Source organism: Balearica regulorum, chromosome 4 (assembly GCF_011004875.1).
Source record: "Balearica regulorum gibbericeps isolate bBalReg1 chromosome 4, bBalReg1.pri, whole genome shotgun sequence".
NCBI lineage: Eukaryota > Metazoa > Chordata > Aves > Gruiformes > Gruidae > Balearica > Balearica regulorum.
This window is the reverse complement of record NC_046187.1, coordinates 23470076-23758433: the sequence shown is the minus strand read 5'-3', so window position 1 is coordinate 23758433 and position 288358 is coordinate 23470076. Positions and strand designations below refer to the sequence as shown.

The 288358-nt window shown below is 38.8% G+C and overlaps 2 long non-coding RNA genes across 2 annotated transcripts; one reads left to right on the top strand and one right to left on the bottom strand.

The window, feature by feature from the left end:
* The first annotated feature begins 101660 nt into the window (after positions 1–101660).
* Positions 101661–265509, top strand: LOC142601691 (uncharacterized). Its single transcript, XR_012835257.1, has 4 exons — positions 101661–101925; positions 102859–102940; positions 190852–190952; positions 265453–265509. It is a non-coding gene; the product is annotated as an uncharacterized LOC142601691 (long non-coding RNA).
* Positions 265510–278102: 12593 nt separating this feature from the next.
* LOC142601550 (uncharacterized) lies at positions 278103–282918 on the bottom strand. The gene is made up of 3 exons (XR_012835070.1): positions 282762–282918; positions 282324–282419; positions 278103–278218 (listed from the first exon to the last, which is right to left on the bottom strand). It is a non-coding gene; the product is annotated as an uncharacterized LOC142601550 (long non-coding RNA).
* Positions 282919–288358: the final 5440 nt, after the last annotated feature.

Here is a 288358-nt window from a genome sequence, read left to right as displayed (position 1 = left end):
AATCTATAAGACACATCTCTTCTTGTAGACCAGATTTAAGAAGAATTAAAACTGAAACCTTCATAATGACTCTTTAAGTCTCTGAGTATTTAAAAAAAAAAAAAAAAAAGCAGACAAGAAAAAAGAAAAAGAGAGTACAGGGAAGAATTTTGTTTTCAGGTGTCAGTATGAAAGCTAACATTTTTTGTATCACTGTGTGGAATACTGCAGTTATAAAAAAAAAAGAAAAATCAGGTAGTAGAGGACATTAAAACTACTAGAAAACCTTATGAGAACAAATGCACTATGCGTTTTGTAAAAGATGTATTAATCTCATCTCACAGGAGCTGTCACTGTTACAACTAACCCTGGAGCTGTAAAATGAGCTGTAAAACGGATTTGATTCCAGAATATTACAAGTTCTGTCATTATGGGTAAGATTAATGACATAGCTTGATGGAGGTCTACTGCTCTTAGTGATGCAAGGATGTCTAAGACAAGAAATGGCTTCATAATTATAGCTGTCTTAGTGGAAATAAAAGGGTAAAAGGGAGCACATTGAAATAATTATGGGTAATAGAAAAACGAATGCTCTGAGCAAGGTAGTAGCAAGATAATTTCCTGGGGACAGGTTATAGAAAAGGTTATGTCCCAAGTAAGTTAGAAGCTCTAATGCTGGAATAAAGTTATAATGTATTTCTGTATGGCTGAACGATAAGCTAGAGCATTGCATGATCTGTGAGAAGAGCTTTTAGCAGGATTATTGTACAGGCTCCCGTACACGTTCTGTTGTCATCCATGCCTTTGGGATGTAACCACCAAAGTACTCGTGTGTGAAGACAATGCAAAGTGCATCACATGCTGGGACTTTGGGACAAATGTTATTTTCTGCCCAGTTTCTTTGCAGGCTGAAGCCTAATTGTGTGTACATTGCATACATGACACTTCCTGACATTTGAATTGGTTTTACATACATCACATTCTTTGTTATTAGTTATCTATTTTTGTAGGTCTGCTATGGATAGCTTTCAACCAAGTGGCTGAGTACGTAGCTCTTCCTTCATTTACAGTGGTGTAAATTGGGAATGCAGGTCTGGAAAACCAGTTTAGGTGGTTGCAAATGGGTGTCTAATTAAGTAGACACTGGATTCCCCGCCTTGAACTGGCACCCCAAAAAGAGTGGTAATTTTGCCTTTGACTTCAGCAGCAGCAAGGACATCGCTGTACTGGTTCTTGGTGGGCATTGTGATGGATCGCAGGGACATCGGTTGGGGCACGGGAACTCCCACTATTAAACAGTAGCCTCTATAACATATGTTGTGTTCCCCAAACCTACAGTTCTGCTTCCAGTTACGCACCTGTGAGGCACATTGACTGCCACGGTTGTGTTCAGCACCATCATGAGAAAGTACTGTGCAACTGGGATGTAACATGTCGGGGTGTTATCAAGTGCCAGCCCATTCAGCCAGTCACGGGGAGGACCAGGACAGGGATGGAGGACCCCAGGGTGAAATGGGTTTGGGAGGAAAGAGGCAGCGAGAGGTTGGATTGGCCGTGCTGTGGAGGAAGCAGAGGGAACAGGAAGCGCACAACGTAATGGGATCAAGAACCAGAGGCAGAAGATTTCAGAACTGGGTTTGGTATGTGTTCGCACTAGGGAAAGAACAAAGCTGAAAACCAACAGAAAGTGTGGAAAATACTTCCCCCCCTCCCCCATCCTGACTGGTTTGAAAGTACAAGCCAAAATTCACAGTCTGAGTTGTCATTGCATTTCTTTCTTTCTTCAGCTGCTGTTAGGGAGACACATTACAAACCTCGTAGGAAGAGAGAGCAGAGAACAGTGCAACATAGAACTCTACTATTAATTAAACAGTGCTACAACTTAATGAAGCTTGTGGATGTTTTACCAAAGTTTCAATTTCTCATTTGCACTATACCAGAAAGACAGGGAGAAGAAGGATTAAATACAGAACACTATATTACCTCCGCTTAATCATACAAATGACATTCATATGTTAGGCCTTTTCCTCTAATTGCATTTTTGCTTATTCCTTCAGAAACAAGAATGTCTTGATAAAATGAAACTGATCCTTAAGAAACAGAGTTTTCCTAAGAAATATAGTGTTCTTTTCCTCTTGCTGGCTTTTTGCTCTTGCTAGCTTGTGTTAATCTGGGATTAGGTCAGTGTAGTTGGTGTGATAACATGGTTCATTTGTCAGTTGGTTTTGCTTTTGAAGATGAAGAGACAATAGTACATGTGAGAACATGGACACTTTCCTGCTCTAAGACGTCCAAATCATAAAGGGGAATCCTGGAGAGAGATTCCTCTAAGACACGTCCCCAGGTCACGGCTCTGTGAAACAGCAATTCTCATCTAAGCAGCTGGTATTGCCTCAAAACATAACGTTTCTTGAATGTAGGGCAGATCTAGGTCCCATTGGTTTCAGTGGCCTTTGTCCCTGGCTTCCATGAGTCTGGGTCAGCCTTTAAACAGCAAGTTCATTAATGCAGGAAGCCTGTGTTACTGTAAAATGACTCCTTAGGGGATCACATTTGGTTTTCAGTTTTCTTTAGACCAACCAACACTACAAATAGTTGGGGAAACACGGGAATGTCAGGAGTGAAACAGAGCAAGAAAAGACACTGGTCAACACAAAAATCTGGAGAGAAGGGATAGTTTTTCTCATGCATGCTGTTTTATCCCAAAGGACCAGAGAGAGAGAGAGAACATTGGGGTGAATCTGTATCTCAAAGCAATGACTACTGGGAACAGTTAATAACATTTTTGCTGTCACTTGTTTCTGCAGTCCATTCAGTTTGGTGTCTAGTAACAGGGCTATGATATCTAAGAGCTTGCAGTCATTACATCTGAGTTCAGCTTCCCAATCTGTATTGGTGTTAACAGGGATCACGCAGCTTAAGAGCTGAGGTAGCATTTTAGAAATGGAGTGTCGGATCACTGAGTGCATCACTTGCCAGTTCTCAACAGTAAGTTGTTATGTTTTTGTCAGCTGTGACACCACTGCTGCTGGACATTCATCATGGCAGTGGAATTAGGATGGACCACAAATTCGGTCATATTTGTTGATCTGCCAGACCCAAGAACAGAAACAAAATATAACATCTGAATACCAAGAAAACATGGGAATTAAGGAGAAACCTTGGAATTCTTCATGCATAGTATGTAATACAACGTAGGATTAATTTCTGTGTTAAAATAACTCCTCCTGTAATCTCAGGTTCATAATTCTTTATGTTAATGTAAAAAAATTTCATTAATAGATTGGGGGTTTGGTTGGTTGTTTGTGGGGAAGAATATTTCTTTTTGAGCACAAGAAATGCATAATGTGTCCTGATGTGAGACAGGAGAATAAAATTCAGTTAAATTCTAATACCATATGTGTTAGTCAGACTACTAACTACTGCCAGGTCCCTTCTTTGCATGAGAAGCTCCAACAAGTATTAGTATGCACCAAGGGTTTTTCAGATATAGTGAAAACACTGATGCTGCCCTGCTGTGGTAATTTACACACAGTATATGGTGTAATGGACTTTGATTATGTATACACCTAATTCCCTCCCTGTGATGGACCGTGATCTGATCTACATTCATAATCCTTCTGTAATGCAGTGTGTGGTTGCTGAAGGTTAATTGATAGCAATTGACTAATAAGGTATCTCGCTATTGGAAACAGGTGGCACTAATTTGGAACAAAGACGGTACAGAAGAATTTGGAAACAGCGAAGCAAATATATGGTTTATAATTGGAGATACATGATTTAAAGTGTATGCTCAGATGCAACTTGTTATCATAAGGAGGGACAGAACGTCTTCAGAAATCTAGATGGCTTTTTTTTTTTCTGCAGACCTTTACAAGGCACAGGTTGTGTAAAGGACAACATTATCTGAGAAAGAAATGCCACTAATGACCACAGAAATGCAAATTATAGTATTATCCATATGTCCGATGAACATGCTCAGTCTGACTCTTGGATTGCTGTAAACCAAGCTAGCGTTGACACTTAAAACAACCCTATCTAAACACATAATTGTATCTTATCACCCTCAGCATCAGTGTCTTAACCCTCTGCTTAATGTGAGATTTATTTTAGAATCAAGTGCACAATTAGTCTGAGTCTGTAATTATTGTAGCAAAGCAATTTGTGTGTGCTAGCCAAATTACTTTAAAAACCTTAGAAATGCTTTTATTCATTGGATTAATGTTTGGTGTTTAATAATTATACGGATATACTTCTCTTTTTTGCTAATGAGCCCTCAAACTCCTTAGATTTTTGGTTTTGTGATACTTTCTATCTTTGACTATACCTAATGTATACTAGTTAGATGACTTTAATTTAGTCAGTAATTCTTTAATTATTAGAAACATTGACACAAACTTCAGTATTATATATATGTTTATGAGTGATTAATTAATATTTTGTGACTATAAGCAACTTTTGATTTTTAAATAATAGCAATTTGAATAATTTAAAATCTTAATCCTAATTACTACAGAGTCAGGAGACACGTCACTATACAAGGCAAAAGATACAAATTAAAGAACGAAGACCAGTAAAATACTATTTTTACATTTCTGAGCTTTTTGTAACTCCTTCAGAGGACCTCACAGGTTTTCTTCTTGAAAATATTCTCTGTAAAACATTTTAAAGCTTCAGTATCAGTGCTTATAATTTTCCGTGTAACACACAAGGTCTAACTTGCATAGGAAAGTAATCAGCCACTCTTCAGCTGTGGTCCAAAGATGGACATTTGTGTGGGAAACAATTTTGGGTTTACCTGCTGGAAAAGAAGTAGCTAAAATCACTAGGGATTAGTATCTATGCCTAGGCATGCCACACAGACTGGCTGAGACTCTTAAGAGAGTGTTTTGGGGAGATGGTAGTTTAATGTGGAAGACTGTGGTACTGCTGCTTCTCATCTCACCCCATCGCTGGCAAAGGATCCCCAAAGGCTGCTGTGCCTTTGCTAGCACCACCATGGTCTTCCCCTGCCCGGAGCAGGGATACAGGAAACAATTCTTGAATTAAACCCCCAACACAAAAGCAATCACATCACAAATAGAGATCCCTCAAATATATTATGCATGGTCTAATTAAACTGTGACCTGGAATTAACATGCGGAGGACTGGAGTATATCATATGCTGTATACTATCCACGAGTGGTATACAAGGGCAAATATTACTAGAGTAGCACCATGTTAATCTTATTAATTCATACCTTGTTTAACTAAGGAAAGGGCCTCTGCTCCAGAAGTGGGTGCAGTTCCGTCAAAATGTGTATAACCTGTAAAGTATCGTATGGTCACTGGGATATTAAAACTTTGACAGTTTATATTTACATTTCTTTTAACATCATTGGCATTTAAGCAACTGATATTTAAGATTTTATTAATGGGACAATTAAAACACCCACTATCTTGGGGAAGCAGGTAGTATGCAAGATTTAGAATTCTCAACAGGAAAATGCGTAACCCTCTTGTACAACAGGCAACATTAATGAAACGCTGTTGCTGATGTGCCAAGGGGTTTTTGGCTAGGATCAGACCTAGAGCGGTGGCCAGGATCCGCTGCACTAGCACAGACCCCGTTGTACCCGTGCAGTCCCCGCAAGCACAGAACTTTGGTCTGTCTGCACAAACAAAGCCCCATCTGGAAAGGCATATGATTTTTGTCCCAACAGGTCAGGATGTCAGGATGGAGGGAGTCTGCACGTAGGAGAGGAGCGGTGACCTCTTGTTTGCATACCTGTCGCTGACCTGCTCTCTGCAGACGCCTCAGAAACACTTGGGGTGGAGCTGCGCCTGTGCTGCAGCTCTGGCTGAAACCGATTCCTCTCCGGTAAGTGGGTAGCAGTACTGACATTTGGATAATTTGGTTTTAGATAACTGAGTCTTATGTCGTTCATTCTAGGCTGCCTGACATTATTTTTTTATTGCAAGCATTGCTTCCATCATTTTTTTCTCTGGATTTTGGGTTGCAAGAAATATGTGTAATAGTCAAAGACTTTTCAAAGCAGAAATTTGCAAACAAACTCTGAATGGTTCCTAACACCATGGGCCTCTCTAAGTAACTGAACACCTAATCACTCCAGATAAAACTAATTGCTACTAAGCAATACTATACTGAAACATCACACTGTCATAAATTGATATGTAAACTTTGGTAGTGCCAACAACAGCTGCTTTATTAGAGTTATTGTGACCATCTATCAAGGCTCAATGTCTAAACCCTCTTCATGGATCACTTTTCCCTGGTCAATCCAGTCAAAAATCTCTGTCCTAGCATGCAGCAAGTGCTTTGTTTTTTAAAAAATGTAGGAGCATTTTAATTTATTTTCCACATTTCCAAATTTCTTTAGGAAAATGCTTTAAGGATAGACTTTTTCAAGAGCTCTCTGGCCTTCCTGGTTCATATGGGGTAGACAAAATAAGCGAACAGCATCTTATTAAATTATTGATTAGTTCTAACTCTAGAAAAAACAGACATGCTTCAGTGAAAACATAAACGTTTTTTGAAACATAGAAAAGTTGGAAGTTTTTGAGTGACAAGTCTGATATCTCAATTTGCAGCTGCTGCTTTTTCATTAAAGCCTGGCATCTGATAGGAAGACCTTACCCAGTGCCCTGAGATTGCGGTGTGGGTTCAGCCCCATTTTGTCTTCAATCTGCTTTGATCATGCCTGCCACTAGTGCTTTCATTGCTCAAATCCCTCTGTGTAAATTTTCAAGTTTCACATAGCCTTTCCTTTGCTTCTCAGGTCTCTAAGCAAACCTGGCCATTTGAGGTTTTTTATATTTCTAATCTTTTGTAGTGCAAAGACTGAAGATGATATCTTGTCCATTTTTTTGACTGTACTACACTTTTTTTTTTTTTTTTTGCTTGTAACAGAGCCATCATGAAAAAGAAAGTTCCCTGCTTCTGACATTGCTTAGAAAGTCAGAGGCATAGGTGACTCTATTTCAGGTTGATTTATTCAAATTCTCCATTAGGACTTCATTTTTAGAACATACCTCTGCAATTTCTGACTTGTAGGTGCAGTGGGGTCTGCTGCTGGTGAGCGCAATGCCAGGGAAGACTTTGGGCAAATTCATCAAGGAAATTAATTATGGACCTATCTAGGTTGAATTCTGTGACCTGGAAATGGCATCCATCCACACTTTATTAACAAACTCTGCACAAGCCCTAATTTGCTTTGCCTTCGTTCTCTGCTGTTCTGGTGTAAATTGAATAAATAAGCTTCGCATGGTGGGAGCTAATACTCCCAGGTCTCGACTAACTTGGCCACATAAAGTCAGATATGTGAGCTGTGAACCGGGACCACTGTGCCTACCGCGCCGGCTGTGTCATGATGCTGAATGAGGTCTTGCTGCCTTCATCTCCGGCTTCGGTTTGTTTGACAGCCTCAAGGACTGGTGGGTTTGTTTGTTTGTTTGTTTGTTTTTGATTTTTAGCACTGTGCTTCTTCTAGTGAGGTAAATAACAGGGAGGCCTACGATAAATTTCACACGTCTCCAGCGTGATTGCAGAGTCCTATGGTCAATTCTCTATCTTAAGGTGTTTATTGGCACTTATTCTTGGGTAAACCAGATTTCGTTCTTAAGTGTCATCATAACCTTTCCTTCAAAAACACAACCTCACTTTCCACCCATATTGTTTCTGGTCTATCAGAACATGCAGCTCCTTGGAGTTCGGTTTGAAAACTTGTGGTATTTTGGTGTATTTTTTAACCTATTTTGTGTTTAAAGTTGCTATGTGCCATACTACCACCCTGTTTCTGTCCTGGGAAGTTCAAGTCTGTTAGGAACTTTTGTAAAGAGATATTGTGGAGGAGGACATTGGTTTAGGCAATTAAAACTTGCAGTTTCTTAAGATCAGTGGATTCTGAGGTATCATTTTTCCAAGGTATTTTCAGGGGGCTTACAGGGTAACATTGAGATAATGATAGTGGAAATAATGTAGTTGTCAAGAGTTGTAGATATGCCTGACTCCTCTCATGTTATTAGGAGATTCTTTCTTTTTATCTCTTCTCTTTTTTTTTGCCCATCTTCCCCCTTCAAATATTCTTATCCAATGAATGCCCAAACATGTAATTTTAGATTGTGGGCTTTTGGTATGTGAGCATGCACTGGTGGTAGGGTTTCTGTATAATGACTTGATAAACCTGTCAGGATTTTACTAGCAATGCATAATAAATGTGGTTATTATAGAAGATATCCCTTTTCCAACAGTGGCTATTGGATCTTTAGCAGGTTAGGAATCTTAATTCTTCTGTAATTCTCTTTCTCTCTCTTCTCCTCACCTTTTCTCTTCCTCTTGATTGATTAAGGACTTCAGTAGATTGTAGTATCATATCTTTCAGCCTTTCGGTAGGAAAAAACACTGATGGCAGATGAGTATTTTCATGTAAATATTGATTTTATTTCTATTTTTGATTAAATTAAATTCTTTAAACTATGCATGTTGTGAGCTTCCTAGAATGCAGTTCATTAAGTTAAAATGCCTGTTCATTAATCCAGTTTGTTGTTATATTACCTCACCTACTCCAAAGCATCAGCCCAAGTCTACACCTTCCCCTTCAGCTGCTGTTTCCCTGAGGAAGCACCGTGTTGTAGAGGACTTTTGGAAGCTGCTTGTGCATTCTTCCAAACATCTCTAATGGTGTGGCCAGCGGGGGGGATCAGCTAGAAAGCCACAAGCCGTTTATGCCAAAGAACTTTGATAACACAAGAGCGCACATTTCCTGAAAGCCTCTGCTACAGTAATCTTCTAAAGAGGATTATGCATTTTAAACAGCCAATTAGGTGCGATTAGGAAGAAAACCTTGAAACATCCAGATGATGGGAGAGAAGGAATGCAGGCAAACTGACAGCTGTTCAATGGATGAATAAAGCACCATAAATGGTCAAGAAGTTACAAGCAACGGGGAAAGAACGGTTCCGTAAAGGGAAAGGAAGAAATGACTGGTTTAAGGTCACAGCTTCAAACTGGTGGCGCAAACTGGTGGACCCGCTAACCTGCATCCCAGACCAGAGCATTAAACTCTCCTGCGTTCTCTGAAATCGCAGAAAAAATGCCTGCTTTGCAGGGAGTTACTTACTTCTGAGAGCTATAGGAACACATAAGCGATCACAAAATTCATACTTTTAAAATATCCTTCTGCCTTTACAACTATGACTTTCGTACTGTTAAGTGTTTCCTTTATGCAGCTATATGAAAGTTGTGAAATACTATGCCAAGAGAGCAAAATTTTGCATCTCCCACTTTTTCCCTTTATCACTGTTCAGCAACCCACATACAAATGGAGATCCTTCCATGCCTTTTATAGCTATCACTTACCATTTGAACATTCAAGTGGGAACATCTAAGTCCATTTATCAAGTACTACTTGAAGTTTTCATGTTAAAAGGCAATATTTTCCATATTTTTCTAATTAATTTCTGGATAGAGAACACAGCTGAAATTATATCTATGCATAGCTTCAGATGCTCCTTTCAATAATTTAACTATCTAAAGAATGACACAATTTTTGCAATGAAATATTTGCAGTCTTTTCAATATTGTTTGAGAAGCAGCATGTGCTGTTTCTGTTTGATTTTGTTTAGTTCTTCCTTTTTTTTTAATGGAAGATAATTTGAGGTTGGGATAGAGACATAATTCTTCCTGTTGCTGTTTGTCTGCTCTGCAAGCAGTGGAGATGGTGTCTTTTGGTTTGTCACTCAGGCCTTGGCTGTTTCAGCCACATGCAATATGTCTGTCCTGAGGTATCGCAATTAACCTCTATCTTCTCTTTCCATTACAAACAAAACCCCCAAAACTTGATTTCAGGAACTTGCCCAGAAGTGCATGATCTGATCCTGATATGTAATCTCTTACAATCAGATTTCCGCTGGAAACTGAGGTCCAGATCTGCTGCTTTTGCAACTTGTTTTGGGTTTTATTTTATTTTTAGACAATGCCTGCATCCGTGATTTTTGGTGAATTCATGGCTCCTAATTATTACCTTGCTTTTGCTATTCCTTAAAGTAATGCATTTGAAAAATATGGTAACTGCAAACTAACAGACCAAGCAAAGCGAGCTATGCAAATGTGGTTTTTTCAGAAGCTTTTTCAGTGAGTTATACTGAAATGTACAAAGAAACAAAATTAGGCTTAGTAATTGCCCAGGAGCAAGCTCATGTGTAATAAATAATGTCTTTAATCATCAAAATTTAATTTCCAGAACATGCTGTACTGTTCACCTTTCCATTGAGAAAACTGTAAATTAAATCTGAGTCTCTGCTGAAGTCCTGGTTGACAGAGGTGATCCTCTGAAATCCATTCAAGGTACTTTTTCTTTTTCTGAGTGAATATAAGCTTGATTGCTAATGCAGACTTCAATGGCAAACATCTTTTTCTAAATAAATCCCACATTGGATTTCTGTACATCTCCTCTTTGGCTACATTTCAACTTCCACAATTTTATTACTGAAATGGCACAAGTATTGTAAACTGCTAGGATGAAAGTCTATTAGCTGATGTTCTTCAGTGCAGACACTTGCATCCCAGAGAGTGGGTTAACAATGATTGTAGTAAATACTCTGTATTGCTCGTCCATTTCTGAGTGTTCTTTTTATAGTGACAATGCAAATAGAATCATGGTTTTGCCTCCTTTGCCTTTTCCATAACCACAGGTCGCTTTTTGAGTTCAGAGGGGCTCTGGTTGGTCCACATCCATGCAAACTTCTCAGTGTTGGGTTAAAAGAGGGATGCAGTCACTTTCTGCATCCTCATCAATATTGTTTTGCCATTGTGCTGTAGATTTTCCAGAAAGAAATCTGCAGGGTTTTGTGCCAGCTTCTGATCTCTGTTAACCTGATGTAACTCAGGAGAAACTCCACTGAACTAAACACAGTCAGTCTGCTTTAGCTACCAAGTGGGATCCAAATCTCGCCCATTCTGCCACTATGGGTTGGCCAAGACCTAACAGCGTAAGCAAAAGACATGCAACTGAATAACCTTTGCAGGCTTGCGAAATAGTCATGAACTGATCATCATTTTAGTAGGAATCATTATATTATTTTTTAATCAATAAGATTAATTTGTTATTAATATGATTAAATCTTGCCAAGTGCGAAGAATGTTTCTGTTCTTCGTAAAACCAGGGTAGCAGACACTTGAATTTTGTCTTTTGTCATTGCTGCAATGGGTTTTCTTTTTTTCTGCTTAGAACAATAACAATACATATTGCACATTAACTTACAGCATTAGTTTTCCACAGCACAGCAAGGAAAGCATTTATGATCTCTTACCAAACAAATGTATGAGGAAAACGAGTTGAAAAGGTGCGTGCCAAAAAAATGTAAAATATAGTTGACAGGCTTATGCACTATGCTTCAGCTATTATTTGAGTTATACATAAATAACATTTTAATCTTGAATGAAACATAACTGACTTCTGTTTCATTCCTGGCCAATAGATGAGCTCAAGATGTACACAAGTGTGGTGAACCCAAGGGATTTACAGAGCATCATAAATGCATTTTATTGTGCGCTCCAATACTGTCATCCACAGCTAGCTAACAAATAAGATAGGTTTTTAATATAATCCACCATGTCCCTGCCAGTGCTCCTCGCCTGTTACGTCATCTTGCTTTGGGCCAAGCGTTTGTTTTCCCCAGATGGCCATCGCAAAGCTGCTGACAGCTCTCCTGACTGAGAAGCTGTAGCACAGCAATCTTCCAATTCATTTAGCACTACTGACAAAGGAAAAGCTGTTGATGTCTCCATGCAAAAGCACTCTATCAGGCATTACATAGTGTCTGTGTTCTCAGCATGTTTGGGGCATGATAAGTCATAGCACATGCTTTTTGACATCTTCCTGCTTTTCACTGCAGTGTAGGATTTCTTGGAGTTGGAATTCAGGTGGCAGAAAAGATGTAAAAAGCCAAGTGTGACATCATCAGCAACTGGTAGCAGTCGTGGATCATAAATAATATTTTGTAGACTTGGGTGAAAAATAAATCCTCTGAAAGATGTGCACCGCAGTTCCGCTTGCGTAAACTTTTGCCCTCTTGCGCAGCCTGAGTTGTGTGGACTTCTGAAACTGATATCTAGCAGACTTATTAACATCTAAGGAAGCCGTTCTTCTCTGAGTGCATAAAAAGGGCTTGCATTAGTTATTATTTTCCATCCTACCCTACTGTATTCATGGAGCATGGATGGATCAGGAAGCAGCTAAGTGCCCTTATTTCTGTCACAGCCTCACTCCCAAGCTAGTGGGACGGGAGGAGGAAAATGCCGATATACCGCTCCATGTGAGAGGGGCTTGGTAGGCTGCGGGACGCGGTGTGAGGTTGCTCTGTCTGGAGCATGGGATGGCTGGGGCGGCAGCAGTTGTGCCTGCTAGGATACACCCCGGGCCTCACCTTCCTGCTGGGGGCAGCTGAAGCAATCTGCTCCCTTTTACAAAAATTAGATGCAGCTGTTGGGCTCCTGGCAGCTTGTTAATGCAGGCTTTGCTTAGAGAGAGTCTGGATGCCTCCACTTCAGCATTTTGCTGCCAATATTTATTTTATAACATAATTGGTTTTTAAAAACAATATATAGGTTAAATAATTTTCTTTAGGGTACCACAATCAACTCTTTAAAAAGTTGAAATATGTGCAGGAAATTTTTTTCTCTAATTTGTTCATATACATGAATGTACTGATGGTGATTGTAATTAATTTAAAATTATTCTATTTGTCCTCTGTTACTAGTTGATTGAGCGGGAAATATGCAAGGCTGTTCAGGTGCTCCACAAAAGGTCAAAGAGTTCCTCTGGCACAAGCAGTGAGTGGTCCTCCCCCCGGTAATCTGCCCACCACAGTCATTAGGTAATTTAAATTGTGGCCATCAGCGCCAGTAGAGGCTCCAAGTAAGTGCAATTATTTCAACTGTGTTATTTCAAGTGGGATGAATCTCAGTGCCTGAGTTCAAACTGGGTTTAAAACATAAAACAAAAATGTAAAAATCAAATAACCTTCCACTTCCTGATTCTCCAGCTTCCAAAATACTCCCAGTTTCTCCAGCTCTCCAGCTAATGCTTCCATGGCTGAAACTGCAAGACCCTTGAAAATTACTTTATTTCACCCTAGAAACTGTTGTGGTGGAGCTGGCATACCTTCTAGTTGTCAGGTTAAAGGGCTGGTAAACACATAGTATAGGCAGCAGTCTCAGGTCTTCCTAATGCTGCTTTTTCCTCTGTTCTTCCAAGAGTAGGGTTTTGCATTACACTTCGTCCTTTTTTGAAGAGGATGGTTAGGATGATGGTGGGAAAAAATAAAATAAAGTGTGATGTAGTAAACAAGAGACACTGAATGCTTGGATAACTACAGTAAGACCATTACAGTAGGGTCTAAAAGAAGATTACCTAGCAAAAAATTCTGTGTCAGCAATGAAGCATGAAATGCAATCCTGCATATTTCACTCTAGGTCTGTCTGTATCTGCTAACTATCCCTTTTTTTCTTCTGTTTTGTTTTTCTTCTGTTTTGTTTTCCTTCTGTTCTGTTCTGTTCTTGTAATTTGAGTGTTGGAGCTGTCTTGTGTATTCATCACTCAAATTCACTGTAAAAGTCAGGGCAGGTCATTCTTAGAAGCATTTATTTGTCAACATATTCTTGCTTTTCTCTCCAACTGTCTCTTACAGGGCAGTCAACAGGAGAGCAGTGAGAGAGGTTCCCCATACTGATTGAATGAAATTTGCAGCTACAACATAGTCACCCAAAGAAAACCCACAGAATAGCTGTAGACAGGCAAATTGTTAAAAAAAAAAAAAAAAAAAAAAAAAGGATTAAAAGGATTAAGTTCTGAAATGAAGGAGTTCGGCTTGATTTATGGAAACGTATAAGCAAATCACTCGCACAACAGAACTGCTTCATGTTGTATACATTGTATTTTTAGACTACATTTCTAAAGAAATGTGTTTGTTCCTGAAATGCATAAGCCAGTCAGCAATAAGTACTCACAGCATTTACATTAAGCGATGGAGAGCTCTTTCTTCCAGTTGATGGGCTGCTGCAAAAGATCTCAGCAGAAGTTTTTCAGGAAACTAGGGGAAGACATATGCGTGGTTTTCCTTATTCTAATGAAGTTCCCGATTCAGAATAGCAACCCATACTTGGTTATTAATTCCTCTCATATGACAGACAATGCAATGTGGCATCTTGGCCAAAAAAGTATGGGCTTGCAAATTTCTCACTAATGTAAGATTGAAAATGTTTCTATTCATAGCACACCTTATTAAAAGTGGAATTGTTTTGGAAGTGTAACCCTCTGGGAGCTAAAGGTTAGATTGTTTGTAATGTAAACCCTTTTCTTTTACCTGGTGGCTTATATAAATGCATTGCAGGGAACAGCTGAAGTGATACACATAGCATTTGGTTTCCAAGATTGGCAGATATTACCTGAAATGCACGGTACGTGAACATCATCTTTTGCTCGTAAGTTTTGAATTTTGAAAAGTCTGTTGTTCCTGGGTGGTCACTGTGGAGATAGCTTCAAGCATACAAAATATAAAAAGTATGCATGAAATATGCCAGTATATTAAATTAACATCCTGCAAAAGCTCCCTTTTTAAAATCCAGATGCTTATATTGCTTTTGACAGACTCTAGGCGGTAAAGTTTTAACTTTAAAGAAGGGGCTTTCTGTTTCTGTTTTCAAGTTAAAAATAATGAAAGGAAAACACACTGAAATTCCCACATTATTAAATAAAACATTTAAGTGGCATGGGGCCAATCATTGTCACGCCATGAACAAATGCCTTACGGTAATATGTTCCATAACTGTTTGCTAAAAACTACCAATTTTAACACATTTGCACATGATTAGACACAATAAAAAGTTACTTATTGAAGCCAGTGCCACAGTAGTGTTACCCAGGCCTAGGGGAAGGCAAACCTGAAGGAGAGGGGTGGTGTGAAATGGGTTCCATGCTGTGAAAAAAGACCTTCAGGAGAATCCCCCAGTGACGGACTTGGCTCCCGTGGCCAAGAGTTCACGGGGCTGCGCCTGCGCCAGGGACCAGGGCTGGCTGGACGCGTAAAGGGGACGACTTGGCGATGCGACCGACGGGCTGGAGCAGCTGCTACCCAAGAACCACGGTTAAAATGTCATTTTGAAACACCCCCTCGTTACCCAGGGACTGGTCCACCAAAAGGGCACATTTCAAGATGGTTGGGCTGTAATGTTGTTCTTGAAAGATTTCTGGGTGTGTTCCTCTTTTTCTTAATAATCAAGGAAAGAGCTTCATAGGGCTGTGTTTCTAGCTTCTGACACATTAGCATGTCTTTATCTCACTGAACCTGGTCAACCAGAATGTGACCAACAAGAAATGGACCTGTTCATCCTAAAAGAAGTTCAGCTTTGCCACTTATGCTTTGCTGATGGAAGTAGTGAAATAGCATTTTCATTATTTCAGATTAGTTTATTCAAAGTGCAGTAGTGCATAAATATTCATTTAGATTTCAAATATTTTTGTTGAAGGAAAAAACAAAATTTAGACTAGGTGATTCCTTTGTATCAGCCTCACAGACCACTTCAATTTTGGTTTTATTTTTCTCTTTCAGGGCCTTTGGATGCTTCAGTTTTTTTCGGAAAGCATGGCACTTCATATCCTCCACATTCATGTGAGAAGAGTTATCAAAACTGGCCTGAATTAATTAAAAGTAGGTGTAATCTCCACAAACAAGTGGGAGTCAGTGAGAAAAAAAAGAACCACCACAGATAAATCTGCAGGGGAAAATTCTGAGTATAAGTTAACGGTAACAGTAGCAGAGATAATTTTTGCTTTGCAGCATCTGCACATTTGGATTCATGAGGGAGTTTCTGGCTACTTGGGATTTTACACGTCTATCAGCTACTGTAAATCTGAGAAGCTCATGGAAACATTATGTGACTCTGAGATGTACCCTTGAGGGTTTTGGACCCATAAAGTAATTTATGCATTGCAATCGGGAATAAACATTTGCTTTCAAAGGAGAACCCCCAGAATCTTCCCCTCCCATGATGACTGAACCAAATTCAAAAGATACTCAGGGTTTTGAAATATTTAATTTTGACCTTCTTACCTCCAGAAGGTGATGGAGCCCTCCAGCCCAGCTGCCTGTCCCTCCCACTGGCTGTAGTTTTCTCCATGTCCCTAGTGTCCGTGTTATTTAAAGTAATCAAAACACCATGCTGAACATGCTCCTGGGGAGCAGAGGTGGGCGCGATGCCTGCAGACTGTGGGAAGAACAAATGCAAAGTTAAGTTGTAGTGCCTGTTGCTTGTGCCACCCAGTGAAATGAGTCACCTGCACACGCTGTTTGCGTGCTCCCCTTCCTCACCGAACGTGCTGACAGGATTTGGGACTGGCAGTTTCTCCAGCGCTCCCGTGGTGTGTAGGATGAGGTGCCCCTGTTAACAAAATCCTCTCGCCAAGCCCCGGCGACTGATAGCAAGAGTGCTGCTGCTGATCTCTCTTACTGCGTAGCGGGAACTACGTGTTCAGCAATGATGCTCTTCTGGCCTGAGCACATACAACAAAAAAACCCACCACCAACAAAAAGTAAACAGAGCATTAAGACAAAGAAAGATTAAATAACACAGCCCTTCGCAGTGCTTCACAGTTTTCTGTGCTGTGAAAAATACTGCCAGTAAGGCAGGAGATGAGCTGGCAATCTATGCTCTGTCTCCTAAAAAATGTGGTAAGGGCAAGGCAGGTCTTTGGTCTTTACACGACTTTTTGCACCATCACTGGTTTATTTCCATGTAGGAAAAAGAGAGTTTTTTGGATTTATTTATTTCTGGGGTGGCAGAGGGACTGAGGAATCAAGGTTTGATGTCAGGCATATGAAGAGCTGGTGTTTTCTTTCATGTCACAGGAGCGAGCCTTCATGCAAAGCCCTTGACTCCTGGTGCCTCGTGCAGGGCGGCATCGTACCCCGCACCGGAACCGCACCAGAACCGCACCCTGGGTTTCCACTGGGCACCTTGTTTATACCTAGCTGGGAGGGTTTATCCAGGGGGCTTGACGCTGAAGAGGAAAGGAGTGGACGCTTTCCAAAACTGAGTAGGCGCACTTTTTCTCAGAATTAACCTTCCCCCTTCTCTTGCTTTTGTTTCGGTTGGCAGCAGTGAGGAGTGGAAGGAGGGATACCAAACCCGACTCCTTCCCCCTCTTGCTCCAGCACTGCACTTATTTTATAGCAGGTCACTTAAAATGAAAATCTACCTCCTCCCCCATTGCCCTCATGAATTTTTTCTCTCAAAAAGTCTCACAGAGCAAGATAGCAGCATGATTCTCATCTTACAGAACGGGAGTGAGAGGCAGAGGAAGGAAAACGGTTGCCCTAGAAGCCTAACAGCCTTTCTGTTATAAGGACCCTCTTTGGCTCCTTAGTCTGAGGGTGGCAATGTGTAGTAAGGCGTTAATTCAGTGCTGCGTTTTCTGAAAGCTGTACGAGACCCACACCTACCTTCTTTACAGTTATTTCCCAAAGGTATGTATGACACATTGAAAACTAGAAATCTCTCCCACCACAAAAGGTAGCTGCACATAATGCTAACAGCTGAGGGATGCTTTGAAGAAGTGAGTGTCACCAAAAGGAGTTAACCAACAAAAGCAATCCTGTGTCTTTTCTGGTGGTGCCAGAAAGTGGAGAGAACTGGGTGTACTTTATCCGCAGCCCCACTCATCACTTTGGACAAGTGACTGGACAACATATCGGAGGTGAATGATGACATCATTGGATTTGAGCTGCTTACAAGGAACTGCTGTGCTTGCGTGGAAGTGTCTTTCAGCTGTCTCTTCCTTGAGGTGAAAACCCATTCCTGCTGAGGGGACTCTTCCCCAGGCTCAGCAGATGGCAGTACTCTGGATCTCAAATGGGCCCTTCACAGGTCTTTGGGAAACACTTTCCAACGCTTGGACCCTCTAAAGCTGTCTTGCTGGAAAGGGCTGTCAGGAGTGTCTGTGCTCCTTCCCTGCAGTTCCTTGACTCCCCCAGAGGTACGGGGGCAACTCGGCTTCACAGTAAAAGAAAACAAAGGTTTTTATTCATTCAGACTAAAGGTCAGATTCAAAACAAAACTCCAGAAGCTAGAACAGATATGAGTTATAGGCTTGGTAGGCTTACTAAATAGATAACTGTCCTCATGCTTAAGCCTTTTTTTTTTCCCCCCCTTTTTTTTTTAGTTAACCATAGATAGGTGTTGGCTTTTGGAAATGGGATCCAGATCACACCATAATGCCCACTGGTGAATGCAGCTGCAGTCACGTATCCAAGGGATGGATGTACACGGGTCCCCTCCTGTTGCTGGCAGCTCTCTCAGAGCTCCCTCCCCATGTCCAGTGTCATGTCTCTGGTGTATCAGTGCTGGTTGCTAGTTATCTTTTAGTGTGCTACTGTTCCCACCTGTGAAAGCCAAGCGAAGAGATGCCACATGAGATGAGATGTTGAGATTATAGCATTAAGGTAATTTTGTGATAGGAATGCTAACAGCATTGAAATGCTTGGTATATTAAGAACAGAAAATAAGGAAAACGATCTAAGAGATAACTAGAGTGAGGCATGATCCACTCATACGAAGCACCATCACTCAGATTCCTAGTGACACTTTAGTGATGATTTTTTTCAAATTTGGAACTTGAAGCTGAGTTCCAACAGGACACAAGGTAAATGCAGTGTTGACAAGGAGCAGAAATAGAGATTATAGTGCTATTAATGGCATTCTGGTTAGAAAATTTGACATGGCCGTTGATTCAAGAACTTCCATTGCCAGTTTCACTCAATATGACCTTTTGGGTTAGCATCAAAACCATAGCAAAGACTTGCTTGTCAGAGGTGGCTCTTAGCTATTAATGTTATTCGTGAATATAAGAAGGAAAGGAACAAAGTACAAGATGGGGTTATGATGGAGTAACTTTATTGCAAGCTATGAGCTGCACTGCGCTTTAAACAAATGAAGGAAGACACAATAGATTTTAAGCCATTTTCTCACCTTGGCACTCTTGCCTCATTTTGGTGTTTATTAGCATAGGGGATAAGGAGTCCTCCCAGCACAAATCAGGAAGTTCATCTATGTTCATCATGACATCCGAGAACCAGGTTATTCTTAGTTTTCCATGGATTAAAAGAGGAGAAGCATCCTTTTCCTGTCATCCTTGGATCCTCTGCAAGGATTAGGTACTTTGAGCCAGCATGTGAGTCTTTACGGGAAGGATCCTGTCAAAATACTAGAGACTTATAAAAGATAAGAGGAAGAGAGGCTTTCCTTTTCTTTGCATGGGCTTGCAGGCTTTCTTTGTGCATAGTGGAAAGCTCTCATGGGGTAAGGTACCCCATTGTCCAGAGGTAACTTAACTTTTAATAGTGAATTGCAGCAGACCCAGCAGTAATTGCAACATCCGTTGTATTCTGACATTCCTATTTAGGCTACCCTCAAATCTTCAGGTACTCTTAAATGGTTGACATTTTATTTTACAGGTAGGATTTTCCCAGAAGTTTCATTTTTCCTTTTTTTTTTTTTTTCATTTTTAAGGAAAGCTTGAGTAGCTGCATATTTACCATTACTGAGTTTGAAGAAAGTCTGAACTATATAAGAAAGAGCGAGTGCCCGTCATTTTCTTGTGACCTTCTTCAAAAAACTCTACAGTCAAAAGAGCTGAAGACTAAAATTATTCATGTGGTCTAGAATGACTGGGTCAGTAGGACATCAGCTTGCCACTGAGAAGAGATGAATCATGAGCTAAGGAAAATCTCACAGCAGTGATTGTGAACTAGTAAGTGTGATGTGAAAGGCAGCTTTTATCCAGGATTTGCACGTGTGCCTATCATTTAGTTACTGCATGAAAAATAAAGAGAAACTGCAATCTCAAATTAGTAGGAACAGTTGGAGTCAGAGGAAGGTTTCTTTTTAAGTAGCAGTACATACTTTATATATATATTTATATATGTGATAGGTGGGCCTGGTGACAAGGTTGCGAGGCCTCGTCTGCTGCCTTGAATAATTTTCCCATCTTGGAAAGACCATTTGTGTTGTGGTGGAAGAGTGGCTGTCCTGAGACCTTCTGGCCTGCAACCCTGGGAAGCACAACTGCCTTTAAACACCCAGACTTGTGCCTTTGGCCTAGAAGTATCTCTGATTCAGTAGGCTTGGTGCCGCTCTCTGCATTTAAACTTTTCTGAGCTCAAATTGAAAAAGTCAATAGTATTTTGTAACGTCATTGTAGCTTTATTGAAGCCTCTGTTGTCTTCTGCTCTCTCCCTGCAAAAATTTCAAATGGTAAATTGCGCCTTTATAGACTATATATTAATCTCTGAGAGAATTACTATTTCTATAATATTCTACAATTATTACTCCTTAGTTAGTTTTCTTGATCTTAAGGTAGAGCTCAGTTGTCAATATAGCCAAATTTATTTGAAACACTTGAAGAAGTTCACCTTGATACTCTCCATCTTTCTGCGACAGCTCATTATAATGAGACCACGGATTACTATAGTTGTACTTGAAGCTTACATATTTCTTCTTCAGTTTTCCCCAAATGCTTGAAGAAACACCAGCTGGTATTAGGTAACTTAGCTTGATTCCCATTTTCTTATTCATGCTGAGGAGCAGCTTAATGTGGAAATAATTCCTGTTTTTATTAGGATTGTTTGTGAAGTTATAAATCTGCAAAGCAGCATGTGGTGGGAAACAAAACTGCACTTTGTCTGATCGATGTGCACTGACGTTTCCTCTTTGACACAGTCTGGCTGTACCCCGGGACCTCTGAGGGCCATCCCGTTCCAGATGTGCCCCCTGACCAGCCTCCATCTCCCTCTTTGGACAAGGCTCAGATGCCTTTCCCTCCCCTGTTTCCATTAGAACGAAACATGTGTGAAGAAGCTGAGAGGAAGAGGGCCATGTCATGCTCCAGCTGATCCCTTGGTCCAGGTAATTGGACCAACACCATCACGAGAGGGTTGTCTGCAGTCCAGAGACAGTCCAAGTGCTGAAGTGCCTCTTTACAGAAGTCTGTGGATATTTCCTAGACTATGCTGTGAGAACGGCTTATGTGTGAAAAAACATGTCAAAACCTGGTATTTGTCTTCGAAGGCCTCAGTTCCTGGTGGCCATCTCTCAGGTGTCAGCAGTACTGAGCTCTGAGAAGTCATTATGTGATGGGAGTGCTCAAAACTTGTGATCAAGTGATATTGAATACTCATAAGCAGAGGCATGTTAAACAGTGGTGGGTTTGGAAAGCTTGGCCCTGTTTCGGGCAGAACCGTCATGCTGTAACCAGACACTATCAATCATGCTCCACTTTTTGGAGGACACGTACCCTTAATCTTAGTGGTTGCTTCGAAGAAGTTTATTTAAGAAGGACCTTATTTTTCTCCTGTGTTTTCTGCAATAATATCTGCTTCCTCTCTGCTCTGTGTACACAAAGTCTGTGATTGCTTTGAGGGAGATTGTTGGAAGGAAGGGGAAGGAACTCAAGCAGGAAAATGCTTATGACAATGACATAGGAGTTTGATTTCCAAATGAATAGCAAAAAACACAAATCAGCTCTGAGGACAAGTCTACCACTGCCTTCAGCTTTCTCGCCTGTGAGAACTGCATCTCTTTCGTTCTCAGCTGACAGTGTCTGGTTCTTGATAGATCACAAGCCCAGCCCAAAAGCTCCTTTGCTGTGAAACTTGCCCACCTTCACATCTTGGTTTGTTTTCTTTAAAACAGGATGAAGTGGATAAAAGAAAAATGAAAAATGTATTCTCCCATCCAGTTTGTCTTAACAACCTGTTTTGAAATATCATTTATCTCCAGATGCTCTTGATGTAAACCAATTAGTGTGAATCTTTCTGAATTTATTTAATCTTGATTATCCATTTTTCAAATTATAGGAATGCTAAGACCACAACCATAGTCTTTTTGAGGGGGAAAAAAAAAAAAAAAGCTATAGGAAACTTCTTTTTTTCCTGCAGCTAGAACATTCAAATTTCTCAATCACCTGTTCTGATCTGATATTGATTTCCTTTAGTATTTCTTCTTCCTCCTTAGGGAAATAAATCTGTTTCTGGTATCTATCAGCCATTCTTCCCTTTGATAAAAAGAATTCATATAATTCTTAAGTAATGCTAAATCTTCTGTCAACAAATTAGTCTTGTCATCAGCCATAAGGGGCCTCATGATCTTCTTGGTGACCTCTTGCTTCTAAAATACTTGAGAAAAAATCCATGCACAATAACTCCTGGCTATTTGTGTAATGTTTGTACTTTTATTTACAACTTTTTATGGCATTGTGAAGCAAATTGGCTAGATTTTTTTTTCTCAGAACAAAACTGGACACTAAAAAAATATCCTGTTTGTGAGTATGATGGCAGGGTCTTAAGACAGAAAATGAATATATGTGTAAGGTTAATTCAATATGTGTAGGTTAATTCAATAAAATCAATAATTTAGTAGCTAGAGTGCTCATTGGAGATATATGGGTTGTACGGGATGTGGGATCAAGTTTCTGCCTTTGTCCTATTCCAGATAAGTGCCCAAATCACTAGATTATATGATAAGTCTACCTTTTTCTGGTCAAATTATTATTTAACTGAAGTTCATCTCCAGTAGAGAGAAATTGGGGTTAATAATTTCCCACAATTCATATGTATGCCCCAACTGTTGGGTTATTGGCTATTCTTTCTACATGCTTTGACCAAAAATTTAATCAAGAACTGTCTTTACATGATTAAAAAAGTTTTTGACACTTTCTAACACAAAATTGTTCAACTGAAAAATGCACTTTTTTCTCCAGTCTCCCTCCATCCGGTGACTATATCACTGGGTATTTTGCTGATTACATTTAGTAGGCTTGGCACTTCATTTCTATTGTTTAAGAGCTCTTTTGGCTGGAGACATAAGAATGAAGAACAGGCTCCATGGCTAGAGCCATAGTCCATCACAGTGCTATATTGTACTTAAAGGTTGTGTTCTCTTGTTAGCATTATTTGTGTTTTTTCTTTTTTTCCTCTGATTTCATATATACTGAACTGCTACTCCATATACCACTCAAACTCTATGTCACATAATCTTTTTTGCATACAGTATTTTCCTCTCTTTTTTTAATTATTTTTCAACATTATTTGACGTTTTTCACCAATGTATTTTGCATGAAAAAGTACTGTTTGCTCCTAGTTAACATTTAACTGGAGCTGTCATACCTAATGCTTTAGTAATCTGGATGCACTGTATTGGCCTGAAGCTGCTTAAACTCAGGCCTTATGCTGTTGTAAGAGTATTTCTGTCAGGCCTTCCAGATTTTCAGTGGTGTGGGCTCACAGATTTACCTCTTCATCTCCAATATGTGTCTAGCTGATTCTTAAAAAATCTGTCAAAAATTGCTATCGTTTCACAAATTATAAAGGAAAACACAGCTCTATACCATGTGCTCAAAGCTATTGCTTGATTTATTTCTTCCACTTAATATGCCCCAGATTATATCCAGTACCTGAATACTCCCATTTCTACTTAGTTTTTTGTCTCCTTTCAAAACCATATTAGTTTATTGTTGCCTCCTGCTCAGTTCCATCTACCATCTTACTTCCTTTAACTCAGGTTTTGAACCTTGGTAATTGTAACCAGCTGGTAATGTCTCCTGGGGTTCCCGCCTCAGTAAATTTTACTTCCATTTAGTACCTGGACATATTGTCTGCCTTGCCCACTCTCTGAAAAGCAGAGATTTGAAAGGGGCAGGATGGGAGAGTAACTACTGCACTTTGCTGTCTCTTGAACTAGAAGTTTTCATGATCAAAATTAAATGTAAAGCAATTGTATTGTGTGATCTGTATACAATATCAGACAGAGACTGGAATGAAATTTTCTTGTTAGGCATTTCCTCTTTTCTGAAGTCACTCTGTCAGCAGGTTCGGTTTTCCTGAGTTTTGCCCCAAACAAACAATCAGCTTCTGTTGGTGTTGGGTGAACAGGTTGTCTCTTTTATTGTGTGTTCTCTGATGGGATTTCCTCTGGTGAAAATCAAAAAGATGTCTGTGTGGTAGCACTTCTGAAAACAGACAACTTATCTTACTTTACAAATTTCTGCTGTTTCTGCATCTTTTGTTCACTTGAAAACCACTCTAGGGCACAGGAGTATTGTCCCTGTCATATTGACTATAATGAAACCATTATCTGCCTATCTGTATATTATACCTCTTGTGCTTTTTTTAGCTCTAACTACAAGCTTCAACCGTATTTTTTTTCTCCTATAAATAACCAAATGGCAAAAAGCAGGAGTTAAAGAGCTGTGAATATGATTTTTAATATTATCATCCATGTGCATTTAAAGCACATGTAATCATACATCCACCAAGTAACTGGCTTGTATGGGAGCTCAAAAAATGTCATTAAATAGTATTTCATAGGCTTGCTGCCTGAAAAAAACAAACGGCAAACATCATTCATTAAATCCAGAATCTGTGAATTTAAAATATAGTGTTTCAGATATGTTTGAAAGTGTACATTAGTTATAGGTAATAAATGTAAAACATGAATCCTGTCTAATTAACTTTGGCCATACAGGAAAACTTTCATATTAAAGACTTGTCTTTTCCCACTGTGATTCCTGGCTGTGATATCATAAGCATGAATTTTGACCTGGGCATGGCAGGGAATTTAGACCAGGAATTTAAATTACCTGAACAAAATTTTGTTTTATTTGTCTTTTTTTATTCCCCTAGTAGAATATACCCTGTGATCTCTGGCAACTCAGGCAGGAGTGGGAAGTGCAACCATGTACAGGAAATCTGCTGCAGACTGGTCCCTCCATAGCAGAAAAGACCAAAGATTAGTGCTTGCCAATGAATGAAGCATGCCGCCGACGCCTACAATGGGAGTGCAGCCTGGAGAGCCAGTGGTAACCAGGTAGGCTCTTGCGTTCCCCTTCTCTCCGAGGTTCCTGAGCACACGAGCAAATCAAAACCGACGGCAGGCGCAGTGTAGAGGAACATGTCTTCTCCGGTACTGACCACTCTGATGACGCCTGTCAGGATGAAAAACACTGAAGGGGAAGAGGGGAGAGGCTGGAAGCGCTCGATGTGAAAGAGCGTACTGCGGCAGAGCCTCTCTCTCCTGAGAGCGCTTTCCATCTGCCCTGTTCTCACCATGTAAAGGTACATGGGATATTGCCAGAGAGAAGCACGACACGACATGCAAGGAGGAGACTGGCACTCTTAGCACTGCGCAGAGACTCTGCTTGCAGAGGTGGTCTCGCAGGCGTGTCAGCAGAAGGAGAGGCATTTCCAGACTCGCAATGGGATTCAGATGGTGGAAGCTTTCCCCAGTGCAGTGGCTTTTACCAAGCAGCTCAAGATTGCTCACAGAGCAGTCGCGGTTACAGGCACAAGAGGGCTGTGGGCTTGTTTCTGAAGAACTTTGGCGGCCGGTACAGATAACGCAGCATCTGCTCGGGTGTAATTAATGTGGAGGCATGCTGGGACAGCACGCTCTGGAGGGTACGTATGATTCAGGTGATCCACCAGGAAGCTCGTGTAGGCATAGATATAGATGTAGTGAAATCTGAGCCAGCACAAGACAATTTGCCTAATAAAACCCTGTAGAAGAGGTGAGCTCTCACTCAACACAAAACAGTGATTGTATTTCGTTGTTCCAGTCTAGTCTAGAGGGTAATTACATTTTGTGGGGTTAACATGTATCAAGGATCTCACTGAAGGCCCAATAACAATGTTTATAGCTGTCAAGTATATTGACTGAAAACGGTGATTGCCATCTCCAACGCTACTGAGCCACTCGGGCTCTCCAGTCAAATCAGTACGGACAAGGAGCCCAATGATCACACGCGCTTGGCAGCTTCCCGTTGGAGAAGGGGCGTTTTTCCCTTCTTTTCAAGCTGATTAGCCTTAGACCTGTGGCTTGGGTATGGACCTGAGGTGCTCCTCCAGTTACCGGTTTCTGTCTCATCCACAACAGGCTTGAGCTCTATGAACATCCTTTCAGAGAAATAATATTTTGAAACCATATGAATGTTTACACAGAGCAAAAGGAAGGGGTGCAGACATTGTAAAGGGACTTTGTGACTCCCGTGCTGTTGCTTTTTGGAAAGCTGTGCTTGGATTTTGCAGTATTTGCCCTGCTCTGATTATGCTTTAATATTTCAGTGTGGGGAAAATAACTCTAATGTGGGAATGCAGCACTCGAGTGCTCTTTTCTTAACATACACACACACATATATCTATGTATACAATAAATGAAACCTTACTTTTTATTAAGGGAAAAGATATGCTTGGCAACTTAAATTGGGAAGTAACTGGGGGAAAATAGCTCTCTTTAAAAAAAGTAAGTAAAGTAGGTGCAGGCAGTGACTTTAAATTGGACATTAAACTAATCCAGGGCTATACTTTAATAAAGGCTAGTGCTGGGAATTCTTATGGATTTTCTAGCTCATTGCTGGGATGACAGAGAAATACAATAAATGTTCTATTACTTACACAAGCTGCTGGTTTTCAGAAAATTAGTCACCAGTGACCTTTTACCCTTTGTCTTGCTCTTTTTCTCAGTAAAAGTACCTGATCAGAATCAAATGCAGCCTTGCTGTATGATGGCATCCCTCCAGGCTGCTCAGCGCTACCCTCCATTGCTGTGAGTACGACTCAGTGTAGCATAAGACCGGCTTATTTTTCTCATTGTGTAACTGTAATATTGGGGGGGCCGGAGGGGAGAGGGAAGGGACAGAGGAAGAAAATAATTTTTTCATCGTTGGTTGTTATTTTTAACTGTAGAAGAAAACAAAGACACAATTCTACATTTCTTAGTAAAGAATGAAGCCCAAACCTTAAAACATAACCACTCAAACTGCCCAGAATTAAAATTTGAGAACCATGATATGGCTTGGTGATATCCCCAGCCTCACAAAGCATAAACCTTTGTGTTTGGTTGATATTTTTTTCTTTTCCCCGAGTATCAAAACGTGATGTTTATATTCTCTACAATGAGGCACAGATTTTTGCTGAGGGGGAGGGGACTATATTACTTGGTGTTTACCAGCCCTTTGGTAGAATTATATTGATTAGTTTTCCAGTTAGCAGTGAGACCTCCTTCTGACCCTATTTTCAGGGTCAGTAGATCATAATGCAGAAGCACTAAGAGACCAGCGTCCCTCCCCATATTGCTTTTTGAACAGCGTATGGACCAGAAAAATCATCATTTTATAGATATAAAAATATATATGTATAATGTGTGTGTATATATGTATAATCTATATATATACAAAAAGAGTGAGGCTAGACTATGCTCTGCAAATGCAGGTATAAGTCATATATATATTGTAATAACATTTTGCTGTGAAAAGGAAATACATTCAGCCTCTCCTATACAGCTTTAAAACAGAATTTTGTCCTAAGCTGTTGGTTTTTGAAATAGAAAAGAAATACCTCATGATCCAGCACAGTGAGGACAGGTGTGTCTTTGTGAAAGAGGAACGTGCATCTATATTTGAAATTGAACTATTTTTCTGAGATGTTTAGTCTGAGACCTATCAGACATGAACACGTAAAACAAAGAGCTACAAGCTTGGCCCCATTATAGGCACTCTGAGGATGTCCCATGAGCAATCTGTTGGCTTCCATCTTGATTGTATGTCAACCATACATACCTCTAACTAAAGAAGAAATCATTTGTCAAAACTTGCTACACTTTTCATATCCAACATTTTCCATGGCAGGTGTATAACAAAGAACAAGGACAACATGAAATACCTAAAGAATGCTTTTAGTTGCTATTTTTAATTGCTATTTGAAGCTTACACTTGAAATCCTTGGTCCTGTAAAAGGATAAGGACTGGAGTCAAGGACTCAAATATCTTCGCCCTAACACCAGGACCTTGCAGAATGCTTTTGAACTCTGGTGCTCCCCGAGTGTGCTGTAACTGTAGGAGACGTGCTACTGCCCCGGTAAGAGCCAGGCTGCTCTTTTCATATTAAGAAAAAGGAGCTTGACTTCTAGCAGCTGCTGCCCCTGGTTTTCTATATTTCCTTAATTGAACTACAGACTGCAAGAAGCTAATTAATATATTCCTTGTTAATCATGAAATCATCATCTGGGGAAATAATTGACTGGAAATGAACTCCAGGGGAAAAAAGTAAAGCAATGTGTTACAGACCACAGAGTTTCTTCTATACCCAGCTAGCCCTAGACTGCAGGGAGTACCTCAGCTTCTCAGGAGACATCAGATGAGCATCACTTTGCCTGCAGCTTTGTTGCTGAAATTTCCTTCCTAAGGTTATCAGTGCTCTGGTCATGAGGCATCTGATAAAATCAGCTTCCCAACTATTGGGCCTCACCTTTCCCCCAGCAAAGGCTCAGCAGGTCTTGCAAAGAGCATGCCAACATAGCAGCATACCTACTGCTTCTTTTCACAAGTCCGTACAGTAATATGTAGAAACCAATTAGTGAATAGCTGCTGCTCTTGCATTGGCTTTTTAGTTGTGTTCAGATTTTAGTGTGGTCCAACTGAGATGACAAAGGGAATATCCATGCACCATCTCTATGCTTCCTTATCTCATATTCTGACAGGTCTATGGTCTGGGCCTCGTATGTGATATGGAGCTCTTAGGTTTGAAATTGAGACATGATGCCATATTCATTTCTCATAGCAATATGGCACAGGATTTCAGCATCCTGGTTTATGAACATAAGATGTTCATAAATCCACCCTTAAGTGACAAAGATTATATTGTCCACTTGTTTCTCTGCTGAAACAAAGGCACTTTCTTCTTCTTACTGGTATCTTAACATACCTGGTTTCTTCTGGAAGGTTTTCTAGGATTCCTAAGTTTTCCTAGTAATGGCTAAACAATTCCTGTCATGACCTCCTTGCACCTGTGTGCTAATCAGATCAAATATCTTCCAAAGAGAGTCAGATTCATAACAGAAGTGAGCTGACTCCGAAGGACTTGGGTGCTGTAGCGAGCAGCTGGTCTTTCTCCAAATATTCTGGAGCACAGGTATCACCGAGCAGGCTGTCATTACATCCAGCACGTGCGCCCTCAGTGTTGAAAACAGGCAAACAGCTGCTAGGTGGATAAGAGTGACCATATTCCATGCACACATGCTGCTTCATTTCTTCACCAGCTGGTATTCGAGGGACCCTTCCCTCTCGTGATGGTCAATAGCCCCTAGTGTGTCACAGGGAGCATTTGTATGGCCATAGTCACTTGCCAAAACTATGCGATATTATGATGTATTCCTCTGCTGCATTTTTCTTTGCAAGGATCATGCAAATATTAATGAAAATATTAATTAAATTACCCTTTTTGCCTCTATGTCTATTAGCAGTAAGGAATTATTCTGACCCTGTTGACTGTATTCATTCAAAAAATTTCAGGTTAGCATCTCTATCACCAAGCATTTTTCTTTCTTGCTTTTTTTTTTTTCCTGTCAAGGGCTTGTGAACCATTTGACTAACTGGTTGCTTGATTGATATCAAGTAGTGACCACTCTGGAAAGTGAGTGGCCCTGGCACCCTGCACCTTGGGCAGGGTGACACGTTCTGTCCCAGAGCCGTGCCAGCTGAGCTCTCCCCACAGCTGGCACAGCTGGGTAGGTGCTTCTAGTTACTGCACCGGTGTGAAATCAGAAACTCAAGTGAAGTTCACCTAATAAAAAAGACAAGGCAGCCAATCAGCTTAATAGGCAGCTAAATAAGCAAAGTGAGTGGTGTTTCTTACCCTACTTCAGGTCAATCATCTCACTTGACTTCATCATTCTCTTGCTATGAGCCTTTCTGAAGCTTTGGTTAATTTTGCTAATAATTTGTCTTAAAACTTACCATTGCTTCATTTTTTCAGTGTCAGAAAAAACTGTTCTTCATTAAGGGCCATATGTATGCTAATAAAGCTGTAAAGAAGGAATGTTTCTAGCACACTGAATTACGAAAAGGGCAAAACATTCATTTTTCCTTTAAGGGAAAATGCATTTTGCTTTCTTTCGCCACTCATCACCCTGAAAAAAGTGACTGAGAGGGTGATGTCTAATCTCCCTTTCTTCCTTTGCCATACCTCTTTTCCCCGCTCCCGCAGGGCTCTTATGATAAATTTGAGAAATGGGAATAAGACTAGGAAGAACATGCCCATCAGTAACAGCAGGAAGGTGTAACCAACTTAGAGCAGCCACTCTAGCACTGACTATTTTTCAACTGCACATCGGCTGTATAATGCACTAGCCCACACCATCTCCTACCCACACAACTGCATATCAGGACCCTAACAGCATCCCATCACTGGTGTAAGACAAAAATTTAACCTTCCCGGTATATCTCTGCTGTTCACAGAGGATAATCCGGAGCAGAAGTCTAATACTGGATGTTCCTGTTTGGAGGGGTCCCTCCTGCTCCAGCATTTGTACCAGAAACCAGGCTCTTTGGGCAAAAATTGACCTTTTTGATGAATCTTTGTGATGTGGAAATTTAGTATGAAGAGTATTTGTTTCTACCCTACAACATTTTATTGCTTTAATTCAATTATTGGAATTTAATGATTGCTATCTGAAAGAGTGAGTACAGTTGCTCCTGTGTGAGGACAGGCTTTTTATCATAAATTCCCAGTAACAGCTTCTTTCTTCACCTTTCTCTGTTCTCTAACTCTGTAGATAATAGAGAGGCAATTATGGTTATTTAGGACCTAAGCCTGAAAACCCTTAATCATGTGGATATTCATTGCTCCCGCGGTCTACCTATTTCATTGATCGTGCTAGTTTATTTTTGGTAGGATCAAGTGAGCAATTATAAAACAAGTAAAAACCACAGAAAGGTGACAGAGTCAATTTAGAGTACAGAGAAGCACTTACATCCTGCGTCTCATGGCTCTTACCCCAAGTAAGAGATACTCAATCATAATCATTAGAAAGGGTCAGTCCTTCTGAGGGCCGAAATGAGGGGGTTTGACTTCAGAGGTATTTCCCGCCGTGCCTCACACTGACGTGTTTGCTGACTGTTTTGCTGGAGAGCGTTGGGGGGCTGGATCCTGCCGGCAGTAGCGCAGGTGGGGAGTGCTGCAGCTGCCCAGGTGATCTGTCAAATCAGCTGGGCTTATCAAGCACGGGGTCGGGCTCCTGCTGCTTCGAGACTTTTGTTTTCATTTTTTTATCTGGGAGTCGTCCTCTCTAGCCCAGGCACTTGCATGATCCTCCATATCAGCGCAGTGGCTTTTTCCACTTTTTGTTTTGGTTCCACTTGACCCTTTTGGAGAGGATGGAAAGCCCAGACCACTCTGTCAGATGGAGCCAGAAGAGGCTGGGGTGGGGGGGACCGACCTCCTGACAAATCCCGTCCGAGCCTGAGGCGGAGGGAGGGCTTTCTCCCCCATCAGAGCTGCTCCTGGCAGAGGGAGAGAGGGTACGGGGCACAAGACACACGAGGAGACCCCCTTAGCCATTCCCAGCACTACCCTGGGGGAGCAAAACCTTTTCAAAGGCCGGTGGGGAAGGCTGGGAGCTCCCCTGGCCACGCAGGCAGCTCCAGCTAGGGGTGCCATGGCTCCAGTCCCCGCTCCGCAGGGAGAAGGGGCCCAGCTGGTGGCCCCGAGGGGGACTTGCAGGGCTGCCAGCTCAACGTCCAGCTTTGTGCAAGATGGATTAAATGAGGCGGTGTGCGGGTGTGCAAACCAAGCAGAATTAGGAATGGGTCCCGGCCAGAAAAGTACGGATTTGAACCTAAATCACAATCCAAACTTTCCCAAAGGGAATGTTTAGATTCAGGGCCATCTCTTAAAATAAATAATGAGTAAATAAGGTCCCGTATAGATTTCTAACTATGTCACTTTATTAACACTATAGATTTTTCAAACACGGAGGGGCTGTAAGAATTACATATACATTTCATTAGTAGGGAATTTATGACTACAAGATTGCACTTAAGGTTTGTGCTAACGCTTTATGCACCCTTTTGACCCGTTCCCTTTACTATATTCTGCCCCAATATTATTTTTCATAAGTCAGGAAACGTTTTCCATATGTTTTGCAGCATTATCCAAAGGGAGTTTGCAGCTGTACTGTTCATACTTTATCATGTTCGTACTGACTGAAGTGCAGACCCCTCCTAGTGACAGTACCCATCTGAAAGATCATAACAACGCATTTTTGGCACATTATTGTTCTACTTTTGTGTCAAGCCTCCCCCACGGAACAAAATTGTTTCACAGTTTTTATTAAAATTTACTATAAATGAACAGCTGAAAAAATAAACAGAAAAGTCTGTGTGTATCTTATTTACTGTCATCACAAAAAGAATATCTGTGCTGGAACATTATAACATAACCTAACAGCCAAAACCAACTTACAGAAATAAGCAGAGACATTAGAAAGGTTGAAGGGCACAGGAGTTCATTATTTTCAGTAAGCTTAAAAGGCAACAAAGGAGGTGGGGGAGAAAGAAAAAAAAAAGGGCAGAAGGAAAGTTATGAAGGTACGTGGGAGCAGGGGAGCTGCAGGAGAGGAGAACTGAACCAGGAACCTATGTGGCACAAGGCAAATAAGGGGATGAATGCACCGATATCTTAGCTATCATGCCTTTCAGCAGCAAAGAAAAGTCTCTGTGGTTAGCTTTCCTTTGGAAAAATAAATATATTGACCTGAATAGCTCTAAATAAAAACCCGTCCGTGAGTTATTTCAGCTGATTGTGGCCCTCCGCTGCTCGATCGCAATTTCTGAGCTCTGATACCGCAAGTTATTCTGTAGGGGACATGAGTTTGCTCCTGCAGGATGACTTTCAGGAACAGTGTTTAGACTTAAAATGCAGTTATTTGGGGGAGATTTTTACTGACATGCCGTGGTCCAAGTCGAGATGTGGTTTCAGAAGCTGCACCTCACTGACAGCTTCTGTGCCTCACTGTGCTCGTGCGTGCTTTCATCAGATCTGAATTTGATCTCCTCGATGTGCTTCAGTGGAAAGAGGTTTCTAATCGTAACTGGAAGCAGATATAGCCAAGGAATCAGTTTTAGTAAATCCCACTGAACTCTGTCATGGCAGAGAGACAGTATAAATGCTCCCCATGAGTCTGCTAATGAAATGCCGGGCAAAGCCAAAAAGGGCAAAGAAAAAAATAGAAATCACAGCTGCAATATCAGCTTGAATAATAGAGCTAGGAACCAGAGAGTAATAAAAGATGAGCAAGAGGTCAGAAATAACACAATATGAAGGCAAAAGGAAGGAGAGGAATGCTTTCCAAAAAGTGAGGCAGAGGAGAAAAAAAAGTGCTCTGGGTCCCGTGAAATGCTGCCATGAAATGATTTAAAAGAAGAAAATGAAAAAATACTGTGACGGCAAAAATTTCTTAATTACATTAGTTTCATGAACTGTCATTTTTAACCCTTCTCAGCTTCATGCTGGGAATATTCCATGTAGAATCTGTTCTAGAGGTCAGATCCTCAATACCAAGTCCCTAAAAAGGGTCCAAAGAGACACTTAACTTATGTGTGATACCAAGTACTATTTTGAAGGCTCAACCACCTTTTTTCCTTTCTTTTTCTCCTGTTTGGGAATTTTGGCGCACAACTTCTAATTTACCCGTAATCTCTTTGCTGAGAAATAATTGGCTAAGTTCACTTTAGGGTCTTTATTCATCACTGAATGTAAAGGTGAAGGAGCAGGCACCCACTCCCAGTCCCAGGGTGATGAGGACGGGAAGGAGCCAAGGGGCGCCCCGCAGAGAGCCCATGGAAGTACAAGTGGTGGGAAAGGCACCGCGCTGGCTGGCACAGGCTGGGGGGTGGGGGTGGGTGTGTGTCCTCCATGAGCTCCATCTGCATAAAGGCTAATTAATCAGGCTTTCAGTCCATGCATATTTTTCTACATCTCAAAGGAGAAAACAAAGTATGTTCCTCCACAAGTCTTCCAGGGCATGGCTTGAGTGACCTAGATCTTGGTCCTTCCAGTCCTCTGAGCACTAAATCAGGCATCAGCTGCTGAGGTTTAGTATTTGCATAAAGACACGTAGTATATTCCTGTAAGTGCATATTCCAGACAAATTAAAATGAAAACACTTTTAGTTACCATTTTGCAGCTACTGTGGGAATTACTTACTCTGAAGACAGCGGGGTATATATTTTCTTCTTCAAAATAAACTTCAAAAATAAAAATAAGGTTCCTTGTGAAGTAAAGGGAATAAGCATTATGAAAAAGTTTTTCAAGTTAGCTAATGGATTTTGTTTTGTCTTCTGTGATCAGCTAAGCATTTCTTCATATTTAATCTGCAATTATAACTCAAGGTTTGGCATTTGGGAAGGACAAATGCATAGAACCTAAGGTTTCAAAGTATTAATTTAACCTTACAATCAGAAATTATAAGGAAGTTATTCCTGAAGCTTTCACTTTTTTTAATGGGAATACACTAATAAAGGCCATTACAGAGAAGAATGAGAGAAAGCACTTTTGTAGGTAGAAAGCTTCCAGACTTGAGGCTTAAAATGAAAAGCCATACAAATATTTTATAAATATGTATATTGAAATGTATGCCTTCTCATAGTATCTGAATGTGATTTGCTATTCAAACACATTGTTTTGGCATAGCAAAATTATCTATTTTAAACCAAATTTAAAACTCCACCCACAGATACCTCCTTCGTGGTGTAAGCAGGATGTATAGACATGGCTCTGCTGAACAATCCTCCACATGCTGCCAATCTTGAATTAAAATATCCGAAATTCAGCCAGGGTGCTATGTAAACATGTCAGTGCATTTACATACAAGCACAGTCACTAGCACATCTGCCTGCACAACCGGCCATGGCCCGGGATGAAGGGATTGTCCCCACACCTCTCCGCCTTGCGTACAGCCCGGGAGTCAGACTCGGCTCTGAGCTGCTCTGTGGGCCTTTGAAATTTTGGGTGTCCTCTGCCCATGCACTGGTTTGCATTTCCATGTTTAAATACGAATGGTTTCACACTTTCTCTTGCTACAGGATTGGATGTACAGCCCTACTGGCAGGCTGCCCGTTACCTGTTGCCTGTACCTCTGTGCAAATTAAAAACCAGTCACGACATATTGGCTGATGATATTATCTCCTCAGCCTTGGGAAAACAGCTGGAGAAAGAAAATGGGTTAAAACAGAAATGTGTTATTGAGATAGTTATTTCTGGAAACAGTGGGACAGGAGTGCTCCTGATGTAGGTATCATTCCAACAGAGATGAAGAAAAAACTGGTGAAGTGACTGGTTTTACACTGTACTACCCCATCCCTTCTCCACAGGGAACACACTGGGGTTTGCCCCTTGTTACCCATGTATTTTCTTTTAATCCTAGACAGCTACAAACGTACATTCAGTTGAAAGCCACAAATTATTCTGTGGAAGACAGAAAATTTGCCCTTTAGGTATTCTTGTGTACTCTTTGTTACCAGCCCTCTTTGCATTTAATTACTGCAAATTGCCGTGGTTTTGCACTGGTAGCTAAGGTAAATGTTTGACACATAAAGAGTATGAAGCTTTATTTTTCTTACCTAGCATGCTTTGCACCTGAGCATTTGTGCATTGGTCCTTTCTCTTTCATTTCTTTCTTTCTTTCTTCTTGTTTGTTTATTTATTTGTTTGGTTTTTTCTTCAATAGCAAGAACTGATCTAGAAAAGCTTGATTTTCTTGCAGGTGAATAAACCGCAAAACTCATAGGTTCAAAGCCAGGCTGCCACATGTGCTAGTGTCTGTTCTGTCTTGTGTTATTACACTTACCCTGTGCTTTTCTCTGTCTCTCAGTATAAACGTTTGCACATATAAAAACGTTAACATACCTATAAAATACTGATACGTATGCAGCTCTGAATGCTCTCAGAGTTTAAATCTCCATAAAGCGCTTTAAAATCAAATCATCATGCATTTCAAGAAGCTTTGCCAAACCAGGTCGCGGTATTTTTTGTTCCCCCTAATAATAACCACGTGGCTTTCGGGGGTCCTCCCTGCCTCCCAGGAGGCACCAGCAGGCACGGTCCCACTGTGACGCAGCAGTGAGATGCTTGAAGAACGTGACTTGCTGGTGAAACGTGTTTCTTTTACACCTGAAAAAGCCTTTTATTGGCAGAGAGCTTTGCTACTGTTAGAAAGCCTCCTCGGCTTTAAGTGGGGTGTAGGGAAGTAGGTACTCTTACATATTAATACAATATGTGAGTGACTGGGAGACAACAGCCACAGTTTCTGCTGCAGGCGTTGTGATAACCTGGAAGTAGGTTATCAGAGACCTGATGTGCCAGAGTAGGTGTCAGGTCCATACCCATTTTTAAAGAGCCTTTAAAAAAAGATTAGCTGCAGAAACCCTACCGTTGAATGTTAAGCATGCCATGGAAATCCAATCAAAATGGAAAGGTAAAATTGCCCAGAAAATCTTGAGCCAAAAAGAGAAGGGGGGAAAAAAAAAAAGTTTACTTAGTGGTTTGAGGCAATGCATGGTGTATGAACAAAAATGTAAGAGACCTTTATTAAATGAGAGAAATCTGACATGGTTTTGAGGCTTAGATTCAAAATAATAATCTGAAAGCAAATACATTATCTGATCCAAGAAAAGCATTTTTCATACTTTGAGGTGAATAATTTTAAAATTAAGGAATGAAAACCTATTCTGTTCTTAAATTGGATAAATAAATACCTGATCAATGCCAATTATTAGAAAATTATGTGAATATTTTATTGTACTCACATAACTAATGTGTGTTATGGAATGGCATGAAAATCATGACTTCTATTTTAGTAGCTGTGGACTGGTTTTAACAAGTGTTAAAGAGCAGTTTCTATTTAGTATAAACATACTTGAAAGCAATCAGAACAACAAGAAAAGGTATGATGAACAGAATACACCTATAAGTGAGTCACATCCGAAAACTTTAGACTGTGGCTTGAAAACTTACCTGAAGTCCCAGGCTGCATGTCCTGTATGTTTATGAAAGCAAGTACAGAGACAAAAAGGTATTTCTTGTATTCAATACAATTTCATGTATTTATTTTAAGAAGGGTAAAAGCTGGAATTATATATTTAATTTAAAAGCCTAATACCATAGACTTCATGGCCTCATTACACAGCCTGGAGGTCCATGACTGAGCGCCAGGACCAACACATAAAAATGACCATTTGATAGATGAGAGCCAGACTGAAGAAAAGAAGCTTTTTGTTTGTATGACAATGGGACAACCTTCTCTGATGCTGTCTTTCAGCTAACGGTGTATCTCTGCCAGTGAAGAGTGGAGCTAGTATGGGAAAGGGAGGAGAAGAGGATGATGGTAGCTGGAAATCAGCAACAGGTCTTTGCTTTTTCACTAGATGTGCAATATCAGCAATGGGATCGTCCAGGGTGCTGGTTTAACCAGACCTTGAAAACACCCTCTCTCTTCATCTGAATCACACACAGTGTAATTTATTAAGCTTTCAGGGACTTTCTTTCCTGCTACTGACAAAACAAAACAAAAAATCATCATTCTCATGGTTTTGTCCCCTATAGGACAAGACTTAGGGAGGATCAGGACAGTAGTAATTATTATCATTATGAGTGAAACAAACTCAGGATTCAATATTTATTATTTTTTCTCAGGTTTTCTTTCACAGGCAAGAGAGATGTCTGTTCTGCTCTGAAAAGGGTCCCTGCCATGATGCTGACAGTGTCCTGGACGCAGCACCATATCTGAAACCAAGCAGTGTGCAAACAGACTTACTTCGTTGTGTCAGTTAAGTCCTGAATCTCCATAGAGTTAGAAATTGTCTGCTTGGGTAAGTTCAGTATTTGACAATGATAAAATGGAAAGTGATCTTTAGCTCTTGGTACTGTTTAAAGGAATCTGCTTTGCTGTTTATTAGGTCCATAAAATGGAGTACGTGCATGTGGTTTTGGCTTCATGAAAGAGGGCATGTGCTGTTGTAAAAAATTATGCTGCTGGAGAGAACAGCAAATGCCTTATTTACTTTTTATCGCTGGAGGATGACTTGGGGAACTTAAGTGGTTTCTGGCCAGAGGTCAGGTTTCATGTACGTGGAGCTTTACAGTTTGCAGAAGCCTTCTGCTCAGCCAGCAGATGAATTATTCCCACCTTGAGATGGAATAAGCCAGCAATAAGCTACTACTGCCTTTGCCTTGGCTTTGCTTTCTCAGTCACTAAACAGGGCAATGAAAGACAAATGGCTTCCACTGGCTTGGGCTGGGATCAATAGTTGGGAGTAGGCAGCTCTGGCAAGGAAAATTTTCTCTGTTTTTAGTTCCTTTAGGCCAGAGATTGCGTCTCCCAGCACTGAGTAGATGGTCAATCATTGTTCTTTCCCCAATTTTAGTGATTGGATCCCATAGGATAAATCTGGATATATTATTATACCCACCCTTATTACAAAAGAAGGTTATCAGTATACATGCTAAGACAGTTAAGTGGAGAGAGCATAAACTATGATTTTTAAAGCTGCATATGCTTCTTCCAAGCCCACTGGAAAATGCTAATATTTTGCTTGAACTCTTCAACTGATTTTCATAGGTAGCCTAAGATCGTGAATGAAGCCAGGAATTAACTTACAACATAAGTCTGCAAGTTGTTAAACTAAAGCAGGAGAATGACGTTGTTATGTTATCTTTTTTGTCATGGGTGCAAACATACCTGTGTATAATCTGTTGGGTTTGCCCACAGTATAATATATTGCATAATTATTTGGATAATTCTTACTCTATAGGAGTAATTGTTTTCTATTTTTATAATTAAAAGATAAGCAAGTTTAGAAGTATCATGTGTATTTTCACATCATGCAAAAAAACATTCTACAAAAGAGACTGTAGCTCAGAGAATTTCCCCCTGGGTAATTCAATTCCTGTAGAAGAGATGATTATTTGTGATCTACCACAGTCATCCAGAAGAATGAAATGGTTTCCACACAGTGTTGTAGATTAAGATGGGTTTACGGGGTCTTATACATTATAAAATAGCTGGGCCTTTTAACAACCTGGTGATCCTTTAAGGATGTAAAACCCTATATCAAAATGCTAAAGCAAAATATACAACAGGAAGCCCGTTGATATTATCTTCTGAATGCTTAAAATTAATGACTGGGCTTACAAATTGTTTATGACTATAATGTCTGAAGCTCTGGTGAAAGGATTGGCTGCACTAATTGATTTTTTAAATACTATTATATTTTGCCACTGAGTGATCTTCATTTGTCATTGAAGGTGCAATTCTTTGGTATTTCCTCTGGAACTACTACTGTGTGTCTTTTATTACTCAAAGCTACAAAATTCCCTACCTTCTTGTAGGGAATTCTTATTTTTAACTACCATTACAGTTTTCTTTCAACTAAAGCATAATGCTATAGATACCTCTGACAGCAAGCAAAAAGAAAAAAGTGAAAACCACAGAAGCAAGCCCACAGCAGTTCTCAGAGAAAATGGTCTTCGTTTGCACACACCAGCCTGTGAATCCCTGTTTTTTTCAAGCATGTACTTTAAAAAATATGTCTATACTGAAAAAATACGTAGAAGAATTGCTAACTAGTTACAGGGTAGTGTATTGGCTTAATCCCAGGCTGTTTACACAATGACTGCATTGGGAGGTATCTTTGTATAAAATACATTAAATTAGGCCCAATGTCATCTTCAAGCTTTGACCCAAATCCACAGAAAGAATTACTAGTTTACAAAAATAAGTTTCTGTGCTAAAACGCTGACCTCATCTACCTTGCTGCTGTTATTGTGTCGGGGATTTTTTAGCATGAGAACACAGTACAGCAGTCTTAATTTCTAGCCTTAGATGTATAATTTTTATTAGAGATATATAAAGCAATTTTCTTCTTAACTAAACGTGGTTAAGAAGCTGAAGTGCCGTTCTTATTCCTTGCACTTCTCCTACCCTCTCCACTTCGCACATACAGCCAGCAATACTTAATGACTCATGAAATAAATAGCAATAAGAGTTTGACTTAGCCCACAAAATCAATGAAGTTTATTAAAGCCGAAAATTACAGACAGACACCTTGGCTTGTATTATGTTCCTTTGCTTAGTCAAAACAGCTTCTTAATGCAAAAATCACACTTTAAAAAAGATTATTACACAGCAGCATGAGCAGTTTGCCTATGTTTTGCAAGAGACTTCTGTGGTTTAACGACTTCAGTGCAAGATGAGTTTGGTGGCAAGGATTTCTGGTAGATTGGGTACAATTTCATCTCATCAAAAATATCAGAAGTTACATTAGATCTGAATTTTCAGGACAGTAATATGTTACTGTGTATTTCTGTAACACCCGTGAACCACACCTACAGCAACAGGACCAATCTTAGCAGCAAAAGGAATACTTTGCATCCCACCAAAATATTACAATAGCGGCAGCAGCAACAATGAAGACAAAACCCCAGCAAGCAAGTGCTGAACACAAACCTCGGGCAGCCTGGGAGACCCGTGCGGGCGTTTGCCCGGCGGGTCAGAGGCTGCAGCCAGGCTCCGAGACGTACCTCAAACTTCGGGAGCTTGACCAGAGCCAGCCTGAGCTTCCTACAGCAGTCATAGCCCCAGCTGGGGTTTCATAAGACAGGATTTGGGGGCAAACCGTGCTGGTTCACCGTTTGTCGGTTCTGCTTAAAGCAGGATGAGGTGATCCCTCCTCCTCCTCCTCCTCGACGATGCCTGTGCTATTGCCCTCTTCCCACCTCCCACCGGGGGAAAGACATTTCTGCTGTTTTCTGCTGATGCCAACAGACCCCTGTCGCTGACAGACAGAAGAACACTGTAGTCGTTTCTACGGCGCTCCCAGAAAGATCTAGAGGAACATGCAGGAAAAGTTCCCAGCAGTCGTGTCGAAGGAATCCTATTTCCACTCCGCAGCAGAGGTCGGGGGCCTTTATTCAAGCAGATAAAAGGTTCAAAATAATGATGTGAATTCGGGAGGAAAGCCAAGATGAGTATTAGGACAACAAAATACAGCTCTTTTTGCTTCTGCCAATGTCCTGTAATCAAGAATTTGGTCCTGAATTTACTTTCAAGGGGATTAGAGATCAAAAATACAGGTGACGGGCTGAGCAACTGTAAGTAAAAAGCGTGTCCAGCACAGACAGTCTATCAGTAGTAATCTGACGACTGACAGATGCGGGGAACCTCATCCAAAGGAGCAAGCACAACTGGCTGCAGCGCCTGCCAGCATCCAGATGCTCTCGTTGAGAAATATCTTTCAAAAGTTTGGCATCTCTGCTCTGGGGCAGTTCAGAGAGCAATGAGCTGTACTGGTGTCTAAGGACAAATCACTTCTTTTCACACATTTTAAAGTAATGTGTAATTGTCTTATTGTACTGTGGTTTTGTTATTGGTCATATCTGTCCATATCCCTCAGACTACTGAAAGACTCAGCACAATTACACACACAGCCAGATTATCAGAAGTACTGAGCAACTCCTATTGCTTTATTTATTTATGGGTGGATTTTCAAAATGTGTCATTACAGTAGGTGTTGATTTTTTGGAAACCTGTCTGTTCTACTCAGGTACCCAAATAAAACCTGAAAATCTGAACTCAGCTGTGATTATTGTGGCATCCTGAAAACTCTCGCCATATTGTGCAGCAGCCTCGCAACCCTGTTTGCACACACCTACTTTCCCTCCCAGTCCTTTATCAGTCTCAATAATGTGAAAATTAACATTTTATTTTCCTATCAGCTAAAATGGGTCTCTCGGGAGGGTAAAACAGGCCAGTTGAACATTGCAAGGCATATGTAGCGTCTTGGTCTTGTTTCTGATATTACTCTCTATGTCCTTGTTTTGCGTTTCCTAACTGTCTAGTGCAATAATAATACAACTCGATTAGCCTAGCAGCTGCACTTAGAAGGATGATGTCAAAAAAGACTCAAAAGCCTTCAAGATGACTAAAAACCAAAGAAAAAACAGAAGAATGCTGTTTGGGTTTTCCTCCATGAATGCACATAGAGAAGTTGCTGAAAAGCTTCATTGTATATATACTTGACATCTACTTTGTGCTTCCTGGAAGATACGGAGATAGAAAAATAGGCTCCTTTTGGATAATTTGTAAAGAATAATTTTAGAAATTTAGAACTTCAAAGTACAGCTATTCTTTTTTGTCCTTCCTCTCTCCTCCTCCTCCTCCTCCCACTTTCTTCCTCTTTGTCTCTTCCCCTCTCTGTTGCATCTGAGTGAATAAAAAAATCTTGCATAGCAAGCAACCTCGATAAGATTATTGTTTCTGCAATAAACTAGCAAGGTCCTAACCTTGCAGTCTTTATGGAAACAGAACTGCACTGAAGTGGTAAAGGAAAGGCTGAGCACTGGGCATGGATTAATGTGACAATGTTTGGCAGAAGTTCTACCCCGACTTAGGTGTATTACTGCACATAGACACTACTTGAATAATAAGAAATCCATAACCTCCATATGCAATACAGACAACAGCAATTTATATATATATATATATGAGCACATGGGCTAGCCAAGTGTTTGTTCTGTAAATGAGTACCAAACCTTCAAATGGCAGCTTAGTGTGATTTTAGACAAAACAAGCATGATGCATTAAGTGTTTAACTGTATTAAATGCCTTTTTTCCTGTTTACATAATGATATGCTGTGTTTATCTTACAAGCACTGTAAAAATATTAGTTAGCAGTCATAAATATAGTCCTGATAAAACGATACCACTTTCCAGAACTGCTAATCTGTGTTAATGCCGCTTCAGTACAGGTCCTGTAACAGCTGTTAGAATTTTGTCCCCTGTAGGTCAGAGAGAGAAGATGGGAAAATCCTTAATAAAATGTTGTTAGAAGCTACAGGTGGGAAATAAAGAAGCTCTTGTGACCTGTAATCTTATTCCCTCATAAAGTCATGGAGTGCACAGCAGCTTCTGTGGCTGAAATTAGACAACACGCTAGCAGCTTTTCAATCTCAACTTTTGCAGTTCAGTTATATCATTTTCGGTGAAGAACAAATGAAGGATACAGCAAGCACTGCCCCTGACCTTCCTTGCTGTTTTTAATAAGCACATTCAACAGCATGAGCTGCTCTGTCTTAAATGAATTACTATATATCCATGTATTGGAAAGAAAATACAGTAGTGTTTATCTTCTGTATACATTGTACTGTCAGATTTTAATTAACTCTCCGCCTCAGGTAAAGAAAATATGCTAATTTTAATAGTCTTATAATTACTGTGGGCCCGATTCCACCTTCCACATGCAGATGGGTACCCAGTCTTGCACAGAGCCTCACCAGCTTCAAAGGTGCTAACCAGAGAGGAAGGGGCTACCGCCGTCCCATTTTCCTTTCATAAGGAAGGATTGCAGGAAGCCAAAGATGGAAAGGTCCAATTGGTAGAAGTCAGGAACGAAGCAGTGAATGGGTCATCTATTGCCAAAACCAGATTATGTTATGGAACAAGTATATTTTTATGTTTCAGACACTTTACAATCAGCCTCCAATGGATTTCATTTTTCTCTTTAAAGGATGGGTATATTGCACGTGGTTTTATATAGAAAATATATATTTATTGGATATTATGACTCTTGCAGGCCTCACCTTTGCATCTTCTCATTCTTTCCTTTTGATGCCTCCATTGCCTTTCATCAGACTACAGTACTGTGGAGTAGGAAAATGAATATTTTTTTTCCATTGGCTTTATTAAATAAAAAAGAAAAAAACAGTGCAGGATAATATATAGGGTAATACACAGCTCTCTACACTTCTATAGTAAATCTGATTCATGCAGCTGAGAGAAAAGTATCTTCTAATTTAAACATTTAAGCTATTTGAATGAAATGGAGTCAAGGACACAGTGATGTTCCTTTTCATATTATTTTTATCAAAAGTACAAAACAACTTGTTTAAAAATATTCACTTAATACACTGTACAATATAATCAAATATTTGCAGCTTTAAAGTCACAATAATTTGTTTAAATATAATTATGTGTAATTACTTATTAGTAAAACAGTGGAGGATTGCTGAAATATGATATAAAATAGTATAATTAATTGGCTCCCGATGCAATGAGTTGTCATTTCTGAAAATTTAATGTCATCAAAGCTCTTTTTCCAATAGCACAAGGAGCACTATTGCTAATAGACTTCAGAGCTTGAAATAAATAAATCTTTGGAATCCTGTTGCATCTCTTGGGGTGTGACATTTGACAGTCTTTTATAGCGCAGAACGAAACAAGTTTGTGAGCTGGAATTCAATTGTGGTGTATTGATTCCTTGCATCAGTCATTATTCCCTGCTGATTGACAGCTGAAAATTGGTTACGTTAAGTATTTCATATGTTATATTGGCTGACATTTGCTTGCCTGCTCCTGTGTCAATATTGTTGTAAAGATCTCCAGCTCTATGAGATAGCAATATACACTGACTGTGGCTTTTGTGTGATGTTCCAGTGTTTTTCCTGACATAATTTAAGACATATTAAAAACCAGCAGCATCTTCCCTCTTGAGAAGCTTAATGCCAATATTATTGTCTTCCAAGGGAAGATCATGTATGCTCATAATCGGGTGCTAATTTCCACCCATACGCTCATGTTTAGGCATTAGGCACTATAACTGTAAAATTGAGCCTGCTTGATTGATTCATGTCAAGCCTCATCTCGGCTCCTGCAGTGGAAGTCATCCAGCTGACCCTTTTACACTAAAAGAAGAGATTTGTGTTCCTTTCTTTCACCTGGAACCATCAAATTGACTGAATAATCTGTAATACATTAGTGCTGACATTTGTTAGGCAAGAATTAAACAAGACACAGTAATCATTCCCCTGAATAAAAATTGTGTTTGATTTCCAGCAGAGTTCTATTAAAAGGACGGCGCAGCCCATCTCCTCCAAAGTGGGAAATGGTGAATATTTTCTATGTTAATGAATCGAATTAACACTTTAATGACAGATGGACGATCCCTAGCCACTCCTGACAATAGCTGCTGCAGAGTTTTGGAGGGGGATGCGGGTCCTGTGCTTGTCGTGAGGACTACAACAAGCTCCATGGAAATTCTTCATGCTGAGTGTTTAAGGGTGACCATGGAAAAGTTTGACCATTGACCTAAAAAGAGACAAAAGGGAGAATGATGGTTTTCCTACAGCTAGAGCTGGCTAGCCCCAGTTCCCGAAGTCAATAGGGCAGAATTCTCTATGTACTGTCAACCTTAATAAATATGACACTGTAAAAGGGTGGCATCAGTGGTGTTGATTCCCGTCTCCTCTGTGAGGAATACAATATAAAGGGTGGGGTAATTCCATCTGAAGTCAGTGTGGACGCATCAGCACATACCTGGTACGCCCAGGGTCTGATCTGATGCTTTGAGGTCCCAACGTTCCTACTGCTTTTGGCAACGTAAAACTCGGTAGCTGAAGTGATGCCCGCTGCTTGTCTAGCTGCACCGTGCTGCCAGTCAGGCTGCAGTGGTGTTACGGTTGTACCGCATGTCTATTCTTTTGGCAATAACCCTGAAGGTAAGATATGAAAAGTACCGTTTGGAGATGTACATATTGACTATGACCAGTTTGCACCTCAGAGGTTCATTCAGAAACACGCTTTTCCCTTGTTCTGGTGTTGAGGCTAGATTTTTTCCAGTTGTGTTCTTGTGGCAACCTGAGAGTGAAGATGGGCTACAGGGAAAACACACTCTGGAAATGGGCTCCTTCCCTCAATTAACCTGTGTGGGAGAGTATGGGAGCATCACCATTGTGCTGATGTGCCTCTGGACTGACCACATCAAGGACTCAAGAACAGCACTGGCTTGGTATAAAGGTGTATGAACTATATGAAAGCAGGGAAAAACCCTGCCAAAAAAAAAAAAAAGCTGGAGCGGCTTTCTCCTGCCCTAAGTAAAGGGAAATTTTTCCATCCAGTCAGGATCCTCCCAACTGCTGCTGCAGTTTTCCCTTTGCTTTGGGCCAAGTAGCACCAGCCTAACCCAAAATAGCAAAAGCAGGTAGGGACTGCAATTCATTAAAAGCCTAAGGCTTATTAGCACCTGAAGCCTTTTTAAGGAGCAGGTAAGTGGGGCTGGTTTGTGCAATCAGTCTCCCTGGTGGCACCTGCTGCTGCTGGTATTTAGGCAGCTGCCCTGGGGGGGGGAGAAGATGTGGTGGTGGATGGTTTTTGGAAGTGGTTTTTGCTGCCGTGGGGGTGGCTGGAGAAGGTGCTTCCCCTGCTAAATACCCCAGTGGGGGAATGTAAGACTTGAAGGTGCTCACAAGAAATCCTCTGCAAAGCAATGTAAAAGGGAATTAACCTAAACTCTGGGTAGATCCATCAGGCCTTGGATGGTGTGATGTCTCTGGAAATGTCCTGGACCTAGCCAGGAGGGCTGCTGGTGAGTAGCTTTGGGGTCCTGCTAGAGGGTGGTGAGGGCTGTGGTGAGAGCTTTATCCTGGTCTCCTTGTGCTTGGTCTGGGCTGTCCCTCAGGAGGGACAGTGGCTTCTGGCCCAGCAGCAGTGTTTCTGTTGGCTTTTGGTTTAGCACTTGCTACCCCTTCTAGTAGTGCTTCCCTTTAGGCTGCCCCAAATGCTGCCTCTGCTGTGCAGTGGGTTTCTTATGGCAAAGTGCTTGTACTTAGCTCTTCTTCTGGTTCTGCCCTGAGGGACCTGTGGGATTGGTGTCACCTCCTCCAGTGTGTGCTTCTTGCTACTGTAGGTCACCTCGGTGGCTTGTGCTGCTTCACTTGTAACTCTGCTTCTAGCTGTGTGTGGTAGTTCCTGTAGCAGCCCAAGTTGAATGCTCTCCTGAGTGCTTATAGTGCATGAGAACAATTTTTTAGAATTCTTATTAAATATCAGAAAATCTTGGAGGCATGTAGCACAATGAAGTGTTAGGAACATCTAAGAAAAATCCAGCTTCTCAATGCAGGCACTAGTTTCTGAGCATATGGTTTGTTTGAGGCTGTCTGGGATGCAAAAGTATCTGTCAAATGATTCCAAAACATAAAAATTTGAGTGTTGCTTGCTCTCAGACTTGTAATTTCCCCATTTAAATTTCAATTATGGAACAAACAATTGTACTTTTATTCCTTGTACCATACAACTCATTAAATGTTTTGAATATTTCATAGCACAAAACTGTTCATGTTAATCTGTGAATATATTGTTATAAATAACTAATAGGTGTATAATGAATCATGACAATGATTTCTGGAAGATTCATAGATAGGGAAAAGTATGTTGAAAAATACTTTACAAGGGAAAATACTGCAGCATTAGCTTTTTCATTCAAGGCAAACAAACACTGCTTGTGCTTTACACACCAGTCCTACTGGTTTTGCACTACATCCAGAACAGCAACTAAAGGTTTTGGGGGACTGTATTTTTAAAAAGCTTTGATACAAGTTAGCCTGTTTTATGTCAGCCCACGCACAAAATACTGTGATGTTCTATAATGTGGATGTTATACAAAATGGGTATCTGCAGGTTCTTAAGAGGCCAATTGCAAAAGGATGCGGAGGGAGGGAAAGAACTACAAAAATAGTGTGAGAAATCGACAGCTAAACACCTCCTCTGGACCCAAAACATCAGGTCTTCTGCTGGTGTCCCCACCATTCCTGAGTGTCCTCTGTCTGTGTTTGCATCTGGTAAGGGAGAGGGAGATAAAAGGCATTCAAAGTAGTACAAGTCCTTGTTATGAAGCACTTATCTATCTTCCTCTTCCACTTGACTATAAAATTGAAATGGTTAGAGAAAATGAGAAGAAATCTATCTGATATTAAAAAAAAAAAATCTAAACCAGTAACAGACATAGTATTTTGATTTCAGCTGGGATGAAAAAAATTTCATCCCCTAAGGTTTGTATCAAAAGTTTGATGTCCTAAGTGCCATACAATCCTAATCACTGCAGTAGTCTGTCTTCCTGTTGAAAGATCCAGGATTTATCTCCACCAAAAAATAGATTTTACCAGACTAGAGAGATCATATAATTACAGCTGAGTCATCAGGGAAATAATTGTTGCTGGGCATTGCAAGCCTGCTGCCAAACCCAAGCCATTGCAAAACTGGTAGGTCACCTTCAAATCAGGTGTGGAGCAGGCATAGCAGAGCAATGTGCGCAGCAAACTCAACAAGAACCCAGTCCTCAGGAAAGAAATGCACAAAAAGGAAAGGCAATACACAGCAGTGTATTCACAGCTCATTGGTGATAGGTATCCTCAGGTCGTGTTACAAAGGGTGAAGATAATACTGGTTGCTCAGACAATTCCTTTATAGGCATGTGTATGCTGGGTGGTGTAGCAATATGTAATTAAGGAAAGCTTTTAAAGGTTTTTATAGAGTAATCGTGCCCAACTACATCAAAGTCAGTGGAGCGCTAGAGCACTAGAAGAAAAATTGTTGGCAAAGAAATTCAAACTTGGGTTTTACAGCAGTGAGAATATTCTTCTGGGCTGACACCTATCCCTGGGTGGAGTAAAGGAACTTCTAATACTACTGACTAAGAGAACTGAAAAAATGTGCATGGACAGGCTTGAGTGGTGAAATTTTGAGAAATGCCAAGTGTATAATGGGAAGTGGGCCTTAGCTACGTAAAATGGTTCATGCCAAACAGAACTTTCTTCATAATTAAGTGTTAAACTCAAGTGTTTAAAAATATCCAATAGGTGTGTTACATCTATGTGGCTTCAAAATGAATGGCTTAATTTTTATTGTTTAAGGGATTTGACTGGTCATGGATTACCACAAGCTTTAGAGCTATGACTTTGCAAATGGGTGAAAGAAATTAGTTTCTTCTTGTGCTTAACAGTGTCTCTTAGTAAATAAAACACTGAGTGATCCAGAGCTCCTGCTGGGGATCTGGTTTTAAATAGTGGCCAGCTTCTGTCTTGGGATTTTGTTCACTGTTAGCAAAATGAGAAATTCTAAGGTGTTAAAAAATAACAAGAGGATAAATGTTGGTTAGAGTAGTATGGTAAATATTAAATAATGTCCATGGATGCAGCTAAGCTGCAGAAAGGACTTGGTCCTTGCAGTGGAGAAAGGTCTTTCTTTACCTGGAAGTCGTAGGGTTGTGTGATGTGCAAGTAACGGTAAACCAGAGGTGTGTGAAGTTCCTGAGATGAAACAAAACAAAATTTTCTTGATTCCATGAAAACAATAATTTTCATGAAGAAAAAGGATGCAGTCACGTACTGTAACTTTTTTTCCAAAGCCAAGAGAAGGAAAACAGACCCTACTAAAATAGCTTCCCAAGGAGGTAGCTGCCCTTACGGCATAGCTTCAAGAGAGCTGAACCTCAAAACACAGCACCAGGAGAGGATGAGGATATTTAGAACAGGGCGGTAATGCTGCCTCAGGTGGAAAGGCTTGATCATCCTCATTTTGCTTCTAGTGTGACTGCTAGGTAAACTAGATCAAGATCAGTAAAACCCCAGCTGCTTTGTGAAGGAGTTCACAGCTTGCACCTTGGAATGTGCCCAGGCTGAATTAACTGAACTGATCCCTGAGATCTGGGGGAAGCCATCAGTGAAACTTAGGAACTAATAGGGAGGGGGGAAAAAAGGTGGAGAACAGTAGGACTTGTAAACAACTTTTTCAGTTTGATCCCCTACTGTTGTATTTTATATATGATGAAAATATAGCTGCTTTCTTGATGTTATACAACAATGGTTTTAAAACAACAAGAAAAATCATGTGTTCTGATAGTCTCCTATTCTGATAATGTCTGCTGGGTGCCTGTCACATAACCATCACTGTGCATGTTGGCCTTGAAAAGCTTGCGGTGCCTCCCAGGTTTCTTGTGATAAATGGGAGTTGATACAAGAACAAGATAAATAGCGCAGAAAAATAGCAAGTGATGAACTCGCCTCAGTAACATTTTCTGTAAGCATTTATGTGAGTGTTTTTGTTTGCAAGAAAGTCCATGTGGAGTGGCATATCCCTGGATGTATGCAAGGGTTCATGCCATGAACCTTTGCAAGACAATCGCAAGTTCCCTACTCCTGTTTATAAAAGGTTCAGTCAATCGATCCGGGAACAAAAGCAATAGTGTGTGTCTTAGGTGAAGAGTTAGCTGCCAAATAGCACATAGCAAACAGGGCAGCAGGTCTGCCTCACAAGGCAACGTCAGTCTTTGGTTACATTGGGTTGGATTACCAGGGTATGGACTTGGGCAATGCAGAAGAGCAGATCAGAGGGCTGGGCAAGTGGAAGATTTCTGGCAGGCTTGGGCTAGTAATGTGCTAGTATGGAGAACTCCAGGTTATTTGCTTTGATTTTTTTTTTGTTCTGCTGAAGTGGTAAGGCTTCATTCTTTTGCAAAAGGTCTGTTTTCCACATTCTGATGAAATAATACTTTCTGATATAGTGCTCAGCTGCCTTGGAGAGATGTCCTGAGCCACGTAATCACCAAAGGGAGATACTTTGCTTGGTAACTAGTCACTTTCTTGACCCTTCTGAAGCCACTGACAAGACTTGCATGCTTCCATTTGGTGCACCATGAGTGGGTTTCTCTGACCCAAAGCAGTGCCACATCATGTTGCTTGGGGGAGGAAAAAGAGGAGAGTTAGAAGAAAGGTGAGAGGTAAGTGCTGCAAATGTGTTCTGCTGATCTAGTAGAACTAACTCTGTGCCCTTGATACAGAAATGTACTTAGGTCCCTGCAAGGAGCAGCCAGCACAGACCAATGCATACATTCTATGCCTAATGTAAAAACCAGTTCTTTAAAGAAGCAGTCCATGGCATAGGCTAGAGCTCAGGGGCTGCTTGGGCAGCCTGCAGCCTTGCCTCAGGTTATGGGTTCTACTTGAGGACTGAGAACCTGAGAGTTAACTAGTTAGTTACAGGACACACTTGATACCATGGTACTTTAATTTTTCAATGGAATTACCCCCAACCACACAAAACATGATATTCCAAACATTATTAATGACAAATTAATTTACATTTGTACTTACTCAAAAATAAACATTTCTCAACCCAAGACTGAGTGGTGCAATACTTTAGTGTGGATAGATGCAGTTCCTGGTGGCTAATAGGAGCATAATGTACTATAAACCTAATGCAATGGATCACAGCCAGCCAGAGAAGGATGCTGATAGCTATGAGTCCCACATTTAGATGTGTATCTTCATAGACAGGTAGATATTATGGCCATATTTATGCTCCTGAAGTCTTAGCATTCAAGCATAAAATCCCCTGCATGCAACGATACAAAACTGGCTCCTAGGAGACTTATCTTACAGCTGATGGAGAGGTCAGCTCTGGGTGCCTGTTTCATAGTACTCGCTAAGTAACATATTTGCCCAGTAAGGCTGCTGGCACAAATTTGATTAGATTAAAGCTCAAGGACTGCCATGGAACAAAGTCAGCTCTGTAACCACATTTGCACACATACCATTGCCTTGCTGTGTTCCCTCCACCAGCTGCAACTCGGGATGTGCCAAATACTTCAAGTGCAGGAGTCTGAGTATGGGCAGCGGCAGTGCGTTTGGGAGAGGCTGTAGTGTGAGGGTAGGGGCAGAGTGTGGGAATGGCAGTGGTGGGAGGCAGAGTAATAGATTTAACTGCGCTTTTACTGCCTATTGCTATAGGGCAAGGATGCTTTTACAAGCATCCATCCAGTAGCACGGGGCATTTTGGCATGCTAAATACTTGTGACTTATGTTCCAATTTGTTACCCTGGAAGATGTTTGCTCTATATGTGTGTGGTTGACAGACACAATACACTGTCCCTACAGTGCACAGAGATTTCTCTGGTATATGTTTAAATACAACTCTGAGCAATGTGTGAAATAATATACTTGGTGCAATCCAAGTTTGTTAGTTCTGTGGTTTTAGTGGCATTGTTAGTATCTATTAACTAAACAAAACTGAATTCTGATACTTGTTTTCTGGTAATACTAAAAGCTTTTAGTAACTTAGCTCACACTCTAGCCTTTGGAGATTACAGTATAGCATCACTTTTCTTCATGTTTTTGTCAAACAAGACAGAACCCATCCACCCCCAGTTAGAGCAAAATGATTTATTGTCATGGGCTACAAGTACTACTTGTGCTAAAGCTTTATCTTGTCGTCAGCCTGAAAGACTATTCCAATTAATGCCGTTTGCACTTGCCATGTAAGCTGCTGAGGGTGATGGGCCTCAATTTCCGTAGTTGCTATCTGATAGCCAGTGCCTGTCACTGAAAATTTAACAGGTCATTCAATGCTAGTCAACAAAAGACCCATGAAGCCTCATTTCACACCAATTATTATTTAGCATATGTACACAAATTGATTTTAAAAAATTCTGGGGGACTCCTCTAGGCTATAATCTGGCCGCATGTGTCCCTGCAGCCTGGAGGCTGGTCCAATAGCATCCCTCCGTAGCAAGTCCTGTCCATTGCAGAAACCAGTGCCCCTGCTTGCCATCACAGCTTGGCCATCAGACAAGGTCTGCCTGAGCACTATTTAAACTCCTGGTGTCCAAAGGAGCATTTTGGTTTTTCAGCTGGAAAACCTCAGGTTTGCAAAGTCTGTGGCGTTACAGGCTCCTGGCTGAGCTCCAGCCATGGGTGCTGCTGGGTGGCACGGCTGGGGGCTGCTCTGCTCCTCCTGCTGCAACCCCCAACACTTCAAAAGCTATACCTCACACACACCCCTTATTTTTCTGCTTGTTTTGGACACTGATGCTTTGTTAGATGTTGCAAATTTGTTTCTGTGACTGTACTGTTACAGATGTTTGCTTAGCACCTTGGGTATCTATCTTCTTTGCTGTAGGAGAACAGGGGTTTATTTTTTGCTGCTGATTTCAAATTTAACTACTTAACTGATAAATGCTAATCTTGAGGCCTTAAATTTGTCTAAATCGTTCTTTTATTCTCTACTTTGTACATATAATTTGTAGAGTGAGGTTTTTAAGAGGGAACTTTATCAGTTGAAACAAACAAAAAAAACCCAAACAAAAAACTCAGCACAAAATAGCATTGAAAAAGCATGGGTCTGGCCCAGTAGCACAACTTTTAAATAGATTTCTGGAAAATTGGGACAACTGCAGGGTGCAAACAATGCTTTGTTCTTACAAGGGGAGAAACTGTGCTTTTTTGGGTCTCTCTTTTTTTCCATTTCTAAATTGCCATGAGAGTAAAGTTGCCTGCAGCGACTGGTGGGCTAAGTATTCCCGTCCATCTCCTGAGTGTCACCTGCTAAGGTGAGGAGTCTGAAAAAGCCTGGACACATTATGTATGGGTGGCCTTTTGTTTATGACAGACAAAGGCAAAATCCTCTGGATTACTGGAAGATATCATATAACACACAAGATGGAGTTACTATTATTCTTTTCTAAGACATATTGTGTTTCCCTTGGGCAGAGAAAAGAAAGTGCAGCCAATCCTGGGAGGGTAGTTCCTATTAAAGATTTATGCAAGCCTGAATTATTTGGCTTTAAACTTTTTTCTCTTTTTAATAAGAGGGATGCTTTCTTTAGGCACAGCATACTGAAGGAGATGGTATCACTGGTAATCCTTGGCTTAGGCACAGAGCTCCTAAATGGTTTGAATTAGGTAGAAGATGAGACTTTGATTTATTTTTTTTCACCCCCTTTCTTTTTTGTTTCTGCATTTAAGGTTTCACTGCAAAATTTCCCACTGAAGTAGCAATTTGGTGGGGTTTTGCCCTCTGTAAAAGGTGTATTCATTCAGTGAAACAGCTTTGAAGCTGTTGAACTGTGTAAATGTTATATTAACATTTTCTTTTGCAATTATAGACATTTACTTGCTCTTGTTGAAATAGCTCTTTCAAGGGGAAGGGAAGAAAGCAGGAAGTGAAAGTACACAAAGAAATGAAAAAGTAGCTGTGTGCTTGATTTAATTTTTTAAATAAATCACTTCAACTTCTAATTTACACTTCTCTAAGATAGTGGTTAAGGATAGACAAACAAAGAATACTGGAAGAAATAATTTCATTTTGTTCCTTTGTTACAGTAGATCATTTAATTTTCACATGTTTGGTTTGCATATGGAGATTTGGCCAATGAGTCCTGCTCTTTGAATTTGTTAAGTGACACTGAAGAAAGCTCCAGGAGGCTCATGTCCATCAGCCTCCAATTCACAAATTACAAAATGGCAAGCAATTGCCTGATATAAAGATGACAAATAATGTGAATTAGCTATTAGTCCAGAGGGTTTCAAGCTCCTGTGGCTTGATGAAATTAGGTCTAGAGTGCTTAACTCAAAGTGGCAACTGATCCTTTAGAAAAAAGCCCTATATAATCCTATACAAATTATAATCTTTTTATGGGCTATTTAAAACATCAGTATACTTAATAGAAGATTTTTTTCTGTCATGTTCTGCCGGGTCATGTTATGATTTCTATGTAACGTAGTAATTTCTGTGGATAACTGCACAGAACTTGTATTAATCTATCCTCATTTACTCTCATAACACATGTATTTCATGTTTTCCATCCTGGTGGTATTTATTCTTTGAATATGCTTTACCATGTGACTGTTGTGTCTATAGCAGGATTCCTGATGGACAGTTAACTAATATTTCAGTGTCAACACAGTTTGTGTGATGTGGCTTCTTTTCTTCTAGTGGTGGCTATCTTTTCAACAGATTTTTCTCTTTGCTGCTGCCAAGCCAATGCCAGGAGCATATTTGTGTTGTTACTGTTGCTCAGCAACTGTGATCTCTTCACTAGGTCTGACAGTTGCTTTCTCTCCAGGAGAGCAGAGATGCAAGAAGGACAGATGCATTGATCCTCAACGCATTATCAGATCTTGTCACACACCCACTTTGAAAAGCTGATAGCATCTAATAATCTTACTCAAGGCTCATTTTACACATCGTTGAGCTTTTACAGTTAAACTTCGAAAAATGCATTGTCTTGTTCTGTCAAGGCAGGGAGGTCAATAATTAGTTTGCTATTCATCAAAAAAAATAAACTATATGCTTTTAAGGAGGCTTGGTCCCTATAGAAGGGTATTTTTGTCCCATTTAGAAGCTGCAGACACATTAATATCTGCATCAGTCCTCAGTGGTGATCTGCACTTTGATTCTATAGACCTTTGTGTGGCTCAGCTTCTGTTCAACAGTATAAGCCACAGTATCAATCAGTAAATGAGCAATATTGCTGTCTTTTAATCCAGGATAACTGGGAATTGTAATCACATTATCCTCATAAGAATCTACTACAGGTGAAAAGATACTCCTTAAACTGCAGAAAGGATGTCCAAAAGAGAAAAATACAGAGGAGCCTTAATTATATAAAATTAAAATGCTAGTTTGCAGGCAAATATGTCAAGATTACAAAACTTGCCATGTGACTGAATATTAGTAGTAAGTTACTCCAAACCCAGTGGTGCACAAACCTGCAGAGCAATCTGTAAGACTGATTAATAGCTGAAGAGTAAAAAGAGCATTTAAGACTAGAAAGGCCACAGTAAAGAAAGGCAAGTTGATGATCTGTCAGTGGATAGGACTTGCTTTGGAGATGCTTCATGACCCTCTGGCCTTGAGGCTTTCTGTCATGGGAAACATGCCAGAAGTACCACCTCAAACTGAAGTGCCAGCAAAAGGAATTTTAGACCAAATCTGTAAAATGGGTATTACAAATCACCAGGACCTGATGTTGCTTACCGGAATTTAAAGGGATTTGGCATAAACTCATTGAGCTGTGGCTATCAATGCTGGCCTCAAGAGCAGGGGAGAAGGTGATGAGTGCAGCCCAAGCCTTCAGGAAAGGGTTCAGGCACCACCTGGGAGGTGGCGTGTGTTTAAGTCTGACTTCATCAGTAAAAGAATTTGGTACACTTATTAAAAGGAAACTAGTGACCACCTTTGAACGTGATACCAAGATAGTCAGTATTGGTCCTTCAGAGGATGGAAACAATGAACTACTAATTCCCTAGAGATTTCTCGGAAACAGTCAGTGACAGTGGCTTCTACAGGTGTAACTGGCAGGTATATCTTCAGGCTGGAGATCACCCTCACACCTTCCCTCCAACACTTGTGTTTCATTTTACAGAAAGCAAAGACAAACACACAGGACTGTTGCCAAGGCAGGCATCAAACACCCTCTCCAAGTCCTTCTCAGAGCTGCTTTCAATCCATTCTCTGCCCAGCTGGTAGTTGTGCTTGGAATTGCCTGAACCCATGTGTAGGACCTTGCACTTGGCCCTGTTGAACTTCATGAGGTTTGCACGGGCCCACCTCCCAAGCCTGTCAAGGTCCCTCTGGATGGCATCCCTTCCCTCCAGCATGTTGACAAGACCACATGGGCTGGTGTTGTCAGCAAACTTGCTGAGAGTGCACTCAATCCCACTGTCTGTGTTGCTGACAAAGATGTGTAACAGCACTGCTCCCAACACTGATCACTGAGAAACACAACTCGTTGCTGATCTCCACTTGGACATTGAGCCATTGACCGCAACTCTTTGAGTGCGACCATCCAGCCAGTTCCTTATCCACTGAGTGGTCCATCCATCAAATCCATGTCTCTCCAATTTAGAGACAAGGATGTCATGTGGGCAGTATCAGATACTTTGTGCAAGTCCAGATAGATGACTCCCCTATTCACCAATGCTGTAACCCCATTGTAGAAGGCCACCAAATTTGTCAGGTGTGATTTGCCCTTAGTGAAGCCATGTTGGCTGTCACCAACGACCTCCTTATTTTCCATGTGCCCTAGCATAGTTTCCAGGAGGAGCATAGTTTCCTGCTCCGTGATTTTGCCAGGCACACAGGTGAAACTGACTGGCCTGTAATTCCCTGGGTCTTTCTTTTTTTCCTTTTTTAAAAATGGGGGTTACGTTTTCCCCTTTTCCAGTCAGTGGGAAACCTCATCAGACTGCCACGACTTCTCAAATATGATGGACAGTGGCTTAGCAACTTCATCTGCCAGTTCCCTCAAGCTCCATGGATGCATCTCATCAGGTCCAATGGACTTGTGCACTTTCAGGTTCCTTAGATGTCTTGAACTTGATCTCCTCCAGTGGGTGGTTCTTCATTCTCCCAGTCCCTGCCTTTGCCTTCTGTGACTTTGGCAGTGTGGCTAGAACACTTGCTGGTGAAGACTGAGGCAAAAAAGTCACTGAGTACCGTAGCCTTCTCCATATCCCGAGTAACCATGTCTCCTGTATTATTCCAGAGAGGGCCCACATTTTCCTTAGTCTTCCTTTGATTGCTTTCATACCTATAGAAGCTTTTCTTGTTGCCCTTGATGTCCCTGGCCAGATTTGATTCTATCAGGGCTTTAGCTTTCCTAACCTGATCCCTGGCTGCTCAGACAGTTTCTCTGTATTCCTCCCAGGCTATCTGCTCTTGCTTCCACCCTCTGTAGGCTTCCTTTTTGTGTTTGAGTTTGTCCAAGAGCTCCTTGTTCATCCATGGGGGCCTCCTGGTGTTTTTGCCTGACTCCCTCTTTGCTGAGATACATCGCTCCTGAGCCTGGATACTTGAATACCAACCAGCTTTCCTGGGTCCCTCTTGCCTCCAGGGCTTTGTCCCATGGCACTCTACCAAGCAGATCCCTGAAAAGGCCAAAGTGTGCTCTCCTGAAGCCCAGGGTGGTGAGCTTGTTGTGCACCCTCCTTGCTGCCTTAAGGATCTTGAACTCCACCATTTCATCATGGTCACTGCAGCCAAGGCTGCCCTTGAGCTTCACGTTCCCCACCAGCCTCTCCTTGTTGGTGAGAACAAGGTCCAACATGGCACCTGTTCTTGTTGGCTCCTCTCTCTTGGAGAAGGAAGTTATCATCAACACATTCCAGGAACCTCCTGGATTGCTTATGCCCTGCTGTGCTGTCCCTCCACAGATATCAGGGTGGCTGAAGTCCCCCATGAGGACCAGGGCTTATGAACGTGAGGCTGCTCCTATCTGTCTACAGAGGGCCTCATCTGCTTGGTCTTCCTGGTCGAGTGGCCTGTAGCAGACCCCTGCTATAATATCCCCTGTCCCTGCCCTCCCTTTAATCCTGACCCATCCCCAGGCAGATGTCCATGCACTCCAGCTGGTCATTGACATAAAGGGTGACACCCCTTCCTCATCTCCCCTGCCTGCTCTTCCTAAAGAGCCTGTATCCTTCCATCCCAACACTGCAGTCACAGGAGCCATCCCACCACATCTCTGATGCCATACAGTCACTGGAAGGAGCGGGGGGGGAACCCTACAACAAAACCAAAGAAACTTCAAAACACTAATGGAAGTTAAGTTGTCATGAGACCACTTTCAGGGGATGGGAAAGAGAGCAAATGAAGAATGAGACTAAGTTATGAAAGGTACAGAACAATCTCAAGCTTAGCTGATTTGCATTTTTCAATCTAAAAGATTCAAATTGGGAAAGATGTTCACAGAAGCCAGGACACCCATGGACTGTGGGTAAGACTGGATAAAGAGCAGTAGTATTCCTTCTACTGCATGAGCTAAGGTGTGCTACTTACAAAATCACTAAGCAGCAAGTCTAAAACAGCTACTGGGAGTGGGGTTTTTACCCATGGTAAATCATGGTTTATGATTAAATCATGAAACTCAGTGTTAGAGATGCATTGGGTGCTGAAGTTATGAAAATGTTCATACCTTGATTTTGACAGTCATAGAAAAAAGGTTAATCTAAGGGCTTTAAATGCAATGGGGTGACCACAGTCCTCTGGAAGTGAAGAGAGTGTGTAGTATTGTTCCACTCATGTCTGGGAACCGCAAGAGAGAAGAGTATCTTGGTGCAAGCCAAGTGTGTGCCAGGGCCATTGCAACAGAATGCCATCTCAGTTCAGTGTCTGGACGTGTTCCTGAGTGCCTTAATTTACATATATTTAGCTGGAGATGAGCTCTTGCAAAAAATCTGAAGCTCCATTTGTGAGGTGTTGGTCAATTACTGCAGGCACATAGGTTAATGTCATAGTTAACTCCAGGATAAGAAATAAAAAAACCCAAAGATATTTGACTGACAGTGAAACACAGAAGAGCATATGTTGTGGGACCTGGCTTTTAAATCAGACTTAAATTATCAATGCTATTTCATGGACCTCTGTCAATTTGAAACTGCAGTCACCAAGAGATGCTCTTTTCAAATGAGACTCCTGAAGTATTGTACAGCAGAGCTGGAGAAGCAGCAGCAGTCCTTTATAGTGTCTTGGTGTATGTGCGTGCACAGGAGCCAAATATGGTTTGTAACTCTAGAAAAACATTTTTCTAATATGAATAAAAGCCATATATATGTTATGAAACTCTTAACAGGAGTTATTTTTTCTTCAATATTCAAATTAAGGCCTTTTATTTAAAAGCCATGATTTCTCTGTGTGCTTTTCCTGGAGCAAAGATGATGATCTTGTATTCATTAAGAAAATTTGAATATGTTGAGTGTGTTTATTAGTTAAGTAATCAAAACCCATGCCCATTAGTTTCTGGTCATAATGCTGGCAAGCTGCCTAAAACATTGTTCTGGCACTTCTAGGGAGAAGTTTTCCCTATAGCTATTCCTATTTCCATCTGTGCATATTTCCAAAAATGTCATATCCGATGTTCTTCCACAAGTATTGTTCCAAAGTTGAACCCAGGACTCAAGTGCCTAGAACCAGCTGCTTGTTGGAGAATTAATAAAGTTTAGTTGTTTTCTTTAATTCAATATCTGTCATAAATAATGTATTAACATTTATTACTGGATGACATGCAGCTGCCTGGGTAGCAAAGCTACAACAGCATGTCTGTTTGAAGTGCAGTTCTCAAATGTGTTTAAAAACATATTTTACTCTTTTATTTTCGTATTTTACTCCCATGTTCATGTGTAATATCTACAAACAAATTGAAAGTAACTTGTATACTGGTCCCAGTTTCCATCTATGAAACCAAACTGCTAAGCCTCCTGGGCTTCATTTGTTGTTTTGGGGTTTCTTGAGTGTTTGTTGCCAGGAGGAAAAGGCAGCCCCTTCATAAGTACAAAGAAAGGATGGGCACTCAGCAAGAAGATGACACAGGTCAGTAAAACAAAGCAGGCTTCATCCATGGGTAGCCTGGCTCACCCTTTTCTATTGCTGTGAAGGCAAAGGGGAGGATTGGGAGTGGCACGGTTTGAGAGATGCTTTCAGGAATCTTCCTCTTTGAAAGTTCATGGAAGAAACTAGAATAAAGGATGAATTTCCCTGCCTGGGAAAGCAGGCTGCTTCTGGAGGCTGACTCCTGGCGCTCACCAAAGCTGAGAAGTTGGGTGGAGATGGACTTTAAAGGGAGGCCACGTGAAAGGCTGGCTCCTTAGAGCCAATTCACAATGGTTGAAACGTGCTTTCCCCAGTGCTCATCTGGGCTGACTCTGTAAATGTTTCAAATTAGCATGGAAGCTGACAGATGAGGAAACATCCCTTAGGTGTTGCACAAAATATATATAACATTACTCACTGCATTTGTGCCTAAATCTCTCTGAGTTCCAGGAGTTCAGATGACAGCCCTGAAAAGAAATAGCTGTTATCTGGAAGTGCTTGCCTTCTGCTATGTTGGGTTTTTATTACCCTTTAGGTTTTATTACTCAGCCAGTTTCATATCTGTTAGGTCAGTTTGTTAACTCATGCAGGAGCTTGCACTGGCCTGTGCTCAGTCTTTAACCCTGAATTTGCACAGCTGAGAGGGCAGTAGTGCCCTCTCCCCTCATGGATGTATCAGAGAGAGGGTTTTTTTTACCTCAATTTGGCCAACAGTGATGTTTCTGTTACGTGAGCTAGTTGGTGCCTTGCAGACTTGTAAAGCGATAAACACTTTTCCCATGTGAACATTGCTGTGGAAACTATTAGGTAAGAGGCCTTGCTTTGACATCAAGGACTTTGACTCAATCCCTCCCTTGAATCAGCTGTTCATTGCTCTGTAATGGCTTCGTGCGCAGCCAAAAGATTTAATAGTGCATGGAAACAGAATACTTTGAATACACACATTTATTTTAATATCGGTGATGTTTCTTATCAAACACTGGAAACGATGCAGGTTCCTATTTGGGGACTAATATGTGATTACTGCCAATATTCTGCTTCTTGAGGGGGCATATGTAGCTCAAGTCTTCTGCATAAATAAATATTTAGAAAAGGTAAATTAAAAGAGGTATTTCATAACAACAAAAAAAATTTATTATGCTGGCTTGCGTAGAATAAAACTTTCTTGTTGAGACATTTGAAAGGCTGTGCCTGTAATTGCTGCTGCCTGCCTTGCTCCACACAAGGAAGATTTTGTTTATTGCAGTTTAAGGAATGATAAAGTAGCCCGTGATTGAGCTCTGGTGTTTGTTTATCTGCATTATAATTTGAGGCATGATGTTGTTAGGCTTAAAGACTATGCTTAATCTATGTTTATTCTTCTTATGACTTGATGTATTACTCAATACCTCAGTGTATTATTAGCTGATGTTAATGGAGCTTTTTATTACTGCTTGAACTTTTTCATGTTTCAGGTGGTCTTCCTGTGTTTCAGACAGGGCTTGAACTGCACCACAGAAGCTGCTTTTAATTCATTCAAAGCATATGTCACTGTAGAAAACCTTATGTAGTATTACACAAAATATCTATTTAACTTGTTCCATAGAAATTATAGTTTGAGATAAATCTGTGAAAATCCCATGGCGTTTTTTTTGGTTGGTTGGTTTTTTTAAAGGTAGGACAGTACAAAGGAGGAGACAAAAATGAGTGAAAACATACTGAACAAAATTGGGTCACATTGCAGTAAGGTTCTCAAGACAGCATTTAAACTAGATCTTTGATACTCAAACATCCACCTAAAAGCAGAATATTAAGTGTGAAGAGGGGAAACAAGGAACAGCTACTGTGTGCGTACAATTTTTTATATCCTTCTATTCTTAACATTTAATAGGAAATAACACTGGACTGCTGAAGCGTTTGTGATCATTCATGTCACTGTGCAGAAGAATTTGTGAACTACAACGTTGACTTTAAGTTCCTATACACGTTTCTATCTCTAGCTATAGCTCCCAAACACCTTGCAAATCATGTGGAGGAGGATTCAATGTGTGTTATTTGTGTTTCATAATCATAGGTTTCCCTACTTCATTGCCATTCGCAATGATCTTTGATATTGTCATTTTTCTCCCCATTCTCTGATCCACGCTGTGGTATAATATTTTTGCATACAAATTGCTTTTGAGGAAACAAAAATCTTTAGCAGCCGAGCTGGCTTAATTGTTATGCATAATAGGGAAAAAGTTTCCCTAGCTGCTCAAACCACACACATAATGTTTTGGGTGGGGAGAGGGAGAGTAAAACTGCTGAAAACAAGGGGTTTGCTGTATGTTTTAAAAAAAAACCCTAGAAGTTAATAGTAATTTTTTTCACTAACCAGTATGGGTCATATCTCCTGGGCTAAAAACTACAGGAGCCAAGGTACCATTTCCTTCCTCCCCACTCGTGTGTATCCCCATGTGCCTCATCTTTGAAACCTGGGAAACCCTGGGGAGGGTCAGGTATACCCTCAGAGCAGCGAGGGGTTGTGCTTGTACTGCAAAGCTTTGTTATAGTGTCGGGCTCTGCCAATTCATTGAAGTTAAAGTCCTTTTTGTTGTAATGCAGGTGACAATATTGCCAGAATTGCCCATTGAACTAGCCAAAATCTGGAAAAAAAACTTAGTAAAAATAAATGTTATCAATAATCTTAACAAAAGGTGGGACTGTTCAGTAGCCCAAATAATGGCATAACTGCTATCTGCCAATCAGATACTTGTTTTCTTGGTATTGCTACACGAATTCTGCAGAGACGCCACTGTGCTTACAAACAGGATACCAAAGTTGTGCTGAGATAAACCAGGCTCCTGTTACAAAGGAACCATAAAGCAATAGGTGGATGTGTCCTTCGTAGTTCTTTCCTTTTAATAGCAGTGTTAACATTGCATGGTAATAAAAATCCCATCAACTTTTTAAAAAAGACATTTACCAATGAATCACAAACTTAAATTGTCAAGTAAAAATCTTGACAAAGCAAACCACAAGGAAGATTGGAATTTTCACTTCTGGGTCCTCAAAACTTTGGGATCGTGTAAATTAGTTGCAGATAATCAACATAGAGAGGCCTTAGACATCCATGGAGATGATGAAGGCACAAAATTCTTGTGTGAGTAAATGCAGATTGACCACCTGTGTGAATCTACACTCAAAATACAACTGAATTCTTGAAAAATTTATTGTTCTAAGTGTTAGTGTTAGCTAACTAGTGTTTTAGCAGATGTATATGATAAGAGCAAGCCATGCATAAACATGATATTTTCCCCAATCTTTGTGTGGTCATCTTAGGTTGGTTTTTGTCCTTTGGAGCAGTGGCTGTTTCTCCTTACACATAACTAGATCATAACAATTTAAACTTGTATTTACAATAACATCTCTTTGGTCATCCAACTTTCACACTTTCAATTGCTTATATGAGGTCATTGGCTTTGTGATTCCGTTTACTGCCAAACACATGATGATACCAGAAACTAATGAAGTCACTGAAATAAATTTTTAAGTGTGGATTTATGTTCCTAATGGTATTTGCACATTTATACAATACTATTGGCCCCATAGAATCATTTTAATTCAAAATTCCTGCCCATGCAAATATGCACGTCTCAGCTGGGTGCTTGTTGCAAGAAAGAAACATTTTGGAAATATTAACTAGAAATTCCAGTAAGAGAAAAAAAGCACACAGAAAATGTTGATATTTTCCTGCTATGTTACATGACTGAGATCTCTTGCTTGTGTATTTCTGTGATTCTGGTCTCGGAAAAGTGTCCTTTCCTGTTGAAATTCCAAGGAAAAACATGATCTGTTAACTTTTCATACACTCCTCAGCCTGATTTCAAAAGACCTCCTTGGCCTTCTCAGGTCAGAGTGTGTAGTCCAGAAAAGGTGCTCTTGGTAAACTTTGATGCAAAGTATGGATGCTTTATGCACTCATGACTGAGAAGTTTCTCCCTGAAATTAATCTTTGTAAATGGTAATTTTACCACTACCTACTGTCTTGCTTAATTTCAAATCTGTAGCAGGCTCGCTGACTTTCATGAAACACAAGTGACGCATTTGCAATGCTGAGACTGCTGCTGCGGTTTGGAGGAGACAACTGGCTGTGTGGTAAGGCAAGCAGCACGCCTGCTATGTTATCACCAGCCAAAAGTGTAGAGAGGGGGAAGGGATGTGTTGGAAAAATTACAGCTGAACTTAAGTAGGTGTCGGGAGGTTTTGTTTGGGCATATACCAAAGCCATTGATTATGAAGAGATTTACTGTTCAAGACTCTTTATTTACAATACAACTGAAGTCAACCATTGCAGTCCAAAAGCAAGGACTGTGATTTTTAGAGGTTTTTAATGGACTTCTGTGGAGTCACAAGCATAAACTTTGAAATAACATTGGATAAGAAAGGCAATATCCTTTCCTTTCCACATATTTGTTGTGTTGGATTCTGTTCTGTTACACAAGGTATAAATCTGGAGTTAGCTCCATGATGTTCAAAGCGTTGATCCCCCATATACACCAGAGTAACAGAGAGCAGAAATGGGGCTATAAAACTTATTAAACTCTTTAGAGGTTGAGTCCATCCTACCCACTGCCTTTTTTCAAAGTTATCTTATTATTGGCTAGTTTCAGCAGAGCCTCACATGTCATTTTCAGTGCAATCTTTGCTTATTTTTTCCCTTATAGTATATTTCCCCTTGTAGGCTGTACAAGTAGACTTTCCAGCACAACACCAGAAAGATGTGCCAAGTTCTTCAGACTGATGCTAGGGAGGACGATGATGTCACTCTGCACATGTGGCACTTCTCCTTCTGATCCTATCAAAATATGTAGGTTTATATCACTGATTCTTTCAGTTTGCACTGCTCGCTTTTTTGAGGGGAATAAGGTGGGAAGATAAATGTGGATTAAACAAGCAGGTAAAGGGGCTGATCCAAAATATTATCACTGGAAGGGAATGCGCTGATGAATTGCAAGCTGTGAGGAATAACAGACTTCAACAACATCTAACCTCACTAGGGAAGTGAGATCATGACAAAACAATCAAAAATGGAGTACTAAAGAAAAAAGTGAAATTATGCATGTGTATCCAGAGGTCTTTCAATAATCATGTAAGGTGCGAACTATATCTTGAGAGTCATGTTTCTATCAGTTGGGGCAAGGAAATTTCATAAGTTCACGTGTGGTTTTTTAAAGGAATTGAAATAGTATCAATAAAATTTCTTGACTAGGTATGCTGGCAAGAAAGCTCTTTTTTCATGTTTTAATGCATAAAATGTTAACAGTTAACAGGTTTTGGTAGACAGAACAGGCCTGCACCTTATCTCCCTGGCACGGTGGAATTGAGTGGAGCAGAAAGTCTGTAAAATACAAAGCAGCTTCTGCAGATGGCAGGTATGCATTGTGAAGGAACACTACCAGGTATAGCTGCTACTGCCTGAAATACTTCCAATATTTCTCAAGCAAAGCATTAGCGATTTGTGGCTTACTAGTAAGGCTTCCATGCCCAAGCTCTCTAGAAAAAGTGTCTGAGTTTATTTTTTACTGAGGTTTTTGCCATTATCTTATGTGCATTATTATGTAAATCCATGGGTGGAAAACATCCTTAACATCCATTTATGCTCAAACACATAGTTTTTCATCCAAGAACAGAAAACAACACTACTGAGGTAGCCCTTTCTGCTGATATTAGTATTTGAAAAAATTTCATTAAAATACAGTTCACAGATAATCTCAGTGTATGGTACAGGTAATAGCTAACTTTATTTCATTCCAGTTTAAAATTAGCAGCCAATGCTGAGCCAAACCCTGTAGATTGAGGCAGGTCTTAGCAGCAAATAGGAGTTGCTGATAGGAAGCCAGGTGTGTGTAGGTGCTCTTCCCACAACAACAGAGGAGTTGAAGTTACTGCTAAATAGTTGTCTGTAAGCCTGTTACTAATGATGGAAATATCTTACGTAAAGTGTTAGCTGTCTCTACAACTTACTGGTTAGGTATTGTGTTACACAGTAGAAAAATCTACTGAGTCTGTACTAAGTGGGAGCGACGAGTTACCATTCTTGAGCAAGACTGGGTTGTTCAGCTCTAACGTGTGTGTGTGTTGTTTTTTTTTTAAACAGTGTTCTCTTTTTAATGAATGGAAGAGTTTGATTTTTGGACTTTCTAAAAGACTAAGTTATGTGTCAGGACTTAGAGGAAGAAAGAAATATTGCCAAGGAGGCTGTAAAGGTCTAAAAAGCTGCACACAGAAAGAAGAAAGGACAATTAATTATTCTCCTTTGCAAATGAATGTGTGAGAAAAAAGGCAAGAGGTGAGAGCTTATATTAGATGAGAGAGTGTAGTATAAACCCATGGAAAAAACAAAATTTGACTATATATGAGTTTAGCCTTACTTCCTTAATCTTCCTCTTTAAATACTAGCTCTTTCTCTAATGTGTACCTCTAATAGTATTAGCTACCTTTTGTTAACTGGTTTCAGTATGTAAAAAGGAAAGGAATAAAAAAAAAACCCCACAATTTTCATCTTTTCAGTAAGTTATAGGTTCAGGAGGTTACTCAGGTCACTTTGCTAGTGATAATTATTTTTCACAGAGAAACTGTTAATCTCAGCCTGATGCAAGAAGTGGATAACTTAATCTATTCTAAAAAAATCACTTATTGCTGTAGGGTAACTCTGACAAGTGTGGTAGAGTTAGTGGCAAAACCCCTGGGCTTTCTTGTCAACAGCAAAATACCAGTTGCTTTCAGGGTGCCAGGCATCACAGGCTGAATATCAGCTAGGGAAATCTGAAGTAACCTTTCAACTCAAGAAGCATTTCTCTGTAGGGCAAGCCCAATGCATTCTGGAGCAGCAATTTGGGATAGCTTGCTCTGCTGCCACCTTTGTGGTCCATAAATGAAGACTTCATGCTGTTGATCTGGTTTCTTTCAAAAGAATTAAGCTCTTTTCTCCCCTCTGAGCACATGGCAAAGACAAGACATCAAACTACTAAAGTCAGAAAGCAGTTGGTGGAAGCGACAATGCTCAGTCATTCTGCATTCACTGTGGTTTTGATGACAGTCTGTGGACAAACGAAGAATTTGGTCAACGGGAATGCTGAAAGCTTTCTGTTGTGGTGTGCTGCTAATGGTCATCACAGCTATCATTTCATTGATGTGACAGAGTTTAAACGTTGGCTATTCAAAGCTGAAGTTAACGAACCACCCACTCTCCTGTGGTTACGCATGGCTAGTAGATATAGGATTCCTACACAACTTGAAGCTTCATAAGAGGCCTTTTTCCACTTAAGGAAACAAAAATAATTTGTTAAAAAAAAAAAAAAAACAACCCACCAACTTTAAGATATTTCCAAATAAAACCCCATAGCTCTTGTTAGCTTTTTAGTACCTGCTGAGAGGAGTCCTGGTACTCTAGTAAACAACAGAATATATGTTCTGGTACATATTAGGATTGAGTTATGTTCCAAAAACCAGGATGCCTTCACTTCAATCATCTAAGAAAGAAAAAAATTATTTTAGTTATACAAGCATGAATACACACACCCACCCCCCAAGGTCTGAGAATGAAATAATCCTGTTTGATCAATTACTTTTTTTGATCACAAATAGTTTTACACACTGGAATCAGAATAGCATCATAGAATAATTTAGACTGGAAAAAGACCTTTAAGATCATCAAGTCCAACAGTTAACCTAGTACTGCCAAGTCCACCACTAAACCATGTCCCTAAGCACCACATCTACATGGCTTTTAAATACCTCCAGGGATGGTGACTCAACTACTATAGAATTGCAGTATGCTGCTACAGACTTAACTAATGAATTAAAAGTTAAGTGTATTTAGTCTTATTTTTCCTTGATCTTCACCTCTGTAAACTGGTATTGAGTTACTGGGAGTTTGACTAAAAAGGACTAAGTTTAATAACAATAATGATAAAAAGTCCAACTGATCTGGGAAAACAAAGGAATGATTTCCCAAGGTAAGTAAATAAAATCTGTCTGAAAATAACCGATTGATAGAGGGGGAAGAAAGTGTTTAAATTTTTTGGAAAATCAAATCTAGGAAAGGGAGGGGGACTGTTTGTACTGAACAATGATAATAAATCAAGAAACAATTGGGCATAAGTTCAAAAGAAAAACAGAAAGATTTGCTGGTAAGCTCCAGCAGCTTAGCTCTGATAATGTGGACTGGCCATAAACTCAGTTTTAACACTCCAAGTCAGGCCTGCAGCTGCTTTGCATCATCTGAGTGCTGCAAACAGTTGCAGCAAGCCATACCAGTGAACCAGCCTCTTATGTGATTATTCAGATAACACCTTTTTCTCCACAGCATAAGGGCTGTCTTAGTACAGATGTGCAAGTGACAGCTTGAGACGCAAGCACAGTTGTCTCACCTTTTCATAAATTGTGCAAGTTTCTGCTTGCAAGAAAGAGCAGGGAGTGAGCGCCGCTGGGCACTCTGCTTTTGTCTGTCCTGCCTTGTCCTGCTGGGGAAGCTTGTTCTGTCTCAGTCTCACCCTCCTGTATAAAGACTGGCATGTAAACATGTGCCAAACCGTATGGGGTAGTTATGTCACAGGCAAATATCCAAGAAGGAACACAAGACGACCATCACACTACTTTCTTGTATAACTTGCAGAAGGCTAAGTTCGCGTTTTAGAGTCCTATGCACTAATAGAGTGTGCCCCGTTGCCAAGGCTTTCATTCTTTTTTTTTTGCTTTCTAAGACTTGTTCTCTTAGAGTGGCACTCACCTGTCCTGGCCAGTTCCCTCTGTTTCCACCCCACACACACACTTTTGCACTCACTGGCCCATTTTGACCCAAGCTGACATAGAGCTGAAAAATCTCAGATGATGCTTGCACAAGCTTTATGAATCTGTAAGGAACAATTAAGGGAATGAAATGCCAAATTAACATTATATTTCCACACCCCTCTTAAAAAGATGCAGTGGTAACTGCTTACCCCTTATAAGAGGTGGCTACTGTCTCATCGACGGACGGAGCTGGTTCAACATGTGTATTGCTTGCCCACTTGACAGCTATAGCTTTTGAAAAGGAAGAGGTGTTGGGGGACAAAGCTGAGTCTGGGGATCACTAAAGATGATGCAGAGCACAAATTTGTAGGAAACCAGGCTTTGTCAGCCCTGTATGTTAGGGAACAGTTGGTTTGATCTATACCTAAAATAGCCTACTCTTTTCCATACAGTATTTTAATCTAAGTTGACTTTCTTCAACTGATAAATAAGATTAACTGTAATGACTGCAAATATATGGATTTCATCCTTCCTGCTTCTTAGTTACTTCAGGTAACTATTTCTGCGGCTGCAGATTTTTAGGTTGTGTTGCTCATCGCCAAGCACAGAGAAGGTGGCTCAGCATTGCTGCGCGAAAAAGCAACAGCAGAGTTTCCTGAAAGCAATGGCGAGAACACAGCACCTTGCTTTTTGCAAAGGGCAAGATGGTGCTGACTTTACTTCGGTTTATTAGTGTGGTGCTTGACAAGTCACACTTAGAGCAGTATAGCTGTAAGCAATCTTGAGATTCACTGCTGCTCGTATGACAACGCTGCAGAGACTATCATTGCCGTGTGTGACTCGTGCAAAGCCACAGACAGAGGGGGTTTTGGTGTTAACGGTATATAGGATGCCGACCTGCATGCGTAATATCTTTTAGGAGAAAATATTCCTACCATCGCCTTTTAGTGAAACATCTATTACAATTTTTAAAATCAAATTACAGATTGTACATAAGCATTCTCATTACATATTTATCTTGTGAGATGCAATTTTATTCACTTAAAAACTTAGTCTTTCTAAACTCTTAAGTGTCCTTACATGTAGTATCTAATGTTAGCCTTACCATTTATTAAATAATATGGGCTTTTTCCCTTTTGCTTGTGCATGGATCAAGAGCATAGAAGGGATCCTGATCTTGGCAGTGGTACAAGCTGAACAGAGACTATGAAGCGGTTTGCTGTGGATACTTTTGAAATGGGAGGGTGTTTTCCCCTCACTAGTTTGTAGCTCACGTGTACCTGCACAGATGTTGCCGGTGGAGCGAGCCCCATGCTGTCCGACAAACACCCGGAGCAGCAGATCGTATGCCAGGGCAAAAGGGCGGGAGTGATTAAGACAATATGTGATTTAACTGTCCTCACCTGGTAATCGGTCTCTAGAGAAGGATACACAGTTTGTTTTACCCCGAAGTGGTGCTGAGCCTGTGTCAGGGAGCGGGGAGATGTTACTGGCACAGTGACAAGCCCCCGCGCCTCCTACGAACGCTGCGAAACCTGAACGCGCTCCGTGCTCTGCGTCTGCGGCTCTAACCTACTGCTGGACTTGGGTTGTCCAACCTGAGCTTTTAAAGCTGCTGGTAAACAAAATTGTAACAATTACGTGTGCAAACTAGTGGGCTAGGACTGTGAAGGAAAAGCCGTGGAAGCATGGAGGATCATTAATTTTTCCCATGGTGTTTGACTCAGCATGTGATCTTTTGGCCAGGAAAATACTTGAGGCAACACTTCTCCCAGAGACTGTCATAACCATGCTTTAGACACCAAGTCACAGATGTTTACTAAATCATCATCGCACACCCCGGTTTCGAAGAATTAGAGAGAGAGATGGGTTCAGCAAGACTCATTTCGTGAATGGCCCTTTCTGATAGCAGACACCCCATGTATAAATTCTCCCCATACATTTTCCTGCAGTTCAAATTACAGTGCTTGATTAATTGATTTGACTGAAGAGAATGCACCAAGTAAAGTTCAAATGGAAAGAGTAAGCAGCTGGACACACGTTCACTTTCTTTCACAGTCTTGTTAGTTAATTTTGGCTGATGATTTCATGCAAACTGTGGTATTAAAGTGTATTCACAGTGCTGTCTCACTGAATATAGATAATGTTCCCGAGCTGTTGGAAGTGTGAAATACATTTCGTGTAGGGCCAAATTCTCATCCTGTTGATATCTGTGGGAGAATTTCTGCGCTTTCAGAGGATCGGCATTTGGCCCTTGAAGTCCTCTTTGAAAGTTGTTGTTTGCTTTTTTTAATTTTCTACTAGAAATGGACATTCAGAAAATGTTCAATGCATTACAAATGTATTTTGTTGCATATATAAAACTCCTCTGAACAGAGTGATTTTAGCAAGCTTGTGGGATGAGTTTTCTAAATCATTCAGACACAATGCTTTAAAATTGTGGCCTATGCTCTTTAAAGGAAGTTGGTATCATTGAATTTCAAAGGAGTAGGAGATTTGTTGCCTTTTTGTACTGTAAGCAAACTTCCTTCTAGAAGCCCCAAACCTAAAGCCGGCAAAGCCTGTGATGTATCCTCGATAGCTCTTTGGTTTGAGTTTTTATTGTGTGCCATCAATAGGCAGAAACAGACTTTACTGAATTCAGAGTACTGACTAGCTCTGAGTCCTATAGTGGTATTTTATATCCCTTCACCCGGCAAAATTTTGCATTTGCTGCAACTCACTAGTAAATGCAAATAATCTTCTGCATCAGGAAAGATTTAGATATTTCTATAAATGAATTATTATTCTTTCCTAACATGTAAGAATAACACCTGTGTAATACCAGCGCATAGCCATGTTCCGGGGGCTAAGCTAACCACTGTCAGGAGGATGAAGCAAAAATTCCCCTTTCCTAAGGAAAAAGGTGGGGTTATGGAGTGTCCCTGTGAGGGCTGCCAGGGACACGCAGCCTGTCACGCTGCTGCTACTCTGCCTGCAGAGGCCGGGCAGGGATGCGTGGAAAACAGCTGGTCTCTTCCTCGGGTGCATTGCACAAAACCTCTGTGAAACAGTATCGGTATTAACTACTAATCTCAAGCAAGGTGACAAGGTCTGAGCAAAGAAGAGGTTTAAAAAACAAACAAAAAAAGCAGCAGAGGTAGGAAAAGCAGCTGTAGGTCCTCTAATCGTGCTCCAAAACTGTCAGCCTGCCATTCAGCTGTATGAAATGCATTTTCACTCCAGTCTTGCCAAGTTCTCCTTCACTGTCAGAGACTGTATTCCTTCCTGGGCACGGCTTGTGGGAAGATGAAGGACGCTTTTTTGCTCTTAGCGCAGAGCACAAGTTAAGGTTCACCTTCAGAAATAAAATGTGAAAGAGGTTTAGTAGACCACACGTGCTCTAAATTAATGGCTAAGTTAGTCGGAGTTTACCTTGGTGAAATTTTAGCAAATAACGTATCACGTGCCCTTCAGTGTCTCTCTCCAGCTCGGTCTTTGAAAATGCAAATGCAACTTGGTTTTGTAGATCAGTAAAACAGTTAATAAAAATGATTTGTGTTTTTAAACAAGTAGTACAATATACTGCGTAACACTCCCTGTGTTAGGGAATTGTGCTGCAATGCACAGCTGATGTGATAGCTGCTTGGAAGGGGTCTTCCTGAAGATGCTTCTCGCTCTTTACTACGTCTCCATGTTTTGCAACAGGAATGGTGAATAGGGATGGGAAGGTTTAGACTTCTCTTTAACATACCTTCTTTGGTTGCAAAGGAGAAAAATCTTCAGCTTCTCAAAGGGTAAAAATTTAATAAAAACTTGTCAATGTGAATTTTGGATGCATGGAAAATAGCTGATGAAAAAGCCTACCTTCTGCACTGTCATCACCGTCACTGCCTGTGAATTGTGCTGTGGATTTCAATCAACCCATCTCTGGGTATTAGAGCCCTACAGTTATACAGAGTAGGTACAGGGTGTGTTGGGTTTGCATGGCAAGGTGGGGGGGGGGGGGGCGGGCTACAGGGGTGGCTTCTGTGAGAAGCTGCTAGAAGCTTCCCCTGTGTCTGATAGAGCCAATGCCAGCCGGCTCCAAGATAGACCCACCACTGGCCAAGGCCAAGCCAATCAGCGCCTCTGTGATAACATATTTAAGAAGGAGAAAAACAGTTAGAGAAAGAGAGCTTTTGCAGCCGGAGAGAGGAGTGAGAAGATGTAAGAAACTCTGCAAGGTCAGTGCAGAAGGAGGGGGAGGAGGTGCTCCAGGCACCAGAGCAGAGATCCCCCTGCAGCCCGTGGTGAAGACCATGGTGAAGCAGGCTGTCCCTCTGCAGCCCATGGAGGAAGGCTGAGGGGGTGTGGAGATTCCACCTGCAGCCCATGGAGGACCCCACACCGGAGCAGGTGGAGGCACCTGAAGGAGGCTGTGGCCTGTGGGAAGCCCATGCTGGAGCAAGCTCCTGGCAGGACCTGTGGATCCGTGGAGAGAGGAGCCTACACCAGAGCAGGTTTGCTGGCAGGACTTGTGACCCCGTGGGGGACCCACGCTGGAGCAGTTTGCTCCTGAAGGTCTGCACCCCATGGGAGAGACCCACGCCGGAGCAGTTTGTGAAGGACTGTAGCCCATGGGAGAGACTCATGTTGGAGCAGTTCGTGAAGGACTGTCTCCCGTGAGAGGGACCCTACGCTGGAGCAGGGGAACGATGAGAGGAGTCCTCCCCCTGAGCATGAAGAAGCAGCAGAAACACCATGTGATCAACTGACCGTAACCCCCATTCCCCGTCCCCCTGTGCCGCTGAGGGGGGCGGAGGTTGAAGCCGGGAGTGAAGTTGAGCCCGGAAAGATGGGAGGGGTGGGGGGAGGTGTTTTTAAGAGTTGGTTTTATTTCTCATTCCTCTGCTCTGTTTTGCTTAGTAATAAATAAGATGAATTCCCTCTCTAAGTTCGGTCTGTTTTGCTCATGATGATAATTAGAGAATGATCTCTCCCTGTCCTTATCTCGACCCATAAGCTTTTCATTGCACTTTTTCTCCCCTGTCTAGAGAAGGAGGGGAGTGATAGAGCAGCTCTGGTGGGCACCTGGCCCCCAGCCAGGGTCAACCCACCACACAGGGATGTCACATTTCATGGTACTACTGCACCTTTCCTATAGGGTTGGGTGTCTCCAGAAGGTAGTTCATAGCAGCCCTTGGCTGAACCTGGTCCAGTCCTCAATAGGAAAGTGTAATACGTTAAGATAAAGAAATTAGGAGTTTGTATCTGATGCAGTGTGTTACATTAGATTTCATTCCTAAAGTAGGTTTCAAAAATCATTGAGTACTTTAAAACACCTGAGCAGTTTCAGTGGAGCTGAGAAGCATGTGCTGGGTGTAGATGGTGGGTCAACTCTTCCTCCCACGGACCGCAACAGCTGTGGGAGGACTGGCAGCAACAAAAAAGGTGTTGTCAACCTGGACAGATTGATACAAGGGATTTGACCTCTTTAAGTGCTAGAAAAGGGAAACCAAAACTCAAACATAGTATGCTTGTTAGTCTTTGTGTCAGATCAAATAATATGCGTCTCTATAGATCGAAGTATATTAATGGATTTGTGTGGTTAAAAAGAAGAAAAAAAAATTTAAAGAAAGATGACTAAAATATGTATGTGTAGCTTGACAGTATATTTTCTTTTAGGAAAATCTGGAATGAAAGCAACATTTATGCACACTAAGCAGATGTTTATGATTAGTTCTTAGTTAACATCACCCAGCTGGCCATGGATGGCTTTATGGAGGGGAGAACATTTGAGAATGTCACATGTTTATATAAATCAAGAACATGGCAGTCATGATACGGGGGGGAAAAGTGCTACATTTCCCATTTTAGGTAACTCTCTCAAATCACATCACTGACCCATGAAGTAGATTGTTGTCACCAACACAGCATTTCCAGTTTCCTGTAACGATGTGATGTGTATCTCTATACATTAAAGTTCATTCTAAGGATTAGATATAGATATGTAGTATATGCATCTGTATAAACATCTTTTGTCAAATTTGAGGAAATCAATAGGTAATAAAATATTAGAGGTGTTCTTCTAATTGTATTTGATAAACTAGTTTATTAGTTTAGAACATTAGAACATAATTAATTATAAATATACTTGCTTGATAATGCATAATTTTGATAATATTTCTTTTGATATTTTTGTTATGCGTCAGGAGATGGACTATGACATTTTAGAAATGTGAAGTGTTCATCAGGACCGTAAACTGTTTTCCTGTTTACAGAAAACATGTCTTTACAGGAAGATTATCTGCTGATTGCATGGGTAACAATCTCATGTGGGGATGTGAATAATAGTATGCACGATATATGTGCCTTATCCCCAGTCATAAAGTTGTTATGAAGTAGGACATATTTGCAAAAATACATAGAAGTGGTTAGCTCCTAGTTAATTAAATATTATAAAGTCAAAACTGATCCTGCTGGGTGAGAAGAATGAATGAATCTGTCACTTGTTTTGTCAAGTTTTATTTTGTTCAAAAGTTTTGTAAATTTTCATTCTATATTAAGCATATAAATGTTTCTGATGCTAATTCCAACTTGGGGGGAAAAAAGTCGCTTGATTTAACTCAATGAATGTTTGTCAGGCTTTTTTGTGTAGATTTCATCCTGTGCTTGGCCCCTCTGTTTGCAGATGAGTCCTTGACTCAGTTTCCATATCTATTTAACAAGAATAATGATGCTTCATTTGAAAGCATTATAACTATTGCAAATGTGTGATACGTTGTTCATTTGAGATATACAGGGAAAGGGGAGAAGGGTGTGTAACTGAAAAGTTTTCTTCCACAACTCTTCGTTTCTCAGTTTCTTTGGAGAAAATCTGGAGGAGAGCACTCATCCACAAATCTAATCAAGGCTACTTAACTTACTCCATGAGCAGCCATGGCTGTAGTATTTGAAATTTGTTCTTTTCTGAGGTGTCTTATTAGTATGTTTGAATGAAACATGTTTTGAAAATATTCAAAGCGGTTGTTATGGGAGTCTAATTTCAATAAAGAGCTTGGAACACTTTCTTTTTAGAATTAAACTGTAAAAGAATCAAAGAAAAACAGGAGAGGACAGTGTTTTCCTTTATTAAGAGATGGACTTTTTTTTGGTATCTGTTTTCCATTCCCTGAACTTCACAACCACTCAGTCGCTTCACTGTGTCTTGTTTTACAAGCTTGGATGCAGAACTGGAGCATTCTGGCAAAATGAACCCAATGAGCGGCCGCAGAGTTTCCCAGAGCCCTCAGTTGGCATTGTTGCTGCGAGCGCAGGCGTACGTGTGAGTGGGGCTGCAGGGAGCTGCTCGGGCAACCCCACGGGTGGGCAGAGGAGCAGCTTTGCAGGGGCCTGGAGTTCAGCCCCAGCTGCACTGCGCCCAACGCCGGTAAATCTGATAAAGCTCCTCCTGCCGAATTGTTCCTTGGTGCAACGTGTTATTTCCTTTCCCCACGCGTTTGTCGGGAAGGTGCTTCCTGCTCAAAGATGTTTCACAGCAAGGGGTGACATTTGAGTTTGACACAAGCACAGGCTTCCTTTGCTCGTACATGAAAAGGACGTGTTGCTCTTCCCCTTCCGAAGGCGTGATGTGTCTAAGCCCGCAAATGGGATGGTTCTGAGTGGTTGAGCATGCAGCTAGCACAGTGAGCAACAGCTCTATGCCTACATGTGCTGCCACTGATATGGGAAAAAAACTGAGTGTTTCTTCCTTGTTTTTAACACTTCTCAATCTATTTGAAGTGTTTTGATTAGCTTGTAATCCAGTAACATCCTCAAGTAATATCTTCAATATAAACGTGCATTCCATTAAGGTGCTCAAATGATGGGCTCACCTGAACGTTACCCAGGGCCGTCTGGCTGCAGAGCTGCCCAGCGCGCGAGCGATGCAGCTCTTCTATATGGATGCTATTGGGACTTGGGAAGCAGAGTTGAGACCCACTGAGTGCAACCAGCAAAGGCCTTGTTTTGCTTTTAGCTACTCAACTGTTATTTAGTGTGAAACAAAAGCTGCTTGAAGCATTAACCTACTTTGAAGGAATAATGCTATGACATAAAGTTTTTACAGGGAAAGGTTCGGGTATGGTGCCATTACTCTATTTTCCAGTTGAAATAAAGTTAAACACAAGTACTATTGTGTAAAAATAAGACCTTTTTGTCTGGCTTCACATCAAGGAGATCTATTTAATTCGATATTTAAGTTTGCATGATTTTACATGATTTTTTTATTTCATACTTGGTAGATAATATGGCTGTATGTCTGATAACTTTCAGAAAACAGGTTTTAACTGTTATGTGGCTCTAAAGGCATGTAAATGATGCAAACAAAACCTCAGAATTGGAGCTGTACACATTTCCATAATGTGGAGTGAGTTAAAATTAATACATAGCATATACATGCATTTTGTGCTGCATGGAAAGACTGTTTAAAATTGTGTTGTTATTATACAATCTAGCACAAGTTAACTCGTTCTTCTGGCCAGCTTAAGTTGCGCTCATTAAGCGAATATTAATTTCCAGAATGATGGGTTTTCTTTTCTGGTCTGATTCTGTTATCATGTCTTATGTGGAAGAATATCCATCTTCTTGCACCTACATGTGCAGACATGAGTGCAACTCTGAAGGACGAGGATGTTCCCTAAGCAATTATTACAATTGGAGCATAAATGAATGATTCCAGAAAGGAGCCAATGCTTCCTTCTATAGCGCAAGTGGTGTATCTAAATGATATCACTAAACCTGGTTACAGAAGAATGCAATTCATTCTCTGGTCTGCAGAAATATCTAAGTGACAGACATGCTGTTATATCTGAACTTAGCAAAAAACTGTTAGCATACAATACTTGCCAAACTGTTTGGTTTTGTCTACTTAAACAAAACCACAGTAAATTAAAGCAGCTATTTCAATACGTGAGAATTTTGGTAAGCACGTAGTTGTAGGACTGAGGAATTAATGAAATACAGTAAATTGATTGGAAAAAATAAAAAAACCTACAATGGTTTCTGTAGTCTTTCAAAGAAAGGGAATATGCATACAACCCGCCACCACCATCATTGTTTGTTTGAACAAGTGATCAACAAACCAATGCAAGTACAAAATTTAAGGCCGAGAACTCGCAATAAGACCTCCTTAAGTGCTGAACCTTTTCTCGCAGCTGCAAAAGGTATGGCACCAGAATCCAAAATCCATGCCTATTGTTGGAGTCAACCTTGCCCCCTTGTTTCCTGACTTTAGTGTGATAGTTCCCAACAAGATGGGGCAAAATTTTGTGAAGATATTTCCATTGAAGGGGAGTATCTGTAGAATATCAGAGATCTGAGGAGATGTCTCAATTCCTGCCAGGAATTTTGGGCTCCATAGTCTTCCAGCTTGCTTTGCTATTAGTCTGTAATATAATTTCTTTCCACATTTGTAAGACCTCTTCTCATTGATGTTAAGATTTATACAGACTCTTCTGTCATAAAAAAGAATTACTAAGATATTTTGTGAGTCTTACCCACCTTCATATAGCCAAATACTAGTCAACAGTCTGAGCAACAAATCACTGTTAAATTTTTAGCCCATTATGTTCAGCCAGTCAGTTATTATTCAGCGTGCAGAAAACAGGGTCTGGATCATTTTGAAAAAAAAAAGGTAGGGGCAGTTAAACTGAGAAATGTCAATGATTCTTGATTAGTGCACAAACAAATTTTCCCTTTGTACAGATGTACTTGCTTTGACACCACCAACCTCAATTAATATTAGGACACTGAAAAGAATAAGTCCACATAGCAAAATGTTTTTAAATTCTTTTTTAAAAATATGTAGCTGAAAATGGCGAATTATTTCTCTAAAGTTCAAAAGTTCATGCATTTTAAATTTAGTTGGCTAATTTTGTATATAAAATAAAAAAGGACAGAATGACCTTTTTGACTGACAGGTATAAAGGTCATCATGTTCAGCCTGATTTCTGCCAGCTGTTACTGTGATTTGGGGTTTTTTCTGCTTAGTCAAAGAGCTTCATGTCCTCCCTCTGTTGAAATGTAGAAGAGTTTTGGCTATTGACTTAAATGGCAGCAGGACCAGACCCTTCATTATTGATGCTTTCTTCAGGCATTCAGAAAGAAAAATGTTTGAAGTCTTCAGATTCTGTTAGAGATACAACCTTTTGGAAAAGTTTGTCTCTATCGTAAATATTAATCACAGTGCAGTGGTTGGTCTATAATGTTCAACAGATGGGATTTAAATGGCTGAAAGGAGCCTGCTGTTATCAGTTCTGAACAACTAATTGCTGTCTGCATTAGAGCATTTACTTTGGTTTATGGTAATTAGGTTTTAACACTCTGGCATCAGAGGTCCTGTGGTGCATTTCCATGCAGTAGATGATCTTTGCCATTGCCATGTGCGGGGAGCTCAGCCCTGGCTGCTGTCAGCACATCAGTGCCTGTGTGTTGGGGGTCCCTGCAATGGGGACCGTCTTTCTTCCCCTGCCTCTGCACACCGCCTTCCTGCAGGAACCTCGAGTGTTACTAGTGACTTGGTGAAGGGTCCTCACAAAGGGCGCTCTGCCATGCGGTCTTGGAAACCCCTCGTGCTCTGTGGTGGGAAGTGCTGGGGGAAGATGAGTTCAGTAAATTGTAGAAACCTTGGGGAAACTTGATTCTCCATTTGGGGTTAAGCCTGTTCCCTCTGCTGTAATCCAGCCAGGAGCTGAGGCAACTTCCGTCAAGGGCACAGCCTTCTGCCAGCAGCACTTGCTAGACCAGTTAAAATTTTATTCCACTGTGTTAAAAGGAGCATATGATGACACAGTTCAGAGTACAGGATATCATGTGGACATAAACTTGATTTTTACAGAGAGTTTCCATGCTGCTTCTCTGCATTTTTTTATCTCTATAATATATCAAGATAGGAATGAATAATTTAGCTTGAAGCCCAGACCTTACCCCCTTGTGCTGGTTTCAGCAGATGTAGAAACTACATCCTTTCCAATGTAGTGTGAAACTCCTGAAAACCTGTTAGATTATAGAAATAATTCTATATAAGGTCAGTAAACTTGCTGTGTAAGTTCAGTGTCCCAGCATGGTTTAACTGCTAGTCCAGTATGATCAGCAATGTCTCCATTTCCATCCCAGGCCAGCAGTTCTCCTCTCTTTGACTGAGTCAAAGCTGTCAAAAAAAGACTGGAAAATTCAGGAGTTTTCTTCAAAATAATGAGCACGCTGGTAATCAGTCTGTGAAGGCTTTTTCTTGACTTGAAATGTTAAAGTATGAATTCACATTGCCTTTGCTAAATACTTAATTTCTTTTCACTTCCTTTAGGGGTGTGTGCATGTGTGTGCTGCATATCAGCAGGCAGCTTTAGCTAAAGTGGGTAAGAGAACCTAATGCCAACAGTTTTAAGAAGTGATTCATCAGCTGAACAGGGAGATTTTCAAGCAACAGCGTTCTTTCAACATCATCTCTCCAGATCCAAGAAACTGTAGTTCCTCCTACTGATTCCTGTGTTTGTAGTGAGGATGAACCATCACCCAGACTATTTGAGTATAAAGTATACAGGAGTATAATACTAACACTACTTTCATCTTAGACATGCTATATGAATAAAAATGGTTTAGATGCCCAAAATGAAGTTAGGTAAACATATCATGCTGATTTCATGAACCATTTGATAGGTATCTTACACTTCATGTCATTTGGTGAGTTATTTTCAGAATGCCTAACATACTAGCTGTAGTGTCAACAGATATGGCAATGGACATGCAAAATTCAACAAGAAATAGGAATTGTTAATGTAATTCAACGGCATATAGCAAGGGCATTGAATATAAATAAAGAGAAATCAGTTTACTAACATGCTACATCTTTTTTTTTTATGTAAGCCAGGTTATACCTCTGGGACTCAAAGTCTGCAAACCATCTGTGCAGCTTCTCTTGTGTAGAGTTTAAGTACTTGGTTACACAAAAACCTCTGTGGGTTCTTCCCCCCCCCCAAAAAAATATACTAATGTCCCATGACATATTTAGATAATTGATGTCACTTGCATCAGGGTGTGAAGCACTTTCCCAAGGAAAGCGGTGAAAGCTTCAGATTTTGAGTCATTTAAATCTGAGTAGAGGGAGAGTTCAGTCAAAAAACCCAAACTTACACAGTTAAGTTCATCAGTTTTGCCTAGCATCCTTCTTCTGCTGGTAGGTCCTGTGATTCTGCTGCAATGAATTATGCTGCCCACAAAATTAATATAAGAAATTGTATAACTCTCAAAATGGACAGGCACAGCCTCCTTGGCTGGAGTACACATATGAGGTTGCAAAATTTTAATGTTCCTCTCAAACAGACATTCCTTGGGATAAAAAAAGCTCCACTGAGTTCCTGGGTATACCACTTTATTTAAAGCAGGAATAATAGTGTCCTGATTAATTTTAAAGTGAGAAACAGGTCTGTGCAGCTTCAGAAACTGTATCTGGGGTAATTAATAATGACTGTTAAGCAGCTCCCTTTGTGTGTTACAACTGATGTACTTGACTGTAGATGCCATCACTGCCCTTGTACAGCTGATGCCAGCGCTTCTGTACCTGGTATGCATTTCATTGCTACCCAAACCTCCTGGTCCTCTGTTTCATCCCTGAAATCCAACATATGCTAAAACTTAATTCCCATCAGGGCTTACTCTATGACAGAATATAGCATGGCTAAAATAAATCACTGAACCATGAACTGAGTCCTAGCCTTGTAGGAATGGAAACTTTTTTTGCCCCTTTCAAAGGGAAGATGGAGTACTAAATACATGTTTCTTGTAGGTTTATCTTACATATGTGATAGCTGCATTTATGGATAAAAGAAAAACCTAAAGAAACTTCTATAGCAGGAGTAGTTCACATCACTTCAGAAGTACTAACAATTGACCCAAGTTGTTCAGTTTTGTACTCCTTAATTGTACAAATCCTGCAGTGTAACACGAGAAGGTTGCATTTGTGAGAGAACAAGAACTTCACAGATCAATGGGGTTTGTAGATTATTTTTTTCCCCCCCTTGGAACCAGAAGTATGAATATAGCTCCGGATGGGGTTTTAAGTCACATTTTTTCATTCATATGAAAGTAAGGAACTGCTGATGAACTGGGTGCTCATTACCCTCATTGACGCTTGGCAAAAAGGTTGCAGGAAGGATGACTCATGTCTAGTATGCATCGAACAGTCTTCATCAAAGCCTTTGGCATATTGATGGTTAGAGAACATACACTAACAGAATCCTTTGCAATGAAGAAAATGCCCCAGTGATATATGTCAGTTTGCTGTCAGCTTAAAATGCCAGAAATTTAACACTGTGAGTGTGGGAAAGCAAGCAATTTTCAATAATAGTTATTGTTCAAATAACCACTGTTCAAAGCAGCATTCTGCAAAACACTTTGGAAAACAGATTTATATTTCTGTTTAAGTATGAATAAACATACAGATATATTTTTTAACCTTATATTTGTAATAATTCCTTTAGACTTTAAAATTCCCAGAGAAACATCCCAAATCTAGATAAGTTTTCTTCCAAAATTTTACAGAGAACGGAGGGATCACTTCACACCATGTTGGACTTAACCTTATCCATGTACAAGGAAGAAATACGTTGTCTGGGTCAATGAATATCTGCAGTGTCAGGAAAGGTATTGGAGAGATTATTTTCTCCTGAAAGTGATGTCCTGAGCTTCATGTTTCCTAGAGTACATTTTCTTGAAATAGGTCCATCTCAGAAATTGGTATGGAAATCATACGGAGTGGTCACAGAGGGAAAGTACATTGTTATTGATGCAGGTTCTCAGTCTTGGACAGATTGGTGTCATGATTTACTTTTAAATGCAAAAGATCTTGAGTGTCTTTCTTCTAATGTTTTCTGGAGATTATTTCAAGCTTTAGATGTGTAACACATTATTTTCTAAGCTAAATGTATGGCAGTTTCAAATTCTGCTATTCATGTTCAATTTGTTTTAAAGTTCTTGATCAAATACCTGAAAGATAATGATAGTATGGAATATGTTTCTTTGCTCTCTGTAATGAAAATTATTTTCTAATTCAGGTAGTCATATTTACATGTGGGTGTGGCACAAAGGATATTGCATATGTGTATGGGATGGTGTCTGTGCAAAGGCAGGATGATAAAGCCTGAAAATATTAGTAAGAGACAAGCATGAGGCTTCTCAAAGCAGTTTTGCAGTACGTCAGGTCACAATGGCAAGCCCTCTCTGCTATTCCAGCTCTTGGGAAGATGCTCCTGTGCCAAATCACTGTGGTGTCACAGACCCTTTGGTAATGCAGTGCAAAGTGGGTGGATGCACACTGGAGATGTAACTGGTGCTGCAGAATTATTTTACTCATGACTGGAGCAGTGCTCGAACCCTCATCTGCTGACATCAGTGAGACTTTGCTGTGGACTTCAACAGAACCAGGGTTTCACCTCAGGTCTCCAGATGTGAAAGGTTAATGCATTAACCCACTGCAGCATTTAGCTCCCCAGGCTTGATACCTATTTAAATATACTTTAGTGCAAGTCTGTAAATATGACATTCAGAGGTGGTTCCCGAGAGAACTGGGTACATCAGAAATGGTGCTAGTGTGAATAATGCATATCACATGGATTTGTGAGACTGTCAAAAGGAAGATATGACTTTACCCAGAGCTTGTGTTTGAGGCAGTATTCTAGGAACTGTAAGTTTACAGAGCCTTTAAGAATTTCTATATGCATAAACACATTTGTACGATGGTGATACCTGGAGTTCCCAGTAGATTGCCTGGGCCCTGTTGTGCCAGGCACTATACAAATACAGAGAGTCTTTCTCCACAGACTTAGAATGTAGGCACATGAGATGTATAAAGTGTTGGATAATGAAGTGTTGTCATTCTTATTCTACAAATTGGGAACCAGGCCATAGACAGGTTAAGTGATTTGCCTAAGAGCACATAGGATGTCTGTGGTAGAGGAATCATTTGAATCCAGATTATCCACTTCCTCAATCCAATTACTTAATGAAATAAGTGCTTAATAAAGCACAATCAAAGCTATCCTTACTTAAAACCCTATACTGACACCAGAAGGAAAAATAAACCTGACAGTTCTTACAATAGCATTGTGATTATCCCTTGAAAGCAACATATCTGCAACTTGAAGTGATGCACTTGCTCTTATGCCTGCTTTTGTAACTTTAGTTTCTGCCAGGAAAAGAAAAAAAAAAAGAAAAAAAAAAAAAAAAAGTGGTGTTCTTTCCATGAAGCTGAATGGAAGTTATAATACTATTTCATTGGGTAGTTATCCCACAAATGCCGATGTTTTATAGGACACACAGGACTATGCTAATGCAGCAGGAAAAGCATAGAATTTTGTATGCATTTAAGTGATGCGTATCTAAACCAGCTAAGATGAGGCTTCAGCTTGGACTGACCCATTCTGAGTGAACTACTTTCACTAGGGTGGGTGTGTGTTTTGCGTGGTAGACTGCACCTTCTTTGCACATCATCATCCCAGGTCTGTCTCTGTGGCCAAGAAGCCACCAAATGTCGCCCTTTTGCAGAGCTTGGGGAGCTGCAGCACTTCAGGGCTGGAACTTTTCTTTTTAAGATTGTTAAATCCTGGGATCTACTTTGTAATCTCTCCAGGGTTCTGTTGCTTCCCTAGTTTCCCAGGTGCAGGAAAAAAGAAGAAATTATTAACTCTTCCACTGCCTTCTGTCAGTGTAAATTGTGGAAACAGGTGCATGTCTACTTTTACTCAACTTGCATAGCTACCATCAAGGTGAAAAAATACTTTCCTATGAAATGTTTTATACATTAGTGTTTCAATAATATCAAAGGGGTTTTAAAAGGTTTTTGTAGCCAAGAGAATGTGGATTTATTTTTTAGATTATTGACTTTGCTTATTTAAAACTTTTTCTTTCCTCAAATAATTTCAGTTCCAACTTCTCTTCTGTCTTTTTTTCCTGTGAAAAAGACCATACAAAGGAAAAATTTGAAAAACTTTTAAAAACAGGAAAAAGTTGACTGTAAAATCTTGCAAAGCACCAGGGCTGTCTTTAAAGTCTGAAACTACTTTTTTTCCATGTTTCATTAAACTCTCTGGATCTCAGGTTGATAAGTCTCTGCAACAGAAGCCATTGACAATTGTTCGGCTTTGTAGCTAGAAGAATAACTAAATAAAATCAGTGAGAGCTGAGAGGTTGAATGCATTGTGTTAGCTCTAACATCACAAAATTCAGAACAGCTAACAAAACCAAGTTTAGAAGATGGTCCAGTATTGCAAACTTTTGCCTTTGACTTTAACCTCACTCTAGCAAAACTAATGACTTATGACTAAGCAGAGAAAGCTGCAGACTAATGGAAAGCCTGAAAAAGACAATTCGCATTTCATCAATAGTAGACCACCACCTAAAAGAGGGCTTTAAAGACACCAAAAATTCAGAATAGACACTCTAAAGTGTTTTAAGAAAATCAAAAGCTAGGAATATAAGATACTGCATCTTTCCTAAACTGCTAGAGCGGCTGAAAATCTGTTATTTTAAATATCTTCAATGCAGCTGTTTGTGTGATGCTAATATTTATGGAAGCACTTTGGTTGTCAAGTGACTATAAAGCTGACTGTTTTATTAATTGCAGTAATATGAAATGAAGTTTACATTCATGTTTTCAGAATTCTAGGGTCACAAGTGTGAAAACCTCCCCCCATGAAATGATGATGTTCAATTCGCATACCAAAAGATCACTTTAATAGTTGCCTGTGAAAGTGTCTCGCACATCCATCCAGCTTCCAACTTTCAGCTGCCACTTTCTTTGTTCACTAGACAAAGATAAAAAAAGGCACAGACATATATCAGGTGCAGTCCTGGCCTGAAAAATCAAGTCACTCTGCAAATTATGTTCTCTTGCTCCAGAAACCTGATTGCTGCGTAGACAGCTATACCTGACTTCTGTGAGAAAATCAATTCTTACTACCCTTTAATCCCGCTCACCCTGCAAAGCCAAGGCAGTGATTTGAAAGGGAGTTCAGACTTTCTGTATCATCTGTGCAACAGTTTATTCATTTCCATCTGTCCATGCCAGCCATGGGTGGCAATCACATTATAAAGGGGTTAACTATGGCCTTGTTCAGCCTTTGAAATACCAACTAGTAGTAGCAGTAAAAAGGAAGGGCAAGCATTCAGGCAAATCTGCAGAGCTGACAGGGAAAAGGATGTTTTCTACGGGGTAGGCAAGCATATAAAACTGGAAATGAACAAACAGTGCACTGGGATCTTGCAATACCATTTTTAGAGAGGTGTGAGCAGGGCTCTGCTTTATGTGAATTGCTCAAGTTTAGAGAGGCAACGTCTGGTAGCCCAATCTCCAGACATCCACCACAGTAACTTTCAGGTTATCTTCCCTGAATCGTACTTCTGTACTGGAAGGGGAAAATGGATCTTTAGAGGGTGTTGTGACTTGGTTCTCATGGTAAGGACTATGCAAATTCCTAAATGTCTTACCAAAGACTTTTGGCTGCAGCTTCCTTCCAAATCCAAGAAAGAAATTGCAGTTATTTGTTTCTCTTGCTTTAAGCTGAAGATATGAATTATGCTTAAAGGAGATCCTCGTGAGTGTGTTTAAGTGAAAATGTGTGTTAGTGAATTTGGATAGGAATTTGAACTGTTTTGAGGAACTTGCCCAAATGCTTTGCAAAATCCAGGTATACAATTCAGACTGAAACCTCTTTCTCAGAAACGGTGAATCACACCTCTGAAAACTTGACACTAGGCCAAAGTAGATGGAAGCTTTTTAGCTAGCTTACAGTTGCATAATGCGTAATAGTCTTTTGACTTACTGTCCTGGAACTTGTAACCATGAGTCTTGTTTTAGTGCAGAGTTGATATTTGATGATTAGTAAATCCAGGAGATATCAACACAGTTTGAAAATGAAGTTCACAGTGCATTTACTGCTTGACTGCCAAAAAAAGTTCAAATGCATGGTTCTCTTCTCTCAGATGAAAAGAAAATGGCTAGGGTTACTGGCTAGCTCTGTGCAGCACATGCAGTACTGTAGTTTTACTGTGTGATAATCATTGCTTCAGAGCCTGTTTTCAATTACCAGCAAGTCCCAAGTCTGCTGCTGACTGTGTCCCAGACATATAGTGTGTAGCGTGAATCGGAGCATTACTTAATACAGAATGGAAGCTAAACCAAGCTCTCTGCAAAGACAGATAATTTCCCAAAGACTATTAGACTTCTAACCTGTGAGAAAACTCTCTTATTCTAAAAAAATTAAGTGTTGAGATTGCTGCCAACTTGAAGTCATTAGGCTTTGTTTTATTAATTCGGCCTATGTGATGCCGATCTCTATCATTTGTTTTTCTTAATTTATGTGCATTAAAGCATTGCCCAGAGGCTTGAGACACTAGTGAGTAGTTTCAGGACAGAACATCAATGCCTACCAGTGAATGAAACACTTAACAGGAGCAAGAGTTCATTCCTTGCCTTAAATGGGCAACTGAAGTCTTCAAAGGGTATGTCTATGGAAGCCAATCTCCAAACAGTATAAATGAAAGAGGAGCTGGCTATGGAGAAAGGAAGTTAATAATGACTGTGAGGAGTAAGCACCAGAGAAGTGGCTGGGAAAGAGGTTAAAAAATGTAGGGGGAAGTGATTTAGTGATTAACAGCAGAGGCGTATACGTATTTATTTTTTTCCTAAATAAATGACGTGCAGGTTGGGGGTCTGAGATACAATTCAGTTATAATGGCTTCACATGTTCTAACACACCAACTACGTTACTCTACTGCGGAAAACTCTCCATCCAGTTGCTCTAACCCTGCTATGACTGCAAGATCACATGAATTACTAAAAGCTAAACCACATTATCTTGCAGTTGAGGTTGACAAAGAGGTTACACATGACTTGTTACTACAGGTCAGATGCTGTTAGCTGTTCCATCACTGTAACTTAGACAGCCAAGCCCTAGGGGACGAATAGAGACAGAACTCATTGGGATGGATGAGAAAAACTATTCAGGGAATGAAGACTAGTTTTGCACATTGTCCTCTTCCTACATATCTAATGCTGCTGTCAGTTCTGATATTACAAACTCTATTACAAATCTGAACCCCTCCTAGCTAACAGATCTTATTCTGTGCTGTATTACAAGTGCTTTCTGTTCACGCAACCTCGGTGTTTCTACTTTGCATTAGTTCTTCCTCTGTAAGAACTGTTTGGGGCTGGGGTGGAGGGGGGCATTCTGGCCTGGACCATTTCATTCATCATGCCAGCATGTATGGTGGCAATGACCAACCAGTATATCTAACAACGATATGGCTGGTATTGCTAACCTAAGTATTTCTACCTTCTCTTCTGGATAACTTTGGATTTAAGGAGTGCTTAAGCTTTGACAAATTTTGGCAACAGCTATAAATTGACTTCATTTAATACCCACTATTTCCCTAAGGCATTTACTTTCAAAGGCTCTTAGGCTCCTTTCTGTACTTTTGGTAGATTTCCAGGTTTTATGTCCTTGCAATAAAATGGAAATAACATAGTTGAGTCTATATAAACAGCCATATAATAATAATAATATATCAACGGAAACTTTGCTAGGAGAGGACCCTGTAAAATGTAGTTGTAACAGCACTCTCAGGCAGAATGTACCAGACAGAACAAACAAGTAGAGCGAGACCAAGTGTATTTTTCATTTCAGATGTGAACGTTGGCCACTGGACCCAGTCTACCTGTACACGGACCAACTGAAGCAGCTGAAAAATTATATACACACAGCCCACATACTAATCTAAAATCTGATGTGTAGTGTACTGCATAGCATCCCAAAGTAGGTTAGAGAGAATACACATTGATTTATATGGCACGGGGGATAAGGGGATGCAATACCAATAAAATATTTAATGTTTCCAGGAAAAATCCAAGGCTGGCTGTGGCAGGTAGTAAGTTGATTACTAGGCATCACAGTACTGGCAGATGGCAATCCAAATCTCTTTGAGCCAGCAGGTTTGCCTTTATAATTGCCAAGGAGAGTACAGGTAAAACAAAAGAAGATTCAGTACTCTCCCTTTTTGAGGATTAGAGTTCGTTATTTCTGAATTAATAGGGTATTAGACAAGTATGAACACACTATAATTGATTCAGATATTTGCAATTGACTCTTTGTTAGGAATTTCTAAAACAAAAGTATATCCATAAAATTACTTTTAGGAAACATTGGTATTGTTTAACTATAAATAAAATGCATCAGCTTTTCTTTAACTCACGTGTGAGAAAAAGCAACTACTAGCAGACATTTTTCTCGCATCTGAAAAAAAATCCGACAGATGGTTTCCATTTACAAAAGAAAAGTGGTGACCAAAAATCTGTTTGCTTAAAAGCAAAATTAATATAGCCAACTTAATCTATATCTATGTATAGTTAATACCAGTGAGAATTCTTCAGCCTTGGAATAATAAAATGTTTTTATAAACATGGAGTAAATGACCTGACTAAATAGATATCTTTTTCTTCCAGGCTAAACCAGAATTTATAATCACTGTAAGACTTATGAACTGAAAAAGATGACTGTTTCTATGCAGCAGTTTATATTTACTTTGTTTAAATAGATGAATCATTGCCACTGAAGTTTAGGGCAAAAACTCTTGTACGTATGCAGGAGTTTACTTTCAAATGGTATCTTCCTCTCTCACACAACTCCTTGTCCTAACTCCACTTGCTGTTACTATTTCCACCAAAAGTAAACTTCAGTAGTTCCTGTGTAAGTTCCTTTGAAGAAACAGTAGCAACTGTCCAGTATTTTCCGGGGCCGCAGTCAGTTTCAAAGTACTTTCCATTTAAACTGAAAGGGAATTGTTTTTCTTGGAGTACTTTTGGGATAATTACTGTGCTGGCAAAATTACAGCAAAAAATATCTTTGAAGGGCTTTTCTTGCCGCCAGTGTGATACAGTCCTGGCAGTGGTGGTGGTAGGGAATCCTTGGTTTCTTAACATTTCCTCTCGAAGAAGCAGACTTGAGCTGAGGATGCATTTGCAAAACAGGTCTGCAATGGGGTGATTCACATTGTCCTGGCACTGCAGGACATGTACTCCCTTGTCCTGCTGTCTTTGCTAGGATGCATGTGTATGTTTGGGGGGAAAAGATGATATGCTGCTCCCAGTCCTAGCACCTGTCCCAGCATTGGTGTGAAATGAGCCTGAGAAGGTTATGGGACTTGGGAGCAGCAGATGCATTTCAGGCTCAGGAAGGCTGTCAGGATGAAGACCTAGCCTTTTAACTCTGGAGAAGGACAGCAAAGCACATTACTTCCAAGCCAAACCAATTCAGTCCTTGTGTATCAGCCTGCTTTGTGGCAGTGGGAAGATTAAAAATGAGGAGATGATCAGGGGCACATTCAGAATTGGTTACTTTCAAATAAGAAATGCGGATGGAAGTGAAGGACTTGAAACATTCTGCCTCATCTACAAACACTGAGACTACAGCTGTCTGGGAAGGAGGATTTGGAAAAAAGAAAAAAAAACCAGGAATCCCTTTCTCCTTGGTTTGTATCAGTTCAAATTTTAAGGCTGTTCTTGGGGACTGAAGTTATAAATGCACACTTAATTGTGGTATTTGGCTTCCTGGAAAGGTAAATCTGGCTCTGTTTATAAGATATATTTTTTCCAAATCTAGAAGCGATAAAAGCTTTAAGTTTAAATCTTGCAGTAGGGCACGCTTCTCACCTGATTGGCAAAATGTTCAACTCCAAATGTAAAGAAAGAGCAGAGGTTGTTACTTTCATGACAGGGCAATTCTTCAATTCATAACCTATGCCCTGTGTTTCCAGCCACCCCACGCCTTGCACTTCTGTGATAATGCCAGGAAGAAAAGGAAACTTTCTCTTGGATGGTTTTTGTTAATGTGTTAGCTAGGAAGAGGTTTCCAACTGTATTTTCATTTTTCTCCCGTATATGATTTCTTGTGTCAAATTAGGGAAAATCGTGGTCTTAATCTCTGACTTTCCCCTGTACTTTCTTGGGGAAAAGGCAACTGGCACGGCATTTTTGGTCCTTCCCTGAAGTACTAAGTAACTGGGATACTACAGTAAGCCATCTGAAGTATGACTTCTGCCTAAGCCTTCAGGCTAAAAGTGGTTTGGCCAAGAGTTGGATTCTTATCCAATCTGAATATCCCTATTTTTGGAAGTTCATGTTTGAGGTTCACCTATAGCCAAAATTAAGGATAGCCTACCCTGCTCTCTCCCCCCTGGAAACCCTTGTTGCAATTGACCTTGAGTGTCTTGGCTATGCTAAATATGCAGCATATCAGTTACTCCTTCATTGTGGAAGGACAAAACAAAAATTAAATTTGAATATATTCCTACAAATACATCGTCATGCTGATTTTCTATCAAGGTCAAAAGCCAACTGATTTCATCATTTCCAGATGCAGTGAATTGAGGACTGTTACATCAATATTTATGTAAGCAGAGCCTACAGACTTTGATTGTCAATTACTTTTTAATAGCCAGATTCTGAGATCACATTTAAAAGGAAAATCTGAAGAAAAAAATATTCAGTGGCTATTTGCACGCTTTTGGTCCTTTAAGTGGCAAGCCAAGAAACACAAATAAAACAGGTGCCCTTCTCATTCACCAGCCCATAAGTGTTCATATTTTGATCCCATTTCTCTTGGAACTTGAAGTCAGGGATGTTTCTGTGGTTGCATTTTTGGCTTTTCCTTTTCTGTTACATTCATTCTTCATATGACTGAGCATCTTGTTTTTTGGTTGGTTTTAGTTTGGGGCATGGTTGGTTTGGGTTTTGTGGTTTTTTGGTAGAATTCGCTAAAACTGCAAGGGTCTTGTTCATACAAACACATGTATTATTCAAGCAACATCTGAAAAATGCTATTATTTTCATGAGTGTGGAATGTGGATATGACCAAATATGGTTTGTAGTTTATTTAATCACACTTCCTTTAAGTAGAAGTGAGTATCTCTTGGTTATCCAGAGAATGTATAATTCCAGTAGGAATTGGATAAAAAGAGGCACTGAAGTTCAAGACAGGCATATTTGATAAACAGAAAAGGGACCGCACCCCTTTCTTTTCTTTCTCCACAAACAGAAGAGCATGAACTGAAAAACTAGACTGGAAATAAACTGCACATAAGCAAATAACAAGACTTAAAAATTAATATACTGAGCAACTGAAATAAGATCTACTAGGTTTGTTCTACTCTTGCTTTAGCCTATACTAGATGCTTTGGAAGACAGTGAAAGTTCAAGTAATGCATCTCCAATTCAGTAAACATGTTATATATTGAGGGGGAGCTCTACTGTTTCAAGCAATCCCGGAAAGCAGTTGTGCGTCATGTTAAACCAATGTATGTAAACTAATTCAGTCCTGAGAACGTTTATATTCTTTCACATGATGTGAGTCAGGGATAATTGTACTGAAATAATCTTGTGCTGATACAATTTCAATCAAGGTGGCGTTGAGAATAATTAAATCCAGGATGAAAAAGCTGTTGGAACATTTAATAGAAAACGTGACTGATACTACTCCCACCCTGTCAGTGTCTGGGAATAAGGCCTTATAGTAGCCCTTGTAACAGCTTAGGTTTTCTTCAGAATTGCCTTACATGGTATCCAAAGATTTTGCCTTTGTTTCAGATCCACCTCTGATTTAAGCACATGAACGAATGATGGCTGCACCAGTGAGATGCACAGAATCCACAAGATGAAGGAGAATGCTCCTGTAGGCCTCAGAGAGCATAATACCTTCTGCCCAGTGTCAGGAACTGCAGTCATGTGCAATATTTAGCAATAATATGTTGACGATAGTAAACTGGCTTCTTTAAATCATTAAAAATGCATTTGACTTATAAGCTACATCTTGGGTAAACTCTCTTGGATCTTTAAAACCAATTTTTTCTTACTGAACATGACTAACGTCACATGTTAGCTCCACTGCCAGCTGAAGACTCATTGGGAGTGGATTGTCTCTTCTTCGTTAAAAATTTCTTGTGTGAAAGCTTCTTGTCTATAAATCATACTCTTACAACGTTTAATTTTTTTATAAAAAAAAACTGGGGCAAGGGCTAGGTCATCTCTATTTTTGGTTAAGAATTTATCAGTCTTTAGATGCTATCTAAGTGATACTGGTGTAGTCTAGTCTGTTCTGGTGTTGTTGGCACATGTTATATGATGTTGAAAAATTGGAGAGGGTAAAAAGGACGCAAAAATGAATTAAGGACAAAGGGAGAAAATGTGCTGCAGTGAGGGAATTATGGAGCTCTAGTTCACTGAAAGGAACACAGATGTAATTGAATTACATTTAAATGTCTTTATGGGGAGGAGAGGGCTGGATAGGAAAGGGCTTTTCAATCTAGTAGAGAAGCATGACAAGAAACAATGTCCTTCTAGTTAAAAATGAACTACAAAGGTTTGAGTGAAGATAAGCAACTGGGGGGGGGAGAACCTCAGCAGCATCAAAGGAGTCGATTCTCCACCTTTTACTTTCTTCATATTTAAGATGAAATAAATTTCTAAAACAAATCCTGTACTCGAACATGAACTTTTGGACTGAATGTAGGCACACTTAAGTATTTACAAGAAAGTGTAAAAGACTGGTGTTTCCTAGATCATTAATGTTTTGTTCTTTTGTGTTTGGTTTTGTTGTTTTGGTTTTTTTTATTCATGAAATAAAGCTAAGAACCATGGGATGCCTTATCTGCATAATGTGTTTCAAGGCACATTAATAGACCTTATCGATATCTTTTGTGAGAGTGGGGGATTTGAACCATCTCACGATAATCTTGAGTAATTTTAGAGGTTCTCCAAACTGCTTAAGTAATCCGCCTTGTCCCTCTATGTTGGTTACAGGTCCTATTTTTAGAGTTTGGATACAACAGCCACTAGCTTTTTCTGTCCCGTATTTCTTGCAGAAAGAGATGCTTGAGTGATAAAAAATAAACCTCAGCCTGTTGTTTCCCCTTTCACCCAAATCTTAAAAGAAATTAATTTGATTTTGTCCTGAACTTTGCCTAAAAATTGCCTAGTCGCTAGCACCTTTCTTCCAGACTGCGCAAAAGGCCAGTGTAGACTAGGTGCACAGCTGGCCTGAACTGGTATTGAAATCCAGCCTTTTGGCTGTCTCATGGCAAACTCCTTTCCTCCTTGGAGCTGTTTTTCTTACCATTCACCGATTTCAGCACGGTGTATCACCAGAAAAATCTGAGTGCATCTGTGCTTTTTTTGCAATGCCTTTCCTAGAGAGAGGGCCCAGAAAAGCACAGTGGCTCATGTGAATGAGAGTTGTAATATGCCCTGTCCTCACAGTATACAAACCAGTATATTGGCACCAGAATTATATTATGACTGTGATAGTACTGAACCATTTGTTATAAAAGGAGCGTTGGACTTGAGTCTGTCATGCAGAGGAGAGTTGTCATGGGCTGGTATGTGTTTGTCTCTTCTTTGTAATCAGTGCTCCCCCTTTGACAAGAAAAATTTCTCTGGTAGACTTGTTTTGTAGTCGAAGCTCCCGTGCAATGCGATGCTGGGAGAAATAACCTGGCTTGTTTTATTCACAAGATCAGATATAGCACTACTTCCTGCCTTTGTGGGGTTTATAGTTTATTCAATAGGACTGATAACACAAGAGAGTAACTGCAGGATGGGCTTTGGGGTCTAACAGGGAGTTCTTGCTCTCATTTTTTTCTCTCCTTTTTCCCCAGCTGTTTGAGACCTGCTACCACAGTACAATCCTCACTTTCAACAAAATGACCAATGTGAACACACCCCTTTTAATTTGTTCTGGCATTTTGCTGGGGTAGAGGATGGGGCAGAGGTACTGTGTCTTGCCTCCTTCACTAGAGCAAATGGCCAAGCAGAGCTGGATAGCCCACCAAGACCGACCGGGCAGGATTTAGATAGGGAAATGGGAGGTTAGTGACTGAGGAAGAGGCATAGCAGGGAAAGGCTGGGCTGCACCAGGCTATACATGTAGTGCAGAACTGGTAATAGTATTTATGTCTAATAATGATGTTCTTTTGGCTTGTGTATGGTTAGAAGATCAGTAAAACAGTATCTGTTTGTCAATATCAGACAAAAAAACCCACCCCAAACCAGCCATCAAACAGAGACTCAGCAGAGAGCCTCTTCTAAATAAGGACCTGCTTCCAGCTATCCGCTCCTGCTAAAACTGGCTACAGAATTCCTGCAATATATGCAGCACGAAGCATATGTGAGAACAGGGTTAGACTTAGAAACAAGTGTCATTATGGCCTGACAAAACACAGGTGTAACAAATGCTGGCTGGCTTTTAGATGTTTTGATGGCTTGTGTCACACCAGAAGCCCATGTTGCCACAGTGCTTTGAATGAGAGGAAAAAGGGTTTCTTCTATTATTGGCCAAATTTGTCTTCCTTTCAAGTACAAGGGGTATTGACAGGGCTGTGTTTCAGTAAACAGTGTATATATCTGTACTTATATTTTGGGAAAGTCTAGAGAACCGTAATTTTTTTTTCTCACATTCACTTTCTTAACTCTGAAGAGTCAATAGATAAAATAATTTTACAGCCTTTTTTTCCTGTGAGGCTACTACTTGTTATATAGTATATACTGTAAGAAGTCGTATCTTTTCTAATTTAAAATTTTCAAAAATTGCATTTATTGCATCAATATCTTTTTTGCTATAAAGGCCAAAATATGTTTCTTAAATTTATTTTTCCCAGATTTTTATTTTGAACTAGAAACTTTTCAGATTAAAATTTACATAGAACTAATTACCTGCAAAAATGATGGGTATCTTGTAATCGGTGTTTTATGAGGATCTTAAGGATTAAAACTGTTTGTTCTCAAACAGAGGTTTCATGGGGAAAAAAAACCCTTCTGATCAATTTAGACTCTAATGGAAAGAGCAATAACAGTAAGGATACAGAAAAGCACGAGCCCTTTTCCAATTATGTTTGAATGCTTAGATATTCATTACCTCTGCAAAATGCTTTAAAAACAATGCTCTGGGTATTGCAATAGCCTTAGACTGCTAAACAACATTATTGATTAGTTTTAAGGACAACTGCTATATATCATAAAATCAGTTGGTGGTGGCAGTTGCTTTAAAAAAAAATGCATATAATTCTATCTACTCATATCCAAGTGCTAGGTTTAATTCAGTTTCTCATGTTTCTGACCCATTACTCGCTATTCAGAGCATATCGCGATACAGCCCGTGTCCCCACACAGCCGCAAGGCTCGGCTTTAATGCAGGGGCTGTTGCCATCCGCAGCGGGGACTGGAGGCAGACAGGGAGAGAGAAAGAGAGGGGCTGGGAATTACAATGCCTCATCTGCTCAGGTCACTCAGTGCCTTGCAAGTTTAATCAGGCTTTCTTCATCCTCCATTACACTCATTAGGTCCTGTTAGGTTAGTGCTCAATGTTGATCTGTATCTTGGTCAAGACAATTGTTGCCGATTAACTATAATTACCAGTAATGGTCCCAACCTGCTTTCAAGCAGGCTGTTGCTGTCATCTTGTCCAGGCCCCCTGCTCTGTGATGAGCAGTCCAAATCTGCTAACCGATTGCTCGCTTGCTGTTTGAACCAACAAGTTGCTTCTTGTGTGGGCTCATCCCCTCACCCTTGTACTTGCTATCTATTAACATCCCAACTCTGCTTGAGGTATGTAAAAATGTAAAGGTAAAGAAAACAGGAATGACTGGTATGGGGAGAGGGGGAACAGCAGAAGCAAAGAATTAAAAATAAAATACAAAATAGGACAAATAACTAAGGATTACAAAGGCTATGAAGCTCAGTGCTAACAAAGGAATCCAAGACTGTGCTTTGCAATCCAAAGTAATAAATTGCAAACTAGGCCCCAATCTCAAAACGTGTCCTTGTGTGAATAATCATTGTTTGAGTCAGCTCTCCTACGTATTTCCATCAGATTATTTTGGGAATAGCTGTCCTTAGGATCAGAGGATCAGACCTTTTATATTGCAAATGTTACTTAAGGCAATTTTAACTTGTGGATGGTTTTCTGGTTAGCCTTATGAAAGCCTCTATATGCTTACACTTCACAAAGACCATAAATAATCATGAGTCAAGTCAGAATTTATAGTTAATTGTGGTATGAATGCCAAGGTCATGTAAATGTTTATGTTCCCAATTCATAGTTACAAATAATGCCTGCTAAATTTCCAACTGACTTTAACTACAAATAATTTGGGGAATGAAACTGAACCCTAGTTATTTATGCCTCTTTTCTGCAGGCATCAAAAGAATGATTATCTTAAAACAGAAACAACAACAAAAAAAAGCATTAGCAGAGTTTGGACATGAGTAGTGAGTAATGCTACCCTAAGCAGCTAGCATAATGGGTAAACTTTCAAAACTCTAAGCACGTATCCATGCTCATGAAGCCTAGAACTCAAGTGTGCACCTGATACTGCAGTTTGGGGGAAAAATTCAGTAATTGTACCCAGAGGGCAAATTCTCACACAGAATCCTTTGGGCTAACACTCTCTTGCGTATTTGTAGAGAAGCCTGTAATTGCACTTTGTGATAGCAGTTCTCCTAGAGACGAGCAGTGTGGATGGTGCAAGCGTGAGCTCCCTCAGCCAGTGCTGTAAGCTACAAACACCCTCCAGACTCAAAGCTGCATTTAAAATAGCCCTGTGCTTGAAGTCACTAACTCCAGGAGGCAAGGGTGGTGGTAACACAAGCTAATGTGGTCATGGAACTCCCAGGTAGCATCTGGCTCGTGCCTGGCCAGCCTGCGGTGTGAAGTCAGAGCATCTGTGTACTGGTATGTACCTGACAGATCTGACGTGGACAAGAACTGGGAACACTGGAGTTTGATACAGACTGCAGCAGCTCCTTTATGTGTACTTCCAAATTATACTCAGGACTGTGGATCTTTGTGTGATTTTCAAAAGAAATTTAAGGCAAGAAATTTATTTCTTGGACACAGTGAAGTAGTCCCAATATTTATATATTTATACAACATGTATCTTAAAAATTCTCCTTGAGGCTGCAAAGTTAAATGCTTGAATGTTGCATCTGTTTGTCCAGCATTAATTGCACTGGGAAGGGCTCTCACTCAAAGCACTGAATGAGGCAAGGAAAACGCATGTAATTAAAGACTGTATAGTTGTTTATATAAAAAAATATCAGAAGTAGAACTGATTGGTAGTTCTAAATGTGGAATTTTCTTACTTTCAAATACTCAATTTTGCATTTGGAATAATTCTTTTCTAACATTCAGCATTCACCATGCTATGTTCAAAGAAAGGAAAAATAAATTCTTTCTGCTGCTTTAGCAGGCCTAAATATGGGTACAATTTGACTGAAGTTTCTAAGCTACCTAATTTTATTGATACCAGCATGCATCCAGATACACACAGAAAAGTTGCCATTTTTAAAGATGACTGCGTTCCTACCATGAGAATGCATCCTGTACGTTTCTTCTTTACGTGGCAAGATGTAATGCCAATTGATACTGGTTTACAGCTGCTTTATGTCTCTGCAAGAGATGCATGTCTTTGAATACAGCAAAATACCAGAAGTTTGGTTGCTTTTTAAATAAACATCTGCAAAAAATTATTTTTCTCTAGCACATATAGTGCATGTGATGGGTCTGATAAATTTCAACAGCACCCATTATCTGCTCAATCCTGGGATGAGCTAGATAGTTTTCTTTTACATAGTTTTCCTTGAAACACATGCATCTCAAATTTCACCGTAGAAGAATTTGTTATACCACACTAAGGAACCTTCAATGTATAATATACGCAAGGCTTATCCATATTTATGTACTGTAGTCATACTCTTATAAACAAATACACACTGCATAAATATGTGTTCCACTTCCAGGAGTATTTATGGTCCTAATGCATATGTACTTTCAGAATCTGTGCATTTATATACCTACATATTTGGTCATGATGTGTATGTGTTTTATAGATGCAGACATAAAACGCACTACATGCTCTGTGTAGTTTTATTTTTCTGTCAAGTGCTTCAATTCCTCATTGAAGTTAATATTTGGCATGTAAAATTAAGTCAATTTCTAGGCAAGAAATAATAAGATTTTTACCATAGAGAATGTAATGGGCACAATAAGTAGTAAATATATTCACATTGTGAGTGTCAAATTACAGTTCATCAAGACTGGCCCATATTTTTTTTTAAACATTGTCAATAGCTTTAAAGAGGATTCTTTTATACACACATACATGTGTGTGTGTGTGTACATATATATATATATATAAAGGTGTGTATGTATGAAGGATTTTTTTTTTTTTATCCCAAAATCACTAACTCCCTTTGCAGTTTATGGAAGGAAATGGAGACTGTTGGCCAGGAAATCACATCCCAGAAAGATCACGTTCTTGTGACAATTTATCATGGAAAAAGCTGTGTCTTTCAATTGAGATGTAAAGCTGTGGTCTTGCACTTTGTGGTCAATGAAGATGCTTGGGGGTTTCTGCTATCTCTTGCAAGAAAAGGGTTATTAGCCCCTGAAGTCTTGGTTACATTCCAGTTTTAATAACTATATTTTGCCTACATAATTCCCACTGTAGCTTCAGGTGGATTGTGGAATTTTCTTCACTTCCTGTCATAAACTATTCTGTGGTGTTTCTGTGCACTGTGTAACAGCTGCTGTGCTCTACTGCTACTGTTCAGTGCTTCTCCCCAAACTTCTGACCCTCTTTATTTAATCTTACATCATCTTTTGTTGAATTTGTACCAGTGTTTCAAGCAGCACATATTACAAACCATTACCAAATGGGAGTTAATACAAAAGCTTAATGTACTATTTTCCAGTTGCATCTTTTATATCTGTTTGACAATCTACACATGGCCTATTGAGGACTTAAAAAAATATTAGAAACAAACAATACAGATTTTAGGGGCCCCCACTTCCTCCATGAGTCCCATCCATTAGTAGTAAATGGGGATTAAACAGCAATTAAACAAATTTCTGACAGGCTGCACCCATAGAGTGTCATTAGCACTCTTCTTGAACGTGGAGCATGTAGCTCTCTTGCAGAAGAAGCTGAGGCAGTAGGGAAAAAGGAGGATGTTAGCTGATTTTTATTTTATTTTTTCCCTCCTGCTCACTGATATAATAATTACTTACTGGAATTTGTGTCAAAAGATATTTAGGATTTTTTCTTTTTTCTGTTTCAGTTTTGGGGATCTTGTTGAGAGAAAATATGTTTATTATTTACACTTTTTCTCCAATAATTTATTACTTGATTGACCTGGGGTTTTATACTTTTTGCTATCCATTTCATCTGATCTTCTTAGTTTATATGTGTTCTTGGTTTTATTTAATAGCCAGAGCAGTATCTTTTTCTGTTTAGGATTGATTGACAGTGGAACATTCTGGCTAAGAGCTATGGAGTCAAACCACAGACCGAGACACTGTACAGACTGTACATCCTCGGAGTCTGCCAGCAGACTGTTCCTTGCAAAATATTACCAAGTCTAACTATGAATTCTGGAATAACAGTTTCTTGGCTATTTGTAAAGACAATGTGGAGTATAGTTAGTAGGTTTCCACTTCTTGCCAGAAAACCATAATCCGATGCTTGTGTCGATACATGAAAAACTTTTGCTATGATTATTTGCCGACAGTTGTTGTGCATGTAAGAAATGTGTGCTTTCATTCATCAGCATACTCTGTGCTTGTACATCCTTTGGGCCTTGTTGTTCCCAGTTTGATGAAGTAGGGAGGACTGCAAGCCGCAGCGCCTTCCAGCGATGCTTTCCTCGCAGTGGCAGTGCATGGGTGCTGCTTTCTAGGTGAACGCCTTCTTGCTTGTTCCTCCCTTCTGACAAAACAGTACCTGTGCCAGTTGTACCTGCGTGAGGTAGGAGTCCTGTGACCGTCCTCTGGATGGGCAATACTGAGGCAAAAGAATAAAAATGCTTGGATTCTGCCTGTAGCTGGTTTTGCAGGGGGTGGTGCGCTAGGAGAGCTGCTGTAGGGGAACAGGCTCAATAGGAGCTCAGGCCAGGCCCCTGCCATGCCTCTGGAAAGACGGGGTGGCAGCAGCTGAGAGCCCCTGTCTTACGTGGTAGCTCACAAATTGCCCATTTGTTTGCAAAACAGTTTTATGTATAGGTTATTACACACGAATTAACTTCATATCTTTTTAAAGCAGTGCAGAGATGGAAAGCTCTGTAAACCTGTAACTATTTGTACTAGTAGTGTTGTTCTACGTCATCAAAAATCTGCAAGATGGACTAAACGAAACCACATACAAAAAGTGAACAAACTTGAATTAAGAGCTCTCATTTCCTTATTATCCCTAAATAAATACTATCGAGACTGGCTTTCAGCCATCATTTTGAAGGATTTATCATTGCTGCCGTTTGACACTGCAAATAAGTTGCAAATAAGTAATTTGGCTTGTAAAGAAAAAGAAATTTGTTTTGTAAAAACCAAGATAGCACAAAAGCAACACTGTGAAAAATGTATTACACCACCTCTTTGAACTCAATCCTACTGCTACTGAAGTCAATGGAAAAAATCCCATCCTCTTCTCTGGCGGTAGGCTATATTTAAATATTTATCTTCTGAAATGGTAGACTTCACATTATTTTTGTCAGTTTTGTTGTGGTGATTTTCTTTCTAGTCTGAGTCTCGCTATGTTTGGGTGGGGTGTGAAATTTTTTTTAATTACTTTCTTTGTGTACCCCCATGCTTACTTGAGGGTGTTGCTATAACCGCGTATGGAGATGAAGTTTAAAGCTCGTTTCTGAAACCCGGGGCGTGTGGCAGCAGTCAGCGTTTCCGCGGCGGGGGCGGCGGCCGCCGGCTCCCCTCAGCCTGGCCCAGCGCTTCCCTAGCCGCGGCGGGCGCCATTTTCCGGCATTCCGCAAGCGGGTGCTGCCATCTAGCGCCATGGACGGGGCTGCGCCCCCGCGGGCACCGCCGTTCCAAAGGCGACGGGAGTAAATCGCCGCCAAACCTCGGAGCGAGCGGGGGTGTTTTCGGAGCGGCGCAGCCCTCCATGCCGATGCTCGACCGGCCATAGATATACCCGGGGGGAAGGGGGAGGGGAGTGTCACGGCACCTGCGGGCGCGGCGGGCTCTGAGGCGGCTCTGCCCCACGCGCGCGGCCCTAATGGCCACCCGGGCCCTCACGGTCGCCCGGGTCCCTCCGCCGGCTGAAGCGTCTCCTCCGAGTGACTTGCGACTGGGGATATCGACGTTTCCTCCGCCGCCTCCGGCGTGCGGGAATAGTGGGGCTCCGTCACGGGAAGGGCTTCCTCAGGGCCGCCTTGGCGAGGAGCAGTCTCTCGTCACGGGGCCGCCGGAAAGCACCCAGTGAAGGCTTGTCCTCTGTGCGAAGGGCGAAGCCTCGAGGTTCTGTTGATCATATTTTTTATTTTCATAGCGTGGTCTTGGTTTATTTCTGTGTTGGATTTTCATATTGTAGGGTGCCTTTCATTTTTAAAGCTTTTTGTAAAGTATTTTTAATAACAAGAGTTTAGAAAACCTGGCATAAACAGCCATGTAATTTGTAGATACATTTGTAATTTGTAATAAATGGAAATGTAACTTGCTTTTTAGGGTATGGAAGTGGGATTTAGTTTTAATTTGGTTTAGAAACTGCTGCAGTTTTCCCAATGCAAATCCTGAACCAGGATGCTCCCAGCAAAGACAACCATAAATTTAATATAACAGAACCAAAAAGAGTAATGTTTTCTCCTTAGTCAAAGTGAATTGCATATATGAAGGTAACAGTGAAAAGTAAATAATAGCAGTGTTAGTTTAGTGTAACTTCAGAAGGTGATTTTTAACTCAAGAAATAAGTACATCATGCTAGTTTTTAGACACGTAATTAACAGCACATTATTGATGAAGCTGCAAGTATGCTTAACTTTGGCACGCTGCATCTTAATCTTGCGCTAACACTTTTGTCTGGCTAAAAGCCTCTGATTGCCATGGACAGGCTTAAAAAAAAAAATAATATTTTTTCAGATCTGTGCAGCAGATCTAATATCCTGGTCTCCTGGATCTCCAGTGAGAACAGAGAAGAGTTTTGCCCTTGATATTTAAAGCAAAAAAACATTCTTCCTCTCATGAACACTGAAGTGTATTTTCTCCCTTTTATAAAATTGGATTTTGAAGCTGGGAAATATGTGACGCTTTGTAGTATGGCTTTTTGAGGGTTGAGAAACCAGTTCCAAGAGGCTCTTTTTAAGTATTCATCTTTAAGTTTGAAATCTAGTGTGGGATGTTTTTGTGAAATTTCAGGAGCAATACTCTGATCTTATCTTGATCTCTCCTTTCCAGCTCGCATGCAGGGTAGTGGGTAGACAAGAAACCAGTGGAAGGTGAAAGAGGAAGATTTTAGAGAGAAAAGGCATCACCTGGGGTAAGTGAGGGGCAATGGTGGGGGAAGAATGAAGTGAGTCAGCATGACACAGATGTGTCTGCTTGGAAACCACAGCAAGATCTTCCCACTGCACTGTGTGAGCCTCTTAAAAGCAAAATCCAGACAGAGTCTGTCTCTCTATAAATCTTTCCCCCCTTTCCATTACTAGTTGGGTATTGTTGGCTCTAAGCCACCTGATTTTACTATGATTTATTAACTGCTATGCATTATATATGAGATTCAGGTTTACTGAAGAGTTACCCTTATGGTCAATGTTGCATACAAATCAGCTACTGTTAGAGAGGTTTATTGCATCTTTTTATGCGGCTAGGAGTTTTGTTAGGGAGTGTTAGAATTTGTGACTTGTAAAGCAATACCTTAAAAAAAATTCTCGTCTGTATTTCACGTGGTGCATGTATTACATGGAGTGCATCGTATAGCCCTGTTTGGGTTACGATCAGTCCTAAAAACCTGTGTACTTGGGGATGGAGGGACAGGATGGACTGATTTTTCACAAAGTTCCTAATAAGCATATAAAGTTAGATAAATTGGTGCTTTGTACCAAAAGAGAAACTTCTGACTGCATGAAATAGGCGATAATGTGTTCTTTTGTGTGGAAATATGACTTGCAAAAGTATCTGTGATTTAAACGATAAGACTGAACATTTGAGAGATGCTGCTGCCTGAAGAAGTTACACTTGCGCATTGCTTACTGCTGTTCTTTCTCACATTACTTGGTGGAAGTTCTGCAGCAGTTTGGCCTTTGGTCATACCCTCGTCTGTGATTATTCCAGCGATGACACTGAGTTTTGCTTTATCGCATCTTTGCTTTTCATTTTCTACATGCAGATTATATGTGCTCTAAAGATGGGTAAATAAATCTAGGGGAAAAAAAGGTTGATTTTAAACTCCCTATAAAATAATGTAAAAATATGACCATTTTTCAACAGTTTAGGAATTTTATGCGAAGGGTGGGGGGAAGGGCAGGAAAAATAAAGTGGCTATGCCTTTTTTAATAAAATAATACAGCAAGTTGCAGACACAGAATTGACCATAGGGATGTCAAAAGGACATGGGGAGGATAAAAGGTAGAATACAGGGTTTCACCATATCTGAAATTTTGCTGTTACATTCAAACCACAAGCATTGCAATCTGTTTTGGTCTGATGTGTTATGAAGTGTTTGTGAAGAAAGGAGTTACTGTTAGGTAAAAGCATTATGTACTAAACTAGAGTTAAGCAAATATTTCTGATTTTGTTTCCTTGTGAAAGATACTCCCAACAAACTACAGAAATGTTTATAGACGTTATCCTTTTATGTAAGTTTTCATTATATTACATGTCATTATTTTTAATTTATTTCGTACTGGAAAAAATGGAAAGGATTAGTGACTTGAATTAACTTTTTACCAAACTATATTGCAAATTTAGACACTGTTCCTAGAAGGCAGTTTATAGAGAGCCATGTTATGAGAATAGAAAAGACAGGAAAATGATTCTTGCTTCTCAGGATATGAATTTAGTATCATTTCATGTGTTCCAGATATGGATAGCCTGAAAGCTTCAGGCAATGTATAACTGACTCTCCTATCACTCTTTACTCACAGTTACACTGTTTCATTTTATTTTGTTCTTTGTTCACAAAAGAATGAAACAGTCTGTTGGAAGACAAAACTTTGTGGGGGCTCCACAGTGTTGTCCCATTAACGATATTTAACTGGACAGAGATCACCCAGAAAAGATTTAAGGTTACCTTTTCAGACTTGTTTTGAGTTGTTTTGTTTAGGACATTTTATATACAATACAAGCTTCTACATTTGAAATACATTTGAACATATATCACCAGCACTGTCTTCAGAAGCATGGTTTATTTCACACACAGATGAAATGGTAGATATAAAAAAAATAATAATTCAAAAACAGAGATGATTTGAGTTTGTCTAAATGGAGGGCTAATGTTGAATCACATTTTGTTTCTGTCTCATGGACACTTGGAACTGGCCCAAAGTCCTCGTTCTTTGGCAAAGCAGACACTGTTCTACAGACAAAAACCTAATTAAACTGAGTGCTACCTGTGGCAAGGACATGTAGAAATTCAGAGAGTTCAAGCAACCAAAACAAAGCATTGGTTTTCAGCTCTCAGATCTGTTCTTGATAACATGCTGCATAGGGTTTTTTTCTGATGGGTTTTTTGTGGGTTTGTTTTGAGAACTGTGTCTTACAAGAAGTCAAAAATGAAGCAGTGTTTAATGGTAGCAAATATCCCCATTGTATCCCCAAACTGATTCTGTTTCTTTTTCATGTGTTCTGTAAATTAATACACTCTCATAAGGGAAAATTGGTGAAGAAAAATCAGATAGATAAAAATGAAACATTTAGCAGATGACTAGGATGACATTATTAGCTACTGAAATGATACGGCTTGATGAAATCATAGCACTGAGGCAATATTTTGACTGACTTCTTCAGTTTCCCGTGTGAGTGACACAGCAAAAATTTCATGGCTTCTAACGTTGGCATTTCAAATGCTCCTTGTTAAAGTTAGTGAAAACATAGCATTCTCTTGCACCCTTGCCATTTAAATATAAACGGCAAAGGAACTCACCAGTTCATCTCTAATCTGCTTGCAATCCACATCAACTCATTTGTATGTTTTTCTGCTTTATCAGGGCCAAAGAGTAGAAGACGATCCCTACCAAAATGTACTAAAAAGAACATTTTGAGGACAGCTCTAATATTTCGAGAAACCTAGTTGCTGTGCTGTGAGGATTGAAATATGTATCTCTGTATTTCTTGAATGCATTGTACAGTTATTAGTGCGTTATTGACTGAACAGGACAAAAAAAGGCATGAATGGGCAAATATTGTGATATTGATGTGTATCTGATTATAATTGTTTTGAGTATACAGTTTTCAGCTCAGAACATAATTGTGAAGTGTTCCAAGATAATCTGAAGACACGGTACTTTTTTTAAGGCAAAGCTATTGGCATCTGATATGGTGATCTTGTGCCATGTTGTCATGAGAGAGGTTACTATGTAGCAACAGTTCAATATCGTCCTTTGGACTTTTCTGATAGACCACTTAACTATCTCAGCTTTTCCAGTGATCATCTCATTTATCTAGGATTATTGCAGTGAATTTACTGTTTGGTTTTCTTCCAGAACTGAAATGTCAAGTCCGGTGTCATGTATGCAGTAGCTTTGTGCTGTGAGAGCTCAACAGATCCACCAAAAGCTGCTAGTAGTTGATCTTTGGATAGAGCTAGAAATAAATAAATCCTCTTTAGCAGATCAATATTCATCCCATTTAATGCTTGATGTGAAACTTGTGGATTTGAAGTAGTAATGCTGATGTACAGCTAATCGTTGAAATGGGCATTAGGGCTTTTATAGCATGGCAACATATTGTCAGGCAGGAAGGAGGAAAGTGTTGAGTACATCCTAAGGGGGTGAAAAACTCTGTAACAATATGTAATTTAATGCACATTTGTAATCCACACAGTGTCCTACATTGCAATGATTTGCCAGGTTACAGACTAATACTGTACATCCAGTGTTTATTCCAGGGGTTTACTTAGTAAAGCAGATGATTGCCCCTTCAGTGGGTCTTTTCAGTCTAAATATAATCACCCAGTCAGATTTCAAGCCATAATTTTCCTCTTTAGTACTCCCCTCTCAACTATTTGCTTATCTATCCAACTCTAAGCAAGTACATGGAAGGTGCGCTTCTCATGGTACAAAATGTATGTACGTATCTTGTACTGAACATGTGTATACATTTATGTAGGTATGTATTACCTGCTTAATAAATTTCTGTCTAGAATTTGTATTGTACGTATTTCAGAGAAACAGAAGAAGAATTTCCAGACAAGGATAAAATATCAGTAAAAAAGTTCTGGGACAGTTTAAGAGCACATCTGAAAAAGTTTTGTGTGTTTTTTTTGTTGTTGGGGTTTTTTTTAAAGATGCGATTTAAGGATTTTCTTTTTTCTCTTTATTCTGCTGTGGTAATTAAATATTTAAGGCCATTATCTTCTTTCTTAAAATGAATAAATAAAAGTCTTAAGTGAAGAATTATACTAGACCAGATAAAGATAGTATTGGCAAACATGAAGAAAGTTGAGGGTTGAATTTTCTTCTGTGCAAAAATTATGTTCTGATCTTTATTGTCTTAGTGGCACTGTAAAGAGGTTTGTAATATTTTGCCACAGCATGCTCTGGTTTTCAAGTTCAGCTGCAGTTGCCAGATGCTGTGCTGGATAGCATATACCTTGGTGGACTGTTACTGTAAGACGATGGAAGCAAAATGAGCCTCTCTGGCAGTCCTTGGGCGATTGCAGGAAATGCAATCTCTTTACTCTTTTGCTATTATCATTAGCTGTTTTGCTAAGGAGTCCTTTAATCTTAAAACTACAAGAAACATACAGAGAAATACTTGCTGATGCGATGTCTCCTGAACTTCTACCCCTCTGAAGACAACGTAAGGGGCAGTAGAGCTGTTACCTTCCTATATAATAGTAAATCTATATTCCTTTTAGTTAATCTTTCCTGCACGACTTAGGTTTGTAGTGGGTCCAAGTTTTTGCAAAAAAGGCTGTGGGAGACAGTGGGGAGGATTAGGTTTGTCTGCAAAACAGTAAATCACTGAGAAGGAAAGAAATGTCCAGTTGTATTTCATGCCATGGAAGGAAGATGGTTTGGAGGGCACAGGTAGTGACAGAGTGGGAACCTCCTGTGTTGCTCTATCCTCTGTCAGTGAGGGTTAAATAGTCCGGTTAAGCGCTCTTCTTCTAATCCTGCTTCAGTGTCCATGATAAAAAGTGGTATGGGCAATAGGTGTTTGCTGTGTTCCGAGGAAGGAATGCTGATCAGATTTCGTCATATTCACCAGCCTGTTTTTTCTGCTACCTTCTAGCATTAACTGCAGCAATTTTACATGTTCCCTGGTTCTTAAGAAAATGTAATCAAAATTAAAGCCATTCTATTTATAAATACTTCTGTAAGCTTACAAAACTTCAGAACATGGCAAGAATAAGTGTTTTCCTTCCTATAATGAAAAACTTTTCTGTTTTTCAAGAAAACTTATGTCTGCTTTTTCCAAAGAATAATGAAGAACTATGCTGCCATGGGAGCTAAATACAATGTTCTGGGTTTCAGATGCTCCATTTAGGAAGCAGAAGCCTATCTTGGCATACTATTTAAAACAAACAAACAAACAAAAAACCTCAAATCCACAAACCCAAAAAAACCCCCAAACCAAACACAAAACCAACCAAACAAAAAAAAATTCGCAAAGCAAACAAAAAACCCCCCACCTTTATTGTTGACACGCCATATATTGATAGAAAGGGAGCATGTAGAACTTATTATCAGTTGTGTGTGGAAATGTATGGAATGGTCAATGCCCTACTGTCACGTTCTTTTTCTGTAGTGGAAGAGCAGGATAGTAATAGGGATTCTGTTATAAAAGCTTACATTGACATCCCATGGACATTAATGACTTCTGAGGCACTGTGAAGCTTTCTATATTGCTTTTATTGCAAGTGGGAAGTTAGCCACGTTGTGGCATAGGTTGCCAGATCAGTGCGCGTGAGTAGATCATAAGTTCAGAGTAAGAGAGAGATCTGCTGGCCTCTCCATCATAAGAGCGTGCTTAGTGGGAGCACTCAGAAAGTGACATTCATTTGATTGCTTCCATATAAGGCCTACTTACCTAAACACAGCATGTGACCTGTAGAGGTAACAGTCTGCTGAACACTTTGAAAGACTTTGCGTTTGTCAGTTATAACAGTATGAAGTTAAGATAGGGGACAAGATAAAGGTATAGGTTCATGCATCCTTCCTTACACTGCTGCCCATGTGTACAGATGGCGAGTCCTCTGAATCAGTTGAAATTTGCAAACATGAAGCGATCTTCCCCATTGTGTGTAAGAGATGGTCAGTCTGGTCCTAGATTTTGATCTCTTCTTAATTAAGTGTGTTCTTAGTAAATTTAGTTGCTACTTCTGTATTTAAATAGATACTGTGAAGAATCATATTTTTGAAATATCTTACTGATGATTTTAACTGAGAAATAAAAAATAGGTTTTGGTTTATTTTATGGATTTCTAAATCAACTCTTGCTCATAAGGAAAAATAATCAAACTGCCAGCCTTGCTTCAGTGAAGTTGTTTTAGTTCTGATGATACAAACCCTTCAGTTTCTTCGCAACGCTGTAGAGGTTGGGGTTTCCCACTGTTAAGGGCTCAAACCTGATCCTAGAAAAGACCCGTACACTGTATGATGAAGCCAAGGAATAACTAGGATTCTGCACTGCTGTGTTTTGTGTTTTGGTTGGTTTTTTTTGAAGAATCTTTGAAGTTCAACCTGCATAGCAAATGTCTTGGTATTTTTTTTAAATGGCTCTTTGCCGAATTTTGGGGTTTTTTTCATTCTGCTTTCAGAGTGCATAGGCGGGTTCAGACAGGAAGTGCAGCCTGAAAGGCTAGGCCAAATCCGGAGGGATTAGTTGCAGCAAAAGGCTGCTCTGTGATCCTGAGTTACTTTCTTAGTAGTATGGCAGAAAAAGAAAACACACACATTCTTGTATGTGTCCAGATCTTTATTCAAAGCAAATCCAGCAGACAGATGGAAAATTAAATCACCCTGATATGGCATTTAGGAACATTCTTGTCAATATAAATGCTGATGGTGGTGTCCTTTTCTTTTGGGCTTTAAAAAGCAGGTGATTTTTATGAAACAAAGTTTCTATAAACTGTCATTTCCAATGACAGAGCAGCAAATTTTTTTTCTACTGTGGCTTTTGGAAAAACTTTATGCTTAAAGGGGAAATTAATAGGTTTTGCTTAAGGTAGAAGTTCAAGGGTAAGTTTTCACCTACTTGCAGGTGTGTTGAAAATTGATAGAATGTATTTTTTTTGTTTTGTTTCATTTTGTCTAGTGGCCAGTGAAAGAAATTTGTTGAAATTACAAAGACCTTAAACTTTTCTATCCAGCTACTTAAGTGAAAAAAGAAAGTCCTGAACATCTCTTTGTTAACACTGTATTTTTACAGTGTTTTATATCTGCTTATGATGGATGTAGAGAAGTCTTTGGAGTTAACTTTAGATAATTCCCTATATGGACTAAAGATATATAAAGATTCTAGATTTATGTTTTTGCATGCAAATGTTTCCCACCTAATTTATCTGAAACTTTTAAGAATAAAAATAGCAAGGAAAGACAAAAAGTTTTAGAAGGCTGCTTTAGATGATCGCCTAAACACCTTTAAGCAGAAATAAGGAGAATCTCGCTTTGGTTATTTTGGGGGGTGAGGAGTAGTGTTGCTGCTGCTGTGGTGTTGTTTCCATTACTAAAATATAAAGGACAATGTATTTGTTACGTTCTGTCAGTGTGAGATGCGGCTTCTTTGTGCTGTGCAAGATGTGGAGGTGTGAACAACCAGAGAGGTTTTACAATTAGCACTGATTGTAAAGACTTTGTTTTAAAGTTTCCTGCATCAAGCTGCACAAACGTCATTCCTAGTAAAACCTGTAAGAATAAGGCATGGTTTGAAATCACCAGCTCATGTAGAATATTAGCTAGCTGCCATTTTTGCTGAAGATCTCCTTTTAAGCTCTTTAGTATAGCCAAGTTATTTCTTTTTTTTACAGTCCAAAGAAGACATCTGCTATGTAAATACTTGTATATAAATATCATATCTTTGTCTGAAATAATTATCTCATATTCAGAGATCTAATATTGAGGCCAACAGACTGAGTTGGCACAGAGGAGCAGAAAAGGGAATTTGTGATATACTGGAAGCATGTCAAAAGCCTCTCTCCCCTCCTCCTCCTCCACAAAAGGTAAAAGGCAACGCAGTGTTTGGGGTTTTTTTTCCCTTTTATAGTTCTGAAAACAAAAAGAACAGCAGAGGGAGCCCCTGCATGGCTTAAATCATTGGGCTTAAAGAAAACAGAACAAGTGCTTGCACAGGGTGACAAATCTTTGCTGCCCTCTTTTGAGCCTTTCGCGTAAAGCAGTAGTTGCTGAAGGCACCTCCGGGAGTGGCCGCCCCCAAAACGCCTCCCTCCCCTGTGCAGCAGAAGTTTCGGGGCGGGCAGGTGCTGCGGGCAATCCGCAGGGACACCCAACAGTATGATTGCGGTTTGGGGCTCGATGTTACCTGCAAAATGCCCTTGTGGATCACTAGGCTATTTGTTTAATTAGTCTTCTAATTAGATTTGAATGTGTGGTGTACTAAGTAAGCATTTATCACAAGTACACACATATATTTTTATATATAATGTGCTAAGAAAATATTTACCCTGCGTATATCAGTACATAGAAGCCTGTCTTTTAGGCATCTGTCTTTCAGCATCATTTGCAGAGTCATTGAGTATTTTCCACCAATGTTACGTTGCACTGTTTTCTCACAAGCAGTTTAAACCCAGATATGCTGTTTGCTTCACCTCTGGATAATTTTTGTAACTGATTGAACATGACAGACAGTGCTAATACAAACCTGAGAAGCAGATCCAGAACCCAAGTATCCCGAAGATTTAGTTTTTAACAGTGTGCTGAAACAGCTTTAATTTTTTAATTCTAATTCATAGAAAATGGAGTGTGCTGTTCAAGAGACTACAATACCTTTAGTTGTAGCTGGTCAGTTATTTGTTGACAAAGCTTTTCTATTGCAGAATAACTAATCAATCTGTATAGTCTCATCTGAATTTATTTTGAGATGGTTCATAACAGACCTTCTGGTCAGAGTTAGACACCTCAGACCATCAAGTTACCTAGAGAGGTTCCCATAAGTCTGTAAGAGAAACAAAATCCAAATGTGCCAACAAATACCACTGGACTATTAGTTTGGTTTTATTCTTTCCTCCTCCTAAAATGTTTGAAAGGACTTGACTTTATCTTGCTGTGGTTTGGTGGAAATTTTTAAAGTATGAAAAATTTGCTAAGATGGCAAAACTACTGCTTCTGCTGATGAATATGTAATGATAATGAAAAATCATATGTAACCAGCCATCGTTATTGCCTCCCTGTTAATCAGAGTGAAAAACATGGGGGTCTCAAAGGCCATGAAAGAGTTAGGAGCAGAGTATAATGTGATTCCTATACTTATACCTGTGTTTAGTACCTGTTTGGACAGAAACATATAAGAATGTTTTGCGTGTGCAGGTGAGCTTGTTATTTATGCAGAGGACTATGTCTGTGTGGATCAACCTCCAGGCTGTTCCCTGCAGGCAGGTGCATTCCTCCACCGAGCTCCACAAGCATTGCTACATCTTTCCATTTAACAATTTTCATTGCTGTGTGAGCACAGGATTTGGCAGGATCAGAGGTTACTAGCACACTGCCTTTACTGTGATTTCACCGTGGCCTGTCTGAGTGAGCCAGTCTTGAAATCTGTCTTTTATTTCTCTTTTGTGTTATTGTTGGTGGGAGATTTATTGCTATCCTGTTCCTGCTGTTGTTATTTTATATAGGCTCTTGTTAGTCTTTTGTATTTTTCATTTCCAGCCTCAGGTCAATTTAAGTCTTGTGGCTCTAAACTCTCCTTGCTTCGAATATAAGAGCGTTCACCTCTACGTCTGTCCTGAAACTGTAATTACATGAGACAAATTGTGTAATAATGTAACCAGCACTGGTTGGAGACAGATCTGCTCACTGTCCTTATTTTTCTTGTAACATTACTGGCTTAATTTGGTGTTGCTGTAATCACTTCTAACTTTTTTCCCTCTGATGGATTTAGTTGTAGAAATTTACTGTGAGGGTCCAAAATTGTCTGCCAGGCTTTACTTTTCCATCAGTCATTTGTCTGGTTTTCCTTCTAAACTTACCTGCCTGTTGATTTGTGTAAGACATCTCATTTCATTAATCTTTATATCTCATCTTTGCATCCAATCTTTCTATATCGTAATTTGTACTTTATAATTGAATAATACAAATTATCTAAGGGATGCTAGAAATTGCTGCCTGCATGATGCATTGAGAGCTGATTCCCAAACTAAAGTTGATGGTCCATTTTGGAGTAATATTTAATGCAAGGAACTTATACCTTCAGCAGGTTGTGGAATTAACCTATCTGAACTTGTTGCTGTGCTGAATAGGTACCCGGCAGGTAAAAGCAGCGTAACTTCCAACTCTACCATGTAATGCAGCAGTCAGCCTCTGTATCCCTACACCACACTGTGACGTGTCCTGTAGAGATCTAAATAAATAGGTTTCTGTATTCTGTGTAATGCTATATTATCCAATTCTAGTTCAGGTCTCAGATGTGCTACAGCCATGCTAAATTTTCACCCAACCTAATTAACCATGCTTTCCTCCTTCATTGAAAGCATCATCAGCTGGGAGCAAACCCACACAGAGATCTTGTGTTGGTTTTGCGTGAGTGCAAGATGATAGGGATTTGTGCACGTGCTTAGCTTTTGGGATATGAGTAGTCCCACTGAAGCCAGTGGAACTGTTCATGTATTTAACTTTAAACATGTTTGAAAGATCAGATCCCCAGTGGCCAATTCTGTTCCTGATGAACAAGCAGAAATAAGATCCAGCCTCCACAGCAGCGCTGCAGGACTAGTCAAAAGAAAAAGAAATAAATGCATATTTTTTCCACTAAAATAGGTAGGCTTTTTATGCTTAGAGTGAGTAAAAAAAAAAGTACTTTTTGTGCAGACCAGATTTATGAGTAGGATTAAATATTAAGTTAATTTACACAATTGCAGACTTCTTAGTAGAAATATTAAATAAAGTTACAAGTCCTGAAAGAAACTTCTCAACCATCCAGTGTAATTTCTGCAGCTTTGTTAATCAACTCACTTCTGTCTTTGGAAGCACTGAGGAGGCTAAGAAAAAAAGCCCAGGAATGAATCTAATACATTTTCATCTTTCATGAGAGAAGTAAAACAAGTTTATTTCCACAAGTGTATTTCCTTACAGTCAATTCCTTTTTGTTTGGTAAATTTTGACTATGCTCTAGATGCACTTTATGGTGCTGAATGCCCTTTATATCCTGATGTCTTTGGTTTGTAATATCCAATTCAATTTCTGTGTGAATGTGGCACCTATCAGTTCATTCATTCATTCTATGAACTTGCTTGTAAAATGCTTCTGGCTTATCACAAAATGTGTACGTGTATATGAAGATCTCCTGCAAACAGATGAATCTGTTCAAGAGGTTACTTACAAAACTTGTCTGTTTCAGCAGCAGTGACATAGCTTTTCATAAGGCACTTTCAGACTTCAAAATATCAATTATGCAGGTTTGCAAGAGAAGCATATTAACTTAATATGTCATTACCTTAAGAAGCGAGATTTTTCCTTTTTAGAGTTCCTAAAAATTCTAATTTTTTTTTTAATGCTATAAAATATTGGATGCAAGATTTTCTACCACAATTTAAATAGTATTAGACAGGTTATACTAATCCATAGTTGAAAAAGTATTTGCTATTTGTCATTCTTCCTTAAACTATGAGAAATTGCTGTACTCCAAGTGCATGAAAGTCTTAGTGTTTTGATGCTAACATTTCTTTGCTATTTGCCGACAGAATGGTGCAACGCAATGCACAATATACAATAAACCATCTCCAATGTTAAAATTAACATTTTTCTAATCACTTGCCATAAAGAGAATGTCTTGATGATGCTCAATAAATAAAATTCATCATGTTATATGACCTTCATTTCCTTAACTGGAAGCTTTACAGTTTGCACATCTGTCTCATCTGACCATAAAGAATAACTGTACAAAATGCCAACATCCTAGCTCAAGGGTAACACGGAAATTAATTGTTCCAGCTGCTGACCTGTTAGAAGTATGCATATCATTCCACATCCTGTCTTGCTATCTTTGTATTAATATGTTTATAAATTATGTATAATGTATATGTATTCATAGCTATCCCTTAATAACTAAACAATTACTTGTATTGATATATCTGACATATATGCAAGGGGAATATGGGAAGTACTTTTGTTCCATGCTGCAAGGTTTTTCGAACATTGTAGCCAGGGGAAATGTGACTTCCCTTAATGTGTTTTCCTCTGTGAAGAATGAGGGTGTGGAGTTCCATGTTTGTCTCCCAGTATGTTCCTCAGTGAAAATACCAGGTTCATAAGTACACCAGTATTTTTCATATTTTTTTTCTAACTGTTGGTCTTACCGGTTCAGCAATTTGGCACTCAGCCTGCTTTTTTTTTGTCCTATAATATCACTAATAGTAATGATTCAGCAAGGCAAATTGTCTTTGCTTGAATCCATGCAACTTTCATTTTTTCTCCATCAACCCTATGAGGGTCCATTTCTCTTCTGCAATGGATGGCACAGGACACATAAAATAGTCCAGATAAAAGCATGACTGTTTCAATACCTATCAGGTCTATAGTTTTCAGGAAATAAGTAGTGATAAATCAGAGGAACTCCTGGAGCAACAGTTCTGATCATAGTGTGGCACGAGAAATCCATGTAAAGCTGTTCTAATTCATACTTACTCATCTTTTCTCCATCTTTGTCCCAATCCCACAACAACAAAATTGAAAACCAAGACTATTTCCTTGGATTTGTCTCATGTAATGGTACTCAGCAGACTCTTGCAGTGGAAGGCAAGGCAAAATATAGCCCCATGAGCTGGTTTCATGGGGTTCAAAATCAGCACAATTCGATAGGTGTTTTTTGTCCTAACAGAGCATGTAAAATGTTTTGGCACTCCCAAATAAAATCCCAAAGGGTATTCCAAAGTACTGCCATTTGATTTGGGTATATTTCATATGCTGTTCTATCTTTCCCAAGAAACAAAAATCCCATTTACTTTTTTTTTTTTCACTTGTTTAGCTTTACTATGGAAAATATTCAGTTTAATGAAAATGTTATTATAATTTATTGAGGTGACTGAGTTTAACTTTATCAAGCTAAACTACTCCTAAAAAAATAAAAAATAGTACTTAATCATTTAAGCTGAAACCTTTGCAATACTACACTTGTGACTGAAAGTCCAATGTGATGTATTGAGTGCAAATTTTTATTTCTACATCTTATCTACTGCATCACAAAATAAAATAGTCTGAATCTTGGGTGTGAAAAGATGAAGGTTAAAAAACCAAATCAAAACAAACAAAAAAACCCAGCCCAAAACCAGTAGAGGGAATAGAGGTTCATTTTGCATTATATCTAGTTCTATCTTGTTTGAGTTTTTTATTGGAAGAAAATGCTATTCATATACACTTTGGGAGCACTGTAAAAAACATACCAGGGTCTGTAAGCTCTTGTATTTTTCCTCCTGTATCTAAGAACTGATGAGAACTTTTCCCAGCCTCTCTCTGCAAATGGTTATTTGGCCCCCAGTGCCAAGGAGCAGTTTGACAGGCAGAGACCTGAGGCGGGTAAGCTCTGTGTAATTCTCATAGCCCTTTTGCTTCATTTTGATTGCAAAAGATCTGTCCTGATGCCTGCTCCAGTGCAGACTACATCAGTGTACATGTTGTTTCTGGTTGTTTCTTGTAGAAACAAAAATGACTTAGTCCATTCAAAGATGCTTTGTAAAGTGATATAAACATCACTATTCTGTATCTAGAAGGAGTGGCAAAATTCCTGTTTTTCTCCAACCTTCAAGATATTTTAAGTCTTATTCCAACTCATTGGCCGCTTGCTAGGGCAAGCTCAGCTAAGTGACATTGCAAGTTCCTATAAATTGCTTTGATTCTAATTTCATGATTATTCCTTTGTATATTCTCTTGAATATTAGGAAAAAAACTAATTATGCCAGGTTTTAAACCTCATTTGTGCCTTTATTTCTTACCAGATACTCTAATGGAAACCACATTTCTTCAGATGCTGATACTAAACTAGGATATACTAGAAGACAGGTAGATAATATTTTCTCCTTTTGAATTTCACTGTTGTTCTACCTTATCCGTATTTTACTTGTCTCTATATTTTTATTTCCTATTTCCTTCCCCCCCCCGCCATTCTTTCCCCCGTGTCTCACAGATGGTCTACTATCAGCAGTAGTGCTTTTGTAAATACTGCAGCTCAGCAGATCTAGTCCTGACACAGGTGGTGTCAAAGCATTCATCCTAACATGCTGAATCTCAGTTTAATTCCACCACCATATATATCCAAATTATTCACTGTCTGGGTTGAATGTACATGAAGCTCAATTTAATCATTTAGAGCCTGATTAGCAAAAGAGGTTAGCAAATGTGATGCCCATCTGCAAGAAGGGCCAGAAGGAGGATCTGGGGAACTACAGGCCTGTCAGTCTGACCTCAGTGCTGGGGAAGGTTATGGAGCAGATCATCCTGAGTGCCATCACGCGGCACATACAGGACAACCGGATGATCAAGCCCAGTTAGCAGGGGTTCATGAAAGGCTGGTCCTGCTTCACTAACCTGATCTCCTTCTGTGACAAGGTGACCTGCTTAGTGGATGAGCGAAAGGCTGTGGATGTCGTCTACCTGGACTTTAGTAAAGCCTTTGACACCATTTCCCACAGCATTCTCCAGGAGAAACTGGCTGCTCACAGCTTGGATGGCCATACTCTTTACTGGGTAAAAAACCCAAAGAGTTGTGGTGAATGGAGTTAAATGCAATTGGCAGCTGGTCACAAGTGGTGTTCCCTAGGGTTCAGTACTGGGGCCAGTTCTCTTTAATATCTTTATCAACGATCTGGACGAGGGGATGGAGTGCACCCTCAGGCAATTTGCAGATGACACCAAGTTGAGCAGGAGTGTTGATCTGCTGGAGGGTAGGAAGGCTCTACAGAGGGATCTGGACAGGCTGGATCAATGGGCCAAGGACGACTGTACGAGGTTCAACTAGGCCAAGTGTTGGGTCCTGCACTTGGATCACAACAACCCCAGGCAACGCTATAGGGTAGGGGAAGAGTGGCTGGAAAGCTGCCCAGCAGAAAAGGACCTGGGGATGTTGGTCAATATCCAGTTGAATATGAGCCAGCAGTGTGCCCAGGTGGCCAAGAAGGCCAACAGCATCCTGGCTTGTATCAGAAATAGTGTGGCCAGTAGGACTAGTACAAGACCTGTACTCGGCACTGGTGAGGCCGCACCTCGAGTACTGTGTTCAGTTTTGGGCCCCTCGCTACAAGAAGGACATGGAGGTGCTGGAGCATGTCCAGAGAAGGGCAACAAAGCTGGTGAAGGGTCTGGAGCACAAGTCTGATGAGGAGCAGACAATGGAACTGGGGTTGCTTAGCCTAGAGGAGTCTGAGGGGAGACCTCATGGCTCTCTACAACTCCCTGAAAGGAGATTGTAGCCAGGTGGGTGTTGGTTTCTTCTCCCAAGTAACAAGCGATAGGACAAGAGGAGATGGCCTCAGATTGCGCCAGGGGAGGTTTAGATTGGATATTAGGAGAAATTTCTTCACTGAAAGGGTTGTCAGTCATTGGAACAGGCTGCCCAGGGAAGTGGTTGAGTCACCATCCCTGGAGGTATTTAAAAGCCATGTAGATGTGGTGCTTAGGGATGTGGTTTAGTGGTGGGCTTGACAGTGCTAGGTTAACAGCTGGACTTGATGATCTTAAAGGTCTTTTCCAACCCAAATGATTCTATGATTAGATCTGTAGGGCATCACAATCACTATAAAATAATTTCCAATGACGAGATAAGCAAAACAGCAGAAATGATCTGATTCATTCCTTCCATGCACACGACTGAATGGTTTTCTTTGGTGCAGTTTGTTGAGCCAGATCATAATTCACACTCCAAAATCTGGTTCGCTCAGGTGTTCTCCCTTTCACAGTGCTGGCTGCTGTGGTAGCACTTACCATCAGCCCGCTCTCCCTGTATGGGCCAGATACTTGGATAGAATAACAAGGTATCTGTCGGCCAGAATCTACATTTGCTTCGCCTTTTTCTAAAGACAATGAAATACCTGTCTCTGAGATGAGCTTATTCCCTTTAAAGAACAAACTACTCCTTTGAGGGTGGGAGTTTTCCCGTTAAAGTTTGATTATGGCCCTAATCCCTCACTGTCAGATGACATGCTCTCACTCAAATCCTTTAAGGTTTTAAAGTTTCCAAACTACATCTGCAGAATTGCAGTTGTCCTCTTTTCCAAAAACAAAAATATGTGCTTAGGGAAAAGGAAAGTGTTTGATTTTTTTGTTTTGCTATCTAAGAAGTGATTAAAAACATCTAGAACAGAAAGAGAGCTTCATCCTATAGAGTGGTGAAGTGCCTACCTCGCTCTTGCTTTGGGCTTCACACCGGTACTGCTAATGACAACAGACTGACTGGTCTTTCCAAGCACACGCACTTGGAAAAATGAAGTATGTCTCATTTTGGTGTAGTCCATTGCAGAAGACAGTCATGCCAGAACAATTTCTGTCCAGAAGATGAGTGGACAAAACAGGCCTGTGGTCAAGGGTTTTTTTATTCTTTAATGATTTTTTCTTATTTTAATCCTTATATTTAATGGAATTACCACCTCATTTGTATTCCCAGAAGAAGTGCTGTTTATTGCTGCTCTCAGCCTCAGTGAAGAAAAATAATCCTGTTTTAAATCAAACACTTGTTTATATGATCTAATAGAAAACACCAGGCTGTATATCAAATTCAAATGGAAAACAGATGTATTAAATTGACAGTAAGAATAAATTTGTCACAGCTATAAATGCTTATTGAAATATATGTTTATATACATATGGGTATGTGTGTGTGTATATATATAAAATATCTTCTTTTTTGAGGGTTGGAGGAGAGGACGGGAAAAGAACATTGCTTTAGAGAACATCACCAAAGAGATGCAATGTAGTTGCTTCAGATTTAAAATGACTTGTTAAGAGAGTATGAAAACAGAGACTAGGCACATTGAAGTTTTAATTTAAGGGTTTGAAGATTTAATTTCAGGGTTGAAGTTTTTTTATTGTTTTAGTTTTAGTCCAAAATGTGTTTTGCAAAATTTCTCGAACTGCAGAAAATGTGGTAAGCCCAAAGTACTTGGGAAAAAGATTGCATTAAACTGATAGAAGACATTGCAGTTTGAGAAAGGAGAATCTCTACAATGCTTCACATCCAGCTGTCAGCTAGCCATTTTTTACTTCAGATTGTGGCCCAAAAATTGTGATGGAGAGACTTGCAAGTCCTCGTTACCACACACACCTTTCCGTCATGAACACACTCGTAACAGCTCTCAAAACACTTTGCACACATTTAAATGTTGTGGTCAAATTAGTCGAGTCCTGAAGCATGGATGCTTCCTTTCCTGTCCCACATTAAGTTCCCGCTCAGTCTTTTAGTATCAGCAGGTTTCATTTGACTGTACACTGATTAACTATGCAATGTAATTTCGTCATCTTTAGAAAAGCTGGAGCACACTATACCTTTCTTCCACTCCTCTGAAAATTCAGATAGCTTCTTTTTGATTTGCCATGCCTAGAATTTTTTCTGATCTTTTCAGAGCCCATCTGACATAATGCAGCAGGTCGAGAAAAGGTTTTAAAATCTGTTTTGTATAGCATGGCCTCAAGTGATAGAGAATGTGTGAATTGTGCCTCTAATGTCTGAGCCCTCACAGCACAAGAGCAGGAGTAGTCCTGGACTGACAGGTGGAGCTTCCAGATGTGGATGTGGGGCTTTTCCTAGAGAAGCTCCCCAGCAGGATCTGCACCTTAGAAGTGCTCCTGCACTTGTGGTTGCTCAGCCACAAATCCAGTTAGTTCTGCTACAGTGCCAATAAAGAGGGTTTAAGGAACTATTAGGAAAGAGGAGGTGGGAATCCCTATATGAAGAAGTGGGAGAAATCTCTGATTTCACTCCAGTCACCTAAGTCACTTCACATCCACAATATGCTGGGGAAGGCTTTTGCTGACTTTTGTCTTTCAAGAGTTGAACCCACTTTAAAGAGCTGCTCTTCCTTCTCCAGTCTAGGGTAGGGCCAGAGATTTTCTGTCACCTTTCAGCTGAGGATATCTGAAACACATCTTGCTGATGGAAATGAACTAATATGCTGCAGAGATACGTGATTTTCTACACTTAATTTTCACTGATGTTTTAGAGGGAATTGTGATACTTTTCAGAAAGGGAAGGCATCTGAGAGCAGAAGGTTGATCAGAAGACAAGACATAAATGTATTTAAGCAGGGTAGATGGGCAAGGCAACAACTGTGTCAAATATAAATATGATTATTTGCCTTACTCTCCTGATACAGTGGGTGGCTAATGAGATGTGATGACCTAGTCTTTGATAGTCTTACTGATTCTGTATGCAACATCATAACTAGGACATGAAAGACTGTTCTCAGTTATATTTATTTTGTGTTCTCTCTTTAATTGGCATAGGTGTTGAGGGTTCCAGGGAGCTGGTGTGATGAGCAAGCTTTTAGTAGTTCCATAATGGTTCAATCTTTGTTCTAATACATGTCATAGGTATCTTTTCCTCATACTTTCATTTATTGCCAATTAAAAATAGAGTTGGATAGTGAGAAATAAAGACAAACTGAAAATCCTTCTCTCTCTCTCTCTCTCTCTCTCTCTCTCACACACACACCCCCCCCCCTTCTTGTTCCCAGGCTCAACTTCACTCCTTCATCCCCAACTCCTCTACCTTTCTCTGCCCAGCAGCACAGGGGGATGGGAATGAGGGCTGCAGTCAGTCCATAACAAATCCTCTCTGCCGCTCCTTCCTCCCTATGCTTTCTCTCTGTACCAGTGTCGGTCCTCTCCACTGGTGGCCATTTCTTTGTGAAATACCCACCTGCTCTGGAGTGGGATCCTCTGTGAGCTGCAGTGTTGAGTATCTGCTGTGGTGTGGTCCTTTCCACAAGCTGCAGGAGAATCTGTCCTCCAGCACCTGTAGCACCTCCTCACCCTCCTTCTTCACTAACCTTGGTGTCTGCAGGGTTGTTTCACACTTTTTTTTTTCCTCCTCTCACTCTGCTGTGCAATAATTTGTCCTTTCTTAAATACATTTTCCCAGAGGTGCCACTTGGCAGAGGGGCTCAGCTGTGCCCTGCGGTGGGTCTGTTGGAGTTGTCTGGAACAGACTGTCCAGCATGGGTCATCCCCAGTCTCTTCTCACAGAGGCCACCCCTGCCCCCCTGCTAGCAAGACATTGCCAGCTAGACCAAGTATAGTGGTCTATAATGCAGTAAGCCACTCCAAGATGTGCATTAGTCCGCTATTGATTTTCACCCACTGCCACCCATAGAGGCTTTATAGAGCAAAATCTGTCAGTCATGGACAGGCCTGTATATCTGTCATATCTATCATGAAAACTGAATTTTCTTGATGCCTGTTTCATCATCCAGTATTTTCCTGGGTCGTTATGGGCTAGATGTCCCCTGTGATACAACTTCTTGTGTGAAGGCATCTAGAATTGTGCTCTCAATTTTGTGTCCTTATTAATATTTAAAATTTTGGGAGGTGGAGGGATTATGCACAATGTGAGTGAGCATTGATGTAAAGTATCAGTAGTAATTTACAAAATGCATAATTGGAGAAGATGGTTCACTCTAAGCTTATTGATTATGTAGCGGTACAGTGTTAATATTTTGGTAGTACATGAAGAGAGATTGTGCAGTGGCAGTAGAATAGTTATGTAATCGGTTGTAAAAAAATCCCTGAATTTACTCATCTTTTTAGGGGGATAATTATCTATTTAGGAATGCATCTGTGTGTTCAGTGCTTATCATGGGTCTATGCACACTGGAACAATCAAGAAGAGTTAGAGGAATTTTAGAATAGTATCTTTTTACCACATATGCAGAGCACTTTTTTTCTTTTTTCTTTTTTTTTTTTTTCTGGGGATGGCCTTGTGAAAGATTGGTGACACTCTTTCCTCCTGAATTGGAAGAGAGCAGAGGCATCCCTGCACAAACAGACCTGTCTCCAGCTTCCTGGTTTGTGCAGAGTGAGCCTTTTCCCCTTGTTTCTTGACAGAGTTCAGCTGAGATGCTAAGTGAGTACTTCACATTGAAGTAACCTTGAACATGCTGGATGCATGTTCAGTAGTTATTAGTTCTGAAATGTGAATTAATAGTCCTAAGTCCAAACGCTGCATACTGCGGTTGTAATGTATCTCTTATAAGGAAATGAAGGCATGTAAAGTGATGCGCCCAAGGATGCAGACAGGGTCGTGAAGGAAGTGCAGGAGACTGATTCCTGACCCCTCATGTTATAACACAAGTAGCAGACAATGAATTACAAACATATGAGCAACTGCATAATATCCTTTTAGGCTGATATTTAAAATAATAATGCAAAAGAAAAATTCCAGACATCTTCCCTGTCTGCCGATTATATTCCCTCACTTTCTCCACATCCTAGCACTCTCCCCTTGTTGCTTTTATTTCAGTATGTGCCATCTATTACTCTAACCTGATCTTCTTTCTTTATTAACTTTATCTTGTCTCCACTAGCTTCAGTGCATGTTCTGGTTTCGGTGAGATAGAGTTAATTTTCTTCCTAGTAGCTGGTATAGTGCTGTGTTTTGGATTTAGGATGAGAATAACGTTGATAACACACTGATGTTTTTAGTTGTTGCTAGGTAGTCGTAGTGTCTACACTAAGTCAAGGACTTTTCAGCTTCTCACGCCCTGCCAGGTGCAGCAGAAGCTGGGAGAGCACAGCCAGGACAGCTGACCCAGACTGGCCAAAGGGATATTCCCTACCACATAACATCATGCTCAGCATGTAACTGGGGAAGCTAGCCAGGAGGCAGATTCACTGCTCAGAAACAGACTGGGCATCAGGTTGTGGTTGTGGTTTTTTCCTTCTGTTGCAGTGAGCAATTGCATTTGTGCTTGACTTGTTTTATTATTGTTGTTGTTGTTATTGTTATTATTGATGTTATCACTATTATTATTCTCTTCCTTTGTTACCCTATTAAACTGTCTTTATCTCAGCCCATGAGTTTTATCTTTCCATTCTTCTCCGCATCCCTTTGTGGGGAGAGGTGTGAGTGTGTGGCTGCGTGGTGCTTAGCTGCCGGCTGGGGCTAAACCACAACAGTGCACTACATCCTTTTGCGGCTATCTCACTGCTTTCCTTCATAACTGATCCCAGTTATGCTGGGATGTCAGTGACTCTTTGGTATATTTAAAACCTTTATGCTTGAGGACTAGGTAAATAAGGAGTGGGGAAAGAGGCAAGTTGAGACAGTAACAGGAATTTGAGGATCTTACAACAATTCTTGGTATATAACAATATAAAACAGCTAATGGATTATTGTCACCTTTGACTTTGTTTCCCCTATCTATTTGTTCCACACTGTTCTGTTATTTTGAATTGAGACTATCCCTCTATATTTGCTTCAGGCTTTAGGCCCCCACTACATTTAACAGTAACTAATAAATAACACTAATTATTCATAATGAAGATGTAGTGAGTACATGCAGATGGGTCAGGAACATAGAGTTTGTGTACCTCTTGTATTGTAGCCTGGCTGTTATCCACCATTAGAAGCAGGCAGAAGAAGAAACTCTCAACACCAATCCAGATGTGCACAAACAGGACATCTGTCTCAAGTATGCATAACATGCATGCCCTTATTTAAGGGCAGATGACCACTCAGGCATTCTGTGACTTCTGTTTTACTAGTGCTCCTTTTATAGATTTTGTAATGAGCAAACCTCTTCAAAGAAGAAAATTTTTACTTTGAAGGGGAAGCATCCACAGCAAACCAAAATACACTGAGAAATTTGAGCAAGAGAGGGAGGTCCTTCTGTAGATGAACCAGTAAAGATCAGCATGACTTAGGATTCGAGCTTCTTTTTAAGAGTGTCTCACATAGTATGTTAGTCCTGGTCTGTGTAGTATCTGAGCCTAAAAAGGCCTTTTGAAAAGTGTCTAGAAAACAAAAGGGAAATTCTGTCTGTCAGAATATCAGCTTTATTTTCTCTACAGACAGTTATTATTTATAAGCATTAAACAAACTGGATGGAAGTTGATAACCAAGATCAATAATATTTTTCTGAAGTTGTAAATCTGGAAACCGTTGATCCCTTTACACTACTGTTGCAAAAATCGCTGATGATTTCTATTAATGGCATCTGCCTGTGTAAAGTTCAGCCAGCTCATTCATGTTGTACTCCTATACTGTCATAAAGGCCCTTGCCCTCATATCAACAATACTGTTATCAGAGCACACTGTTCTCTTATTTATTGAACCATACCAGTTGCAGTATTTGCCATAGTTGTTATTTTAATTTTTATTACTCATTTATCTATTATATTGGAAAACAGAGGCCTGTTGCTACTCAGGAGGAACTTCTGTGTGAGTCATGTTGATACAATGGCACACACACAAAAGGTGTAGAGGGTGCAGTGTTGTTACCCTCCTCAGCCGTACCATATTATTAAAAAAATAAAAAGGAGGAAAAAAACCCCAAAGACTTACATGTCTAGCTTTGAAAAATTGCTGAAGCAAAGGATTTAGTTGTAATATATAGTGTTTAAATTTCCAGAAAACCATAACTGTTCCTAAAATGTTCAGGATGAGGCAGTTTTATCTTTTGACTTGGTATTTTTGAAGAATTTTACAATGTATTCATAGGATCCCCCAGCCTCCCGATAACATGCTGTAGAGAAACTTGCAAAATAATCTCTCTGGAACTTAAACAAGTATTGCTAATTGTTGGACTAGCTCATGAATTTGGTGATATATGAATACAGAAGCCTTGAAGTATTGACAGGATATAACCTAGTTTCTGTCTGCAGCATTAAATTCAAAACACAGGAAATTTCTACAGGAAAGAAAATAAAGATGCATTTCTATAATTTCTTTTGTCATATTTTAACATGTTGACAGTAAACGAGGCATTTCTAAATTACTATCTATATTGAATTTACAGCTATGTAGTTGTATTTTATTGTTTGTATCTTTTGAGACATTTTTAATAATTGTTATTCAGCAAAGTAAAAATGATAGTGTTCATTCTCTTAAACTGAGGTTTGTATTTCATAGTAATCTTTTCATAATCTTTGAGTTGTGCCTATACATTTTGCTTCATCCATATTCAGTAAAATATGGTATTCATAAAATTAGTATGCTGCAGAGTGCAAGAGAGTATCTTGCTTTTAAAGATCGGAGATGGTTCTTGTGCTGCTCCTCAAAGGCAATTTGAACAAGAGAGAGACAAAGGTTAATCATCATGTTTCCATTGTTAAACCTCGCTTTTCAGATTATGCTACTTTAGCACTAGAGTACTTAGCACTGCATATTTCATATCCAAAAATTGTATTAATTCATGTTTTAGGAAATAAACAGGAGTTTAAAATAAAATCCTCCAGGATCTTCTGCTGTTTTGAAATCTAAAGGGCTCTATAATCCTTTAAACCTGTAAACACTAACAAAGAAACCATTGTCAATAAATCAAATTCATCTTTGCAGAAACAACATGCTGCAGAGTTCCTCACGGATGATAAATGCTATTTAGTGAGCCAGCCTCACCTCTGGTATAACTGCAGTGCCCTAGTACACCAACCAGTGATCAATTTGGCTAATATCTTTAAAATGATTAAATGTTTGTGAAACAAACAGTGGGGTGGACACCTCCCAATTCCCTGGTTGAGTAGTTTTTCTTTATCATTTCTGTAGACTGGTGCTCTGTTTAACATTTAAGGTTACATTAGGTCAATTCTTAATACAATAGTGTATTTGGCAAGAGTAGATGAGGATTAATTAGTTAATGTTTGCAGAAGACTTTGAAAACGTGAAGTGCTATGGGGGCATAAATGAATGTACCCGCTTTTCTCTGGTCTTGGAATAGGTGGTACCTGCAGAATGCTATTCTCATACTTGGCAGATGTTAGCTTTTCACGGATCTTACCATAGGTAAATTCTGAGTTTTAAAGTTAATTGGTTGTGCTTTTAATCAGTGATTAATAACTCTTCTGAGGCTTTTTTTAAGTGGCCTCCAAAAAATGTTCAGATAAGTAGTTGGTTTACAGCAAGCTACACATGTGAAATTCATAAAAGGGCTCAAACAGCCAGTGCAAATATGTTAGGAGTCCTGAAATAAAGATCTGGGAATCCACTGAATGTATTTATAACAGGGAATTTGGCATTTCTCAGGGGACATACAGGTCTTCAGAAGTATCAGATTATTTATGAAGCTGATATTATGCAATTTATGATTTTTCTCACACTGACTTGCAAATGTTACCTCTTCACTGCAGTGGAGGTTTCTCGCTGTTCCTTCCTCTGTACCAGGCTGCTTGTGAGATATAACCAGCTGAGGTGCTGGGAAGCTGGGAGTAGGTGGGAGAATCGATATCCAAGTAAGCTACAGAAAAGTCTTCAAAACATAATCATCTCTAGTACTTTAAATGAACTAGATTTAAACTTCAGTTTCAAGGTGAAAGGTCATTGGGCCCAACTCTATCTCTTGGAGACATTTGATCCCCCACGTTTTTCCAAGATTTAGAATATACATTGATATTTTCAGCAGTACTCCCCTGTAACAAGATAGTAAGTCTTCACATCTAAACATTTCTAAAAAAGGCAAATGATGGATTGCACAGCGGACATTTTCCCATCTTCCTTTCATGCTACCTTCAGTAATTCCACTGGCTTGTAATTCTTGGAGGTGAGATACAAGACTTCAACTGATGACAGCAACAGACAAAAATTTAGAGGCAGCACAATTCCTTCAAACAGACGTTTCCCAGACAGACTGATAACACTTCAACTTTCAAGTGACACCTCTTTGTAAAATCTCTCTAACCACAAGAAAAAAAAGGTATAGTGTCATACAGTGTCAGGTGTGAAGTAAAACATGATTCATCTTAGATGTTTGATTATTTCTCATTTACAGCCTGTGTTTTAACAAATAGTATTTTTTCCAACCTCCTTGATTTGACAAAAAGAATGGATGTCTCATCTGTCTTCCCTTTTTTTCTTTTTTGTTTGCTGACCCAACCACTTGCTGGCAACTATGGATTTTCTTTCCTAACATCTCTTGGCATCTGATGTTCTTTACTATTTTCTGCTTTCTTTAGAAGTAAATATCCCTCATTTTGGGGCTTTGGCACCATTAAAATTTGTAGTTCAGGCTATATTATGGATGAATGAGGTTCCTTTTTATTGATAAGATGTTTTTAAAAAGCACAAACCCAATGTTAGCTGTAAGGCACTTCACCTGCCTGGTATTTCACAGTAAAAAAAACAAGTGTAAAGAGCCAAACTAGAAAAGTGTAACTTCTAACCAATTATGGATTTCTCAGGGCAAGGAACTCTGATCCTATCTATATATACAATGATTTGTTGCTGCATGCAACAAATATCCTGTTAGTGGTAAAATAACTGATTTGATGTTTCTTTCCTCTTCCCTTTCTCATTTCATTCTAGAGTAAAGAAATCTGGCAGTACTTTATTGTACTTTTTGTACTCTATTATATTGTTCATTTCCCCTCACCTGTAATACAAACTCTTTTTTGACCCAGAAGTGTTTTTCTCTGAGGTCGATGATGGAAGTATTAACAATTGTAAGGACCAGTCAAATGATAAACGTTCAATGGAATTAATCTTTTCCTGTAAACATTAAACAAAACTTTTCTACAAGGGCAGAGGCTCAGAAGTTCCACTGTTCCCCATAAACTGAAAAACATTCACTGCTTAGTAACATCGCATTAACCTAGAAAAGTCTAGCAGTACATGGCTAGACCTGATTCTCTGTTGTGCTACATGATTGCTTCCTCCTGTCTCTGAGAAACTGCAAGTGAAGTTTCTTCCATCTGTATACAACCTCCTATATAAAATAAAACAGAATACCCAGCCATAATGTAAATTCTCTTCTTTTAAATCTTATCCCCACAGTTGTACTAAAAGTTCCACATAAATTTCCCTAATATTTGTTGGATTTACCCGAAGTACTTCAAGTTTCATATATAGAAGCTTGACCTAAATTTGACAGATGTGTGTTCTACCCTTAAATTTTTTTGAGAGAGGTTTCTACAAATACTGCTCTGTAGGAGTTATGGAAAATTCTACAAATTATTGAATGAACATATTTTTAAGACATTGTTTCTCCTTTTTTAGATCCCTTTGAGATACAATCCATGCTGCTTTTGAATGGGAAATTGAATAATGAAGTTGATGTCAGGCATGAGCATTTGCCCTTCTTGATGCCCTATCCTGAGGGCATAGGGAGGAGGGAGCAACGAAAACAAAGTACTCCCAATTCTTTTGCTAGCTTTCTCACTTTTATAAACAAAATATCATTCTCTGCTAAGAGCTTAGACACCGGTATAATTATTAGCATAAAGCTTTTCCCACTTCAAAAGTTTTAGAATATGTTGTACTGTTCTAGGTCAGCTTTTTTCTGAATTCAGGCTTCCCTGAGTTACAAGTGCCTTGTTGCAACTGCTGTTTTCAAGACAGAGTAGTTTGCTTATCTCTGCCTATACTTATTGCTATAGTTGTACTTTTTTTTCCTTTAGATCCTATGCTGTGATATGTTTATGCTAGATTTGATGTAAAGGTGATAACTTTTTCTGATCCCACTTGAAGGATAAAAGTTGATCTCAAATCTTTACTGTCACTTTGGTAAAAGAAACACCTAACCAGGCAATCTGATTTTCACAGTGCTACCGCTTCTGTAGAGTCTTTCGTATAACCATGTGATAGCCACAGTGTATTTCTGCTTTTGTGGGATGTAACTCTGCACAAATATTTGTTTGTTACCAGTTAAAGGAAGCCTTTGTTCAGCTATTCATTGACAATTTTAAGAAAAGGTTGTTGATCAGAAAAAGTCTATAGACTTTTTTCCTGATCTCTGGTTCTTTTCTGACAGTTAGGAGGATCAGTGTTTAGATTATTTCCAGAAAGGGGACAGCCTTTTCTGCAATGACTGGAAAATGTCAAGGGGTCATCTGAGAGTGCATCCACTGTTTGAGCCTGGCAGGAATGTGGGGTTTTTTGGGTTTTTTTGGTTCTGTTTTTTAAACTTCCCTTTCACCAAGCTCATCACAACCTGTGAAAAATTAAGGTGTTAAGAATGTTTAAGAGTGTTTATGAACCTTAGTACTAGACAAACTTGGAGCTACTATACTTGAGTCACAAACTGAAATACCCCCAAGGCCAATAGGAACCTTGTCCCAGTTGCAGTCACAAATTGTTTACTGGAAGAAAAAAAAAAAAAAAGAAACTTAATGAGAAAAAACTTAGTGTGAATCTGAATTTTCCTTTTTCAGCTTTCATTTCTGCCTTTCTCTTGGTAGGGGAGTTGTATGTACTTCTGCATGTGGATCTCTAAGGGAAGCTTAAATTAAATATTTTTGCTGCGGCAACCATGGCAGAGCAAATGCATTTTAAAGGAGAATTCAATCCCTTTTGTTGTGAGTGCTGTGGCAAAGTAACTCTTTTAAACAGTTATACCTGTATAACAGAACATTAGTGCACTGACTTACCTTGGTTGTAGCCTTACCCTCTTGATTTCACATAATGGTACTTCCATTTTTATACATGTACTTTTTAATCTGAAAGCACATAAAGAATTGCTTTTGAAAGGGAAAAGGAGCACGAAACTTTCTCGAGCAAAGGCAACAGGAATGGTGGGACCCAATGGTTTAGAGCCAAAGATGATCAATATAAGGACACAAGATTTTATGTGTTCTCTTCTTGCCTGCAGAAGCAGAAACTTGCTGCTATGAGCTTGTGTAGCTCCAGTGAATAGTATTCCATGGCATGCCCGGCTGGAGGCTGATATCATGCAGACAGCCTCTGGTGGGAGCAAGACCTCATGTAAGCACTTCCTCTTGAGAGTTTGGGGTTTTGGCTGTGTGTGCATGAATTTCAGCATATGAAATGAGCAGTTCCCATGGATACCTGAGTTTGCAGAGTCTGGTGTCATTAGCTGGTGTCATTAGCTGCGTATGAGTTGCACCATTCCTTTCCGATTTTTTATCTGATACAACAGCTGGCTTCGCTGATTGACCTCATTGATCACCAAAGTGGTGATCAGAGTATCTAAATGAAGAGACATTGACTAAAGAGCTACACAGTGGAGATTTCAGGTTTTGAATGATATTACCTACAAACTTGTCTTTTTTTTTTTTTTTTCCTTGTTCTAATTGGTTATTCTGCAGTGAAGGAATGGTGCCATGGAAGTATTATACTTCATCCCTACCCTGACTAGTGTGGCAAAAGCATGAGAAAATAAAATTCATTAAAAAGGCTGCAGTTATTTCCTTCCAAAGCAAAGAAAGAACAGAGGAAGGAAGGCTGATGCTTTTGCTGCCTACCTGCTCCCTAAACTGGGAGAGCCAGTATGTTCTGAGTGGTCTCAAATCTCTGAAGCAAACAAGTATCTACTGAGTCTTGTTCAGTAAATAAAGGGGAGATCTCAAAAGCTGAGAAAAATTAAGTCAATCAGCTGCAAGGCAATAATGGCATCTTTTGCCCAGGTTCCTGGTATGCCCAGAAAGTTTCATGATTCCCCAATATAGTAAGATGTGGTGGTTAAAACAGAAAACCTTATTGAATAAGCATGCTGCTTCCCAATCATAAAAGCCTCCGAGTTTACATATGTATGCACACACAGGGCCTGAATCTCCGTAAGGACTGAAAAACTAGTAGTGAAGGCCATAGGATAGATACCCAGGTTGTAGAAATTGGTGCTAACTCCATTGATTTGTATATTCTAATCTTGATTTCAATAGAGATAGTTTCATACTAGCTGAGAATTTGATCATAAATCACTGTTACAAGAGCCCTGACACGGTCACTTCAATATTTTAAGATGTGTAATAGATTACCTGCACAGCATACATGTTTACAAAGTACAAAAAGGGGAAAAAAAAAATCTATTCTATCTTACCCTTTGCACAGTCCTGCTGAAAGTTATGGGAATACAGGTCATGTACAAAAATGCTATCTATAGAAAATTCTATTTTTCTCTCATTTTGGTTTTACTTTTTCTCTCCGGCCAGCAGAAATTTGTCTAAATGAAAAGCTATGCAGGAGATTCCAGGAAACAAATTGCATGGCCCTGTTGGAAATCATGATCAAAACTAATAACTGTTAATAATGTGACTTGCATCTCAGTGGGATGCCCCAGGAAGTGGATTAGCATTGCTCTAAACATCATCAGGGATAAACAAAAGGAAACTCAACCTAGAAGAGAGTGCCAGGGGCTTAACATAAACTCCCATAAAGAGCTTCAGGCAAGACTTGCTCTTAATAAATATCCCAATATTGAATCTGAGGGACTCTAAATTCAGTTTGTAAGATTGCCACCACATGTCGAAGTTCTTCCCAGGACCTGGCACTGCTGTAACTTCCTTCCAAAGAAAGCAAACAGTAGTGGGCTGGAGAAAAGCTCTAAACCTGGATTTAATTTCTTGAAAATGAAAGAAATGTGTCTTTTTGAAAGATTTCTTCTCTTATACCAAAGGACAAAGAAGCAAAAGTCTGATTGTTTCTTTATTAGCCTGGAGATTTTCTTGTTTAGAATGAGGAAATGTGCTGTTCTTTATTTAAGGAGCTTCTTAAATAAGAGGAGAAAAATTGTGCAAGGGAGCTCATGCTTTGAGAAAGCACACATATTGGACTGGTAAAAAAAAAGTGCTTCTATTTTACTATGGTCAGCTTTGGTTCAAGAGCACCAAGGAAGCATACCCAAATGAGGCATTTCCTTGTCCTGCAGTGTTGTTTGCCTGCATATCTGGTGCATGCATTATTACGGCTTCTAGACTATAACGTCAAAGTTGTATTGTCCTTAGAGAAGCAGCAATGCATACTCTATTCAGTGTGCATGTTTAATAATGGCATAATACTTGTGGGTGGTTAAGCTGCAGATGAATTATATAAGGCATATGCAAGCCAGTAAAACCTTTGCCTTAGATCATAACACCATGTATTTTCTATATTCAGCATAGGAAAACAATATTAGGAATGATTTAAAAATGCTAAAATGTTTTGTGACTATTTTGCATATCTTTCCATCTCAAATAAGGCATCCTAGCTACTCTGGCTCCAAGAAGACAGGGATTGGGGTAAGTGTGGAAAACATTTTCAAGGAAGTTTAAATCCAAATCCAAATGCTTTGAAGTCCCCAGTCTTGAGACATTTGAGAGTTAATGGCAGGTACTCTGTGTTCAGTTAGGAAGCTCTTGCATTCCCAAAGTTTGGTAGCATTTAGGTTTGTATAAATGGAAGCAATTACTGCAGGGCAATAATTAATTTTGCTCCACAGTGAATTGCATAAAGGTTGGTTTAAATTTGATGAAAGGCATTTTAAGTAATCTCTGATCTCTTTGCTGATCATCCCCAGCCCTACCTGTCAGTGTGGAATGGCAAGCCGTCCCCTTGACAGAAATCCTATGAAAGGACATCTGTGCTGTGTGACAATGTCATATGGAAGGATTACTGGTTTAATAGAGTTGAGTTTTGTTCTTGCTCAAGCAGATGCATCTGTCAGTCAGGCTAAAAAAAGGAACCATGTTTTATGGCAATAATGTTCACTTGAAATTTCCATGCAAATACGGAAATAAAAGAAACACAAATCTATACGTTTCTGCCAAATGTATGGTTCATGTAGCTGTTGAAAAGCAAACAGTAACTACACTTGGAGTATCACATGCATGATATTAACCAAGTATGACAGGGAGAGGTTGGTACAACAAATATAATCTTATTTGGCTGTATCCTGGACAGCTTCTAAGCACAGCTTGAAAAACAGTATTTAAAAGATCACTTTCCAGTATGGCATCTCCCCATTTTTTTCCAAGCTTTTTTTCCCCTCCTTTTTCTATTTTGCTTTCCTGGCTTCCAAACCAATCCTCTCTTTGGGTCCTTCCTCTTTTTGATGTTTTTATATATATATGTGTGTGTGTGTGTGCACAAAAAAAAATTAAACAAACTAAAGAATAAAAATTTTAAAAATTAAAATTCAGAATTTATTTGTCTATGCTAAATATTTCACTTCAATGGTTACAATATCTGCATGTCCACAGGGAAGAATGTGATTGTCTCCTGTATATGAAGTCCTTGTGTGTGGTAAAAGGCTGCTTTGTAGCCAGGTCTTTTGCACAACCGAACTTATCAGAGACCATAACATCAAGGAGCTGAATCCTTAGAAACATTCATATAAACACAGTGATAGTGGAAAACAGATGCCTCAGCATCTACTGCAGCTGAGAATTTTCTTTTTCTTTTTTTGGATGAAAAAGAAAGTTTCCATGGTTTTAAGATAGGCATTTTTTTGGTGAAGTATATCAAAGTTTGCTTCCAATAATCTGTAGCTGTTATTTATATCTGCCAAGGAGAGCTATAAATTCAGCCTTGACATGGTTTCAATAGTGTGAACCTCCAGATCTGCTCTAATCCCAAGATTAGATACTGAAGTGCTGCTTCAATTGTGCAGTATTATCACGTACTATCACTTGGCCCTATTTCAAACTGTAACTTTATTGACAATACTTTCAAAGCTGTTGCTAAGTTGTGAGCACTCTGCTTTATCTACTGCTGCTTTTACAACTGCAGCTAGGTATACTTTCTCGCAGGAAGCACTATGCTAAAAATAATCACTAGACAAAACGATGATCTGTGTTTAACCTTTTTTCATACAGGAGTCTTTGTTCTACTCATAGACTTTTTTGCATCCTTGACAATTTAAACTGATTTTCTCTTACACCCTCTTGTTACTGCCACTTTTACCGAGACAATTCTTCAAAGCAATACTAAAAAGCTGTGTATTTGTATCATACAACTGGCTGGTCTAAGTATAACTCATGTTGTTAGGTGGTTGTTCTTCCTTTCCCAAATGTCATGAACTCATTGCTACCTTCAGTCACAGGACTTTTCCACAAAGTGTGGTTGAACAGGTCTGTTCCTTACACACTTCATGGGAATTGAATTACATACAAAATACAGATTAATAAAATAGTAGATACATCCATTAACCAGGGCAGACCAGAAAGCAGATTGAAGTTCTTTGTACCTGCCTGTCACAAGTGAAGGGGACAAGTTGATAAACTCCTGTGCCACCTATGCAGAAGAAAACTGCAATTTGTTCAGTCCCTGGGGATATGAAGGGCCTAAGCTAGATTTTGAGAACCTGCCTGAAAGAGACACTGTAAGGAAGCAACTGCTCATCCTGATGTCCAGTGTGAATGGCTTCCAAAAGAAAGCTTCCGACAGAGCTATGTTTATTTTGGGAAGGTCTGTTAGATGTTTTGCTGCCAATGTGCTGAATAGGTTACAGGGAAAAGCAGTGCTGCCCGGTGTGGGCGATATGACACAGATGGATGATCACTTCAGAATAGAAATGTGGCTGTACAACTGCTCCTTTGAAGGCTTGGTGGCAGCTCCATTTCTTTCTCTGTCACACACCTAAATGTTTAACCTGGAGGAGGTCAGCAGTCACCTCTGCTTCTGTAACTCTTCCTTTTTTTCCTTTCTTCTATATCTGGTCTACAAGACTTCAGGGTAGGGACCACTGTGCCTACGTTTCATTTATACAGGCTGTAACACAATTGGGACTGTGTTCTACACACATACTGTGAATAAACAGCAGAAAAATAGAAATGAATACTGGGAAATCTTGAACCATCACTGCTGTTCTTATACCTCATCAGTAGGATGGGTTACTACCCTCAGACTTCATTCAGGTGGAGAAGTCTGAGCAGATGTATGCTTTAACAACAACAACAAATGACTTTAACTGAAATGAAGAGTACTGATGCTGCATTTTCCTCTGTCAAATGCTTTAGCTTGATGTCTCCCGCAGCTTAGAAAAGTAAATACTGATTCAGAAAAACATGACAACTACACCTGCACCTCTCCCATGTTTTTAAAGGCCAGGAGTCTTAAAACACATTCTTAACTAGCATTGTTATGCCTCTGCTCCACTCAAGGACAATTTGCATAATGTGATGTTCTTTTGTTACAAGCTTTTGTTACTACTAAATGGTTAGGAACCTGACCTTTAAAATCATGGCATTATGGTTTACTCCAGGTAAAAACCAGCACTCATTGACATACATGGTATTGTTTTATGAGGCTCTGAGTAAGCAGTTTTACTCCATAGACATAATAGCTGGAAGTATTTCTCTTTAATAAAAGCTGAAACCCTCAATAGCAACTGAGAAGTGTTCCCAAATTTGTCCTCTGTGCTCTCCTACCTATTGGGAATATTGCCAATAAGCATAACCTCATATGATACACACTGGATCGTTTGGTATACTCAAGTCAAAAACAGTTTTACTTATCTGATTTTCCTTCTCTTGTGAATAATTGAATTTCTCATATATCTTGGCAAATCTTTCTGTATCATTGAGTTTACAATCTTATTGCTATGCTACTGCACCACAAAAACAATTTAGCGCACTCTCTTTAAGAAGCTTTTCAGAGCAATTGATTCTGTGCAGACAAGAGTCTGTTCTATATTTTCTATGAAGTTTACAATAAAACCAAGTAACACAAAAAAGGTATGTAAAATTGAGTTGCTTATCAGTGAAAAATATTCCTTTGCATTTTCAGTTTATATAGTATAAATTCTGTGAACAGTTGTTTATACCTTTACACCCAAATAGATGTAGACAAGCCTTAACCTAAAGTCTGAAGCAGCCTGGTTTTATACATATCAAAGTGCTGTTTATCTCATGGGAAACATGGATCATAGCCAATGGCACAGCTTCGCTTCACTTCATCTGATGGCTAGAGAATACAGCTATATTGCCTCACATGCATACTGGGATAAAACTGTTTTATTTGAAGAATGAGGATTTTCCTCTGAACATACATCCTGAATTTCATGAGGAGTATTGTTGCCTTTCAGATCTGAGAGTTAACCACCTAGGAGGTATATATGGAGATTGATAAGTATCTTAAGTTTTTAAGCGTGCCTATGTGAGTGTCTTTACTTAATATATGTTTAATCATACCCTTCAAATAGACATTTTTTGATCCTTATTGCAGTGTGCTTTTACAGGGCTTTCTGTGAGCTCTGCAAGGTTGCCAGGTGTGATATTGATCTGGGTTCAAGTTGATCTGGCTTACAGGTTTGGATTTACAGAACTTGAGTGTCTGTGGATACCATGCCATGTAAAAGAAGTCATTGGATTTTGTTAGTTGTTAGAAAGACAACCAAAGGAGATAGCTGTGTGAGTGATACCTGTGGTGCAGGGACCTCAGGTGCACAAATTTCTCCAAACACTGGCTGGCCATCACAAATACTCCTGGAAATCTGGACCATCTGATAGAGGTAAAGGTGCAACCTAATGTCATCCCATTTTGGACTTTAACACTGAAGAGCAGTGTTTAATGAGAAAAGGTTTTTCTGTGTTCTGCAGAATGCTTCTGCTGTAATCTGATTTGGGGCTGAAAAAACTGTAGACAAAAAGAATATTTTTACTGGCAGAGCAGATGGGCTATGACTGTCCAGGAGATGGTCTGTGCATAATGTTACTGGCCTATATGATGATAGTGACAGTTGTAGATGGTTGCAGCTACCTCAGAAAAGATTGTAACTTCATCTCCACTTTTCCGTAGCATGACAAGCATCTACAAACTAGGTCTTTTGTGATTTCATTAAATTATACTATAAGTGTGTAGTGGCTCCATGTATCTGGTGCTATGGACTTGTTCCAAAATAATTTTGGAGTAGAATGGAACTAAAACAAATACCTAAACCTAATATTTTTTTCCCTTCCTTCTCTGAGTTGCTCTGTTACTATCATTGCTTTTTGTGGGTTTTTGTCTTTGCTGCAAGAACTCACTATGCACTCTCTGGTTGTACATGCGAGAGTTTAAACTGTGGTAGGTGTAGAAAAGTTGCATGGAGGGAGCAGAACAGCTGGAGAACTCATAAGAAATTATCTTAAATACTCAAGTCTATTAAGTGTTAAAGAAAAGTCACATTACTGGTTAAGTACAATAATAAAGCTTAAGGGCCTTACAGCAAAAATTACTGTTACTACATCAAATGCAAAACACAGGTTTTCATTAGAGAGCCAAGTGGAAAACAGGAACATCTGGGTCTGTACTGGCATGATGGAAAGGATTGTCAAGGAGAAGCCTTTTGCTACAGAGGAAAAAGACACGAATGAAGTCAGACTTGCAATAGCATGTTTTCCTGAGAGACTTGCGGAAGTGGCCTGAAGTGGGGATTATGAGCCAAAGCTGAGAGAGAGATAAGGAAAGGATAAAAGAGAGTGTGTGTGTGTGTGCACATGGAGCACAGAGGATTGGAAAGAGAACTGAACACCAATTTCCTGCTTACAGTCCCTGGCTGGAACTTCCAGAGCAGGTAGGAAGAAGTCTTGTTTTAAGAAAACCCAGTACAGAGGTGCTAGCAGAGGAAAAAAATGTAAAACTGCTACATCTGAAGAAAGCAAGCAATTGCTGAAATAAATCTCACCTTTATCAGTTGGAGTCACTGAAAAATCCCAAGAGTTTTTATGTTTGGATGTAGTGCGGAGGACTTAAAGTAGGGCCCTTACTACTGAATTTCACAAAATAACATAGGTATCAAAGACGCTATCTATAAGGACATGCTAAAGAAAAGCCTTTGGCTTAAAAGGCATGTTTCAAGAAGGTGTATGCTGGAAATTTCTAGTTATACCCTGAAATGATAGATTGTTTGAGGTAACGAAATAACAGCAATGAGGGATTCTGAGAAGGGAAGTAAGGAGCTTCTCTGTAATTCCATTGAAGCTCCAAGAAGTACATGAGACTGTGCAGCCAGCCTTTGTAGGATTGTTCTTAATTGGTGGAGTAGATCTGCAAACTCTCTTCCAGCCAGTTCAGTGTATCCTTAAAGAACACAACCTGGTAAAATAAGGACCTGGTCCTCTGAACACTTCCCAAGAGAGTGGTCATATTTGTTTCCCTGACACAAAAATGAATATTGCACTTGGTAGGTGCCAAAATGAAAACCTCAACATCACTCCATCATCATTCAAGATGTCAATAGATGCTTTTTTTAGAGTCCATTTTTTTAAGATATTCCTTAGTTATGAATTATTAACAGCATATTAGACTGTTGAATGTAAAAGGAAAGCAAATATTTGCAAGATATTTTGAAACTTGTAGCAACAAGTTTACAACACAATAGCCCTAGAGGAATGGATCTGTATGATTTTAAAAGCAGTATTAGCTAAACCAGTCATTAGATATGTCATAAGGCTAAGAATAGCTCTATAATCATCATTCTGTCAGCATGTGAAGGGATAGGATTTCACGAGGTCACACAAGAACTTCAGTTATGAAAAAAACCAGCCTAAGCAAGAAAAGCAATGCAGGAAGCTTCTGGGGCACTTGGCAAGATTTCCGCTTTGAAGGGGAAGTTCCCTTTTTATTTCATTGTTATAGTCCATCATTAATGCAATAATATAAATTTAGCAATTACTGTGAGCCTCTGCTGCAAGAGTTATCTACAGGAAGGATGCTTTGTTGGCTTATAAAAGACAGCCTCAGATGACATCCTTGTAGCATGCAGCTCCTCCACATGCCACCTCCCCCTTCTGCAAGATCTCCATTTGACCTGTTCTCAAGGACAGGCCCTGAAATGACACAGATGTGTCATTTTGATTTGCTAGTATTATGCATATACTTTGTGCACGTGCCAGTGCCCATATATGATGAAGGCATAGGAATCCTGGCTCCCATGCATATAGCAGAATCAATTTGAGGAGAGACTGAGCCTTTGCTGTGTGCCAATTTTAAATTTATTACCAACATTAAATTTTATATGAAACTGAAGTAAGGAATGGCTGATATGAAGTTGTAGGGTTTTTTAACTCTTGCTCACACCACCAGATTGGAGCATCTTTTGCCAAATTCCCCAGTAGCCACATTCATCCTTCTCACCCTCTCTCATTAAAGAAGATACTGAGGAGGAAAAGGATCAAAGCTGATTTACTTTGGCTTGTGTCTTCCCTCAATTGAAAGGGAACTTTCTAGCTCATCTTCTTCTTTTACACCCCCTACTTGTACAGGGTAATGAAGGTAGTTACTTTTTACTTGTTCCTGCCCCTGAGCAGCCTGGGAACTTAGTGACCTCTTTTTAAATGGAGGGAATGGCAGAGTATATGAAACCCTGCATGAATGGAAAAGGTGGTTTGTTTGGGGGGGGGGGGGGGGGGGGGGGGGGGAGGGTTGTTGGGTTTTTTTTAGATTTTTCAGTAGATTAAATACAACTCTGCATTTCTCCTATCAGTAAAACAGTAAACTAAACCAACATTGAATCTGGTGAAGTGGAACATATTTTTAAATATGCTGTAGCTTTTTAGGTGTTGGCTTCCTGTAGTTCCTCTAAAAATATGAGTAACCTTCCTAGCTCTAAAATAGGTAATCTTCATGCTACAGTTATAGCTTTGGAATCCTATTACGACATTTTACAGCATTTCTTCCTCCCAAATATAATTATGTAATGGTACCTCTTCTGTTTTACTTTTCGAAGTCTCCTTCAGGACTACATGGCTTTTTAGGCTTTGGTCTATAATTCCAGTTTAAAAATTACAAATTGATTTAGAGACTCCAATGTCCATCTGTATATTTTTAAGTGTTGTACTAGCTGAAGTCTGTGTGCTGTAACGCGATAAGTAACCTACTTACCCTTTAACTTTATTACTTTAAAAAATGGCTAGTGCTCCAGTTTGTGGGATGTTGCATAACATGAGACTCCCATGTATGATTTATAACATTGACATCACAGACTGTGCTGGTTAATGTTAGTCCTGGACTGCTGCTTTATATCAGCAACTATCAAGCTTATTCGTTATCAATAAATAAGAAATGCCAAATAGTTTCATTTAGCTTTCTTGAAAAATGTTGTACTTTTTTTTTATTTTGAGCTATAGTATTAATATAATTATCTGATTATATTAATCAGGGAAGAAAAACAAAGGAAATTACTCAGTTTTGATAGTGTTTATTCTCATTGGCAAGCTCTCTTTTGCCTTTCTGCCCCCACATACCTTCGTTTGAGCCTGAATTCATTCCATACAGATGTGAGGAAACATTGATGGTGGCTTGTATTTTTCAGTTCATGAGGTTACCCTGCATCCATCTGACCCTCTGCACAAGTTAAAGCAGAGTTGGGGAGCGGGGAGAGGTAATCCATTCTCTCCCCATCTTAAAAAGGTCTTCCTGCAATCAACTCTGCATCTGCAAACATGCCCTGGATCCTTTGGGGGCAAGCAGGGAAAAGACTTCATTGTAGGCATATGCTGGGTAGAACATCATGAATTCAGCTCCAGTTCATGACAAACAGAGGTGCAAGATGAGCTGTGCTTAAATGAGCTTTTTAGCACAGCCATAGTGGCGACTGTGGGGTGGCATCCTCACATCTGGTATCTGCACGTGTGCTTGCAGGCACTTACCTATGTTATGCAAGTTGCTGCTCCAGTGTCAGCAGGGTTCTTCTCATAGTAGAGTTTCATGGACTGGGAGTTTGCTTGTCTCTTACCTGTATGGGTGTTTGTCCAAAGCCTTGCCATATTGGGAGGTAGGAAATCACTTTAAGGCTGAAGGAAAGATTCTTGTACAGATGAAAAAATGTGTTTGGGTTTCTTAAAAATCTCATAAGGATTATTTTTATATAGAACAAATTAAATTTATTTAGTTAAATGATGCTGGATCTTTTCACCACTTAATGGTACTGTCTCCATTTTGAATGACTGGTTTACTGCCAGAATTTTATATGCTACAGCGATGCCATGGTACTCATGGTGTCATTTCGATTATTATTCTAACATGGAGTAAGACAGTGACATTGGCCTATGGACAAATCTCTTGAAGTTCTCTGAGGATTCTTTCTGAGCAAGTTCTCATTTGTTCAAACAAAACCTGCTGGTCCAACAAAGATTATCCAGTTGTGAAACAAAAGGAAGTTAAATGTGCTATTATAAGTTGGTAGAGCTTTGCAGCACAAGAAAAGTTATCCCCAAACTCTGACAGTGTCCAATGAATCTTTTTCGTGAATTCATGCCACCCAGTAACTGCAGCTTTTCCTCTGAAATTCAGGTGTGAAATTACATGGTGAAAGGTAATGCTTTTTCACAGCCTCCTGGGTCCAATGAGATGTAATAGGAAACACAGGACTTGAAAGACCAGCTTTGGTCACATAATTTAGACCACTGAATATATGCAAATTTCCATCTATTTGAACTGTATTGTAAGGCCATTTTTCATGGTTATATTGCAAGTCTCATAATATCTTTTTATTTACCTAATGCTTGACATTCTAAATATGAAAAAGCGAGAATCTTAGTTTCCAGGGCTTATTTAGTGAGCTTCTCCTGCGGTTCAAATGTGATTTCAGTTCTCCACCAGAATGTCATTTAAAATTTGATAACAAGAGAAGGGAATTCAAAAGAACTCAAAATGTTGAGAGGCGAAGAAGAAAGAACAACACTTGATTTGGGGGAGGTAGGCCCTGAGCCATCTGTTCTGGCTGAGCCTGCTTTGGGCTGGGGGATTGGGCTACAGACCTCCGGAAGTGCCTTCCAGGCTCAGCCATTCTGTGATTCGGTGTGCACTGCTATGCGGTGTGAAGGCAGGGTATTGAAACCTGCTAAGTCTTTCTGTTGTGCTTTTGTGTTCCATCGGTGAATCAGTCACAAACTAGCCTTAATGCTCTCGACAGTATTAATAAGATAGCTTGCATGATGGTATACAAATGATGCCTAGAGGTCTATGTAGTGTTTCTGCTGGGCATTAGTTAACAGTACTGCATTATGCCCTACCACTCTCTAATTATGCAGGTGCCCTGAGTTTAATGATTAGAAATATTCCTGAATACTGTAAATAATCATGTCATCTGCTTACAAATAGGTAACATGGTCCTTGAATAAAAGACAGAATGAACCTGTCCTGTTATTCACAGGTATTTTCTGTTCATTATTTAACCAACTTCAGTGTGAGAGGTTTTTATGTAACGGACTAGATCATAAATTAGATTCTAATATAAAGGACTAGGTCATGAGAATACATTATGCATCTGGATGTATTTATGCAAGTCCATAGATCTGTTAATGTGGACTCAGTTACTTGCAAAGGCCTTTGCTGAACATAGCAATGATGACAAATGCTCTCCTGGATTGGAATCTTGTAATTTATTCAGTTAATAAAAAGAAGATATATTGCTTGCTAACAAAGAGCATGGAGATTGTGTGAGTAAACCACATAAAACTTAAAGGAGTTGAAGCCTATAGGCTAATACAGAAAATTAGGAATTAAATTCAAATAGAACATCCTCCCCCTGTATCTTTCCTATATCTTCTTCCATAGTTTTACAGTTTCTCTGCTTAGGGAAGTTACTATATAGTTAGATAAACTGTAGATATATGAAGTATCAGCTATAGTATGTAGCTTCCCCACAAGCACGGATAATAATAAGATTAGTTCCAGGTAGGAAGGTTTATCTCACTTTCAAAATAGAGTAAAAAGTGCTACAGAGAGCTCCGCACACAGGAAATGTGTATGTATTAGTGACAACATGGGAACGTCACACTGAATTCCTGAATTCCTCCATTCTCCCATGGAGACAAAGGCTTAGAGAATAAGCTCTTTGCAGCAAAAACCTATTTTTTGCCTGTGAAATAGTGGGAGCGTCTAGCAAAGTTTAGCATACCGTTGATTAATTTCCCTTTTCCTTTTACTCTACCTAAATTATGCTGCTATATTTTTTGCCATGCATATGCAACTATTGTATTTCACATATATATGGACCGTAAAACAATTTCATTCAGAAGCCTGTCACAGTGCAAGATTATTGGAGTTGACTGTGAGATTAGAGCATTACCTACAAATGTGTGCTTTACTGTCACTGGTAATAATATGTAAGCATGGCTTAAAACTGGAAGCAAACATACAGAAATTATCCAGTAGATACAGACTAAAGCCAGTTACTCAAGTTGCTCTTCATTTGTTTGTATAAAAAAAGATTGGTTAAAGCTTCAGTTTTCAGCAATAAAGAAGGGGAATATATGTCTCTGTAGATAAATATGTATTTAAAACATGTATATCTATATATAGCATTCTTATATCTATAAACCATGTATCTATATAAATATATATATATCATTCAAATATGAGAAAGGCCAAAATAAATTTAAATCTAAATCTGAAATGCTTGTCCATCCTTTAGTATGAGAGAGTCAGTGCAAAATCAGCCTAAAAACCTGTTGAATTTGATAGCATTTCATCCTGGCTTTGTAGTGATGTCTCTGACTAGGAAATGGTGCAAAGGAGTGGAGAATCAGACTCCTGATAGGTTTTAATTCAACTGGTTGTTGGTCCTTTTATAGTTCTGCTTGTCATTACTGTTGTCATTCACAGTTTCCACCTTCAAAGCACAGGTCATTTAGACTGGTTGTGTCTTGTCACCAAAAAATAATGTCCTAATTATAAACCTCCATCCCATACCAGTCTGTTTTTCTGATGAGAGTGAAATACTGGTTTACAGATTTCACCAAACCTGTTTGATTCATGGAGGGCTGTGACCTGGCAGTGCAATGTTTGACAAAGGCCATAATTCATTCAAGAGCCCATGTAGCTTTTATTTAGAAATGCTTGGTTTCGAAAGGAATTAAAAGGAGCAACCTTCCTAAATCATTTCTAAAGTACCCCATGATGCACTGCTTTTTTAACATCCAGAAAAATCTTGATTTGTGTTTATATGCTTATTTGATTAGTTTGTCCAGAAAACAGTCAGGCTAAAAATTTGATACATCAGCTACCTCTAGCACAAATAAGAACTAATTTTTTCAGCCCAAACTGAAACTTGATAATTTGCATGTATTCTTTATTGACTGTACTTTTATAATAGTTTATTCAAATGTAAATAACAAATTCATAGTATTGTATAATTTACTGGCACAAATACACAAAAGCCATGGCAGAACTTGTTTCTGTGAGATACTCAGTTCAGAAGACATGAGCAATTTTCCTTATCTGGATACTTTGTGAAGCTAGCCAGGCTCTCAGAGTAGTATCAGCAAAAATGAAAAGTCTACACAAAGATACTGCTATCACTCACATATATGGTATTTTAATAGATATGTAAATATGTGAAGTAATAAAACTATGCCCAGAAATAAATTCATTCATCTTAAGAAATTCATTGTGAAAAACAGTGTAACTACTTAGGAATGAGAGAGAGAGATTGTGCACCCCTCATTAAAAGCAATATAGCTTATTTAGCTCAGATTTTGATTGCATGATAAGAAATTCTGTTGCTATAAGGCTGAGTAAAAATATTGTAAGATGAAATTAATTGGCAGGTCTGAGTCAATTGATCTTTTACAGACATTTCACAGCAGACTTAACACAGTAGTATTTCACAGCAGCTCTTTTTCAAATATGAACAAAAGGCTATGCAGAGGAAGGATGACCTTTTTATCTTTGTAGTCAGAAAGCTCATAGATTTATTTTTAGACATGATGCATATGGTAAAATGGCCTAAAATTTTCCTGAAGTGCCAGGTTGTGAATGGTTCTGAGGCAGCAGGAAGAATTTTGTTAAAGGAAATATTGTGGCAAATGCATGAAACACTTTACTATAATAAAGATGAGGGGGAGGGTGAAGGGAGGAGAGAGAGAAATGTACAGCTAAATGTCTCTGTCTCCTAAACACTCACAGAAGTGCTGTTTGAAATTGAGCAGAAATGGGCAAGCCCCACATTCCTCCTGTGGTCATAGAGCTTCCCACTCCTCTAATGTACTCTAGTAGACTTGCAGAGTTCAGCTGCCACTGCAGAGCTCACATCTGGTATGGAGAGCATGCTTTAATAATCCTAGAAATAATTTAGAAATACCTACTCATCTTGGAAGCAGTTCTCCTTTGAGACGGGGCCACAGTGCCCTGCAATGAGGCCCTGCAGTCCTCCACAATCGATTTTCAGTGCACAAGTGCTATCTCAGACATGTTGCGACTACCGTGCATCCCCTGTGCATCAGGGTGGGAGTTCTGAGTTCCAGATCTTAGACCTGCACGTTTCCAAGCACGATCGTCTCCAGAGTCTGGAGGTGCTGGGCCCTGCATTTGTGCAGAAAGCTGATTTGCAGTGAACCCAGTCTCCACCTACTGTGTTCAATGATTTGCGTGCCCATGTGCTTGTATGCTAATTTGGGGGTGTATGTGCAGTAGGTCTAATTTATGCTTGCCTGTCGGGGTCAGTAAGATTCTTTTGGCTTTCTGATCTCTCACTCAAGTTAATGAGGGTCTGATTCTGCCCATTTTCCATGCTGAACAAGCTCAAAACTATGTTGGAAGGTGTCATTTCTATGGAAGTAGAACCACAGTCTGTTTAAGTGCTCCAGATTTTCTCTGTCACCAACTGGGGCCTGGAGGTCTGTAAATCAAAATGATTTGTTTATTAGCATTGTCATGTTTGTTTTTCTGATTTATACAAGTAAGCTGAAGCTGAAATGGTAAATAAAGATCTTCATCCCATGCATAGCTGAGAACCAACTACCTAATTATTACCTCTGTTTTCTTTTTATTATTAATCCCCGCTCAAGTAAAAAAAATATCTGATCCAGAGCTAGATTCAGGTTTTACTGGCCTCAAATCTGGAGAGTTTTTGAGGTATAGGAATATCAGTTTATTCTTGCCGATGATAAAAATGCAGCTTATGGTGGGCATCGAAAGTCAATGAATAATCAAAATTTTTAGCAGAAGAGTAGTTCATTGTGCAAGCTAAAATTACTGTCCCATATTCTTCCACAGATCTTTAATGACATCAGTGGGTCTTCTTAATTACAACTGAAGAAGAACGAACTGATTCTTAACTTACAAAGTCAGAAATATAATGTCAGATTTTGCAAGTAGATTAAAAAAAACTACAGTTCCAGGACTGTCCTTTTAAGATTTGATAAATAATTTCTGGTTAGTCAACAAGCCTAATTTTTCAAAAAGCTGCTGACAGGCTTATGGTGCTTATGATGAAAATAAATAAAAAAAGTCTTGCAAGGCCTGGAAGGCAGAGTGGCAAGTTTTTACAGGATTAGGCCCTGAATTAGAATGATTCCACATTTAAGAAAGAATACATCTGGTAGGCAGAAACAAAACCTGCATGTATGTTTACCCAGGAGGACATGAACTGAGCTTAAGACATTGTTAGGCCAGTGATGAAGTGGAGAGCTTGGATGTATGAAGCTTTGGCTTTTCTTTATACTAAGACAGTTCAGAATGGACTGCCGAACTGAACAAAAAGTATGCATTCAGACCTCCCATGTGCCAAGAGGAGCACATGATCCTTGCACTGGGGGAGGAAGGAATTTGGTTGGCCGACTTGCTGAACAGGGCCATGGCTGCACCTGTGGGATGCTTTGACTGGGGGTGCAAGAATGGCTGTGGTATGTACATCACAGCTCAGGACACATGGAAACAGCACACTGAAAGGATGGCTTGCACTTGTTTAGTGAAATTAGACCTGTCTCAAGCTGTCTGAGGGTAATTTAGAAGAAATGCTGATCCTTCAGAACCTGCGGATTTGGATTTCCACTGGAATCTTGTCTGGTAAAGATTTAAACTTGATAAGGAGCCAGAGCACAGTGCTTAAACTTTCCTCTTTCTCCAAATCAGTGTGGAGACTTGGATTTGTTACATACCAAGCTCATTTTTCTACCGGTAATGCGCAGTGATGTGAGAACTGCTCAGACTGATCATTGCCCACTGGATGGCCTTTGCTCAGTGGAATTTTCCTCCAAAATGGTATTACAGAAAAATAGATAATGCCTCTCTAGAAGCTTATTCTGTGTGTCTCTGTCTGTTATTAATAACAGTCACCTGTAGCTAAGAAACTTATGTTTGTAGTTGTAAATGGCCTGGAGAGAACTGTTAGAGAAAGGATTGGACAGGACTGATAAGTTAATGTTACTCATAGGTAACTCAAGGGACTCCTTGTGCAACCCCAGCCTACTCACTGGTGGGGCAATGTGAGAAGCAGAAAAGGCCTTGGCTCTGTGTAAGCACTGCCCAGCAATAATGAAAACATCTCTATATTATCAACACTGTTTTCAGCATAAATCCAAAACATAGCGCTATACTAGCTACTATGAAGAAAATTAACTCTATCCCAGCCAAAACCAGCACACAGTTATTTTGATGAGAGGTTTGGGTTTATTTGTATTTTAAGGGGGCTTCTACATTTCAACTGAAAGATAAGAAAGTATCTTTCCAGATGTTAAAAAAACCCCAAACCTAAAGTGCCTTAGTCTCCTCCAAACTAAACTGAATGAAAAGTTAATTTCACTGAGTTGTGATGAGAAAGGATGTGGGGTTTTGTGTACCTTCTGTCCATCAGTACTGGTTGAGAATCTATTCCCCTATGATCTCAGCCTTTTCTTTACCTAGGACCATAAAATCTATGATATATATCTCTAGAAATCACTTGTATCTTCTAGAGCATCATGAAGACTGTTTCTTTATTTTGTTGCATCAGATCACAATGATCTAAACTCTTAACATGAATCTCATGTGCCTGTGTAATTTCATTAAAAATTAGTTACCAGATGAAACAAATCATTTTGCTAGAAATGGATTTGCAATAGATAACTTCTGCTGAACTCCAGTATCTCTTATCATACTTTAAAACTGTGTAAAAGTTCATAATTTATCACAGTCTGTGACATAAATCAGAACAGAAAGTTTTATTATTCAGCCATTTGGTATTTGAAGTTGTTATACTTTGTATTTTTTCATACTGAAAGCACATTACAAGACTATCTCTGTTAATTGTGGCAAACAATGCTTGACTTTGGGGAGAATGGTACCACCTGAAATTCAGTAAGATACATTAGTCTGGTCTTAAGTACTCCGTATAATGATCCATGTACTTAGAGATGCAATATGTAATTTCAAGAGGAAATTTTTAGAGATTTTTGTTCACGCTAAGAGAGAAAAAAGATCTAGAAATAAAGACTAAATTGATGTCAGATGGTGAGATTCAGCTCAAGTCCATGAGTAAATACTAGACACACCCATGCTTTTTTTGTAACTTACATGCTACTACAGGATACATAACCATTTAATATCCATTTGAGGAGAAATCTGCCTGTTTTAGTAAAAAGAAGTGTACTTTATCTGTTAGATTCACAGGTCTGAAATGTCTTCTCTTCTGTTTATATTCTGAATTATTAATGTGAGTATATCTAAATTAATCCCACATCCTTGCTCATGTAGAAGAGGAGGTCTTGAAGTGTTATGCTGCTGTGTTTAAATGTCTTCTCTATAATGAAGCATTATTTTGATTGCCTACTCTGTTACAGGATTTTGTTCCTCATTTTTGTGTTGTGGTGCTTTCTGTGCTGCTATTTTGTAGCACTTGGGTATCCTTTTATGACAGTTGTCTTTGCAGCTACCATTCTGCAGTTACAAAATCCATCATGAAAGCTAATATGCATTTAAAATATAAACACACAATGCTAGATGGAAGGATTGTGAAACAGATAAACAGAGGCAGATGGTGCAGATTTAATTAATAAAAAACACAAACAGGAAAATAAATCTGCTGCAATGATTTAATGCCTAATTTAATTAAGAAAAAAATGTCTTGGAGTTTAGTTATTGCCAGGAAATTATATACTATGTTGTTTCTATTTGGAGAGAAATGGTTTGTATAAACTTTACAGCATATTGTTTTATGAAGAATCTGACTCTTTCTGTTTGGATTCCAGGAAATTTTGCTCCTTGCAAGGAACAAAATTCAGGAGAAGGCAGGGAATGAGGCTCAGGTCACTAGGTACAGAGCTAGAGTTTGAGGCTGAGCTCTCAAATACCAGGTTGATGCCTTAGCTGTTATGCCACTGACTGTCTAGCTGGTGGATCTTATGGCCCATTTTGATCAGAAGTTTAGCATCATGCTAAGAAACCCTCCCCACTGAAAATGGTTTTGAAACTAATGCACAAACATATGGAGCACAGGGTAGTTTTGCCAAATTGACATAGTCCTAAAGGGCGGAAAAACCTTTTTATTTAAAAAAAAAAAAAACCAAAACATTATTAACTACTAGTCTAACCAATTTCTTAGATATATTTAAAGATGATTAGAACTGGTTAAAAGAGGTTAAAAAATAAGAATAAGAAAAGCATCAAGGGAAGAAAAGGTATAGAGTTCTTGACTCATTGCTTTGGATTTTGCTATCCTTTGCTGCTTTTTTTTTTTTTTTTTGCATAAAAATTGGAGGACTGTACATGCAGGAAGCAATGATGTGGTTATCTGGGCTTTGATACAAGTTCAATCTTATTCTACTGAAATGGAATAGTGTGATTTTGAAATTTAAGCAGTTCTCTAAGCTGATAAATAAAGTCCAATTTTACATGTGGTTTATTCTCTGGAGATAGTGTATTGTTGGCTCTAAGTACAACGGTGGAGTTTGTCTCATGAGATTTTTTTCCATTGCTGCTACATTCATAATAATAACATAAGAGTCCGATATTGGAACAGAGTTAATTTTTGTTTTGTGCAGAACTTCACTGGCCAGAAAATAAAAATGAAAGAGGGAACCTTGTGGGGTCACACAGGAGATGGGTCTGCAGAATTCAAACCACAATAAATTTGGATTGCATTTGTTGAGGACTTTTAGCCTGTTCAATCTGGGAAAGACTACTAAAGAGATAAGTATGTGATTATGCTTCTGGATTTTGGTTTCAGAATTAGATCATTGTTTATGGTGCTTTATCTTTCTGAAAAAAAGGTTAACGTTGACTATCCCAAACAGAAGAAAACAAGAAAAAGTAGTTCTCTTGTTATTTTTGAATGAAAGAAATTTTACTTTTTTTTTTCCTCAATAAATCAGAATAAATTATTTACATTAGGTCAAGCTGAGATTTATTTCCTTTTTATTGCCTTTTTTCACCAGAGAAGCAAAACCATCAGCTAGACTCTTCAGTGTTTCAAACAGGCTGTTGGAGACTGGTAGGAAAGATGTTGGTTCGCATGCAGTTTTCCTATACTAAAATCAGCTAACCCAGCCCCCCTGGACACTTCCAGGGGCCTGGGAGTGACATGGGGACACCAGCGCTGCCTGACCCAGGTCGCAGGCAAGCCCCACGTGCAGGATGCCCTGCAGACAGTGTGGGGTCAGAGGGGGCTGGAGAGATGAAGGGGTGGAGGGGTGATGTCTCCACCCTCCAATCGTCCAGCTGCTCATGGTTTTTCAAGCACTGGTTATGTTGATCGAGAGCAGTCCCAGAGTGACAGAATCATTCTTATCAATCTGCTTTCTGCTTCCATTTGCCGCACAGAAAGGGCTGTAGCTGCTCTCCTTGAGTTTGCTGATGTCTCGTCAGCACTGTCAGCCTGTCTTCCTGGCTGAGTGAGGGCAGATTCCTGGCTCTGGGAGTGTTTTTAGGAGGCAATCTGTTCCCTGGCACTTCCTCCTTCAACTATGCATCCCGTTTGTGTGTGTGTATGTGTGAGAAGAGGGTGAAATCTTCTCCCTGGCTTATGTTTAGGTACAGTATGGTTTTGATAGGTAAATAATTCCACAAAAACACCATTAAAAAGTTCAAGAGTCTTCTCATTGATTTCTTTAACTAATTTTATCATTATCAGAATACCATTCTGGTCCAATCTATAACCTTCAGGAAACTAAACTCTTTTTGTAACTGCTACTCAGAATTAGTGTTGCAGAATAGGTCTAGTACCTCAAAATACTTCAGATATTATAGGAATTGCTTTCCTGCACTAATGATCCATATGGGTTGTCTGGTACTTTTATGTTGCTTTATACTGTTTTGTATGTTGACTCTTAATCTTATCCTGTATAAATAGAAAAAAATATTAAAATCCTCTTTTTATCTGCTACATTAAAAAAAAAAGAAAATAAAAGAAAATCCTCTCAGGGGGTCTACTAGTTTAGATTGGAATCTTAGTCCTCTAGTAAAGGTCCTAATTATTATCCAGTTATGGAACAAAATTTCAAGTGAAAGAAGAATATTTTTTTCTACTGAGCTGAAAGAAGTGGCATTAATTTCTTTCAAACAGGACTTCTTGTTTACTGAAGCAAAATAAATTTCAGGAATGGAACTAAAAATCTAAGTTAAGATGACTTAGAGGGAACTAAAGTAGATGCTAAAATTAATCTGGAAAGATTTTATTCTGATATTTTCTAATTTTTTACTGCATTTTAATGGAATTGTACTTTATCATATGTAGGTATAGGAAATGAGGAATGCAGTATGGTCGATTGTGCAGATACTTGTGAGGGACAATATACATATTGGAGTGAAGCTCACTTGCCATGTTCTACATAAGCTAATGTTCATTTAGAAATCTTCATAGTACAAGCCTCTCACAAGAAGACTGTCACATTCCTCATCCACAGCATTCTTAAAAATTTGTCTTGCTGTCAGGCTGGTTTAGGTTTTTAATAGGTACATAAAATCTTACAGACTTGTAAATCTCCTAAAACATTCACATGAATAATGCAGAAGTTAAAATTCACATGGGTGAGAAGTTTCACAGATAAGAGACCATCTACTAAGCAAGCATGTGGTTGCCCTGTGAGTGGAATTGGAGTTGTAAACATTATCTGGTAAAAGTGAGGTTTCCTGGGGCTGCAGTAAGTAAAGCCTGTTACATCTTCTGGTATTAATCATAATAAGTGTTTTATCTTTGGCTGTCATGTTTAGTTTCTGCATGCAATTTACCTCTCAGGCAAGCTGTTCACGGTATCGGCCAAGCTTATCTCTGAACTTATGGTCTTCAAGTACCTAAATGTATTTCCACCAGAGTTCCCACAGTTAATGTGACAAAAGCCAACATAAGTGCTATTTTAAGACCGCACTGCATCCCTTTACAGAAAAATAGTGTTGCTTGTATTCTGATCACTCCTATCAACCAAAGTAATGCTTAACTGCCTTTGCTAGTCCTACACTCTACTGTAATTTTATTATGACCTATTTTCAGCTAGACTTTCTATGCACACGTAATTTATCTTGACTCCAAATGTCCCTCACACATGTTATCTCCTATCGTCTAAAGTGCCTTTACCGCCACAGGACTTCCACATACAAAGCATGTCATTATCTTTCTGACTCCAAAGGTATGTTTAGCAAGATGCAAAAGCATGAAGGAAACACATGGTCCTTGTCCCAGAAAGTCTACCAGCAAAACAATCAAATTGCTTCAGGAGATCTAGCAATAGCCCTCTAAGAGGAAGGCAGGGGAAAAAAAAAATTGCCTTGAACAGTTTTGTGAGTTTTGCACGATGATTCCAAAATGATATGGGGAAAGAGGTCAAAGATTAGACAGCTCTTAATATTCTACTCTGCATGACCCCATCTCACTGCAATACTCTCATGATCTGCTAATAATCCTTTATAATTAAGCTTCCAGCCTAATATTAAAATGTAATCCACATGAACACCAATCGGAGCATACAGCAAGAAGTGAAGTGGTTACCACTTTGAGTTGTGCATGGCAAGCACTATGCAGTTTTAATTTAAAATCTTTAAAACATTTGCCCCTTGATGTAAAGACAAATTCCGTTTCACTTCTGATATATACAGTGCAACACATCTAGTTCAGAGCTGCTGCTGTGATACTTTGCCTGCATGATCCTCGCCAAAAGAATACGGAAACACTGCTACTGTGAAAATGGAGACTGTGCTTGATAGCTACCTTGACATTTACACAGAGCATGAATGCCAGACAGATTTTGTAGCAGCCCATAAAATAAATGGCCCAGGTTCATAGTTGGTAAACTTTGTATTTGGCCTTCTGGATTGGGTTTTATATGCAATCTATACATGTGTGTCATAGTAATCACCACTGCAGGAAAGTCAACTGATTTCTCTTGCACTGGTTAATTCAGCTGAAGTTATAGTGTTACAGCAAATGTGACATGATGCAACATTTTACTCTGTGCTTCTATCCATTTCCATTTCTATTGCAGATTCTCTCTGTGGATTCTTTTACCCTTAAAATACTTTCAAATTAGTTGTCATTAGTGTGAGGGGGCTATTCGGCATATTAAAATGGATGGTTTCCTTTCCTCTTCTTTTTCCCTTGCATAAAACTACTCATCAGAAATGTCCCAGTAAAAATACTTGTATTCTGAACAATCTACTTTTTGGTCTCAAAAATGAAAAAAAACAATACTCATCCAATATACTAGACCAATGTAAGAGAAGCAACTTCTTTTTTTTTTTTTTTTTTTTTTTTGTAATTGAGGTAAATATTTGAATGTGCCAGTGCCTTTAGTCCAAAAGATTCTTAAACTCATATTCCCATGAGATTGCAGAACATAAAATGGAAACTGAACAGCAGTAACCACCTAGAAGAGTTCAAGGGAAAGTGCAGTGGGAATATTAGTTCATAGTAATCTTTTTATTGGCTTTTTCAGATAGAAAAGGGCAGGTTTAGCTTTTATGAGTTAAGCTAGAGTAAGCCTATTGTGAACCATGGAACATACAGTTTTTCCATTTGAATAAAACAGGAAAAGACTACAGCTTAAGATGCTGATAGTATTTCTCATTTCTTTAATGAAGCTTTGCAAATTAGCTAAGAATGTTTTCCACTGATGGCATATAGTGGAATTCTAAACATCTAATTAGTGCCTAGAGAGCTGACTAACTAGGAACTGCTAGTGATATTAATATCTAATATATATAGCTTTAATTAGCTAAATCCATAGGTCAACATTAACACCGATTTTCCAGTCCTGGAAAACTTCATTCCAGAATTTGACACTTGGGTTCCTACAGCTGCCAGGCAACCTCCATGAATGGCCAGAGCAAACTGAGGCAAGAGGGTGAAGGGCATGCAAATGGATATTGCTTTGAGCCAAAAGATGGGTTGCCAAACATTGTCCACGTGTCATTGTAGAGTGGAATTGCTTTCCAATTTTGGAAGGAACGAGTTGTGACAAGAGAAGCTTTATGTCATCAATGGTGAGATTGCCAGAATGGATGCAAAGGACATTTCAGAATAGAAAGACACAACAGAATAGAAAGACACACTTGCAGCAGCTATTGTGGCTGGGCTTACTGCTTTAAAGCCAGTGTTACTTTTCTCACACTCTGATCTCCTTTGACTTCCAGAGCAGCTTACAGAAATGATAATAATCATTACTATCTTTCAGCACTATCTTTTTTTTTTTTTTTTTAAAGATTTATTATCTTCTTTACAAGCAAAAGAGAAAAAAAGCCCATGGAAGGAGGGAGCAAGTAGACAAAAGAAAGAACACACACTTCCTTCCTTAGGCATGTTACTGTCTTGAAGGTCACATTAAGATTTAATTTTGTTTCCTGCTTCTTCCTTCATTGTAAAATCTAGATGAAACTGTAGGAAATAGCAGGAGACAAAGCTAAAACGATATTTTCAGGAGGGGACTTGAACTAAGCATGGGAAGTAGCCTGGCCATGATTTTTCAGGACACTGCATGATGATAGCATGGTAGGTAGACTGTTCATCCTTTATTCATAGAAATACACTAGAGGTTTTCTGTGTTTTAAATTTTCATGCTGTATTTGCAAAGCAATACAATAAAATTTATGTGACATATTGCAATACTAGGGAAATACTTGTTATTGATTTGTAAGTAATTAGAATTAAATTGCTTGAAAAATGCAGAGAGGCATATTTCCAAGAACATGTATAGATCTGTGACATAATTTCATAGTAGCAAAATAAAACAAAAATAAATGAGTTTGGGTGTACATAAGCTAATGTATTAATCTAATTTAAATAAAATAAATCCTTATTCACTTAGTAAGTGACATCTCTGTGGTTCTCATGATGTATCACTTGATGTACTTTACTTTCACTGCAGTCTGAAAACTTGATCAGAATAGGTTTAAAGACGATGGCTAGTAAAAATCATGGCTAGTATATGTGCTAGGGGAGTTAATAAAAGTACTGATGTTTTCTTAAACTGTGAGCAACTTCTGACTAGGATGCTAACTTGCTCTGTATATATTATTTATATAAATCATGTTAATGGCAAAGGTTGCAGCCAGGTATTATTAATTAGATTAGAGAACAAAACAATAAGTGCTTGATGCAGTAAATTTGTTTACCTGCCGTTAAGCCTGATCTTAAAATATGTATGATTATACCTTGTACCACAGCCAAAGAGGGAGCAGGCCCTGCTGATTCTTAAAACCCATGCAGGTATGAAGTGGTAAAAGAGAACAAGTAGCGTGTATCCCTGTCTTTCCCACAGTGACTAGTAAATCTACCTTAGCATAGTAACTGAGAAACCTGTGTCTATTCCTGTGGTATCTCTGATGCGACAGAGGTGAAAGCATTGGGAGTTTGCCAGAATAAGGACTGGATTGTTAGTATACAGAGATCTAAATATCAGACTTAATTCTGACAAGGCAAAATGACTGCTATTACAGACCTTAATTCTAGAGTGTGTTCTAGTTGTAAGCCAAGATTGTCCTGGCTTTGTATTTAACTTAGGATGACAGAGCTGCAAGGGGTGAAAAAAGGTTAAAAAGTCTAAATTTTTGTTATAAAAGCTAGAGAAGGAAATATTTCAGCTAAACCTTGAAAACTATTGCTTCTTGTATTTACCCTGGCAGCTAGTAACAGATGGGAAGGGAGGAGAGCTAGACATAAACCAGAAGTGTTTCAAAGACTGTGTGTGAATGGGTGCAGATGGACCCATGCTCTTCTGCTGCAAGCTGGTCATGAGGCAGCCAAGGTAAGGCGATGGAAGGCTGCATTAGTAGGGCCTGTGCCTCCGCAGGGCACGGGGTTGTTGCGGTAGGGCCGTGTAATATCCAAACCAGTTCAGTGCAGTGATTCCCCAGTGGGAGTCAGCACCCATGCTGGAGCACTACCACATGCAAAGCTTTTGGGAAGCCCTGTTCCTCTCATGTGGCTGCCCGTTTATTTTGAGAGCCTGCGTCATGAGCATTATTGGCTGATATAGATGGTCTACTCCACATAAAGAGGATGTAGGGACACGAGGCAACTGAACTACAACTCCTTTGTATCTATCCTGTGACAGCACTGACAGGTAGAAATACTTCAAGATTCAGATTAAACATTACAAGAGTCAGACGTGTGAATTTTCCCTTTTATTGAAACTATGACTTTTCTACAATACAGATTCTCCATGCACAAAAATGTGTAACATAAATCACTGTTTATTTCCTCTTGCAAAACCACTAGAAGTTCCAGGGGGGAAAAAAAAAAAGACAGGTATAAGCACTGGTTCATACTGGGATGAAGAGCCCAAGTTACTGGGGACAGTGTGTGGCTAAGCAGGAGATGAGGAATGACAAAAAGATTATAGAGGATCAGATCATTATGAGCTGCCTCCTAGGTAAAGAGCTTGAATTCGGAAGTGTTAATGTTATGCTTGGCTCTGCAACTTCATTTTCTTATCAGTTTACTTGCTGCTGTATATGCATTTATAAGTAAAGCCCTACCAGATTCAGACATTCATGCAAATATTTCATCTGGCAAGTACACTTTAAACTAAATTTCAGTCTGAATCTACACTTGATAAATTATATTAAAAATATACTGTGGACCGAATTTGTGAATTTTGATGTAGAGCTTTTAAAATACTCTAAACTGTTACTTAGTTCATATTTTCTGAAAACCTGTACTGAGGTTTGTTGCTGAATTTCTGTTCTGACTTTCAGACTGCAAGACACATTCTGTCTCTGTTTTCTACAGTTTAAGATTTTCCTACCAACTCCTTGTAGAGCTCCACTTGCAATCTGTCCCCAGGGAAACCACTATAAGATAGGGGGGTTGTTTATTTTTAAGCTTTTGAAACTTACCTTTTGCTCAATACTTGAACCAGTGAAAATTAAATCAGCAGAAGGCCTTCCTTTTGCTTCTGTAGATTTCATACCAGGTTCAAAGTGCTATTTCATTCCTATAAAGTTTATGCCCTTTTCCCCTTCAGATGTCTTGACCAAAATGAAAATCCAAATAACAATGAAATTACTTTTAGTGCTTCTCCTCTCCCTGCCCTACTCCCCCTTTTGCCCAATATCAAAAGGTTAATGAACCAAGTCCACAGTGTTTAGATTTTGTACCAAGTACAAAGAAATATGTTGTGAATAGCTGATAAGTGGCATGATCAATAATAGGGAAACATCTTCCAGCTGGTGTTATATAAAGGAAAAATTATCAACAAAGACCCTGGCATTGTCAACGTTGGTTTGTAATATATTGATAAGTTACAGATTAGTCACTGCATTTTAAACAATTGTAATGCTGACCACTGAACCATCAAACATGCTAAAACTCCATTTCTGAGCGTAATGGCAGACCTTTAAGTTGTGCTTAATGAACTTCTCCGTAGCATAAACTTAGTACCTTTCTAACAGACCTTTTTCAAACACTGCTTGCCATTATGAACCTAGTTCAGAACAGTAAGTACAAAAGCAAAGAGATATTTCAGCTTAAAAGCAGGCATTTCCTAGGTAACTGAGGTATGGTTTTTTAAAATATATTTGCTCAGTATCCCTGAAGACTGAATGCTATTTGGCAATCATGAATAAAATTCTTGAGCGGCAGCTCTGTAAGTTCTAGTGTAACTCCTGTGGCACTGTATTTTGATTAACAAACTAGCTGTCTGATGTTCTCTAAAAATCCTGGTGCTGTGGGCATTTAACAGAGCCTACGAACATTTGCAAAATGTAAATTTGTTAAAAGTATTTTGAGGAAGAAGCAATATCTTAGAGGAGAACCTATGGGTATAACACTGAAAGTTGTTACGGAACCATGTGGAATTTCTTTTACATCAGTATTTTACCTGTAATTTATGTAGACAAAAGGCTAAGCACAAGCACGTGCTTTCATACGCACAACTTTGTTGTGTGTCGATTAATTGCCCAGGAGTATTCACGCCTTCTAGACACTGAGTAAAATCTTGGTCCTATAAAAGTCAATGGGAGTTTTGTAACAGACTTGCAGGGAGTCAGGATTTTATAAAAACAAAAGTAAGAAGGATTGTTGGATGTAGGCTGATTTTCCAAAATCCATTTGCAATTTCACCTCTCCAACTCTGTTTTAACTAATAATGAATAAATTGAAATAATGCCTTTATAGGGAAGAAAATGAAAAGAAGTTCTGATTTTGAGCAAAACTATCTGACAGAGAGGTAAGATTTATCTTTTAAACTACTGCCTTCTCCCTAACAAAAGTTGTCAACTCCCCAAAGACAAACTACTGTCTGAGACCTTAATGAACTTTTCTGTCAACAAAATAACTGTTGTTTTGAGATGAGCTGGGAAAAAAGAGAGTAGATAATGAAAAAGCATTTGTTTTAGTTATTTTTCAGTTCAATTTATTTTAGAAGTGACTAATATTTTTGCCAAATATTTGTTTCCATATTGCTTAGGTAAGGGCTTGTGGAGATCTAAAAATAGCAACGAGGGCAAATTTTAAAGCTCATAAAGGATTAACGCTTCTTCCGTATACAAAAAATAGGAAAATTGTTAGAATGAGTAACACATCTAGAAAGAGCGGGATTTCAAAACTGTCCATGCATTTAAAAGCAGCAGGGGTATTTTAAACATCTCTGGAATCTGTAGCATTTATAAGATCTATTTATTAGCTGCCCCAAGCACAACACTTCTAAGAATGAATAAAACCATTTAAACATTTCCCTGGACTCCTGAGACTGAGGTGTGTGCTTTGCATGTATATGTGAAGCATAAATATGAATGTGTGTAAGTGCGTGGGAGGAAAGAACAATTCTCCCTTCTTCCTCTCAAGAGAATGCCTGAAATTTAATTGAGGTAAAATAAATGTTCTTATCAGAAGGCACAATGGACCTTCCCAGTTTTGTTTGTGGCAGAGTTCAGGAGCCCTCCCCATGGCTTACTCTACCTTCCCCCACTTCAGATATTAACCTGGACATCATGCCTTCCAAACATTAAATGAGCTGTGCGATGTTTTATTACATTTCTCATGTGGCTAAGCTTAGTGTGGCTTTTAAGTGTTCCTCGGTATGCCGTGCTTACGCAAGTTATTTTCTGCTGTGGATTGTTGATGCTGCAGCAGCAGATAGAATGATGTGCCTTGAATTCCAATGAGGAGAAGGCGTTGGTTTATTTTGGTTTTTTGAGTACAGAGTGAGTATTTTGAAAAGATTTGTAACTTGGATTTTTCTCTATTTCAGGCTTAAAGCATTAGAAATTAATTGTTTTAAGTGCTGCTGGGAAATAATTTTATGTCTTTAGAAAGTAAAGTAATTCAAAATGTCATTATTTGTAAAGTTATGTTGTTTATGAAAATCTGTTTTAGCTAGTGACTTATATTACATTCAGTGTGGATCTCCACAAAATGCAAATGAACAAACAGAAACCCTAGAGCACAGAAAAGCTAATTTTTATGAAACTAATTTTTATGAAAGTGGACAAAAGCAATGAGTAGAAAGTTTGCCTTCGAGAACCTGAATCGTAACTAAATTAGACTTTCTTTCATTGTACTGAATTGTTTCTGATCTTGTCCTGACAATTAGGGAAAATTTATAAGCAATGAGGTGGGCAATTTGAAGTGATATGTATTTTCTCAAACCCCTTTAGGGGATTAAAACCTTTCAGTGTGTTCTATCCATCTGCTTATTTAGTGCTTGTATTATTGGAAGCAATCCTTTCCTTTTCCAGCAGTGATGCTTAGATCCCTAGTTCTTAAGGGCTGTGTATGAAACAGATTTTAAGGGATCCAGCCCTGATTAGAACAGTTAGCCTGTTAACGTCCTATGTATTTACAGTGGATTATTTGAAGGGAAGCAGGGGTTAAGTCAACAGGTCTCTCGGCTTCCCCAGGGGTTAACCTGGCAGCCTGTTTGGCACACACAGGAGGGCTGACAGGTAGCAGGATTTGTCTAAGCAGTGTGCATGAGAGCCAACAAGGAAAACTGAATGCTCTGGATTAGTTTTGGATTATGTTGTCAGAGTGAAGCCTGACGGACAAACTGCAGAGGAATAAAATGCAATCTGTTTGGGGAAAGAGACAGCGTGCATAGCTTTCATTTTTCAAGAAATGACAAGAAAAATCATTAATAATTTGTAAATCCATGTCCATTAACTTTTCTCTTTGTTATCCCAAGACAGTCTTTTTAACATGATTTTGCCACTGTTCTATATCTGTTCTTTCTTATGACAGATGGCAAGATAAATATAAAATTGCAATAGTACAGTACAAACCAAAGGGAAAAATATCTAGAAGTCATAACACTTGGAATTGCTTAATAGGGAATATTGGGGGTGGGGAGAGGTGTTGGGTTTTCTGTCTTTTTGTGGAGAAAGATAAAGATGAATATAATTTACATACTTTTCCTATTCTATAGTTTCCTTTGTGTGATCGTCATTTACTTCAAAATACTAGAAGCAAAATTCCGTTGTTGGTTTTTTTTTCCATTAAAACAGTTGCATTACTAATGTTACTAACACAGTGGATTTGCTGTTTTCTTCATCTGATTATTTCATTATTTTACTGCTCAAGTACTCAATGTTTTACAAGAGGGAAAAAAACATTTAAAAAACCCCACCCCCAAAAAAATCAACTTTTTTTTTTCCCCTACCAGAAAGAATTGCATCATTTTTCACTGAAGTAGTGTTTGTCCTTGTAAATGTCATTTAGTTTCTTAAGGTTGATTTCTTTGGTTATAGAAGAATAGTTCCTGCTCATGAACTTTAGTCAGATTTGATTTTCAGAAGATTGGGGGGGGGGGGGGGGGGGGGGGGGCAGGCAGGGAGGGAGAAGGGAGGGTTTCTACAATTACTCTTTCATAAGAAAAAAAAGGAACACACTAAATGTAAGCTGGCAAATAAACTCTACTTAAGGACCAAATAAAGTCAGAGAAAGACTGTAAACAGTATTGTGGACTTGATCTTTGTTAGGTTTATACCAGATTTGTTCAGGTTTTGCACAGTTTCTTTATTTTTTCTAAAATACCAAAACCATTTTATGGCATCCTTAATACAAGCAAAAATGATTCATCAGTTACAGCTGTTTGGATTATGTTGTTGCTGAGGTGTTAGCAGAGTAAAACAATTCCTGAATGTATTAGGTCTAGAATTGTAATGGTACGGCTGAATAATTTGCAGGAAAACTTTTAGATGATAGATTTTAATTTTTTTTTTTTTTTCTGCTTATGAATTACTGAAATGTAGAATCAATGCATTTAATTTTGGAAGAGTACAGTAAATATTTTCCATTAATTAATCTTGGTCTATTTACATCTGTATACAGATTTTGAGGCTATTTGGTATATCAAATTTGAGGTGAGTTGGGTTCATTTTCAATGACTATATGAAATGTACATTAAGTTTCTGTCTCCTAATCAGTGATATAAGAAAGATTTTGGTGCTAATGTTCCCAGTTTTATTATATTTCCATAAAATGTGTTCTATGTGAAAGAAGACTTGCTAGCTATTTTGTTTACTCAATTATTCTTGAAAAGTAGAAAAGTATGAGGAATTGCTGAGCCAACTTTTACTTACCAGTGTTGAATTTACTTTTGGTTATTAATGCAGCTTTGGCTAAAAGTAATGTTGTATTTTCCCTTGCTGCATTGAGCCCATTTGAAGGTAAGACACCAAGGCAGCTCTATTGAGTTATAAAGTGTCATTTTCATAGGCAGTTGTAACTGTTCTGATTACAATGTATAAAATCGTTGTTTTGTGCAAGTTAAATGCTGATTTCCAATTAGCTGGTAGAAGCCTTGTTTAGTAAGGGAAAAATAGAGGTATATTTTTGGGTTCATAATAAGGTCTTTGTAGAAAATTTCTGGAGAATACCTCGTGGCTGAGGAAAGGGGAAAGAAGGAACTTCTGTACAGCTGCTCCCATGCCACAGTCTTATTCCCTCAATTTAAAATAGCAGAGTAGATGATGTAACACTGTTTTAATATTAGTTGCTACATAAGTGTGTGTGCATATGTACATCAGCTTATTCATAAAATAATCTCAGGACATTCATCTTCCATATGATCTTTTAGAAGTAATTAGTTGGCTAGCTGGGAGTGTGAGTAAGCAAGTAGTAAAAATATCTCCTATAGAGTAGAATGTTTATACCCAAACTCATCCTGAGTCCCTGCACCTCGTATAGGCTGTTGGCTGACACTCTAGATCTTTAGAACTGCTTCCTTAATAGGAAACAAGAGCATAAAGTAGAATTCAGGCTGGATTAATTTGGGCCATGTTGCATGTCAAATTTAAAAGCATTAGATATTCTTTTAATATTAAGCATGTGCTTCGTTGCTTCTCTGACTCAGAGTGGCTAGATTTGGTCCTGGAAGTGCTGCTGTTGGTGCATTTTATTCTTGCTTTGCACTGAATGGATAGAAGTCTTGTAAAAGCCATGTAATCTCTCTGGGTTTCTCTTTCCCCTTGAAAATAGTAATAGTATTTCACAGAAGTTATAGAGACTGAAAATTATGCTTTGGGATTTTTCTTTTTTCCTGGATAAAAGTTCAATGATTTAATGGTATGTAGTTGTCAGCGCTTACAACTAATCAAAATTTTCAGAAGTAGTCATATTGTACTTTCATCTCTAAAATTTCAATCCAGATGAAAATTTTAGTGGCTTTATAAATTTTGTTCTAGTTATAGCTATTCACCAAGAAGTCTTCTACAAATGTTTTTTCAACTAATTTGAAATGACCAGACAATTAGATTAGGACAGCGAAACAATTTTGTTTGTGTCACCTTAAAAGTAAAAGTACCTGGGAGAGTGCTAGAGTAGCAAAGGATATGTTTAAAATGCAAACAAAAATTAAATGGTTTGCTACAGATATATTTCTATTTTGTAACCAATTGTCCACAGTGAGGAACATTTATTTTCTTGAATTTCTTGCATCCTTTTCCACTAAGAAAAATATTACAGGTTCAGATTTTTAAATAATGTATATCATCAGCATTGTTTATATACAAAAGAACTAAGATGATTCACTTGTTTATTAATCTGTTTCTGTGGACATTCACAATATCCGTGTTCACAAGCCTGACTATTTGAACTAGTGAATAGGCCTGGGACATTTTTCATCCTGCAAGTTTCAAAAATAGTTTATAAACATCTCCATAATCTGCAGTTGTCAAGTGGTTATTTCATTTATTGCTGACTAGAGTGAAAACTCAGCAAATGTACACAATAATTGGGGCTAAAGGTCAAAGAAAACTGCAGAAATATAGAGGCATAGATGCAGTATAACTTATGTGAGGAATTTAATTAACAGCTGCTCGCAGTGATATAGAGCAATATCTAATGGTGAATGATAGTCTAGACTTCAATATCAGTCTGCAGAGAAAATCAGTTCTATTAGCACAGCATTTTGCAGTATCTTTTAAATTAATCAGTCTCTTAAGCTCTCCCAGGAAATAATACTACCGAAGCCATGGCCAGCAGGAGCTGCACGTTGTTATAGTTTGTCCATTCCAGGCTTGCATAACTTTTCAGAACTGATGGAAATCACATCACAGTTTGCTATGGCTGCAAATCATTATTTCCTGGGAATAAAAACAAAAGAAATGCTGTTAATTCTGTTACTCAGCTTTTAAGCCTGTCCACTTCGGGCCAAGTTGTCTGACCAGACTTGGATTAGTCATTGATTTCTTTGTCATGAATTTATGGGAAGTGACAGTACAATAAAAAACTTCGGAATGCTTCTCTTTGTGACATTAGTAATAGCAACTTTAGGAAAACTTTAATATCCTGTTCCCTTTTTCATATAGGAAAAGTTAGGCAGTAACACATAGAAATAACTGAAGTAGTAAATTATCAAGGGGCATACAGTTTTAATGGAAATAAATCCATAAAAATATTGCATATATCCTCCTTTTCTAGGGGAATAAAAGTCTGCATGACTTATTATATGAAAGCATTTGTTAGGTATGCACACTAAAAAACCCTTCCGTGCTACTGACAGAATGTGACTTCAGTATTGCTAACACTGCTTAAGAAGTTGTGATGCAAAGAGTAAGCAAAAACCCTAAGTTTTCCCTTAGTTGGTTACTTGCACATCATACTTTATTCTGCCATGTATCATTCTTGATTCTGTGAGGTTTAAATTACATCATTGATTCCAAATCTCGTTGGTTCCAAATCTCACCTCAAAAGAAAGACCTCTCCCAGCATTCAGTTCACACTGTCTTTAACTCAGTCTCCTGCTGACTTCTGGTGTATCTCTTTAGGCAATTCTTAGGCATAAGAACTTATTTCAGAGCTAGAACTATAGTTCTACTCTGCTTTGTTGCAGATTGCATGCAAAGGCTCTTGTTATCTCTATGTGCATATAATAAATAGGGTTATCAAATATGCTGGTTTGTCTAGCAATGCAGGCTCTGTCCTGCTATTTCAAGGACTGATTTCTGTTTGCTGTTTTGTCCTGTATTCTTATTAGGGATATTGACTTTTACCAGCTGGTTACACTTGCAGTACTGCAGCAAGAGCTGATGCAATTCCCAGGGCTTTGGTAGAAGTGCATGAGAGAAGAGCCTACATGAGCAGACAAGAGCTGTGCACTCTCACGTGAAGCAGCATAGAGGAAAGCGTCCCCTCTCATGTTACCTCTCTTAGGTTTCATGGCCTAACATGAGAGATGAGTTTTCAGTACATAAGACTACAATCTTGTGCTCCTTTTTTTTTTTTTTTTTTTAAATTTTATTTTTAATCTGACCACCCTAGGCAAAGCCAGAGACACTCATTCTCTCAATAGCCACCACAGAATTTTGTAGTCTCAAAATCAGTGCCAAGAGCCATAGCGGAAGTGGAAGAGTATTTTGTGTGTATGTGATGGTGGCACAGGTTCTGAGTCCTGTTTGTGGGAAGAACCACAGCCTTAATGATGCTGTGAGCTGAAAAGAGCCTAGCTCATCTTTGAGACTCCAATGCTTTGCAAGGTGGTGAGAGATAGCACAGTTTTATCTATGAAAGGGCAGATATGAAATTGTTGAGTCAAAAATAGCATGAGCTAAAAGAATCACTTCTTACAGAAGTGAGAGAGTTTCTGTCTCCTTCCTCTCTCTTCTTTCCCCACATTTTTGAAAAAGAAGAGAGTGATCACCAAAATACTTTTCACAAGTTCACAAATTTTTCTGTCTCAACTCAGAAAAAACTCCTTTGGAATACAATCTTGAAATATCACATCCAAACATGTTAGGGGAAAGAGATCTCCACTGTTGACACACAGATTGATGTCGCCAGGCTCCTCTGGGCTACAATTGGCAGTGCTTTTCTTGTTTCGAATTTGCTGCACCTAAGCTGTGCATCTCCCCGATTTTTCAAAGGCACTTTGACCTTCATTATCCTCTGAATGATACCGAATTCATAACGTGCTTCCTTCCAACCTTCACATTTCTACATCTAAACACAAACACACAGTATATATTTAGTTTGTAGAAGTTTACAAGTTGTAAGAGTGCATGGATGATGCATCTGTACTTCCTCAGCTTGTGATATTTCTTGGAATATGCAGGCCTGTGAGATTTTGAGTGAGACCACTGTTTCAATATTAGCTTTTTTTATATATAACAGCCTTCCTGCATTTACAGGTCGTCCAAACTCTACTTAAGCAGTGACATCCAGTGCACAGGTTTGAGAGGGCTTGCAGGGTTAATTCTGTCATTACTGTGTTGACATGAGGCATGTTACAGCTTTCAGCTGAAAATGTTACTTGTAATCTTTTAATCCCAAATTAGGTCAACATTTTATCAAGTTAATCTAACATGAAGATTAATTAGGCTAGTTAACACGCGCACAGAGGTTATTTATTTTGAGTCTACATTTAATCAAGGAGTTAGTCCTTAATACAATAGACGGCCTTCCCCCTGCCCCCTAACCCTAGCTACAGCTCATTCCATCATTTTGATATCGTGCACTGTTTAGGACATAAAATTAGAAAAACGCCAAATTGAATGTCTTATTCAATCCACCCACAAGCCCAGCTGACACAAAACCAATCACTTTTACTATGAGAGAGATGGATTTTAAAAAACTGTATAGATTGCAAAATTTTATTTATTTATTTTTAGGGGAAAAAATGCTATTAATATTAAACTGCTCTGAAATTTATTTTGAAATAATTCCATAGTGTTCCAAGATAATTATTCATGTGAGAATTATTGCATTTGCAATGCAGAAGATGCATGATGTTTTCTAAAGATTGATACTACCATTAAATCCTAAAGGCTACAAAATGCAGAATGGTGGAAAAAAAACTGTTGAGAGAAATGTGCCAGGTAAAATGGAAATTTTATCACGAGAGTTTCTCAGGTCTGCATCAGAGTTTCTCTCAAAATCCAACTGTCTCAACAGCTAACACTATGCCTGCTAGAGCACTCACCTAAGACATAAGAACCCTGGTTTGAACTACAGCTACTGGTCCTGTTTTGCAGCAGGTTTTTGACTCTCAATCTCTCAATCTCATGTAAATTTTAGTAACCAGCAGACAACTAGGAACCATAAGGAAAAGGAACTTTGTACACTTTGTAGATCATTTCCCATTCTGAAAACTGTTTCCCAGCACAGAGGAAAGCACCTTTCAGTTTTGTGGGTATATTTCTACAGCCAAGGAAAACTGTTCTTGATAGTAGTGAAACAAAGTAGTTTGTTCCCTAGGGCAGGATGTCTTTTAATAAGAAATTTTAGTTCTGCTAGGACCCTTGAAGTTACCTGCTGCAATCATGCTGTCCTTTATTTTTCTTTTTACCTGCAAAACTTGTTCCTCTTGTGGTGTTTTGAAGAGTAAGAACAATGGCATAAGCACAATGGAAAAAAGAACTTGGCTGGCTTCTTTCTTTAGCATTTTCATGCCATATCCCTTCAAAAAATATACTCTTCAGTATAGTTGCTCTCAAATTAAATATCCAAAAGGAGGAGAGAGAAGACAGTTTGTATAGAGGGAGGTGGCATAAATCTGCTAACAGGGGTCATTAGACCGGACAAATGCCTTTCTCCCCTGAGTTTCCTAGATAAGGAGAACCTATCTAGTAGTTAAAAATTCCAAGAGCCATTCTGGATAGCATTACCGACCCCCCTGGGTGTTGCGGCAGAGTTCATGCCCTGTTTCATCAAATACCCAGTGACATTCACCAGGGGCCATGCTAATTATAGGGATTTAGCAGACAATGTCTAAGAACATTTCATCACAAAATAGCATGTCTTTGTCTACAATTATTGGTTTGTTGATGTGCTAAGTTAGCAAAAAACTGGAGGTAAAATGATTCTGCAGTTTGTTAGCGTATCTTTAGAGCAACATTAATCAACATATTGAAATGTTAAGATACAATCTCCCCTGCGTTTAGTGCCAGCAATACTGTGCTGTTTTGCAATTATATGGAGGAGAAAGGCTCAAGGTAGCTTAAAAATTCATGGATTATACATTAGTTCAATGTCTTCTAACCCAATTGTTTTAATGAGCTGCATGGTTGGTTCACTATAAAACATTTTTCTTGGGCAAGAGTTAAGACAACCCTTGTCTTTTACTTATGCCAGACCTATTCAGTAGTCTCTTTCTGAAATTGGAGGGGAGGGTGTGTAATGATAAGGGACACAGATCAGACTCCTATTTTGCTTCACTGCCAGTTGAATTTGATTCTCAGAGAGCAAAGCTTGTGATTACGGAGTCAAGTCCCGTGCTCTGGGCTAAGTGCAGAAACAGATGTAAGCAATGCTCCAGGGTAGCCTTACCAGAGTGCAATCCTTAGGCTTCCCTTGTACAATACACGAAGGCTGGGTACCTCAGAAAGCTGTAAAATAGTCAGCTTCTGAATGGTGAGCAGCCTCCACTCATCTCAAAAAGCTATGAAGAATAATATATTTTATAACACTCCAGGCAGAGCGGGCCTTAGTCCCAGAGGTCATATTGTCATTGTCACTGAAAGCCTCTCTTGGAGGTAGGTATATGCCTCATTTCTTTTTAAAAAGTAATAGGAGTACAACTCATCCGTTAGTTGCAAAATGTTGGCAGTGATTGTGTGAGATATTCAGTGTTTGGGTCCTGCTCTGGCCCGGTGACTGCATTACAGTCCGTACTCACATTTTAACTCTGTTTTTGAAAGGAAATAATTCCAGCAGAAAATATACGTTGCCCTACCCACTGTGGCCTGTAGCATGGTGCTTCCTGTACTACGCAGGGTGCTGATGGACACGAGGGTCAAACCAGTATCAGTCTGATTCTAAGAATACCCCAAGTTGTGTGTCCTGTACAAAATGTGTGCCTACACATGACTGCTAGCCATGCCAAAAATATATTTTCTCCATCAGATCCATAAGGGGATTTATAGAAGGGAGTTTATTAACATAATTCGAAGGATTCTAGGGGTTATACAAAGCCTAGTCTGATTTTCTGCTTCCAGTATACTTCATGTAGTTTGTACATTGTGGAATAATTTGAAATTAACAGTCTGTCTCTCTGACACACACATTTCTACTTATACATGAAATTTATTAAATTTTATTCATCAATTTACAGTAGTTATTATAGTTTCATTAAGCATTTATGTATGGAGGTGACAACTGCCAGCCAAGTTGGACTCAATTACACAGGCACAATATAGACATTATAAAATGATCATGCCTGCCTTTTAATGGGCTCAATCACAAATATTTACTTGGTTAACAAAAATTTTGAAGTGGACTTAAGTGGACTTTTAAGTGGCCTTAAAATTAGCTTCTGTGAAAGCATATGGACTTTCAGTACTCCTGGAAATTAACTCAGCTACTTAAGCACCTTAGGAGAGTAACTTCTGGCTGGCAAAAATCTACCAGATGTATTAATGATGATGGAAATAGTGATGAGATAACTAGGCACAAATGATGAAGCAGAAGACTTTGAATTCACAAATAGCTAGTGGATTAGCAACAAAAATGGCACACAGAGTAGAGATCACTATCATTGAATTTCAGGAATAATTGACATAATTATTAAATATGTCATGATCATCAGGAGGCTGTTGCTGTTTCCACCTCCTCCTCCCCAACCCCCTTCCCTTTCCTCACCTTTCTTTTTCCTCTTATTATCACCTTTTCTGGACTAAGGTTGATCTCCTTTGCCTTTTTATTTTTTCTGAGAACTGTCTGTAAGAGGCCCATTTGTCTCATGCTCTACAGTGTAGCATTTGTTTGCAGAGCTCCAAGGTCACAGGCAACACTATTCTCCAAGAGATGACTCTGCACTGGGGTACACAAAGTGTTTCAACTCCTTTTGGCACTGCCTGCATCCTAGTTGCATCTTCCCTAAAGGGTTTTAGTGAGAAGAGCCCTTATGTCTTCCTCATTCTCCAACACAAAGGAGCTGTGATTAGTTCTGGTCACATGGTAAGGCATGTAAGTGGGAAAACAATTTGTGGTGGACAGGAGGGAGAGTTTCTGGAACCAGCTCTCTTCTGCGTTCACAGAGGGTATAACCCACAAACAGCATTTATTTACTTGGTGGTGGTTTATGGTGGCTGACACGTGTAAATTTAAGTTATGTAAACATATCAGTTTTGTAAGTATCTTCTAAATTGTTACCCTTTTGATTAAATGGTTGGAAATATAAGACATTTAGTTCTATGACAACTGAACACCCCACATTATTTAGTTCTCTAAGAATTTAGCCTCATTTTAAAAATCTTCTTGCAATATCCTATTATTGCAATTTCTTTTCTTTTTAACTGTGGGCAAAAGGTCTGCAGAGCATTTCTAGTGAGCTCTCTGAAAGCTGTCAAATAAATGCATTGGCAGATATGTTCATGTTTAATGGCTCCAGGAAGTGTTACTGACAATTCTAATCATATAAGTTTTTGCAGATACACTCAAACCTAGACTATGCAAGGTCAGTTCACATAATCACACCAGGTTTTACTTTCCACAGTGTTTTGGGGTTTTTTTAAGAAAAACTAATGAGCTCATTTGAGATGTAAGAGCTTATTACAGGTTAATGTGATTTTTTTAAATGCGAAAGACCGTGCAGTGAAAATACTAAGAGCGTGAGGTGAGGAGATGATTTCTAAATTATGGTGCTGAGAAGTCATTGCTTTAGTTAATAAATCAGAGAGTGGTTTGAAGACATACAGGTTTTATATTATTTGTATTTCCTCCTAAAATATTTCAGTATTGCTGTCATCAGAGAGCAGAGACTTTGATTGATTTGTAAGTCATTATTTTCCTACATTTCGAGTGAGAAATGAACATTGTATATAAAGTTTTATTCCTGGAGATGGTCCTAAGCACAACACACATCTTGTTATGAGAGTCCTTGGGAGACTGCGCTCAGTTATACTCTTAGTACAAATAGCCTGGTACACAGCACTCTGTGTAAAGGGAATATATACAATTTTATGAATGAGATTTTTCTAAAGTGCTCTGAAATTAAAAGGAGTCCAAAACATGTATTTAGAAAGGTAAAGATAAGGAGAGGAAAAAATTAGAAAAAAAAATAATCTCAAAAGACTGTTTCCTTTGGGTATTTGTAAAGGATAGAACCTTGTCAAATGCTTATTACTGCACTCACGTATAGGATGTACATTTATTTTTTCCAAACAAATTTATTGCTTGGGTACACATTTGGTTAATGGGCTTCTGTGACATGGAAGTGCTACAGGGACTCATTGTCTTCATCTCTTCCTGCTGTCTTTTAAGTCAATATTAGTTTATAGAGAAGTGCCACAGTGCAATTAATTTGTCCTTCGAAGAATTCAGATTCATAAATCAGCCTCTTTCTCCCTCTCTTTCTTTATTTTCTGCACGCTTCATGGTGAGGTAAACATTTGCAATAGCCAAAACTCAAAAGGTTGAAAGGTCTAATTCAGAAAGGGCTCCCCAAACAGGATGCTTATCTTAAACATACAAATTTATCCAAACCTTTGCAAGTTTACCTTTTTCCATGTGCCATAATTTTCTTTCCAACTCAGGCTATACTCCTTACCCTCATACTACTTTTTTTGATGGTTCTTTTTGTTTGATATGGATGAATTATTTTTTTAAAAAAACTACTCCAGTCTTCATTGTACTGAACAGAAAGCAAATCATTTCTGGATTCATTAAAACTCAGATAAATACTTTCCTGCCTCTTTGTGACTTCCAGTAGTCCTCTTTAACCCTCTGTCTTGCTGAAATCCTTACCCACACATCAGAGAGGCTGGCAATCTCCTCTGCACAGGCTACTGTCTTCAGATCTTGTTAGTTCTTGGGAACCACAGGGAGACCCCAAGTGTTAGGATGTGAATGAAGTAGGCTACCAGAGAAGGTGACAGGTCGGAGACATACACCTCATCAGTCACATCACACTTTAAGATCAGGGCATATATCAGGTCAGGTAACTCACTAGGTCACGTTGGGGGGTGGGGGGGGAATGGAGTCTCTTGAGGTTTATAGGGTAGAAAGGAGAAGAATGAAAGGAAAGTGTCGAAAGAAAGGCTGGGAGGGAGGGGAAAGAACAGATGAATCTCAAAGGACAGAGGCAAAAGATTTTAAAACAGAAAGAAACCAAATTTCACAGAACTTTTTCAGAAATCCTTAACTCCACTGATCTCTACCTTCATCTCTAATCCCTTATTTCTCAGACTCCTTCAGCTCTCTCCCACAATTCCAGAGGAACCTGCATCCTGTTTTAAATCTGATTCTCATTCTGCTACGGTGGAAGCTAACAATAGAGAGAAGGTCTTGCCATTACTACTTCTCTCCTACTTTATTTAGAAATTAAGTAGTTTTTTCATGCCTAAATTTCTAGGTTCCAGGGTTCTCAGGTTTGCTTTGCTTTGGTATTGTTTTCTTTGCTGCTCTTTTTGAGGATTAGATTGCCAACATTTCTGGGCGCAGAGATGGAAGTTATTCCAGTTTGAATCCACTTCTTGGGCTGTTCCTTAGTTACTGTGGAATAAGAAGTAAGTGATAATAGCAGCAAGTATTTCTAATGCTCTGCAGTTGATACTGTATCCTGATGAATCTTCCCACTCCACCAAATAACTTTTTGACATGTGTCGTTATCACCGGACTGGAGTGATTTTTTAGCCTTTGATACAAGGAATTCTATCTGTAGTGGAAGGGGAATAAAACCTCTGTCTAATAAAATATTGCATGCTCATTACATCAGTGTCCTGACGATAGGGGTTCAAACCCCTTTGGAAACAAAGAAAACCAAATTCAGGTTCCCACATCTTTAACAAATGCTTTACCAAACAGCTCTAGAGAAAACCAGGAAGCACAACGATTCTACTATATAAATACAAATAGAACTCATCCTTTTTAAAAGAAACAATTACTAGACAACCAGTCTTGAAACTTTTGAAAGTTTTTTACTTTTGCAGAGCCTTTGTACCCATAATGGCAAGATCGCATTTCAGTGATTGCTTGCAAAGCAAAGGACATGAACAATCCAAAAGCCCTGAGTCATGCTGCCAGTTAATCAGTTTCCTGCATGACAGTACTCAGGAAACTTAAATTTAGGTCTTTAAAGAGTTCTTGGAGACTCCCACTACAAGGGGTGATGTTCAAGCACAACAGCATCCTGTTCCCTGCCTGAAGCAACCAACCTCCATTATTCATAGAATCTTTTAGGTTGGAAGAGACCCTTAAGATTATCAAGTCCAACTGTTAACCTAGCATTGTCAAGTCTATCTCCCTAAGCACCATATCTACATGTCTTTTAAACACCTCCAGGGATGGTTATTCAACCACTTCCCTGGGTAGCCTGTTCCAGGGCTTAATAACCCTTTCAGTGAAGAAATTTTTCCCAATATGAAATTCATTCATCCTAAACTCAGACATTACATCCTTGAACACAGGCCTCTCTGAAAGTGCTGTGCTTGTATCCTCATGCCTTTTGCACTATTCCTGAAATAACAACAGAAATGGAGAAATTACGAAGGAGAGTGGAGAGCATTACAAATGTTAACATGGGAACTCAAACTCTTGCTCAAAAGCAAAAATATGTAACAGTGAAAATGTAAAACGGAAAAAATGTTGCAATGTTCTCTTTCCATTAGCTATGCAAAAAATTTAATAATTAAAAAGAGAACCTTATATATTTACTGACAAATTTTTCTCTTTGTATTTACAAAACCAGTTAATGGCCTCATAGCCCAGTTTTATCAAAGTGCCAAAGTCCTAATTTTTTTATAATCTTTGCTCAAAATGAATAGAAAATTGTGGGACATAGAACTCCATAAAACCACATCCATATCCCTTTACATATGTGTAAGCCCCTAAAATAAAGAGAAATGCAGTCATAGTTATCAGAATACTTCCTACAGGTATTAACATTCATATATATCAAGTGAGTAAAGTGTATATAAATCATGAGTGAGCATCTCAGCCGCACCATCATGGTTTAATCCAGGTCTTAATCTTCTGAGGGTAAAGAGATAGTCTCTCAGAAATTATTTCCATATCTGTCAGTCACCTACACAGATGACATTACGGGTGGTAATGTATGCCCTCATGAGCACTCACACATTAAAAAAAAGGGGGTTCCTTTTAGAAAGTTAGCTAGTAAAGTTTAAAAAATTACTTGCCATTCACTGCAGAGTAAGTTTGTGTATAAATGTTGTTACAGCAAAATAAAAATTCGCTGCAAGTTCACACCTCCTCTTATTTTTATGGTAGCTTGTTTATAAATTCATATTGTAAAATACCAGTTACTGAAAGTACTCTGTTTTATTGTAGTTATCCTTAAAAAAAGGAATGAGGGATCCTGAACACTTCTCCAAAGTTAGATTTATGACAGAGGTAAAGAAGGAATTGAAGTGGAAGAGGAAGGAGGGGAAAAAATGTAGTGCAAGTTCAAAGTGAGCTTGGGGCAAGCCATCAGGACTAGGATTTAGGAGTAAGAAATGTGTAACTAAATTTGCTACTAGGGCTGGCTGATAGTTGAAATTTCATCCTTAGATAATGCTGCTGTTATGTTGGTTCTTTTCCTGAGCGAAGATGAAAAAGCAAAATAACTAACCTTTTTTTCACAAAGCAAAGGCCAAAAAACAATTAAAAACATTCTTATTTGGTTAATCTGTCATTAAAGTGTGTCTCTGAGTCACTGCAGTGTCCCCTTCTCTACTTAAAAGTGTTTGTTTTATAATTGTCAAAAACATCTCAACAGGAAGTTCTACAACCAGCATTCAGAATTGAGTACCCTTCTTGTGGGATTGTCTCTCTCTTCAGTATTTAAGATGTTTTAGAAGTGAAATACAAGTGGGAGAATGTGTTGATCCATTGTATGCATCCATGAAAGAAAACCACGCAACTCTGGTAGACTTGCACTAGTTACTATTAATGATACCACATAAGTTAGTGCTAAAGTATAGACATCTAATTTTGAAAGAAAGAATTTGTTTACCCATGTTTAAAAGCTAGCTATCCCCCTAATTGATAGAACATTGTTTAAAAACTCAGTTAAAGGGGATTATCTGAGTGGAAGTTGTTGTTATGCTTAGTGAGGAGTCATAGTACTATAATTCCTGCAGCAAACAGGGTAATTTTTTTTCTAGCTGCATGTTCCAGTCAAGGTGAGATCAAACATCCCGATTATTTTTGACAAAAGAATCTCTGAAGCTTATTGAACTGTTCTGCAATATTACCTACTGTTTGGCTTCTTGGGACTTTACACTGTTTCTACTCACTACTCAGCTGGAACTACTTTTCAGGAATATCACTGGAAGATTTTACTGCTAGTTTAATCTCTGCTTGTTTCCTTTTTCTTGTTTCCCTGTGATCCTATTTTCCACAACAGTTAATAAATTTTCACTGTTTTTTGTTTGTTTTTTTTTTTTTTTTTAATTTGTTCTTTGTATAGGGATCTACCTATCTCTTAAGGATGGACATTAAAGCCATGTCTAGAAGTAGATTTATGTTCAGAATTACTGCTTTATGAATTTGGCTGTATGATACCAAAGGAGAAATGATTGGGTCTACTTATACATAGCCTTACCTACTGCTTAATGATTAAAGCAAATACCTTCTCTTTTTCTTTCCTCTTGCCATTCCTTTTCTTTCCATTTTAAATCCACAGTATCTGTTAGATAGCTTTTTATGGCAGATGTTAATTATTTTCTCCTCTGATAACAGAAAGTAAAAACATGAGCTTAATTCTTTGGTTGAGCTATGTTTGCAGTTTATTTGTAGCACCAAAATGAAAAACCTGTATTTATAACCTGGAGGAACTGTAGGTAGAATAAAGTTGGGTGACTTAACATGCTGTTTTGATAGTGGACAGTATTTGGTGAAGTGCTGTATATGAGACAGGTAGGGCAGACTTCTGTTTTGCAGACTACAACATCAAAGTGTAGTATCTTTTCTCTCTACTGTTAAAAGGAACTGATGGGAATCGAAGAATGATAGACAGTCATCTTAATTCAGGCCTTTGAAAGTTAGATAGGCTCAACCTATTAATAAAAGAAGAATATTGTGACCATATGTCTCATCTGTCCCATATTTGGCTTCAAGTCATGTGATGGTACATGCACACACGCAGACTGCGTTCATGTATCTCAGAATTGCCAGTGGTCATAAAGCACTAACATTTTTCTTATTCTAAAATGCCACATCAGAAGAGACTGACTACAGCTTAACAATAACTTATTTACTTATTTGTTCTTACTAAAAGTTTTGGTGATTGTGAGTGAGGTACCTGTACATTTAGTTCTTTCAAAATGGATTTTTCTATCATCTATATTTACTTTGCTACAACACTAGCCTCTAGCGCTACTGAAACATGTTCAATTAAAATAGTGAATAATAATTTATCAAAGTCTCATTCCAAAATAAATGAATAGTCAGATAAAACCCCAAAGGTCAGGGAACAAAGTGAAGCAGACCACCTGGTCCTGGGGCTGCATGGCAGAAATGGTCTCTCAATCAGAGACACTTAAGGTGGGAAAAAGATATTCCTGAATTGATCATCAGTAGGACATCATGCTGTTGTGAGGCTTATGATGTAAATACTGCTAAGACAGGAGATGAAAGTGAGTCAAGTTCTGCAAACATGAGTTGGTGAATCAGGATAGATTTGTAAGGATACCAAAAAACCTGAACACATTCCAAGTTTTAGATAGTTTCTGTGCAAATTTACAGCATCTGCTGGAGTTGGTGCAAATCCAAAGACTGAGTTTGATTCTAGTCTGGTGCCCATTTCATGAACGAAATGAGATGGGATTGACAACAGAAATCTGACTTGGAGGGGAAAAGGGTATCTTCTGCCATTCGTTTGTACATGCTGTACCAGAGATGAGCAGATACACAGGACTGCATTCCACCTTTACAGCCCCTCTTCCCTGATTCAAAAACGATGAGGAAATTTTTCCAATCTCTGATGTAAACTAATGCAGATTAATTACAGGTCTGCCTTTTGGTTTTGTTTCTGACTCAGAAGATTGTTTTGTTTTGTGGCTAAGCATTAGCTAAACAGGTTATTTAAAAACACACACGGCCCTACTCTGAGCTGACTTTTAAGTATAGAGCTGTCTTGCTAATGCTATGCCATTTAAGTGAGTCTTCTGCTGGGGCAAATCCCTAGTACCTTTATTCTCCTTCCTAATTTATTGCAGTCAGAGGAGTGCATGGCAAGAGAATCAGAGCCTCTGATTTGGGAACAGAGTGCACTTGATTTGGAATTTCAGAGAGAACCCCACTCTAAGATGTTCATTTCAAGAATCCCTTGTTCTTGGAAGGTGCGTGCTGTTCATTGACCAGAGCATGATTCAAGTATCAAGTCAATGTGTGGTTTGAAATGTTTGCACTCTCACAGGGCTGGACATGTTGGGGTGCATGCTGCTGGTTATTATCTGTAATCTGAATCAGACTTCAGTTGTGCAACTACTAACAGGGAAGTGACATTTCCTTATAAATCTTTCTAGCTTTACAATTACTGCATTAACCTTGCAAAACAAAGATGATTAGCCTGTCTGACCTTACAAGCCACATACCAAATCTTCATATGGCTGAGCTGTATTTGACTGAGTATGCACTCTAGGAGTGTGGCAAATGGAGATGGGTGCCCACAGCCCATTTCACATGTCCCACACCAGGGAGTTTGGCTGAGCCCCAGCCTGACCCAGTGATAGTAGAGTCTGCTGGCTCATTTCCTCCTACCAGTGACAAATTGTTTGCTCTACTGCCGCTCTTTGCTGATGACATGTTTTTGTCTCAGCACAAATGTTACAACTGAATTACTTGCAAGCCAGATGTGGCTTGAGGGCTACTGGTTGGCCACCCCTGTTCTATGAAAGTAGAAAAAGTCTTCTGTCAAAAACAGAAGTGCTTTTCACTGGTTGGAAAAGCAGTTTCACTTCTGCTGAGGACTGCAAATGTAAAAATGTATACCAATCTTCAGGGAAAGTAGAAGTCTCAAAATTTTCCTTGAATAGAAACACTCAAGTAGTTCTGTGTCAATAATGTCCTAATAGTATATGTGAAATATATATGTAAAAAGTACTGTATGTTCATATAATGCTATATACTTTGTAGTATGTATAGGTTACACTGGATATATCACTTTATGACAAATTTAAAGATTGTGGTAAAAACACATATTCTAACTGAAAAAGTACCACTAAAAAAGTTAGCTGTCCCTGTATAGAATTTGCAATATATTCACAATCTATAGCTGTACATGATTTTGTTTACTTTGAATTATCTGGCTCCTGTGTCCTAATGAGAAAAGTGAAAAAGACTTTGTCTCTGAAATTTTAACACAAATACATGTTTCTTTCAATAGGGAAGAGGATAGGAAGGAGAGGAAATTCTTGCACTATTTTATTCTCTTGCACTATTTCTTCATCTTTATTTTACTTTTCCTCTCCTTCCTCTCCATCTTCTCTCAATCATTATTTTCTTCCACTCCCCAAAGAGATTTTGTCCTGTAGCTGATACCAACTTGTCTGTCAATAGCAGGTGTTGACTTTCACCAGCTTGCGGTTGCCTAAGCAAATGGAATATAATGCTGTTTCACAATTTGAGGGGGCATGGGGAAGGACGATGGCCAACTCACAAGTTATATTTTGCTAAGTGAAAATTTTGTAGGAGGAACTTATCTTTTTGAAAGTGTTAAACACATACTGTTCCATTGGAATTCTATCAGAGTTATAAGTGCACTGAGCTGCTAAAAATCAAGTCCATATAGCCATAAAGCTCTGAAACAATATATTCCATACTATTAAGAAACTCTTTCTGGCAGTCTTGTATTTGGAGGCAGGGGTGTGGAGAGGGCTCTTCTTTTCTTGCAGAAAATTATTTATTTTCCAAGTAATGTTACGTTTTTAGAATGTTCACACTGATTATAAGTAAGCTTTCCTACATGAATCTTTTCTGTAGTGACTGAGAATAGTTTTCATAAAGTTAATTTTTTTTTTTTCCAACAGTGTTTTTGGCATGTTTCTCAATTCCATTTAATAATACTAGGAATAATACATACTGGGAAGGTCAAAGGCAAAGGGGAGAAATGAGACTTACCAGAGGGTACCAGTAAACCATTCTAAATTGATTAGGAAGATGAAGAAATTTAACACATTATAGATAATCCCTATAAAGAGAAATAGCAGCTATAAGAAAAGTTCAAAATGGCAAGCAAACACAGACTAGAAGATAAGATGGTGTCTGTGATACAATGATAATAGAACACATATTGTGTAATGCTCAGGACTAAGTTTTGTCCAGATCATCCTTCACCTTCATATACCTGTCTGGCTTTAGAGGAGGATAGTTATAGATTGATAGATAGAACTGTGCATATGCACACACAGGAAAAAGCATAATTTTATATTTTTTCATATATAGAGTATACAAACGTATCAGTAATTGTGTGTTGAATTCCAACAAGAAAAATTCACTTTCCAGTCACACACACGCAAACACACAAAAACCCCCAGTCGTAAATGCAGTAGCCATTATGTCATCACAGGTTATTTTTGGAAGATATATGCTGAGTATGCATGTTAACTATCTTTACTCTGCAATTTACAATGCATTCACAAACTATTGCTATATACAGTTTTATTTACATCGATGAATACTAATTCCAAAGAGAAAAAGGAAATAAACTGTCTTGTTATATACAGGAATAAAGAAGTGGACATAGCTTTCTTTAATTAGTGTTTACAGCAATTTCAAAATGGAGTTCAAAGGTGAAATAGGCTTAGTTTTATGTACATGCAATCTTAGAGTTATTAAAGACTGTAAAACTAAAATTCAGAGGCTGAATTTTTGAAGTAGAAAGAAACTGCATTTGATTTGATTTAGATGTCTGTAAAACCAACTATAGCCACATCTATCTTGGGAATTGAATGTGAAACATTTTCATTACTAATCTGGTGTTGGTGGAAATGTTTTATGATTTTGGCATGCCTACTATCAGATTAAAATGCAATAAGATAGTAACAAGAATGGGTTTATTATTCTTTTCTATTTCACTGCCTGTCTATGTCTCTGTGCAACTATTCTATTCATATCAGGACAGTGTAATTGGGTAACCAAAGATGTCTGTCTGGTTTTAAAAGCTCTCTGATAATCAAGGTGAGGCCAAATTGCCAACTGTTGTGCCCATAGATACTTTGAGGCACAAAATTGAAAGCATGGAATGTGAAGTCCATATGTTGTATTAGATTAAATAATCTCCATCGATCAGAAATTAAATGTCTGGTCTAATACACACATAAATTGTATATTTGGCAGCAGATCTTGTAAAGAGCATGAAATTTATCTGACTGAAGATCCTTTGTTATCAGAACAGCAACCAGTATCTAGATAGGAGAATGGACGTTTAATGCTGGTCATTTCTATATTTACCAGCCACCTCACCCTGTCTGTTGGTACTCCCACAACAACAATTTCCCAGAAGCAGTATTTTCCCAGACTGTAAGGCATTTACTCATTTATCATACATAAAGCAGAGGTTGTCTTTCCCATAGTTTATGGTTATAAAGAGAAAATGTGGAGATATTCTCACTTAATAGGATATAGTGGAAGTACCTAAAATGTTCTAAACCCTTCTCATCTCTGGCTCTACAAGCAATGGAGGACTACTTGACAACATTACAGTTGACAGCCATTGCAAGATTTAGCATGTGATCACTGTGTTTTTCATGAAAACTTGGCAGAATGTGGCAAATTCCCTCTCATTCTTTTACTCTCCCTTCCTTTTTTTCCATACTTTCCTTCTGTGTATGCCATATCCCATTTCAGAACAGCACTGAGCAATTTCAGACATTTCTCAGGGATTATTGCACTTCATGAGCAGCAATATATCCAAGGCATCTAAAAACGCCCTGAAATGCTTTGCTTGGAGTATCTTACTACTAAAATGGGGCTAGCAGTACTCCATCTCACCTCCTACCTACTGAAACAGCCAGGTACTGAAAAGAGGCAAGATAACAGAGTTCTTGTTCACAGTAGAGAATCAAAGCAGCACACACGACCTCAAAAATAATTGAATCTGATTTATGGGCTTGTTCATTCTCCCTGAGTTCCTGTTGACTTTTATGGGGTCTAAGATTCATCCACACTTCACAGTGTAGATTCAGCTTCTTTCAGTAACCAGCCATCACAGCTAAAGTTTGCTGTTTTGCTCTCGAGCATAGTTTATGTTAAGAGAAATACAAATCTCTGTTTTTACCTGCTGCTGAGAAACCATGAAGGAGCCACTTAAAGACACTAATTTAAGCAATTTAAGTTTGGGTCACATCTATTTATTAGAAGTCCAGTGTAGTGGAAAAAACTCCTCCTCCTGAGTTGTTTTCTGGAGATTTATCGAAAGAGGCCTAAAACACCAGGATGTACTTCAGAGGTTACTTCTAATGAACCAGCCTGACTCCAGATGGAGAAGAGATGTAGCATGTTCCCTAGACAAGAGCTACAGCTTTCTGTGGGCAGTTCCCAGCATGGGCAATCACCAGCCAGAACCCCTGCCTGTACAGCTTTGCATCCCAATAGTTAGTCTGAGTTAACTCCTTTACTGGTTGCCTTTCTTAAATTTGGCCTTTTCCATTATGAGGGCACGATGTGGGTAAATCACATAAAAAGTGATTTCTACTCAGTGAGCACACCCTTTTGCTGCTGTGCTTACACTGATAATTTTAGTGATGCTATATACAATGTTGCTTAATGTGTGTGTTAATTATTATCTCAAACTGTAAACACAAGGTGACCAGTTCTATTATATCCTCCATCTGCAAAGTGATGGGCTTGTGTGAATGTAAGTGGGCACAGAATTTGGCCCTAAATCAAGAAAGGTTTTTTGTTTTGTAAAACTGTCAAGAAAAGGTTTGTGTATTTTCTCTGTGCAATGTCCAGCACAGTGAAGCCCTCCTTTCCTTAAGACAGTGTCTTAAGAGAAATACTAAATAGCAATAGAAGTTAAAAGATTTTTAAAAAGTTGTATGACCCAGTACAAGAAAACTATCTGCCTGAAAGCATTCAGTGACTTGCAGCAAACTGCCTTGACTTTTGTAAATATAATGGAAAAAGTAACCTTTTTTTCTGGGTAGTCCCTGAGCTGTTGTACTCCATTGGCCCTTTATCACCTTAATTTAACCCCTCTCCTAGTATAAATCAAATTTTCTTGCTCAGGCACCATCTTATCTTTAGCTTAAAAATTCAATTCATACAACAGACTTTGTATAGCTTGTGCCATACAGGCCTCTCAAACTGCACAGCTACAATGCTGAAGATACAGTAAGACTGGAAAAATAGAAAATCATTCCTGCTTGACATGGATGTGAAAATAAGAACCCAGGTTTTCACCCTCCATCATGTTTTTATGAAGTGACATGGTCTTTTGTTATGTTTCCTTCTTTTGCATTTCAAAACTATCCAAAAATTGTTGAGACATTGGCATGATATTTTCCCTTTCTTGCCTGGGAAGAATGGTCAAAGGATGCAGCAATAGCTGTTACGTTACACAATAATGCTCCTGCTACAGTGGGTTTTAATAATTTCCATAATTTCCAACATAAAGGCCTGGTTTAGAATATATATCATGAAAACAATTTCCCATCAATTTGAGTAAAAGGCAAGGGTGAATTTTCCCTTTGTGAACAGGCAATTGCTGTAGAGTCTCTCAGTATGCCCACAAGTCTGCACTCCCCTGCTGGAACATGTAGCCAAAAAATGTGGATGCAAGGAAAGGGATCAACAAAGGAGAGTGAAGACCAGTGCAGAAAAGGGCAAAGGGGGCAGAAAGAGCTTAGAGAGCTTCTCTGTTGAACTATTTAGTGCCTCATAGTTAGAGGTGCCCCCTTATCTTCTGGACAACTATGTTGGAAAATAGCCCACTGTCACCAGCTCTATGTGGGAGAAGACCAACAATTTATCTTTTTAAAAGCTAATTTTTTCCACACTGCTGGACTTTGAGACCACTAACTTGGAGGTTTAAAGTCAGCATAAACTTTCCTGACCTCTAGCAAATCACACTTTTCAGATGTCCATCTGCACTTCATGCTCCTCCAGAACTCCCCTGAAGGATTTTCTTAGTTGGGCAGCTTGGTGTGTGATCACCAGAAGGACATATCCTAAGAAACTGTAAAATTCATTTATATTTTAATGAAAATCCTGAAACTTAAAATAGTAAATCAGTTGAATGGACCATGACTTATAGAAGGAGATTTCAGCTTACCTTTAATTTTTGTACATTTTAACTACTGGAGTAACTCATTCTTCTCAATTGATTGAAGCCACTGTGGATCATAGAGAGTGATTATTCATCAGGAAGACCTCTAGAACTGCATCAGGGCAAAGAGCTCAAGTTGCCAAAGTGTCCTCCTGGATCACTTGCTCGTGTTAGGCAACAAGGAGCATGTCAATCCTTCTGCTGCCCACAGAGCGCAAGGAACTGCTGGGATATGGACAATACAGGACTGTTTGTCTTAATATTTATGGGTAAAGGGATTGGCGTTGTCTTCCCTTATGGAAGACAACTTCTCCTTTGACATCATCAGTAAACAACAACCTTCATATAACAGTTGGGGGGGGGGGTGGTGGTATATTTTTTTATGGTTTTATTAGTTCTTCTGACTGCTATGCTGTCGTGGTTTTACCCCAGCCGGCAGCTGAGCACCACGCAGCCGCTCGTTCACTTCCCCCCATCAGGATGGGGGAGAGAATTGGAAAAGTTAAAGTGGGAAAACTCATGGGTTGAGATAAAGACAGTTTAATAGGTAAAGCAAAAGCCACGTGCACAAGCAAAGCAAAGCAAGGAATTCATTCACCACTTCCCGTGGGCAGGCAGGTGTTCAGCCATCTCCAGGAAAGCAGGGCTCTGTTAACGCATAACAGTTACTTGGGAAGACAAACGCCATCGCTCTGAATGCCACCGCCCCCCCATCCCCCCTTCCCCCAAGCTCCTTATAAGCTGAGCATGACATCATATAGTATGGAATATCCCTTTGGTCAGTTTGGGTCACCTGTCTGTGTCTCCTCCCAACTTCTTGTGCACCCCCAGCCATCTCGCTGGCAGGGCAGTGCAAGAAGCAGAAAAGGCCTTGGCCCCGTGTAAACACTGCTCAACAACAGGTCCATAGAACAAAACCATCTCTATATTATCAATGCTGTCTCCAGCACAAATCCAAAACATATCCCCACACTAGCTACTATGAAGAAAATCAATCCTCTCAGCTGAAACCAGGACATATGCAAAACTATACCACAGCATACATGGGAACTCTTTCAGAAGCAGGATGATCCACCCGGACCCGTACTGAAACACTATGCAGTGGAGACAAGAACCTATCTTGCCAGAGATGAGAGGCCACCATGCAAGGTCAATGTCATTTTGGAGGGAGGTGCAGATGCTGCCTTCAGGCAACCTGGTAAGACATCTAGTGGATTGGGAGCACACAGGCAGCTAGGCTGTTTTCTTGGCAACCTCTGTGTCTTAGCTCCAGGAAGAGCTGAAGTATTTCTGGCATAGGCTATTAATGGATAAAAAGCATGTGAACTTCAGCGATCAGTCTGCTGCGTAATGTCCCAGGGCAAAGATGAGCAAGGAGCACTTTAGAAAAGGGGGAGGGGGGGTAGAGGAGAAGACGAATTGAGCCAAGTGGGGTCTGTACTTTGTTCTTATATTTTTACTGGCAGAAATGATGCTATAGTCTTTTGCAAAGCTTGAGAGTTCTCAATTTACTGTGAATAACTCTTGGATCAAGCTATCAAAATGCAGTTTTAAAAAACTCAAGAGATTCAGAATATGGAAATTATTATGGCATATACTAGACAATCCCAAGATTTGTTTTAAAACTTTGCGGTCTTATAAACAGACTCTTCTGCCTTCTTAATATCTGTACTCTATAATTAAAGTCTCCGTGAAAGGTATAGGACATGACTTTACTGTTTATCTGTTGAAATTCTTATTCTGCTTCTGTGATTTCAATATCACTTGATCACTACAGTTATTAGTAAGCTCATGTTTTTGTTTAATCATACATTCAAATTTTCCCATACTAAGTTCCCTATATCAAAAGCATTTTTTTAGAGGAGAAGGAAGAAGAAAAGCAGTAACTTTTTTGTATAACAATCAAGAAGTACTTGGTGTATTCATTTAATTTTTTCTGGTTCATTAAGTGAAAAGTAGGGTAGGGGAGGAGAAAACCTCTTTCCCCATTAAGGAACATATAAAAGTGTGGTGGTATAAGTACTTTGATAGATAGATATGTACTGTAGAAGTCATAAGTATTTGTTACTGGTAAAGAAAAGTATCAAACAGGAAACAACCCAACTCTGTGTCTGCACTCTGTAAGGCTAAGGAAGTTTTTTTCCCATATTATTCTTTTAAAAAAAAATCCACACAAATATTTGATATAATTTTATTTTTGGTTTCACATAGTGTAATTGTTTTAAAAGACCTGAACTAGAAAATTAGACAAAATTAAAAAAAAATAGGCATTTAATATATTTCAACCTGAGAGCCAAATAATTATCTCACATGTACCTATTCACACCAGTTCCATTTCAGCCAGCGGGAGTACAATGGTGTGGGATCAGTTCTTGATCTGTCAAGGTCAGTCATCTAAACGGTATGTAAAAACCATACATTTGCAAGGAAAGACAATCCCTTAATTGCTAGTGGAGGCTGGTGACATCTGAAAGTGGATAGGCAAAACTGTCGTAGGTCCAAGACCAGAGCCAGTTCAGAGCATCTGGTAAAGATCACAGAGTGTTAAACTCGCATCTGCCTGTGAGGCTGCGCCTTGTCTGGTAACTGCAATCCTGTGTGTCAAGTTGCACAAACAAATGTGGATTTTAAGATCACTCATTAGGTGGCTACTTTGCAAACTGCATTCTCTGTCTTCAGCTTTAGTGCGGCATCAAACATTCCAGGGGATAGGTGGTCATTCTGAAACACTTTCATCTGAACTGTGTAAAAGCAAAAATATTACTTGGACTTTCTTCTTCATGCTTTTCTCTATATGTATGTGCATATATTATTCAGCTGCATACAAAGTTCATCCGTTTTGCATATCTGTAAATTATAAGGATAGTGTTGAACAAGTAATTGTATATTATATAATAAAAGTTCTCACAGTGTTGCAATAAATGTAATGAATGCATGCAAAACACCCTTTTTTTTTGAAAATTTCAGTTTAGTAAAGCAAGATATGGATACTGCTAACTGATTCTAATGACTTTGAAAAAGACTTTCTTACATGTGAAGTAGGTCAGGAAATTTAGAGCTTAGTAATATAACCTGGATTGTATATGTGAACCAGTTTGGCTGATACTCCTGTTTTCAGAATTTGTGTTTATGTTGGTTATTTTCTAGTTAACCACACAATTCACAGACATTAAAATCTAGTACCTTGTTCAGATTTGTCCTCCTGCAGGTGTAATATATAGCCCCTTTGATACAGCTCAGTAAAGTGATGTCAAATTGGAAATTAGACCCCAAAGTTCTGTACCAACATTTACATCCAGTGATAGGTAATAGCTGTTCAAAATGCCACATTGCCACCTTCTCCTTAGCTAGCAAGCAAGCAAGGTATAAGCTGGCTGTGCCCACGGAAGCAGGCAGAACCTGTGCAGCTTCTGTCCTCCCCTCAGTTTTTGGGGTTCCCTTTTGGTGGCATAAATTTAGGAGATGAATGTGAGAGAATCTAGTGTTACTGTCAGCTCTCATTGAGGAGGTTTACCAGGCAAAGGCTGAGGCGTGCCAAAACCTGCAAATCAGGACATTTGCCTAGTTATGGACAGAATGAAATGCAACAGTGGCATATAGTTAAGGCAAGGGCACAACTCTGCCTCCCACACCGTGAGAAGTGGTGGCAGCACAGACAAAATTGGGCAGGCGTGGGATGAGGCAGCGCTTCGTCTCATTAACTTCTTTTATCGTGTGACCTGTCCTGATTAATTCAGCCACTAACTAAGAGTTAGGAAGGCTGCCTGCCCTCATGGTCTGCTTGTGCCCTTCGCTTAGGTGCACAGGCGTTCTGCTCACTGCTGCAGATCATCTGTGCTGCAGGGGTCAGGTGAGGTGGAGAGAAGAGGGACTAGGAATTGAGCTGTGGCTTGGTGTAAAAGTGTTGGACAAAGTCCTGAGAAGCAGAGGAGGGTTTGGGGAAGCTGGCAGAGTGGCAAGCTGAAGAGAGCTTCCTCTCTAAGCAGATCCTATCTAACAGAAGCTATTTGTGGCCTTGATTTTTAGAAGCTAAAAGCTGCTTGGAGTTTAACTTACATTGAAGCTGCTTATTGAAAAGCTGAAAGGCCCTGTCTAATCCTTTTGTTGCTTTATCAGGTTGTTCTGGGAAAACAATTGCTTAATATGTTATATTGCTTTGACAGTATTATGCCGGTCTCTGGGCAGATAGCAGCTGAGGCAAAAATGTAGCATAGGAAAAGTTACCTCATAACAGAGTCCTACATAGTAAGTTTTGTAGTTAGATTTATATGCTGAGAAATCAAGTAATCACTGATGTTTCATGCAAGTGTCTCCAAAGCTTGGATTTAACCGGATCATATCAACTGAGGGAGAAGAAACAGAAACAGCTTTCTAAAGCTGGAAAAAACAGGACAGGGCAGGAGTATAGTACAGGAAGAAATGATGTGTGATGCACATGGCATCTGATTTCAATATGACTTTTTCCGCCCTCTTTGAAAATTTATCTGGAGTATGCCATTTGTTTTAATGTCCACTGATTGCTTGATTATTAAATTAAACATGACCTCTCTGTTTCTATCAACGTAAGAAAGAACTGCTGCTTTTGTAACTTTAGAGATGATTTTGTCAAGTAGATTTATAACCCATTTATTCAAATAATTCTTATTATCTTCAAAAGTTATTCCAGCAAGTCTGGCACCTTGCAGTAGCTTTGTACCTTTGCTGTAATTTAAGTGAAGAGTTTGAAGATGATTGTTTCTTTTCCTCATTCTGAGATACAGTCTTTCTGTCCTTACCCCTATCTATTTCTCCCCTAGTATTCTGGCTGCCAGTTTTAGTTCCTTGGACAGCACTGTGGTCTTTGAAGTCAGAAGAAGAATGTATCTTTCCACATGATCAATAGGCATTTGGCCACCAAGTCTCCACAACACTATTTTTAAAAATAATTACAGAAGTTTCCTCTGAGAGAGAGAGGAGGAATAAATTCTTGAATGGCTAGGCATTCATCAGATGAGGCTGAGATAAGCAGATAAAATAGGGAGGCTGGATCAAACTGCTACAGCATTAGAGTTTTATGCTTTTACTTTAATTTTTTTTTCTAGATGAGTTGACACTTGGCCCATTTGTACTGTATATTTAGGGTTTTTCTATTTTAGCATATTCCTCCTTTTCTCGGTGTAACTAACAAGCAGTGAAATGCCAACATCTCCCCTCACACTGCAGCCTTTTAAGGCGCGTATTCTGGCAGTGACTGGCACGCAGCAGTTAAGCAGCCCCGTCCTGTGCGGGGGAATGCCATGGCTGTGACAGCCAAGGATCCGTGGGCTCAGCTTGCCAGCCCAGATCAAACTCAAGAAGTTTTAGGGGACTAAGAGACAAATGCAAACTGGGGGGGAGGAGGAAAGGAAGCATAAGAAAAATGAAGATGGGGCTCATTTTTAAGAAATCTCTAGTTTGTATGAGATTCAGAGTATGGGCAGAGCTGGCAGTGAAGATCTGGCTGATGACAAGTTAGAAAAAGAAATCTGGAAACATTGTTGCAGTTACATGGAAAGCAGTAAATAGGGAATGAGTTATATATGTCTACTAAAAAATTACCACAACTGATAGCCGTTTCTTCCTATTAGGAGTACCTGTGGTGATGCACTAAAAATACAGATTAATTATGACTGCAATGTATCCTTTCAGAATAGGCTACGGATGGACAAACTTACTAGAGGGATGTATAATGCAGCTATGATCTGTTTGAAAACCAAGAAGAATGTATGTTGCATACACCTAATAATATATGTGTCTTTTTTTTATGAATAGTATTTATTTGAAAAAAATGCATTAATCATAAACTAGACTTTTCCCATCTTAGGTAAATCTCATTTCTTTCATTTAATTCAGGCTACGGATATCACATCCTCATACTCTCACAAATAAAAAATTAAGCAGTTTTCAGTGTAACTATTTTGTAGAAGTAAGGAGTCTAGTCTTGAATTACTTAAATGATTAATAAGACTACAGTAAGGACTATCAAAATATATAGCTATTTCTAATGATGAGCAAGCACCAGGAATGTGTGGGATAAGGGGATATAATAAGAATAAATATGGTAGTCTATCTGAGAAGAGAATAGCATAGCATAGCATAGTTCAGTTGGAAGGGACCTACAACGATCATCTAGTCCAACTGCCTGGCCACTTCAGGGCTGACCAAGTTAAAGTATGTTATTAAGGGCATTGTCCAAATGCATCTTAAACACTGACAGGCTTGGGGCAGTGACCACCTCTCCAGGAAGCCTGTTCCAGTGTTTGACCGCCCTCTCAGTAAAGAAATGCTTCCTCATGTCCAGTCTGAACCTCCCCTGGTGCAGCTTTGAGCCGTTTCCATGCGTCCTGTCACTGGGCACCAGGGAGAAGAGCTCAGCACCTCCCTCTCCACACCCCTTCCTCAGGAAGCTGTAGTGAGCCATGAGGTTGCCCTCAGCCTCCTTTTCTCCAAACTGGGCAAGCCCAAAGTCCTCAGCCGCTCCTCACAGGATGTTCCTTCCAGCCCTTTCACCAGCTTTGTTGCCCTCCTCTGGACACATTCAAGACCTTGACATCCTTCTTAAATTGTGGGGCCCAGAACTGTACACAGCACTCGAGGCGAGGCTGCACCAGTGCTGAATACAGCAGGATAATCCCCTTTTTTGACGGGCTGGTGATGCTGTGTTTGATGCACCCTGATAATGTAGATTATGTCTCTTAATTGAGTCTTCCTGCCTGCATTTAGAGATCTCTGTTTAGTCCCTGTAAAGCAATGAGGCTAGGCAACTGGGCTGAGATCCTCCCCTAAATGTATGGAGTAGGAGATAAGGGTTTTAGCAAATGGCAAATGATTCAAAGTTTGATTTTAAAATGTGAAGGTGTGTTTGCCCTTAGAAATAAGTCTTCTATAAATCTGCTTCTTCCAGGGTCTGTATGAAAGTGAGGAATGTGCCAAGAACAGGATTTTTCAGTGTATTGAATTATACCAAATATACAGAGTTCAGAAATGGAAAGCAAGGCTAGCCCAACTGTTTTCAGGCTTTAAACATTGTCTCAGATGTGTTCGGAATTTGGGGGGGAAGTTTTCAACTAATTAATTTTAATCCATGTCAATTTAATATATTTTGCTTACTCTCTGCATGTTGTTATTCTGTTAATTGAACTTCCACTGTATTTTGATTTCATACACACAGTTGCATTGAGATATTTAGCTTTTAACTGCTTGTGCTAAAACAACTTCAGTTATCGATGTGAAGAGTCATGCATGCTCCCCTCCTTCCAAAAAAAAAACCAAACCAAAACAAAACCAGCAAAAGAAATAGTGAAAAGTATGAAAATCAAACCAAAACAAATGGCAAAGAATTTTCTGTCCCTGATAGTATTTTCTTGAGCCCTTATTGTTACTCTTGTATGAGAAATGTTCATCTAGAGATAAGTCCTTAAGGCAAATGCTGCCATCTAGAGAGAAACAGAAAGAAGGTGCACAATTTACTTAGTAATACGATTTTTATTTCCAGGGAGCCCCAGGAGAAGCTGGACAAGTCAACAGAATGGACTGCAGGGAGAGATGGGAGCCATCAGGATGCCTTTCCAGCAGCTGTTGACTGAAAATAGTCAGGTAATTTCCACAGACATGGAGCAAAAAACCACTGAGAAAATCCTGACAAAGGGTTTTGAGTATGTATCAAAGATACCAACTGCCTCTTCTTAGCCAGTTAAAATTATATCACGTTGCACATTTTTTCCTTAGCATTTCCTTTTTTTTTCTGAGAAAAGCTTTTACTCTAGATTTATTTTGTTTAAAGGAAGAAATGCAAAAGAAGCTTGCATTATTTGCTATTTATTGTTCATCTGCCTCTTCTTTTCATATTGCAAAGCCTCTCTGTTTACTCTTCAGCTGGTTTTGAGAATTAGGATTGCAAAATTCAAATAGAATGACAAACACAAAGAAACCACTGAAAATACCTGAAAGACAAGAAAGAAAAGTGGGGATTTACCTTGTCTCAGTATATTATGTGTGCAGCTATATAAACATCCCAGTGTGTTCAAAGACTGAGCTATGCATGTTAAGCCTGAATGGCAAAAATGAATTCTTGTAGGTACTTTCAAAACTCTGCTAGCAATAGCATTTCTCTGGGTATAATGAAGATGACTCATTATGAACTAGTGGCTTAGAAGAGCCTGCAAATAATGCTACACATGCTCAACCTTGTTATGCCCATTTATTTCACTGAAATTATTTGTACAGATTTAACCCTGAGTGATTCAGAGTTCCAGTTTGAAATGTTCAAATGAATAAGCACAATAAAAATGTGTACTTTTTTTGTTTCACATAGATAAAATTGTTTCAATGTCAGTATGTAAAACAATGTAATGAGTTGGCAAGTTCTCTCTAGGGTGTATTTTTAATGACCAGTTTTCTTTAATGTGGCGTGCTGTTAATGGCTAACCGTATGTTGTCTTGGTAATGCTGTAGATAGACAGCATGTGGGAGGGGAAATAAGGCAACTTCTGTGTCTGTCCTCTGAAGTACTCAAATAACATTTGCAGTCTGAGACTTTAGGATAGCTTAGCTGCTTCTCCCTAAATGGTGTCCTGCAAGTGGAAAAGAAGTATGAGAGAACCCTAATTTTTTCCAAGTATATGCATATTTACCGAGAAGTATGCTTACAGGGTGGATTTGTATTTTTATCTGAAAACCGTAAAGGGGCTGGGGAGGCACTTGGAAGGAGCACTGATAATCATTCCTGTATTTTATGTATATTAATAACATATATCATACTAGCAGGTTCTCTGTGACTTAGGAATTTGCTGAGATTGAGGGCAAGATGTTTCTCCTTATTTTTTATGCAAACTAAAAATGTAGAGATCTTCAGAGCTCTGTAATGAACTCAAGGAAAATAATTTTACAAAGCAATACTGTTTTTAAATCTTAGTTGATAAGTGGGACATTTTCCTAGCGGCTGTAATGCATATTGGCATCAGTAATATTTTCCACCTGGAAACATTTTCATCCTTCATATTTCATATCCAAAATCTTTTCTGCAGTATGATTATATTGTAAATTGCTCAAATATAACCTATACGCAACACAATGGAGTCAGAGGAAGGCTAGTTCTGCCATACACCATAAAATATTCTGAAATCACAGAACAGATTCTTTTTTTCTCTACACTTCTTCCTGGACTTTTGATACTGACATTTGTATCCAAAAGCCTAGATAGATTATATTTACTGTTCTTTTGTTCTTTCAGTTATGATGTTAGCTGGGTATTAAGCACCAGACATGGTAACTGTCGCAGCCCAAAAGCAATGATTACCAGCCATTTTTACTTCATTGATGAGGAGGCTTCAAGTTTGAAGTTGCAATACAGGAAGCTCAAGCTATCCCTTTAACTACACAACAAATGCAGTATGTTTTTAAATATTTTTCTCTCTGGCTGCCATAGAGGATTAGAGAAATGAAATATACATTTCATAGCGATGCAAGGGCATGTTTTGAAGTGACAGTTCCATATGTTACCAAAAAAAAAGAAAATCACAGATGCCTGAAAATGATGGGAGGCTTGTGAGCTTCCACAAACACATGAAAACTTCCCAAAGGCAAATTCCCTGCTTTCATAAAAATGCCTATGAGTGTCTTCTATTCTCTAGCATATGGTACTGCCTATAAAACACTTCAGCCTTCCCGAATGCCAGTGATGCAAATAGAATTCTGCATTCCTGCAGTGGGATATTTTTTGCTCTCGTTTAGGGTTATTTATTTACTTTGCCAGATCCTCTTCTCTCAGTTGTTCAGTTCAGTGTGGTCACTTGTTTATTATGACTGGGGAGGGTGGTATCTTAGAAAAAACAGAGATGAACAAAATAGTTAAGATAGATTAAGAATTGGTTTGAAGTCAAACCTCAAATTATTTATAAGACTTTGAAAAATCAGGTGGGATCTTTTGTTGTCCTTTTCATCTTTGATTCTGTGTCTGGACTTTTTGCTTTTTTCCAAGAATCGCTGAACATAATAATGAGTATTGTTTGGAAAAGGATGATTATAAAACATCCCAGCACATCCTCATGTTGCAATTACTAAAGTAGCAAGATTCAGAATTATAATTTGAGTTCTTAAAAACAACAAATGCAGCACCTGTAGTAAGATTCTGAAACCATGGATTTAATTAGGAATTTAGGGGTTCTCATTTCGCTGTAATTCAGGGTGGACTTGAGAGACGTGAAAGAAACAGTGTCTGTTAACATGTGTGTGCATCTGTATTTTGCTGAAAAGTCTATTTAGCTGAACAATATATGCTACAAATACATTTTATTTTTTAATGCAAATACAAGGAGACCAAAGTTGCACAGATTTTGAATGCCTGAGATTCATTCAATTACAGGAAGAAAACTTGATATCACAAGAAGTCAGTGGAAAATTTGTCACAGATTTAGTAAACTGCAGCTTCATTATCCAGCAAGTTTTTGTCTTACCATGTTTTCAAATGTATTTTAAAACAGCTATCCAGACAAGCCAGTATCACCTGGAATCCAGTTTATGTTAAAACTCACCAACTTGAAATGTCTCATTTCTGACATCTGTGTATTGTTGATAGACTGGAGATGGCTCTAGATTCAATACAAATTTAGGACTAAATTTGATTTAATTGAAGCTTGCCATAAATTAGGAGCTTGGAATTAAATTAATAGTACATTCTGGTTTAGATAACCATAGGATGGTATTACAAAAAAATTAATTTATTTTCTAACATACTCACTGGCCATATCTTTGACTTTTAAGCGACCTTTTGCTCAAAACAACTGGAACATATGCAGTGGCAATAAACAGATATAGGCACGCATGAATGTATGTATAAACTAGAAAACATGCAACTATCAGTGCCTCTGATATAGCTGGCATCAGCATCAGTATGTTTTCTCTCTTTTACCTGTTCCAGAACAGCTTGCTGAATATAATGGTAAGCTCTTCCCTTCTCTTCCTTTCTTTTCAAGTTAAAGGACAATTCATTCAGTTTATTCCTACAAGTGACTGTTTAGACTTAGTAAATGTGGTTGTCTCTTACATTCACAATCCTAGGTTCTGATCCTCTTGGGGTTTTATTTTCATTCACTAGTATATTACAATGGCAATATTCTTCCTTTTTTTCCATTGAAGGAACCATTCTAGCCTAGGTCATATAAACTTGATGTGTTCATAAATATAAACCATTTAAAAAACAGATGAAAGAAGATAGAAGATCCTTTTAACAGTGGTTTGTAAATGGTCATTTTACAAGAATGTACTTTAGTAGCCATACTGCGTACTACAGTGCCTTTCTTTATGAAAGTATTAGAAAATACAACTCCATGCAAATTCAGTGTTCCTAAACAGCGATGCGGTGCCACAAGAGCAGTGGTAGTTTGTAATCACTTTTTCATGCACACTGTAACTGGACCGTAATGTAGATTTGAAGATCTAAGTGAAACTGCAGTGAGAACTGAATTATGACAGGATCTGGAATCTGTTGAAGACCAGAGATAAAGACACTTCATTCTGGAACAAGCAGTAAAGAATCCTGACTAGCTGGGACATTGATTTTATTTTGTCTAAAAGATGGCATCCCCAGGATATAAATTCCTAATGCTATTCCAAAGTGCTTGGTTCAATACTGACATATAGGGAAACCTTCCAAGAAATCAAGGCCAAGAACATCTATCTTATTAGACATAAGCATGCCTTGTTTTATAACCATTTTCAGTGACGTGGCTTGGGCCTAGTTTTTCAGATGTTTTGTTCTTCTTTGTATTTTGACCCTTTCTGTCTGTACTAGATTCTTTCGGGGTTTTATAACCTACTCCATTGTGTAACATGATTATCCTACCCCATCAGATACTGGTTATCACAGAGTGACTTACCACAAAGGTTTGTGATTGGAGTTCTCCACCTCTCTCTAGAAAATGTGACAAGAGGAATGAATTATTGGCAGGTTTCAAAAGACTCCTCAACTCTTCCTTCTACAAAAAAAAAAAAAAAAAAAAGATTTATCAGTAAAATTCAAAGGAATATTCTACTTTCTGCAAACCAATGCGTTTGTTCTGTGTGTTGAACTATGCCCCCAGTCACTCCTAAACCATTGTTGTTGCCTGATTTGATTGTCCAGTGACCTATGCTTGGCTTCTGTTTGTGCTGTCTGTGCTTCGTGTTTGGTTTCCATCTATCATGATACTACCTTTCTCCTGAATGATAAACTCTGCATTTGGCTAATAGAAAGAGCTATAAAAATTAACCTAGTTAACTTTTATTAGCTTGTTTTGGTCAACTACAAACAGAATGTGACAAGACGCACCCCTGACCTGAGCACCTTCCTCATCAACTTCCGGCATGTGACATGCCTGCTGTATGCCTGATAGGTATAGCTGATCTTTAAATGCCATTTTCAAAAACACATGTATTAGGCGATCTCTCACTTACAGTAAAACTTTAGTTGGGAGTGGATAAGCTATGAATTCCATAGCCTACAAAGCAGACCATGTAGTATAGCTATGGAAGATACTATAGCTTCCTATACAGTATGGAATGGTACTTTTACAAGCCTCAACAAAAAAACCTTATTTCTCTTTGGACTTACTGTCTGTTCTAGTCTGGAAGACAAATATTACGTTTACACAGTAGGACTCATCTGACCATATCCAGCTACCTATATCTAAACTGGTTGCTGCTGGCAGTCTGTATGCTTAGAAGAAAATGCAGTGCAGGCCATCTCAGTCTGAAATAGCTGTTGAAATACATTAAATGAATCACACATGAAAATTGTCTATAGCTCTTTAAAGACTATAAAAGGAAATAGGTGGTCTGCTGGGACTCTGATCTCCAATGTGGACATCTTAAGTTAGGTGAGCTGGATCCAATTCATTAAACCCTTGTTAGGCCTATTAATACAGTAAGACCTAAGTCAGGTCTATTAATACATCCCTCAAGAAGTATGGTCACAATGAAAATAGCTCTAGAGTCTGCTGCATTTTTTCCCTTCATTAAGCTTAGCTGCCTTTTTTTCAGAATGTATACCATTATTTTTTGTTTCATTTTTTTCCAGATATGGTCACCATATTTTTAAATATGTAAATTAGAAGTGCTTTCAGCCTCCTCTAAATATGGTCCTGATATTTTAAAACATGTAAATTAGCAGTGCCTTCAGGTTCCTGTAAATGTGGAGAGCAGGACCAGTATGTGAAGCACAGCCTGTGTTCTGTGGATCATTAAACTACCTACACATACCTTAACTTATTGTCCGGGCAGTAAAACCTAATCTCAGGGTCTGGCCTGTAATAGCCACTGTTTCTCATGCTTCAGAATAAGATTTCCCTTCAATTTATAGGTTAAATCCCTGCTACAGATACTCTCTGCTGACAACTGAATTAAGGGAATCACTAGAGGCAGGAAACTTACTTTGCCAAAATGCAGACAAACTGCCAATCCCTTCCTACTCGCTTTTTTTGAGGCAAGAATCCCATTGCTGAAAAAAACCAATATTGCCTAAATACTGTGTTTCAGGATTTGGTCCTGGATTGTTCTAATATTTGCAGGTATAAATTCAGAGATGGATACATTTGGGTCTAGAGAGTGAGAAACAAAAGCACAACTTAAGTTCGTCAGGTGGTAGAAAATGCTGAATCTCATTAAAGACATTTCAGTATCACACCAGCAAATCAGACAATTTGTTGTTTCTGAAAAAGCAACTAAAAGCAGCTAAAATGATGAATTTAAGCAATTAGAAAATCAATCTCAGTGTAAAAGATGGTTACTGCATCAATGGAAATAAATTCACAGCATGTTAACAGAGAAAAAAATAAAATGCTGGATTTAAGTGAGAGGTGTTTGCAGCTTTCAGAAATTCTAGGAGATTGATTTAAAAATTATTTCAAAATAAATTTGAAAAGTGCTGTAACTATTCTTCTCATCCAGGTGAATGGATATTAGATAACTTGAACTTAACAGTTATTTTTGTCTAGTGCAGTTTTCTTAAACATTTTGCTAGTCTGTTCTGCAGTGAACTAACGTGTAACTCTGCAAGTGTACATTGTTCAGCAAAATCACAGATCTAGCATGTTAAACAACAAAGGCTGTTTTAACCTGTCTCAGAAATAAAAAGTAGCCCATTTTTTGCTCCTCTGTTAAACAGGCAAACATGTAATTCTTAGGATTTTATGAAGTGGAGGCTTCAATTACAAAATGAGCATGCGCATGGGTAAAATTGGTTTGGAGTTTTCTAAGGCTTTGTCTCAATGTCCCAGCGTTATTGCATAGAGGAACTCACTTTTCTCACTGAATAACCCTATTCTGCAATCCCCCACTCCTCCCCCAGCATTGCCAAATGTGTCTGTAGTTTGATGGCATCTTTCCAGAGAGCGATGAACAGGTCAGATCAGCGACCAACTTTTTATCCATTGACATACAGACTGACTGATGGAAACTTCTAACAACCTTAAGACTTTAAGCCTCAGTACAAGAGTTTACATCAGACCCTTCGCAGAAGGGGAAAGCTGTTTAATCCCAGAAACTGTTAAAACTTCCCACAAGACAAAATAAACTACCGTGGTATAGGGTTTGTGTATTCTATTTATTATTTCTAAACAATTCAGTATGAAAGATAATAAACTTAGATCTCTGTGTGTTTTTTCTATTTAATCTGGCATTGGTACTTGAGTGATCTGCTTCAGATGGCAAGACCCTTATTCTCTGCCACTCATAGCTTTTGCTGTGAATGCCTTCACTTGTCAGGTAGTGCTGGGAATCTTGCTCCCTCATTTCACTGCGAAAGGAAGATTTTTGAAACTTGAGTAATTTTGTATTACAAGTTCAATTTCCAGCTATCACTTAATTCTAAGATAATTTCAGAGCATGTATCCTGTATTATTACCTTACTACAAATTCCAGTATGAGATTTTAAATCGCAGCCTATTCAGTGGCATCATTTTACAGTATAGCTTATGAAATCTAAGAAGCCTAAGTGCAAACCTACTTGGGCAGCACCTATTGTCCATCTCTAGTAACAGATGCAAGAATTATCTTGCATTCTGCTTGCCAATCAGCAGCTACAGCCACGCTGCTGCCAGCCTACAGTTGGTCCCTGCCTACAGTGGGCATGATTTTCTTCTGAAAGCAAGGAGGGTTTTCAATACTCTTTGTATGGTGTGTAGCCCTAGAGATTACATGACAGCATACAGTTTCCTGCAAGGTACAGTCATTAATGTAGGAGTGTAATTTCTGCTAAAAATTTCATCAGAACATGGTGATGTACTGTTGGGGAGTTCATCAATAAACTCAGATTGTTCAGACATTTTTAAAGCCAACAAATATGCATGACCTACTGAAACTTTTCAAATTCTTTATTAAAACCTGTAATTTTGTATTATTAGTCATCCTCATATTCAAAAAATACAAAGCATCAAACCCGCTGCACATTATTTCCATTAGTTTGCAGTTTAATATGTAGTCATCTGAAATCTGAGCAGACATATATCATCATGTGAAGACCAATTTAACAGAACTGTCCTACTCCTGACGTCTTAATTCTCACTCTAAAGAAATAAAAATATGTCTTGGATAAAGAATTTGCTGTCCATTTTTAACGCTTTTTTGTTTGTTCATTTTCACTCAGCCTAGGCCTCATTTACCACAGGATTTGTGCGGGATCCTTCTGGAGTGCCTCAGAGTTGTTAAGTGACAATCTAAAAGCCGATTTAGGATTAGCTAGCTTAACCAGGTGAACTGAGGGTTTCACTTTGATTGGGTAGAAAAGCCGTAGCTGTGCTTGGAAGTCCATATTGTGATACTGAAGGGCTTTATCAACATCCTGAGAGGAGCGCATTCAGAATAGGTGATGATGCGAATCTCACTAATCAGTGAAGGATTATCTGAGGCTCAAAGCTATACTGCTTCTAATTCCTTCTTCATGACGCTGTTCATGCACTGCAAAATGATCTAGTGCAACACCAGAAGTATAAATATTAGATGAGACTCTTCAGTATCTTAATTAGCACTTTCTGAGGGAGCGGTTCTTGAATAATCAGGGGTAATCAGATGTTTAAAAAAACCCACAAAATCAGAAACATAGCAGAAATTTCAAATGTACAGTGACTGACACCATGTCGTACACAACACGTATCACTTACTAATTTTAAAAAGAGTGCCAGCATCAACTCTGATGCCAAATTATTGACAGGATTTAGTATTTCCAGTCACACCATTACTGTGTTGATGATGGCTATTCTGCATAATTCTTTCCTCTTACTGAAATATGTGAAATTCTCCATTGGTAGACTGCTCATATATGGGTTAGGAGTGTGCTAATACCCCGCACGGTCATTTAAAATAGTTTTCGCTATACATGTTTGTTCAGAGAAAAAAAAAAAGGAGCAAATTAATGAAATGCTGAATACAAGGGGGTTTTTATTTGGATTGTGGTTTTTTTTCTTTTCCCAATGCATTTGGCACAGGCAGGCTATGAAACATGGGACTGGTAACAAAATAAAACTACCGGTTCCTACCACAACTGTACTGAAATCTTATGCTTGCCCTTACAGTAAATGACAGTTTTTCTGAATTGGAAAAGTTGTAGATGCATTTTAATGGAGCATATATTGGTAAAACAAGAGCTTCCCTAATTTGCTTCACTACACACGTTGTCAAAATGACAGAACAAGATATCTTTAATTCTTAACATCCAATTAGGTCCAGTATCTGCAAGACCACCAACAGAGTGAGGGATTGCTTCCCAGCACTTCTTGTAGTGTTTTATATTCTTCAATCTCTGTCACTTCTTACCATCCTCATTTTAGTCTTCTGGCTTCCAAGAAAGTCATTGACAACTCTTAAAAATATGTTATTTATTAGACCCTTTCTCCCCACTGTAATTTTAAGTATGATATAGAGGAAAGATGGGCTGTGAATAAAGCCCCAGATTTGAGGAATCCAAGCCACTAAAGAAACAGGTTCTGATTTTGCAGTATAAAATCATACATGGGGTATCTCCATGTAATAAAAATAATGTAGTAAAAATAAAAACTGTCTCTCTTAAAGGGGGTGTGTGTGTTAATTTAATATTAAATTATATTGCTCTATTTAAGATTGTGTTCCTATAGATATAATTCTTCTCACCATGGAAAGTACATACTTTCAAATTGGCTTGCAATATTTCTGTAAAAGCAATAAAATAAACATCTTAGAAACTAGACATTATAAACACAAGTAATGTATTTCATTTTAATACTGTTTTCAAAATCCGATAGCAAGGTTTTATCTCCGACTTTCTATGATACCAAGAAAACATACATCCAGGTAGACTTCAGATATTGTGTCAGAGGGCTTCCATTTCTATCACTCCTTAATGATGAATGAGGTGGTTCTTCTAAACAAATAAGCACTTCAGAGGGTTACCCTTGACAGGGCTGTTAATCCTGGGAGCCTGCCTTATCGTTGTAGAATTCAAGGGCTGAAGTTGTACAGTATCCCTGTACTGCCTGTCTCTTACGCTGCCTCTCTGGCTGAAAGTTGGGACAGAACTATTTCACATCTTGCATGTAAAGCCAGGCTCAGTGCTTCTGTTCTGGTGTGCTGGCAGATAGAGGGGCTTATCATCTTAGTAGACACTGGCTCTCTTAATATCTGGCTGAATTTCTCATTCAGATGGATGTGCTAGTGGTGCTTTCAGTGGTGTATTGTTTCCTGTGCAGTCTTTCTTCACTGAATGCAATGCATTTTGGACTATAATACAAAGCTTACCTTGAGCACTACAGAGCATTAAGGCAAGTCAGCTCACACTGTCTTGTCACAACTGAATTAAAGATATGGCCCTTAAGCACAGCAGGACTTCACAAAATGGCGATTTTGAAGAATTGCAGAAAAAGTCTGTCTTACAATTTTGCACACCTGACAGCCACTATTGTGCTTAATATCACCATTCAAACTATAAAGCCTTTAAAAAGCAACAGGAAATGGTGTTATTCTAGTGATTAAGGGGAGAATCTGGACCTATTTTCACAGGATTGAAAACTGTTCTCAAGCATCCTTCCAAATGTCTTTCATCCTTTCTCTCCACCACCTTCCAAATCCCTCTCACACCACCTGCCACAGAAATTTGGAACATGACCAGGATCATCGGAAAATAACAAGTGAATGTTTTTTTCTGTCCATCAGTTTCCTTATCCCCTAGAAGGTTTACAACAGACATGTGACTTCAGCTGCTGTTTGAAAATCAAAGCATAATGTGTTTCCAGTTTATAAATTATAAAATATTCAAAAGCACAGACTTAACTTTAAGGAATTGGTTACGCTGCTTGATATCTAGAGCTGTTTGTTCCTTTCATCTCTGTTACTTTCCCCTCCTACTCCCTCCCTCCTTTTCTTCTTAAGGATAAAATGCAAAGAAAATGTAAATTTTGATGCCTTGGGCCTTGGAAAGATAGGAAGGAAAAAGATAATGCCAAAAAATAAATAAAGGAGATGGGGTGAATAGAGGGTCTCTTTTGATGTGACACCAGTAGTTCCATTCACTAGTTTCATTCGTTGTCTGTCAGAAAGATCCCTAATGCAAAGTATTATCTTTGTAAAGGCTTTTCTGAACAGCAGGAACAAACCCAGGCATTTATACTGTACTAACTTTCATTCTAGTCTGTTAAAGCTCAGCATGAATATTAATCGTCATTGGTGCCATCTGAGATAGATAGATATTTTAACACCCACTTTACAGATAGGATACTGTGAGGTGCAAATAGTTAAGAAGCCCAGGGAAGCAGGAGAGCATTCCAGGAATACTGAACAGAAAATGAATGTTTGGGTCTGATCTTCGGAAGCTGTTTTCTGTAGGGGCAGGGAAAGCCCTGCACTCATAGCTGATAGAAAATACGCATACCATCACCCTCGGCTGCCTGCACTGAAAAAGACAAATTCTGTTAGGTGTAAAAGGTGAAATCCTCACTGAAGTGATGAGTAACTCCCTGACTTAAGCAGAGCTGAGCTTTTCTTTACATGGTTCTTTCTGCTTAGTACATAGTTTGTCAAAGTAAAAAAGCAGAGTTAGGTTGTAGTTTATTTTCATGGGTTTGATAGTGGCAAAGCCACTATGAAAAGTTCTCTGTCCTTCTTTACCTTCCTAATTCCGCATCCTCAGCTGTGCTGAGGTAGCTGTCTGGAGAGCAAGGCTATAAACCAGGCCACCAAAATGAACCCGATTATGTTTTAAATCCTCAGGCTTTTTTGGGGTGAGATGAAGGGAGAGAAAGATTTAGTCGGGAGTGTTTTGGGTTTTCTAAACCTAGATAATTTTACTGATCTGGATTATGGCAGATTCATCAGACGGTTGGAGCAAGTGTTAGAGATATGGGTAAACTGAACTGGATTGGTATTGCTGCCTGGGAAAATATGTGTAAAAATACCCTGAGAATCAAAAGTATTTGATTGTTTCTGTACTGCCAGTTCACAGCAAGCCTATGTATTTGTATAGGTGCTAGCACAATGAAAGCTTGATGCTGATTCAGGTGTGAAAACTTCCCTTATAAGCCTTTATTAATGCAATTTTTTTGAATGGAGTAATGGCATAAAGGTTAGCTTTTAGAATTTGCTCTATCTGCTATCAATGACAAAAAATCATGTGAAGAATGAGACTCTCCATAAACCCTTGTGCAATGGGTGACATGTTACTTCTTTCTGGTCTTGAAGAAAGGTGACCTGCAGTTTTGAGTATACTATTCTAAACCTTGTTTTCTGTGTCATATCTCAGCTGGCTTTATAGCCCTTTATCTTTTAGCTAAGAAATGCTTGAATATTTACCACATCCCTGACACGATGTTTCTAAAAGCTATAAATCAAAAGAAAAATTGCAAATTAGACTCAAAGTAGTTTTTGCTGATGAGAATTCTATTTGCTGTCAATAGATATGTACCCATAGAGAGGCAAATACACCTCTCAATTACTCTTATTTTGTCTTCATGTATCTATTGATTAGGACATTTATCTAAAGAATAAACAACAGCATCTTGGACAGTGTTATCAAATGTGATGTAATCACGGCATACAGAGATTTAGTTGTATGTTTTCCTAACTTTGTTATCTAGCAAACCACATCATTTTCTGTTTAATTCTACTCTTAACTCTGCAATAATTAACGTTCTTTATTTTATAATAGGTTAGATGTAACTTGTTTTGATCTATTTAGCTTTTATATGTAATTGATTGGGGTAAATGATGCTACTTAACTGTCATTTAGTGATTTGGAACCTGTGGGAAAGCATTATATTGACTGAATTTTATTATAGGATGAGTATATAAAATTGATTTTGAGTGATATGAAGTTCATGCTCTCCATGTAGCACTTTTTATTACAAATGCCTCTTAGTGCTTGTTTACATTTTTTTCCATCAACCAGGCAGAAATGCATTCTTTTTCTCTTTTGTATTTTACAAAAACAAAGGTTTGACCAGTAGTTAGAGTAGGCAGATTGCTAAACCATCGCATGTCTGGTCTTTGAAAGCCCCAAGGTCTGCTACAGCTCCTATTGAAGTCGCTGGGAGTTTTGCCATAGATTTCAATAGGACTGGGAGGAGAGCCTATGTTTATTGTTAACTGAGATATACTGAAGCTCTGTTCACAGTGAATTAGAATGATGGGTCTGAATTGTTTCAGAGGTTTATTATGTGCAGGCTGCAATTCCAGAGAACCTCTGTTTACAGGAGGAAAAAAAATTCTGCATTCCTTGTACAGTCAGAATTTCCACTGAAGTCAATGAAATATTTGCCTGAGTAAGGATAAACACTTGCAACCAAAGTAAATTATTTAGTGAAAAACAAGCGCATTACTGAAGGGCCTGTTGGCTGTGTTCCTGTATTTTCTGTCATTTAGATTTGAAGAGTTATCCAATACTGGTAGGTTTTGGTTACTTATGTCCACTTACTGATGGTCACTTTACAGCAACTACACATGACTGCCTTTCTTACAAGGAGTGTTTATGTGAAAAGGAAGAGCAGAAGCTCTTTAACTGGATTTTCAGACAAATTCTGGTTGATTCGAAAGATGCTGTCATGGCCCCACTTCATTTCTTGTTGCTTTCTGCTGAGAACCTGATGGTTGTACAAGATCCACAATGTACCTGCGAATTTGTCATGCCAGGGATCCAAGCTTCTGAGCAGTGAGGACTTCAGGGAATTTTTTTCTCCTCGAGCACCCGAGCTGAGTCAGCCATAGCCTGATCCCAAGCACTTTTCAAGTATAAACATGCTGAACCCTTGATGTCTGAACAGTCTTATCATCACAAATTAACTTCTCAGTGCTCTTCCAGGATTAGCACTTTGTGACACATGTGCCAAGTACTGCAAAACTGGGCTGTCACAAATTGCCAATCAAAATTTGGGGGTTTGTGAATAATTTTCTACTGAAACAGAAAATAAAAATGGGTATCTTAAATGAAGCAGAGTAGAATTAGAGATTAATCTGTCTTCCCTACTACCTCTAAATCTTCAGAGGAAGTAAAATATCTCAATTTGCCCCATATACGTATGCAATAGAGTTTTGAGTATCTTCTTGGTCAGGGGCTTAGCAGCACTGACCCCTCTATGCCTTCACCGTGCAATGGGAGCCAGTCAAATTCTGCAGCAGTAGGAGTACAGTAGGGACCTCCACAGGAGGTGAGGAGTGGGGTGGAATTATTCCCATGTGTTTCAGACTGTTTCTCAAGCTTACTGGGCTGATGTAAAAGAGAAATGATGTTCCTAAGATACATGTTAACCCTGGGTTTGAATGTGAAAGAAAGTGCTTAGAATTTGCAGAGAAGAGCTGTTTAAAAAAAATAACAAAACCAAAAAAAGTAATTTCAAATTGGAGATGATATACTGCACACCGAGAATACGAGAAGCTAAGAAAACAAAAGACTTAATTTGAAATACATTAGTTTTTCCACAGTCTGTATTATTCTCTGTCAAATATCCTGGGAACACAAATCTGCATCTGCATTGATTGGATGAATTTCAAAGACCTTTTACCTGCTCTCTGTTTGTGTTGCCTCATATCTTTATGACATGGAATGAACTGCTTGGCGCCACGTTGCTGTTATCCATTAACCATTCCTGTTTTCCTAATCATCTTAGACTCCATCTTTCTCTGTCCTATCTGTTATTGTCTTCTGCAAAGAGATGTGATGTTCCTGTAGCCTGTTCTGGTTTGCATGACATGATTTGTGTTTCTGCCTACAAGGGTTTCTCTACTGAACCCTGTACATTATCTTCCCCCAGCCCCCCCCCCCCCTCTGTAACCAGGAGAAGAGGGTCATACATCTGTAAAATGACAGCACTTATGAAAAATGGGAGTTTGGTACACATGGCTCTCATCAGACACAGACTCATCTTCCATGCCACAGACACTACTTGTTTCCTTGCAATGCAGACTGTAGCTGGAAACACAGGAAACACCTAATAAATTGCTTGACCTATCAAATTAACAAGTCATCAAGAAACTATTTTGGTAATCAATGAGCAAAGCAGAATTGTTTGCTTTCTGACCGAGCAAGAAGAATGCATGGGGAAGGAGCAATTTCTTTTCTTCATCTCTCTTCTATAAACAGTGTTTAACTGGATTGTAAGTTTGCGGCAATACAGGGAAAAATGTGAAAAATCTATTTTTAGAATTAGAAGAACTCTTAGGCCTAGAGGCGTGCTAAGTTTATGTCTGAGTACAGAACTCAAAGAAACTCAGATACACTCGGATATATGACATTGTAATTATGTCATCACTATTTCTGGTGAAGGTGGTTTTAGTGCTGATAATAAAAAATACATAACAGAAATTAAATTTTCTGATTTTAAGCATGGTATGAGTTGAAATAAATCTCAGTGTAGTCCCTACTCCTGCAGCCTAGCAGAAAAACTACAAAGTGTAAAATTTTCAACCTTCATCTAAAGCACCTAACTAGAATTTAAATGAGTAATTAACAATAAATGAAGAAGCAGACATTTTGTTCTTCCACCTGTTGTGACCTGAGATGCAGAAATAGGCTGGCTTTTACTTCTGGTTAGAAAAAGTAGATGCTTGGAGCTGCTGAAAATTAAGTTATGGTGATGGCTATGAAGGCAGCTGCCAAGGATAGTTGGAGCATTTACTGCCCAGTTGGCCTAGTGCAGCGAAGAGCTGTTCCTGTGAAATGAGAACAGTGTATAAAAACATGAGACAGACTGGAAACTTGTGGTTGTTTAAGTTATACCTATAACTGCCAAGGATGTTCTGCCCAGTGAAGCTTGTATAGACAGCAAGATGCCAAAGCAGGTGTCATTTATATGGTGAGCTTTTCTGTCTAAACTCAGTTCCTTGCCTGTAATCCCAGTTCACTAAGATGTTCAAGCACATGGACTTCAGTAACCTTTCTTATGTTTTAAATCTGTTTTAAATAATTGTGGTGAAGTTTTGTTGTTATACTGCAGTGAAGAGATGGGGGTGGAGTGTGTGTGAATTGTCCACCTCTGTCAGTGTTGTGATGATGTTATTTTAACTTCAGTGTGTAGAATTCTTTTTGTTGATGTAAGTGAAGTTTGTGAAGACTGTGTGATGAATGTATATTTTAATGATAATTCTTATGCATACACATAAGTGCTTAATGCCAAAACTAGATGATAGGGTCCCTCTCCCTCGGTCTTTATGTAAGCCATGGTCAAACAGAAGAAATTATACCTCATGTGGTTATTATATTAATTAAAATTGACCCAAATTAGGATTGTGAAACTTGGCGCTAAGTTCCAGATGGGATAAGAATATGGGTGACACTGATGCTTGTTTACAAGTGTCTAAACCTAGAAGTACCCCAGAGTCAGTGACTTATGGCCTCATCCCACATGTGCTAAGCAATGTCTCCAATCTGTGTTTCCCCCACTCATGTAAATTCTAGATTAGAATACTTATTATTTGCCAGTAATTCTGCCTTTTCTTTAGATTAAAAGTGTAAAAGTGTGAAAATTTAAAGCAGAATGCTTAAAAAATATGCAACACTCGCCCCCATTTCATCCTCAAGACAAAATGTCTGGTATATCAGAAATTAGCCATGGTATGTATTGCAATAGCATAAACTTGGATTTAATCAGGAAGAACTTAAAAATTGTACTGTTGCAGGACATACAAAGAGACAAATTGAAATTTCTGAGTATTAAGCAATGAATTATTTAATTTTCAAGAGGAAGAAGTGGTGAATAAAACAGAACTAATTGCCTAACTCTAGCATTTAATTAACTTTTAAAATAGAAACAGTTTTTGTGAATCAGCACTGATTTATGGTAATTAAGTTTCTATTTTCCAAAATTGTATCTGATATGTATCAAGATACAAGAACGGACACAAATTACTGGAATATTTGTTGAAGGCAACATACCTTCATGTAGGATGAATTAATAAATTTTAAAAATTCTTGCATCACAGAAATGCTAAAAGATTCTTGCCTCCATCCTCAAACCCTGATTGAAAGACACCACAAAGCTTATGATATCAGAACACGTGCTATTAGGTAATCAAGACTTGATTTTCATCTTTCGACTGTTATTGTTTAATAGAATAAAATCACATTTTTTCTTTTTTAAATCCACAGAAAGATTGTGATATAATTGGTGTGTTCCTTAAAAAAAGTGGAAACTTGAATACTTCCTATATTTGCACTCCATATCCTTCCTTAGTTTAGAATTTTTCCTAGCAAGTTTAATCTGTAACAGTAGTCGTAGTTTGTTTATTCATAATTTTACATTTCAGAAAGACAAATGGCTGTAGATGAACATCATCTTCCAGTTCCCTCAAGAAAAAGTTCTTTCATACGTCAAGCCATTTGGTTTGCAACACAAAACGTTCAGGTTAACCATATAAACAGCTGATAGAAGAGCAATGAAAATGTTAGTTTGAGCTTAGGGGTTTTTTTAATAGTAACTGTAAAAGCCAGTGGTTTTGCTTTTTGCATTATGTCATCATTTTGCTAAGTTTAATGCTCCTTGTTACGGGACTGTTCAGTTCATGGGAGTTATGCATTTCTCAAGTCAACTCCTGGTTTAACAGATGTTTGTTTTTAACGAGTTCCTTAGAAGTATAAATTATAGTAGACTAAATTGCTCATTTAAGGGCATGACAAAGTGACTCTCAGAGTGTGCTCTGGTATGTGAAGCAAGCCGAGTAAGTGCAAAAAACAGCACATGGGTCTCCATGAAAAAAGTCCTTTCCTATGTTTTAGAAAGGGACTCTGTCATACAAAAGTTATGCCTCCTGCTAAAGTAGTTGAACCAGCTGCATCCCATGTGCTGAAAACACTCTTGTCTCTTATTTCTCTTGTTCAATTATTGTGTCTATAAATTGCAGTGGGCCACCTGTGCAATGCACTCATCCAGAATAGCCCCAGAGGAAGCATTAACATATCAAGGCTCATAAAGCACAAATCCTTAAATGTAAAAACTGACACTTTCATCCTACTCCAGCCTACATCTATATAGACATTAAACCAAAAAGGAATAAAGAATATTTTACTATGCAATTTGAAGGCCCTGCTTGCTTCTTGCAGAGGTCAGCAGCAAAACTCCTCTTGATTTTTAGTTGGGAACAGGATCAAGCCATAAAAACCATGAATTCTAGTTACATATTTTAGAAACTTATTCTGGCTTCTGCCATCTATCAAGTTTGATGCACCTATTAAAAAAAAAAAAAAAAAGAGAGGAAGACTTCTGTTCTTGGCATTAACCGTATTTTTGTTATTCCCAATCTAAAAGAATTAAATCAGATCTCTCTGGGAAAGGGTACTGTGGGTTTTGACTGGCCAGAGGAAGATCTCCAAATTAACAAAGCTACTTCTTCCAGCTCTAATACTCCCTCTTTAAAAAAGGTTTAAGAATGATTATTCTTTTCTTGACATTTCAAGGATAAACCAACAAATGCTGAGACTGTTTTTTCAACCTCTGGGCAGAGCCACTGGCCAGTCAATGTAAAGATGGCCGTTTTCCAGTTACTGCAATCTGCAGCACAGGTAACTTTCAACAGAGACAGATCAAGGTGAGACCAGTCATTTTCAATCAACTTGAGCAATTCTTGAGCAGTATTCTTAAGAACAGAAGCTCTCTGGAGAAGCAACCATCCTCCATAAAGGTCCAAAATCATCTCTCTCTCCTTTTATTTTTCTCTCCTTATACATTAATCTCCAGTGCATACATAGTACCATTGATCAGTAAATAACAGTAATAATTGTATTATGAGGACTGCATTTCTGTGTTCTTGGCATAGATTGGTACGGTACTCTTCTGCTCCACTCCATTCCTATCTCTAAATTTATGTATGCTTTCAGTTAAGCTTTGCTCCAGGCCAATGTACGGTTGTATATTCTTAAGGACCTCTTACGAGAAGTATGCTAACACATGCAACAGTGTGTGCCTTGGAGGAAGTGGGTTTGGATATAGAAGCTGCAGAACATGACTGTGTTTACAGAAGGAAGAAAATCAAGCCAAGTGTCTCAGAAGGTCAGCAAAGAACTGGGTGATGCAGATCTTCAGAAATAAAAGACTCAAGGCAGATTCCTAATGCTAATAGCAAGTAGGGTTTTTCTGGGAGCTGACCATAAGGACTGCAGACCCACCTTAATCCTAGTTTAGGATTCTGTCTAAACCAGTTGCACATCTCTGACCTCAGAGCGGTCATTCTTTCAAAATGACATCTTTCCTTGACAGTATGTTCACATTTCCATATATTGTACGTTTGATACATATAGAGGTGGGTGTCTATTTGCCTCAGCCCTCCATAAACAACACAGCCCTTCATAAAAAACACTGTCCTTCATTACTTTGTTAACTGTTTGATTCTCTTTTTTTGTTAATTCCCTAGCTCCAGCTCTTAAGATGGTTCCTAACACATCCCCACACTGCAAACCTTTTCCTCTTCACAGCACAATTAGACCCCTGACCTTCTATTCCCCAAAGCTAAAGAAATGCCAAATTGCTGCCAGCACTTCATTATGTTTTTATATTGGTCCTATGAGACTTGAATTCTCTCTGGCTATCCACATCCTGCATTTTATTTCCTGTTTACTAGCATCATACAACTTTCTGTGATATCCAGTGCTCTTGGAATAGGACTTTTTTTTTTAATCAGGTAAGGTTATTTGCATTTAGTGATTTTCTCTTTTCTCTAAAATTGTACCTTGAATATTAACCAGTGTGAATTAGTGACTATTACAAAACCTAAGGAAAGGAGAAAGAAAATCAAAATCCAATAGTCTTAAGCATAGTACAAGAAGATTTTGTGGTCTTGGATCAAGATTCAGCATAGGTGCGCTCAATTTTACTCACATGAGTAGCCTCTGTCTTCAGTGCATTACTGAACCCTTACTTTTCAAGTGCACTCTTGCAAAAGCTTCCACATTAAACCTTCCTAATTGCAGACAGAAAACTATCCACAACTGAATACATTTTCCCTAAAGAAGAGAGGTCAGTGAAAGTCATTCAGTAAAGAATTCAAAGCATGTTTTATCAACTTTAATACATCTTGTTACATCTTCTGCTATATCAAGTCTACACGAGCAATTATTGTGGCTGTGAAGCATGTGAGATTACCTGTGTGCCGTGATCGTGATCTTTATCCTTAACTTTGCCCTGAGAATAAAAAATAAAAATCCTTTCTTATCCTTCTAATATATTAATCCTTGCTTCATCGTGTAAAAAAGGTGGCCTCAACTATTGATGCTAGCAGCAATTCTGTCATTCATTCAGTGAATCAGACACTGCTTTGACATAGCATTACTCTAGCCTCTGAGAGGAAATGTTTCTGTAGGTTAGCTTCTAATATCCTGCTCAGATCCATTTTTGTGTTGTCATTCTAGCCTCTGCTCTCAGTATTCACCCTTCCATATATTCCCAACAGAGTCTGATACCAGGCTCTGCTAGCTTTTTTCACTGCTCAGTTCCTGTTTCAATTTTTCTCCTAGTTAAGAATAGCATATATAATCACGCAAGATTGTCCATCTTTATGCAAAATAAGCTGCAGTTCAAATGCCATTTTTTGGGTACAAAACTGCGTAATGTCCTGTGACCCTTACTAGAGTGTGAGGTCAGGGTAAAATGATGATAATGGTCACTTCTGGGCTTAAAATCTATTAATCTATTTTCATTATTTGTAACTGCATGAGATCAGAGGTATGTGAGCAGACCTGGCAGTAGAATAACAACATCCTGTTAGCTCATGCCTATAGGCATCTTGAACCCGTGGGTAGTTCAGTCTTGGCCTGCCTTGGTGGTAAGAGTGTTCAACATGCAGAGACTGTTTTTGATGGAGAGCTCTTCAGCAGAGGGGTTTTGCCACTGGTACACACTGATTCTTTACTATTTTCTTTTAAAACTCAGAATATTTTTCATGGCTTATTCATAACTATAAGAGTGAGCACTGGCCTTGGTGGCTTATGAGCCCTGCAGGTAGGATTTGAAATTGCCAGTACAGAGTGATCAGTGAAAATGTGTGTCTGTCTCTCTGGTGCTTTCCTCTGTGTTGCATCAGTAGTTGTTAATTTGTAATATAATAAAAACCTAGTTTGAGACTCTGAAGTTCTCTGAAATTAGGTTTGGAAGATAACTCGCCTTCCTTTGGCTATAACAAGTTTAGATTTTGCCTATGAATATCTTGATCATGTTTGAAGAATCTGTTGCTTAAGTGAGCAGAGCTGCCTTTCTCCTTGAGCAGATACCACACATCATTTGCAAAACATTTGTACTTACCACATTCAAACATGGAAATGTCTGATTAATCTAAACCTAGCATCATTTTTTTTACGGAGAACTCAAAACAGGCTGAAAATTATCAACACGCTCAATGTATTGCATGGAAATTGCTGTGGAACTACTAACAGAAAGATTACAGTCCAGTTCCATGTTCCATGAGATCCTCCTTAGGCAGCTGCAGATGGAAAGGAAAGGTTTGACACATGGCAGAAAGATGTGTAGTAAGAATAGATGCATTTTTAAGGGGAAAGGTGTAAAAAGTATTTGTCTCTCGTTTGTAGCAAAAATATCCCAGAGAAAGTGAGCCATATTTTCATTTCTGGCATTTGTTCTGTTCATGAAATCTGCTTTTTTTTGAATTTTCTGGGAATAAATATTATCAGAGGATGGGTGGAGAATATCAAAGTGACCTTCTTGATGATTGCATCTTAACTGCAACTCCTTTTAAGCAAGCAGTTGCCTCATTTTTCTTAATTTCTTTTCTTCCTGTAGTTTGGCAATGTATAATGGGAAACATCAAACTTTTCATATATACTTTGTTGTGTTTTTTGTTGGTAACTACTAAAGAAGTACTTATGTAAATGAAAGCAGCTGCCCTCCTCTTTCCCTAGCATACAGAAATTGAGATCACAGATAATGTGCTGTCAAAACCAGGGTCATTTCAGTGGTGCCACCTGCCAGACTGTTTTACAGCTTAGTGTCTCAAAGTCGGTCACTTTTTTTTCCCCACTATTGCGCGTCATGACAGGACTACATGTTTTAAGTCAGCTGCATGTTTTCTACATCCCAGGAAAGGGGAGTCCTATGGGCAGTCATCGTTCAGCCAGGATGACAGTAACCCACCGACAGAGAGCAGTGAAACCCCATGGCAAGCCTTAAGCCATTTGGGCAGCTGGCTTCTCCTCATCACTCGGGAATGGTACCACGCAGTCTGCAGAGCAAAGATAACCATCTCATATAAAAAGTAATAATAAACAGAGGACAGAGTTTCATGAAAGAAATGATGAGCAGTAACAGAGGGCAATGCCAAACGGAGGTAATGCTGTGAGGGTACAGCACACCAAATGTGGCTGCTGGCCCTCTTTCAGCAGCCCATGAGTACCTGTTTTAAGCCACATGCGTGCTGCTCACAGCCTTTTCTCTGGAGCAGCAGGTGTTTGGAAGGACAGCAAGGAGACAAACAAAAAAGGAGCAATACAAATACAAGTGTCCTTGTCCTGATAACAGAGCACTACGTGGGTATCGAAAATATATACAAGCTACCTGTAACTTGTATGTTAAATCAGTAAAGGGTAATGGCAAAAGCCTGGCAAAACAAAAACCTAGAGGTGTCATTCTGAATTTACTTATAGAAAGAACTTCACTGAAAATTGTAAAACAACACTGCTATAAGATAGTGTGAGATAAGATTGATCCTTAGTTTTTGACTTGGAAGATATCTCTGGTTTCAGCCTTTTGTGATAGCTGATGTAGTGAGAGGACTGTATGGCTTGATTATAATATCCTGGAATTGCTGTATCCTTGGCAAGATTGCTGACACTGTGCACTGGGGAATTTATATGCAAATGGCGTTATCGTTTTCTGCCAGAATGGTGTTATATACTGTGCTTACCAAAAAATAAGGCAAGATCATTGGTGACTGGAATCTGGTGCCAGTGAATCTTTATGCTACAAACTGGCCTCAAGAATTCATTGAAATGATATTCATCAGTCTCTGAAGAAATCTGGGGCAGATACAGATAGAAATAAGGCCAATTCCACTCACTCAACCTGTCTAGTGCGCTCTGTACGTGTATTTCAAATGCTGGGCATTTGAAACCCAGATATAGCTCTAAAAGTTACATGTAAATCTTCAGTCTGACTTCAAAAGACCTTGAGTGAAGAATTTGGAGAGCTTGGGGTTTATTTTGACATAAAAGTAAAATGGAGCAATTTCAAATTAATTCACTCCAAATATAGTCTTTCTTCTTCATTGAAATTACAAACTGGATGTAAAGTCAAGCTAGGATGAAGGCAAGAGATTTTTGGATTGGTACAAGTGGAAACTCAGTTGCAAAAGACTCATAGCCAAGTCAAACATTTCAGAACAAGTAAAATGACTGAACTCCAGTTGTTTGTGAGATAGGTACTGAGATACAGTAATTATCTACATAGTAACAAAGAGGTATCTTCAATTAATACCACCACTTAAATCCAGATTCAGATTTTTAGTACTCACAAGCCTGTGGGGTTATCTAGAGCTTGGGCTATGACTTGGCCCTTCTTAATGCATTTCAGTTTTTCCATTGTTTCCAGTGGATTTTTCTGTATGCTATTTTAATAGGCTTATAATCCACATCTTCTTTAGAATTGAGAGATATTTTTCTTTAGTAAATAGTACACAATGCGTATTTTTTATTTCTCCAATAATTATTGCGACTTTCTACTTCTTAGTGTATTTCAGCTGGCACTGAATCGTTCAGTCTCCCTGCCCTGGGATACAACCATGGGATAGCAAGGAGATTGTCCTTGGGAAGATTAAAGAAAATAGCAACATTTCTTCATAAGTCACTATAAACATTGAGCTGTCCCCCTGTGACCTCTAGCTGCTCTTAGTCACACATGTGCATGGAGATGAAGTTTGAGACAGAAATCTTCTTTTGTAGCACAGTGCACCTGCCATTTCCATCACGCAGCAGCAGCAGCTCTGCAGCAAGCAGTAAATCTGTCAGTGGGATCAAGTAGTGGATGGCACCAGTGGTTTCACATCCAGCTATTTTGAGTCAAGTAGCCGAGTGATTTTTTTCCTTCTGAGTTAACATAACACTATGCTAAGAAAACAAATTCCTTTAGTATTTCTCTTGTTCTGTTCAGCCCCCAGTAGGCTTCACATTCTAATTCTTTCCATTTGGGATTCTCAGATTTTATAAAATCATATTTTTAAAAACAGGTTTCCTGTTTCCCAGCACAATGCTAAAGAAGTAGATGCCCATTTGACTTTTTTCAAACACCTCTTGGTTGCTGAAGACTGGCATAGAAACCAGTGAGTTTAAATGCAGTTCACTTAGTAAACATAATAGAGTACCAGTACTTCAGAGAATCCAAAGAATTCCAAGCCAGAGACCAGACAAGTCCAGATCCAGTGAGGAATTTGAGAAACACAAGCCTTATGTGACTTCCATCAGACTTCAGGGGCCTCCTTCACTCGTCTAAAACCTGTCCAGCTATGGCACCAGTCTTAAAGCTTGCAACATCTGATCTTAAGGAACAAAAGCAAAATACAGAAAAACCTGAGAAAATCATGTCTAAATGATAATAAGTGATAGTCACATCAAGATACAAAATTTAACACAGTATCAAGCCAGAAATTGTACATCTAAGCTGCATGAGGACACAAACATGCTTTCATGCAGATAGCATGATAAAAAGGCAAGCCTTGATAGAGTCACTTTCTAGATGCTTTTCAAAATCATTACATATTTTGGGGGGAGGAAAAAAAAGCAAAAATGTCAATTTAACTTAGTGACTTTTCTACTATAATTCTTCTCTGCTTCCATTTCTCCAAGAGACATCATAACTTGTCTCCCTTATGCAACTACAAATATTATTTGCTTTTTCAAAAAAAAATGTTAAAAGGTAAACCTGATAAATACAGAGATAAATACAGCTTCTATATTACCATTAAAAATAACCTAACTTGTATTTCCACAAAGAATCATAAGCATTTCTCATTTACACAAGAATAATTGTGATTTATATTCACCACTGTAAGACTTTAAATTGTGAAAATAGCAAAGATGTTGGCTAAATGGACCTTCTCTTTGCATGAAAGGATAATGTAGTATTTGCATCCTCATCAGTTTTTAGCTAACCAGAGCTTCAGATGTTACCTGCTGAATGGCTGCCTTAGTCGAGTTTCTGTCCACTAGGCACAGAGTTCATCTTTTTTTAATTAGAAGTGTCCCACTGGGAGTGTAGTCACTAGGAAATCTTCAGATAGGAGGGGAAAAAAAGCCACAGATTGTTCATTTTTTTCCTATAAATGTGAGTTAAGATAGAAACTAAGCAATATAGCAGGTTTATTGAAAGTATTTAAACATATTTACTGCTCTAAGCAAAGAAAGCTCCCTACCAAGGGAAGAATAACAGAAAAAGTAAAGGACCAGTTTAAGAATAAACAAATTTTCTCAGTGGTTTTTAGCTTATATTTCTTTCTTACTGCTTGTGATATCTCTACATTCAGAGAGCTCTGATGAAGACTCCTTACCTAAGGTCTCACTGAGGTGGTTTAAACTCTTTTTTCAAACCTGTTCTGGGTTTTGGCTGGAGAAAGCAGTATGTCTAGAAACAGATGAAATGAAACTGTTTAGGAGAAGATATTTTGTTGATAACTTCTGATATGATAGCACTCCAAAATTAGCTGTGTTTTAAATACTGTGTCTCATTCTTCAGTCATAGAAAATGTTACTAAGTCTGTATTTCAGAGTTGTATTTCTCTATTGTCTGTATTTCATGGAGTTGCACTGACACAGGAAGAGAGAAGACTTGGGCTGCTTAAATCTGTACTCGTGCTTGGTAGACAGGAGGAGAAAGTACATTAAAGGTGTTGAAAACAGTGATCACTGTAAATACAAGAAACTTTCCCAGTCCTTTCTTTCATGATATCAGAGTAAAGGAGCTTTCCTAGAATCAGAAGGCAGCAAATTTAGGGCCAGTAAAGCTTTTTTTTTTTTTTTTTTTTTTTTTGGAAATTGAAGACTGCGATTAACCTGTGAAACTCCTTTCCACAAGACAGAAGGGTTGTGAAAGTGAAAAATTATTTGCATTTAAAAATACTTATGTCTGCAATAGTAAACATTTTTAAAAGACAAGGAAAAAAGAGAAAAAACAAGAGTTTAGACATAGTTAACCTACTTGCAGAGAGTATGAGGCAATTTTCTACAGCAGAGACTTATCTGTGACCACCAGTTGCTCCTTTCTTAGAAAGAGCTGGTATTGACCACTGCTGAGGGAAAGGCTCTGGGCAGAACAGACTGCTGCTCTGATTCAGAAAGGGAAATTCTATGTTGTGTCTCACACTTCTCATCATTTTCTACAAAGGCTTTGGGGGGACGAAATAGTAAAACCTGTAGGAACTAGATTGTCTCTGCTTTTGGCCTCAAATTTGGATTTACAAAAGTCTTTCCATTGACTTCCTCAGAAATTTGTTTTGACTAGGAACAATGTTTGACACGACTTGATGCTTAACTTTTTAAGAATTATGTTTTTGCAACAGAATTTGCAAGCTGAACTGTGCAAAATGCAGTGCTGTGCCCAGGCTTTGAATTCCTAAAGTTCTTTCTGCAATCTGATTGGAAATATCTCCATTTAGCTAGGTGAAAAGCAGTGCAAAGTCCCTGGCAAGCTTTGAAGACAGGCTATTCACGGCCCCCACAGAAAATTAGGTAGAATCTGCCTGTTTTATATAGGTAGTAAGTCTTCCTCCTGGTTCTTAGCAGGACTGAAGAAGAGAAATTTGAGGAGTATTAGCAGGCCTGTCTCTAAAGACACTGAAAATAAAATCAGGATGTTTAAAAAGTCTGAGTGTCACAACTGTTGGTAACAGTGTGAGGAAATAAGGCAAGAGGTATAGTCCTGTATTTGAGTGCATGTTGAGTCTTCATAGAATCACAGAATGGTTTGGGTTGGAAGGGACCGTTAAACGTCATTTAGTCCAACCCCCTGCAATGAGCAGGGACATCTTCAACTAGATCAGGTTGCTCAGAGCCCCATCCAATCTGACTTTGGTTGTTTCCAGGGATGGGGCAGCTACAGCTTCTCTGGGTTTACTGTTCCAGTGTTTCACCACCTTCATCATAAGAATGTAATTCTAAGAGGGTGGGAAGGCAGAAAGCGATCGGTAAGAGACGCAAGGAAGGTACTGTGTAAGTATTGTCTGGGCACAACTTCTCTACACACCCCAAACCTGGGAACAGACCTCCCATGTGATGCTGATTTGTATTCAAAACTGAAAGGATGCAGCTAGTTTTGGACACCCCATCCATATATGCGAACTGGAAAAAAAGAGTGGAAGTTCATACATAGGGTAGGATGTTGAACCCATTGCTAATAACAACCAATAACAGAGAGATAACAAACTTCTCTTACGAAACCTACTATCATCATGCTAATAATTGTATGCACATTTCATCCAGGAAGCTGAATCTTAATCAAATAATAATGTGTATCCTCTGAAATGCCTCTTCGTTTTGCTTTGAAGTGCCAGACTGCAACCAGAAGAGTACTTTTGCGTTTTTTACTTGACATGCTCCCATCTGCTACCATCCAAACCTGATTTTCTCTCCCTCACTTTTTTCTCTTCCTCCCTTCCTTCCTGCTCTCCCCAAATATGTTTTTTAAGATGAAGACCAAACGTTTCTGCACCAGATAGGGCAAAGACACGTCAACTGCTCCAAGCTTCTTGTAAACAGTGCTGCCTCATGGATAAGAAATTTGAAAAGTAGCAAGAAAGATAATCTCCCTTTTATTGGCTTCATTCATATTGAAATGTATGCTCAGAGTCAAAGTCTTAATCTTCACCTCACTTTCACAGCTGCTCAGCTAACCTTAGTGTATATCCCAGCCCTCTGTGAGAAAGCAAGGCCCCTCTGATTGGATTAAAGGGCAAAGAAAGGCAATGTCGCATTACCCCTTTAGGCAGCCCAGGCTCTCAGAAGGAAGCTCAAATAACAAAAGGCGAGGAATCTGACCCAGCAAAAGCATGGCAGGCTCCAGCAGACTTCAGCCGGCTGCACCAGCTACAATGAGGTCACTTTCGACACTCTGTATGAGGTGACTTCTCAATTTGTACTAAATCCTCTTTTTTCTTGACAGAAGGCAGGAGGAGGTCTCTCCACATCTTCCTACTGAGATAAGCCAATGGGTAGCCCAGAAGGATAAGCCAGAGCATTGAAGCTTCCCTTGTAAGGCCTCCTGTTAACAATTATCAGCTCCTAAAATGCTAAAGAAAAATATTGACTGCAGTTCACAACATGTATTTATCTAACAAAATGTACAGAGAAACCTTTTCTCTTTTTCTGATGTCCAAGCCTAGCAGTGAAGCTAAGCCCAAGCTTTGGTAGCTTCCCTATCACATTTATTTAGCTCGTTAAATCAGATGTTACTAATAATTAGCTTGTTTGGATTTAAGAGTATGCCCATTCCCAGCCAAATAAAAAAAAGCTGGAAATTTGCCATTGTTCTTGATGAAGACATGCAAAGCAAAAAAGACTCCATGGTAACAAGGCCTCATAAATAATTATTTCTTTTAAATAATTACTGTACTTCCACAAGCGTAAACTGCCCTCCCTGAGCAGTAAGGCTCTGGAGAAGGAGTCCTCAGGTAACCCACAGTGTCTCAGAGGCACCTTTGCCTCCAGGCAGGTCACAGCTGGGGGACGGCAGTCCAAGAGAGGCAGGTTATACAGAATCAGCATTGAGGAGATATTAGAGAAGAAAGGGCTGTGGGGTAGTCCCCCACACTTGAATACCCAACCCCAGTATTGACTCATACATTTTTTGAGAGGAGTCTTTTAGTCAAACTTGTGAAAACATAATGTGAATAGCTTTAAAAACAAACAAACAAAAAAAAAACCCCCAAAAAACGAAACAAAGTTGAGCTGCAGCAGAGTACCTTTTTTAAAAAATATAATTTTCTAAATTAAAAGAGAAATTGAGCAAAAAGAAGAATGTCTGAAACATCACAAAACATATATATAGCAGTCATTTTAGAGAAGGGCCTCACCTCAGTGCATAACACAACTCTGCAGTGAGAGGTGGGTGAGCTTCTGCCTCCATCAAGCCGGGACTTGGACCTACCCTGGCACTCAGCTTGCCTAGGGTATGGCAGACACAACTTTGGTAATTAACAAATGTTAAATCTCATCCCCAGAATTAATCCTTGACTCAAGCACCTACAAACACTTCATACTGCAGGCCTATCATTACCAACACAGATTTGGCAGACAGAGATGCTGTTCTGAATTAATTGTGTTCAGGCCGGGCCCTTGGACAGACTCCAGTGGCTAACACCATTTTAACCAGCCATTTGTAAACCTACCCTTTGTTAGAGCAATCCTCAACGGATGCAGAGTCACTTCTATTCCTGGTCACCTTGATTTCTGTTGTAGGTCAAGTCTAGGTACTACCATGGTTATAGTGTCCTGTGACTCTCTATGCGTTCAGCACCCAAAGTGGGCTCAGGGTCATGTTGCTGTAGATTAGAGCTATCCCCCAGGTGCATTATTTTGTTGGCAGTTATTGCTTTGATACTCCAGGGTTTGCAAATGTGATTTAAAAACGCCTTTTCCCTCCACTTCCTGATCTCGAGTCAAATGTTTGTCAGCTGGACAGAGGGATTAAGTATCAAAGTCTGCTTTTTACATTCAGCACACTTGACTTTGTGAGAAACCTTTTTTCAGTGCTACTGGAAAGAAGTGCAATCTCTCCTCTTCCAGACCTGCACTTCAGGACTGTAAGTAGACAGAATACCTAAATTCAGCAGCACGGCTTCCAGGAGGCTGCTGCTGTAGCAGCAGAAATGGAGATGTAGTTAGTGACATGTCGATCAGCTCCCTGCTGCTCTTTTGACAAAAGAGACGAAAAGCCAGTGTTTATTTTCAAATAACATTTTTGCTGAGGTTCTAGAAAGATGGATGAACTGAAACCAACTTTGATTTGGAGCTAATGGCCCAAATCAATCACTACAAGAGGCCACTGCCTTCCCTCAGGTAGAGGCATGAGCTGATGGTGTTCGGACAACATACGAGCTGACAAGCCTTATGTTTGCTGATGTGTTTACCTCGGCCATAAACAAACCTTAAAGAGATTGGCCTATCGATAGCTGGATTCTCAGTTTACATTTATTACGATAGTATATGTGTGAATAACTGGGGAAAATATTTCAAGCCTAAAAAGTTATGATAGAATGTAAAGAAACAGGGATCATATATTCTGTAGAGTGGAGGAAGAAAAGACTTGTAGTTGAGCACATATAAATTTGTACCCTTTGCCTTGTGCCAAGCTATAATATTGGCTTTCATGCAGAAATGAATAATAGCTTTATTCACCCTCTCTAGATTGCCCTAACATGCTCCAACTTGATTAAGGGCATGAATTCAGGGCATGAATCTTCCTGATATAGTGAGATTATTGAAATTATCCCAAAAGAGCATGTTTGCTGCTCTGCATGCAAAGATCTTCCATTGTCTCCTTAAGAATACACAAGACAGGTCAAGAGAAGCTTAATTAATATGGAATTAGCACAAGTCAATTTTGGTTTTTTATATTGTCTTGCCCTTTGTGGCCTTAGGGCAGCTGGCAGTTGGAGGAGATCATGCTCATATAAGTGTATTGATCAAACATTATTAGTTAAAGCTTATTTGTGTGCTATCTTTAGGGTAGCTGAACAGGAATTCTATGTAGCACATAGTGCTAGGCAGAAAAGACCAACAGGTTTCTGCATTTTGGCAAGTCTGATTTAGGGCTAATAAGTAGTTGAGCTTTTCAGCAGAGAAAAGGCAACAAAACAAGGTTTTGGATTAACTCTGTAGCTACGAGGCATTTCTTGCCTTGTCTAACACTACATTGCAATCAAATGGCTCGCCTTGCAAACTAGCATGTCTATGAAGGATCATTTAATATACCTCAGTCATCTGCCAGGTTCCAGTACCTAGTTTGCGGAAATAATTGGGTTTCTTTAATGTCATTTGTTCTCAAATTTATTGCACAAGGATGAGCAAAAACAGGCTATTCATCTGATTGACTGAGCACTGTACTCTTTGAATATCATATTACCATTATGTCTAAGCTCTCAGGAGCCAAACTTAGCATTTGCCAAGAACTTATTTCTCATTATTTATCCATGTTGCATGACAGCACAGGGATTCAGAAAAGATCATTCTGTCATCTTCACTATTCATTTCTCTTCATAGTTATACCAAGTTCATAGTGAGGCAACTGAATTAATCCTCAGATATTTAACGATGCTGTGCCATACAAAATTCTCATTGACTTAGTGGATCCCCTGTGGAAGGTAGTGCACAGCAGAAGGAATCTCTTCTGGAATATGCCTTCTCAGCAGTCCTTCTCCATAACAGTAAAAACACAGGACAGCCAAGCGCCTTGGAGACAATGGATCCATGCTAATCAAGTGGCTGAACAACTACTGCAGTTCATTCGTGCTTGTGGAACATTTTCACAAAATTTGTGATGGATGCAAAGAGGATATTCTTACATGGCACTGGCTGCCCTGCATACAACTTGACGTTCCTCAGGATTTGTATGGTTCCTCACTGGCTTAGTGCTTAGATTTGGAAATGTGGTAATCATACTTTTTTTATTTAGCCTTATGGAAAATATCTTCTCTAGGCCATCAGCTCTTTGCAATGGGTTTACTACCATCACCAGAATCACAATGATTCGTGGTTTAAAAACAAAATTACATTTTTTTCATGCAGTTCTTAAGACAGAGGGGAATATTCACCCACAAAACATCCAAAGTGTTTTAGACTTCCTGCCACATGCGTGTTCAGTTGTGCCTGTGTCAATCCAGGTCTCGTGTCTCACCCAGATTTGGATTTTGGAGTTTTTGGAGAATTTGTGGGAAGAACGAGAGAGGAGAAGATGTCAGTTGGGCCATTTATACTTTTTTTTTTTTTTTTTATACTATAAGTGTGACAGCTATCACGTCTTTTACCAGCTGAGAAAACAAACTTGAACAGGTTAAGAAGTCTTCTTAACGCACATGAACAGATATAAATACACACACGCAAGCACATGCTTCATCTTTTGCTCTTGCTCTCAATTCTGCTCTTTACATCAGTGGAATTAACATTATGAGCAATAACTGAATTAATTTGACAGTAAGCCCAAGCTTAACAATGAACTTCACATCTAAATCAGTTCCATGTCTCTGTTAGTATATGAAATGCACATGCGATAGCCGAGAACTGCCACGAGTAAAACCCCACCATCTGAAAATTAAAATCTCTCCCTGCTCTCATATTCTCATATAGATTATTTCTCTACATTCTTTTTGTTATTACTGGGCAGCTCTTGTTTTGTAAACTGGAAATTTGATCACTGTACATTAGAACAGTTACCTCCATCTGTTGTTATGCAAAAATAGCAAGAAACAGTATTCAAACAGAACAGAAATAATTAAGCCTGAGTGAAGAAGTGGAACTAGGTGGAAATACTGTCTAAGAATAATCTATCTTTGATGTAAATGATATAAATTATGTCAGCTTCAACTTCTAGACATTGGAGACTGTGTTCTGCAAAGTTCTGTAACGCTTTACTAACACCCACTTCAAAAAGCATTTGTTAAAAACCTGTTACACTCCCTGCAAACTAATGTCAGTCATTTTCACATGTGGTAGGAACAACAAATTTTCACACACATTTTTATTATTAAAGGTTTTGTTGCTGGTTTTAATGCTGTGGGAGACGGTTTGATTATTTTCATATCACAGCTGTTCAGCAACATTTCTTTTTTTTCCTACTTTTCAAAGCAATCAACTTCATAATCAGAGCAAAATTACTTACTAAACAAAAAAATCTTTTAACAAAAGAGCTACAATACCTAGAGTGAAACAGAGTAGAGTAAGTCTGAGTCCGAACATACTAAAGTAATTGGTTTGGGACATCATTGGGATACTGTTTTATATCATAAAATGTTCTGATTAATTTTCAGGAAACATGGCTTATTTTTATGTTAATGTTTTTCTTTTCTCCAAAGAGGTTCTATGAATTATCCCAAATAGATTAATGTGCTGACCTTTGATCCCTAGAAACCAGAGGCTGGATTACAGCTGTGCACGCCTTGAAAAGCTTAAATTTTACCGTTCAGTTCAGATGTGAGCTGCAAAGTTTAGAGATGCCTGAACTTGACCTTCTAAGGAAATAGCAAAATTAGCACAAGATTTTTCCAGGACTATTTATACATCTTCTGAAATACAGAATACAGCTGATCATGGTCTTTGAAGAGTATTCACAGAAGAGGCAGATCCACTGCTGTAGGAGGATAAAATCTTGCAGTCGTTATTTAGGCTTAGTGAAAATAAAACTTTTTAGAGATTTTCCTGTATGTGCTCAGTCCAGAAGTATTTTTGAAAAGACACTAGTAGCAACTACAAGTCAACTTTGCTCATAATACTCACACTAAGTTGGTGCTTTTTCAACAAAGTTAGTTATCCTGTCTCTGTGAGATACCTTGTCCTCATTAATACCCAGCCATATATACTTTGGTTAGTTAATAAGGGCTTTATCTGGTCAATGTTTGGAAATTAAGTTAAACACCTAAAGAGGAGGACTGTAGCTTATTGCAACTCAGCTAACGTAGACATGACAATTCCACTTGCACTCACACAAGCTCTCCAGATCCTGGACATGAATGCAAAGGGAAAAGCGTTTCCTTTCTCTCTGGAGCAAAAAATGCATGTGGGTGAGCAATCTGTGGAAATTAAGGAAGAAATAAGGTAAAATTTAGCCATTTTAGTGTGACAAACCACAGTGCTTCCAGGAAAACAGGATGAGGAAGGTGGGGAGGAAGAAGTGACAGGTCTAATAGTTATATCCCCCAGGAATACAGTCCAGCGTGTATGGCAAATGCAGCACATAAGGTTTTAGACCAGACTGAAGATAAAACTTGACTGCTTATGAGCAAAAAAACATGGACCATTTTTGCAGCAAAGCTAGGTGTGATTGGCAACTTCTCTTGGCATTTTTTTTTTAAGTTTCCATAATACAGTATAGAATTGTGAGCTTCCCTGAAACCAAAAATTCTAAACTGCACAGGATTTTAATCCCACAAGCCAAACGAAATGTCAGCTGTCAAAGCCTCTTTGCATTCCTTGCATCCCTGCGCAATATGAGATGAATGTGGGGAGCTCTACTGTGTTGGTAAATGAGTAATTTCCAATAAAATAAAAATTGGAACATACTGGTTCTAAGACTCTTCTTGTAGCATTTGCAACTTGTCTGAAACCAGGAAGTGTCAAAAGTGTTACAAGAAAACCTGTTCATAACACATTTGATTTATAGACTTGAAGAGGTTGGGCTGTGTTGAGATAATAATTTCATTTTCTGGAAGGTGATCAAAACAAAACTTTCAAACGTTCTGAGGTTCACCCAGTGCTGGAGGGTTGAGTGGTTGCCATTTCTACCATATGCACTATATCAGAGTTATTCATCAGCTGTCTTTTTGATATATAGAGTTCATATGATACAGGGAGTTTTAGTCTTTGGTAAAGTCCACATTCATTCGTTTCATTTTACAGTACTGAATGTTCTTGAAGCATTGGAGCTAATTGCAAAGAAAAAATGACTTGAAAGTATCACTTAAAAGAAGTTCTACTTATCAATTTCACTGAAAAACCCAAACTCCATTATCAGAATCTGGCTGCCATTGTGTAACTGTACAACAGTGGTAAATGTTGGATTATTAAATAAAACATTTCTATCAAAACTTCAGTAGATTTTCATATTGGTTTTCATTCACCAGCAACTGAGGGTGTGCATTAGTTGCCACAGTTTATGCTAACACTGGAGAGCGAAAGCAATCCTACCCACAGAAAAAACACCATAAAGCTGCCTTCCTATGAAGTGTTTATTCATGGATGACTCTGTACAATTGCAGTTAGAATTAAGCTATTTTTCTTCCAAAGTACAAAGTGTATTACATTGAAGGAGGCCTGACAAAGAGCTCATGTTCTGGTGGTTTTCATAAGCACTAGGAATCCATTCCTATGTGAATCTCGTGGCTAAGGTACAACCTCATTCTCTCATTCTTTGCACTGTGCTTTTTTGGAGGCATTTTCTCTCACAAAAGAAATATTTTGCTTCATTTTGATTTGACAATATGCATAATAAGTATTAGGTTTTCTTGGAGAACTGTAGGTATACAGCAGGCATGGTATGATTATCAGGTAGATCATGCTGACTGAAGAATTGTAATGGCTCACACAGAGAACTAACGCAATATTTGGAGGTAGATTTAAGAGTCTCACACCCAGGTCCATGGCCAACTTCTGAGTAATGTGTGCTTTTTAACTGAGGATTTTACTTTTTCAATAGCTTACCTGAAACTGTGATGAATTCTTCATGTGAAATCTTTCTTTCAGGCCTGTGCATATTATCAAACAGATCTGACGGACTGCTCGATCAGAAATTAGAAAAATCGTGCTGTGTAGGTAACCAGGGGTCAATGTCATCCCTCTTGGTCTGAAGCTCTACAAAGCTGTGTTGTTACATTACCATACTATTTGCTGACCAGATATCTCACTCTAAGTAAACAACTGATTGCATTGCAAAGCTTACCATCACATCAGGTAGATGTGATGACACTATCAAGGAAAGCTGTAGGACTAAAAGACTAACTGGCAGTAGGACGGAGTTAAAGTTTTTCTAAGCAAGCTGTGTGGTGCATTTGCTGTGTGTACTGTAGGCTTCTCAGAACAAACAGAGGCCCAGGAGCCCAGGACTTTAACTTTGCTATCTTTCCAGTGTAGCAAATTCAGGGTATAACTGGTAAGTGGTCAAAGTGATGCTTCAACAAATCAAAGTTAAGACAAAAATTGAGCTCTAGGCATCCCTAGATGTGATTTTGAACAGTAGCATAGCTATGGGATTTGTTTAGAATGTAATTTATTTGCTTGCTTGTTTGCTTTTAGAGGGGTGAGTCTTACAAGGATTTGTTGGCTTTGTACTATACAGGCACCTCAAAGATATAAAACTTGAAACATTGTCTGTTGACTTCCTGTTGGGAAAAACTTTTAGTTGTCACACATCACCAGAGCCTGCTCATACAGCCACCATCTCTTATCCTGCTTGGCACAAGAAAGGGAACAGAAAAGCAGGGTGTTTGCCAGCACGTTTCTTTTCAAACCTGTATCAAGGGTGTGCAAAGCAGTGAAGGGGAGGAGGGAGCAAGAGAGGTAGGAAGGGAGACCTTGTATTCTTCAAGTCTGAAGACATGATGCCGCCTTTGTGTGTCTGTGCACGTTAGAATTCAAATCCAAGTATTTCGTATTTGTACAGTCCTTCATTTGGTTTTTTTGATCAGTAAAATATTTAAATCATACAAACCCTTCCTTAAGCTTCTTTATTTTATGAATCAATTGTAAATAACCTCTGAAATGCATTCGGGTGATAGAAACCATTTGTTTGTTTGGAAAAGGTAATTTTCCCAAGCTCAGAGAGGAACAGGCAGTCCTTTCTAGCCAAATCCTTCGAAACGCTGTGAGAAATTGTGGTCTAGATAGCTGGAGTGACCTCTCGTGGTCTTCACAGGAACTACGACAATTCATCTCCCCACTTCCTTGCCCTCTTTTTAGCAGATGCAGGTCAACGATGCTGGTACTAACTGAAATAAGGCCCTAGAAGCACAGCTCCGTAAGGAGAGTGCAGATCAGGTACAGGATAAACTGTAGCTTACACAGTGCTCCCAACTTCATTGATATCCTGAAAATACTATTTCAGCCCTTGAGTGTCATTCATCTGTTCTCAGCTGCACCGAGAAGGAAATATTTTCCAGATATGGCAAGTTGGCTCAATACTAGCAGGTCTTATCTGTATTTTTTTAATGTTGGCTAACAAAAGTACAGTTCTTTCAGAAAAAGAGGTTGACATCTTCCTAAGCCACTGGAAATGGGAGCAATCAACCCTTCATGAAGAATCGGTCAGTAGTGGTGTAAGTAGCTGAAATATCTGTAACAGATGCCTGTGTTACCTTTCACTGCCATCTTGCTTTTATTTCACCATTCCTGTGAATCAGCTTCCAGCTGGTTCTAGATAACAGTGAGAAATTTATATCATATGTTTACAGACCTGGAAGGATGGTGCATATTTTCATTGCAGTAGCTTCATCTCATCACCCAAGGAGTTCTTTTTGTTTTCTTAGAGTTTTTTGAGGAGGAGGAGGAGGAGAGTTAGGACTGTTGCTTAACATGGCATAAAAGTATACCCATAAGTAATAAAAATTACTATTTTTTTAAACTTGAATTAATTCCACTTGTTAAAACACAACATTTCAAACCAGATGTCCTTCATCACTTCAGGTTGTCATATACCATGTATTGACCAGTGCAGTAGATGCCTGGGAGAGTATCTGTGATTTGTGTGATCCATTTCTCGAGACAGCCAGCTACTGTACCAGGATTCCTCTGTGCCTTCTTCATGTTGTACCTACATTTCTCTAGTTTTAAAAAATAATCAAGATATGTAGTTTATGAACTGTTTTGTATTGTTACATGTTGTACCTCCATATATATCCTTATTGAGTAGAAGAGTTTGAACCAAACTACAAGTGTACATCACCTATTTACTCCCCAAACCCTACAGTGTTCAGAGTCCAAACCCAGATTCAAGTTTCACACTTTGCCCATGCATCTCTATATCCACAGATATCCATACATCACTGAATAGGAAAATCCCCATTGCAACCATAGTTTAAGTGTTGAACATTTGAAATACAGATCCTGATCTTAATCAGACATTTTAGGCCTGTCTCTAGTATTGATAGCGCTGCTTAGGTGATACAGAAGACGAAAAATTGATGGAGCAGTAACTGATTACCCCTATCCCTACCCTTCTCAATGGTAGGGGATAAGGAAAAAATTAACAACAGTCTCTAGAGGTACAAATAAGTGTATATTGGATGGGTGTTGGATTCATTCTCACTGCCATCTGTTCTTTCAATCTTCCATATGAGTATCACATACTGAAACAGCATCAGTGCAATTGTCAGTTCTTTTAAATTTCTCGTTTCCCTTATCTTTTTTTATGATTTTAGTGCTGTCAGACTTATTTTTCACATATTTCTTAGGTTTCTTTTCCATATGATTCTTCCTGTGGTTTTTGTAATGTCTTAGCTTCCTCTAAGATGAAGTTCAGCATCAGGATAGTGAAAATTGATGGATATATTGTTTAATAATAAAATTATCAGTTCATTTAATTTCATTATTTATAACTACAAGATCTATCCAGCTATTTTCCAGACTTCAGTCACAGGTAGTACATACCAGAAAAGATCAAATATTTTCTCTCATTTCCATCTCCTACAAAAAGTAGGAAAGTGTCCTACGTTCTCCTGACACTAATACAGTAGCTTCTGAGATATGAGTCCAAACATGTCAGATATCTTAGTGCAGAGAACAGTATGTGCTCTTCAATGCAACACAGACTGTCTGAACTTACTTCCAAAGCCCATCTGACTTTTTGTATAAGAACTTGAGTGAGCAGGATATGTTATTTTAAAAGTGAGCAAGTTCTCTTAAAAATTCTCATCTCTTCAGCCACATCCAGCTATCAAGGAAAAAAGAAAAAAAACAAAACAAAACCCAAAACACTTTGCCTGCACCTCTAAAGGCAAAAGTTCCTTGACTAACCTATCTCTATGGGTTTCATTTCTGTTCAACAGGGTGTACAATATGGCAAAACCCTTCCACTGAGGTCTGTGAAGTTTCGGCTAGTATAACCCAGGAGTTGTATGATAGCTGTTTTCTAGAGCTCTATGTAGGGTCAAAAGATAGGACTCTGAAGTCCTCTCAGAATGCACCAGAGGAACATTTGTTAAGAATAACTTTAATTCACTACTCGCAACATTATCAATATAACCTGTTTCTAGGAAGGCAGCAATTTTAGCCTGCAGTGCTCTCCTACAAGCTGATATCATGAGCAGGTGATTCATTATTATTTGAGATACAGAATAAAGATAGTAGTAACAATTAAGATTCAATGCATTCTTGCTATTAACATCACAGGTGAAAGCACATGTATGCATGAGATGTGTCTCTGTAGTTGGTTTCTGTAGGGTTTTGTCGTTATTATTCTTACAAGTATAAATATTTACAATATTTGTCTACCTGGCGAAGTACTCTCATTTCCATGCTTATTTAAACGGACTAGCTTGGCTGCATTTGCGGTGCTTATTTTTACAGTGAATAGAAGCCTCCAAGAATTTGTTAACTGAAAGTGCAATCCAAATGTTTAGCATATAGATGACAGAAGATATTTTTGGGTCATTGCTTTGCTAATACAAATCTTCCATTTCAAATTATCACTCTATTTTGACTTTCGTCCTATTTCTTCCATTTTCTTCACTACTGGGTGGGATTTTATGGCAGAAAAATGCACCAAGTTGAACATCACCACAGATATCTATCAATCACAGGTAGTGGGTAAGGATGGAGAGTTGAAAAGTAGTTGATGGCAAGTTTATCAGATTTTCTTTAGGGAAAGGAGATAGAAAACAATGTGGTTTTGAAGGTGTCTCTGGCATTACATGGGAGACAAAAATAAGCGCTGGACTGCAACAGAAGGTGGAAACATAAACATAAAATACTTGTTTGCCAGTATGTTGCTGTTGCAACAAAGTTAGCTATACCTTCCACAATTAAGAAAATGCACAAAACCTAGTGTGAAAATAGTGAGGCTGGCTAGAAAAAAAATAAAAATTGATATTCTGCTTAAGTAAAATAATTTCAGATTCCATATCTTTCCTTCAGGCAATGCTTTACTGTCATTGCTGTCTAAGCCAAGCACAATTACTAATTTTTGTAGGGATCACACCATGTACATACACGCAGATAATTATTAATGCAAATGAAATCTTAGTGTTTAAAATAGGAGTATATAGGAGTATAACAATTATCTTTAATTAAGATATACCTTTGTGTATATAGAAAGAATGAGTAGCAGTAGCATAAGAATTTCCATTCTAAAAGTCCTTTTTCATTTCTTGCATTGTCAAACTTCCAAGGCCTGGTTCTTCCCCCCCTGCAGAAACTGCACTTTTAATTCTGAACTAATGTGTCTAAGCTTTTCCTTAATATGAGCTAGACAATAGCAATGTCTAATGGTCAGAGCTGCAGGAAGGGATCTAATAAAACTGAATTCTATTCCCACTTCTGAGCCTACTGAATGAGTTTGCAATCACTTTGCCTGTTTCCCCAACTACGAAATATTGCTGTCCTATGCAAAGCAACTTAAGATCTCCTGATTTTAAAAGTAAGCAAACAGAAAACTCCTAACTCTCTGTTGCTTTTGTTTAACAAAAGAGTTAACACATGCTTTTTGCGGTTACAAAAAATGTTTGCAACTGTTTTGTTTGGGTTTTTTTAATAAGTCTGATATCTCAAAGTTTGAGAACTGAAGATAAGGCAGAAATGAGGTTCTATTACCTCAGCTGGTGTTCTGGTGAAATCCATTGAAGGTTATAAATATTTGAAGTACCCTGGGTCTGTGCCACCAGTTTTAAATTTAACAAAAAAAAGGAAAATGTTTGAAAGTTATTTCTGACTACTCTGTATAATGAAGTGTGAACACTAAAAGTTCAGTGCTTACAGGAGCTCTCGAGACCTTAGGAGTCAGTAGAAATATTCCCATCACATTTGGTGGACTTTGAATCAACTCCTCTATGAGCAACAGATGATGTGCTAGTGCTCTGTCTTCTAAGCTAACCAATAGAATTTTTAGTGGCCCTTTCTATTCCTACCATACAGAAGAGCGTCATCTTTTCAAGTTTTACTTATCTTTTTCACTTCAAAAACCTAGGAAATGAATGCCTCTACAGAAGAATGTAAGGTGAAAATTTAAGAAATGCTAGAGTTAAGGCAGTCCCTAAAACCTTATTTCCATTTTCTTGTACATTTTGCCACTCTCTTTATTCTCCTATTTATTTTCTGTCTTTCTTTTAGAGCTCTGTCTCTGCAGGTCTAATGCTGTGCAATGAAAAGTATGCAAACTACATGCGAAACTGGAGGATCTGGAGTTCAGACCCTAGCCAGCTGCAGTTTCTGGGTACAAGTCTAGAACATCTGTGTAGTTATCCATGGACTTCAAACTTGTATGGGCTACAGTAACTGATAGCATATTCAAGATCAGGACTAGGTAGAGCTATATTCTGAATGGCAAGAGAGGAGACTGCTGTGCAGTGGGGTAGCTACTCCTCTGTCACATAAAGACGAGTGCTATACCTATAGGTGCCTATCACCTTCTTAAAGTGCATCTCTACCTCCTCTCTTCATCCCCACAGTAACTGGAAATGTGGCATGTCAGATTCCATTAGGCAGCCTTTGAACTTGAGGGCAAAACTTTCTTTTACTTCAGTTCTTCAAAGCCAGAAATATTTTTCATTTAAAATAAAGATAACCATAGAAAATGAGGCATTCCGGAAACAGCCTTGCTCCCACTGGAATTAATGACAATAATCCATCTACTAAAAAGTCTGTCTAGTAAAATTCACAGCTGCAAGAAAAACTGAGTAAGATCAGACTTTGTTGTCCCATTTTTTTCCTCAATTATTTTCATTTCCTTTCTTTTCCAGAGAAACAAAAAGTAAAAAGCAGCTGGATGGACAGATAGACACTTGCTTGAAGTCAAACTTACTTAACTAGATTAAATGGTAATCTTTTAAGTGTATTGCCAAACATACCACAGTAAGATTTGAAATGGCTCTGGAGTGCAAAAAGCTGATGAGATGTGGTAACAGCACACCTCAAAATGTTTCTAAGTGAGCCTAAGACTTAAAAACGTTACTTTCATCTTACTGAAGAGTGCATGAAATTCTCAAAAGGTTTAAAGCTTTCTTCTTATTAAATGTTTCCTCTTTACTTTCAACTGAAGGCTTTTAATACTAGAATTTTTTTTATCTTCATGAAGAAATTACTGCTTCCTCAAAACAAATAGGGAAAAAATCCATCTCTAATCTACATGAATTTAAATAAAACACTTCAGACTGAATCTTTCATGAATTTCCAAAACAAAACATTTGCATTTCACATGATGTATTTATCTTGGCTTTGGGAACTGGTAGCTTCTGCTAGGCATGGAACTCAGCAAAAGGAGATAGAAAGTCTTTCTAGAAATGGTGATACCACTTTTATAACATAACTTGTCTCTTTCTATGGACATTTCTATTTTCTGCCTGTCTTTATTGGCATCCCAACAGGGATTGAAGCATAGCACAGATTCGAAATGCCTGTCAATATGAATTAGAAAAATCACATGAACATCACTGACATTTAGATGTTAGGGCTGCTTTTGATACTTCAGTAGAGTAACTTGAATTTTAATTTCAGTCAACCAGCCTCACTCCAATATAAAGCAGTGAAATTCAGGGATGAGTCTACTCTGATCTTTGTCTTATTTTTCACTCAGCTCCCTAAATCAGTCAGACTCCGCTCCATTCCCATACCTTGAGGACACCTGCTTGAGGACACCTGTTGTGTCTAGAAGGTTCTAGATGGCCTTAGTGTATAGGCTGATAGACTGAAAAAAAAAAAAAGAACTATACTAACCTAGAAGTACTCCTGATTTTATTCATAAGGGCATGCTTTAAGAAATATTAAGCATTTTAGAAAGGGCTGAGAGACAGGCTTTTTGGAATTACCAGGACTCCTTTACTGCCTTGTGGAGAGCAGAATGAAATATTTCACCCCTCTTCTACTTGCCTTCAAGTGAAGGTATAATCCACTTTCCCCATATTTGAATACATAAAAACACTACTTACAGACAGCACCAGTGATTTCTTATATTATTTGTTGGTTTACCTGGTTTTCTGAGGAATGAGAGGTGAACTCTGGAAATATTACAGCCATGGTTTCTGTTCCTGCCCCATTTTTCACCTCTCTGTTGCAACCTCCAGCCCAGGAAAGCCAGCTGAGCCACAGCACCTCAGCACAAATTCCAGCCCTCCAGCCAAAACCCATTTTCCTCGGCAGTCTAAGCACTCTCTCTTCTGCTGCCTGAGCTATGGAAATATATTAGATTGCTGAGGATGTTTACTACTTAAACTCATAAAAATTCAGCAGTTTGTTCATTAATGTGCTGAGTCTCCCAGTTGCCTATTTGCATTGAATATGCCGGTTCCTTTTTCCTTCCATTGTTTACCTCTGTCTTCTTTTCTTTACCACAGTGAATGACCTCAAAGCCTTAGCAGTCTAATGACAGTGATGTCCACAGTGAACAAAGGATAAAAACATCTCTTTTATTACCCAAGTCATTATCTTAATATTTCTGCTAATATTCCAGGAATGCTGTGCTTATTGCTGTTGTAAATCAGAAAGAAATGGGAGATACACAGTGTACCCTGAGGTAATTTTACACCATGCCACTCTCAAAAAAAAAAAGTCATTGAGAAATAGTTTCCACAAACTCCAGGCACAGGATGCATTCCCACTCTCTCTCTGGTGGAGTGTATTTGTCTTCAAAATTACAAGTCAGTTCATTATTGCAAGGTACAGGCTATAACATGGACAACCTTGAGCATTTGAAATTCTGCCAGCAACCTATAGAGGACTTAATTTTATTTAGTAAATTAGCAACAGAAAACCCTAAACATGAATCTTCCTACTGGAGTCAGAAACAACATAGGAGAAACCCAGTATGACCATTCATGTAGATGTAGGTCTGATTTCACTACAATTTATGTAGCGGGAGTGTATCCCCAATTAGCTGTAAATTTCATCTTTAGAGTGTTCAACTCGTTGCATGAGCTCTGTCAAGACTTCTGACTTTTCAAAAAAAGGAAGCAGAAGAATTTTCCCATTTCAAGTTGTAAATGCTATCGAATACTCTACATTTTGTCATACCAACTCCAGTATGACACAACTAAGCGTCTGAAGGAAAAATGAGAATGAGTACTGTATTTAGTAGCTCAGCTTGATGAAGTCTCTAGAATAATTCCGTGTGTATTTCTGGGGGGTGATAATAGCAGGCGTTGAAGCCAAGTGCTTAGAGCACAGAACAAGCAAGAGGACTTTTAGAAATCTAAACATTAGAAAACAGTTTTGTTCACTAGGAAACGTGGGCTTTAGTTCTCACCTCATCATTAGCCTGGTATGTGGGGCAAGGCTTAAGCACAGTTGTGTGTGTTTGGCTGCAAAAGCTGAATCCAGAAACCTGGATTATGCCACCAGACATGGATGTTGCCTTGAGTGGGGCCTGGAGACACTGACACACCGAGCAGGGAGCAACCCTCCCTAGAGAGAGATGGGAGGGTTGATCCTCTCAGCAGAACTGAATCTGGTCAGACAGTGGTGGGAAGTGATCCTAGATTGTCTGCAATCTGGACAAGGAGGTCTGTTTATTAAACCTATCTTTGTTAAGAAATAGATAATGCTGCACTCTGTTGGAATGCCTTCTACAAAAGGGCCTACAGTCTCAATCCTTTCAGAAATTATAGGTTAAAAATGAGTAAACTGTGCCAATTAAACAGCATCTCACAAAGATTTTGATCCTATTTACTTAACTTTCACTTAACACCTACTTTTGGTGTCAAAATGCTATTCTGCATTAGGCCTTTAACTTCCCTATGTACTCCCATCTGTAAAATATGAAAAATCTTCCCAGGTGAAAGAGTTCAGAGCTTATGTTCATGTTTGCAAATCGCTGCAAGACCTTCTGCCTGGGTGTGAATGCCCCAGGATTTAGGGATGGTTTCATTCTGAGAGGGAAATTCACATTCCAGTCCCAGAGAAGTGAGTAGTAAGATTCCCATGGATTTTAATTGTGCTATTATTTGTCCAGAATCATAAAGTATGCTAGTAGTTTACATTTGTTGTTGATAAAGCCTAAGCCATTTTCATAAGTTTCGGAAGTAGTCTTTCTGGATATAGACTGGAGGATATCTTCCAGTGTCTGTTGTCTGAATCAATAAAATCTTAACTTGGGAAAGGAGTTGTGTGCTGCCTACATACCATTTGGAAGCCTTCATTTTGAGAGAACTGTCAGGTTATTCTGGCCTGAAAGCTCTGTCAGGTTAAAATAACTGAAAAATACCACTCCTTTAACCAGGCCAAGCCAATGCCCCTTCTTATCTAGGAATGTGTTATGGTTATGTCTAATAAGCCAATTCAATAAGCACAGGATAAATTTAGTTTGTCAGTTTAATAGAGTTATGGCTCTTTGCATGTTTAAGTATAGATTTATGTAGATATAATTGAGAGGAAACCTCTATTTCAGACAAAATGTGCAAAGAAGTGGATTTATATGTAGTATGAACATACAGCAGCGAACATTCAGGAAAGATGCCTGTTTACAGACATGCGAATGAAATATGACTGAATTCAAGAAAATCTTAAGGTGGCTTGAACTGGCATGGGAGACATTAGTTTGAACAGATGTGTTCCTTAAACTGGAAAGTATGATATGAACAGTTGTCTTTTAGCAGATGGAGAGAAAGAGAATGGATTCTGCTCTAATTCACTCCTTTCTACTTGTTTAATAGGATCCTATCAAAATCTAAGCTATGTAATGTGCATCATCAGAAAAATGGGAATATTTTACAGTTGCCTGGATTGTTTGATTTGGAAGGGATTCAAAGATTCTGTGAACTGCACTCATCCTGTAAGTTTGTGGCTTAGACACCACCAAGCACAGATGAATCACAATTGAATTGAGTGAGCTTTGTTTTCTGCATTATGTGCAACCATACTTGTTTGACCCTGAAATCTTGCAGTATTTATTTATACTATGGCAAAATATGGCTTTGAGGTCAAATAACAGAGTTTTTGCTACCCCAGAAAATGCACAGTCTAGGCTGAGTATGACATCACATGCCTGAGTCTCACTGCTGACTAATTCCACAAAACAGTGTTGGTGAAGAATGCTCTCATTCTAAAATGGCTCCACTTTTGGGTTCACGTGCATATGCTTGCCTAGACTTAAGAGTACAGCGAATATTTATAACACTGGGATTTAACTGTTACTTCTTAAGAATTTTTGAGAGCAAATGTTACTTTAACTCTTCAGTAAGTTATCTTAAATCTCATAAAGCAGGTGTAAGAGCCAAGGCCAGTACAGTCCCAAAAGGGAGAAAGGCAATATAAGAATGCATTCTCTCATTCTACCTGAGGTGCTCTGTACCTCTTTCTGGGTAATTAAACCATTTTCACAGTTTCTGTGTCAGAGTTACAACTATCGAATCAAGGGGGGAAATTGTATTGTGAAATGAGAGCAACCACAGCTGATCATGTACAGGCCTGTTCAGTACCTCAATTTGGAATAATGTAGTTGACCATTTATTACAACCTGAGGCTTATGCACAGCATTAGTAATCATCATAAAAGAAAGGAAGCTTAAAAAAAACTAGCAGTCTATTTACAGACACTTTGAGAGAGGAAAGAAACAATCTGTCATATAAAAAAATTGCAGTGTGTTTTTTACAAAAGTTGTGTGATACTTACCACGTTTTGTTCCTAAATTGTGTATATCCAGATAGCACTAGGAGTTCTGTAATGAGTGACCAAGATAATTTATGAACCTTTCAGGTTTGCATTTTCAAACTCTTTTCCCAAAGCCAGAGGGTAGTAACTTACATTTTAAAGTGAGAGCTAAGGTTCTCTCACGTTGAGATAGGGCTGTAAAAAATGACAGATGTTGCAAGAGAAACTTGAGGAAGTTGGCGATACCTTCTCTACCTGATACCATTTCTTACAATTGTCTATTCCTGACTTGATAGTGGCGCTGTCTAGTCATAAGGGATCCATGCTGTAGTGTCTGATAATGCGCACAGTTACTGCCATGAGAAAGCATTCTGAAGCCTGCACCAAAGCCTGGTCACAGAGTCTTATTCACACACTGGCGATTACATGAAAAATGTAAAATTGTGCCCTGTTAAAACAAGATGTAATGGTCTGTTTGTTAATCTAGACAAATAGAAACATTTGCAGTTTTATCTTGTAGATGAACCAGATCCAAGAAAAGAAATTCTTTGTGCTAAAAGGAAGTAAAATCTTTCACCTACCATGTCTGCGTTATTGCTGGTGAGCAAAATGTTTGCAGGAACAGGGGAGCTCCTCAGTGAATTGGAGAAAATATTTTTAAGCCCAGTCTTCCCAAGTATTAAAGTAAAAGATTCAGTCTTCACAGACTAAACTTATTAGTAGCCACATTTCTTTCAGGTAGTGAGACACAACCTGTTGTTGCAGTAGCTGTCATCCACCCTTACTATTAATTAGTCAAATTAGTGGTTAGCAAGTCATTGTTGCTCTTCAGTCACTTTCAAATGTCTCTTTAGACAAACATCAATTACACACAGATTTTCTCACGGCCAGGTGTGTGACATGGCTGCTAGAGACAGGGACTGAAAAGTCACGCTGTTTGACTTGCCACCGTGCTGAAGCAGCCACTGTCAGAAAGCAGAGCTCCCATTTGCCACCCTCTAATTTCAGGCTTTTCTGTCAGGAGCCAACACACAATTTGTTGGCCATTGATACACCTGAACATCTTCTTATCTCTTCATTTCACCAGCTAGGTGGTCGAGGGTGTGTTTCCCCTCAGGGGAAATGTACCTGTTAAGGCAATATTTCTTTTGGCTCCAGTTCTAAGCCATAGGCAGAGGGATTAGAGATTCAGCTTTTAATTGTGCTTGTCTTTTTCTTTTGCAAATGGCAATCATTCCACAGCACCTCTTGTGATATGAGACTGGAAATTGGATTAAAGCATATTTTTGATTAGTGACCAACCTTTCTAGTCAGAAAGGCACCTTGTTTAAGCCAGTGGGTGGATTTATCAGCCAGTGCAGGCTTTGGCAGCTCGGTAGTGTAGGCAAATATGAGTAATTTGAAAGCAATCCAGGCTTCACCTTCTGGAGAAGAACAGTAAGACTTGTTTTGTGTTTTTGTAGACAACACAAAGAATTATTTAGCATTGTTCATTTATTTATCAGCTTCAAATCTTTAAAGTTTTGACAGATTAATAACTTCCTTCAGGAGTTTTAAATAAACATGATGTATTAACAAACAGACTAAGAGCCTACTTAAATTGTACAAACATATAAAGCAGGCTGCCTTGTCTAATGAAAACCTGATAAGAAAAATATCTTTAAAAAAAAAAAAAGGTTGTGTCTCAATTTCCGAGAAAGCAATTTATCTTTATATATCCACTGGAATAACAGATGAATGGAGTCAATCACAGTTTAAATAAACCCCAATTATGCTTTGCCTGATAATTCGATTTTATCAACACTGTATATATTTACTTATAGCTTCAATTATTTAATATTATAAATATGGTGTGTTTTGACAAACTGGGGTTTGGTTTGTCCTTTTTTTAATTTCAGCATAACTTCTGTAGATGAATATAATAAAGAGGAAATATTCCATGCAGAGGGGTTTAGAATTATAGCTTCAGCAAACCTTATTAGTGCTGCAGCTTTGCTAGAGTCTCAGCGTCAGAGGTTGTATATTTATGTAAGTTTAATTGGTGTTTAAGAACAAGCTGAATTCATCCAGCCATAGTCACTGGGCACAATTCATACATGAAACCGGTGTGGATTTTGGGCCAGGTGACCCATTTCTCCACAGCAAAGACTGTCATTTAGACCAACAGTATACTGTGGTGGTAGAGCTGATGATTAGCAACTCTGATTTTTCCAGGGCAGAAACATGGTTGAAAGACCCATTCGCACACATTTTCCTGCTGTCAGGGTGGCAGGGTGAGCAAAATGTCACCATTAAAATACAGTCGTAAATCTTACAAACTTGTGCTCTGCATATGTAGGCTACAGCTAACAAGTGGCATAGCCTTTCTAAAGGAAAAATGAATTGTTGTTCACGCCTTCAACTTACACCCCCTGAATCAGCTGTGGGGCTCCACAAGGCAAGAGGGGAAGACACAGCTCCTGTGGGTGGCAGCATGAGGTGCCAGCAAATCTGGCCCGGCAGAGCTCATCGCTGTGTTTTGCAGGTAACCCCAGCTTATCCTCTCTCCCGCTGGGACGGTGCAGGAAGCCTGGCTCCAGCCACTCACCTTCAGCGCTCTCTGCATTCAGGCCTTCAATGGATATAGCTTGGGTTTGGTAGTGTTCTGTTTGCACTGATCGATATAATATAAAACAATGGCATGGATTTATAAACATCTTAACAGGTTTAAGAGGGGAGTTTCATAGCAGCAAAAAACAGAAGGTGCAAACCCAAGAAACCTAAAGGCCAACAAAGCCAATGCTAAAACAAATGCTAGTAAATACAGAAGGACCAGCTTGTACAAGTACAAAGGTACAAATCATTCAAGAGGATCTCAAGGGTCAGACAGCAGAATGAAATATCTTTTCATTTTATTTGTCAGAACTGTTTAGCACTTTAATGAAATAAATATTTCCGCATTTCATGAGTAGCAAGACTACAAGAAAAATTACAGGTAGTACTTGTTAGTGATAGGGACTGCATTTTGGCCCCACCAAGACAGAATACTTCATGTAAAGATACGCATCCCTGACATTGAACTGCTTTTGAAAATTAGATGAATCTTTTTTTCTGTGATTTTTTTATATAAAAGTTTCTGCTCTTTTGTAAAGCTACAAAATCATATGTTGCTGAAAAATCTTTGTTTAGAGGAGACATTTTGTAGTTTGGAAAACTTTGTCATAGAAATACTGGAGCACTGTACCTTTAAAATAGATTTTTCAGGCAAACAGTAAAATCCCATTAAATTAATTTTATACTGAATTCATAATCTTACTGTATTTAAGCAGTGACACTATGTTTACATCAACATTATGGAAGAAACATAAAAGAAGTCAACATTTTATTCTTTAAAATTATTGCATTAGAACTCCAGAAGATGCAGAGATAGCACATGTGGGGCTTAGGGTAAGGGCCTAAGTAGAGTGAAATTTGCTTACCACCATTAATTGGAATAATATTTGGTTTAAGTCTAATAGCTGTGGCTTTTTGTAGAGTCAAACCAGTCTGCTGCTATTTTCATTCAGTCTGTTTCATAGGGATGCTTTATTTCTTTTGGAAAAAGAAATTGCAAATTACAGTGGAAAGACTTCAACAATTATTTCTTCATTTCTTAAAAAATGTACCTGTTATCGTTCAACATACTACTAACACCGTAGTGTTTCTTTTGGTTTATATGCTTCATTTTGGAGCTGACTGCATCACTTTCTGCAAAAATTAGCTGAGAAATAAGGATACCAGGTTGCTTGAGAGATTGGATCAAAAGTTCTGCAGGGGACAGTGGAGAAGACACAGGCATACCCACCCTGCGCAAAAATTAACACATCAGCAAGGAGCTTAGAGGAATGAGAAATTTCAGAGACATGACAAAACACCCTTACACCAAGGGGGTTTTTAGCAGTGTGCTTCCTTTTCAGAGCCTCTGTGGCTTGTTTTGTCTCTTGCTGTTTCTATTAGATTTGTCATTTAAAGTTCTCTCCAGATGGAATTTCATGAAATCCCAGAAGACAAGGAGATTGGTAAACCTTCTCTAACTGCTCTAACAATATCATGAAACAGAGCTTGAATTACCAATACACCCGGGAATTCTAATGCAATTATGAGTGTTTACTTACACCATGTGTTTCTCACTGAGCCTCGGCTGTATCAGGATAAACCAAAGGGAGCTAATGTTTTATAGATGGTAAGACTCTGTTTGTTTTCAGTAGGGCTAAGTCTCCCAAAGCACTCAGACACACTAATTAAAGTAAACTGCAGAGGCCCATAATAAAATATATGTGTTTGGAGACTGTGAGATGAACTCCACTGGCTTATTAAAAGTCAAAAGAAAAATATACATTATTTATGACTTCAAAGGGACACATTGTGAGCTCCAGTTTATTTAAAGGATTAACTAAGCATTGGTTATTGGTGACCATCTGAACAGCTTTCCTTTCACAGTTCATTAGTTATGTCATATATGTGGGAAGTCATAATTTGGGTTTAGATCAAATATTATTAATCAAATAAATTATGGAGGGTACACCAACATTATTAAATGTAATCTTTAGGAAAATAACACCTCACAAATCCACTTTTCTCCAGTTGTGCAATTACATTTCAATACATAAACAAAAATCCAACAGATGTGTGGCAAGTTTTATAGAACCGCCTATCTCTGGAGGGTTTTTTTTGTCAATAAATACAGCACACTCAAAATACCAAATGGAATTGAAAGGGAAGTGCTAGGTAGGCCATCAAGGGCTGAGGGATGTACCAGAAGTACAAATTAACCTAGTGCAAGTACTTTTGTAATTTACCTAAAATGCTTAGGTTTTAAAAAATTGCCAGATATACATGAATGAGGGGGAAACTGGGAGTTCCAGTGAAAAGGTCACTGGGAGACAGGATTTTCTTTCCCATCTTTGTCAGTAGGGCACCCTGTGCATCTTTCTTCTCATTTTTCAAATAAATTTACTTATCCAACTTCTACTTATGAATGAAAATCTGTTTATGGAAAACATTTGACCAAGGCAAGCAGAAGGACCCCAACACACACACAGACAATACTGACTTTAAAGTGTTCACCTACATTCATGAGCCTGGGAGGATATATATTTTCATTATGTTCTTCTGTCTCTCCATCTTCCATGCTAAGTTTAATACAACTCATGTTTTAAGGGACGTGAAAGGAAAAGATGCTAGCAATAGTTTAAATCAAAGATTTCAATATATTCTGTATGGTACCTAGAGTTTGCTGATATTTTAATTTGTCTCTAGAATGTTGAACTTCCCTTTTTTAAACCAGCTGTTTAAATAATTTAAACTCACTTAAGTCAAGGTTAGGAAAACATTCTTAATTCTTATGCTAAGTACTTATGTCACAGGAGTAGTTTTAGGGCTGTTTGTATTTTCACTGATATGACTTAGGAGAACAAATGGAAGCTGCAGTCCTTTTTCTTTCAAATATTGTAGGCTGAGGAAGTTTTTTAATATTGCATTGTCATCTTTGGTCAGCTAAACAAATATGCCAGCATTGGTACTGCCTCAAGTTTTTATCCTTCTTTTTAAAATATAAACTTGAGGGGCAAGGAGAATGGTTGCAACATGCTCTACTGCCTGAATCAGCGTCGTTCTGCCATTCCACCTGTGAACACTGAAATCTTAAAATCAGTGGAGACTCATTCTTATTTTTCACTCAGTTAATCAGCAGGCAGGCTGTGTTTCTGCAAATAACATCTTTTGTAAATTAACAATAAAATATTCAGCAGTGAGAGTCTGTTTATTGTTGCTTTCAGTTCAGTCCTTTTGCCTGAGCTACCTACAGGCCGTAGAAGTCACTTAATTTAGAAATAAATTCTGAAATAACAAAGCTTTGCCAAAATGTGCACGCAACTAATATCCCGCTGAGCAACAAGAATTCACAAATGTGAAAGATATATTTAAAATATATTATATACAGTATATGTTTGAATAATATATATATAACATATAAATAAATTTATTTTTATCAAAATATAAAAACTGTTCCACAGGCCAGATGATCCCATCATGTACCTGAGCCATTTTACAAATAAAGATGAGAGGAAGGACACCGTATAGTGCTGGCTCTCATCTTTTCTGTTTCTGTGGTGGCTTTTCCCATGCCGCCTTTCCCAATCAGCTGATATAACTGAGGTTTCCCCTGGCAGTTAGCCATCGGGGACGTGAAGGTGATCATGACTCCAGATCCTACGTTAGGCATTCATGGGCGAGTAACTGTTTTGTAACACACAACTTGCATGTCTTGGGTGGAGGTGTGCCTGACGCTTCAGGGCCCCTTCACAGATCATCCTTCCCAGGCATGTGGGGAGATCTGGATTTTTTGCCAAATGTCTTCTCTTTCTGCATCGTACATAAACAAATGATCTCTCAGTTTTCTCCAGGATTATATTTTTATGAAATCTTTAGATTTCTATGTCCTGTAACAGCAGGTTTTTCTTTTTAAAACTGACCTATGTTTAGAAAAAAAGAAAATAAAAAAAAGAAAAAAAAAGAAAAAAAGGAAAAAACAGAAAATCCTGTGAAAGCTTTGAGGCTGAAATACAGTAAAATTTTTTAAAAAGTTTATTGCACGTGAGTGATACTTTGATTTATTAACCTGTTTAGGAAGAAATTACAGTTTAACATAAGCTGATGATCTCAGCCAATAAACCCAAGACTTCATCTTTCACATAATTCTATCATTCATATTTCCTTCAGCATGAAACAGAATTTTGGAAGTTGGACAAAGACACTCTTTAAAATGTTATGCCAGTTCTTCATCTTCTGCTGTGGACTAATAAACAATCAGAACTATTGTGCTCTTTCCCTTTCATAGCACTTTAAGTGATGGTGCAAATGATGAGACAACCAGCCCTAGTAAATTTATAAAGTAATTCATTTATACCCAAGAAACATTTCACAGGAGACTCAACTTTGTGGACCTCACTATGAAAAATATTTCATTCAAATTAACTTCTAAACTTCAGGAGTTCCAAGTAATCCTGTATATATTGTGAATTAGAGCAATTGACTTGCTAGAATACATAGAATAAAAGAGAATTGATTCTGGTATGTGATATTTTATTACCTAATAATGCACAATTTATAAAGACACATTGTAAAATTATGAACAATTAATCTTGAAATGGTAATTGAACTTAGAAACAACAGCACATTTCAGAAGGTGGCCTTCAATAGATTAATGATTGCTGCTGCCCTTTTCTATCTCTGCAGCCTAATTTGTCTGAGGAAGGGTTGTCTTTGAAGTCAGGTTTAATTTACTACCTATGAGTCCTTTAATGGATGTCTCAACAGTAGATGTGCTTGCATGAAAATTCTTACATGAAACAGGTTCATACCTAACAGATAGAAAGAATGCATTATATATAACCTTATCATAAAACTGATAACTGCAGTGTTACACGGTTTGTATTCTGACTTCCTTAATAGTATGCAGAGACAAAAGATCAAGGTCAATAGTTAATACAAGTTTCTTAGACTGTTGCTACTTGATAATTAAATCACAATAAAAGTAATCTAAGTAGGCAGATGTCCTTATACGTTTGTCTTTATGCCTCCCTTTTTGCACCAAATAGCATAAGCATAGCAAATTCCAGTGGCAGCAAATTATACACTGTATTTTTTCTAATGTTGAATTGCATATTTTTCTGCTAGGCTTTTACTTGATTTTTATTCCAGAGTATAGTAGATATGTTAAAGAATTCTATTAAAAGAAGGCTATTAAAGAGAAGTTTGTGTTGACTAATGAATTTCGTTACTGATTAAAGAACATAGTGTGACTTCCTCTCCTTGGAACAGATAAAATAAAAATACTCTTAGAATTGCTGGATGGCTAAATGAATGCAATGTTAACTTACTATATTTAAGCAACTGTAGAATTCTCAAACACAGAGAGGAAACATGGTACTCTTGCGTCTAACATCTAAGCTGCTGTGAACAGATGTCTGTTCAGTGTGTGTGCTAAGGATTTGATTAAATACAATTCTTCTCTGTCCATTGAAGACAAAGCAAAAAACTAGTTCTAATTAGCATTTTTTTTACCTATTATTCCCTCAAATAAGAACTTGAGCTTCTGCTTATAATTAAGGTATTATAGCTGATAATTAGTAATGATGATTGCTGCTTATGTATGCTACATATATGCTGGTGGAACAACATCTGAGCTAATGTTAGGACATTTGTCCTGATCACAGGAGCTGAAAAGGAAAAAGTTCTCTTAAGATACAACACTAAAATGAAGATTAAGAACTCTTTCCAAGCTATTATTCGCTCCAGATTATTTTATCTGGAAGCCAAATTACAGAACCCAGCAGGAGACTGATTGTAAAGCAGAAAACCTGACTCCACAAAGACACATGGGCAAGCAGACAGCAGAAAAGACTAAAGCTTATTTGCTTTCCAAATCCAGGAGTATTTGGGAGCATGTAACTATACTCTCACAACAGGGCAAGCCCTCTGCTGAATCAGTAGCTGAAGCCAGTTATCCAAACAGAATCTGGCAGAACAGCCCAGCCATGAGAACTGAAGATTAGCAGAGGTGAGAAACTTTGCCCCTTTCTTCTCTGAGGGCTGGCTTAACATGAGAATACAATTTAGGGAAAGTGAGATTTGGGCACGATGTGTCATAGCAGAGACGGGGGGACTGACTGCTGTATACCTTCTGGTTGCCGTTTCCTGTTTGCACAAATAAGTTTACATACAGAGGTCTTACATGTTTCTTTGCAGCACATTTCTTTATCCTCTGAAAAGATTTTTTTTGTTCAACACCTTTCCCAAAGAGCTTTTGAGTGCTTGGAAATGAGAAAAGAAACAAATTGACTGAAGGGTTGCTATTTTATTTTTGAGGACCAGAATTAAAAGTATTTCTTTACTTCTGAGCCCAACTAGCAGAGGTAAGCAATGACATATTGACATTAAGCCTCATTTGCTTCAGATGCATGCTTGTAAATCCTATTAAAGTGAGAAACTTTACTCAGGTAAAACCGCAGTGATACTGCTCTCTGAAAAGACATCAAATCTTTAAGCTGATCGGGATTTATACAGGCAAACTTCATCCCTCTAAAGAATATTCAGTCAATACACAAATAGAAATGTGTTCATTTTTCTTAGACTAAGTCAAAATGTGGATGGGAGTCTATGTCACCTTTGAAGATGAGGCTGCAAAAACAGAGAGTACCTTCTGGTAATTAATGGTAGTGTTTCTTAGAGAAATACACAGAATACTTCTGTATTCCAAATTCAGGCTTTTTGCAGCTTCTAGAAAAAAAAGTGATATTTAGGATTAAGGCCTTTAGAATAAGAAACACAGGCTTTAGGAATACAGAACAGCTCAATTTTGGCAGGAGAGCCTGTCAGTCCTGAAAAACATCATCTTGTGTATCTTGTGTACGTACCTTGTGTAGTTTCTACCAAAGTTACACCAAGGAATAGTATTGAGGGACTCCTGGTATCTGGTGCTGGATACTTGTGAGACAATCCAACACTGCTTAGGACATGGATAATGCTCTGCCAGCCTGTGTGTCCTGGGGCTGTGCTTTGCAAATCCTGTGCATTGTTAAATCCCACTAGTTTCCCCATCATGCACCTGCTCAATGAAGTGTCTCCTTCGCCAGCCGAAGACTGCCATGGCAGATATTTTACTTTTATTTCTATATGAGATAATCCTTTCTTTCTCCTAGATAATTTCTGAGATTAAACAGTTGTTGAACTCTCTGATGATTTTCACCTTGCAGGTTCATTACATATTTTTCTAGTTATTCCCTCAGACTTTCCCATTACTAAGAATGTAAATGGATTTACTCATCTCCAGTGTATTGCTTTTTCTACCAAATGCCTGGGAGAGGAATTGCTAACTTTGTTGAATTTGTTTTGTTCATAATTAATGATAAACCTCATTTTTCTTTAAATATTACAGAGTTTTTTGATCATTGTTTATCTGATGATTGTTACTTATAGGAGGTATGTTGCCAGCTAAAACCCTAACATTTTGGTATACTGCTTAAGCCTTGCTATTTCTGCGTTATATCCATGTACAGCTTCTCTAACAATAAGGTCAATGGCAATGCCAAACAGGAGGAGTGAGAGACTGCATCCTGATTAACTCCTAATTTAGCATTCCAGGATCGTTGTGTTCCAATAGAACAGGGTGAATAATTCATTGCGAACAATTGACCACTATTTGTCTGTTTTTTCTAAATGGTCTATGAGCTGATCTTGTTTTAACAAAACCATTTCTTTGATCACATTAGCTCCGCACCCCTTCTCAATTTTTCCTGTTCTCTAAATCAGAGATCCCCAGCTTTACTGTTGCCATCCTCCTTCAGGAATAATTGTATTTACTCCATTCCCTTTCCAGATGCATGTGCCATGTACACTTCCCCCTTCTAATTCACAGACAATAGTAACCAAATGAAAATAGCTCTTGAAAGAGGGAGACTAAATGGCATGTCGTGGTGTGTCAAACGCAGTGCCAGGTCCAACAAGTGTCCAAGTCGCCTTCTGGCAACATAGATGCTCCCGTCCCTGGAAGATCTTAAAAAGGTCCAGGAGTACCAGGTTATGTTCATTATCTTGCCTTTCTGTGAGACGATTCTCTCATTTAGTTTTGAGTCATGTGCATACTTTTTTGCTCTGTACCATCATAACGAACACAGGATACAATGATGTACCTTGGTTTAGAGGTCAAAAGGACACTTTTCTACCCCAATATTGGCACCTCTTGTGCCTCCTAGTTGGCTACAGCCAACTGTTCTCTATTGAGAAAGCTGTGCTCCAGATAATCTAAATTCCAGTGTGTTTGACACTGGACACACAGAAAAGATAAGGTTTAGTCATTCTCTTCCCTAGTTAAATAATAAAAAATTTTACAATTCTCTATTGTCGTGGTTTTGCCCCAGCCAGCAGCTAAGCACCACACAGCCGCTCGCTCTCTTCCCCCTGTCCCCCACTGGGATGGGGGAGAGAATCGAAAAGAAAAAAAAAAAAAAGCAAAAATTGTGGGTTAAGATAAAGACAGTTTAATAGGGCAGAAAAGGAAGATGATGACAATTATGATGATGATGATAATAATAATTTTAAAAGCATATACCAAACAAGTGATGCACAGCACCTTCTCACCAGCCAAAGCCAATGCTCAGTTAGTTCCTGAGCTGCCCCACCTCCCAGCCAACCCCCTCCAGTTATATACTGCGCATGATGTCATAGGGTATGGAATATCCCTTCGGCCAGTTGGGGTCAGCTGCCCTGGCTGTGTCCCCTCCCATCATCTTCGGTGTCCCCCGCCTTCTCGTTGCCAGGCCAGTATGAGAAGCTGAAAAGTCCTCGACTGCTTGGCAACAACTAAAAACATCAGTGCATTATCAACATTATTCTCATTATTCTCATCCTAAATCCAAAACACAGCACTATACCAGCTGCTAGGAAGAAATTTAACTCTATCCCTGCCAAAACCAGGACATATATTAGCGGGGGGGGGGGGGGGGGGGGCGGAATTGAGAGGAAAAGAATTTATAATTAAAGATCCTGAGGATGAGAAATGACGTTTTCTCCAGTAAAGAGAACTTTTCCCACTCAGTCCTGAGTATATGCTTCTTCCTTGTCCGAAGCGAAATTCAGTGTTGTGTTGTTCTTTCTTGATTTAAGAAATGTAAATGTCATTCTCTTGAAGTTATTAAAGCTGTTTCTAGTGTTTGAGTGGAGAACCTCACAACCTGTTTTCCTTGAATGTTATATCTCTATAAATTCATCCGTTGCCAGTCAGCCCAGGTACTGAGCAATTCAGATTAGGAGTTAGCAGTCTTTCCTCTGTGACCACAGAGTATAATCCTTAATATGTAGAACAGCTAAACAACGCATACATATTTCTCTACATCCGTCAAATATTTTGAGTGAGGCTACAGTGTTTGAGGATACCAGGCAAAAAAGATTAAACGGTGAGCTAACAAAAAGCTGGTTTTGAACCTAAACAATAGGGGTTCACCACTACCTTGCCGACAAACCCCACCAGCAGAAGTTCCTGCTATGTGGAGATATAATAGTTTAGGATCTTGCCCCAAACTTCCTAAATCACTTCCTCTGAAAAAACAAAAGGCACAATAAGGGATTGAATGAAGGAAGATATTCAATTTGTGAGGAAGGAGACAAGACTTAGTTTGGGCTTTATTCAGCAGTTCTTTGTGGTGGCTGTTCATTGCACATGTGGGGCATTAGAAGGACTGTGGATTCACACAAGTGTTTTGTCATGTTTATGTACATTTCATGTGGCTGAGCGTTTGGCAGATTTGCTTGATTGCAAGATTTTGCTTTGAATTTGTAGATCAAGTAAGAAAAAAATCTGAAAACTGGACCTAGAATCCAAGGACCATTGTGTAAATTTTTCATATCTCATTCAAAACTGGCAAACTTCACAAACACTGCCTGACTCCGCCTGAAGTCCAGCTCCAGTTTTGCATCAACTGTGAATTGAAGCAAAACCCCTGTCCCAGAGCATCCCGCCTGCATCACAAGCATTCAAGCCTTGTAACTTTAGCCCTCTCTAAATAAATCTTCCAGTAAAGCCATTTTGCTTTCTTTTCAGAGCTTGTAACAAGTGCTTCACACTCTTCTAGTACCAACCACCTCAGCCTACGAGTGAGGTATGCTAGATTTTTATTTTTGGATATGCACTAAGTCTATTCCACTGTCAACAGCAACTGCTGTTTCAGAATGACAAATGCGCAAAGTACTACTGTCAAGTAGCATCCCTGTGGTTTCTTGTGGCGTGTAGTCCTTGAAGTGTGTCATAAAGATGAGTAACTATTACTACCTCCTTAATGGTGGAGACAGCAGAAGAGGGTTAAGTGATTTCACCGAGTTGTCTGGAGAGCTGGACTTGTCTGCCTTGCTGAACTTGCTGTTCTGTGCAGCATTCAAGTATAAACAGTGAAAAAAAATGTGATTTCTGCTCAGGGACAATCTTCCTTTTCATCTCACAATTTTCCACAAAATAGCCTGATATCTTAACTGTCGTTCAGTGTCTCTGCAATGTGGAAAACAAGCAAATGGACTTATTTTCTCTTCTTCCACCCCTAAACACATAGTTTCCTCAACCATATATTAGGCCATTTCTGAGGTAATGCATATAATTCAGTGACAAATCCACTTCAGCCTTCATAATGCCCTCTGTTTTTACTTCAAAACATTCACTGACTCTCATGGATTTGTACTATTTAACACCCAGATAAAGGTAAGCTGTCTTTTTTAATAACGATGGATTACATTTTCTCGTTACATGCTCTGATTCAATTGGATTTTTCAGTGTGAGCACATCTATTCCAGAGAAAACAGTAATGCCAGTGTGAGAATAACTGTAGTTATTAGAAAGGTAAACAAGATGAAACAAAAACTAACATAAATGGAAATTAGCTGATTAAATTACTGCTTTAAAGGCGTACTTTTCCCTTCCTTTTACAGATGTATCTCTACATTTTTCTTTTCTTTGTAACGATATTATTCGAAACAATAGAGACATACTACTTGGTGAGACCTTTTCTACTAGACTGGGGAACTGCCAAAACTCTCCCACAGGGGTGACTGCCAGTACAGAGGAGAGCTTCCACGCCCTTCAGAATAGGGCTGTTCCTTGCTAGTACCCTAAGGGGGATGAAGTTGTGATGAGATAATATCCCAACCTCTTCTCTGAAGATGGCAAGCCAACTCTCTTTAAGGGGATACTTCAGTGGATGTATTTCTACACATAGGAAAACTGCAAAAGCTCCAGTGACTTTCTGGCCCTCCCAGAAGTTCAGGGCATAAAGTGAAATTTGTTAAATGCTCTGCTCTCCACCTAGCTGCACCTAGCTTTGAACATCCTACAGTGCTGGGGACTAATGCATCAAAGTGTTAAATATGCACTAACTCTTAATTATGGGAGTACATCCCACCCCATTTAGGGAAGCTTTTGACCATATAGCTAAGTTCTACTGAAGTAAACAGGAGTTAAATGTGCACCAAATTAGTGAGTTGCTTAAATGCTTTAGGTGAACTGGGGCCTTAGACAATCGTCATTTCTTCATATGGTCAAAAAAGGTCAACCCAGTAAAATGTGTACTTTAAATGGCTTCTCCACTGAAATTCATCCAAGAAGATTTACACACTCAAATATATTTGGAGATATTCCTTTGGGCAGAATACCATGCAGCCTGTACACCTGTCCTGCTGAACAGATGATCTCCAGGGGAGAAGAGCTAGTAAAGATCTGGGTATTTGTTTAGCCACCCCATCTCAGTCAAATAGAATTATATAACCTTGTTTTTGTAGGATTACTTTGCTAAGATAATATGAATATCACGGTTTTTTCTCCTAAAACATATTACAATATAATGTTGCCCTGAGAGAGAAAAGGGGAAGATGTGCAGCTCCTCCTGTTTCATTTCCTGCTTTCACGGATTGTTGTGTTACTAAAATATTTTTATTACAGAAGAACTTGAAGCAATATACAATGTTTGTCAGAGGATTATTTATAGTCCCTTTAAGCTGAATTTCTGTAATGAAATCCATTTACAGACATTCCACAGTGCCCTATGGTTACTTGCTTATGCAAATGAAATGTGACCCTTGAAATAAGCCTCTTGCCCTTGCTGTCACCCTCCTTGGCTTCAAAGGTCTACAGACAATCGCTTCCTAAGTGAATGGGGGTTTTTTATTTGGTTTTGAGTGGGGAAAGAAGAAAATGAAAAAAAGAAAAACCTTTCCATTGCATGGTATTCTTGCAGAGATTCATAGTGACTGACTGGTTGTACATTTATGTGAGATAATGATCATTTGATTTAGATGTTAACATGGGAATCCTTTGCTCATAACCATGCTCCTTAGATTATATTCTTTTAAAAGGGAGATTTTGCATAAAAATTTCAGAAATGTCCAAGTGATTTAAGTTCCTTTCTTCAGTTGTGCTTTGGATTCCTAATTCAGCTATCTGATTTCAAAGGTCTTACTTCTGGGCTCACAGATGAGCAGTTTCAGCCTGGCATACCTGCAGACCTGATTCTGCAGTGGCCCATGAAAAAAAAAAAAAGTAAAATTCTGCCCTGTAAAAATGGTTTTGTTGCATGGCTATGCTTGCAGTAATCTACACTGATATAAATGAATGAGCAAATGAATATATAAGATACAGACAAGAAATGAAGACCCAAGTATTTCAGAGAGGTAGAGAGGATAACTTTTATCAAAATGAGTTAGTCTACATCTTTAATTATTATAGTATGCTGACAGAAAAATCAAGAAAATGGACTATGCCACAGTAATAAGGGCTACATTTCTCTTTACCTGGTTTGCAACATCTGCTCTTAAAATCATTTTAGAAGTGTAAGGATCATGGCTTTTTTGTTCAGCTGTTTAGAGACAGAGCTTAGGTACAGTAGTTTCTGTCCTGTTTAGGAATCTCTACAGTGTAAGCTGTGAGATTATGGCTGAGTGCTGTCAGTACAAACAAATTTATAGTTGATTGCAGATGCCAAGCTACCTCTTTACTTGTGTTTCAGATGCTTCTGTAATCACCGGCATCATGTTAAAATTTAGCATGCAATATCACGGCACTGACAACACTAGTTTTATGATACTTTTTGAAAACATTCCTAATAGTTCATCACCTCTTAAATTAAGCAAAATGGTCATAAAAATAATGAAACATTCTGGCTGCTGAGAGTTCTGTATGGATAGAAAGATAAAGGGAAATGTACCTTGAGGTGGTTAGTTATGTTTTTTTCAAAGAAGAAAATTTCAGCAAAAGCCAATGGCAAAACCACTTTTTTCTCATTTTGACTTATGACATCTGTAAATAAAAGAAGCCGACTTCAAATGAACCAGACTGTCCATAATGATGGTATCTCCATTATAGTACCTGTCAGGAGCACAGCAGATTTCCTTATCATCTAGTTTCTTCTTCTTTTACAGTTTCATTGTAAGTGGAAGTTGACTACCTGGAGTTATAGTCCACTTATGGCAATTGTATACATCGCATTTACTTCAACATTATCAGAATACCAATGCATGACAGTATAGACAGCTTTTGCTGGATCTTATTATTTATAGCTGATTCCAGCTGTTTTTTATTACAAAATATTTGTATCTTAAGGCCATATTGAAGATAAGTAGATAGCCATGACCCCAAGTTATCCTAGGGCCTTTTGCGGTAAGTGGTGCTTCCAGAAGATGTCAGGCAACTGCTGAGTTTATCTGAATAGAGGACTGCAGTCCTGCATATGTTTTATGACCCATGCAAGAACATGTGGGAGAGGTTCTGTGACTCCATAGACTTGGTGCTTTTCATCTCTTCCTGGTCTCCCTCCAGTCAGCACAAGAAATTCAATGCTGTTCCCCTGGGAGGGCAAACTCCATGGAACAGAGAAGATAGTGGGTGACTACCAAAACAGCATGGGTTTTCTCCTCAGGACAGGTTCTCCAATCCCTCAACTGCCCTTTTGAAAAGAGCCTTTTTAACACATAGGAAGGATGTTTCGTTCTGTTACGGTAGCATGGGCTGCTTGCAATTTCTTATAAGACCCATTTTCACATGGTTTTAACTTTTCAAAAATTTAACTTTTAGAGTGGAAGTGTCTGCCACAACTGGAATATTTCTTTTTTCCTTTTTTCAGTCAAAATTATTCATCTGTTCCTGATTATGAGGACTCAAAAAGAAACTAAAATCAGGCTGTTTGTTTTAAGCACAAGAACTTCTATATTGCTGGCATGGAACATGACACTTAGCAGGAGAATGATTTTTGTGTTAGAGATGTGCCTTTTTTCCCTCAGAAATACATCCCCATTCTTGATCAAGGTTTAGAAAAAGGTGTCATTGATATTGACCAACTGAGCATATTCTGTTCCGTCTGAGCCCCTTTCTATGGCTGGACAATGCAAGTGCCAGTCTGACAGCATGCTTGAGAAGGTGTGGGTCTGGGACACCAAGGCTTTTGCTGCAGGATCTGCATCCGATGGAGGAAAGCTCACGTGTGAGAGCTAAGCAGTGCAGTCTGTCATCCCTATGGGCTCGGCAACTCTCACTTCTGAAGCTCTGTGGTGAAATACCTATCTGAATCAGAGGGACAAATATTAGACTGATTTTCTGCTGAGGCTGTGGGGAGAAGAGAAACCTAAGACAAGAGATTTTTAACCACTGATGAAACCCAGGACTTGTTGGCAAGGGGTGACAAGCTAGGAAGAAGTTGGAACAGGAGAGTTTGAGGATGGGCCTGGAGCTGGTGGGGAGACAGGGAGCCAGCAACTGTGGAGGAACAGGTGAGTGCGGAGACAGGAGAGGGAGCGATAAAGGAGAGTGAATGATTGAGATAAAACCAAAGGCAAGGAACCACTGGAAGAGGTGAAAAGAATTGGAAAGGAAGGAGGGGCAAAAAAACCAAGGGAAAAGGAGAGGGACAAGTGGTATAGAGCTATGGGAGGAGAACTGAGCAAAGAGGTGTGGAGAACAGGCCAAAAAGAGTGGATAAGAGAATGCTGGGAGTACGAACCAACAGAGGGAGAACGGGGACTCACTGAGCAAGGACAGAAAGAGAGGATTTGGGAGCAAGAAAATGGGAGTTTGAAAGAGAGTGAGGCACTGAATTCCTAGAGAGACTATGAGTGTAAATGACTGGGATTACTGTGAGAATCAGAGAACAAGGCTATGCAGGTGATTTTTGTCCAGGACCATTTAACTGGAAGGTGTATGCTAGCTCCTTTCTTTCCAGGTCAGCAGAGCTTAGCACATGGTGATTGGTTTCTGAGGGATTAAGAGAATGGTATGTAACACAGGATTTCTCTTGACATTGTAGGGAGCATCATCTGTCTGAAGCAGTCCATGCAAAATTTATTCATGATCCAAATGCAGACCAAATTTGCCTATTTGAGTAGACCTTCTCAAGGAAATGAGACAGTGACTATGCAAAGGTGAAAGACAGATAAAACTGGAGTAAGGACTGAAGATTGGGAAAGAACAGAATGAGAGAGGCTGAAGCAGAAAGGACACAGGACACTAAATGTAGCAAAAGTATATGTACAGAAGATGGCTTGTACCCAACAAAGAACATTGTCCATGGACCAGAATAGAGCACCAGATTCCAGTATTTCACCATTCTTCTGCTTTCTGCAAATGTCAGCAAAATGGGTCTCTCAACCCACTCTAATGTTGTTTGTTACCCTGGTCTAAAATTGGGTCTAGACAGAGGATCTACAGTTCCATCTCTGTGACACACCATGGAACCATTGACAGAAAAGGCAGCTAGACAACTAGAGAGTAGGGCAAGAGGGACTTGGTTTTGTTGGTCCATTGAAAATATGCAGTTACCTCAGAGAAGGAAGAAATGAGGTGGGAGAATAAAAGTGGCTTTGAATGAACCTTTGGGGTTTTTGGTTTAGGATTTAAAAAATGTGCAGTAGCTGAAGCATAGGCTGGCAAAGAGAGGAAGGAATGTTAACCTAATTATTATAGGGAAATGCTTCCTTGGACAAATGACCTTTATTTTTGCATCTTCCACAGAATTCTTCTGAGGCAATGTAATAGGTAAGTAATTTTAAAAGCAGGTTTTTCTATTTTTTAATTCACTTTCTTGAAATCCAACAGAGGAGCTGATTTGTAAAAATAGTGAGCATGCACAAGTGCATTTGAAGTCCAAGCCAGACATGACTATAAAAAAGGGAAGACAATTGCAGTACGCTGTGAAATCAAAGTCAGTGCCTCTCAGGCACCAGGATAACTGGATAAGCATGTGAATGAATATTGTTACCCCCCATTCACCTCCCTCTGCAATGACAGGTCAATATTTGTGATATAGCTGGATACTGTATGGATACGACTATGAGGAAATTAATCGTTCAGAATACATAGCAGATCAAGAATAACATTCAGTAAATAATGCCTAGAGCTATTCACTGAACAGTGACACTAAGACTAATATGACTTTGCTGTAAAGTGGGTATCATCTATCCTATGGCCCCTGGAACACACAGGGTAAGTAAATACTGTATACCATATTGTATGGCTACAGGAGGGCTGTAGTAAAGTTGTACAGATTTTCCACAGCTATGGAAGCTTTTGTGTCAAGGCAGGGCCTCAACTTCCTTGGCATATAGAATTTGTGTAAATACTTCCTGGTGAGTTGGCACAGTAGGCTTTTAAAGTCCTGCAGAGTGAGAATGCATGAAGACATAGATCCTGATGAGCTCAATTATCTTCTCCCTGTGACATTCATAGGGGTTAGGGTTGGGGGTACCTTTGTCAATAAAAGCATGATCTCCTACTGTTTATGGACACTGAAATTTCTCACTGCAATTACTTGTCATTTTAGTATGATTCCACTGTTGGGCATTGTTTCCTTCCATTGAAAGTAAACACCTCGATTAAGAAATGCTTCTTTCTCTTAGTTGCTTTCTGAAATATCATCTCTCTGACATTTTTCATCCATGATTACTTGTTTGCAATGAAGTATATCAGTATGAACCCTCAGAGTACAAGTGCTTCCATTTTAGGAATGGTACAGATATTATGGATGTTCATTCTCCTGGACGTTCATCAGTCTTAAGTGGAGAGTTGAGATGCAAGCTCTTAATTCACATAAATATCCTGGTGTTTCCACTTGAGTTAGCTAGCTGGCTAGATGCAATAAAAATTAAGAGTACAAATGCTGTGCATACTTCAGCTGGCAGCCACCTGCTTTACCACAGAGAAAGAGGCTAATCCTTTTGTCTGATGAAAGTCCTCCACCACTTTCCCACAGTTCCTTTTGTGTTCCACAGAAGCCAACAAGTTCTCCCGCAGTCCTCTCAAAAAAATAATATAGAGCCTCACTATACTGCTGAACAAAAGCTGGAGTTTACCTCACAAAAGCTATAGTTCCCCACCGGGGTTGCTCTGAGTCCCAGTGGAAGGCAGTACATAGATGCAGCTTTAGACAGCCATCTCCATGCCAGTGAACCTGCTGCCCAGCATCTAGAGCTAATCACCAAAGCTAACTTTGCAATGAAGACTACATCAGGAATACTTCCTGCCCATCTTTTTCGGGGATTGCTACTTCTAATCAAAAAATACCCCTCAAGAATAAAAAATGGTTTAAACCAGTCTTTTTGGTATCTGTTTTTTCCCCTCACAAAATGTTATAAAACCTGTCACTGAATGACATAGCAGACAGATCAGAAATTCTTTTTTCAATATGTGGCTTGGGAAGAGGAGAAAGAAAGCAAGAATAGAGTTCCCATTGACAGAGCTCAAAAAGGCTCTCTGAATTACTTTTTCTTCTTGTTTTCAGCACTCATTTGTTTTAAACATTTACCAGAGATACAGAGCGGAAAACCAGCTGTGCTTATTTCAGTCCTGCAAAGTTTGGTTAGATTGAATTCTTCGTACTGAGCCTACTCATCTTTCAAACATATGTTATTCTTTTTTTTTTTTTTTTTCAAAGTCTGTGGTCTCACCGTAGCAAAATACCACTTGCGTGGATCAGTGAGGTTTGTCGCCTAAGGACTACTGCATCTCTGTTACACAGAATTCAACAGATCCATTTATGCAAGCAAGGACTATTTGCGAGTAATTTTCAGGATGCAGCTGCACTCTGAAAAGTATTGTATAGTCTATAAAAATAGTGGATATGCCTTGTAATCTTTAAGTCCTGGTATGTTTGCATGGAAACTCCACTAACATCCTTACATTGTTTCTTATGACCTCACAGAGGAGCAATGTATTTTCAGGAGGTCTATTCCCAGAGCTTGCCAGGGTCTGACATTTTAGTCATGAAAAGCAATTCATCTTATTTTCAATATTAACTTAACGACAGCTTAATCAAATTGCAAAAATGTACCTAATGGTGCTTAATTACATGACTTGAACAAAAGAAAAAAGATATATCTGATTAAATGTAACTAGACTGTGAAAATCATTGTAACATTAGAATTATTCCATTATCACTGAACTAATTTGGAGATTTAAGACTGACCTCTTGGGAAGGCAAGATTTTTCAGTGAAATAGATGCTTAGTATCTCACCTTTTTAAATGTTTTATTCCCATTCTGATTTCTATTTTACCTTAGAGAATATCATATGAATTAGCTAAAATTATATGGAACTATGAAATTATATTTCTATGCTATAGTTCCAAGACAAAACAACTAATTTTTCAAGATCTTACTCCCCTATTTTGCTGATGATTTGGGGTCATAATCTTTAAAAATCAGGTATTTCCTTCCAAATTCTCCTGAATGGAAAATATGGCTAGGACATTAAACAACACTGCATGCATAATCTACATATCATTGTACTAACATATCCCCTAAGTACTTTTGATTCAGGAAAAAAAATTACTTGGCTTCCACATATAGCCTTACTAAAAGCTAATGAAATGATATATGCAATGGGTTTGCATAATGATCTATGCAGTGTGCTGACTACACTAGTATGGTATTAGGACAGTGAACTCTTCTACAGAGTAAAGCTGAGAACTAAGAAAAAAATTATAAACCTTTCACCATTCATTTGTTTACTAATAAGATTAAAGAATATATATAGTATTTTTACATACACACTAAGAAACAAGGTATCACCATGTTGGCTCCCAGCACAGAGAGGTATGTTCTGCTGTATAGGCAGTTAAGGATATTACCAGACTGGCTGCAAAACATCAAGGGTGCCTTGTTTATAAGACAACTACATCAGTTTATCTTGTGTCAGCATCTTGTAGACTTCATTTCACCTCCCAGTAAGTTCTATTCTTGGTCTGAGAACATCCATACTGGTAGGAGGGGTTTTTGAGCAGATAATACTCTTAATTTGTCATTTATGGTGATTGATCATGATATTTATTAAAAAGGGTATCATTTGTCTGCTGGATAACTTCAGAGTCAGCGCACTTTTCCTGGGTGACTCTACTATGGCAAAATATTTAATGCACCATTGGTTTTGCTGTATTTGAATTTGTCTATGATAAGAAATTATTTTCTGGTTTATAATAATGCTATTTACTGATAGTATATGATATTAGTGAGAAAGAGAGCAAAGGAGAGATGAGAGAAAATAGTAGCAGGACAAAATGGGTATAGATAAATCCCTGAGAAGCTAAACACATCTCTAAATTGAAGATAGAGGGTTCTTCAAATGCTGAGCTACTTCTGTAATGCTTGAATTCATCTTGCTTAACTTTACATGTCTGCAATATGAGAAGCTGCACAAAAGAGGCAGTGCTGGAAACCCTTCCTCTGTGCTCAGCTAGGTGAGAGAAAGTGCTGATTTCCTCCTTGAAAACCCTGCTGTGTCACCTCAGTTTCCCTTGGGGCTCCCTTCCCAATGACAGTGTCATGGTCACACCCCAGTATCCACTTTATTGCCAACCCTTCACCATATTCTCATAGTCACCAGGCAGCCATGACTCTGCCTTCAATTTGTGCTCGCCCCTCTAATGGAGAATGCACGTCCTCCTCCTGCTCTGTAATATCTAGTTGATCAAACCCTTGGCCCTTCCTGGCATTACAAAATCCTCCATCACTGAATGGAGCAAACGCTGCCTGACACGCACCCAGTCCTGCACTAATAATTAAGCAGATTTTAGTTCTGAGCTGTATAGCTGCATCCCTAGCCCAGGTCATCTTAAAAGAGAATAGTATGAATAACAAAAGACATAGTAGAACGGGGAGTTTCCAGGATTCAGGTAGCTCTGTAATGAGTGAAATATTTATGCTTTAGGTGTCTTTAATTTTTTCCAATGACTATTACCAGTAGTAATCAATGACTTACAAAGGGTTTCTTGGGTAAGACTATATAATAATACACTTACTTAAATGTAATCTTCAAATGACTGGATAGATATATGTGAAAATATTTTTGTTAAGCACTAATTTTGTAGAGATTTCTTTCCAAAGGACCATTGACAGTCGCTTTTCAGTTACTTGTCATCAGCTTGATATTTGACTATGAGTTTTATCACAATACAGTGTGAATAAGAAGCTAGCCAGCACTGTGTAGCTGGTAATCAAGGAGAGCTTATGCATTATAACTGCCCTAGCTGAGATTCAATTGTTCTTTGTGCATTTTGGTCAGTGTAATATTTCTACAGCTTCCAGCTTCATAGATGATTTGCAGAAAGCTGTAGACCTTAATCTAATGTTTAGAAAATAGAGTCAAACAAAATGGACAGATTGTTGTCCCACAAGACAGATATTGGGACTGTTCAGAATAGCAGAGGGAATAATTGTATGAAATTATAGTAATGGTAATTGCTATGAATTCTTAGCAAATATGGCTAATTAGGCATTAATCATTCTTTGCTAAAAATAGGGAGAATCTATAATTAAGTACATTTTTCATAGTACATCACAAATAACACTGCAGGTATTCTAAAAGTAGCACCCTCAAATTGTACCAAAACAGGGCAAATATGTGTACTTTAGCAACTTTCAAGGGTTAAAATATCATGGCACATTATATATACATTTATACCAAAGGCCAGAGGGGTAGTAGTCCCATTTCATAATTGCTATGGCGTTTTATGGAACTTCTGCCTCTTTATGGTTCTGTGAGTTCCCTCATTCAGGGAGGCCAGAATGAAAAAAGGTCAAAATAGATGTCAACCCAAGCAATTATGAAAGAGAGAACTTGGACATGACCCTGAGATTAGAAATGGTGACCTGTCACAGTAACAGGGGAAAACCTGCCATGCTGCCTTTTTGTCAAATACAAACCACCATGGCAGTCTTAAAACGTACTGTCATTTATTTGCATTTTAATCTCTTTCACCTCTAATATTGGGGTTTCCTTCTCATCTTCTCTCTTCTGCCATAAGCAGATGGCTCAGATAGCAGAAAATAGGCATAGAGTTTAGAATATCCACATCTCCTGCAAAGAAAGGTCTTGGGAAAATGGATCAAAAACATATTTGTCTGGACATGAGGAGCAGAAATAACACAGTAAGCAAATTGTTGCCTGATTCTGGACACTGTAGGAAATATTCTAGGGTTCCTTTAAGGTCAATGAGAGCTTCATTTCAGATACAAAACAGGCTCAAAAACTATGTAAATTGGAATGGAAGAGGAACCTGAACAGAACAGGGTTTGGAAGTTAATCTTTCCCTGTATTTATTAGTTTTTTCATATTTCAGGTTTAATCATAGTAACTTAACAAAAATTCTTGCTTTTTTTTTTTATTCACTAAATATTCACTAAGTAGGTATTTTTCAGTTTGTCTGTTTTTTTAACATGCCTGATTTGAATTAACCATATCAGTCTTTGGAATTAATTCTTTTCATTGTCTCTGCAGTACATCTTTTATTTCACAGTTGACCATCTGTGGAAAGAATACTGTGGGAGAGATGTTCATTTTCACTGATAGAGCACAGGGATGGAGTGTTTCACTGGGCCATGAATCAAGGGTCTAGCAGCGGCATGGCCAGTTCTCACTAGGGAATGGGATTTCCACTTGCCATTTTTTATCTTGCCACTCTTTTGCCTAAAAAGGGGCATATTCTCAAAGGTCATCAGCCTGTCCCCCAGAATTCTGATACACAAAGTAGCAATACTTTCATATTATACAGTTGTCCTTTTTCACCAGGATAAAAGTTTTAATTACTTTACTATTCAGCAAATTACAATGATTAGTTATTGCTGCTCTTTCCATGCAGCCTTGAACATTGTTAAAGCATTTTTATAGGTTTTATGGTGGTTGCACCTCAGAAGTTTCTTCTCTACCTCCAGGCTATTTCTATGGCAATCTTTCTTTCCTGTCTCAACAGTACAAAAGTCCTCTTCGACATCTGTACGTGCTTTCTGTAAACAATCAATATTCGCTATTCAGAATAGCAAATATTTCATTATAACTTTTTTACATTCTGGAAATTAACACAATAATGTTCACATTGTGTTGCTAAGTCTGATTTCCTAACTACCTTATCGTCAAAGCTATGAATGAATAAGATTAGATTTGCCCCCACCCGCCTTGCTGTGACAAGTTGGTGGTTATTCCAAAAGGTGTGGCTTGATTACAGAAGTCCTGTTTGCTGAAAAACGAATGTCTGGAGATCAGACATCTAGGAGTGGTATTCTTGATATATTTAAACTTTGCCCTTCCCAGTCTGAACCCCAGATGTCTGTGACTGCCTGTGATCAGTATAATTTTTTACCTGCTCTTGAATAGCTGCTATGCTAGGAATAGGATGTAGAGGAAAAGCTACCCACTATAACAGAAATCAAACTTGAAAATATGAGCTAGGTCTAATGAAAGGTTAAAGATAAAACTTAAGGGATAAGTTATACTTGTTACGCATTAATTTATTGTCCATGTTCTGCCATTTTCCTGTGTTCACCTCTAACTTTTACTGTGCTAAAGCTTAGAATGACTCTTGAAGGAACAGGGCCTTTTCGCTGTGTAACGCTGCTGGCAGGGAGTCCATCTTCTTTTTCTGTCTATGTATCTATTGCTTGTACGTATGTGCTTTCATGCATGAAAACACACTGCTATATGAATAATAGGACAAATCCTGCTACTGTTATTAAAGAAAAGGCTGTTACTTAAAAAAACCCCAAACTTAATTCTTAATTCTGTCCCTGATTTTTTTTTCTGTATCTTTTGCCAGAGCCTGAAATTTTGTCCAATGCACATATCTATTGAAAATATTGAAAATGATGTCAAGACAGCTCTCTGTATCTGTATCAAAATAGCTGCTCAGTTGCACATACACTTCACAAATATGAAGTTACTTCCCGTTTGTACCTGCTGTACTTTTGACTGCATCTGCCTTTCTTCAGCATGTCACTGAAAGGTTGGCTAGGAAATGTCTGTCTGATCCTGGTTTGGGACAAACTCTCCTTACATTTGCTATCATGTAAAAACACAGAATTAAGTATTTACATCAGTAACATTTGAACCTCCATTTGACAGTGTGGATATTGCAGATGGAATGTAGCTCAGATTCAGAGCACGTGTGTTTTACTCTTTTCTTTTTCTAGAATTTAAAATTAAGAAAATGTAAGGTCAGAGGATATGTAGAGACCATCTCAAAATTCCTGCCCTTACAGAGTGCTTTTAAGCTTTGACAGGAGCATCCAGTATGCAGTGTGTATCAATAGGCACCCTTCCCAGTTGCATTGTGAGTCTGAATATACATTCAGAACATTCACTATGATTTTGGGCTGATGTTCAGTGGATCATGAGATGCTCCCATCACACAAGAGTAAAAACAGAAATATGCTGTGTCCTTCCAAACGTGCTGTGAACAAAGTACGGCTGTTGAAAATATGTATGAGATCATGCAGGTAAGGACTGAAGCATCATTTGTATAAAAGTGAATAAATGCCATAAGTAATGATTCAGATGTTTTTATTTTGCAACTAATATTCTTTCAAAATGTGTATTTTTGCGTGGACTTGTGTAAAGAGATGGCACTTAAAAGCTGTTGTAAGTTTCCACTAGTCTGAATCTATCCCTTATTTTTAATATTGGGAATAACATTGAAAAAGATATACATGCACATGCAATTAAAGACTCTCTGATACTGAATAATTACAAGGCAAGTAAATGAATAGTGAGTGGGACATTGGTGATTTTAAATTGGAGAAATTGATCTTGCAGTTTCATGTATCTGTATGAAATAAGAGGTATAAATATAATAACTTATTTTACCCTAAAAGAAGGTATGATTGCTTTTAAGAAATCAGACACATCGGTGCAATTTTTTCTTGAAAGCTAAGTCTGATTTTAATCACTCATCTTAACCACCTTTTTTAAAGTAAACCTTCTACCCCAAATATTCAAATTAACTGTTCCAGGATGAGATTCACCCTTGCTGATATGAAACCCATCTTTTCACAGTATGTATTTGTATTATCACTAGAGGAACAGAGAGAAACAATGAATGTAGTAATCCTGTTTTCATGAGGTCTTAAATGAAATATAAAATGATTCATAACAACTAACTTTTTATAAGCAGCGTAACTTTTCAGTTTTAGTCTTTATGAAACAGCACAAACTCCTGTGAAGTAACAAATAATTATAGTGTGGAGAGAAATGGCCATGCACCTTTCACACACAAGACATGTAGTAGTAACTTGGTAGAACCTTTTATTTCCCAATGTAGATCAATTATAAATTTAACAAGCAGTACCGGCTCAATAATAAGAAGCGGTGAGGCAGCTCTCCAAAGCAGCGTAGCTGAAACACCTGTCATTAGGTTTTGATAGCCAGTGGTCAAGACCAAGCCCACTTCTTCATTCCTGTATTATTGGGGGTTTAAGGCTTATTGTCATCTCCACAGCAAAAAGGATGACAAGCCTGTGTGTTCCTCTAAAGATCTGATTGCTGGAGTTTTCTGGTATGGCACAACCATGGACCTAGTACCAACCACTCAGTATAAAAATGCAAGCAAAATCTGCTGCTTGCTTTATTGCTTTCTGTTGGGTGTCATTCAACTCTATGCCCATGCCTCAGGGCCTTTGTTGTTTGTGTTGTAAATAAGGTGGCCCTTGCTGGACCTGAGCACAGAGAAACAGGAAAGAGTATTAAAGGTATCAAGAAGAGAGCTAGTCACTAGCTGGGAAACATTTCTTTGAGCAGACACATATCTGGGAGCAGGTAAAAGCTGACATGAGTTATCTGAAGAAGCTACTTTGGATTTGGTGGGAGGTTTTTACTGAAAGGTAAAAGAAACCAGAAGGATGTAGCTATGGCCCTAGCTGGGCTAGCTGAGAGAACTGAGAACAAAGAGAACTCAGATTGGCTTGCTGACACAGCCTTGCTTAGGGTGTTGAAGGCTGCAGAAGGTGAGGGCAGGATGCCTGAACCCAGGTAGCACAAAGCCTTCCTACTGCATGTGCAGATAGTTTTGCCAATGACATTAATGTTGGCTGGGAGCGCAGAGAAAGGAATCACGTACCTAGTCAGATATGACTGTCATCAAAATGTTTGATGAAGACTTAGCCATGCTGAAGAGAATTGCCTTGTCACCTTAGCCTCTGCTGTCTGACCAACTGAATGCAAATCTGATAGAAGGAAAAAACCAAAACCTTGATGACTCTATGATGATAAGTCTGTCAGAAGCTCTGTAGTGGATATGGGAACTGCACCAGACAGCTTCAATGGATGCAGTGAGAGCTGGAGGGGAAGAGAGGGATTATTGCATCAATATTCAATGCTATATTCAGTTCTCTCAGCTGGCCTCAGATGTGCATGGAGAATCAGAAAGGAGCTAGTCCAACAATCAATGCAGGTAATTAAAAAGTAAGAAAGTCTATGGAGAGACCATTAAGGAGATAAGGGAAGAAGTGTAACTGGAAGTACAGGAGTGGTTGGTTGAATCTATGGATGGAAAAATGCTCTGGAAAGTTGTAAGAGAGACAATCGAATACTGATATTCTGCCTGGGACTTCTGAGTATTGGCACAGTGAGAGTACACTGAGAAAATGCCTCTTTCTGTAGCACAGCACCCAAATGGGGAAGAAAAAAAAAAAGCCAGACTTGGTCCCAAAGTAGCTGAAATAATTTTGACTTCAAACTATGTTCTGGTAAGTGCCAATTATATGTCTTTAAAATACAAAATTTAAGTCTACTGAGAGTAGACTTTTTCGTAAATCATACTAAATGCATTCTGTTTAAAGAATGAGACATTTTACTCAACGTACTGCAGTATTTCTTAGGCCAGAAAGTGTATAATTTTGCATTTACTTTTGACTGTGGTACATGGAAACTTCATAGACTAGTCCGGAATTCAGCAATTCTTTGCAACTGATGAAAATTTATTTGAATTTAGCTAATTTTCTCTGTCATAGCATTCCTCTCTCTGATCTTCTGTAATGATATATGGATATACATTTTAATACATTGCAAGATTAAATAACTCTACCTAAATGCGTTTAGAACAAGTTTTGGATAGACACATGGAAAACAACTGCAGCAGTTGCTGATGAGCACATAAGGAGGGATAGGGTTTTGTGGTGTACAGGGGACTGGGTTTTGCACTGGAATGTCTGCACTCAGAAGCTTTTACACACGCATATAAAAATTGTTCCTAAGTTTTTCAGGAGTAGGAGATAGGAAGGATAGGTAATTGTTTGGGCATTGGCTTGTGACTCAGGATTCAGTTCTCAGCTCGACCGCAGACCTACCACAAAAAGGGATTGACAAAACTGGCGCAGGAACTTTGCAAGTTTAAGGAGGCGTTTGGTCAAGAGAAATCTGGCCTTTCCTCTCCAGAAATCACTCAGATTTTCAGCCTTTCTTTGCTAGTAAAGCAGACTTAATTTGACAAGGGAAATTCACCTACTACCAGCTTTGGCAAAATAATTTTCCCTTTTTCTTATAAAAACTCTTCAAAAATACTATTTCCTGAAAGGTTTTTTGCTAGCATCAAAGCACTTGATGAAATCAATTATACATACATACATGAAATCAATTATACATACATTATTTAATCCAACTATTCATAACAAAACAATAAGAACTAATATAATGCATATGAGAATATGACTTGTAATTTTTCTGCTAGACCAAAATTTGATTTTACAAATTTTAGTTTCCAGTTGTAGTTAAACGTGTAATGCCCATCAAAGTTTCTTTGTCCTATACATTTAAACTTTGAAAAGGCATGACTTTTTTCTTCAGTGAATGCTGAAAAATATCAAGCATGGTGAGGTTTCAGCATTGGATGTGGGAGAGACATTGTCCATCAGACAGAGTAAACTGTCTAGAAGAGTTGTCTAATGGGATTCTGATTAAAGGACTTTCTTTAAACTAAGTATTTTCTGAAAAATTAGCAATAAACTGATGTCCACTTCTGGCCTGCTTGCTTTCATTCATATCTAGAGCCTTAATATTTGTTCCTAGATAAGATTAAGTAAAAAGTTAAATTGAAAAATGATCATTGTAGCATAAAACCTCTCTTTTTTTGTGTTACTGTAAAATAAATGTCAAATAGCCTGTTTTCCAGCAAGGAAAAGCTCCCTAGAGGTGTAATAACAGATATGCTTCTACATACAGTGCAGGTAAGGAGACAGTTTTGCAAGTCTGGAACTAAATTTTTCTTCAGATGAAATCCAGCAATAGCATTGACAGTTGCCATATACCTTGGGAGTCTGTGAGCAATAAATTAAAATATAGCACAATTGGCTAGGTAATTCAATCCTCATTTTGTTCTAGGTCTTTCCTACTAATAGAACTGAATTATGTCAGGTATTCGGTCTTGGTTTTAAACTATGGATCCAAATATTTTTCTAAATACATTTTTGTTAGAGACGTCTGTGTGTGAATTGCAACATAAAGCTCGCAAGGGGGAATTCTCTACAATATGGAATCAATTTAAAAAACTCCAGATGAAATTTTCCATTGATCTTTTGATTTTAGTGCATTCTAATGTATATCATGAACCCACTGAAACTACCTATTGCTTGCTTTAAAAAAAAAAAAAAAAAGGAAGAACCAAAGTAGAAAAGTTACCAGTGGCTATTATATGTCATATGATAAGGTTTATCAATGATATTGGATGATACCACACCATTTTTTTTAGTGGTTCATTCAACTAACAACAATCTTTGTCTACGGTAATGCCATTGACCTTGACCCTGTTAGAAGGCTCACCTTTGGCTCATAATACAAAGTTCAACTCGCAATCAATTACTCCCAAGCAAGCCATCAGTAGCTGAGAGTGTTGTGCAAATTGTTTATCTTAATGTTTATCTGATAAATATTTGCAAAGGCAGAGAAAGAAAATCACATGCAGTCAAGACAAGCAGTTGGTCAGAGATTGTGAGTACAATAGCATTTGTTTTCTCTTTATAATTACCAGAAAGCCTTACAGTTCTGTTGAACATGTGACCAAGAAAATCTATGGAAATATTTTCAATTACTCAGATTTCTGGTATGTTACTAACAGTCATTTCTTCCTTTTCCCTCTTCTCTCTCACCACCTCTAATCTCCGAAGGACAATAGTTAGTCAAACCTCAAGATACCAGTCACTGAAGAGGTTTTGTAGAATTACCAGCAATGATGGAGCAAATGAGATTTTTCAAGACTATTTTGAAATATGAAAATGTAAAAAACTCCTAAATTGAAGAAAGAAGAAAAAGAACAAGAAAAAAGCAAGGGCCATGGTAGATTGCTGATGTTCTCTTTTCAATAAATCAAAATAACCACTGATTCACTCATTAGCTGAATGAATCAGAGCAAACTGTCTCAGTGTTGAGAAGACAAGAGAAAAATTTGCAAGACATATTAAAACATGCAGAGAAATGATCTCATTGCCTCCACCCAAAGGTAAAGCTAAGGCTTGCAAACTTCCTTGAGAACATTGGGCATGACAGGGAAGAAGGTGAAGTGAAGCATTTCCTTTCATAGGTCTTGCTGCTGTGTTCTGTATCTTCATTGTCTTTAAGAATGGATTCCCACCGTGCATACTGCATGACTCTACCTTAGCTCTATGTGCAAAACTGAGCCACCATGGAAAACAAGGAGGCCGCTGCCCAGTGCTGCTGTAGCATGTGGTACCAGTTCCCCAATTTCTGTATTGTCTGTCTTCTCTCAATAGACCCTAAGGAGTTAACTGTGTTTTATCCTGCAGTCATTCCTGTCCCTGTTCTACAGTGTCTCTATTGTTGTGATACATCTTGGTACTGATAAATTAAATAAGAATAGAGAACTGCTGCCAGATTTTTTATGGACATTGGCCCAGAAAGCGTAAGGGTACAATGTGAAACCTTAAATAAACTTAGTGTATGTAGTCTCGCATAGTTCTGAATTCAGAATTTTCTTTGCGAATGCTGACAATCCTTTGACCAAATTAACCTTTTATATTCACTGGCTATATCAAATGTCAGTAACAACCGCTGTGCTTTCTTGGTTCTGGGTACAAAAGATAGGGCCGTGGTCCAAAAGAAGAAGTATTTGTAGGTATGTTTGATACTAGTTACCTTAAAGAGTAAAGTGCACCCTGGGTATTGTTTCTGCTTTTTTGTTTTGTTTTGTTTTGAGACTTGTTGAAGCTTCAGGATTTAAGTCTGGTAATTAGACAAGGTGTAGATGGTATTTTGAATTATTTATGCAGTGCTCTTTAAAAAGTTAGATAAAAAATTAGCTGACAGCTTGCTCATATTGAGATAGGTGGGTAAGATTAATTTTTTTGATGACAGCACTATAGCTTGATTAAAATCTCTTAATTAAACTGGTGCAACTAAAAGAAATAGGCAGCGTGTGATTGTGTGTGTACACATGCTTGTGTGAGAATGGTACAGTTTATTGCAAAGTCAAAACTTTGTCTAACAGCACAAGAAATAGTAATTGTACATCAGTTAGGTAGATAATCCGGGCACATAATCCATTTAAAGTAAGTAATGGATCGAGCACCTTCAGGCAGTGCTTACATTGCATGTTTTGTCGGAAGGAAGGTGAGAGCCACATGAAAAGCTACGCTTGTAATAATGGCTGTCAGCGAAGCAAACACAGGGACCCGGGCAAACTCTTTTCAAGTTTCTAGGAAGGTAAGTGTGCTCTTGCAGATACTGTAAACCATAGTAGAGACTATATATGTTAAATATACATATAACATGTATATGTGTACTTGGACAGCCGTTATGATTACTTAGGCTCTGATTCTTCCAGTATTTATGCACTGCTTAACTCCAGCATGTGAATCATTCTTGCACACTGAGAGATTATGAAAGTTCACCAAAAAAGTGTTGGTGTTGCACCAGTGGCCATGCTGAAAAAAGAAATCTTATACAAGCATGCTGCTTTCTGGCTACACTGAACCAGCTTTGAAAATTCTCCCTCATGGGGATAAACTTGGATTTGCAGAAGGCGAGAAAAGATTGACATCTGTAGCTCCGCATAACAGCTTTCCTGGCATGATTAATGGAAAGAGGTCAGCTACGAATATGACCTGATGACAAAATCTAATCAGTATGATCACACACACGTACACATAGGCATCAAGTATGAAAAAGATAAAGAACTCAGATTGGAGACTTTGAGTACTATTAGAAATCATACATAAATATATTATATTGGTAAAACTACAACTCTCTTGTAATTTAACATTCATTTAATGTTTCATTGACTTCTTTGCTTCTGGAATGAAACACTTTTTAAGTACTTGTTGAAAAAAAACATATATGATATATCCCTTCTTTATAAATTTATTACAGGGTTTAGGAAACCGGCAGATCTATTTATACATAATAAAAGTAACTACAGTACTTGTTTCAGTGAAGTTTCTGTTGTAAATAGATACGTTCCCTTTTGTCCTACAGAAGTTTGTAAACAGCTCCATCTTCAGGCATCATTCCCGGTGCTAAAAAAGAAAAAGGCAACAATTATATCTACCACAAGCTTTCACAGATCTGTTAGCATTTCACCACTTACATCAATTTTTATCACTTAAACCAATGTAATGGTCTCATTTAACCACTTCCCACATATATTAAGTTGAAATAAAATCATTGGGATTGAACGAAGCATCTAACAAATGAGTCCTGGTGTAGGTCAATGACAGAGTAGATGTATGACAAGAGCACGTTTTCCTGTATCTAAATTAGACTGAAACTGCATTGCAACCACTAGAATGTCTTTCTGTCAACAGAAAGACCCCAAAGTGCTCAAGTCAAATGAATTTTTAAAATGTATATGTGCCTAAACAAAAATGAATGAAGTGAGAGAAGCAGCACCAAGAAAATGTTAACATGCAGGAGATGAAACATCTAAAACTCTTGGAGAGGGTAGACCTCCCAAAATCAGGCCTGCAGAACAGCCTTTTCACTATTGTTCAGTGTGAGAAGGAAAGATACCATTTCATATGCTGGCAGGAGTGTAAATGAGGTGTTTCTTGGATACTGAGGAGAGTGTAATTTTATTGTCCAATGGGTGTTTTTCTTCCCAGTGGCAGTGCCTGAATAAACCAGTGAAATGGATCTGGGAATAGATTTTTTTTTTCCCTGCAATATGTTTGAAATAATTTTTTTTAATTTGAAAACACTTTGGAATACAGTTTGCCTCTAGAGTCTCTAGAAGGGATCTCTGTTTACATAACAGGTTACTTGATAGTGGACAACATGATCATTTTTAGAATCATAATGTAAACTGAATATATTAGTCTGTCAAATATCAGTATGTTTGGCATTTTACGATACAGTCTTTTGTCTTCACAGTTATTTTCTATTAATCCTGATGATCAGATCACTGTTATTCTGAAGTACTATATGTGTATTTGCATATTAAGTAGATGTATGGATGTGGTGTGCTTCTGTGTGTGTGTTTGTAGGTATACATGAAAGGTCTTTTTGTATAACTTGTAATTTCCTCCACCAATCAGACATAAGATAGCTTTAAATCTTTTCAGTAAATTTATCATTAGTGCTTTTAGAAGATGTAACTAGGTGTCGTTTTCGTACTTGGTTAAAAGTTTGGGTTTTTTTCTTCTTGTTATAAGATTTAAACCTAAAAACTATCAATAAAGTTTTTTAAATGCTTGTTAATAATGTATTACAACAAATATGGCAAGCCCTCATCCAGTAATTTATTTGACAAGTAAACTGTAAATCTGCTAGTATATACACTTTAAAATTATACTCATTGAGTAATTTCACCAAATTTGACAGCAACCTAATTTTGACAGAGTTTTTGTACTTAAGGCAAGTTTTTTGTGTCTTTTTCCTATCCATCTGAAAATTAGCTATCTAAGAACTTCAGAGTATCTGATGCTTTTCTGAAGTCATAATCCCACTGGGTTTACCTGAAGTAAGCGGCTTTTTTATTTTAACCCTTTATCTCTGTGTGCCCGAAGATACATTTATGGTGCAGAAGATACTAGAGATAGCAAAGACCTAATTATCTGTGGGTTTAAAGGTGGTAGAGTTGTCTTAGGCCTTTGCTCTGAGTAACATGGAGGCAATGCATGTGAGTGTAAATTTATTCATAGTTGTACATTTATTCAGTTGAACCCTGGAATGATATGCAGCCCTTGATGGGAAGAGGAAGGGAAAGGGGCATAAGCAGGCTTGTAAAAGCACATTCAGTTCACCCACTTGATCTCCCACTGTATGAAAAGGAATGCTATTTTTTTATATTACTATTTCGATATGGTGATAGAAAGGAGCTGTGTGCAAAGACGTAGTGTGGAATCTTGAATTTTATACAGAACATCTATGTAATGGAATAAACTGAGTTGAAAGCATACCATCATTGCTACAGAAATACCTCAGAGAAATAAGTGCAAGTTGTTGACATTTTTAACTATTTCTGAAAAGCCTGCATCTGATTTAGGCACCTTTAGATTCCAGTGGGAGCTTGATCAAACTCTTCAGTAACTGAGAGCACAAAAGATACGTGCATTGCTTCTCTGAAAACAGTAATGCACAAAGAAACTTTTTACTTCATCTCATAAAGGTTCTAATTCCACCATCTCTATATATACATAGCAAGTCCTATCAAATTAATGGGACTATTTCTAATCTGAAAATAGAGACATATTTGTACAGCTTACTAAATGAATGTGCTCTATTTCCCACACACACCACACCCCAAAATACTGTATCTACTTTTTGTGCCAAAAGCTAAGGAAAGTACTATAGAAGATACAGGATGTGGACCAAACAATCTATATGCAAATGTAATACATGCCCAGAGATGTTATTCCAAAATCTGGTATGGTAAAATCCTGGCTCCACCAAAACCTGTAAATTTCCATTGACTTAAATGGAGCCTGCATCTCCTCCACATCATTTTCTTGCTGTATTATAAAAATGCTAACCAAAGTTACTGAATTTTAGAGGATGAAAGTACTTCTGTATCTACATTGATGGGATAACTGAGCATGTCTTTGAAAGTTGGGGGTTTTTTCCCCCCAAAATTGTATTTCTTTCTCTATATAGCCTATACACAGCCTGGCACAATTATATTAGTTTTTATTAGAACAAAGATTGGATAATTATTGGAGTTTATTGGAGTTTAGTTAACTTAAAATATTGGAGTTCAGTTAAGTTACCTCGATAAGAGAATTCATTTCAGTCATCAGAAAAGGATACCGGTAGTATGAGTTTCTGATTATACATCTAACTCTACCACTGGATTGTTCTTTTGGGGAGTATCCCCTAGCCTCTCCTTGACTCATCTACTTTAGTTGGGTGGACAAACAAGAACCATTGTGGTAGGATCGCTAAACTGGTTAGTTAATTCTTTGTAGAGTGCTTCAAATATATTATCGTAGATATGTGTTGTAATATTATTGTCAAAAAAATGGGATGGGTTCCCCAGCAAATCAGTTGTCACATACCAGAAATACTTCTGCAGTACTACACAGAACTGTGGCCTCATGATCATTTAGAAAGCTGTGCTCATCAGCAGAAACAACAAAGCAATTAATTAGGGCTGACAAAACTTTTTCATGTGTGAAGTCTGCTCCTCAAGAAATCTTTCTTTAAAAAAAAAAAAGGATTATCAAACTTGTATACAGTTTCTGTAATTTTTATATCAATTTGTCACTGAAATTATTGTCCTAATCATATATTTCTGAGTAATAAAAGTTGTGGGTTTGATGAGTAAAATACTTCTAAAATCATCTGAATATTCTTCAATATATTTGAATTTTTAAAAAAAGACAGTGGGATATAACTCTTCTTTGAGCCTTTCACAAGAGAATCTGGGGGAAAAAAAATCACTGAAGCGTTTTTTGGCTATCTCAAGGTAGTAGTTGCTAATCCTAAACCAGACTTCCATCAGTAACTATGGAAAGATTTTGACCCAAGTCAGCATAAAGCTTGTATCTATTTGAAAATCTTTAATTTAGAATATTCTGACTGAAAGGAATTGCTTAGATCAAAGAGGCCGGGTTGGGCACAGCCCTACTTCAGATTATTGCTTAGAAGGACTGTTACTGAGGACCTGAAGTCTTTGGCATGAGATGTATTTTAATTCTATAATTTTTCAGGTAATTTGAATAATAAATGTATCTTATTTATACCAGAGGAGTTTGCCTGACTGGAACTGTTAGAATTCCCAAGCAATATCAGCTCAGCAGTTCTTTTTTTTTTTTTCTGTTTCCCAATTATACTTTCGTAGCCTGCTGTTTTGCTTACTTGTGCTCTCTTTTCTTCTTATTAATAAAGTCAGAAGTAGAAACTCCCCCAAACATTCTCTCCATCGGCTTGCACAGTTGACAGTATTCCTTTATAAATCATGTCCCTGTGTAAGCTTTCATTTTGGTTCCTTGAAAGGGGTTTTCCAGCCTGCCTGGTGACGCATGTGGTGCGTTGCCAAGCAATAATGGAAATGAGCCCATCAACTCATGGTTCCCTTCCCAGGATAATCTGCCGCCCCATCTGCGCGTTTGCAGCAAACTTCTGCTATTGCAACATCTGCCCAATGGTTATTATATGATCCATTTAATATATTCTAGAGGAGCCATAACCACCACTGTGCCTAGATGAGATACCAATAAGGCCTCAGCAGACATGCCAGAGCAGCCTCTCCAGGGGATTGAATTGGAGCCAGATTTACCACAGTCAGTTAAGTACACATTCCTTTGGTACATGTGTGGCTAATCTACTTTTAATTGAGCTCCATTGTTTTCATATATTTAGTAAACAAACGTGCATAGGTACAAAAGCTGCTGCTTGTTGACAACACAAACAGTATGCAGCTTGCTGGAGCTTTGGACAGGCACCCTTGGCAGTAGATGTGGTAGAGCGTATTTAATGCACAGACATATTTCTTTGTGCTTTTTGCCTTTTTCTTTTTTTTTTTTAAACATTTCCTGGATTTTTGTGTCCCAGCGGCCTATTCTGTACAATTATCACAGCTGAGTGTAGGTGCAAACACAAGGTCTTGCTCCATGCAGAGACGTCTGTGTGCCAGCATTGTTAGAGGGTATGAACTGGGTTTTGGTTTGGTTTGCTCTCCCTTTTTTGATGAATATTAAGCCTCTTTAGACTGGGCTAAAAAGGCAGGGTTCTGCCACTGTGATGACTCTTTTATTGCCTTACTGGGAACAGAGACGTCATTCACTTTTCACCTGCCTTTAAAATAACACGCATACTATATTTTACTTCCGCTATTGTTATTCAATATTCAGCATATGATACTTAGAGAAACCTCAACATCTTTTGTTTGGTGTATTAAATAACAGTTGATTGCCAAAAGAACAGGGCAGTTCCAAAACAAGGTTCGCTTGTCTACTTCCCTTTTTTGGAGATGGTTTTAATTTGCTTTGTGTTACCTGTAAGGTGTTCTGGGAAGAAATGTCCACATGAGGACAACAGGATCCATCAAATCTCCAGTGGAAGCACAGAGGAGCTGAGCTGCCCAGGAGCCATCCCCCTTCCTCCCAAGCCTGACCCTGTCCCCACCGTGTCGCCGTCGGGAGGACAGGGTGGATTGTTGGCAAAGACAGTGGTCTGCTCGCTCCTTCCCTTGAGAGCAGCACAAAAAGTTTCTACTGGAGGGATAATCTTTGCTAGTACACATTTCTAGATGTCAGCTCTTCTCCTGGCAGGTGGTTATGTATCTGTAATCGGTCTCATTGTCCTTAACATACCTCAGTATTACATTCCTGACCAGCGGCTCCTACGGCGAGACAGCTCCCGGCCCATCCGCTTTGCAGTGGGGGATGCTGCGCATCCGTTCATCAGGATGCTGTCCTTCATCTTAGCAAAGTCTCAAAGTGACATCTAGTGGAATACTTAGTCTCTGTGGGGAAATTTAATTAAACCACAGTCCCTTTATACCAGCACAAATATTGTGAAGGAAAACAACTCAACTCCTTTGACATTTTTACAAATAGGTTCAGTGGAAACTGCTGTGTTTACTTTAACTGACATTTGTTTTTTCAGTCAATTATCCCTCAGTCTTTTTTTCTTCCATAATTTATTACATGCAGCTCAGCCATAATAATAAATATAGAGTTGTTTCCCCTTTCTGTTGTTGTCTTGCAGACGAACAAATGAAATAAAAATGAGTCCCCCTAATCTCCCTTGCTTTCCCATCTCTGCAGTAGCCTCTAACTATTTATTATGGACCTTAGCAGTATCATATGGAGCAAAGTTTAATCCCAAATGTGAACAGAACATTAGTCTGCAACTGTAGTATTTTTGCCTCATGCTTGGGTCCTTCCCCAAACTGCACTAAAGACTGCACTAACAGGTTTTTTTGTTTGTTTTTTTATTTCAGTGGTCTTTGGAGCAAGCCCTTTAACCATGACACTTAAACACAGCTTTTAGCCACATGACATCTTTCTGTCTTAGTTGCTCTATCTAACATGCAGATGCAGTTCTTCACTTCTCACTTCTAAATTTGTTCAAGAATTTCAGGAAATCTTTAGAACTCTCCAAAGAAAATCTACCCAAAAATCCATTTTGTAAAAGGAGGGCCATATAATGGGGGGTGGAATCACAGGCTGGACTTCTGCGAGTGTTTCCATTGACTTCAGTGCCTGGGTTGTAGCCAAAGCTGCAATGACAAATTATTTTTCTAGCTCTTCAATCAAAAGCTGCTGGAATAGGGGAGAAACATGACTTTTTCTTTTTTTTTTCCTTGTTGTTTAAGAATGAAAATAATATGTTTGCAAGGGCTGAGCATGTTCCTCACAACTCTTAGGCATGCAGCAGCTGTGCTTTAAGTGATTTAAGAAAAAGCAGTGAAACAACAGAGCATACTATGCACTCATTTAATCCATCAGGCACTGTCATGCTGCTACTTTTCTTTGTGCACAAAAATAGTCTGACCTTTAATTAAAAACTTTCATCAAAGCAAAGCAAATATTTTACAGCCAAAAATCTTCAGCTGGTCAGTTTGTCTGAAAAGATTTCCATTTTCTGAACAGTTATTTTTCATGAAACCTACCAGTTAAAAGCTATTTTTCTTCCTTTATTCTTCATAAAGAGCAAAAGGAGCACCTCAAGAGCTACATAAAGTTTTATATTCCATCTGGGAAGCTCATCAGCCATCCACAGAAATGAAGCTATTTAAAGTAACAGTAAATAGAGATGTGAACATTTGGAGTTTGGAAAGCCGAATCCACTGGAAAGGAGTAATTTTTCAAAGTCCTTTTCAATATGGCTTTTGCCAATAATACAGTGAATCTGTGACATATCCAATGATTCTATAAAAATCCTTTATGTTCAGTCTTCCACATAGTCAGGAAAACAGGAGGACAAAGAAAGGGAGGAGGAAGGAACAGAGATAGGAAATCAATATTAAAATCAGCGGTATTTTATAAGGATGTAACAGTGTTAATTTTTTAATTCCTTGTGCTTAAAAGTTTACATGCATCTTGCTTAGAAATGCTTCCTTGCTGTAAAATGTTTTGCACAGAAATATTTAGAAAATCAAGTAGGAAGAGGGATTTCCTTTTATCAACTGCACATAATAAAGTTTGGAGAACTGTTAAGTGCACAGATCTGTTAATTGGGATATGCTGGAAAATGCCCTTCAGATGACAATTGTCCTTGTAGGCCATAGATTTACTTGGATTTCTGCAATAAGTTCCACAGATGTCAATGGAAGAGGCTTGGTATGGTTCTTAGAGGAGCTGCAAGAAGGCAAAAAAAGGAAAATAAATCTAAAATTGAAAATGCGTTATGGATTTACCACGCTGTCGTTCCTATGAGTCCGTTTTCCCTGGAATGATAGAAAACCTATTTTGTACCAGGTATGGACGAAGAGCTTAACTCCTCTTACTCTACACTGATTCTGGTGGGACTTCAAAGAAATCCTCTGACTTACATTAAAGCAAAAGACTATTTGGGACATGTATATTTAAGTATGCCGCACAGAATACATGCAGTCACGGCGTTGCTAATGTAAATTCCAATCCCAACTGTTTACCTGGAGAGGTAAGCAAAGGGTGTGAGTGCAACCCAACGCACTGGTGAAAGCTTGAGCGGATAAAGAGCAAAGCGGGGAGCAGCCCAGAGGCTCAGGGTGTCATCCAGGGTAGAACGCTGAAATACAGCAGTCGCAGAGAAGAGATCTACAGCCTGCGTCACCATGTTTCATTTGACATTTAAACACTTTTCAAATAAGCTTCTCTTTTTTCCTCCCCCCCCCCCCCCACTTTAATTTGGAAAAAAGTGGGCCAGCTTTTTAAATGTTGATTTCATTGGAAATTAAGCATTTGAACAGCTCTAAAAATCTGACCCAGAAAGATCACCTCCAGTGACATTGCAAGCACACCAAAATAGCTGAGTTATTCTACTGCAGCTTTTGAGAAAAGAGTTCAAACTTTGAGATTGAGTTGCTAATTCTGTATCAAAGTATGTAAAATGATACAACCTTTTTTTATAAGATACTATTTGATAAGGATAATTTTATTAGTTTTAAGCTTAAGGTAATTTGATTAAATGTATTCACTGAGATAGGATTTTAAAATTGTCATTCCACATTTCAGGTTACCTGCAGAAATAAGGGAATGAGTGATTATGAATTCCAATAGGGACATTTGTCCTAGAATAAGGACCATATCCTGCCAGTTTAGCCCAAGCTAGAGACTAATAACAACCTTCTGAGTATGATTTTGGCCATGGTATAAAAAAAATAAAATAAATGACCGCATAAGAGAGAACTACACCTGTGCTTGTCAATAAGAAGTTTCTTCGAAGAAGTTAGACAAGCATGTGACACAGACACTACTGCATATAATTTCTAATTTCCTGAGAACCAGTTTACTTTTGACCACCAGCAGGGTTTCTTTGTTTTTCATTAGCGCATGGCTAAAGCTCTCTGTGTAACCATATCCAGATTGCTAATGAAAAAATATTGTCTGGAGTGGCATATGTAATCTGGAGACTAAGGGGTATAATGAGGGTAGGGAGCAATGTATCAACCTGTGTGTGTTCTGAGTGTCTTTGTCACCCGTGCCACTGCCACAGCTGAGCCTATATTGTGTTGCTTTTTTTTTGGCAGATGTGTGCGAAAATTGCCTCTAGATGGAGTTTCCATACACTACTGCTTTTGCAGACTTCAAGCCCTTTCATCTTTCCTTTTTTTTTCTTTTTTTTTTTTTCTTAGTGCCTCACTACTAAAAACTTGAATTCTAACTAACTTAATAGAAGTAACACGGATCCTTACATTCTGTGAAATGTGATACATCACAACAGAATTGCCTGCATTTTTCACATCCTGCTCCAATCACACATGATGCTCATCATGTACTGTAATAATTTTTGGTGAAGACTGTCCCATTTTCTGACATGGTTCTGTGCAATAAAAGCTATATGTTAAGGCAGGCTGGGCTGCGGATAGTAACAAACCTTCTGTCACTGCATGTAGGGCCACAAAAGCACAGCCTCCTGCATGACTACAGAACTAGTGCAGTGCAAACATAGAACAGATCCTTTCTGAAACAGATTAAAACCGACTCTGGTGAGCTAAGGCCCTCTGAACTCACTGTCCATTTTACTATGAAACGCCAGTAAGGCAGTTGCTGTTGTGAGATACACCAGGTGCTTTTAGGGTGCTATCCTGTCTTCTTTTTACTCTCTGCTCTCCCATGCATCTCAGTCCAGGTTTTATCTACAAATGCCTCCTTGCAGATCAGACAGCACCTCGTTCTTACGGTGGTGTAAAGTTGATGCTCGGGGCACAGGGGGAGAAGGAGTGGAAGAAGGAAGCAATTATTCTCCCCATCCATAGACACTTCCTCCTTCTTTTCCACCCCTCAGAAGCACGGGAAGTTCATCCTCAAACCATATGGTACCTAGAGATATGCTGCGAGTCTTGGGGGAATGCCAGGGCCCAGCAATACCCTCAGGGGCCAGGGGGGCCCTTTGCCTCGCCTCCTCTCCCCAACTTTCTGTGGCACGGTTTCCTTCACACGTTGCCTTATCGCGCTTCTGCCAGCGCGTCTCCTTCCTGGCCCGCAGCACCTGTGCTGCATTACAGTGCAGAAAACAATACCCACACTGAGACAGGCAAACTGTATTTCATTTGTCAGCCTCGCTCAACTCCAGAAAAGCCACTGGAATTAATCCACTATGCAGCCTTTGATAGTCTGTGACTGAGAGGCTGGGTGGAGAAACCGGGGGCACACACCAGGAAGGGTTACCTCAAGGCCTTTATATCGAGGTTTGAGCACACCAAGTTATGTTTGAACTGAGCGGCAATAATTGTTTCATTACCGTACCATGATGTGCTCTTTCTCTCTAAGCTATCCATTGGCAATGATGTAATCAAAGTCACTTGACACGGAATTGGCAGAGACACAATGGTTTGTCTGCTTTGGCATTTGTGATCCACTTTGTTAGTAGGACCTGCTTATAATTTAAAATATATGATTTCCTTCAAAGTGGCATAGTTTCGAAAAATAGCATGTGATGCACTAATAAATTATTCAGTCTTCTGAACAGGCTACATGAAAAGCACATTTTTCCGACTGCATCTGGCTAGGCATTTGCAACTGTTTCTCTTGGATCTGTACCGCAGCACACTTAGCCATGATTCTGTGACCTCCAGAAAGGATTAATGCAATATGTTGTGCAGGGGGCTGCTAGTGAAGGTCACTTGGAAATGTAGGCTAGCGCGACATGTGGCTGCCCACCTGCTGGGTGCTGTTAGCTGCAGGGAGCGTGTTATTCTGCGTTTCCACGCTGCAGCGAGCTCATGCACTGCAAACAGCAGGCAGAGGACCCAGTTGCCTTGTAGCCTTACTCCAGTTAGGTGCTACAGAGCTTGGTGCTGCTGGGTTTGCTGGGGTAATTTCTCACTGGAGACTATCTACAGTTATCACAGTGCCACTTATGAAAATCAGAACTTGAGACTAGACCCAAAAAACTCTTTTTGTGAAGGAAAAGGAGAACCTGCTGTAACTGCTGGCAACAGGCAAGTCCTTTATCAACCCTGTCAAACTTACACAAGGGATTGGTACTACTCACCCATTAACAAAAACTCATCCTTTGTGCTTTAATTCACTCTCTAGAAGTCGGCTTGGATTAGACACTACTTCTTTTTGTTGGGAGAAAGATGAGATTATTTGCAGCACTCAGGACCCCAGTCTAAACCCAAGCTGTTCTTAGAGGAGAGGCATGAGGATGGTGTTGGTCCAAGGGAACTGAAACCTGTTGGCAGCTCAAGCACCTTTTTACTTTCTCTTTTGCCCGAGAAATGGTGTTGTGCAGTCAGATCTGAGATAGGAAGACTTATGGTGGAGGGTGTTTTTAGAAATCTATTAAATTATTGTTTTTATTGTGTACTGCCTTCTGTGTTTACAGGTGTATTACATCAATAAAACAAGTAGCATTTGTACTTGAAATGAGTACTGGAGTAGTTTGCAACAACCTGCAGAAAGCCAAAATTGTCTCTGTACCCTTAAGCATACTGAGTTTCATAAGCGGGTATACTCTGTTGTTAGGCACTAGATAAACACTGATGATACAGACTGAAAATAGAGCCACGCAAAACTTTTTATTTTTGTGACAAAAACTGCTCCGAGTGCCAGAAACGTAACTTTGGTCACATCCGGATAAAATACATTAGGATTTGAATGCCCAGGGCCTTAATTTTGATGAAAGACTTTTGCATACCACCAAAAAGAGAAATAATCAGTACTACTAAGTTCTGGCATCAGTCAGACTCAAAATGGTTTCTTTGCCAAGGTAAATATGTCTTTCATATCTTGGGATAGGCTGGGTGTCCACTGTGTTGGTACTAGGAGAAAACAAGAATTGGGCATGTTTAGACTAAGATGCGAAGTTTGAGTCCTACATGACAAGGAAAAGGTGCATATTCTTCTTAACTCTGACAAATCTGAGAAGTCAGAATCCTCATCAAATGTAAGCATAAAAATAATAACAATGAAAAAAATCAGCCAGATTATGCCCTCCTATTATTTTAATGTGCGATTTGGTAGAAGAAGGGGTATTAACACAGGCCATGAACAAATATGATATATTGCGCAGGTTTAAATGGAGAAAAGTAGGGGAGTGTGTCACCTCTCTCCCCACCACCTGCATCACCACACTGGGGGAAATGCAGACAGTGCACTCACAATCATGCCGTTCCCTCGCTGCTCAGGCAACTGGTCCCCAGCATTTGCTCCTCTACAGCACTCACCTCCCTCCTTCCCAGCACCGCACTGCCACGCGTCTCCTGCTTCAGCTCCACGTCCACAGTACAGAGAAGCTTTGTCAGTCCCTCCCATAAGGGCACCTCGGTTTCAGAAAAAAACATCCAGAAAGACATAATTACCCAGCTGCCATTAGTACTACTGTCTTTCCCTGTTATGAGGCCTGCCTGTGCATGGATTGATGGGCAGGGTCTCACGCACAGGGAGAGAACAACTTGAGCCACTTGGTTATACATTCTCCTGGACTTTTCTGCCGCTCCTCCTGGCTTGCATCCATCCATGCACGAAACAAGCCACACAGACAAAAGGTCTTTGTTTGGCTCTCACGTACACAAAAAGCATATATTTGTGATGGAGGTAACTGAATCCAGTGAGACTTGGGAGTGAAGAAAACTCACTGGATCAAGGCTGAGAAAGGGTCTTACCAGTAAGAAGCAGTTACTGCTCCAATAATTTGCGGGTTAAGGAACACAACTTTTTGTCATCTTCTAAGCAATGAAACTCACGTTGTCCATGTCGCATAACTCAGCCCTTGACTGTGTGTCAGCAGATATCCAAGGGATGATATTTCACAGCTCTGCAGTAGCTAGGCTGACCTTCTGCAAGGCTCTTAACCTTGAGCTAATAAGTATTGTCCTTCAAGGGGTAAAACATTTAACTGCAGCTGTTTACTATTTACACAAAGGGACTGACATGTGAGCCTTCCCATCATGCAGTTTGGCCTATGTGAACTTTGTTCAAAAAGAAAAGAGAAAAAAAGTTGAGATTTTATTACATTTGCAACTTACAGAGGGCAGACTGTCCTCAGCTGTCACTCGTGAGCTCTTTCTTGCGCTTTGCTCATTGTCAGAGACAATATTCATTATTTCAGTCATTTTCTTTTCCATTTATTGTTCAACACCGAACCATGAAAAATGAACACTGACGTAATGATTGATCATGAAGCTGGGGGTTGAAAGTGAAGGCTAGAACTGTTGGGCTGTATATGAAAAGGGTTTGGGGTTTTTCCTTTTTTTTAGATGATAATATATTGTTTGTGAATGGGTTATTTATTAGAGCCATGTGTAGCCTAAAAGGTTTGTAAAGATGATTACTAAAGCATATCCATATGTGGAATGTGTGTGCATATTTGTAAACTTGGCAATTTGTCCAGTATTTTTTTTAAGGTTTATAGAAAAAAGGTCTTTCAAATTGTGTGGAGTTACTCTTTTTCTTAATAGTAGGCAATATATCTTCAAAGCTGTTGTGCTTTGCATAACGTATGCTTTAGTTCTGACATCAGCCGCATATGTGCTGTTGTATACTTCTGAAATTATGAATAATCTAAATATTTGATAGTCTGGCATCAATCTTAGCAGAAAATTGCTTCTTTGCCAGCATATCATATTCTCCAAATATTGTATTAGATCAGATACAGATCTCTTAATGCATCTGTGTTGGAAGGTAACAAAAACGGGATGACTAAAGTACTGTTGCAGATCTGAGCACTTTATCACAATGAAAATTGTCATATTTTTGTTAAATTTTGGAATCCCAGAGTACCAGATTTTTCTTAAAGACACTTTTGGCCAGATCACACTCTCCCATGAGTTTTGGAAATAGAGGAAGTAGAGGCTCAGACAACAAACAAATACTCTTGTTTCTTGCTCTAAACCAGTGAGAGCCGTTGCACTACCATAAGCAGAGGAGTTAGGCAGTAGCAGCGGTGGGGCTGAGAACAGGATGTTTTCTGTCATATGTTCCAAGACACTACAGATGTTAATGGGAATAGGTTCTGTTGGGTCTGACGGCATTAAATCAGGCTTTTACAAGATCTAAGCATCGGACAAAGAGGAACGTCCTGCAGCGCACCTCAGAGGCAGGCTGCTATCTATTAGTCTCATTTTAAAGGAAATTAAGAAAGCGGCACAGACAGGTGCTCCCTGGCAAGGCAGCACAAACATAAAAGGAAATCCATGAGCTGATACTGCAGAGAGGAAACAGGCTTGTAACTCACCGTTGACAACAGTCAACCAGCAGAAAGAAACTCAAGTACTTGTGTATGCAGCTAAATTCAGGCCCAGGGCTTGGTTGTTACTCCCCGATCTGGGGAGATGCACACTTATCTGCAATAATCTCCCCTCACTGCTGTTAAGAGCTGTGCAAATGCATTAGACTTGTCTCTTCAAGGTGCCCATAGCAGCACTACGCTGGTCACTCTGTGGGTCAGCCCGTGAAGTCCAGGCGTTGAACTTTTTTGTTAATATTTTCCAGTACATGCATAAGTGTCAAAGTAACGAAACAGGTAAAAGTGACAAGGAAAAACAGCCCCAGATCCTTTCCATGTAGCTGAGAGTTTATATTTCAGGAAACAGGGATGTGATTAAATTATGCACATAGGTAAGTGCCTTGTTTTATTAAGGCATAAATATTTATTTACTATACTAATATAAATGAAGACAAGGATCATTTAAATTCATTTTCAGGTTGCCAGAATACCTCACTGGTTTGGACTGGAATTAAGAAAGATCAGAAAGTCACGTCACAAACACACCAAATATATAAAATACAGGTTTACTAGAGACAAAGATCTAGTAAACAGACCAATCTGAAACTCAATGAGAAACTTAAAAGGGATTTGGGAAGTCAAACACTGGAAGCTATGATTTGCTTCTTATGTTAAAAATAGCACCTCCTTCACATCTCTTTAGGATCAGGCTTATTTCAAACAATTCTAGTTTATAGAGACTATTCTATGGAAAAATATTTAATATATTAATTTTCCTTTAGCAGACACTTCAGCTGCAATAATAAACCATACCTGAATTTTATGAACGAATTTTACATCAAAGCTATGGTTTGTGCCCATATAGAGTTTTGTGTTATAGCCCAGCATGGAAAAAATATTTAGAAACAGGGAAGCATTTAATTCCTAAAATATGCGATAAATGTCCTTGAAAAAGGTTCACAGTGTCTTGTCCGTGATGCTGTAATTTGTCTTCAGGTAACTGTTATTTTGGGGAGCAATTCAAATTTTTAAAATGAGTAACAGCAGTGAATGGGTGCATGGAATAATTGTAGATTTTTATAGCCGAAAGTTATCAAAACATGTAACCAGGTTCTAATTTTTCAGCTGGGTTGTAACTGGTCTCTAATTTTCTATCAACAATTTTGCAGAGGGTTGCGGGGGGTTTTGCAGCAATTGTGCGTGTGATTGATGCAAAGTCTTCAGAGCTGGCTTGTTTCATTTTAGCCAAAGATCAGCAATGGTTACACAGGGTTTAAACCATTACCGAGTACTTAAAAATTTCTCACCAGATGTCTGTATGATTATGTTTCCTAGCCTGATGTTTAATTGGGCATCTAAGCAGTATCAGTGGCCCTATGATTCTTTGTGTTCACCGAAATGGAAAGTAAATCCTTACTAAATTCATCAAATTAAATCCTTGATACATCCCATTGCTTGGTATCTTGCAATGTGGAAAATTTACCATTGTGTTTCCGTCTTAGATTCTTCTTTCATCTATCACCATTTACTTTCATAACTTCTTGCTTTGTGACTGTCTAGGACTTCATTAAATTCTGTAAATGAAGTCGGGTTCGTTTGTGTTAAATTATTGCAGCTTGTCCTTTGTACACTGTGATGTGGACATGCGCAAGACATACTGGTGGCTACTACACTGTAACACTTGAACAACTGCTCCTCCCCCCCAAGGCATTTGTACCTTCTGTCTGAACTTTTATTACTGCCTGTTAAATTATAGCAATCCCATTAATGCCTAACAAATGTCTTTGTTCTCCTGGAATTGTCACTGTATGTTGGTCTTTTCCCAGCTGCTGGTTATGTAGTTACCAATCTTTGCCAGTTATCTCAGATGCAGGTCTGGCTTTACTTCGGTTAGATGGAGCACCAAAAGTTCTCCAGCATTATATCAAGATACGTTCCTGTCTCTTCTACACTGTGTATTGAGTCCCCATTTTTCCTCTTGGCTAGCTGGCCTTGTATGCTGAGGGAGAAGTACAAAGAAGATTACTTTAGAAATGTTTTCACAATTTCGGTTAGTCATGCATCCGGATTTACCAACGGTTCCAGTATGAACTATAATCACTATTTCCATTTCTCCCTTACATACCACTCCTCCAGCACACATGTATGATTTATTTTATTGGCTTTGCTGACAGTTAAAGGTTCTTGGCATTTGAGAAAGTAAGTGTTGGCATTCCCAGTCCTGTGATCATCAAATACAGATAAGTACTCCTCTGCAGATACTCGCAGAAAGTTATGTTTCTTGCTACCTGAGCTGATAGGGTTGCAAATATAAATGCAATATAAATATAAGTTTTGAAAGCAAGAATGAGCAATTTCTTCCCTTTTCCATTTCAAATAGTATGTGAGAATGTCCATCCCTTTACCAGTAGATTTTGTACAACAAACACCAGGGTTTTTTTCAGACAGAAATTATATATCATTTGTTTGTAGCAATATCTATTAAAGAATAGTATCAGGTAAGAAAGAGCATTGGGTAGTGTCATAGTCTAAGAGTGCTTGCAAAAGCATCGTATTTGACATTTCTCAGAAGAATGGGACATAGTTATAAGGTCACCTTTTGGTATCTACTGTGTTACTGGTAGGCCGCCAGTCCTCTTGGTGTGTCAGTAGGCATTCCCTTTTTACAGAACTGCATCTTCAGCAGAGTGACAAACACCAAAAGCAATGAAATTCGAAACACATGAGATAGAAAGACAAAGGTCTTCCCAGTGAATTGCTTTACTCTCTGTGGCTTGGGTCTGTACTGTAGGTCTGAACCATAGTCATGTGGCCAGGCTTTTTCCCATATCCTGGGCTGGTGAGGACAGACCACTGCAGAAGCTGAAAAGCTTACAGTTTTTAATTCCTGGTTACTACATTGTGATCATTTGCTCTGCCTGCTTTTGCAATGGTCTTGGTAGTCAGTGTAGGCCTTGCTTGGCTGAGTATTTACTAATGGCTAAATTTTAGGGTCACTGGAGAGCTGGGGATAAGAGAGAGTGAAACAGAGGAAAGGAGGAATCATCCTAAGTCTGTAAGAGATGTATAGTCATCAACAAGGTGAGGAGAAAGGAATGAACTATTTGATAATATCTAAAAAGAATCATTTGGAGGAAGGCAGCGGAGGGTAGGAAGCTTCTCCCTTCCCCAAAGTGTTTCTATGAGATCACACCAATGATTTGATAAACAATACACTTTCCATCTTTACTGATTGACTGTTTCATAGTTGCCTTCCGTAACCACAGAGCGTGAACTCGTACTTGGGCTGCACCACACTGTGCTGGACACCAGTATGGGCAACACTTCATAAGGGATTTGCTTGCTGGAAAGGCCTAGTGCTTTGGCTGCATACATATGCAGACTAACTGGACTAATCTATTGTTTACTGAATAAATGGCTAATAAGCACAAGATATTACTGATTTAAAAAAAAAAAAAAATCTAATTCTAATTGTATTTAGTAGCTTGGTAACAGTTCCAAAGGTGTCTGTGAAGCAGGATGCTAACAGGTGCAGCTTTGTATTGTATCAGTGAAGAACAACACCATCATCTTCTGTCTCAAATAGCATACGGTTCACAGAATCATAGAATAATTTAGGTAGCAGGGACCTCTAGAGTCACCTCATCGAATCCACTATTCAAAGCAGAACAGACTAGCTCAAGTTACTCAGGGCCTTGTTCAGTAATTTGTTCAAGTTGAGGTTTCTTTTAAATGTAAGTTGTTCCATGTCACGCCAGCTGGTCCGCTTCTTGTATGCCTGTTTTGCTCCTGGATAGCTCCATCCGTGTCAGTCAAGTTATTCCTTTTCCACATGGCTTTGAGAAGAGAATGGCTTTGAGTAATTCGCTGTAAGAGTGCACAGTACTCTCAAAGAGCCCAAGAATTGATGAAACTCACGTCAGGGAACTTCACACTGGTTTTTTTAAAACTTCTTCAGCTGAATGTTTATCCCAAGAAATGGTTATTTCCAAAGCCCATCTGAGGGAGCCTGCATGTCTTTAACTGCAATATGTC